We start from the raw sequence: 243,793 nt of genomic DNA, 5'->3' as shown, positions 1-243,793 counted from the left end.
AACTCTGACTGGAACCTCAACATCATCCACAAACACCTTCAGTCCGTCTCCTTCTTCCCTCTTTTCACATCTCCATTCAATCTGAAAATAACAAATAATGAATGTTAGAGATATTACTAATATTAGAGGTTCAACTACAAAATGTTTTGATATTCCTGTTTGTGTACGGACATAACAAACAAGATAAAACATATTAATTAGTCAGTTTTAGAAGCGTTCTTCATGAGAGTCGTGTTAATCTCCTCATCCAGCCGCCACACAGAAAGCGAAGAGGCTTGTTTTCTGAAAGGAATTTACACACAAACTCTCTGAAATACGCACACAGTTACTGTTTTCCCTCTACACACAAACATCCTGACCTTGCCGATGCCCTGGTGGAAGGCAGCCATGCGCACCACCACTGGGAACTCGATGATCCCCTGTACTTCTGTGTGCTGCTTGTCCGTCTGTCCTTGCAGGGTGAAGATATTAGAGCCGGTGGAGGAGGAGAGACGCAGTATCACAAACTCTCCGAGGGCCTTGAAGGAGTACTCCGTCCCATCGAAGGTGATGAAATGGAGACTGCCGTACACCATCGCTGCAACGGAAACACGGATAAGAGAAGTTTAGTAGGAAATAATTTGATTTCATCACACTACAGTCTTCTTTGATTAAAGGTAGACTATAGAGGAGGTTTTAACTCGCTCTGTTTACTGAGAAGACTCCCTCACCTACACCCTGTGTCGCCTTCTTAGCAGGGTTGCAGCCATCATGGCTGGCCCAGCTGTAGCCTTGGCAACGGTCCAGTGGTCTCTTGTTCAGGTAAAGGTGGCACAGAGGAGACTCGATACAACACCAGTGGAATGGCAGGAGATCTTCATCTGGAGAGAGACGTTTGATTAAATATTTACACTGCAAGTAAAGTGGTCGTCAGACTGCCCTGATTGTAGAAAGTTGCATGTTTGATCCCAAACAGACTCACTTGTCCTTGAGCAAGGCAGTAAACACCTTACTGACTCGAAGTAATTGTAATCATAGTTTTAACTAAGAAACAAACCTTTTTCTGTTTGTGAAAACATTCAAAATAAGTTTATATGAACTTTTCCCTCAAATTTGTCAGGAATTAAAATATAAAAATATAAATCTCAGTCTAAAAATACAAAATGGAGAGACGGTGTTTAGGTCTTACTTTGGTCCTCAAACACAACTTCATATATGCTGCCATGACTTTTTCATGACCTTCTTTGCAGTAGATCTTGACTTTGACTCAACTAATGCTGTCATGAGAACAACCCCAGATAGTAATAATAATAAATACATTAAATTAAAAAAATCAGATCAAATAAACTACATGTATTACCAATATGTTTATGTATGCTGTGTCCGGAGAAGTAGCGTTCATTGTACCCAGCCAGCAGGGGACCGTCCGGTTCATACACACATCTCTTCCCTGAACCATACTTGTTAGATAGGACAGATTTGAAGACGTGCCCTCCTGCGCCCCCCCACCGCTGACCCCTCAGCTTCTTCACCCTTGAACCCGGATCAGCGTTATCCTGCAAGAACGACAAGTCCCCCACAGCCTGGGTGCGGGTGCAGGGACATGAAAACAGCCCCTCCGTCCACTCAGCTGGGTCAGGCTCCTTCATCGCCCACGCCTGGCACCTGATTCCAGGATCCATGTCTGACCCCTCTGGTCCAGTCAGATCATAAGCCAGCTGGCCTAACTGCCCCGTGATCCCTTTCACCTCCTGAGGCCGGTATCTGCCCCCAGGCCCGAAAAGGTTTTCAGGAGGGACAGTGGGCTCCTTGTAGGATGTTTTTCCATCCGTGTAGCCGATGAGAGCGTTGTGGTACAGCCTCTGGCCCGGACCCCAAAGCATCTCCCCGTATTGCAGGAGGGCAAATGAGCGCACTCCATCCGTGGTCAGGATACACTGGAAAGTGTTAGTCTGAAAATGATAAATCGGACCTGTTTCACTTATCAAGTACAGTGAAAGCCCATATGAACTTATTTATTGACATTTATATGACAATTTTCTTACCAAACACGGATCATCATAAGGTTGTCAAAAGATATAATGTATTTAAAATAATACGATACCCACATCTCATAGTGTCAAAAGTACCATAGCTATTTAAAAACCCTGATCTATAATCAGATTTTCTGATCACCATGCACAGATTTTAACATTATTACAAATGTGAGGGTATGTGTTCAGTTACTCTTTCTGTATCTGCACTGTGAGGTTGTTAATTTAAAAGGAAAACCTGCATTCAAGGCCTGTAGGGTGAAACAGCCCCAAGGTGGCACCAAAGTTTAACAAAACAGAGCGAGTCTTCTAGGAAGGATGAGTGAGTAGCTGCTTTCCTCTGGCTGACAGTTAAAGGGCTCACATCGCACATTACAATAGCATACAAAGTAGGACAGGCATGAGAGCAACCGGTTACTACTCCATCGCACCTTTCACTGAGACAAGTGCATAAGAGATTTGAGGGAAAGGTAGAGCTTCGGTTTCAAATAATGATGATAGAGATCCTTCTGTATATCTGTATATATGGTGTGTTTTATACTATAGAGACACAGATATTTAGTCAGCTATTTTGTTACATTAATACACTGTATCAGGATTGTACAAGTATATAAAGTAAAGAGAGAGAGAGAAATGTGCGAGAAAGAGAAAAATCCCTGAACATGTTTTATGATTTCGAAGATAGATTTCCGAAGATGAAAATAAAAGCACAACCATTGTGTCTGTTATGCAAAAATATATCAATTTCAGAAAAATTTGATACATTCATTCTTTGCTGCTTCTGTTTTCAAAGTTTAACACGATCTTTGTACCTCTGTGACGTTGATCTTCTGATAGGAGACGGGCATCACATGGTCCCAGGTGATTTTGAGGATCCAGGCAGGGCTGAAGGCAGGCTTGTTTCTCAGCTCCTCAAACTGTGCCACTTCGTCTGCTATACGATTAAACACTATCTGGGAGTAGACGTCCAACTTATCCAACTCATGATATTCCTGACAGATAAGAAAAAAAAAGAAAATTAGCAGTAATAAAAAGCACATGTTGCTGCATAAAGCTATGAATCATTATGATTATAAACAAAAAATCATTCCTGTCTAATTTTGACTCCAGTCAGCCCATGACCCCTGGTGACCTCTGACCTGATAGAACAGCCGTCCGTCCCCCTGAGTGAGGTCAGCATCATCCCAAAACACAGCCAGCAGCGACACATTCATGTCTTCAGGAAAACCATTGGCGAAAGGAGCCGGGAACAGGTGCAGCTCATTCTCAGCGACAGATTGAAACTGGACGAGGCCGTTATCAGAAAACTGAGAAGAAAGAAAGAGAATTGATTTTGTCATCTATTGAAGTGAAGCACTGCTGCACTATTACTGCTGTAAACCCTGAAGCAAGGCATTTAAGTAGGGATCACATATTGTTTTGGTAAAGCTATGCTACCACCTACGCATTGTAGATTAAATCATGTAAAACATGTGTTGTGCAAATTTCTCAACATTCTCCATCATTTAAAAATAATCAATATAAAACCTTGACACAGATATCCCCTCATGGACTCCTTTCTATCTTTCTAGTCTTTGTAATGTTTCAGACAAATGTGCTTAGAAACTCACATAAATCCTGTTGTACAATTTTCCCATAAAGGGGAAACACATTGTTGGTATGATATACGGGGAATTTCCATCTTCTGTGTCCATCTCAACTCTTTTATCACCAACCTCTGCTCCGAAGGGGTACAGGTTGCTCTCTGTAGGGGAAGCACAGACAGTTAAGTGGCAAAATAAGAAAAGAAAAATAAGAAACATTATATCGTAATCAACCAAACTAACATGTTTAGCTGCTCCCAGCATGTGCACCGTTTAAGCTGCCTCTTTACTTAAACAAAGCAAAGCAAAAAAAAATTCAATTTGTTATCATCTGTTCAAATTCTGCTCTCTTGGGTGCTCTGTCGCCTTGTCTGTAAACTAGACTATTGCTGCCCTCTGTGCTGGATAGTAATGACACCAAACCTCCTGAGAGTTTATGTGATTTGGGATTTGGGATTTGATACGAGGCGACAAAGGAACCGTGAAGGACCAAAACATCAGTTTTAAAATGTAGCTTGTTTAGGTAACTCAGTTGCTTTAAATGAGTTGATCCTCATTGTTTGTGAAAGTCCTAGTTGAGCATGGCACGAATGTAACATATAATATAGCTTCACACTGCATAGGAACTGGATAAATGGGACTTTTTTTTTAAATTGTTGCTATTAGCCAGGTTTCCATCCAAATGTAGTGCAAATTTTGAAATAAATAAATTGAAATCTGCAAAAGACACTGTGAACCAATGCATGTTTCCATCTGTCGTGATGAGATTATTAGGAGTTGGATCATCAATATAAACAGTCGGTGGTATCCATACTGTATTGTATGCAACAATACAACAATACTATATACAACAGACACACACACAGATGTCTAGGTATGATTATCAAGACAGGTGATTAATAAAGGCATAGCTAACCCTTCTGAGTCATCATCCTGCACACTGTGCTGTTTTTGGGACAGGAACAGCTGTAAGACCCTGGCAAGTTGGTGCAAGATGTTTGCCCAGGACATGTCATTGGTGACATGCACTCATCCAAGTCAACACATCCTCCCTTTCCACGACCATTGTCTTTGGTAGCGTTCCAGCCGTGACCACAAGAGCACTTGAACCCTCCCACATGATTGGAGCAGGTGGCAGCAGAGTGACACTGTCCATCAGCCTGTTGGCACTCATCAACATCTACACACAGTGGTCCAACACTTACGAAGCCGAGATTGCACACACATACAAATGACCCTGGGGTGTTATGGCAGCGAGCTTGAGGGTGGCATGGCTTGGTCAGAGCGACACACTCATCCACATCTTTGCACCATGAGCCATTTCCTGCAAATCCAAGGGGGCAGTGGCATGAAAAGGAGCCAGGGGTGTTCCAGCACTGCGCCAAGGGGTGGCACGGTGAATCCTTACATTCATTGGTGTCGACACATGTCTGATTCCCCTCGTGATATCCCAGTGGACAAGAGCAGTTGTACGCTCCAGGCAGGTTAGTGCACACCTGGTCAAAGCGGCAGGTAGTGTTGTCCTTGCATTCGTCGATATCCTCACAGTCCAGGCTGGTGGGTTTGAACCCAGGATAACACAGACAGAAGAAGGACCCCGCTGTGTTGTTACATAATGAGTGCTCAGGGCAAGGGGTGCCATCTGGGTCGTGACACTCATCGACATCCTGACACTCTGTGCCATTCAGAAAAAATCCTTCATTACAAGGGCAACGATAAGACCCAGGGATGTTGATGCATGTAGAATGGGGCTGACACACTGAGGAGTTAAGGGAGTCTGAGCATTCATCTACATCCATGCACTCTGTCCCATTGCTCCAGAATCCTTTGAAGCATTCACAGTAATATGAGGCGATGGCATTCATACACGTGCCGTTGGTGCAAAGCTCTCCCGGCTCCATATCGGCACATTCATCGATGTCCACACACAAATCACCCACGCTGGAGAACCCACCGTCACAAATACACAGGTGGCTCCCGTTGGTGTTGATGCACGTGCTATGCTCAGGGCAGGAAGAGTTGAGAAGACACTCATTGATATCCTCACAGTCAGTGTTGTTGCCTTGGTAACCATCCCAGCACTCACAGACAAAAGATCCAACTGTGTTTAGGCAGTTGGAGAAATTAGGGCACTGGGTGAGGCCAAGGGAGCACTCATCTATGTCCATACAGAGTGAGTCGTTGCGTGAGAAGCCTGTGTCACAGGTGCATCGGTAGCTCCCCTCTATGTTAGAACAGGTACTGTTGTCAGGGCAGGTGAAGTTCCCTGTCACACATTCATCCACGTCCTCACAATGTGTCCCATTGTCTTGAAACCCTTCCCAGCAGTCACAGATGTAGGAGCCATTAGTGTTGAAGCAGAAGGAGAAGACAGGGCAGATTTGATTTTGCGATTGGTCGCATTCATCCACGTCCAAGCATTCGGTGCCACTTCCTTTATAACCATCAACACACTGGCAGTAGAAGGAGCCCTGGTGTGGGTGGCACTCAGCGAGCGGATGGCAGACACTACTAGCATTCAGGCAGGTGTCTTCACTCACGCATGTGCCCTCGTCGTACACCACGTCCAAGATACACGAACAGCTATAGGAACCAAGGGTGTTGCTGCAAGTCATGTTCCTGCCACAGATTGTAGCCAGCTGACATTCGTCCACATCCTCACAGACAAAGCCATCACCCTGGTATCCGTCCAGGCACTGGCAGATGTAGGACCCATTTGTGTTGCGACACAAGGCCTGGACACTGCAGTTGTGTGGCAGGGTGGAGTTCTGCTCGCATTCATCCACATCCTGGCAATCAAAGCCATCGCCCTCCATGCCAGGTGGACAGGCACAGTCGAAAGATCCAGGTTTGTTAGTGCAGCTGGCAACTGGATGGCATCCTCCATTTTGGACTTGGCACTCATCAAAGTCTATAATTTATCCAAAATGGGACAGTGTCAGGCAAACAGCCCCAAATAGTGCTAAAAGAAAGCTCACAGGAGAGTCCACTTATGTAAGAAACAAACAGCTGATGCAAAAGATGGTTATTAAGAGGAATTGATACCTACCAGAGCAGTTCTTCCCATCCCCTGTGAAGCCGCTGAGACAGAAACAGGAATGGCTGCCTACTGTGTTGACACACCGGGCAAACTCACTGCACTCCTCCAACTCTGTCTCACACTCATTCACATCTAGTAAGGTGATGGACAAACAGGGAGAGACATAGGAAGAGAAGGAGGGAGATAAGTTTAACAACATCCCATCGAAGGAAAGATTTAATGCTTTCCACGTGTTGTTAGTCTGAGTTTTACAGGCAAACCTTTATTTAGACGTGAGGTACAAAAATCACTTATTAAAATCTGTGTAAGTCACTTTGTACTTGCCAAATTTAAGTAATAAAAACAAATGATCATGAAGATTTTTTTCTGTTTACAGGCAATCTAGATGGGCAGTTTAAATCCAGTTCTGAAGATTATTTTAATCTTTTTCACCGTATAACAGAAAAAATACAAAAATGTGCTTCGACATTATTCCAGTGTATCTAAAAGTCATATGACAAAATCATTCCTTGCATCATAATTCCTGTGATTGCTGTATTCAGCGCAGTTTAGATTCGATAAGATCAAGTTGCCATAATAAATAATCAAATACTTTCAATCCACCTCCTGCATGCAATTTCAAGTATGTGTTTGCTGACACCAAAGCATCAGCTTCAACTCACCTTCCTGATCAAAAACATTCACTGATTGGCTCTCTATAAAAATGCTCTCAGTGTTCTCATTAAAAGTTAGGATCTGATCAATGATAGTGCCCAGATACTTAAAGTGTTCCCCAAGGTACTTAAAGTGTTTTGCATTTGAAAATTACAATAAAAAAGAACGGTCTCTTACCCAAACACTGTGTTCCATTGAGAGTGTAGCCTTTTTTGCACATACATGAAAATGATCCTGGGATATTGATACACTCTGTGTTATTTCCAGGACAAATGTTCTCTCTTTGACACTCATCTATGTCAGAGCAAGCCAGCCCGTCACCGACAAAACCCAGGTCACACACACACTGGTATCCAGCAGGCGAACGGTGGCACAGGCCATGATTGTGGCAGGCAGGGTCACACAGCGGACTGGGTGACACACAGGTGTCATTCAACACCACTGTGCCATTCAGACATGAGCAGACATGAGCACCAGGCGAGTTGATACAGTCTGAGAAGGCTGGGCAGAGGGTATCAGAGAGAGCGCACTCGTCCACATCCTCACAGGAGAAGCCATCACCATTGAAACCCTGCAGACAGGAGCAAGAGAAGTCGCCAATGAAGTTGGTGCATCGTGCCCGTGGGTGGCATGTACCTTCGGCAGAACACTCATCCAAATCTTCACACTGGGTGCCGTTTGCTGAAAAACCACGCTTGCAGGTGCAAGAGTGGGACCCAATGGTGTTGAGGCACGTGGCGTTGATATGGCAAGGGTTGTCGTTACACTCATCCATATCAACGCAGTCCATGTTGCTGGCAGGGCGGTAGTACCCAGCCAGGCAGGGGCACTCAAATGATCCGTCATTGTTCTTGCACTCTTCATTCACTCCACATGGATTCTTCAGGTCCTTACACTCATTTATATCCTGGCAGAGAGTCTTGTTAATCAAGATGAAGCCTGACTCACACTGGCAAGTGAAGGAACCCTGGTTGTTGACACATGTAGCTTTGTTTCTGCACCCTCCATTATCCACCAGACACTCGTTCACGTCACTGCATTGGATCTCCCCATCTCCAGAATAACCCACCTGACAGGTGCAGTTGTAAGAGCCGGGAAGGTTCATGCAAAGGGCTTTGGAGTGGCACTGCTTTTCCTGCGAGCACTCATCCACATCCACACAGGTGAACCCATCTCCTCTGTACCCTTCTTTACACTGGCAGGAGAAGGAGCCAGGTGAGTTTGTGCAGGTTGCAAAGGGGCTGCAGAAGCCTGCCACACACTCATCCTGGTCCTGGCACTTGGAGTTATTAAAGATGAAGCCACTGCCACAGTCGCAGTAATATGACCCACCAGTGTTGACACAGTTAGTAATAGAGGGGCAGATGTCGGGTGTTGCACACTCATCAGTGTCTTCACACAGCCGGCCATCTCCCACAAAACCTGCCAGACAGGAGCATTCGTAACCCCCCAGCCTGTTGATGCAAACAGCATTGCGGTCGCATTGATTATCTTCACTGCATTCATTTATGTCTGCACATGTAAGTCCATTTCCTACAAAACCTCCGTTGCAGGTACACTTATATGACCCCAGGGTGTTCACACAGTCTGCGTATAGACTGCAGATGCTGTTTGCACATTCGTCAATGTCCACACAGCTCTGCCCGTTACTTTCAAAGCCACTGCTGCACGTGCAGCGGTAGGTGCCAGGAAGATTTTTGCAACCTCTGTAGCCAAGTGACGAAGAGCACACACGAGGAGTCTCTGAGCATTCATCTATGTCAAGACACAGGTAGTTTCCGTTACCCTTAAAGCCAGCATTACAGGTACATACGTAGGACCCAGGGTTGTTGGCGCAGGTGGCGTTCCAATGGCAGATCTTTTGGCTATCACATTCATTAACATCAGTACACTGGAAGCCGTTACCCTTGTAGCCAGCTTTACATTTGCACTTTCGCCCACCCTTAAAGTTACTACAGAGGGCATTGGCATGGCAGCCCCCATTTTCTTTTTGGCACTCATCAATGTCCTGGCAGCTGGTGCCATCTCCAATGTATCCTTTGAGGCAGACACAGCTGTAGCTGCCCAGGGTGTTGTTGCAGCGCGCCTGTGCGTGACAGCGGTGCAGGCCACTGAGACATTCATCGATGTCGGTGCATAGCAAACCATTGCCCTGGTAGCCCATGCGGCAAGCACAGGTGAAGTTGTTCTTGACCTTCAGACACTCAGCCTGAGGGTGGCACTTGCTGCCTGCTGCCTCACAGTCCCTCGGGTCAGCAACTGAAAAGAACAAGAAGGTGGAGGAATACAGAATCCGATTATCTGTCTGTGCAATTCTTAGGGAGCATTTGTAATTTGGTGTCTACTGTCTGTGAGATGTATCTGTTTCACTGAAGGTAAGATACCTGCACAGCAGGTATCCAGCAGTGCAAGTAGACTTATCAGCCACAGGAGTGGAAACCTGTAACAGCAAAGAAAAGAAGATCATGAGAATGGGCCTCACCCTTTAAAGTATTATATCTCTCTTACACAGTGGGCTTCCAACTTTTTTTTTCAAATCTTGAATATTAAGTACAGGAGAGATATGAATGTACAAGAAAGAGGACGTATATAGTCCTTCAAAGGTAAGGAGCCATGAGCTCCACCCACTTTGATGTTCCTGCAGTTGTTTTGTTCAAACTAGCACATCATGTAATTCTGAACAAAATGCAGAGGAAATTAAAACAGGAAGTAAAGTCATGATTCAACCTTACTGCAAAGTATATGTTACCTGTCTTACTGTACTTTGTGTCTCCACAGCCTACTTTCATCCCCCTGAACAATGGTCTGCTGTTACAGGTGGTGTAACCCAGATAAACCTATTGTCTTACCCTGACTCACCACCGAAAAGGGGTCGATTACTGTCATCTGCTCTTGCTTATTTGATCTCAAAGGATACAGACTATGCTGAGTTTGCTAATGTAGATAATTTTTGATTTTACAAGATGTATCAGCATACGTTATATAGTTAATAATAAGTATATTATCTAATTCTGTAAAACGTGTTTTATGTATTAATATATGTCAGTATATTTTTGCATATTACTCCCCAAGATTTAATATATCCTTTAGTTTCCTCTACTGCTGACAGAGAAAAGTCATCATCCTCTGAACTTGTCAAAACTGTACATTTTCAAAAAGGTTTGCTCTTGTTCGGAAGTTCAATAAGTGCAGTGATTGCTCTTTGCCATTAACAATTAGCGGTAAGGCGTGCTTGTATACATTTGTAAATGTAAATGGTTGAAACTGGTAATAAAATATGTACATTGTAAAGTTTGCATCATAAAAACTGTGACATTTTAACAAACCTTAAGCGTTAGAGTAAAGCCAATGAAAATTGATTTTAGATTTAATTGAACTCATGGTCGCAGAAGCACCTTTTCAGTAAAGTGTTGTGAAGTTGGCACAACGTGGGACTCTTTGGATTCAAGGTCTAATCATATGATTTACTAACGCTGAATGACCTGATCGGAGTCTAAAAACTTTCCAGACACACCCTGCCTCTGGAGATACCTTGGAGAAAACAAATAAAGTTGTATTCAAGGTGTTTTGGGTTCACTGATGATTGCCAGACACACCAGAGGGCTCTGGTTTTAAATTTGTTTTCCCACAATGCTCTATACAGATCTGTCAGTCACCCCAATATTTTTTACTGGCAATGGCTTAGGGAAATAGCAAGCTGAATCATGAGAATAAAGATAATCCCTGTTTGTTCTGATAAGGTTACCATCTAAATGCCAACATTCTCTCCAGGACATGCAGGACTATTGTCTGTGTCTCAGGAAGGACAGTGAGCGCACTGGGGCAGACTCCCATTACATAATTGCAGAACTGTCTACTGTAAATCATAACAATCCACCCTGAGGGATGGCTAGGACAGTGATGAGTTGCCATGGGTCTTATGGAGTCTTATCACCATCTGCAACACTTACAGCCTTAAGACAGCATTTGAAACTTCAGGAAACTGCTACTGTTTGTCACTTTTAGATGCACAAATGTCAATCTTTTATTGAAATCACTGATACTATAAACATTTTACAGCTCTATTATTTTCTATTTTAATCTGTTAAGCTGTTTTTTCCTAAAACTAAACTCTATAAATCGATAATTTATTATCTACCTGTGTTAATAGAGATAGATGAGACGATTGATAACACCGTCATTTTTGTCCATTAAATATGTAGCTTCAGCAAGCAGCCAGTTAGCTTAGCTTAGCCTAGCTTAGCTTAGCATAAAGCGTGTAAGTAAGAAACAGCCCGGATCTGTCCAAGTGCCTACCACAAATGCTAAGGCTATCTAATGAACATGTTATATCTCATTTAAATACAAAAACCGAAGTCTAAAAAAGTCATTTCGTGGTATCACAGGGCGGAGTGACTTCCTGGATTCTTTGCAATTAGTGGGTTGCTAAAGCGCTGGAAGGTGGATTTAGTTACCTTTGGACAGAGTCGGGCTAGCTGCACCCCACAGTTTCCAGTGTTTTTGCTAAGCTAAGCTCAAGGACAATCTTCTTACAAGTTACAGTTATACGCATGTTGCTGATAGTTAAGACTAGTTTTAGTACCTCCCAGTGGCTGTCCAGGAGAATCTGCTCACGTGCTTCTTTCACATGAATAGTCAGGAGGTCCGTGGTTCAGAGAGAGCAGGGTCGTCGACGTTGAGACTTGGTACAATCTGTATCAATCCGGCCCTGTCTAAAGTTTGTTGCAGCATCTTTGTGTATATTTAATTTTACCTGCTTAATAGTATTCCAACACAGTAATTATGGAAAATATGTTGTTTGTTAGAGTAGTACTGTACTTCTTGTTAGTTTACCTTTGCTAGAACAACTACATTTTGTGCTAGCTCATTAGCTAAATGTATGTCCAATATTAAAGGGTTTTTTTAGCAGTCCATTGTCTTTGTCGTTCATGTGTACAGTATCTTTTATACATTAAAAGGATATTGATTTCATTAATTAGCCAGGCACTGGTTGGCCTATTTGTATTCATATCAGGTTTCGACAAACTTACTAATAGTACTACTACACTGTCCATGGAGTCATCGTGACAGAAAGGTGTTTACCTGAATGTCGAAGGACATCCTTCACGTATACAGGACAGTACGGTCTTGCTCCTGACTTTAATGCGTGGAAAATTATCCAATGACTTGCACTACTTATGTACACTGTCAGTGGTGTATATAATCATTTAAGCATTATGGTCCTGCTTTCAGGCTTTATTCTCAGCTTTTCGGTTATTTTATTGTATTACCTCATTTGTCTTTGTGTTCATGTGACTTAGCTGCTGTAACTGTGACTTCCCTCTGGGACTAATAAAGTACTTTATATATCATATAAGGAATGCAGTATTAACATAGGGTTATACTAACAAAAGTAAGCCATGGACTGATCCATATAGCAATTAATCATTATTACTTAAATCACACAAAAATTGATGACTGATAAAACAAAGATCAATAAAAATATCAAGGAACATAAAATTTAGGTCAGAGTCATGTGGAATTGATTCATGATATCTTCACTAATGAATCTTGCTAACTATAAAGAACCATAACAGCCACAGCTGAAAGAGGACCAAATGACATAAGAGAGACGTTAAAAATAAGGAACAGAAGACAGTGGCAAATTTTAACTCACCGCATATTTCCCCGTCTCCTGGTGGTCTTTGGGTCTTTAATGGAGGTGCAAACTCTCCTCCCTATAGCTCTCGTCTTCTCTCTTGTTTCTCAGCAGAGTTGAACCTCTGTTGTCAAGCAGCGTCTTCCGCTTCCTTTTACTCCACCTCAGTCTTGATTCCTCCACCCCTGGGGCTCGGGACAATGGCCCACCTCACCATCCCATCACTGCCCTGATATCTTAAACCTCTGGTAAGGGGAACACCCATATTCCCCTACTTATGTGTCAGCTCTCACACAATAAGTGGATCATTCCCCTAGGGCCTGCGTTTGTCCTTTTCACTGTACTCAAGAAAGCAGGACACCAAATTAACTTTCATTCACCTGTTCATCAGGGGAGAAAAGGGTTTGGAGCCTTGTAGTGATCTTTACGGTTTGATCCTTCTGTATTTGTGATAGATATCAGCTTGTATCAAAGGCGTGACTTGCGGATAACATTACAATCACTATTGATACCATTGTAATAACATGACAGTTTAGTCAAACCATGGAGATCTCATACCACTTTTTTCATGAACCACAATAGTTCACAGGCTGTAATATTCTTATTAATTATTATTAATATTCACACATTGCGTGAGTTGACGGCTATATTCTTTGCAGCGATTGGTATTCACCACACTGTCATCACTGACAAATCCCATCCGAGGGCTTGAATACAACATGCTAAAATGTGCCATTCAGCCCTGCATACAGAATATGACGCACTGACGCAGCCTCTGGAGCAATAAGAAGACACTGAGCTGGTCCATGAGCTCAGCCCACAGGTGGGGAAAGTAGGACCCTTTTTTATTGCCTGTTGTAAAGATGTAAGTGTCTGAACACTTGGGCCTGTGCAATTGTTTGCCCTTGTAACACATTTTCTTATCAGTGGCTGGAACAAGCAGTTTCGATTCTGCACTGATACAAAGAAGTGCTGATCACAAAGCAGCTACAGGAACCGACAGAGTATTATGGAAGCTTCTCTCTGGCTGAGGAGAAGACATAATATGAAACATTTCTCCACCAAAACATCTAAAACTTACTGGACCTTTGTGACGTAGTTTACTTACATTATTCCACATGTTTCCAACATTGTTCAAACCCAGAGAAATCCATAAGTGTACTTAAGGTAACTGCGTTTTATTGTTTTGTCTGTTGCTATAACTTCTGGGAGGGAGTCAGAGATTGAGGAAGGAAGTCGGCCAGGGAGACTAAACACAACGTGAATAAAACTTTCATACGTTACCTCATCTGTGAACATTTTTGCCCAAGTCAAGTACATAGATTTTAATCAGCAATGGTGGTTGTTTAACAATGAAGACAACAACTCCCTTGATCCCATGCTCCTTACGTCTTTTTTTTATTAATTTGAGTGCAGAGAATCATTATGCTTGACAGTCTCGGGGCCAAATAATGACAATGCCATTTTTAAAAATCCAAAATGGCTGCCATTTTGACAACCTGTGAAATGACAACTTCTGGTAGCTTATTGGTTCGCTCTATTTAATTCCCCAAAATGGCATTTGTTAACAAATCCCAACATATGAACAAATGATCAAAGTTCAGTGACAAAATCAAATGTGTGTGTGCTGTCGACAGAGTAGCAACTCACAACCATAATAAAATGATAAGTTGTAGGCGGTGAAGAGCTCTTCAACTCCAGACATAACAACATTTTTTTTTTCTTTTTTGTTAACTGTCCAAGATTTCCTGTAGCTAAACACATGCAACTGCTTTTCAGAAATCTATAACTGTAGTTGTGTGTTCATGTCTTGAATTCTAAATGCCAAAACTTTAACACTACACTATTAGGAAATTTATAAAGTTCATACTTGGTGAGGATTTGGAGCACAGCAACATTTCACACACAGGTGTCACTGTTCAGGTTAGGCTGCATTCCAGTGAGGAACAGACACACTACAAGAGCTCGGGCTCACCTAAATGAAACACAGCAGCCATTAATGTTGTTAGTTACATCTTTGTTTGTGGTCATCTATGTCACAAAAAAGCTCTATAGGTACTTTGGTGTGTACTGTGCGCTGTTTTTTTGCTGTATAATTTGGTGCATGAAATGTCCGCAGAATTGTTGAAAAAGGAAAATGTCCTCTATGTCTTGAGTGTCTTTAGACATTTCAAGATGGTGTTAGCCCTCTAGTCACACCACTGAAGTAGCCTTAATTAGCTACTTTTGCTGTGTTCTGTATTTTGAAGTAATTATTTAGAGGAGACCAGAGGCGTTGTGATGGGGATAACGGGATTACAGCGAGCAAAACAGAGAAAAACACAATGAGGGTATGTTACAACTTAAGCACAGTGGCTTTCTGCGAGTCCCGTGTTATGACAGCTGACACAAAAAAGCTAATATTCTGCATTTGACGTCAATACTATTCTTTAGAGAGAAATATGCGTTGGTACCCAATAATGTATCTGCATTTGGGTAAAAAGCAATGATATGAGCCTCAACTTGCACCAGATATGATAATGATATTACATGGAAAGAGCTCGACCCATTGCAACATGTTCCCTGGGACATTTGTGGTTTATCAAAAAAAAAACTTAATGTGAGGCCTGCCTTCAAAAGCAAATGTGAAAATGAGCTGCTTTCAATTCTCTTTTATGCACTTTCCTAGAAACAAAGGATCTTGTTTTACCTGATTTACATAAGGCCTTGAAATTTGATGTGAAATATGTATAAATAGAATAAAATGTAAAGCCTGTATGAACATGTTTCAGTAAACCAACATATTCCCTCTTAACACTTCGCCTGCTACAACACCTCGACATTTGCAGAGGCAGCATTTTTACACTGAGTCGGCCACAATTACAGTGACTTTGTGCTTGGTGCATGTTTTTCTTTGTTCTGTTATGTATTTGTGAACCTAGTGGCTGATCATGACTGGAGCATTTAATGTAGAGTCATGAGGGAAAGTACATGGACAGGACAAGTGATATTGTGAGCAAAGAATATGAAAGTGCCTAAATTAAACAAGTGAATTATTTGGTGTAAGGCTCACGATTGTGCTTATGAATCAATAGCAGATGTGTTCTACATTGAACAAAGCGAACTCATTGTGCCTGTGAATACAAAACAGTACACACACCCTTAATTATTGCATTGTTGCAAGATGAAAGTCCACATTTCTTCCTCTCACATCTGGCTTCAAATACACAATAGATGCAGTTGTGATGAAAGAGGTCTGGTGTCAAAGATCTTGAAGACAATAAATATATTGAGTGTTTTGGTGAACTTAATTCTGACAAGGCCAAACGATCTGTATTAAATTCCAGGCTGTGCACAACATTGAAGACTTGTGACATGCATTGTGATAGACTTCAGTGTCTTCAAAGATACAGTTTGACATTTTGTGAAATATGCTTATTCACTTTTCCTGCAGAGAGTTACAGTATATGATAATGTCAATTCCATTCTCATGTCTACCTGGTCCATATTAGGTGACGTGCAGCAGACAGTAACCTTATCTCATCATTAAGATGGAAAACGACAGGAAAAGTTAGTCTAGCTGTGTCTGAAGATAAAAACAGATCTGCCCACTAGCACTTTTAAGATCACTAATCAACATTGTATATCTTATTTAATCTGTAGTTACAGGGTTTCACTCGTCTCTGCTGGTAAAGAGAAAAGGGTGTTTTTCCTTTCCTTTGACGCCCCATTTTATTCCTGATTGACGCTGACTAATGAATTAGGATACAAGTATTGCGTTCACTGCTTGTGAGAATATTTCTCAGACAGTTAATCTCTATGAGACCCGAGGCTGTGACTCAGCTGTGCCATCCAACAGAGCGTGACTCACTACACAACACAGAAACATGTTCCCTGCCTCTGGTTTCTGTCATGTAAAAAACCTGCTGGGACAGTTTATGATGTCATCGTGTCACACAGTGCTTCTCAGTTTATAATAAACAAGATACATATTTGGGCTTATTTGCTCAAACACTGTGGGTTGTGTACATATACTGGCGTGTTTGAGGTGTGTGACATATAATATGAGCAAAAGAAGATGACTTTGGACAACTTTGATTTGAATTTGGCAAAAAAATGTGATAAATTAGGTAGCAAACATAATACTATGTCTCTATAATAGTGGGAATATATGAATACAATTAAATAAACTATGAACTGTCTAAAGCGATAAATAACACAAGAATAATAGAACATTAAATGACCATTATATATAAAAGTCATTACCTTCCTGCAGTGGCTCCTTCAGTATAAAGGTCAGTATGAACAACAGCCACACAGAATAATACAGTTTCACAATAATATAATAATAATAATTATTATTATTATCATAATAATATTAGTATGTGGCAGAAAATGAATGACAAAAAAGTTGAAAAAGTAGAAATTTGAGGGTTTTCTCTCACTCTTTCTTTTCTACATTAGCTAAAATTTCTACTTTTTCAACATTTATGTGACAGACATTTCTGGAAAATTCCCCTTTACTTACAAAGAATAAAATATGTCAACAGAGAGCGAGGGAGACCAAATATGGACACGCCGGAAGCAAGGTGCGCTCGGCTCACCGCCCCGCCCCTCTTCGTTGACTATGCAAATTAGATCGACGTCATGAGACTGCTTGTCTTATAAATCCACACAACAACACCTATCTATCAGTTGGACATCGACAATCAATAGGGCAATAATCGATAACCAGCCCTGAACAGTAACTCTACTTTGCCGGCGCTCGTGCTGTTTTGACTCCTCACCTTCGTGTGCGCGTGCTCGTTGGAGTTTCTCACCCGACAGGTTTGACGGGGACACACCTGCAGGGACAAGAAGGAAGCCTTATCTTTTGTGCCCGGACGCCATTCTTCACTTCGTCTTTGGTCTCCGCGGACGACGGACGGATAGAGAAACCTTTTTTTTTTCTTCTTCAGAGAATCAGAGAAAACTTTTTTCTTCTTCTTCATTTAATTAATCAGTCATGAAGATTTGGATTGTGCTCGTGCTCGCTGCCTTCGCGGCGGGAGCCTCAGCTCAGAACTGTAAGTAGTTTGACTCATTAAACTTTATTAAGCTTAAAAACAATAACATGGAAAAAGCGCAGCTTGAGCTACACCCGTGTAACTTCATTTTGTTTTCTAACAGCTTTGGTTACAAAAGAGAAATGAGTGGGTTTTATTTAAAAAAATAATAATAATAATAAAAACACTACATTTGTCATGTGTTTTTTTTTCCTAATAGCTTTAAGAATCACTTTTCATGCCTAGAGTGTAAAGTTAGCTCGTCTAAAATGACTTTACCGTCGAAAAACTTTATAAACAGTTAGTTTATTAAACGCAGGTAGTCTGGTTGTTGGGTGGGGGTGGGGAGGGTTTCACCCTGCTCTCTGAGGACTGAGGTCTGTTTGGAGAAACCAACGCCCAGGTGATAGAGAAACCTGCTAGTCTACCTGCGGCCCTGGCCCTGTGTTTTATAGGGCTATATATCTGGCAGTACAATAAATCCTCCATCTGTGATACATTTTTGGAGTTTATTTAGTTAGTTAGTTACATTTTAATTGTCAGCCACAGTTTAGTCATGTTCAAAGAAATGCAACACATTTGGGGGGGAAAAAAGTAAGTCAGTGGTGTTAAAGTTCAATTAAGAGTTCTTGTTAGGAGCTGGTTTATTTAAAGTTTTTGCTTCAGTCTGAATGACAAACATTTGTGTTTCTCCGTGCAGGTGGTTCGTGTGAAACGTTGAAGTGGGCCACCTGTGATGGACCCCCATGTGTGTGTGAGATTCTGGTGGGTAACAGCGAGAAACAAAAGCTGGATTGCACCAAATGTAAGTATATGATGTGTGTGGTGATGGGCCTGAAGATTAAGCCTCCTTTTGCCATGTTTTTCTTTTGTGTTTTTGTCCTTCTTGCCTCATGATGTGCCTTTTTTTTTTTTGCCTCGCCCTCAGTGATCCCTAAGTGCTACTTGATGAAGGCTGAGATGTACAGAGCTAAAAAGGGCCTGTCCACACGAACTGGAGGAAAGCCGCATGAGACGGCCTTTGTGGACAACGATGGCATCTACGACCCAGAGTGCGAAAACAACGGCAAATTCAAGGCCAAGCAGTGCAACAACACAGAGGAGTGCTGGTGTGTCAACAGCGCTGGTGTTCGTCGTACTGATAAGGGAGACAAAAATCTCAAGTGTGACAAGCTTGTGGAGACCTAGTAAGTATTTCATCCTAATCAATGTGAAGGAGTGGATGATTAAGTTAAATGTTTGGTGCCAAGCGTTGACCTTTGTCTAATTTTTCTCCAGCTGGGTTCGTCTTGAGCTGACACACAAAAAAGTGGACGCACCAGTGGATGCAAAGAACTTGAAGACGTGAGTGAATTTACATGTCCAGATTATTATAACATCTTAAAAAAGCACAACGTTAACATCAGAGCTTCAATATTCAGTAATCTTAATTTCTTGCCCTAATACAGCGCCATCGCGGACGCCATTCACAAACGTTATAAGAACTTCAACAAGGACCTGGTGGAAGCTGTCGAGGTGAGTGGGGGGGGAAAACATGCATTTTTTTGTAACGTTGCACATGATGTATGTAATATTCAGAACAGCATTGCTAAAATGCAGCACTAATGAGGTGTTTTCTGTCACACTGCAGTATGACCCTGAATCCCGCAAGATTTTTGTGGATGTGAAGAAGCCAAAGGGCAACCAGGAGCATGACCTGACTCAAATGGCCTACTACATGGAGAAAGATGTATGTTGAAGCTATTATTTATACATAAATATCGCTTAAAGTGTAATCCATCGACTGACCTGTCATGTTTCCAAATCTCTCCTCATGCAGGTGAAGGTGCTGCCCATGTTCAAGAACCAGGACAAGTTTGAGCCAACTGTGGGCACCCAGAAGCTGGAGATGGAGGGTATCCTGGTGTACTATGTGGATGAGGAGGCCCCCACTTTCACCATGAAGCACCTGTCCGGTGGCATCATTGCCGTCATCGTTGTGGTGGTGCTGGCTGTCGTTGCTGGCCTGCTGGTCCTGGTGAGTCCACATGTCTGCCCACATGTCGCTTATTCTTATTCGTAGATTTTCTTTGAGCCTAGCTGTCAGTTTGGGTCCTAATTTCCTTTTTTTGTGTGTGTGTGTGTGTGTGTACAGTTCTTTGCCAAGAGGAGGGAGAGCCAGCGGTACAACAAAGCTCAGGTGAGATGAACTTCCTGTGACTTTATTTTTGAATGTCTCTCTGTGTAAAAGTGAACTTTTTGCACCACAGAATTGTTGTTTAACAACCTGTTTTTGTTCTTTATCATTCAGCAAAGGGAGATGGAGGCCATGTAAAGTGTTCATCGCAGTCCTTCCAGAGTCAGCTTGTACATCACCCTTTTGGATGACCTTTTTTGCAGTGGGAGTGTGCCATTTTCATCATTTTACTTGAGGAATGGATATTGTAAAGGAACAATCAGCTTGATTATTTTTTTTTTTTTGTTTTGATATTGTTGGCACTGCTGGTACCGCCGTTTTATTTATATATCATGAAAAGTCTAAATGCATCATCCAATCTGTATGCCATAAAGAACTGTGCTTTATAAAACATGTCTGCCACGTTTTTATGTTAGAACTTGTTGAATGGTTTTAAATTCCATGTTATAGATTGTACAGTTTCTTTCTTACAAATGTTTGTTTGTCTGTCGGATTGTTTTTAATAAAAAGTGTTTTAAAAGACTCTCGATGTCAGGTTGTTTTTTTTCTCTTTGTATTGTGGAGTTTTGAGTGACCTTGTGCCTTGGGCACAGTGGAAAACTACAGCAGGTCATGTGGGGGGAGGAAACAAGCTTCAGGAAGTCACTGTGGGCACCATTTTGCATGTTGCAGTGCTTCTCATGTACACATTTAAAATGTCCTGATACTCAACCCTGATCAAACGGACACTTTTCTTGAAGTACATGGACATTTTCCTCAAACTTTTGTCTCACATAAGATGTCTGCTTTTAATAATGATGGCTTGTAATCCTGTTGTTTACATGGGGCAGGTTGAATGCAGGTTTTCTACACAGAGGACTTCAAAGGGTGTGGCAGCCCTGTTAGACTGTGTCACTGTCCTGGTATTATGTTTGTTTGAAGGACACTTCAGTCCCTGCCTTCATTGGCCACTTTTTAAAGTACCAACAAACCTCGTAGCCTTTCTGGCAGAAAATACACTTGTATATCATCTTCTCAAACTATATGAAAGTAGTAAAAGATCTGAGACTGTTGAATATGTGTGTGTTTTATGTATTGGTGATACTATCTGGCTGAGACTTGCTGTCAGAATACATCTGTTAGTGTTGACGGAGGTGGTTTGTCATTCCCAGCTGCATCTTTGAAATGGTTTGGCATCGCGTTCAACTGGTCCGTCAGGTTCTGACTCACTGCAAAATGGACACATGCAGTATGTACACAACAAAGACAACAGACGAGTTTACAGCAACACTGCAGCACCCTTTAGTCACAAGTGAGGTGAAAAGTCAAAGTCCAGTGTAGCTAAAGTAGCAGACATCCTCTAATTGGAGCAAAGAAACAAAGAGTGCGAGGTGGGAATTAGTTGCGTAACAAACTGGAAACAGGTGTTGTTGTGCTGCACTGGAGAGAAATGTAGGTGAGTATTGTGTCACAACATGATCAGAGCGTCAGTGGTTTGTGAGGCTGTGCTGTAGCTGAAAGCAGCACACTCTGAGGCAGTCCCTGTTTAACCTGTATGTCGCAATGAAGTCCCACTGGAGGCAACACGGTGAGATAGAAAGCTCCCAACAGCCTGATTATTACGAATCCAATATGTTTCACATGTGTAACTTTATTTTGAAAGTACACATCAGCAACACACATAATTTGCAAACATGAGTGTGGACTTTTTCTCCATTTCTATAGTTTTGATAATGCACACTGTGAACCAGCAGAGCATTCTCATTAATCATTGCCCTATATGTCTTAGTTACCTTGCCTCACCCACTTTTGAGCCCCCCCCCCCTTCATCTCCATAGCAACACAGGAACAAAAGCATGTCTCTAACTAGTTCAGACAGGTTGAGTATCATATATCCACCCCTCCCCCTTCTCTCTCTCTGTGAGAGACTACAGGAATGAGGGTGTGTCACTTGTTGTCAGGCACCTGTTGCAGGTATCAGCACGTCAGCTATGTCTGCACCAATGAGGACGCTGGACAGCAGGTTTGTGGTGAGAGAAACTGTGAAGTTGGAAAAAGTGAGCGTCCGACTGGTTTCTATGGATTTGGAGAGCTTGCCAAGGGCGAGCGCTTTCTATATGAATGGCTGAAAAAGACACCAGGAGCTGCTGTAGTTAAAGTTTATTCAAGCATTAGACTTGTACAATAATAACACTTATTTCACCTGATTATTTTATATGACAAATAAATATAACACCTGACATTTCTCACTCTATACAGGCTTAAGATAATACTAGGAGGGAAATCAGCTTTTTAAAGTACCTTACATAAAGAAAATGTCCTTTTTTCCAGTTTATCTTGTTACATCGGTCGCTACGTCTGATCCTATTGCTTCATTAAAATGCCTTCATATTCTGTGTCACGCCAGAGGACACTTTTTCTTCAAGCAGCAACCACAATGCATTTCCACCATCCTGTTCCCTCACCATTTGTCACATCCCCTTACCATCTTCCTCATTATCAACATACAATAAACACAGGGTTGATTTCCTGTACCATACAATAACCCTGAGTTCCTTCTCTTAACTTTGTCATGTAAAATACGGTGTGGTGATTTCCCCTCCGCTACAAAGGTCTGTACACGGCTAAAGTTTCACCGCTCTCCTGGCTATTCAGTAACTAAGAACACACAGGGTCCAAACTTGCTTCCTCTTATAAACTTCTGACTTTCCCAACACAACCAACTCAAACAGTCTACAGCTCATCAATCACACTAATTGCATTGCAAACTAAATATATAAAGCATGTACATTTTCACTGTAGTTTATACACTTTTTGAACCATTTTCTCCAGCTGCAGTCTGGTTACCTGTTATTATCTCCTGCATTCATTGCAGTGTTCACTGTCCTTCATTATCCCATAATATCTAACACTGTAAAGGTTTTAGTTCCTGTTTGAGTTATTGAGCCCTACAGGAGGACAGAACAATACACAATAATACCTCCTAAATGATTCCTTAACAAAGCAACATTACCACTTCTATATTGTGTATGAGTGTGCATTACTTTTTAAGGCGGGGATGACAAAAAAAGAAAATCAAATAGCATCTTTACACAAGGAAATGCACACAGCAAATAGATTAATGAGACATTTCAGAACACTAGCTCAGTCTGTCAATAAATACTGTTGACTTTTTCTCTTTGGTGTCAGCACATAGACGCAACACATTTATCACTAAGACAAAAAATGTACTTTAAGAATGTTTAAGCAACGTTCCTTAGTTGTTTCTCAACATGTTTGTACCATGTACACAGCTCACAGCTCCAGTTTCAGATGTAAACGTCATGTGTTCTGTGAGAGAGGCACTAATAAGTCACCCTTCTGGAGTTAACTGCTTAAAATTAGAGGACACCAGCTTCCAGAAATTCTGTATGATGATATCGGTAAACTGCTGCAACCTCAGCTGGTCAGTTATATCAACTCATACATGATGCAGGATTGAACACCAACGTTTCAGACACTTCCAGAAAGCAGACAAGTGACCGCTCCACATTCCAGAAATGAATCTGCTGCAGTGAGACAAATGTCTGTGTGAAAACAGAATCAGGCCTAGTGCAGCTGAAAATTCACTTTCAAATCCATAACTTGAATATTTCTAATAACATTTTTGTGCTGTCACAGCAGTGTGGGCGCCTTGCTGGGGCGTCCCAGTGCCGGTGGGGATTTGCTCCTCAACTCTTTGCTCTTCAGGCTGATGGGCTGAGCTACCATCAGAGCCGGGGCCGAGAGGTGATGGGCAGCGGCCTTCTGCTGATGAGCGCTGTTGATGTAACTGGAGATGAGGAGGGTAATCTCCCTGATCTGTGGACGAAACAAAACCAAACGTGATGCGTGTGTGTTCACACGATCTCCATGTATGCGTGACTGTGAATTCACTTCAATTCACAGTCCATAGTTTGTTGTTTTGTTGTCTGATCAAGACTGGGGATTTCAATATATTTGTCAATTTAGAGTACTTTAAAGGGCCAGTGTGTAGGATTGAGGAAGCTTGAGTATATAATCACCTGAATCTAAGAATCAATGTGTTTTTTTTACCTTAGAATGAACCTTTTTATACTACAGGCCATGTTTCTACAGTAGCCCAGAATGGACAAAAACCAAACACTGGCTCTAGAGAGGGGCATTAAGTTGAGTAAGATTTAATAAAACTTTGTCAAAATGTCATTAAGAATGTGGTGAAGGAGGCATGTGGTTGTTTTTCTTGAAAGGCCACTGTTTCAATACCTGTTCTCCTGTTTTATTGTGACTTTTGTGTATCATGTTTTATATGTTGCATTTAACTATGTTGTGATTTTGTACAACCTTGGCCAGGTCTCTTTTGTAAAAGAGATCTTGATCTCGATGGGACTTCCTGGTGAAATAAAAAAATACGATAAATAAAGAACCACATACTGATCTCTCACACACCTTGGAGGCGTCCATAGCAAACAGATGTTTCTCTGTCGGTTTGTCTTTGTTTGTGTTGGTGTTGATGCTCTGTCCCACGACCAGCATGAAGTCCTGCTTGCAGCCTCCAAACGTCATCAGGTTCTTGTAGGGGTGGGACACCAGCGGCTTCTGAACACACAGATGCACAGATATTTGTACGATAATGATTTTGTTCTGATTAAGAGGACAGAAAACAATGTGGGTGCAAAATCCACGTGGAGCTTTAGAGAGCTACATAAATATCACATATTACTACTTTCCATGTATTCTTCTTTACATCTTTGTGATATGTGACCTAGCTTTCTTAATGTGTGCAAGCATTATGAGATTTAAGATTGTACATCTTAGTCCAACTAATGCAACGTGCATTTAAAAAATCACATAAAGCCAGTCATGAAGTATTAATTGAGCTAAACGACACAAACAAGTGACCACTTATACTAAACATGAATGTTTTTGTCCAAGGTTAGATAAAATACTACCTCAAAATGTGCTTATTGCTCAATGTAAAAACATCATGCACCAAAATATGCAGAGATACTTACAACAGAGTTGTGCTCCAGAACACTGATACCATCTTCATGCACTGCCAGCCAAACACGTACACCCTGCTCTGGAGACGGAGTGATGGACTGAAAACAGACAGAGAGGTGAGTAACAGTAAGTGAGATCTATTTCAAATCCATTCTCAAAATGCTATACAATATGATTTTATGACTTTTCTGTATCCTCACTGAAGTGGACACACTGGATGTTTTGGATTTGGATTTATCAATAATATGATAGGACACTGTAACTCCTAAATATTAGTGATTGTGATTATTTCCAAGGATTTGGAAGGACAAGTACAACAATCACTGTAATCCAGTCACTGCAGCCAGTACTGTAAACCACTGTGTACACACCTCAGTCACACACAGCTGTGACTTCTCTTTGTTTTACTGGTGACATAAAAATAGAAACCCTGTGTACAAGTACAGCACAGCTTTTGTTGTGTGAATTTAATGGTAATTGGTGTTTTACTGAACTGCATTGCCTTGTATTCTATTAGTGCACATGAAGATCTGACTGGATAAAATATTAAAAAACATCCACACTGTAAAGAGGTTTCTATTTATTTCCTTTCTATTTGCCTTCTTTTCTATATAGAGAGTTTATTTACTTTATGTGTTGGCCTTTATTTGTTCAACAAACAACTAATACTTTGTAACACTGTCTAAATCTTGGCCGATGATAAGATTACTTTATGTTACAAGACATTACAGTTGACTTACCTCTGCTTCAAATAATTTGGCACCAAAGAAAGGCCACTTCCTGGCAACAGTCAGGTAGATCCTGACACACTCTGGCGAACTTCGACCCCTGAGAGAGGCCCAGCGGGCGGAGAGACGCTGCAGCAGTTGTCTGAGAGGAGGGAGGAGACAATCCATCCATCCAAGTTATTTGACTACCAAAATCATGACAATGTTTAATTTTGGTATTGTTTATCCTGCATAACTTGAAAGTTTCCTGTTGGTTCATTCTAAAAGTTTACACCTCCTTCAGGCAAATTAAATATATATTTAAAAAACATTTCACAGATTAGAGATCTGACTTGACTGGATGAGTATCGATGGTGTAAAAACAAATTAAAGTTATTGCATGTTCAGGATGATGACAGGAAATTAAGTTTAAGTTAAACAACAGTTTATAGCCGTGACAATGTAACTGAGTTTACATACAAAACAAAGATACTATCTATATTATATAGCCAACTAAATTAATAGATACATGCAAGTGAGAGTAGGAAGTGTGTGTAGACTGAATCAGAGCCAGTTTTCAGTGTGTTCTGGTACCTGAGCTGCTCCTCAGATGTGGTCCTGCGGTAATGTTTGGGATAGAATCTGTCCAGAACCTGTTTCAGGGTTTGGTTAGACTTGGTCTGGGCTGATCCAGGAGCAGAGAAGGGACGCTCAAAATCCCCAAACTCCACCTGAACACAGGCACATACAGTAAATGTTGTACTGTGCCTCTTTTTAGGATAGAGCCTGGTCTAGCACATGAATAACTTGTCCTTTGAAATTAAAAAACATTAGAGGCAAAAATAATACTGTGTGGCATCGTAAAATCAAAACTAACTATCTCAGAGTTGTCTATACCGCTTGCATCTTTTTTTAAATTAAACCCAGCACTGACTGTACAGATTTAATCTTTCAGACCTGGGCCAGCAGGGCAGCCATCTCCAGAGCCAGTTCCTTGTTGACGGGGAAGTGTCCTGCCACAATGGCTTCATTAGTCTGATAAGCCAGCAGCAACCTCTCCCTCTCTGACTCCCCCCTGACCTGGAGAGAGAAGTACAGCCTGGGGATGGAAAGGTAAAGACAGAGGTAGTTAAAAGCAAATAAAAGGAGAGAATGATTTTGGAAAATACAGACTTAGTTGTCTGATGGATGGAACATTACTGACTACAGTTTATTATTTCTTTTGCAGTTAGTCTGCATTATTTCAGCTGCTGTCTGTACCCTGCATTATAACCAATCCTGTGCTTAATACCAGTTTAAACATGCGGACAGCAAACAGCGTTGCTGGATGATCAATTTATTTTTTCAAAGGCTGATCTCTGGAGAAACTCTAACAGTACTCTAGCACTCTAACGACTTCCAGTTTAAGCAAGTAGCGATGAAACAATACATACGAGAAATGAGAAGTACCCTATGTGACTCAGGTAGAAAAGTTAATGGATGAGGTAATACTAAATTTAATTCACATCATGTTTAATCCCATTTGCCAACTTCCTTCCTCACTCTCTGACTCTCTCCCAAATGTTATAACCCAAGTGACCAAATGAAACGCAGTATCACCTTGAGTTAAAGTCAGGTTTCTCAGGTTTTAAACATTTTTGGGACATGTGAAATGTTACTTATTATATCTTTAAGTGACCCTGAATATGTGCATAACAACATTTTCAATCCAAAAATATCAGATCACTAACTTTCCTGGCCAAAAATCCCCTCTCAAAGTCCTATCTTGAGCCTGAATCAACATTTTGACCTTCTATTAACATAAGTGAATCCTTCTCTACCTGTTCTTATAGGTAAGACGCACAGTCCTTGTGTTTTCAGACTTGCCAGTGTGCTGCTCCTTCGACGCTTGCTCCCACTTAGAGATAATGTCGCAAATCTGCAGAGTGTGTGAAGGTGACAGATTTGTGTCAAGCGTTAAGCAATCCAACAGATCATTTCTTGAAAAAGAAATCATCACATAAATAAAAGATGCACCTTGATGCTTCCTTGCAGGCAGTGTTCCAGCTCTCGCCCAGTCGGGTCATCAGTGTACAAGCTGAAACCAGACAGCCCAGTTTTCCTCATGCCGGTGTCCTGGTTGAGGCGACACTGGAACTCATCCACTGTGGTCGAAGCATCGAAGCTCACCACCTATAGTAATACGTTTAAAAACAGTAGACAACATGAATGATCAAGACAGTTATGGTCCCTCTTGCTTTTGAAAAGCTATGATGTTAAGTCTGACTAACACTTCATGTATAATGCATGTTCATTATTTACTTAATAAATGGTCTTTAAAGCATTTCAATGTTTGTTAACAGTGAAATAACTATTTATTCAAGTTTGATTCTCTGTGAATTTAGCATTCATTAATGACAGTCAGTATAATGTGTTATCGGTGGTACTTAGGCTCAGCGGTGCGTTAAGTTAAATGCTGACATAAGCATGCTAACATGCTGAAAACCTCACTGCTAACATGTAAGTGGTTAGCAGTTAAAATGTTGACCATGTTCACCATTTTAGCTTGGGTTGTTTGCTTGTTATCATTTATCACTTGTACAAAGTACTTTGCAATTCTGCTACTTTGAGACTTTTTAAATAATCATCTATGAAAGAATATACAGAGCAGTATTTGTTTTATTGTTGTATTTTAGTCAGACACAGATGTATGTATCTTATGTAAGTCCAGAGCTGATGTCATCACTTCCTGACAGCATACAAAGAGAGAGAGACAAGGAGTAGGAAGAGACAAAAACAAACACCCCCGCAGGAGAAACCGCAGCTCAGAGCTCACAGGTTGGGTGGAGCAGTGAGGCATGTCAGCGTGTGTACAACAGTATCAACACACTGACTGTTTACGGTGTATATGTGTGAGATGTGTGTGACTTTAGGCTTTGATCTGAGAGTGTATCAGAAGATTCACAATGTAAGCACGGAGGCTTCAGTGTTGTTTATTATTATCTCTCTTCCAGTGTGCTGTGTTATTACCTGGTAGGTGTTATTGAGGAAGTGAACAGGCACGCTGAATGGCAGGGAATGATGATAGGGATTCCTCAGTAGTATCGACAGGATCTCCATTCGGGATGGTCTAGACTGCCTCTCGCCCTTCTGCTGGGTCCGCTCCATGGAGCGCTGGCAGTAGATGGCATACTTACCCACCTCAGTCCTAACAACAACAGGGACATGATGACACAGTGGTATTTAAGTGATACTGTATCTTCAACAGTCAAAGAAACAAATTAAAAATTGTTTTTTGTTTTGTTTTGAGAATAATGTGACATCATCAAGGTTTTTAATTTTCTCTGACTTGACAAATCTCCTCCAGACTTTAAAGACATCATACAAAAATTAACTATTTTAACTGCAACAGTACATAATGACCTCTGTTTCAACAAAAGCTCAGGATCTGTAGTTTGCCTTATGTCTGCGTGAGGAAGTACAGAGGCTGCAACAGAAGTTAGCACAGCGTGAGTCACTAAACTGACTGTAAAAGGACAAAAAGTGGGACAGTGATACTGCCATGTCTGTATTATCTGGGTATATTATGTAGTGAATACCTGTGAAGTTAGTCACGTGACAGATTAACTGGCAAAAAATGTTGTAATTGTTTAATTGTTTGAATCATTTTTTAAGCAAAAACTCAAAACATTCTCTGGTTCCAGTGAGAATTTTCTGCTCAGCTCAATTTGAAAACTTTTGAAACTGTGACAAGCTTTTTCCACAAATTTCAAATATTTTATAGATGACTCAAGCAGAAATGTTCACATAATGTTTTAAAGTTTTAGTCACGTTATGTTTAGTCATGTTCACCGTTCCTGTTCCTTCCTCACTCTCTGACGTATCAACTGGTGTTTTCCTGGAAGTTATAGCCACAGGCGATGTAATAAAAAAGCACTGTTATCTTGAATAAAACTACAGATTTCCCTGGTTTGGACATTTTTGGAAACATCTGTGATAATTTAAATATAAAACTCAATAAAATACCTGTTTATAACAAAGGTCTAGTGGTTTTTTGGACAATTTATTAAAGAAATGTAGTGTATTATATCTTTAATGAGAAAAAAATGAGCACATTACAGTATTTATAATGAAAATGTTTCTAAATGACTTCTGTTCTGTTGTCACTTCTTAGATGATGTGCCTTGATTCTTCATACTAATGTTGGGGCCCCTGATGCTCACCTGGAGTCTGCGTGTCTATTGAGGTGAACCTGCAGCAGCCAGAGGAACGGATGCTGAGGCAGAAACAGTCCCACACACAAGGCTAGAAACTGCCAGCCCTTAAGGGTGAGAGAAAAACACACAGTTACCTCACACCTTCTTTACAAACTGCCACATATATGAGACAATGCCAGTCAGTCAACTATCTGTCATAGTTGTAGCTAATTGTCATTCATTCATACACTACGGCAAAGGAGCCGCTGGGTTGTGTTATGACACGTTCTGTTGTCTTAAAACTATGTAGCTGGCTGAGAGATAATTATACTTTGGAATTTGACATAATTTTTGAAGGGGACTACAGGATCACATGACTACAGGGTGACTGTGGTCGTTTCTGCTTCTGAAAAGCAGGTTATATTACGATGCCTTTTCTGAGAGAAGCTTTTGAGGACTTGCACATAAAAGCTCTTTACATACCAACATAAGAGAGACATGGCTCTCCAAAGTAAAGGTTCTGGATCAATGTTTTTTCTCCAATCACTGTTTTTAATTTCATTTACTCAGTGAACCCTGATGATCACAACCCTTTTCAGACACATTGTACTTCCTGTTTCAAATGTCAGCATTTCCAGAACGCAACATGTGCTGCTGATGCCACCGTGTGGTAAGAATACACACCTGCAGGGGTCCAGAATGGCCGTGCGGCTGCCTCCTGCGGGTCTGTTTAATGAGCTGGCAGAAGAACTCATTCTGAAGCTCAGGATGGGCCAGACACACCTGCAAGGCACTCTGGGCCAGTGAAACATGGTAGTCGATGGCTGGAGCATCAATGGCCACGTTGATGAAGAGCTGACATGTCTGAGGAGAGAGGAGACAGGTAGAGTTGAGAAGACAAATGCAGGATGAGAGATAATCTGTTCTTGAGATAATATGATTCAAACAGCTACAAAATATCAACCTGTTATTTGTCAGATGTCTTATCAATACAGACTGCCGAGTTTACTTGATCTTCCATAGTGACAGTAACTCATACTGTATGCTGTATATCTGCGTGTGTATGTACCTTAAAGAGTTTAACGGCCTCTGTCTGCAGAGCTTGTGAAGGCAGCGTGGTGAGAGGAGACAACAGAGCTTCCTTACTGAAACACAACATGGGATGTCTCCAGCTCTGAGAGCCTGAAAGACAAACAGACACAGTACTGGAGTAATCAAAGGCAATAGGAAGCACATGTCATATAATTTACTCCATACAAAGGGAAAAAAAGAAGCTGAGAGAAACATTTATAACAGACAAACAGAAACAAATATGGCACTAGATGAATAAGAGACCTGAAAGTAAAATATGTATGATTGACCACAAATTAAGTGCAAATAAATTCAGTGAAAAAAACCAAAACAAACATAGTTAAGGACTAAAAAAAAGACCAACAAAGGAACCAAACAAAAAAACCTAACTACAAAAAATAGAAAATTCTACGTGCTGTGTCATCGGCAACTGGACTTTGAATTTCTTAGAAAAACAATGACCTGGATGACTGAGAATCTTCATCAACAAAAAAATACAAAACAAAAACAAATAATCAGTAGAACTCACTTGGATCTCCATCCAGTTGGAAGAGTTTTCCCACCAGTTGTTCAAACTCAGTGCCGACTTTACCCACTGTGGTGCCGGCTGCCACAGACAGATGGTACAGCCACGAATCCTTCAGAACCACACATGATATCAGTGATACCAGAGAAACTTAAAAAACCACGAGACCAACAGCCAACATGTTTTCAAATTCTTACTGGGAACAGAATTAGACCTTATGATCAATTATCAGTTTAAACTTAGAATAAGTAACATTTTCATAGCAACGTCAAAGCTTTTTACTTTTGGTAATTCAGATGAACCAGAATCTCAGAAGAGAGGCAAATGAGAGAAAAAATACACTGGAGTTAATGAAAATTTCCTTTTTTGGCTTGTGTAATAGAAAAGGAGGAATAAAATGACTAGTACTAGGTTGCATGTATAAAAGAGCACCACATACCAGAAACTTAAACTTCAGATAAAGAAAATAAAAGAAATAAGGCATCACTGTCTGGATCATGAATCTCTCGACAGTGAAGAGCAGAAAAATTGCAACGCTGAGAAAAAAAGATGCGCTCTCAGAGCGTCGCTGACCTTTTCATGGCGGGACTCGATGAGCAGGTAGGTTGGTCCTTGCTCCTGTGGGTGGATGGCTATGGTAAAATGTGCCGTCTGTAAGCCCCGCCCACATGACTTCAGATCGTCATCTGAGTCTCTTGACCTGTCTACCTCCTCTACCCGGGCCTCCCACAGCTTAATCTGACCAAGGGGGAACTGGGAACACACACAAAAATGTGCACACTCAAATAAAAACAACAAATAACAGAACAGTTTTTGTGTTGAACCACAGAAATAAAGTTCTGTTATGTTTTCGTACAGGTTCTCAGTCCAGTCGCTTACTGTGACTGTTTCATCAAACCTCAAGTCTTCATAAACCAACTCAAGTTTATTGTTTGATCTCAAAAAACATCAACCTGACAAGTGCATTGTAGTTCTGTCTCTATACCCTATAAATCTTAAGACCAGGAGAGACTTACCTTGTCCTCTTGGCTGCGGAAGTAGTACAAGGTTTTGCCAATCAGAGCACACCAAACCCGCTTGGAGTAGCCGTGCTTCACCTGCCGTATAGCAAGTACAACTACAGTGACAATCTAACAGGAACCATGTGGTGATGTATTTATATAAGTTACAGAAATGCATCTGAAAGATTCATGTCATAATGGTAGGTTGTTGGACCTTGATGAGCAGTCCCTTCATGCCAGGGCGAATATCCGGCTGTGTGAAGAGAGGACTGGCAGCTTTCAACCTGAGCACGCTCTGCAGCACCCTGAGCCACTCCTCGAGTAGGTTAGGAGAGTCAGCCTTCAGGTAGTACACACGCTTCCCTGTCACTATCTACACAACAAAAACATGAAGGAGAGTGAAGGAGAGGATGAGGAAGGGAATCTTCTTTAATTGTGCTTCAATATTTTGTGACACAAGGGGTCAAGGTCTGACTATATGTAATTTCATTAAAGTAGATTTACATATCCAATAGTGGACAAAACTCTCAAAATAGCTGAATACCTGGAGAACTTGTTTTCCTTCTCCACGGGCGATGCTGCTGGTGGCGTTGACCTCGATCTGACCCTGAGGTTTCCTGATCACATCACTCTACAGAACAAAACAATCGATTATTACCATTGATATCACATTAATAACAAGAAACAAAAGATAAACAGCAGAAATATATTAAAGGTGCATGAATGATAAATACAAATGATTGTAAATATTTCATGAATCATAATGTAGTGTGAGTGTCCCAAATAACTTTTTTAAAAAACAAAAAGTTGTATGATAAAGCAACAACATGAAAAAATGTTATCAAGAATAAAACCCACAGGTGATTTATAGTAGAGCAGCTCTCCGTCTTTGAGGACAAACCAGCGTCTCTTCCAAGTTTTCTTCCATGTTTTCACCATTTTCAGCAGGTAGCCTGACTTCTCCATCGGCTCCTATAAGAATTGTTGTTCAGTTCGGCTGTTCAGTTTTATATATCACAATATACATTAAAAAAGATAAAAGAGTAACTCACTAACATATCCAGAAATGTTCCATCTTGCCATTTAGAGATTTTACATTTTGTTGGGTTATTAAAAACCTTTGAGAAGGAGTCATATTGAGCTTAAACAGATTGAGTTCATCATACTAATTCATTTTAACTCATGTCTAAAGTTAATGTAGTTTGTTATATGTGAAAAAAAAAACAGAAACATTAAAATAAATAAACAAAAATATATCTGTTTGAGTCAGTAACAAATCAAGAGTGTATTTTGAATGCCAATGTTTTTTTGAAAGATAATCGTTCAAATCTGGTAGAACTACTATACTGCTGTGCTACTGCATTATGCATTGACTATGACTGATGAATTTGAATCCTGACTTGAGCTCACCAGTGCATCCGAAAGCCCTAAAGACAACATGTCAGCTTGTAATCTCCACAGCAGTGATTTTGTTGTGTCACAGGTAAGGTGATCCTCCTGTGAACACACTCAGGGATGTGCACACTGACTCACACTCTTGCCGTTGTCGCTGGCTGCAGAGCAGGTCTTGGGGAGTTTTTGCTCTGGTTCGGAGCACTCTGTGTCAGTGGAGTAGGCATCAGGAGGGATGGCATAGTCGCTCTCTGAGGTCATTGAAGACATGGACACAGCTGGAGGAGAAGAAAACAGTTGACAATGTAAGATACAGTGGTGGTCATTTGTGGACTACCGTTTTGAAGCCTCAATGTTTGGATGCGAGGGCGGAGCTGGGGAGGATATTCTGATTGGATCTGACTGAGAACCAGAGGATACACGGCGGTAGCAACTTGTCAATCACAAAGTAGCCATGCCCTAGAGCATATCCTGTTTTATCATCTATTTTACCCTAATTTAGGCCATATTCCACAAAATGAACATGTTGCTGTATTGAAAAAGACTTGCAACTAGTGATTGAGACCATAAACTCATGAGGGAACCATTTACTGGGGTACTAAATCAAGTGAGAAGTAGGGTCATTTTCTCATAAGCTTACATACAATTGATTTCTTTTTGAAACCAGTGGAGTTGCCTCCTGCTTGCCATTAGAAAGAATGCAGGTTATAGTCAGTTCTGCATCGGCTGCACTTTCAGAACCAAAAGCTTTGTCCATATTTTATTCAGTCAATGGTTCAGCCTCATTATGTTTGTGTGACAGTAAGTATCGACTTTTTAAGTTAGATTGCAGAAAACTATTCAGCAAAGTTGCAGAAAAGTATCAGTTACACAGATACCTTCACATGAATACACCTTAAAAATCCTTTAATCAAACGTATATTGCTTAAAAACATAAGCACAGACTCTGGAGGGTGATATTTATATACTGTAAACCATGAAGTTTGATTCATCACGATATAGATGTTGCATTACCAATAATGAATTACAGAGTAATACAAATACCATGCTTCACACATATTCAGTTACTATATTTTGCGGAAACTCATGTATAAGACACAGATTAATGCTGCAACATGAAGACCACTTTAGATCCACTGCTGACTGTCACAAACACACTATGACTTTCTGATGGAAACGTGCAGTGATTGTTTTTGGGTTGAACACTGCAGCTGCTTCGCTCACTGACAGTTTTACCATCAGCTTCTTTGGGAATTCTCAAAAACCTACCGGTATACTATTCGTGTGCTGTACCTCTTTTGAGAGAGCGCGGGCTGCCCGGGCTGCTGTCCTTGCGGGAGCTGGAGGAGGTGTGTGAGCCGCAGAGGGAGCCGTCCTCCTCTCCTGAACTAGATGACTCCTCAGAGCTGGATGACTCATCTGAGAATGGACTGCTGCTCAGCAGAGTGGCTTTCTGCAAGATCGAACCAGGCATTGGTGCTACAGCAGTGTTCACAGATGATCAAACATGCAGCATGAGAATTTACAGGAGTTCAAAATAAATGTATCAATAAGTCCTGCAGTGTAAAGCTGAACTCACCCCCTTCAGAGTAGTGTAAACTGGAGTAGTCATGTTTTTATAGATGAGGGATGTGTACATTACAAAGGCAGGATAGGAGGACTGGAGGGATGGGTCTGCAACACACATCACAGTTCAGTTAGTTAGCTGGCACAGAGCTGGACAGGTTGCTGGTAAAAAAAACCTTTTTTTCCCCTTGTCTCACCTTTGCTGGCAAGGTCTGTGCAGGACGTCTCAGACAGTCTGATTCCTGATTTAGCCACAGCATAGATACGACTCTCCTATAGAGAAAAAATGCTAAATTTTAGGTCAATATTTAAAAAGCACTGAATATTCTACCACTAATTGAATGTGTTTTATTATTATTATTATTATTATTATCAATAATAATTTTATGTTAGTGTCACCTTATGAGCAGATAACACTCTTAGTAGACAAGATTTCTCCTACTCCACTGTAAAGTCCAATCTCAGAGTGGGACTCCCTAAATACTTGGTATTTCACCTGGATTGGCGAGGTTTTGCAGAATGTAGCAGTGCACGCTTCAGCGAGCTCTGTGACCTTCTCTGCCTGGACTCTGAGTGCACATTGTTTTTCAATTATTTGTTTATTTGACCTCATCTATGTGCATGAAAGGTGATATTCTGCCTTGTAAGCCCACTCGGGTGCTTTATGCGAAGATTTCCGCTGGAAAACCTTTTGGAATGGTAGGCGTTTAAAAAGGCTTCATTACCGCAGCACCAATGTGATGAGCTGGCAGAGTGGAATATGGGTATGACCTTTGTGTGGGCGACAAGAATTTGCATCCTGCGTCTGCTTAGAGTTTTGTTTTATCGCTTTTTACAATTAGACTTAGTGAATTTATTGTTTTTAGGCATTTAAAACAATATTTCCACTTTTTAGCTGCAGTTTGGTTAAGTTTGAGTGATAAAACTACTTGGTTAAGTTCAGGAAAACAAAAGTACTATGTTAGGCTCGCCTCTTAAGATTAAAGATTTCTAAATGAAAATGAGAAAATTTAAAACAAACAGATAACAGCCTCCTAGTGTCAAAGTCGCGTATACAACATTCTACACAGTTAAACTCAAACATTCAACCGTAGGAGCAAGAACAAAAACACATTTTTGACTGGAGGGGGACTTAAAGTTTCCTGATGGTCTACATGCTCTTCAATGAAGTGTAAATTACAGGTGCATTTTAAACCATAGTGCATTTTTGATCTCAGTTTTTTAATCACACATTAGATTCTCTTACCCAGGAGGGCAGCCTGTGTAAAGGGGGTGTAGGAGGTTTGTTGCCTGGTGCTGAGCTGTCACAGTCTTGCCTCTCTGGGCTGATCTCCACACCCAGTTCAGGTGGACAAGGTGAGATCTGCAGGGATTTTGAGCTGGGGAGGACTTGAGGAGATGTGTCCCTGCCCGTTTCCATGCCAACCTCCTGGTCCAAGTCGAGGTCAGTTTCCTGTGGCCTGAGGGGGCGCAGCATGCTGAGAGCGTTACGTGTTTGTCCGTGTGCTGCCTCACTGCTGATTGGCGGCTGGCTCAGGTGTTTCTTGGCCAGAGCCACATTCATCAACCCGAACCCTGCTGGGGTCCGCAACCGGGGCTGTTTGGGTGAGGCGGGGTTGTCCCGTAAGTCCTGGGGTGGGTTGGGTCGTTTAGGAGTAAGGGCTGGTGTGAGGATGGGGCTGGGGGTGTTAGCGTCACTGGAGGAGGATGAGGAGTCAAGTCTCTGTGACTGGAAACGTTTGTTGAGCTCCTCAGAGGTGCAGTCCTCCAGCTTGGCCCTGTGCGCCTCCTCCTCTCCCTCCTTACACCCTCCCAGATTCCCATCTGATGAGCCCAGCAGGCTGAAGCTGGGACGCTCCGCACGCTGCATATCATCATCAAACAGAGAGCTGCTGTCGTCTGAAGCAGTCAGGTAGGTTTCACTTCCGGGGCGGCTGAACTCCAGACCGCACACTCCACCTCCTCCTCGGCCCTCACACTCTCCTCCTCCCTCCCCCTCTGATGCAGCGCTAGAGAGCACAGAGGAGACGCCACGAGACTCAGGCCCACATGCATTCTCAGCCAGACCTTCAGATGCACTGTCCTCCTCCAGAGTCTGGTCAGGTCTCTGGACTTCACTGTCTGTCCCAGAGAAGGCTGTGTGTTTACTGCTCTTCTCTGACAAACAAAACATGAAACATGAATCCAATAATGGATAAAAGTAGTTCAGTGCTTTTCCATAAATAAAAAAATTAACTTACCACATTTATCTCTGCCCTCAGTCTCTTCCTGGGTGCTCAGGGTCCTCTGGGAGGGTGCTGGTCCAGTAAGGACCTGAGGGTTCTTACCCCTCACCTGGAAGCAGCCAAACGTCAGGCTGCTGAGGCGCTGGGCCTCACCTGGTCTGCACAGTACTCCTCGTCCACCACCGCACTTCTGCTCAAAGGCTGCAGACACACAAACACTTACTTTAGTGTCCTCATGGAGAAAATATCTGTCACAGTTCAAAATAGGACCCACATGCAGATAGATACAGAGGCAGGCAGGTTGAAAACAAAACATCCAAAACCATGACAATATCAAGCTAATTTAGACATAAAGCATATTTGAACAAACATGGATGACTCTTACCCTGCACTTGTTTCTGTAACTCCTCAATCTGAGCTTCCTGTTGCTTGTTGGTTTCTCGTAATGCTGCATTCTCCACCTCAAACTTAACAATAAATATGTTTCAACAAGAAACATCAAAGGGAATGTGATACTGGTGATGGCTGACATTATTTCCCATCCATATGAATCAGTTTCAACAACTTTATATTGAATGCCATAATTTATTTACCTCAGACAACTTTAGCATCACCCATTCTTTGATCTTAGCTGCTTTCTCCTCCACTGTTTTGGCATCCTGAAGTCGGATCTGTTTCTGGTGAAAGATGCACAAACATCAGTCATGTTTCTCTCAGGTTGAACACAAGCAGCCATAGAATAGCTTTGGACACAAACAGTGGGTGGATTGTATTTCAATAAGGACAGGAAATCCCAAATGGCACCTACGTACAAGCTTAAAAACACTAGAAGAAGATGGGTTCACGAGGAAGTCAGAAGCATTAAACAAATGCCTTTGAATATGAATATTACTCGAGATAAACTCAGAAAAGTAGTTTGCTCTTCTTGCTTCTTCAGTGTCCTTAAAGGATTATAATAATTCTTTCCATAGTAGAAAGAGAGTTTGGTAGTTTTCCAACTGAGTTTGGCTCTCCTTAACTCATGCTTTAGTAGGGATATAGTGAGGTTTTGATAGGGACAAAGCAATTGAATCTAGGATTATTGTCCACATTCCCAGAGCTGCGTTTCAGAAGTGAAGTCTGTGAAGTTGAATTGAATGCCACATCTTCCTCTACATTCTTTTGCACCTTGAAATGAACGAAGAAAAAAAAAACATCCACTGGCAGGACATCAGTTGCTGTGATGAAATTCTTCACGTGTACGCGTGTTACCTGCTCCTCCAGCTGCTGCTCCAGCTGGCCGATGACGTCCTCCTTCTCCTGCACCAAGGCCTGCAGCTCCTGGCACCGCTGAAACAAGCGCACCTCTGAGTCTCCGGACTGACTGTCTGGAGCCTTCAGCTTCTCCTCCATCCACTGCACCTGGAATCACACACACACATACTGTGTATAGATATACATGCAAACACATATGGCTACACTTACAGTTTCGTTAGGGTCCTTACCTGTTGGTGAGCGGTGAAGGCACGTTTTTCTGCATCGATCACCTGTGTCTCCAACTGCTGAATCTGGGAAAGGAAGAGCACACGAATGTCTTTCATTTTATCTCACATAATTTTAATTTGACCTCTTTTATTGGGAATGTTTATTTTATTTTATTCTACTAAAATCTTACTACTCTTTTTACTTATACAAGCACATACACAAACTAAAAACTAACAATCCCTTCACCTGCAGTGTCTGATCTGAAAATAGTGCTTCAGTTCCCCTCGACTCTTTTGACCAGAATGTTTGCGTCCACATGGCGGTGATATATCAACCCCACTTCAGTTGCAAACACAACAGCGCCAAATAAAGACAAAGAAAGAACAGCATGCAAGATATGAATAAGAACACCAGGCGAGATAACGCTGCTACGCTGGAGAAGAGCAGATGCTTTGCAGCTGGGCAAAAGAATGCTTAGAATCACAATTAGGATAGTTAGAGTTCACAGATGGATCTCACATGCACATTTACGTTTTAGGCATAAAGCAACAATTACTCCCTCATATAAAATCCATTATAAAGTCTCTTGAATCTAATCTAATTGCATTTATTTGTAGCAAGACCTACTGATATTTTCTAATATCTCATAACGGTGTTGTTCATTTATTTTCCACAGCTGGATTTTCAACAAATGCTCAAGTAAAGAATGTGTTCTCCTAAGTTAAACAAACTACTTTCAACTATTGCATCGTCATTGAATCCATGGTAGTTTTATTACTGTTCAGTGTTATGAATCACGCTTAAAGGCCCCATGTTATGCTAATTTTCAGGTTCATACTTTTATTTTGAGTGTCTCCTAGAAAATGTTTACATGTTTTAAGGTTCAAAAAACACATTATTCTCAGACTATCAATTGCTGCAGCACCTCTACTCACTCTCTGACTGAACGCTCCGTTTGAGAGCTTATCTCTTTAATAGCCTCTCTTCCCGAAAAGCCCAGTCTGCTCTGCTTGGTCAGCTCTCACAGGCCTAAGCAGGCCCCAGCCACCGTGTTTTTTGCCTCAGCTCTGCTGGTGTTTTTGCAACTAGCCATATTTGGGGGCACTGCTGACTGTGGTGAGTGTATAGTTGTGACATCACAACCTGACAGAAGTCCTGCAGCCCGCTTGAAGGCACAGTTTCTTAATACTGTAGTATACATTTCTCTGTGGATTTGACACTTTCACAGTATTTATATGAGAACTAGACCTGCTTTATAATCAAGACATAAATTCACTTTCACTATTTTGAACATTTAACAGAAATCTATTGTGATGTAAAATTAAATCAAGATATCATTATTTAAAATTCTGTCAAAACAATTGATTGATTAGCATCATGCTTGCAGTGGACCTTCTTCTCTTCCCCTCTCTCTCTCTGTCTCTATGCAGTAACGTGTCAGAAGATATACTGACCATAGAGTCATTTTGTCGACTATCTTTAGCTCTGTTTGTGCCAGGAGGTTAGCACCCTAAGAAATGAACAGTAGTATATACAAATTAAAAAAACCTAACTATAAAAGGCAATAACTACAACACTTCATTGCTAAGAGGAAGCTGCCAATTATTGTTGGCAGTGGGTCCATTTGTTTACAACACCCATACCTATGTCTCGGAATTGATGAGGCGGTTTTATTTCTGCAGAAGTGCTGCATATAGCACTTTTAACCAGTTACGTAATGTTGATGAGGTGCCACATCTATAAAGGTACAACCAGCTCTTTGTGTACTTAGATCAGAGCAGGGTATGTGGAACCTGGTAGGAGTGTGTTAAAACTGCAGCAACACCAAAGGTCACACAGCTTAGATACACACACACACACACATAGGCCAGCGTACACACAGGACGCACACACGCACTAGGCTGAAAAACCCTGTGGGAGTGGAGGAGAGAGATGACTTTATGAGCAACATTCCTCTGAAATTCCTCGGCTCAAAGTGGCGGAAGCAGCAGAGAAACCAGTGTCTTCTGAGGGAAGTCTCTCAAACCTCAGTGGCTTCATGAAGGAAAATATGCAGGAATGCTGATGGAAATTCTCTGCGTAGCAACTCTACAACCACCATGGTTAGAATATTCTGCTGCATGTGCACATACACACATACAAATTAAGACTAGATTAGAGGAAACTTTTGACAGTCCATGTGTACGACTGACTCACCAAAGAATCAGATGCAGCTAAGAAAAAGACAGACTACTAAAGATAATGAAGGAAGTAATTTACTGTGGAGTATTAGACTGTATATACAGCAAACCAAGGCTTACCTTCTTCAGTGACAGATTCACAGGTTAATCAAGTAGTCACAGGCCTTTTTCATGAAGTGACCAAACAGCCAAGACCCTGCAGTGGCTGCTTTAATGAAATCTGTCAGAAGTGGTTTTAGTTTATGTCGACATTGCTTGGTTTTTCTTTCAGCTACCTGTGCACAGCTATAAAAAAACAGTACAGGGCTTCTGGAAGGTACAGAAATGTAACACTTTTGGGGATGGACCAATTATCTGCCTAGCCAATTATCAGACCCAAATTTAGCATGTGGTCTCATTGCCTGCTCCGGTCACACATACACCTGTTCACTTCCATTCTTTAGGAGCGCAGGGGCAAAAAAACATCTGCATTTAGTGGTGAAAGCAAATCTGCATCTTGGCTTGCATGGAGTTTAACTTTGGTGAGCTTCGACCGGTAAAGTCACAGCCACAACCAATAGCATAGACATAGTGGTTGAACGGGCAAACTGACTACAAACTGAGCATACGATCTTCTAGGTAAGATGCAGTAAAAAACATTTTTTAAATTAAGTTTAAGACTATCTAGATTCAAGTTTGTCTTCTCTGGTCAATTTTGGGATAAAAACAGATTGCTTTTGGTTCCATTCAGTTTTGTTTTTTTTGCATTCCTCCACCCAAATTCCTAAAAGTCACTTAATTTTCCGAGTAACTTGGCTTGTTTTACATTGTTCAAGAAATGGAAAATGACTTGTCATATGTCATATGTTCTATGTTGTTGCCAGTACTTGGTGGTTCTGTTACATGCACTGTAGAAATCAACAAATTAGCACTCAAATTAGATAATGCATATCTGCTGCCCTGCTTCATAACCAAACTGTGTATTTAGCTGCCGGTGGAGACTGGCATGGCCGTGCTGCAGTTTTCCTCTGCTTCTGTTGACCGCCAGAGACCAGAAGAAGTGGACCCAGCTCAGTCCAAAAGCAGCCACACCCTGCCAGAGCCGCTCACTGTTTCCACTGCACAACGGTCTCTGGACCAAAGTGGCAGCGTGGCCTTCATGCAGCCAACGGTTCCACTTGACATTTCAGTGTGATTTTGAAATCTGATTCTACTAGTTGGCCTGGAGATGTCTGTTATACGTACATCTCCTGTGGGCGTATTTATGTCAGTGGAACTTCTTCTTCACGTCTGCTGTTGGAGATATTGAGGCTAATTTTTTCCTTTTATGCTGATACAAACTTCACAAAAGTGACAAATATAAAAATAACATAGATACATGACTTTCCTGAGTGAATTCTCTACATCTAATTCTGAATATTATTTTGATCTTACAGACTACAGAAACACAAAGAGGTCACTTTCACTTCAAAAAAGTATTTGCCAATTGAACTGACTTTTAAGTTCAGACATGAAAAAGGTTAATTTATCACATTTACACACACACACACACACACACACACACACACACACACACACACACACACACACACACAATCACTCACAAACTCTATATAGATCCTCCGCTGCACCACAAACCACATGTGCCTCTCTGAAAAACAGATATAGCATCTGGCAGAGAACAGCATGTTAATTACAGGGCATGTACTATACTGTAGGCTAAAGCTGGAGACGACACACACAATCGTACGCACACACAGCAGACATAACAACATATAAAAACCCATAAACACATGTCTGATGATGATGATATTCTCCTGTGTATGCTTTCTATAGGATGAATAAGGCCTCTGTGTGTGTGTCATATCCTGTGCAGTGACCAGTGAGAGGTTTAAACTACAGTAAAGAGTTACAGTCCATTACCTGCTCTCTAAAAATGTACTCACACACTCCTGCTGCTTTCCTGTGTTGCAGCCTGACCCAAACACACACACACGTGACCGAGGCTCTAAAAACCCTCCATCACCTCTGCAGTCAATTCCCCGTTCAGATCCAAACTCTAGCTCAACTTCCATTCCTGGAATTCCACAACTGGCGCTCTGTGGCCAACCTCCCCCTGAACTCCATCCACCCCCCTATCGCTCCATCCGCAGGCAGACAGCCACCTCACAAAGCCTCTTTCTGTAGACGCTACGACACACGGTGCTGACCTACAGGTTTAATACCAAATATAGTTACAGTTAGGCATTATTATCCGGCACATTATCCGGCACCAACACCCTGAAACTATAGTTAGAATTTGTTAATTGTCAAATATGTTTAACTATATGAAAACTGAGGGCAAATAGAGGGATAAACTAGTCTATTTTGACACACAAGACATACACGCACATGACTGTATACACATGAAAACATAAACACAAGCAAATGGAGATGGACATACATGAAGAAAATGTGTAGAGACATTGCTTTTTCATGGACAGCCGTAGGCATCTGTGTGGCGATGACTAGGTGACTAGTGAAGAAAGCAGATGTTTGGGTGTAGCAGGGAAAACATCCAGATGATACTACTGTAAGTGTGTGAACTGTTGACTGTGATCAAGTCTCTAAAAGTTATATATGTATACATGTTTAATGTAACATTCTGACTTGCAGATTAATAATAATAAATCTGAATGCTGACTGTGACTGACAAGTCAGATCTTGACACACGATAGGTCAGCATTGGTCAGCGAACCCCACCTACCACGAAGGGCGGACGTGCAATCAATCAGCACTGAAGACCAAACCACAATATGCCACTCCACCCCTGTGGTTTTGGTGTGTGTCTACTGTTTGTACAGTCAGGAGATACAGTAAATGAGTGTGTATTTTGTGTAGGTATTCTTATGGGTGTAGTTTCCTTCTTAAAGGATACGTCCATAGGAAATAGTCTATAATTTAGTTATTGGCAACAAAATATTCAGTATGGCTTTGTAACCAAAGCTTAATGCACTGTATATCATGTTGTTGCACTGTGTTACATGTTTCTTCATTAATACGAACAGTTTATTTTGACTTAATCCCATATACACCATCCTACTGCTGTAATTACCCAGTAGAGCAACAAATGTGTATTAATCCGCAGCGGAAAATAGTCCCCAAACATTGCACCACTTACTCCTGTTTGAGTAATGCATGCTAAAACCACAGTGCCCAGCTGTTTCAGGAAATTATTTGGCCTTTTCTAAACATGAAACTATTTCTGAGCCATTTTTGAAAAGATATAGTCCTCAAATGCCCCCATTTGTCTTTGGGCTGAGTGCCACAATATGGTAATAAACCACCTTGAGTTATAAAAGGGTTGGAATCCATTCATTTATCATTAGCTTTTCACCTACTTCTGAATACTGACACATTCTTTATAGGGGTGAGGTTCACAGGCAGAGAGACAAAATGAAAATATTCGGCAAATGTGTTGGGTTGAAGGGGGGAGGCTGACAGAAAATGTAACACACATGGTCTCTTTGTCTTCATAATGAGATGTGTAGCCTACTGTTACAGCTGGAGCTCCCACGGGCCAAAACTAACATCCCGCCTAAATAACTGCACCCACACCAGTTTTCACTTTTGTGCAAAACATACTTTAAAAACAGACTGTAAATGAATTTGACTTGACCTGCAAACACAAACTCACACGTGCAGACGCAGAATAACCGAGTGCTTGCAAACTCACTCACCGACACACCACACACACATACTATTTACTAAACTGGGTATTTCCTCCCTTGGGCGGCTCAATCTTTACACAAGGCTTCGTTTTTTTCCTCTCTTTCTTTTTCTTCTCATTTCCTCTCCATCCTCGCTCGCTGCTTTCTAGGACTTCAGCAATGTGCCAAGTCTACCCGGATGCATTTCCATTCATTTTCACCTGACTCAATTAGACAGGCTCATTTGTATTGTAATTATTTCCAATAAATAACATTTATATTTTGGTAATATAAAGATTTTAAAAGCAAACATACTGACTTTTAAAGAAATCTTGTTAGTCCCTCCAAACTGTAACCATCTTAATAATTTAACAAAGCCAAATAAATCTCATTTGCTTATCAAGTGGCACAAAATCTGCCAGTTGGCTCAGATCATTTTATTTGATTCTGATGCATATCATCTTACTTCAGCATGATGAAATCAATTCTTGATCTGCTGTAGAATTATCTCATTTTAATCCTCATCACTGGTAAAAGCTTAAACAATCAGGAGTTGAAAGCAGAATCCTGCACACTGTTTAACTTGCAAAGATACATGAATTAATCCAGCAACCAAAACGTTGCAAATAAACGTATTTGCAAGTAAGAAAGTGTGCAGGATTTTGCTTTCAACCCCTGATCCACTTGTCCCTCTCGCACCTGTCTTATGAAATAGTTGTGTGAAGTGTTTTTTCTATTGGAAAAGTTTTAAAACATCTTTGGCTAAATATTTTATATACTTTAAGGACAATTACTCAGTTATAAATGGATGAATGTTTGCAAAAGAAACATGACCTGTGGCTACAACGTTATTTGCCTGCTTTCAAAATTATTAAGTTGATTTTACAATCCGAGCATTGTATATTACACCCTTCTCAAATGATGCTGCCCTTCAACAACCTCATTTTAATGGTTTGATCATATTTTTAGTAGGCCCATTAACTAGTTATGTCTCTTTCTAAGCACAAAATACTCTAATTAATAAGATTTAACCCAGGCAGAGGGAATTTATGAGAATTAAAAACTGTAAACCTACTTCTAAGATTAAAAAGATAAATTGTTTTTTTCCTCCTGTACTTTTGTATACATAATGCTTCTTTTTCAATTATGAAAACTAATACAAAAAGTGGAGAAAAACCTTAGTTAATAGTTATTTATTGTTAAAAACAACCATTTATTAAGCAAAGGTTATAAACCTTTTGAATGATGGCCATTCAAATAATGATCATTAATCACTGATCAAAGATAAACCGTATTTATTAACCATTTATGAAGTTTTGTAGACAACACATGCAACTCAACAATTAACAATTGCTTAATAAATGGTTTAAAAAGCATTTAATTGTTTGTTAACAGGGAAATCATTAACTAAAGTGTAATTAAATTAAATAAAACATTTCTTAATGATGGTTATTATAAAGTTTTAGCAGGGATTGTTTAAACACATTCTGAGGTTTATAGGTCAGACATAGGGAATGTAAAAGTCTGGGCCCTTGGCACGTAGGCTTAAATAATACAGGCTGCACTCTACCTACAAATATTTGGTATTGTAACACTACAGTTGCAACAATGAATGGACACCAACCACAGAACCAGAGGCCTCAACAACAGAGTTAATCACCACTCAAAATGACTTATTCATCCTCATATTAGCAACCTCCACAGTAAGATATTAGGGGGATTTTGTAGTGACGTACATGCGCCCCCGCACAGCTTTGAAACAACAAGCTCTGCATGAGGCGGTGGGAGCCACAGAGGAGAAAGAACAGCAGCGGGGCTCTGGATGTTAACATGATGAGCTCATAGCATCAGGAGGTCAGTGAGCACGAGGTGACGGGTCAGTCTCACAACAAACCTACATGAGCGAAATAACTACATGTTAATTCTGATGGAAAAATAGCAGGACCGGAGTGTAGTCTGTATACCTGTGTATCCAGCCTGTACCTGAAGGTTGTTGACTGAAGATTTTGGCTTTTTATTAAAAAAATAATATTGGACAATAAGTTTCGACAAAGTTTGGGTTGACTGGAGAACTTACAGCTTTTTCAGACAACACAACTTAACTTCTGGCAGGTTCATGGAATGGAAATTTTATAATTGAAGGATTTTATTGATTGGTCTAGAAGTATTTTTGTCAGTATATGTCCTTGGGATAAAACATTGAACTGTGGTTGAACTCTGGATGACCTCTGGATCCTTGGGAACTAAATCAGTATGTGGTAAAGGATTACTGCTATTCTTCATCAGATTTACAAAAACATCACATATTACAGTGCTAAGAAAAACAGTAATACAGTCTGAGGGCTATGAGGTGTTGACTCCAGTTTAGAGACTTCTAATAATTCAAACTGGCACGCAATACAGACAAGGCAACTAAGCTCCAATCTACTAAACTAACATTTAGTAAATACCACTGAAGAAGGAAAAGTAAGCTGGTGAAGCTGAGGTGAATTACATAACTTTATATTGGTGCAGAGTCTTCTCTTGAAAACACATTTGCGTCATTCTGAGATGCCTTGTGTGTTTAATAGTGCCGAGTGGAAACACAATTAAATTCAACCTGTCAAACAGGATGGATAAGGCAGCAGAGACTTTCACATGTGCTACGTGGGCTGCAAAAACCCACCAAAGTCAATCTTTCTTCCAAGTCTCTCCAGGAGTTTGTTTTGCTGTCCAGCTAAGCTTACATTGACTCTGTAATTGACTGGAGCTGGGTCAATCCCATCATGCAGTGCGTGGCGGAGCCCTGTGGTCAGACTGCTGTTTACATTAGAGCTCTAATCAGCCTCCCTGGAGAGCAGCTTCAGATCTAGGCCACTGAACAGTTTGGGCCGGCCCAGTGCTGGCCAGCTGGGAGGGAGGGACGGCCTGCTCTGTACCCACCAGACACACCACAGCTCTCTGTTGGAGAGTGTACTTATGAGGACCACATGTTGACTACTTTCTTATTTTGGCAGAGTTTTTGGTGCAGTGTCCAAATCTTACTTGAGATTAGCTGTCCTTTGTCAGCTCTGTGTGGTGGAGAGTGATTGTAACAGCAGAGGGAACAGTAACACCTGCTTTTCATTCAGCTTATTATGCTTCCTCCTGTCCTCTCTTCATCATCTAGCATCTACCCCAGAAATCAACTGAGGTCTGTCATTATTGAGGAGAGAATGAGTGGGGAGTGAGAAATCACAGGTGTAATCTATGTGAGGCTGCAACAATTATTTTCATTATCTATTATTCGGCTGATTAATCTACCCAAAGTGACGTCTTCAAATTGCTTCTTTTGTCCAACCAACAGTCCGAAACCTAAAGACCCTTCATTTACTATCATGAATAAGAAGAACAGCAACAAATTCTCACACTGAAGAAGCTGGAAACAGCAAATGTTTCAAATTGTTCTTGAAAAATGACTAAAACAATTAATCTATTATCAAAATAGTTTGCTACTAATTTTCTTTCAATCGACTTTTCGATTAATCAGCAAATCATTGCATCTCTAATTCTATGCAGATGTTTTTACCCAAAGACAAAAGCATCCCTACAAAATCAATCATGCAGTGATTTGATCTGGTGGGACAGTGAAATGAACAGCTGGCTGAGGAAACAGTGTTACTGTACGATAAATATACCGAGGGCTAAACAAACCACCCATGTAAACCAAAATAACAGCACCACCAGTATTATTCCATGTTCATTCAAATAATAAAATGATCAGATGTGAGTTTAATCGGGTCAATCATAAAAAAACATTTGCATTTTGTTTACTGTCTTCCTCCTCTCCGTTTAAAGTGCATTTGGTTCATTCAGGGAAAATGAGGCAGCCCATCAATACATTTCACCTAGAAATCTGCACAGCTGTGGTTGTTCTTAATCCTATAATATCAGTGTGAACCAAAAAAGGACAAACCTACTTTACCTGGCTTTTTCAAACCAACTAAGTTCTCATCAAGGGCATTTTTACCTGTTTCCCGCTCCCATCTCTTCTGTTCTTTCAGTAAACACATTCTGATTGTCTCTTTCTCTTGTGATCAAAGACATTAAACTGAGGCTGTTTTATAAATAGATTTCTGATGAATTATAAATATAGCAACAATTAGTTGTTAACAACTTCCGGTTAGTCCCACCCAATTCCGGTCTGCCCATTCAGAGTACAGATATGATACAGTTAACTTCACTGGTTGAAGGGATACAGATACAGATAATGGTGTACATGCTCATCTCTACTGTTGTTATTTCTGAGTCACATTGTCAATTTTACCTTTGCACCATGTTTCCTTTCTTAACTCCAGCCTCCTCGCTTCTTTGATGATTTTAGCTAAATCTACTTTATTGTAGCCTATGTCTGAACCTCAGCACCACCGTAAATGGGAGTTCTCCTTCAATGCATTCTCCAAGTTTTAAAATAAATAAATGAATCACTCGGCACAAGTTTGGTAACAACACCTGATAATAATAAGAATGATAAATAATCTCAACTACAAAAAAAATGTGTCTTCATGTTAATATTCTCTGTGTATGACAATATCAGTTATCAATATCAGAAAATTTTTGCTTCCTAATATTGGTACTGGTATAAGCCCCAAAAATCCAGTATCGGTCAGGCTCTAAGGTTTACAGAAAAAAGTATACTTGAACCAACCTTGTCAGCAGTGAGTTCACGTATCTTGATGATTTGCACTCTGAACTTCATCAGCAGCGCCTCCAGGACGATACACTTCTCCTTCCAGTCCTCCTGGCTCATGGCCTCCTCCCCCTCCGCCATACCGTCTGACCCTCTGGAAAACACATACAGCAGTGAGACATTGAGCAGTATGTACATAATATCACATAGACGGATCCCATTATATGTTTCCTGTCAGATAATATTCTTTTCATTTCCCTTTCCACAAGGAAGTGAGGTTCAGGGTCAGCTGGAGGTGACTGTCCTTGAAGCCGGTTGGGATTCAGTGTTTTGCTCAATGGTCCTTCAGCAATGAATGATTGCTGACCGGGGACTGCACTAAACTTGCAAAAGACGGGTTCCCCAAGGACAATCAAAGTCCTTTTTATGCAGCTACTGAGCATCTTCAGGTCTTCAGGTTAAACTGCATAAAACTCAGAACTCATGAGGATTGATGCATACTGATGGATACTGGTTTCAGACAAGAAGTGCAATGATCAGTTCTTTCAACCAGTAGCTCTCAAAGTGGGCTCAGGGGTCCGTAAAGGGGTTTTAAGGGGTCCCTAGCCAAAAAGGGAATAAATAGTTTTCACTATTATTTAATCTGTAAGTATCATTATAACATAATTAAGGCTATTTTGGTCATGACTTTCATACACTTTCTGTAATAAAACATATAAAAGCACAATTCTTATCAGATGGGGAAATAATACGGTAATCAGTCTCTGGTTTTTGATAGAAGTTCAATGTCTTGCACTTACAAACCAATATACTATACCAAATCTCTCTAAACCAATACACAAACATATGTAGACACTCAGAAAAAAAGACAGACAGAGGGTTTGTTGTTGTGCAGATGTTTTGCCACCAGCCAACACCTGAAATATTCCATGGTAAAGCCCAGCTGGACCAGTGTGAGTAGTGGGCGTATCACTTAGTTGAGCCAAATAGAAAAACACCACTTTTGCTCCAAAACATCTCAATACCTTCATCGGGATGGTCTTGCATCATGTTTTCCAGCACTTTGGTAGGAAAACAGGCAGTAAACACAGCGAGAGACAGAGATAGAGACAAAGAGAAAGAGGCAGATGAGGATCTCTGACGGAGGAGAGAGGAGCAGGGGGAAGAAGATAGAAAGCCCGGGTTTCTCTCCCAAGTAATAACCTCTCATTACCAGCCTGGCCTCCTCACAAAGAGACTGCAAACATGTGTGGAGGGAGGCCATAAACTGGTTTCCACAAGCTTATTTCTGTCGCCTGTTTGCTGTGGTAAACACTGACGAAAGCAGGCAAAAAAAGAGAGCTCTCATCCCACAAAACAAAACAACGTAAATAAGTCAAGGCAATGAATTTAACATGACATATATGGCCTGCAAATACCCATATAAAACCATTCCTTATGAGTTAAGGAATTGTGATATCTGTTCTTATATTACACATAACCATTTCTTGTAGGAGTAACGGTTTAAAATGACAAGCCTAATTAAGTTTTATTATGTAGACCACCCTCTCTCACCCTCTTTATAGTCTAATTTATTGTCAGAGATTTAGTTATATAAGGCATTTTATTTACACTAACAAAAATCACAGTAATAATCTTATTATCAGATGTATAGTGCTTTTGTTATAGGTGCTTTAAAAAGGGTAATTTTATTCCCAATGGTTTGTTGGAACAAAATCTTTCAGTTGCTCTTCTGAGGAATTAATTCACTCAAGTTTCTTGCAAATAAGATCCTATGAGAATATTAGTCAGTTTTCTGTAATTGAGGGAAGATAAAATTAGTCTGCTCGCTCATCTATTCCCTCTCGTCCAGGCGTCATTCCACAGTGATGATAAAAGGATGTGGTTGGTGGAAAACATTAAAGGCCATTTAACCCCTGGACCCTGACTCTGAGCTTCTTTTTGTCTCATTCTCCCAGACTTCCTGTTGAGTAAAGTCAGTGTCAGTGTAAAGAGACAGTGGCGCTGAATGTGCTGTCTGAGTGCTTCCCTGTGTTTTCGACTAGTGATGTAGTCGGGAGCTATTCAAAGTGTAAGACCTCCATTACTCACTGTTTAGGTATTTAAATGAGTTACAAAGTAATTGTAAATGTTTCTTAACACTGTAACAATTCTTCAAAAAGTTTTACTTTAAGAATTACAGAGACCTAAAATAGTCAACAATGAGGCACTCTAAGGCAAAAATGCATCTTTAAATAATTTGTGGTTCTTTCAATTGAATTTCAAGAGACTATAACACCTCATTGTTCATGTATGTTTGTTTTTCTGCCCATATTTTGACATTTAATTGACAAAACGTACTGTATTTTTGGTGCCTAGATTTTAGTGCTATATCTTTGAGGACAAAGCTAACACTAGCTAGCAAAATACACAAATGGCGCAACGCTGTTCGCTTCAAAACTGTGAATTAGTGAGTAAGGAGAAACAATACGCACTACTGTGTCCTCAACTATCATAACTTTCACGTCACTGTTACACCAAATAGCGGACAGCAGAGAGACTGGTACTCAGCAAAGGTGCTAATTTGTCCCACAGGTGAATGAAAACACCGTTTGAACCATTCTTACTACATACAACCGTTAGCTAAAACAGTTGCAATTAGCCTCCGTCGTTTCCTATTTAACGTTAATTAAAAAAACAGCAATTTTCATCAAAGTTACTCGACTTACCTTGACAATATTTGATGGATAGAAACTACACAAGGGGTTTCACGCCATGTCGACACAAGCGTCTATACATTTGCTGTCATTCCTGTGGAGAAAATCCTAATTCATGAGTAAAAACGGTGAATTTCTCTCTTTCCAAAAGGATGTCATTTCAGCTCTCGGGCAAAAAGTTGGAGACGGGTTGGATTTAGAGGGCGTGGCTTCGCACAAGACATCCAATCACATGTTCGGTGGGCGTGTCTCTGCGCCGCACCGCCGCTGAGTCCGTGATTGATTGACGTGTTGTCCGCACCAATGAGAAGCCGGAGCGCTATTTTATGGACTGACTGTCATCTGAGGGCGGTCTGTGACAATTTGTCGGAAGTGACGTCTCACATGTGCAGCATGGACCATCAATGTGTCAAACTACCGAGAACAAGACAGGAAGTTGAGTAAGTGAAGCTTCAAATGACAGTTTTATATCACACAAGGACGACTGTAAAGCTTGTTCAACCACTGATTTTGCACAGGACTACTTTATTTTAGCCGTAATATACTATAAAAAGCGGAAATATCAACAATAAAGTGAATACAAGGGACAATTTATTTTACTATTGGGAATGGTGTTTAAAAAGTCATTTATTCTGAAAAATGTGTACCGGAAGTGGACGTGTTTTATCGTCTAGCTTAATGTTAGTTACAGCAACAAGCTGAGTGAAAAGAGCTGATAGTAAACCACATGCTGAATTGAGGTGAACGCTACTTAAATTCAACTTTACATTTTTATTTAGCTGTTTATGTTTTGTGCGCGTTTCGGTGTTTTGTTGCTTCAGTGTTTGTTTTGCCTGTCTCGTATTTTAATTTAGACGTAGACTCAGTGCTAGACAGCTAGCACTAGTTGGCTAACATCAGTCCTAGCAGCAGGAGGTAGCCAAGGTAAAGCGAAATGTGCAGAAACCATAAAAGGTGTGGACATAAAATGACTGTGTGTGTGTGTGTGTGTGTGTGTGTGTGTGTGTGTGAGAGAGAGAGAGAGAGAGAGAGAGAGAATCGGGTGTGAGGGTCTCTTAATGAGTCCAGCATCCAGTCTGTATCACTATAACAAAGCCATGTTGCAGAAATTTTCTCAGCTGGGAATATTGTTTTAGCACTCATAGGCATGAAAACAATTAATCTATTGTGCTCCTCACACAGGGCAGAGTCATGGTGGTGAAGAAGAAGACAGCCAAAGTGGAGGCTGTGGTTTTGGATGAGGACAAACTGCACAAGCTGATAGGTAATGTGACCAAACTACTCATGAGCACACAAACTGTTGCTAACAAAACAAGGACATGACATCAATCCAGCCGGTGCTTACATGCCAACGTAGGGAACCTTGCACTTAATCCAGATGTGCGCACCCACTAATACCTTAGTGTTTGGCATAATATTTCAATGTTGGCTATCTGTGATCGTTCCCAGCGTCCCTCTCTATTGATGGAGGAGAGGATGGAGTCAGGCAGCTCGCCCACACCCTGCAGTCCTGTTTGGAGTTGAAAGAGCCAGTGCAGCAGATCCAGCTGGTTAAAAAGGTTGGTTTTAGGAGCAATGTGAGATTCAATAATGTGACCGCTATGACAGCTTCAACATTATTCAACAAATTATGTGGAGTGCCACCAAGCATAATATGACCATTGTGTGTCCATACTGCACCAGGTGGGATCACAGCTGGAGGCACTGACTGACGAACAGCCTGATGAAGCTCTTCTAGAGGCTTGTCTACACACCCTGTCTCTGGTCTACACCTCCCTGCAGGCCAAGAACCCCCTACGACGAGCCATTGCCAGGTACAGGGCAAAATATTAGTATTCTTAGTCTGAAACACACCTGTTCAAGAAAATGAGATGGAGAACACAGCCTCTAAGCCAGTTTCAGTGGTCACTTGCTAGTGAGGCAACCAGCTTTTCATCATAGATTATATTTGCATTCAAATGGAAACACCAATAATTGTTCCTTCCTTAGAATCTAAATCTTTGTCCCAACATAATGTAGATTTATTATCAGTGTAAATTGCCCAGACAAAAGAGAGGGAGAAGCAGGTTCAAGACAAGAAATTACTAATTAAATGTTCATTACGTTATAATGATATAATGACACGATGGACTAAACGGTCTAGATTAGTAGCAACTTCCTCATCTTGAATAGTTTCTTCAAACTCTGCCAGTTAGGAGCTCCTTCTAAGCCTTAAAATATTTTACGTAACATGTCCCTGTGTTGCTTTCCTCAGTGCCTTAAGTTCAGTACCAGCATGGCTACAACAGCGAACCGTAAACAGTTTGTCTGCCTGCTTGTCCGACTGTGTGTCCAACCCAACTTCAGACCGATATCCACACATTGTAGACACCATCGCTGCCTGTCTGGATGGCTTCGCTCTCGGTGAGTGGTGTTCTTCTTTGCTCTTACTGCAGACTTATTCTACTCTTGATCACTGCAGACAACAGATTCATCTTACTTCCTGTTGATAAGATGAATACTTACCTTTCCACACTTTTCTGTCTTCAGGTGAGAGATGTATTAACAAACTGCTGCCGGAAGGTTAGTGTCCTACTTCATTTGTTTGAAAAAAAGTGTTAAGTCAGGAATGCCTAACTTTTAGAGAAGCCTCTCACTGATGTTCATGTTCTCCTCTGCTCCATGTAGTGTTGCAGTTCCTTCACAAGGGATTGAGTGAATACCTTCAACAGAACAGGTATAGAGGCATATTCCATATTTCATATTTCTCTTCTTCACTATCTGTACTTTTGTACTGTTTTACACAGTGAGGTCAAATTTACTTTATTCTAGCCATGGAACAGTAACAGCTGGTCTAGCTTTATTTCCAGAGTGGGTGAAGTGTGCATCTTCTGTACATTTTGATACATGTGTCTCTGTCGCCCCCTGCTGTCATCCAAGTGGTCTAGCAGGACGTCACATTGCCCAGGCCCAGCTGATGCACTCGTGTCTGTCTGCGGTAAAGACATCCATGCTGGTGATCCAGAGATCCCAAGAGACCATTGGCACTGCCCTGCAGGCTGAACAGAAGCACTGCAAGCTGGAGGACACACTGAGCTGCCTCCTGGGCTGCTACACACACATCCTCACTGATGGTAAGAAACGGGACACAGACATGGAGAAACTACTGACATACAGTATATAGAGACCCAGTCGATGGAAGTAGACATGTAGAGCCACCTTCATTTCAGTGCAGGTATATCTATCTATCTTGATACTGATTCTGTTCACAAACAAATACATTTGTTCGAAGCAGCTTCACAGAGAAGGTGGACTGCAGTGCTTTGCTCAATTAAGTCTCATTTGATCTAACTAGAATTTTAGTGGAGGGCAACTTATTCTCTTAAATGAGATATTAGAAACCACAAGCACCTCTGTGCTTTAAACATGTTTTCTTCTGACTTCTTTCCACCTCTGTTCCCTTTCTTATTTCCAGAGGAGTTCATCCAGTCCGTCCAGAGTACAGCCGGCATGGCTGTAGTGTTGCTGATCAGGTCTGTGATGGGCTGTGGAGATGAAGTTGCTTCTGTGGTAAGTGAAAGAGTGAGAATGAAAAATTCAGGATTTTGCACTTTATGCATTTAATATACGATATAATTTAATACTCCCTCTCTGCACAACCTTGAAAAGTTTCAGAGGGACATTTAATTTGATTGTACAATAAATTGTACTGAGGGAAATTACCTTTAAAACTTGTACTCTCAAGTGTCAGGTGGTTTTAAGTGTTCTTGTCTTTGTGTGTCAGGTGTGCAGTTTGTTGTGTAGCTCAGCTCAGGGTTTGGACTCAGCTCCTCACTGGTTAAAGCAGAGGTGTGAGGGTCTGTGTACAGGTGGTCGCCCACCGGGTGTCTCTCTATATCTGTGTCATGGGGCTCTGGCCATGTTGAGCTGGAAGGGTGCTCTCCCAGGGCCACAGTGCGAAAAGCTGCTGCTTCTGGTCCCAAACACACTGCTGGATCTAGATGTCAGGTAGGTCTGATCCCTATTCACTACTGACTACTGTGGATTGTAATAATTTCATCATAGAAGAAGGAATACAATTAAAATCTGTCTCAAAACTAAGGGAAGCGTGCTTAATGTAATTTGAAAATGTTATGTCTGAATACTTGACCTGTGTGATCTCATATGTGCTAAACAATTTTTTTTAAAGAGTAAACAGCAAGTCTGTTTTTTTCCTACACTGTAGTATAAAGGAGTCCAGTACAGCCATGGTGGTGGCTCGGGTGCTGACCCTGTGGAGCAGTGCTGCCCTGGACTGCCTGCAGGGGGAGGGGCAGCCCTGCCCTTCCCACCTCCTACAGTCCCTCAGTGGAGGTTCGGAGCTACAGCGTCACCTGCTGGAGCACATCTACTCCCACTGGGAGCACCCACTGGATGGAGTCCGCCACCAAACCCGCTCCCTCTTCCGCAACCACCTCCTCCTTCATCAGAACACCAACCCCTCCGACTGTGATCCAACCAAGGACTCTTACATCAAAGAGCTCACCCAAAGCCTGCTGGGATTGGAGTGGCATATGAGAGGGAAGTACGGCTCCTTGGGCTGCCTCGTGGAGCTCTACGGGGCAGGGTACCTGCTTGACATCCAGCCCCAGCTGCCTTCATGTCTGCTGGGCCTGATGGGAGACCAGACGCTGGCTCCTTATGCCAGCGACCTGCTCGAGAGGCTGTTTGTCAGCCACAAGGCCCAGCTGGCCAGTGAGGCTGCTGCAGCAGACAAAACTGCTACAGAGGAGTGGATGGGGCACTGGCACCAGACGTGGGTGACCCCTCTGCTACAGGTGCTGTGCCGTGCCAGACTGGACCAGACCACGTACATCCTGGACTATTTCCTGCCTAAGCTGCTACGCTGCAGCCCCTCCAGTCTAGCGCACATGGTGCAGGCTTTACAGGACACAACGCCATGCAGCACAGGTGAAGGCACAAATACACAGATGTCTGCACATAAATGCAACTATTTTATTACTTTCCTCCTGATTATTCATATTAATATATATCACCTTCTGTTTTGGCAAAAAAGATCATATGAAAGCTTCTTTCCACACTTTATTTTTTTCTATGAACACAAATGTTTAATTCCTTGGTAGGTCCTTCGGGCAGCAGGGGTGCACTGGGAGCTCTCATGACGTGCCTGCGGGCAGCCAGGGCCCAGGGTGTTGTTCCATCCTCAGAGGAGGGTCTGTGGGGAGGACTGGTGCCCCTCTCCCTGCTCCAACAAGCACTGGTACACAAACATGATCAAGTGAGTATGTGTGTATCCTCAGGTCAAGTCATTGTTTTTATCTTTCTATACATTTGTGTTGCATATACCCTATGTTTATGTCTCATCAGGTGAGGATGGATGCTTTGGGCTTAGTGTGTGAGAGCCATCGCAGCACTGAAGTTCTGACCTCGCAGGAAATGGATCTGATCCGCCACTTCCTGCCACCTAATCTGAACAGTCAGTCTCCAGGCGTCAGACAGCAGACAGTCAGCCTGCTGAAGAAGGTCAGTCATTTACCTCACGTTGTCTTTACCAGCTTTGAAATTCAGTAAGAAAATGAAATTCATAAAAAAATCAGTCAGCTTGTGGACTGATAGAATAGAAGTAATGGGTTTTTGATCAAAGGGATCTGCAGTGCTAACATCCCTTTCTCATTGATGTAATGATCAAATCAAAACTGTCAACTGATGGAGCTTGATTTCCTGTACTATACAGTTGCTTTGTAGAATGAAGGACAGCACTGTGCTGCTGCAGAAGAGGCTGATCCAGGAGAGAGACCAGGAGCAGAGAGACAGAGACCAACAAACGCTACATCTGTACAAGGTATACAAAACAAATGGAACACGACAATGTAGAGGTCTACCTGAGTCTTTTTTTTTGTGTTATATAAACAAATCTAAGGGCTTGTTGTTTGTGTGTGATGTAGGAGTTCCTGCGCTGGATGTGTGTGAGGCTCCTGGAGGTTTTGCTTCCTGGAGCTTCCTTCTCTAAATGCCTTATGTCCCTCCACCTGTTGTGTCTGCTGGGCCAGCTCTTCACCTTCAGCACAGGTACACCTACTGCCCATCAGTGGCAGTTATAAATGACTGCAGCTAACAATTATTTTCATTGTCGACAAATCTGTTGATAATTTTCTTGATTAATCAATTGGCTGTTTTGTCTATAAAACGTCAGAAAATGGTTAAAAATATTAATCCCTATTTCCCAAAGCACAACATGACATCCTCAAACGTTTTGTTTTTGTCCTCAACCCAAAGATATTCATTTTTACAGTCATGGAGGAGTAAAGAAACCAGAAAATATTCACATTTCATTTTGGAGATTTTGGATATAAATGTTGCAGAAGTTCACCAAAGGGTTTGTTGCTTTACTCAAGGACACTACAGTGATGATGCTTGGCACATTTCATTGCAATAGCAGTGGCCAGCTCACAGCTCTGGACTCCATCTTTGTGTCTGTGCCTGAAGCAGCAGCGTGTCCATCACTAGCCAGCCTCTTTACTTTGATGCCAACCTGAAACTCCAGCTGGCTCAGCGTCTGCTCTCCCTCTCGTCACTCACCGTGCCCTCCTGTGTTTCTTCACCTCTGTTTTCCTCAGGGCCTGACGCGTTCGCCCTCGGTGAAGTTGTGACCTCTGCACATGCTCAGAATGTCCTCTACTGTGTCGCCAGCAACTTCCTGGAAGTCAAACAACTGGCCTCAGTGTTACTACGGCAACTCCCGGGATCAGCTGTGGGACTACAGGTTAATATGAGGGGCAAGCTCTGTCACGACCCTGAAAATAACCTACTGACCTAACTTAAAAACAAATATGGCATCTTTTTGATTTTGTCAACATAGTTTTTGTTTTATGCTGACATTAGTTTTATAGCACTGTATAGCACTATATTTTTTTTTTAATAAAAAAATGTCGCGTTCATAAAAGTAACATTGCTATGAAAAAATATACCCAAGATTCAAACTCGAGTAAAAGTTAAGATGCCGTATTAAAATAATTGTTAAAAGTGAAAGTCAACCATATGAATAGCACATGAGTAGAAGTCTCAAGGTATCCTATGTTAAATGTACTTAAGTATCAAAAGTACAACAAAAAGTTATCAAATAAATGTAAAAAGTACAGTATTTGGCACCAAAATGTTTTGGAGTGGAAGTATAAACTAGCAGAAGATGGAAATACTCAAGTACAAGTACCTCGTAATTGTACTTTAGTACAGTGCTTGCATAGTCGTGTTTTCAAGATGTTTTATTTAACTCTGGTCCTTCCGGTGTTAGGTCCAGGAGAGGATGCGTTGTGTCCTTCAGGCTGCTCTGGACCTCAGCACCAGCACCAGGCCTTTTGACAGCGTGTCAGCAGCTCACCTCCTCAACATGCTGCTTCACCAGCCCGACCTGAGCCAGGCTCTGCTGCAATGTGCGCAAAAGCAGGTCCTCGATTTCCAGCCTCCTTCCCCACCACCTCAGCCTTCTGAGACCGTTATGTTGGAACTGAACACACTGGCTGGTAAGATTCAGATGTGTCGCCTTCATAAATGTATGCATGTGAATACATAATGATGTGTTAAATATAAGGATTTTATTGTTCCTCTGTCCCCAGTGGTTCAGTTCTTGCTGCACTGTCTACAGTTAGAGGTGTCGAGAGCTGAGTCATCTCTCTTGCAGGCAGCTGCTTCCTGTCCTCTCTATGGCAGAGCCCACTGCATCACTGCTGTCCTGCAGCATCTCAACACTGAGTGAGCACATGAATCACATCTTAAAAGACAGTGGAAGAAAGCTCTCCACACCTTCCCTGAGAACAACATAATGTATTTAAAGAGCAAATTCACCCATGACCTTGGTTATATGCTTACCCGTTTACGTTATGTGTATGTGTCTGTTTAGGACTTTGAGCCAGTCTGAGCAGTGGAGATGTCTGGTGTCAGAGCTGATCGCTGTGTGCTACAGGATGTCTGATGTGGTGTCCCCTGTGGTCCAGAGCTCCTCCCCAGAAGGACTCATCCCCATGGATACAGACTCAGGTAATATGATTTCTCAGCAAGCGTACGCTCAATGGCTGCATACAAGAACACTCATATTCTCACTCTAACCATACTTTACTTTAGTAGATTGCTTATTTGATTTTGATGAATGCCACTTGTTCATGAGTAGGCTAGAGATCATTTGCATCATCAATGACCCCAATATTTTATGTTCATACATAAAAAAGGAATCGTTTGATGTTAGATGCTAAAAAAATGCCTGTTTAACGCGAGGTGGTCACCGAGATGGACAAGAGAATATGTGATATTTACAGTATGAGGTGATGTTACACTGGTGGCTGTAAAGGTGGATGTTCACTTGAACAGTGACCTGCAAGTGTTTTCCTCAAGAATTTTCCAGCAGTAATACTGAATTGTATTCTCATGCTAAAATATGGCTAAAAAAATGTAGCTATTTAATTTCATGTAAGGAAAGCCAAGGGTCTCACTGAGCATGGAAATCCTGGATTACAGTGGATCACTGTTTATTCTAGACAGTAAGCAATAGAGAATTTAAAGGTCCCCTGTGTTGAACTTAGCAGCCGAAACGTGATTTGATATTCATAATTGTTTACTAGAATGAGCCTTTCGTATCTACAGAGGAAGCAAGTCCTCTTCCTAGGAGTCCGTCATGTACAGTAGCACCACCATGTTTCTACAGTAGCCCAGAACAGACAAACAAAACACTGACTTTAGAGAGAGCCTTTTGCAGTTACGGAAGAACAGGGTGAGATGACGGTTTTCAGTTGGTTGCAATCTGTGACCTTGCTCTGAGATACCACTAACTCCTACACACTGGACCTTTAATTATTCATGGAGGTTAGAAGAATGATACACTAACAAAATAAAAAATGCTATAAATAGAAGGTAAAGTACTAAAACAGATGGCACATTTCTTTTTACATTTTTATTCTGAAGTGCTGCAGGTTATATTACATTAAATGCAAACAAAAAGAAATATGAAGAGAGAATTATTAGAACAGAAATACAGCTTTAGTTGATAGAAGCAAACAGAGGAGGAGCCAGAAAACATTGAGCATATGATATTTGTCTGTGTGTGTTTGGACAGACACCTCTGCAGGTCTGCAGAAGATCCTGCAGGAGATTCAACCCAGAGACACCAATGACTTTTTCACAAGTGCCAGAGAGCTGGACACACACCACGAGGATGATCACACACAGAGCCAGACCACACACACACCGTCACTGGACACAGGTGAGTTGGACATTATTATACACATACCGTTCATGTTTCTTTTCTCTAAACAATAGAATATTACCCACGTTCAGATGTATTCAAATAGCGAGGCGCTCTTCCTTAAGGGGAGTTGCAGCAGCGGCTGTACACACAGCCCATGGTCCCTATTAAGGTACTTTAAAAGTCTAAGAGTCAGAATTTCCCATCAACTCGGTTGTCATATTTCTGGAATGCTGACACGCTATGCATGCTCTGTATGTCCACAGATATTCAGCCCAGGCCCAACAATTTTAAATTGAGAGCAATCTGTGGTGTGTGCAGTACTAGTGATGTCCTGATGGGGGCAGTGTTTAACCTTATGTTTTCGTGTCCAGTACTTCTAGGAATCTTATTAAACGATTACCTAAACGAGTGTAACCAGACACATCATATGACCTCTGTCTTTTGGTTTCCACTGAATACAGATTTTAACGGGGCGCATTACGTAAGACAAATCTCTCTTTCAGTTTAAGGTATTGGGTAATAAACCAGAATGTGATCAAACTTTTCCCATGTCATTTGTTTCATGTTTGTGTATGTGTTGGCTCCAGGCGGTGAGGGCTACAGGGTGACAGCCCAGATGGTGCTGGTATGTTGCTGGCGGAGCATGAAGGAAGTGGCCATGCTGCTTGGACAGCTGTGTCAGAGCCTGCCTCTGCACTACACCAATGACAGCGCCCACACACACCCTGGGCTCATCACAGCAGAGCAGGTGAGATCCTGACATACTAAACACACTCGCACAGTAGCATCCAGCATGTTTCGAAGCAGCTTTTGGGCTCGTGTTACCATTATTATTTACTGATTTATTTCATAATGGATCAAAAAATTAAGTGATCATTAATCCAAAGTCCCTAGTAAACTAACATTTTAATCTTAGCTGTTGCTAGGGCCAGTTAAAGGATACTGTAAGTCTGCAGATTTTCTTATTATCGACAAATCACATTGAAAGAAAGAAGGCACTCCTACAAAGCGGAAAGCAAAAGTATAACATTATATTCTGCATATAAGCTTTTAAAAATTAAAAGAAAATGACATGTATTAGTCACTTTTTTATTGCCGTATGTGAGCAGATTGTAGCCTATCGGAAAAATTAGGGTTTCTCAGTTGGAACCAGTGGGCCTGGAGTCAGTGCCACAAAGTGATCCCCAGAAGGTGAAGTGGGGAAGTATTAAGAGAACACGTTAGTGGTTTTGGTCCTTTCACGACAGTAATTTGGTCTTTTGATGGCAATAACAAAAATATAGTATATCACCTTATGAATAAAGCTGTAGGGTGAAAGTTGAACACTTGTTCGTACTTGTGGCATAAATCTGGACTAAATTTAACGGCACTACATACTATTTTGTTAGCTTCAGGCCAAAAAGGTTACTGACCTAAGTCAATAGGGATGTTCAGGTCGTCTGGATCAGTATCAGTACAGATAATTACCTCCACCAAGAAGGTTTTAAGTAATTTGTTTTGACATTTTAGGTAATTTCTCCAGGAAGTTAATTTAAATTTTGATTAAGCAGTTATGGGTGATTTGAAATTTAGAGTTATAAAGGGCTTACGAGTTTGATATTAAATTAGGCTTGATTGAATTAAAGCAGACTGTTGGGCCTGTGCGGAGGCTGAGTGCTATTCTAGTTATGTGATTGATCCTCATTAAATACAGTTTCTTTATGAATGTCATGAAAAAATTCAGTGCGCATTCCATCACAGCAGGCCACTGGCTCAGGTTTTAATTATTCTTGACCTCATGTTACGTTACATAAAACTGATCCCAATGAGTTCCAGACAGTGAGGTATCTAGATTTCCAATGTGTTTGGAAGTGAACACAGGTATTGTTAATCAGTATTGGGAGAGAGACGGTCAGACTGATGCATTCCTGCATGCTCGGCTCCCCCTGGTGTATGTTTTGTATGTTGGTAGCTTTACACATCTGCCAGAGGGGACTTCAGACATCTGCTGTCCCTACACCGCTCTGTCTTGTCACTATTCTTACTGCTTTGAAGTCGCATTTTGGGAATGCGATGGCCAACAAGGCTAACCGACCTACTGTAGAGCAGCTGATCTGTGGTGATGTACTGCTGAGGAACACAGGACAGCCCCCCCACCATGATCACATAGAGTAGTTGTCATTCTCATCCAGTAACGATCATCAGAAAAACACCCGACCTTAGATTTGACACTAACCTCATTTCAGCTGAGATCTACAGTAGACGGCTATTTACATCAGCACACAAACAGAGTATATATATTCCATATAATTAGGTGACCTTTTTGTTTCACGGTATGCGTGTGTATGTACTGTACTGCGGAATGATGTGAATGTGTGTGTATGTCTGTGTGTGTTTGTATTGCCACGCTGGGAGGCTCTTCAATTAGCATCCGCCCTCGTTAGCGCCGCGCTTTCATTTGAGGCTCGACCCTGCTGGTTTAACGGCCGCGACGGCCCTCCCTTTCCACTGCATTCTTTCCAAATCACTTCCACCACCAGCAGGAAAACACTGAGCGCTGCAAACAACACGCTCCCACACATACATACACACACATACACATGCACAGACTGACACACAGACAAACTCACACAGGAATAGTTGTCTGAGTGGTTCAGCATGTGAACATCCATAATAACAAGGGTACCAGACAGGCTGTGTTTGCATGTGTAGGGGGTAAAGTGTGTGTGTATGTGTGTGCGCTTGTGTGTGTGCTTGTGTGTGCGCTTGTGTGTGCTTGTGGACCAATGCATATACTGCACAGCCCTGACATAGAAAGAAGGAAGTATCACACTGTAATATGTGCTGAATGTGTGTTTTTTGTGTTTTTGTGATAGGGGGGCACAGTTTAGTACTCTGTAGTTTCTATACTGCCAATATTTTTAATTGCAGGAATGTATTTGTGCAAATATATCATCATCAGTCAGTTTACTACAGGGTAGCAGCAGACAATGCATTGGACTGTATGCTATTTATCAGCAATTGTTTTTTACATCTTATTTCCTGTTGTGTTTTTTTCTTTTATATCCAATCCTCCAGTTTCGAGTTCTTCTTATCAATCATCAGTTCCCATTTGGCAAAAACATTGATTTACATACTGTATAAAGTTGTTTATATACAATGACCCTAATAGCCGGCTACTGGTGGTAGCCTCAAATTTACAAAAGAAACATCATCTTTTTTTATTTATTTATGTGGTTTTCCCAAAATGTCCCACTGCAACTTTACTAATTTGATACAACTGACAGATAGTTTAGGACCAGTGTTTTGCAGAAAACCCAGGCTATTTACATCAGCACACAAACAGAGTATATATATATATATATATATATTCCGCTGCTGAGAACCAAGCGCCTGCTATCAGTCCGCCCTTGAAAAGGTTTTTGACCAGATTGTGCATAGATTTGTGAAATCCATGTATTGTGCTCAGTTCTTCAGCTACATTCAACTTTTTCAGCAGTTATTCAGTGTTTTTCTAAACCAGATGAACACAATGAGGCTGAATACAGCCAGGGCGTCTTAACTGTCGCTGCAGATACTGACTCAATAATGACGTCACAGCCACAGTGTCCCGAAGAGATAATTGGTGGTGATATCATGGATACCATGTTGTCCACTGTGCTAACTATGGCAATGGGCCTCGTTATATAACCAATGATTGAACAAACTCATGCTGAGGACTGCATGGACAAGAGGAAAATCTGAACTCCTGTCCGCTCCGTCTTTACCGCATCCCTTTTTCTGTTTCATTCGCTTGTCATCAGTTCCACGCTTTGTGTGTGTGCATGTGCGTATAGTGTGTGTGTTAGCATTAACAGTCAGTGGGGTGATTCCAGTACTGTTTGGAAAGTTGGGTCTGGCTAAGTCTCTGTGGACAGAGTCACTCTGCCCTACCACTGCGATGACATGCATGGGCAAACGTATGTGTATACTTTGTGTGTGTGTGTGTGACCAAAACACATCTCTTTCCAAAATGTGTGTGAGCTCAACACCTCCTGCGGTCCTCAGCCAGCATCCTGTGTTACATCCTTGTTGGCCTGGCAACACTGCAGATGTTTCTGTCACTACGTGGCACCATGGCAACAGCAATAGCTGTGATGGGCATTAACGGTAACGGTTTGATTTCTTCCTTTTTCATTAATGAGCAGTTACTACATTATTCTCAGTGTTTTTCAGTAAAGATGATGCTTTGTGATTAACTTTTTTTCTGATGATGACAGTGAAAGAAGGGAGACTGGGCTATAACACTGGCCGATTGTAACAAAGCATAAAGGAAGGTGTAGCACTTTGACATCCTGACAGAACGATACACGTTTTCGTACTGTTTGAGTGTGACAGACCACCAAAGTCGCTGGTCAGCTGGAGTTTGACAGCTCTGGTGTTTATTGGCATAGCTTTGCCTGGATCGGTTGGAGCCCTGGTTACACAGAGGAGCCAGACCATTTGTCTGGCCGCTCTGCAGCTAAGGGAGAAACACACCCACACCCACATACACACACATACTGCTATTAACACAATAGGAATGCTTTGTCCAGCACTACTCTATATTTGCTCTCTAGTGCAGAATATTTTTTGAATCCATTTTGTGTGTCAGAGATCTGAAAGTAGCTCACAAGCAAATTATATCATGTACACATAATTTCTCAAAAAAATCTAGTGTCACTGTCAAAGATGGCGAAAATTGATGATGATTCATACAAGCGAATGTCATTCATCATATTTCATTGCTCACTTAGCAGTGTTTAAAATGCAGGGAATTGAGAATGAATTAGGAGGTGACCTTGGACACAGGTAAAGACTTCATAGGCTCTGTCAATCTTAGAGAATGTGTAACTTTGTAGCAAGTAGGAAGTGATATCAGTAACTGCCTATGAGACCAAAATGCTGCTTTTCCACCTGTTGTTACTAGCATGATTTCCCTATTCAGTGTCAAGAAATGCATAAAAACTATGTTGTAAAAATGGCACCAGGGCGTTTTATAGTGGATCCTCTGGGTCCTGTATGTTGGGGGGTGGGGCCTCCATGGATCCGACCTGCTCCAGCACGTCTTATACAGTAGATGCTCGATCAGATTGGGATCTGGGGAATTTGGAGGCCTGGTCAACACCTTGGGCCCGTTATTGTGTTCCTCGAGCTGTTCCTGAGCCGACGATCAGAATCTGTTTTATTATGTTTTTTTATACGACTGCTGATAAACTAAATTAATGTGAAAATGCATTGCTTTGTCTCTGCAGCATACAATCTGCAAAGTTATCAAATAAATGTTTTGGAGTAAAAAACACAACTTTGCCTCTGTAACGTGTTAATAGAAGTATAAAGTAGCAGAAAATGGAAACACTCAAGTAAAGTACAAGTACCTTAGACTTGTACAAAAGTACAGCACTTGAGTTAATGTGCTCAGATACATTCCATCCATTCATAAAAAACCCTCTGGCGACTTGCGACTGAAGCTTGAATTGCTTCATAGTTATAGTCAAGTCTTACTTAAAGTTAAAATATATGTATTTTGACTTAATTAACTGTAATTACAACTAATTTTAACCATGTCGACATACCTGACTGCAAACGAAGTCCAGCCGCACTGAACCTGAGCAGCTGAGAATAACATTTGTTTATTGTGTAATAGTAAAAGAAGCTGAATGACTGCTTTCAGTCTTTCTCTTGTCTGTACCATTTATACTCCAGTACTTCACAATTCTTCCTGCAGATTGCTGCAACAACAACAACATTATCAGAGTGCTGTCTAACCCTCGGCCTCGGGGGAGAAGTTGGCTATTTGGGTCACTGTCACGGCCCCGAGCCATACATGTAATTAGACTTGGGAAACTTCCCTCTCCGCACATGGAAGTTTTTCTGGGAAACGGGCACGTTTGCAAACAGGAAGTTGACGTCTAAATAAAGTCACCCCCCGTACCCTCCCCCGCCCGGCGCAGGAAGCTTGCTCGGCCCTTTTAAACAGTTACACAGACGGGAACCTTCGAGGGGGAAGCTTTAAATAGGCGAAGCCACGGCCCGGCTCGGCCCAGCTCAGCACCGCAGCGGTCTGGGCCCCGGCAGCCACGGGGCCTTCTAACAGTGACTGTCGCTGCCATTTTTACCCCCGTGAGGTCAGGCCTGTCCTGGGAGTCCACTCTGGCCAGCAATGTGATAAGTCATTGGGCTTGGTACCACTGTGGTTTCCTCAGTCCATACTTTGGTGTTTAAGTTAGTCCACTTTAGGTCTGCAGGGTCAGTTGAGTTTATTGTCCAGTCATGTGGCCAAAAAAGAAGCTGGCCAAGCCCTGCATTTTGTTACACTTTTTCTTTTGCAATATTTTGCTTTTACACATATTTTTCATTTATTTATTTTTTCCGTTGTAACGCGTTCTCCTGTTGTCTTCATACATCATTGTTCCTTGAGCCAGTGACATCGTCGCTGAAGGCTCCAGCGACTGACGTACTCCCCATTCATCTGCGGGTCTGTGTCTGTGTTAGTTTAGATGTTGTGTCTAACCCCACATCCCCTAAAGGGCCGTTGGGATTTTTTCCCCCCCTTTTCACACAGGGTGTTTTTGCATCGATGTTTGCCACCCCTCCCTGTGCCCTCCATGCCACCCCTGACTAAGTCGAGGCCTGGCCGCCTCTGTGGTGGCGGTGATACCACAGCCTTAATGACAGGGCACTGGAGTCCTGCGTCCGCCTCGCCCTGCCGCCTCACCTGCAACACACTCACCAGTTTACACACTGCCACAGCACTCTGTTGTGTGTGTTGTGTGTATGTGTATAGTTAGAATAATGTTGCTAACACTATTACTAACTGGATGGTTTTACTGACAGTGGCCATTATGTGGATGTCTCAGCATCCTTATTTGAACACACTTGTCACGCTACTGACATGCCGCTCTCACGCTTGACAGGCTCGACACTCGCTGGCTGAAAACTAAGTGTTGTCTCTAAGTGTGTAGCCAGTGGTGCAGCTTCACTTTGCTTGCCAAATAGGTAAAAGGTAAAGTGAGATCAGATAATGCAGTTTAGCGTTTGATTGACCGTGTTTCTACAGTAGCCCATAACGGACAGACCAAACACTGGCTCTGGAGTTTCACATTTTTTACCTGTTTACCTGTTTTTATGTCACAGCAGGTTCTCCTTCACTTTTAACAAAATGATTGATACACTAACACAAAGTACAAAGTCTGCAAGAGCGGTTTGATTTAGATCTTATTGCTCCCCTGTTTTGTTTTCATGTACCAGTGGACGTATTCTCACAAACTTAAGTCTAGACTAAGACTATAGTCATGGCCTTTGAGGTGATGGATTTTGCATCCACAAAAACGATGAAAAGCGTTCTCATTGTGAGGATTTGCACCATTTGACTTAACTCCTCATCTATCCACATAGTTTCTGTGCTTTGACACGTTACCCAATAATTTTCCAAACTCTCAGCAATTTGCTGCCGTCTGAGACATCGCATCGAGTTGTGGTCATGACTTCAAGAAGAGATTGAATAAACACAGTCTCAGCATGAAACCGTAATCCTGAAGCTTAAAGGCTTCAAACTTACATGGTGATGGTAGGTGATGATGCTCAACTGAAAGTAAGCCATTGAAATGCTTCCACAAGTTTTGAGACAGGCTTGTATTGCATGTACAGTAATACCCCACCTATCACACGAGGGTTTCAGACTGTTAGTCAGATAAATCATTTGAAGATGTCACCTTTGAGTTTTGGAGAATGTGATGGGTATTTTATCACTTTTTTCTTATTTTTTTTAAACATTGAATAGACAAAGTTACAGATTAGTTTTCAATGAATTAAAAATAATCAACAGAATAATAGTTAAATAAGAAAATAATTGACAGATTAACCAATATCTTCAAGTAATGTTGCTTGCTTCGCTCTTGTGGAGTATCACATCTAAACTACATGTAATGAATAAAATGAATATGATCATATGACTGAAAACTACTGTCACTTAGGTATGCAGGAAAACATCTACATCTTCTAACAGAGACATATGTCATCCTACTCCCTCATTGTTCAGCCAATCTAGGCTGATGCTGCTCACTGTCTGCACTGTTCAGATGTTCAGGTAGTGTGCAGCCAGGCATGTCACATAATCTTTTTGACTGCAGTTATGTCATTATGACCCCGAGTAACTGGTAACATTCGTTTCTGCTGGAGGGGAAAGCAGGAGGCTTTAAAGTCATGCATACATAACACACTCTTTCAGTTGCTGATTCCCTCCCTGCTTCTCTGTTACAGGTGGAGGGAGTCGGCCTGTACTTCCGTCAGCAGCTCCTGCAGTCCCGTCATCGTGGCGCCTTTGAACTGGCTTATGTGGGCTTTGTACGCCTCACCGACATGCTGTGCAGGTGTGTGTGTTCACATTCAGGGCAAAGGGCTGAAAGGTAATACTGCTGAATGGCTGCAGGCATTGGCTCCCATCATAACACTGAGTGTGTGAGTGTGCCTTGTCATTAGTAAGAAGTCCTCTCGGTATCATTCGTGGAACCCTCTGGACGGCCAGCAGAGATGCTGGCATTAAAACAAGTTACCTGCAGATAATGGAGGAAGACAATAATAAATTTTTTTATTTATTTAAAGGATCCGTTCAACATTTTGTTTAATCCACTTTTTTTCTGACTGAGGGATGAGAATATTGATATCTCATGTCTTTGCTTGGGACAGCGCTCAAGTCAGGCTAGAGTTAGCCTAGCTTAGCTTAGCTTAAAGACTGGAGGCAAACGGAAACAGCTAGGCTGATTCTGTCTGGCAACCTTTAGGATCGGACTTCAGGAAGCTGCACACATTTACAGCAGATTGTTGTTGTTGCCAAGAAATGGTTTTCCCACAATTTGTGCGGGTAATTTTTACAAAATCTGTGTATGGAGCAAGTAATTGAGATATAATGTTTTCATTTGGGAGCTTTTAATGTGTTTGTAGCCATATTTACTTACTAAGCTTACTGTATCGCTTAAACAGATTTTTAGTTCCATGTCTTTGTGCAAAGTTAAACCAGTCAGCTGCTGGCTGTAGCTTCATATTTATTACAGACATGAGGTTGATATTGACACTATCTTGGGAAGATATCAAATTGTTGAGCTATTCCTTTTTAAGATATAATATGTAGTATTTCCACATCAAAATGTCTTAAAACAAGAAAGTAGTTTGATAATTTCATCAATAATTAATGAATAATAAAATAGCTAACAACCTAAAATATGACATTTTGCTTGTGTGAAAAAAATATTGTAACAAAATCCACTTTGATATCATTAATAGTTAAACATGGGTGGTGTTGGTGAAGGGGCACTTGAGTTCATCTGACATGCCTGTGGGGCTGCGTCTGACAAAGAAGTTGGGAACCATTGCTGTAAACGACTGCAGATCTAAGTGCACATGCCTAACCAGGAATCTAAAGTGACGAAAAAAGAGAACGTAAAGAGAGAAGCAAAAGTAAAAGAAGGAACATGGGGAAGAATGAAGAGAGAGACAAGGAGACGCAGTGAGAGAGTGCAAACACAGTGGAACACACCAGAGCCAGATCCCAAGGCAGAGCATCAAAAGGCCGTGGTTAAGCACCCCGCAATCAACACCCCATAACCCAGCACACGGCCTGCATACCATCCACACACTGCTCTTCCCCTCTTGAAAACACATACTCACATCCACAAGTGCCCTCAGCGGCATACACACTCCCAGCGCTCCTACACGCAACCACTAGAATGTCGTCCTCATTACACAACACACTGCGGGACTGTTTTTTTGCACAAGAACAAAACAAGCGAGTTTTGTTTTAACTGCTCAGCCCTGGGTGGTTCAAAGGCAACACTGCTGCGACGGTTTTGTGGTTTGTCACCTGCTGCAGGGCTAAAGACATCCTCCACAACCCACCATTGAGGAAAACAGAGAGGTACAAGAAAGTGAGAAATTCTTTCATCTTGTTGAGAATTAAAAGATTGCTTTTTCTTCCCCTCAGGAGGATAATAGCAGGATTATTTCCGTGAATAGCGCAGATGATGGGGAGTGTCGAGTTGTATGAGACTCAAGCCACGTTTATTGTTGCCCCTGGCAGCATGTCGCCACAGAGGCCCCATCAGTCTGTACTGCGGTACTGTTCAACGTGCAATGAAAGTGAATGAGTAGCTTTGAAATATAAAACCAGACTCAATGTTTTATTAATTTAGCAATACTTTGACTAAAAGTAGATCCTGAGGCAAAATACATCTCACAGCAATAACTTAAGGTCCTAACATAATTAGGCTGAGGTCTTAAATTTAAGGTGTTCTACCTGCTGTAATAAAGTAAATGGCATTTAATGGATATATATACTGTTTTACTGAACAATTGTAAATATTTATCCATCACTTTTAACTACTTCAACCGTTTATCCATTACTTTAGCTAACTATTTTAACATGTATCCATTGTTGTAGCTGTTTCAACTTGTCTGTTGTTTAGTTCTAGTGTTCACGCACCGTGTGGTGGTTAGATGAGTATTTCAGTGTAAATGGGAATATTATTTTAATATGTTTAATTAGTTGAGCTATTTCGCAGTCTTTATACACAACTAGTAGTAGGTACCTGGGGTTTGAGTTCCCTTGGTTGTAAGTCACAGGTTTACAGTATATACAGTGCCTACAAAAAGTATTCAGCCCCTTCGATGTTGTATGTGGTCAATGTAATTTGGCTTTTTTGACAAGAACTTACAAAAAAATACCTTTTTAATGTCAACGTGTAAACAGATTTTTACAAAGTAATTTCAATTATGAATATATAATGTAAAATAAGTGAACACTGAATGTGTTTGTCATTGAAGATGTGTGTGTCAAGGGTGTGTGGTGAAGTGCACTGGAGTGTGTGTGTAGCAGCGCGGCGCCTTCGCCCGGTCCTTCACATTGGATTGTTTTAATTTGTCCTCTCTGCTCCACTGACTCTTGTCAAACAGCTGCCTCTTACAGAACAGGGCAGAGTGGTTTCTTGTGGGTGTGGGTGTGTGTTTGTCAGACCTTCTTCAGATTGTATTCTTAGCATTTGTTTTAAAACACTCAGAGTACCAGATGGTGCAGAGAACAGTGGTAATGTGTCACAATTTAGAGCAGGATTCCATGTAATATCAACCACTTTCAAAAGGGTAGGCTACTCAGGAGACCCACATACATGAGTCAACATGCAGAATGTCATAGTGATTCATCTGCTGTAAGATTTTGTGTCTTTGATATTGCAAGTATTTGTATTATTACTCAATCATAAAGAGAAACTCAAAGGATTTAGATCTTAGTTATTTATTGTGTGTGTGTCTGTGTGTGTGTCTGTGTCTGTGTGTGTGTGAAAGGAGTGGAAGTCAGGCCCTGCAGCAGCTTCCGGCCCGCTGGCTGTCTGAGGTTCTAGAGGAGGTCAAATCCAGCGACCCGTCGTCCAAGCTGTGTGCCACACGCCGCAGCGCTGGAATACCCTTCTACATCCAGGTGTGTAAGCATGGCTTTGAAAATGTAAACGCATGAATCGGACAAAGGAAGTATCAAATGCGTGCTCACTCGTTTCCGTCTTGATTCTGGACTCGCTCTGTTGATTTTTAAGTGTTGGAAAGAGGCCCGTTGTTTTAATTTAAAACCCTTCAGAAAGCAGAAGATGCAGACCTTTGTCAGTAAACATCACATTCCTCTCATTTAGTTATTTCAGAGTGTGTGGTGAAGCGGTCACATTGGTTTACTCCATCATTACTGAATCTAGCCCTCTCTGGACATAGTCAGCCTTTGTTGCTGTTTGGGATCCTTTGGTGCTACTCAAGACACAGTTGCTTTATTTGTGCCTTTTTTCCATCATCATTACCTGTCAGTAGACTATAGGCAAAACAGGGATTTTGTTTTGATTATTTATGTAAATTCAGTTGTCATTTTCTGGATTAAGTTAAGGTATTGCATACCTGTCCTTCCAAGGAGGTGGACAGGTATCCCTCCTCTGTGGTTTATTCTCAGGAGAGTTATTCCTCACTTGAATTGAGAGTCTAAGGACAGAGGATGTGCAGAGGCAATGCGATCTGTGATACTGGGCTTCAAAAATAAAATGGACTTGACTTAAAATATGTGACTTCACATTAACTGTGACACAAGTTCATATTATGGTTAATGTAAAAAAAAACAAAAAAACATTTGGTCAAAATGAACGTTATGATATGGAATGTGTTACACGGACATAGCGATGGTTACGGTTAGCGAATGAATGTTGGAAGGTTTTTCTGAGGTTTCTCAAATAGAAACCCTACGTTTCTGTGCATGCTCGTGTGTGTATATGTGTGTGTGCTCTTGTGTTCCTGTTTACTCCTAAAAGTAGTGCAATCAGCAGTTCTTGGCATGCCACTGGAGCACTCATGCTGGAAGAACATTGAGTTTCTTAATCCATCTGTCTTTTTTACTCAGTGACTCGCATAAACACTCATAACACACACAAACACACAGATTCACGCACACACATATATCCGCACACACGTGTTGTCCTTTGGTTGACCCCGCTCGGTAGTCACCAGTCCCACACACCTCTAACAATGTGTTGTAATATCTGACTAACCTACCTTAACACTTGACTGACTCAGTCTGTTGTTCAGCCACAGCTCGCCTCCCCACTTCCTCTGATTACTGATATTAAAACTAGACATGACAGAGTTCATGTTTTATCATAGCAGTAATTTGGGAGTGGGGGCTGCTCTTTCTTGTGGTTATGGGTACGAGGCGCATGGCTGCACCGCTGACATCACTGACTCCCTCCTGTTTCAAACACGTTTATAAACCAGGCACGTGTGCTGTTTAAAAAAAAAAAAAAAAAGTCTGAGATCCTTGAACTTGCTGAGTTTAGCCTGATTTCATTCTTAATTTTGATTTTTAAATGAGACTCAAACTCAATTCTAGGTTTCAAATGTCCAACATTTGTCTTCCTGCAAATGCCATTCATGATTATTTCTAGGAATTATTTGCACGTTAAATGCCACGAGCTTCCCCGTTGCTTATCTTAAAATACTTTTCTAATGAAGAGATGGTGAGACTGTGTAAGTTGGAGATTTAGTCAAGTGGGAGAAGAAAGAGTAGCAAGGCAGCGCGGATCATGATAGAAAACAAATATGGGCGACTCAAGATGTGGATGAAAGGAGATGGAGAGACGAAGAAGATAAGATGAAGGAGAAAGCGGGAGAGCCTGGCAGAGCGGAGGAAGTCTGGAGAGAAGCAGAAGTCGACACCTTGGCAGAGCTTTGAGCTGCATTCCTTCACACAGAAAGACAGAGTCAGATCCGGGAAGGCTGGCTCCTACTCTCGCCTCATGCTGGTCTGGACCGACCTGGGACAGACTTCACAGGAACCGGGCTAGCCCTCCTCTTCCTCTTCGCTTTCCTCCACCCTAACCCCCCCAAGAGTTCATAAGAGCCAGACAGTGCCTCCTCCTCTCCTCCCTAGCTCCATCCTCCATCTCTCCATCCCTCCCAGGCCTGACTGTTAACCATAACCCAGGCCAGACACACAGCTGGCTCCCATCAGCTCCCACAGTAAGATAACTCCTTTCTCACACAGCAGCCGACTGCTGTCACCTCCTGGCTCCCACATTCCCAGCTCCCACTCCTGGCACATACAAATGATGTCATTCAGTCGAGCTATCAGTATAGACCGACTTACGTAAGCGTAAAGCTGTCTTTATGTGATAAAATGCCACTATACTGTATACAGTGATGGGAATAAATTAGTTCAGGTCAGAGCCCGACCAGTCTATACACTACATGTGTTACTGGAGCACACTAACCTTGTCTTTTAAACTCACTGCCACTGCCGTCCCTTCTACTGCTGACGAGCTTGGTGACCCCTGACCCTGCACATGTCCATACAGGTCCTACACTGCCATTACCGTTCATGTGCATATTGCATCTTGTGGATGCGTTAATTTCTGAGGACGTGCACAACCAGTGCTCCAAATGGACGCAGGACACACGAGGCGGCCATCTTGCGTGTGCAAATGCATTGTTAAAAGCACGTATATCTCTGGCCTGAAGCTTTATGTGGCTCCAGAGGGAGCTACGCAAAAGCTGGGCGCAACCATAGATGGTACAATAAGTGGACGGCGCTCCCAGCTTGGAAAAGTGAAGCCAGTTGGGAAGTGCCTTAAATCTTCATTGTTTCTAATGGTCAGCAGGTGATGAGTCCACTGGATTCAAAAAGAAGTCTGACTGTGCGTAAGCTTGAGAAAATGACCCTATTTTTCTCTTTATCATTTATCACCTTAGCAGACAGTTTCCTGATGAGTTTCTGGTCTCAATCATGAGGAGGTATGTTTTGTAAATTCTGGTCCCATTTAGAGTAAAATAAACGATTAAGCAGGGTATGGCTATCTTGTGACAAGTTGCTAATGCGACGTATTCTCCGATCCAATTATCTGAATCACATGAATCGCCAACCAAACTGTCAGCAGTTGAGTTGCATTGTGGGTAGTGTAGGAACCAGGTTTTCACAAGGAATAGGTCGGTTTTGTTGCATTGATTTTGATCCTTTGTGAGTCTGACCGTTTGTAGAAGTGCAGTCACCAAAATCTGATTAACACACAGTAAGTATCATGAACACTGACCTGTTTTGAGGCTCATTCTTTTCTCCTTCTTTTGTTTTTTATACCGCAGGCTCTGCTCTCCTCTGAGCCCAAGTCATCCAGTTGCAGCCTGTTGAAAATGACCATGAGGGAGCTGATCACTTTGGCCATGCCCTCTGCTGACAGGAACACTGACAGCTCCACTGTCCCTCAGGTTTGACCTCCCAGTAGCTTCATGCATGGGTCTTATAGCGAGTCAGATTTTACCCAGGAGAGCTGTTTTTCTGAAAAAAACTCTAATAAAACACTTGAAAAAAACTGAATTAGCATCATAAGGAGTTCTGCTGTGACTCAAGCTCCTGATTTTTATCCCTAATACAGTTTAAGCTCCATTAACGTTCAGAGAAGTATTAATTGATTCTGAAAATAAAACAAACTGGATCACATCCATTATAATGGAGCTGGATGGCACAGTGGAGACTGTCCAGCTCTTGAAAATACATCAGGAAAGAATAACAGCCAAACTGTGCTGTAATCTGGCTGTTGCTGTTAAATTTGTCTACCAGCCTGAACATGAGGTCAGTCATCTTTTGAAGGTTGCGTAATATTTATAAATATTCTCAGCTCATTAAATAATGACGAATAGTAGTAAGTTGTGCAGCACATCAGCTGTGGAGGCCAGTGGACAAATGTAATGCTCTTATGGTTACGTAAATGTTTATTTTTTGAGTAATGTCGTTTAAGTTTTTCAAAAATATATCATCGTCTTTGTCGTTGTGTGTTGTGTTTAATCACCACAGGTCCATGCGCTGAACATCCTCCGGGCTCTGTACAGAGACACTCGTCTGGGGGAAAACATCATTCCCTTTGTCTCAGATGGACTGCAGGCTGCTGTGCTGGGCTTCACTTCTCCTGTTTGGGCAGTGAGTTTCCACTTCCATGTTTAATACGTCTGTTTTTCTCTGTTGTTTGTATTTAGACGGATTAACGTGTGCCCCCAACTTCATGCTTGTTTTCCACTCCAACAACTTCTCCTGGGAGGTGTTTCTAATATTTGGCAACCGCATTAATATCCCTGGTGGTAGACTAAATATTCATAAACACACACTAGAGACTCCAAAATTACTATAAAATGTAATCAATATGTGTCTGAATAGATTTAACAAAAACTTCATGATAATGTGGATAATGTCTCTGTATCTGTGATACTAATGTGTGCTGTGTGGTCACTTTTGATATTAAACACACTGTCTCTCTGTCCTCCATCATCCTTCCCTCTGTTGTTTTGCGTCCCAGGTGAGGAACTCCTCCACTCTCCTCTTCAGCACTCTGATCACAAGGATCTTTGGAGTGAAGAAAGGGAAGGACGAGCACTCAAAAAAGAACAGGTCCGCTGCTTCTCCCTCTCTAGCTCTGCTCTACTAGCTCAAGTTTACTCTCATGTGCATCGGTGCAGAATGAAATGCATAAATCAGTGGATGTCAGTCACGTATGTAAAAATAAGGTCTAAAAGTCATAATTACTAGTGCATACAACTTCTCTGCGTCAAGCCAATGTGGCCCTTGTTCAATACTGTCTCTTTAAAACCTTAAAAACAAAGGAATCTCAGTCACTCACTTGACTATCTTGCAGAGAATGTAATAAATCTATGTTTTCATAGTACAGTGACACTGCTTAAGGAATTTAGAAGTTACATTTAAAGCATTTAAACCTTAAACAGAAGTAGCAGGTGTGTAAACAGTGGTTGTTTGACACCACAGGGGGGCACTGTTGTAACATCACTGTCTCTTAAAGGCAGGTTTCACTGCAATCACACCCTTACTTGAGGATATGCAGGTCTCCACTGCTGCTGCACCCGCAACAATGGAAGGACACTGGAGGGAAAGAATAAAGGGCAGTTTCACTTAAAAAAAAAAAAAAAATTATACATTTATCATTATGAATGCTCTATAAAAAGACGTGAGATCATCCCATCGCTGCTGTACTGTGGCGGGTTTCATACGAGTGGGAGTGTGATTGATAAGACCACAAGTGCATCATAGCAAGATTCGTCACAAACGCGTGTCATCAAAAGCACAGTTACTGTACAAACAAAACTCAGCATGTGTGGTCTTATGAGGAGCTGCAGCTGTTCACCGGTTGCACATCTGTGAGCAGTATGGTCTGGATTACAAAAATGTACTTTGTCACACAATTTTAGGGGAATGTTCCTGTGAGGGTGGAAAAATGAACTGAAACAGCAATTAAACCACAGAGCATGGACCATTTGAAGTTCTTATAAACTCTCTTTTGTAAAGGTGATGTTGGTTATGGTCATATTAATATGATGATATTAATAAAAAATAAGTCTCTCAGAGATGACATTTTAACAACAGGCACACAGTAAATCACAGTCACTTTGTCGGTGATGTGGACCGGCATTTAGACAGACATGACAAGACATAGACAGACGACGTCATTAACGTAGAGCTTCAACACTAATGATTATTTTCTTTGTTGATTAATCTGTTGATTTTTTTCCAACTAATCTGTTAGTTGTAGGTCTATAAAATGTGAAAAATGGTGGGAGATGTTGATCAGTGTATTCCAAAAGGCCAAGATGACATCCTCAAATGTCTTGCTTTGTCCACGATCCAAAGATATTCAGTTTACTGTCAAACCGATAATTGAATTATTATCATTATTATTTTATTTTTATGATATCCTTAGAACTATTCAGGTTAAATGAGATGATATATATAAGATATATAGCCAAAAGTGACTGCCCTCCATATCCAAACTAATTCTGTTCTGGGAGCTGTCACTTGATGGAGATCTCATTTTGGTTTATAAGCTGTTTATATGATTGTCTGCCACTGTCACACACACAGAGTCAAAATGAGTTTGAGTTGGTGATGAATCAGTTTAGAAGTTAAACTGTCTCAGTTTCAGCTGGAAGGTTATCAGTTGTTCGGCCTGCTTTGCTGCCAAAGATTGTTTGAAAAATTGTGGATTGTGTTTGAGGTTTCTGGAGAAGAGTCTTAAATTATAACAGACTCCCAGTGCCTTGTCAAACAACCATCCAAGTATTTGGAAACCTTGATAATGGAAATGATTGCAGACTCGGGTCAAGTGTGTTTTTCCACATGTATTTTATGATTTGTTTTATCTAACGTTAGGCGCAGAGTAGGTGGTGCTGCAACAGGTTTTGAAGGACGCCATAATCACAGTGAAGTATTTGATGCTGTCGCAGGCAAATCTTAAAAAAATGTTCCAACATTAAAAATTAAACCTGCTACACATAAGCATATATTGTCGCTTTGAGCATGCTAACATTAACAATTAGTGTGTGTGAAAGGTGTAATGTGTGAGACATGGCCTGAATTTTAGTTTAAACCATTTACGTCGGTCTTTGAGGCCGTGTTTAGTCCCAGTTTGATGTCCAGCTACCTTCACTTGGAGGCTGCTGAGCCCTGTTGTGCAGAGCCCCGTTGCCCATGACGGCTCCCTCCATGGTCCAGTATAATGAGCAGCAGTTGGCCTGTTACTCCGGTGATATGCGGCTCCCTGTGTTTTTGGAGCTACCTTCAAATTCTGGTCATATCTCCCATGTTACATCTTTAAACCTCTTACCTCACCACTATTTATTTTAAAATAAATATGCAGTGTGGCCTTGTACAGCTTGAAACCATTAGAATATAAAACATTTATTTGACTGATATCTTACTGGGCCCAGTTGGAGCTGATAGAGATCCCTCTAGTATTCAGAGCATATTAAAACAAACACGAACAATAATGTGCTTGTACTGCTTGGCTGTAGGACTATATGATGGTTGTATTGAGGTCTATATTGAGCTCAGAAGTGATTTGTTACCCCACAGATAATCCAGGGTAAAGTTTCACATGGCTTTGGGCCCTGCTCCGGGAAGCTCCGTCTGCTGCCCTGTGCTGAATTTCTATTGGCTGCTTCCCTGAAGGCCTCTGAATGCTGTTAACCAAGCCAAGGCTGCTGCTGTTTATCTTGTCTGTTTTCACTTTTGTTTTTAGTCCGCCGTCCCTCCCTTTGTATAGCTCTCAGTTAATTCCCCTTCCTCTTGTCTGCTGCTTTCTTTCCTAGTATTAATGTGTGGGGTGATTTTTATATTCACATGGGAGAGTGTGTGTGCTGTGATTAATGAGAAATGGTACATGTTCTTGTATTTTAGTGTTACTTTACAACGTTCGGTTTGATTATCTCAAAGCATGATAGTTGCCCTGTCCGTAAATCTCATTGTATTGACTTGAAACTGGTACAAAACTGTGCGTGTATGAGCCGGAAAGCTGCAGCTCATTTATAGTTGTGTCTTTTCCTCAGTCTGGTCTCTGTTATTACCACGTTTTTACAGTTGTGATCTCTGGCTGTAGAAAATGCATTGTGACAGCTTGTCCACTCTAATATTTGACTGTGTGTGTGTACGGGCCTCTTGGTCCACTAACACCGGAGCATAAACACATTTCCCTCTCACACACACCAGTTTATTTACAGCATTGTGTGTATTTGTGTGTGGGGAGACTGAGCTTCTTGCTGTCTGTGGGAATCTCAGCTGCTTTTTTTTTTTACATAGTTATTTGAATCCAGACATTTTGTTTGCTTGTGGATCATCATTCAACTAAACCCAGACTCCGGCTTCTCCGCTCCGTGACCGTACATCGATGTTGATCCGATATCGTTGCTGAGATAAATGCATCTGTAAACAAAGCTGACAGAGCGAAGATTGCTCTCTGCATTCCAACCAAAGCCTCCAGCTTTATCTCGAGCCTGCGGCAACTCTTCATTTGCACTACCTATGGTCTTGTACATGCAAGAACGTCCGTATCGATGTTATTTAGATCCTTTGGGAAAAAACTAAGCAGACTCGTAACTCAGGTACATTTATTTTAGCTTATGAAGAGTGATATTTTGCCAGACAGCCTTCTTCAGCCTTCCTGAAGCCATTCAAAATGTTGTCATTAAAACAGCCAGTTTATAAATGCATCAGAGTTATGAGTGTCGGGCTTTCCCATTCACCTTTATTGTTGGCTTTCCCTCTGTTTTTGTTCACTGAAGTGCTTTTGAGCATGGTAGCAAATGTTTTTCTTCAGAGTGCGGGGATCTCGCTCAGAGACACCTCAGCAGGATTGTTATTGTTGTATCACCTACTGTCAGTCGTGTATGAAGTGTCAGATCTGTTAACTAAAAACTGAAAAAATAACTACAAATCAAAGTAAAGTACAGGAAAGTGGTTCATGCAACTGATACATATTTTTTTTGTATTACATTATTCGAATCATGATACAGATGCATTAATGTGTGAGTTGCATGTTATTGTTGTAGCTGATCCACGTGGAGCTAGCTTAAGCTACTTTATATACAGTTAATTAGTTTAGCTCAGTGGTTACAAAGCTAAGGGGTCGGGCCTCTCCAAAGGGACACAAAATAAATCTGAGGGATGATAAAAGGAGGAACAAAATAAAAAAAGAAAAGTTACGCTTCTCAAATTTGGATTAAGGTTAATCGGCCACTCTAAACTGCCCGTAGGTGTGAATGTGAGTGTGAATGGTTGTTTGTCTCTACATACCAGCCCATTGATGAACTGGGGACTTGTCCAGGGTGAACCCCCGCCGCTCGCCAAATGTCAGCTGGGATCAGCTCCAGCCCCCCCTCCACCCTGTAAAGGCTAAGCAGTAACTGATGAATGATATTTGTATTCAGTTTTTTTTACTCTTCACTAATCCTGGAGTTTTTCTGTGAAATATTGGATAATTTTAGCTGTTTTGCGCCTTGAACACTTAAAGCCATGAAACCACTTGATATGTTTTGAGGGAAGATGTCTCCTAGATGTGACCGCTAATAACTCTACAGATGAGAAGTGTTTTGTTAGTTTAAAAAAAGTAACAAAGTAGAAACACTCGAGTAGAACATAGTAGAAGTGTCTCAACATTATCCTTATGTGCAGAACAATGCATATAAAATTGACTTTCCTTAAAGGTAGTGTAGCCTATATGAGTGTACACACACAGCTGTTAGCCCACAAACATAACCAGGCCTTTCACTTACACCTCCTCCTCTCTCTCCTCTTCCTCTGTGACCCTCACCCCTTTTACCCCATCTAATCTGCTCCGACACAACCTCTGACCTTTGTCCTGCAGGCAGCAGAGTCCTGTCAGACTGAGAGACTCATTAGAGAGAGCAGCGGAGGGCGGACACACACACACACACACACACCCCCTTATATAATAAACACAGTCCTGTTTTTGCACATGTATGACGTGAACATCAAACATTTGTGTGTGTGTGTGTGTGTGTGTGTGTGTGTGTGTGTGTGTGTGTGTGTGTGTGTGTGTGTGTGTGTGTGTGTGTGTGTGTGTGTGTGTGTGTGTGTGTGTTTCAGGTCACAAGAGGTGAGAAGTGTGTAATACACAGGTTGAATGGGGTTTTAAAAACTACACACATGACTCACTTCCCTACCATGACAGTGCCTGCTGTTAACTTGAACCAGGTCCAGAGTGTGTGTGCGGGTGTGTGTCTGTGTCTGTGTGTGTCTGTGTCTGTGTGTGTGTGTGTCTGTGTGTGTTGTGCATTAGTCCAGTGTCCGTTGTGACTAAAGCAGTATGAGATCTCTCCAGTCTTGTGATCATGTGCTTGGCAGAGCGGACCTCTTCCCTTCAGGAGCGACTTGATTTAGACGAGCAGAGTTAAATAAAAACTTTATTGGCTCTGAGGCTGAATGGCGGTCACAGCAGCAAGACCGCCAGTGTTAAATATAAAGTTTGTCATTTTATTGACAGTTGTATATGTGTGCGAGTAAATACATAAGCGCAGCCACACGTGACTGTAGCACATGGCGTAACATATGTGCATACACTTGAATGTATGTGTGTATTGTCAGCTGCAGCAAGGTGAGCCGAACATAAAGACTGGACTTGTTTGGATGAGTAAGAGTATTTGGCACACTTCCATCTCCTAACAGAGCTTCACAATATCCGATTATATACTCTCTGTCCTTTCCCCTCATCTGCTTCTTGTTATTTCTTGTCAGTTTTAATGAGGGAGAGCATTTGGGAACATTGGGATTAAATCACGGCTATCTATCAGGTCATTTAATCAGCGGAAATTCAAGTTGGATCAAACTAGATCCACAAGTATCCCTGATTATTTCTGTTCTCTCTGGTAACACGGGCACATGACGGCAATTGGTGTTTAAACTGCCGCCCATCCTTACCATATTTTAGTTTCTGTGTTTATGTCTCTACGGCTTTTTGCCTGAAACGAGTCCCCCTCAGTGGTTCGAGTTTGCTCATAGATGCTGTTGAAAGCTCCTCAGTGAGCTAATAAGTGGAGCTTTCAATTAAGATGTTTGTGTGGAAGGCCTGTTTTCAAGGTCAGGGATACATTTTCGTGCCCAGTTTCTCTTTATTTATAATGATGGCTATACGACTCTTTCACAATCTGTGGAACATAAAGGGGGAGTTCACATGTTTTTTTTATGTCAAAGTCAGTTTACGAGTCACAGGGAGTACTGCATAGTCAGCGAGAGCAGGTGTACAATGTCTTCTGTGGCTCTTGAGTAGTCTTGGCTTCAACTTTCAGACTACAAATTGTGTTAATGGATATCGTGTGTTGCAAACGAAGGTGGGAAAGTGAAGTAATAGACTCAGTAAATGGACTTTGGGAGCAATTAGGGGTTCAGAATCTTGCCCAAGAACGGTTGGACATGCAGCTGGACCGGGGATCGATCTACCCTCCAGTCATGAATGACCCATTCTACCTCCCGAGTCACAGAATTTGTCAATTCTTTCTTTGTTCTGTATTTTGCAAATGCCCAATTTGAAATGCAAGGTTTCTACATCGGAATAGCTTAAAGAACAACACTATATTCAGCCACACGAGCAGCGTGGCTCTTGAGAGCAATGTCAGTCTGGCAAGTGTTCAGTTATTCACTATTGGAAGGATTTGTGTCCCAAGAGGATGAATCCAGATGACTTTGGTGATCCTTTGACTTTTTGTGTAGTGCCATCGTGAGGTTGACATTTCCTGCCATTAAGTGAAATATCTTGACTAACCCTAGAATAGATTTTTTTGGCAATTATGTGCGGACATTCATGTTCCCCTCTGGATGAACTGTAATAACTGTTGTGACTGATCCTCTGTCTTTTCTATGCAGTGCCATCATCAGATCTCATTTTTACTTGCTCCTATTCTTTGGTTTTTGTAAAAAAATACATTCCCATCAGCCTCAGCTGCCAACAGCATGTCACTGTTAGCATTATGACTTTAGCCTAAGTAAAGCTTCACAAAACTGCTTGCTGGGCTGTATAGTCTAAATAAAATAATGTTATAAAAGTCCTAAAACTTTGTTTTTTCTCTCGTGCGCAAGATTAAATCAACAAATCTAGTGTTTCAGGACTTTGCTTTGTCTTTGGAAACAGCCTGTATGAGAATGTCCTTATTATCCTTATTACTAAAAATGCTGCTGTCTGTCTTTCTCTGTCTCTCCTCTCAGGATGACAGGTCGAGAGTTTTTCACTCGCTTTCCAGCTCTCTATCCGTTCCTCCTGAACCAGCTGGAGGAGGCTGCAGCCACGGTGGAAAGGTGAGTTGGTTCTCCTTAATCCACACACACACACACACACATGCACACTCCATGCTCAGCCCTTGCCATGGCTTTTCACACTTCCTAAATGCCATTATAAGTTTAATTTTCCCACATTTAAGCTATGCGGGACAGTTTTTTTGTTTTCTTAAGCTGATCAAGCTGTGGTGCTTAAGTGCTGGGAGGCTTCCTGCTTTAATAAAAAGGACGAGGTGAAGTTTGTGTTGCTTCTTTGTTGGTCTCAGAACTAGATTTTCTGAAATGGGAACTTGAACTGTGAACTTAGATATTTTCTCTAACCAAGTAGCATTGCTCCAGATTGAATTCTCATGTGGGCTTTTTTTCACTCACTCAACCGACAGACTATTTACTCAAAGCATAAGATTTTACGACTGAATAAAGCAGATGCCATGTTCAGGTTTAAATTTGTTTTTTTGCAGTGGGGAGTTGAGTCTACTGAGGTTCATTGGCCTTATCTTTTTTAGCTCAGCCCAGACTCCCTTTTTAAAAGCATTTGAGTCATCCAACAGCTCCCCGGGCAGCCTTATCTTAATATGGATCCAATTAATTGAATGCTTTTTCAGACCGGCTGTTTCACAATTCCCCTCACTCCCTTCGACCCTTGTTAAAACATTTGCAAATTTCCCACGGAACCAGATCTGGGCTGTCTGACTTCCCACATCATCTGTGTGTATCGTGCCACCCAAACAGACCAACCACACCACACTGTAGCAATACACAGCAGAACGGGGTAAAAGAGTCACTGTTGGTGGTTTTAGATTAGAGTCCTGTTGAAGTTACAGTACGAGTACATCCCCACAATAGGTCACAATATACAAAAGAATATAGAATGAGATTTTGAACTATATGGTTGTCATTTGAGATGTTTGTATTTACATTATGTACTCTGTAATCCATCCGCTCTCCACAACTGCTCTACCCAAACATGCGCTGTAAAGAGGAATTGTGAATGGAAAACAATCCTGTTTCCAGAGATAATTAAGTGGTAGAAAACTGACATACAGTAAAGACAGTTGGAAAGATTGTTTGAACTGCACAAATCCACAAAAGTGCACACAGAACAAAAGACAAACAGAAGGTGGCTGTGATGTAAATGAAGAGAGGCAACATGTTTTTTTGGCTTTTGCTTGGGCAGCATTCTTCAAGATTGCTCATCTGCACCTCATGTTACAGCCTGGATAGACTTTGGACTTGCAATTTTAAAGGCTCAGGATGAAGTATTTAGGGGGATTTAAGGGCAAAAATGCTATATAATATTTATAATTGTGTTTCCATTCACGTATAATCACCTAAAACCAAGAGTCGTTGCTAAAGAATGAGCCTTGTTTCACGTTTATCACGTTTTTAGCGGCCACTGTAAGGGAGGGGGAGACGAGGGGTGTTCAGTTGGTTGCATTCTGCAACTTCAAGGCTAGATGCCACTATTTCCCACACACTCGACTGGACCGAAGTCTGGATGCAGTCCTGAAATATTAATGATCAATTTCTTTAATAGCGCACCATTATACAACCTGTCTTTTAGTGCCAGTTTACAGTATTAGTCTACACAAAAAACATATACATATACATGCTATACCTACTGTCAGCCATCAATATGAGATAGAGAGAGATAAAAACACATCATACTGTATGACATGTTCATGAATATACACTGACATGTAGCTGTTCATATCTATAGAAATGCACAAGCCATGTAATATGACACAACACATACATACGCGTACTCATATAGTAACAACAGATTGCTTTAACAGAATTTAAAGCATCTGCGCTCGGCCAAGAATATCCTGGATCAGTGTCTGTTATTTAACCACACCTTGCATCAGTTCTTCAGCATATCAGATTGTCTGTTGCTTGACATGAGAAATAAATGGTGTGTGGATGGATTATAACCTGGAAACAGTTTGCTGAGGAAAATCTAAAATGCTCACACGTCTTCTTGAATTAAAACCAGACTAAAATATTTATGTAAAGTAAACATTTATGAATATGACCAGAATCAGTTACATTACCATTGCAAATATCCCCTCCTCATCCATGCAGTGAAACATTCATCTTTGTGTTTGTTTGAGTGAAGAAAAACTCTCTTTTTCTATATTTTCTTTGAGTTCTGTTTCTTCCTCCTGCATTAGTGGCTATTACTGTGGACACAAGCAGACCCCATCTTGTCTTTGTTTTAGATTTCACCTCTGGGATTTATTTTTGGTGTCCTCTCCTTTGCCTCTCTCAACTCAGAACTCAAGTTCTGTGGTCGGGACAGACCGGCCTCCTCCTGTGTTTGGCTGCTTTTTAGGTCCACCAAATTTCATCTCACCATGAAGATGCTGCAGCCGTTATCACACAGCTAAAGAGATCGACTTCTTAGTCAGAAAATGATGTTTTTGCTTTCATGGCCTGTAGATTTATAATTTCAAATTCCTAATCTTGTTATCTCAGTGTAGCGAACTTAACCATGTTTATCTCTGAAACTATTTCAGGTCAGTCCCTCACATTTTAAACTGCTGTGCAGTGATTTGTTGCCGTACATACTGTCTTATCTACACTGCCTTCACTTCCAAAGAAAACAGTTTTCATATCATATTCCAAGTACTTTTCTCTAATTCTAAGCAAACATTAAACAAACCTGATGATTTATTTGCCTGAGCACGAACTAAATGCTAAGCTAAAGCTTCAGTTTACTTAAGAGCTTCTTGTGTGTCTCTGCTACTGTGTCCCTTTCACTACTTTCTAAAAAGTAGAGGAATATAAATACTTAAGGTCAGAGTCCTGTTTCCACTCTCTTCAAAAAAAATGTTCAACAAAAATAACCCTTTCATCAAACCACTGTGTGCTGGAGATGATTAAGGAGTTTCAGGACAGAGGGCAGACATTCATGGAAGACCTCAATGTGGAATCTGAGAGTGCCATTAAATGCCACAGCGTCTCTTGTTCATCCTGTCAAGTGTTTCTGCCTCCAGCTGTATCCCAACAAGGCCTAATATGTTTGCAATTGCCCTCTATCTGCCCTCCTGCTGTCTCTCTGACATCACATCCTGTCCCGCTGTGCTCGACTAAACTGTGACACTAAACACATTGGACCAGCAACTAATTGGGCTGCTATTGCATTTCCCATCTTGCAGATCCGTGGCGGTCCCAGTGGATGTGAGTTTGTGTGTGTGTGTGTGTGGTTTGTTGAATGAAGTAATGAAAAGCACAAGTTGTTTTCGCAGGGGGTCTGTTTTTCTGTCTGTGTGCTCTGAGATCCTCATGACACTCACTTAAACACAGACCTACACAAGGCTCAACTGCAGGCACTCCCTCCATTGTAAACACTGTTTTCTGATATTATCACCAAACACACTGCTAAAGTAATGCTGATAAAGTTTGGTTGGTTTTATTAACCAAGATAAAGTAAAAATCCTCCTCCAGCAGATATAAAACTCACTGAAGGTTTTCGTGGAGTTGATTTCTGCTCCATTTAGCCGGACTTTCATAGCAGGACAGGAAAGAATGAAGCTGATCTGGAGGCAAAGTGCGGTCCTTCTCCAAAATAAATACCTGGTCCTCAAACATTCTGGTCATTTTCCTGACTTTGTCGCTTGAGTTCTTGTCTGTTTCTCCATTTTCCTCCCTCCTGCCTTCACTGTGAGTGTGTCAGAGTGAAACTGTGAAACCGCTGGCAGAGACGGTCGGTTTCCATTCTGACTCAGTTGGCAGTGATGAGATTTGGACGGAGGAAAAGAGGGAGGTGAAAAGCTCAGCTCAAGGACGGATGAGGAGATGACTGTGTTGGAGTGTGGGTGGTTTTAGAAAGCCAGTGTGTATTAAAGAGCGACGGAGGAATTAAGGGTTATTTTGGTTTGGTATTTTGATTATTATGTGGTTTTCATCTGTCAGCCATATTTAATCCCGATTCAAAAAAATGGAGAATGGACGACACACTAGAACTACAGCTATTAGTTTCTCTTATACCACTATAGCTAGAGTATTTTAATTAAAATAACAAAATCTAGGACTTTAAGGGAATATCTTGACACTGTGGGAAATAAACCCACTTTCTTCCTGAGAGTATGACAAGCAGATCAAATACCATTCTCCTGTGTGCGTACTACGTATGCAACTAGTGCTAGCAGGCTATTAACTTAGCTTAACTTAGCATAGCATAAAGACTGGAAATGAGAAAAGTACAGCACATGATTCCAAGTAAAACCTGGAGTTTTGTTTAAAAGAAACAAGATAAAACATGTCAGTTGTGAATTTTAGAGGTGAGCTGTAGAGGTAAACTAAACTACTTACCTGCTGACTCTGTCTTTATATTTAGCATATAGACATGAGAGTCATGTTGATCCTCCCCAAAAACCTTTTGTAGGGTTAAATGCAAAGAGGTCCCAGAGTCCAGTATTAATGCAATTGCAATGCACCCCACTCCCCACATTTACAACACAGTTGTCATTGATCTAAAGGCTGCTCTGTTCATTCTGCATTACTGTCACCAGGACGTTTCAAGTGTTGCATTATTGTTAAAGTCTGACGTCTGTGCTGTTTGTGTTCAGTGACAGTGGACAGGTGAAGCTACACCCCAGTCTGTTCCTGCTGCTGCTGGTGCTCAGTCGACTCTACCCTTCTCCCATGGATGGATCTTCTTCACCTCTGGGACTGGCTCCCTTCATGCCTTTCATCATTAGGTGGGTGTCAGTGGCACATCGTAGACAGACTTCATACACTGGGCACGTTCTGTTTTTTGTTTTTTGTTTTTTCCTAGGTTTAAAAGCCATTCAGTCAAATAATTTTCACTTTCTTGTGGAAATGTTTGCCCTATTGTCATGTAATTGCATGTTCACGTTTCACTTGTTGAGAAATCGGAGGTCTAGCTTTACAGCTGAGAAAAAGTTCTTTCTTGAATATCAACATTGAAGATTGTGTGAAACAATACAACAGTCAGAATGAGCGCCCTATTTAAATTATGATATCTATTGTTTACAGCATATATTATATAAATATTTTTTGGCCAAATTGTTTAAAGTAACCATTTTACCGATAGCTGATGCTGAAGTGTTTGGTTGTTATGCCATTGCCACACAGTATCTCAGGAATAATTGGCCCGAATTGCCACTTGGACTCAAGGATGAACTAATTATAATTTGATGGTCAAAGGTCACTGTGAACTCACAAAACACATCTTTGGCCATTTCTCAACGAGTCATATGATAAATATGTCAACTTTCTATGCAAATATGTCTAGATGGATAAAAAAGGTCAAAGGTCAACTTCACTGTGACTCTATACTAACTTCTTGAGACCGTTATTCAGTGTCATTGTTCAGGAACTGCAACTTGATTGGGTGAACAGAGACATAAAAACTTTGTTTTTGTGCTTATTTATTCCCACTTTGCTGGGAACCAAATAACTCTTTAATTATAAAAAATACCTAAACTGTTCATTACTGCCCTCATTACACTATCTTTAACAGAGCACAAATTTAATCATACAAATTAATGAAACAACCTTTAATTTAACCTTCGTTCATATGAAAAAGAATGAATAAATAACTGCTCCAAAAGCCTTTGAACATCGGCCACTGATATCTGTGAATGTTATCTTATTTGCTGATAGGCCGGTCGCTGTCAGCAAGGCAAATATCGCCAATATATCTGTGCAACCCTCGATGGTAGAAAGACACATACAAATAAACTGCCCACTCAAGCTTGTCAAAATATATCCAGACATATTATCTCACTTAAAAACATAAACAAGAACTCCTTCTATCATAAATGAGTTGAAGTAACCCTGAGCAAGAATTTTAACTCCTCGCTAGCTGCTCTAAGAGTCCCAGCAGTACAACACGCAGGATGTGAATGGGAGTAACGTTCTCCCCATCAGCAGCTCCTCCCTTGTGTCGTCACTATCAATGAGAGTGTTTCTAGTCGCCTCGAATGCTTTTACAGAAGTTATAAAGAAACATTAGCAAAGGGAATGTTCTATCAAATGTAAGAGGGTCACACACCTGCTTTCTCAGCCACGATAAACCTCTGAAGCAACGTTTCTCTGAACCTGAACTCATTCTAAGTATAGAACAATCAGCAAGACAAAACACCTGCAGTCTAAACAGGACTGTGTGCGTATGAGTGTGTGTGTGTTCTTGTTTTGTTTGCACAGGTGCTTCTGCATCTTTTATATGAACTCCTCTCTCACATTGTTTCTTTGCATCGCACTTCCCAGAGTCGAGCTGATGTATCACCATCCATGATGAAGGCTAAAAATAAGAAACTTCTAGTCCGAGTGTTTTTTTTTTGTCTGATTCTGCGTTTCAGCGCGCTGAGACAAAACACGTGTCTAGTTGGTGTCTCCACTGGGTTTTTGTGTGTTGTTTCTTGTGCCGTCTCGTGTCGCAGCGGTTGATTAGATTGCGACCGGCTTTATCTGAACCACATTGACTGTTTACTGGGGAGTAAACCTCGCAGGCGAATGGGAAACTGCGGTTACAGCCTTCATTTTTTACATTCCTGAGACGGAGAAAGCTAAAAATATTATTGGTACACGTTCATCCACTCCTGCACCTGCAAACTGATCTGAAGCTTGTGCTTCTAACACACGCGCCCTTGTGTTACTGTTGTTGTGAGGACCATCATTGACACAATCCACAAAGTTGTACCTTTAACATCACAACAACATACCTTATCTAAACATTTTACTTTTAATCTGAACCCTATATGTATAAAATCCAACAACTGCAGTCTGGGTGGTAGGGCAGTAAAGCACGTACCCCCTACTAAAGACATTGATGCTCAGTTTTTTGAGGTGTAGCTTCTAACATGACCTGACATGCCAGCAAACACAGCTGGTGATGTTTTGTGGATGGAAAGCTGGCAGAGGGGGAGATAACGTGATCTTCCTCACATGTTCGGTTCTCCTGGCGCAACTTAGGCGAACAGAACCAAGCGCTGAATCGGTTTGTATGAGGGAAGACACACTACACCATCCCCCAAAATCTAAAACGTACTTTTACATAGTAAAACCTACAAAAGGCTTCCATTAGTATGACTAATGAAGTTACTCTGCAGTGAAGATAGTCCGTCGAGCTATATGGAGTACATTTTACAGCTGGAGAGGAAAGAATTTTGCGCTGTAGGATTAAGTTGTGTGTTTTGTTGTGTCTGAGTTTGTTTGTGTGTGAGTATTTGGGAGGAGATGTGAGGGTGGGGGTGGGTGGAGGGCAGCTGGCAAGGACTTTGAGGTTGGAATGCTCCACAGACGGTTTAGATAACAGAACTTGAGTGTGGGTATCTTTTCATCCATGTGTCTATTATTACTGTATGTGTGTTGGGAGTTTGCTCGATGTTGGAAGCCCACACGGGTGATATATTAAAATAGTATTGCATGTGCTCTGTGAGTAAAGTTTCTGGCCATTTGGTTGTTGTTAGGATGATATAACTGATATGTTTGTCTGATGCTCCGTTACAGCTGACTGAACTTATTAGATTGAGTAGCTCCTTAACTTAATATCCATATTTTGATTGTTTCTCAAGATGTTTAAAGCCACTCTAGCGGCCCAAGAAAAGACAGTCAGTCAGTTGCTCAGTCAACTATTTGGTCCGACTTGGAATATCTCACTTGAAAGCCGAAATCAAATCATTCACAGATATTCATGGTCTCCAGAGGATCAGTCTTAATATCTCTGATGTTTCTCTGACTTCTCCTCTTCCTCCGCCATGAGGTTGACATTTGTGGTCTTGAGTAAAATGTCTCAATAACTATCAGATGGTTCGCCATGAAATTTGGCTGACACACTCATGTCAGCCATGATGAAGCGTAATCCCTTTAGCAACCCTGTAATTTTAAGGATAGCTTCACATTTTTTAAATTTGAACCAACTGTCGAAAATGGCTTTGTGTGCTCTAATCTCTATCCTTCAGCTCTTACTGGTCATTTAAAGATCATTACACAATTGTATTAAGACAGGCTGGAAACTTTCCTTCAACATCACCATGAGGTCAATATGTTTATTTATCCAGGATTGTTTGATGACCAAATACCTGAAGAGCTAATGACCTCACTCTCAGCCATAGATCTAGTTAGCAAATGATAGCTAACACACCAAAATAATTTAGTGAGCATGATATAGATATTATACCTGGTTAGATCAGCATGTTAGCATTGTTAGCAGTTAGTTAGAGACGCCATTCAACCTGTTACAAGACACAGAACCATCAGCATGATTTTGAAGCTGTTTTTTTAAGGTAAAAAAGTTACATAATGTTGCTTTAAGAAACACCATCTATGTGAACAGTCGGGTGACATCATCATATGAGTGTTTTGGAAAGCTTCCTAGTAGAACCATGTTCTAATATTTCCACATATAACATTTTATGAAGCTGTGACTAACAACTGGGGAAGCTCTCGCTCGGTGAGACACCAAACGGTCATCCTCGTTCGGCTGAACGACCTTCTGGTCAGAAGGTGACAAATGGAAAGTGAAGTGGGATCACAGAGTAGTTGGGCTGTAAACATGAATGGCTCCATTTGAAGCTGCAAATGTGCAAAAGTTGACTTTTTGCAGCCTAAGAAAAGCCTTAATTCTTCCAAACCATTTATTAATGAACTTACCATACTTTTTAATTACAACTCAGTAATTTAGTGAAATCTTTAGATAATTCCTTCAACAGCTCCTCTCTTGTGGATGCAGTTATCAGGTCAATAACTCGAGGACTGACTCTCTGGCCGACTCTGACTGTTAGTGAAGGTATGCTGCACACACATCCACCCAAATGAAGCCCACATGTTGGAAATGTTAAATATAGCCCAGCTCTAATTTCTTTGGCTCCAGCCGTGTTTCTCTTCACCGAGCTCCCATCCCCCGACTCATCTTGCCCAGGCGTGTGCGGACGTGTCTGATGAGGTCGACGACTGTCATCCCCCCCCCTCCTCCTCACCCTCCTTACCCTCGTCTTTCCTCTCTCCATACGATCTGACCCGCCACCTCCAAAGATTAAATGTAGCTTAGCTCCTCTTCTGTTGACAGGACGGAGCACCGTGCCTAATAATTTATCCACTTTATCCCTCCATCACAGCACACCGCATTTTATCTTCATACACTCCCACCACTGAGATGTTTTCACATTCCTTCGCCGCCTGGCCTCGACATGCGTCACACCTGCCTGGATAATGATGAACAGAATGACGGCGATGACGACAAAGAGTGGGAGGATGTTACGTTCATACTAATAATTAATGGCAGCTTCATTCCAACGTCTTAATGTCTGTCGAACAGTTTGTCTTATCAAACGTCTCTCTTTTTTCCTCTCCCTCTGCCTTCGTGATTGTGATTTATGTCCTGCGATATCCAGTCCAGGCATCTCTCCTCGCCCTCCCTGCCTCACTCCCTTCCTTTCTTTCCTTACTCGTCTTCACAGCCTCATATCTCATTTCTTTTGAAAGGGCACGTTAAACTTAAGTGAGGCTTTGAAAAGGACCACTGTCATTTCCTTTCCAGCAGCAGCCTGCTAGTGTTTTTGATTTTTAACCGTCTTGTTTGTGACCAGCTTTTTTAACACTACGTATACTTTCTTGTGATTACAGCAGCCATTAGCAGGCAAGGTAACTAAGTACATATACTTACGTACTGTACTTAAATGTACCATGAGGAACTTTTAACCGGTTATGAAACAGTCTCAGTTTAATACTGATCCCTCTGTATGACCTACATAGGCAAACGAACCTTCAGTGAGAAAATTAGGGGGCTGCCAGAATCAACACGATATGAAAGTTCCTTGTAGCAACTTTAAGTACAATTTTAAGGTATTTTACTCGACAACTTCCAATTTTATGCTACTTATACTTATTACATACTACGTCCCTTCCATTTCCTTGGAAGATGATTATCCTATAAAACTTGATTCACTGTTACAGATTTAACTATCAATCATTTTGCTAGATTTGTCGTTGAAGTCATTTTACTAACAAAACAATTTACCGACAATCCCCATTTTTAGCTTCTCCTGTGTGAATATTTACTCAATTTTTCTGACTTAAATCATTTTTTAACCTGAATGTATTTGGGTTTTGGAAGACCTCACTCTCAGTATGCCATTTTGTCTGCCACCGGACACTAAATCTCCCAGGAGAATGAAGAGTGACTGGTGATCCAGTCTGGGGGGCAGCCTGGCACCTTTTCTCCATTATAGAGTAAAGTGTTGTCCGTAGCTGCGACTCAGATTGGAAAAGCAAGGGTGGGGAAGTTGTCTGTTTCTAATTTAAATAAAACAACAGATAGATGAATGAATAATGAACATAATCAGTTGTCTTCACCTCAAGGCCCTGATATGCCCTTAACTGACAAGGACATACTCCGGGCAGCTGTGGTTATGTTCATGTTACTGTTCAGCGCTTGTCTATATAGGCATGTTCAGACGTGAGGAGCCTGTGTTCATACATTTTTATGGATTTGGACAGATGAAGAAATGTATGCCATGCAAATGTAGGTCCAACTGCCAAGTGTCTTCTTCATACTATCTTGAGGGGTTCGCCCAAGTCAGAAATGATCCAATTCTTCACTGACTTTTCACTGTAAACTAAACAATGAAGTGTCAGACAAAAAGAGTTTAGGGTGTAAAGTAAAAGAATGATTGTGTGTCACTTCTTTATGTCATTGCTCAGTGACAGACTGTGTTACTTGTTTACCCAACATGCTATAGTCTCTGTGGAGGAAACTATTCTCCCAGTTCTCCAAAATGAGGCCCAGATGAGTCTCGTCCATGCCAGTCAACAGTCTGCTATGACCCCACAGGGGACGGGCCCTGTTTCTAAAATTACACCCTTCCAAACTGTCATTTCCTTTTACAAAAGTGTTTCAATGGGACAAATTAGCACAGATAGTTAACATATGGGCCCCAAATGGAGACAGGGAGGGCGGGAAAGTGAGGGATGGACATGGGTTTTGGTCATTAGGTGTGTGTGTGTGTGTCTCTGAGTGAGTGAGTGTGAGAGACGCTTGTGCACATAAATTCACGTGTACAGCCGCGTAGAGCTCAGGAATGCAAACTGTTGTCTGTGTGTGATGGAGGCTCGGTCTGGCCATAGGTGTGTGTGTGTGTGTGTGTGTGTGTGTGTGTGTGTGTGTGTGTGTGTGTGTGTGTGTGTGTGTGTGTGTGTGTGTGTGTGTGTGTGTGTGTGTGTGTGTGTGTGTGTGTGTGTGTGTGTGTTTGTGTGTGTGTGTGTGTTTGTGTGAGGGAGGGAGAGAGGCATGCTCACAGCAGGTGGAAAAGCATTTGTTGACAGTTGACTTGTTGCACAGCCCTCTCTTTGTTTAAATCCACATTGATTCAAGCCATCTTCTATTTCCCCTGTCTTGGAGCAGGCAGACTAGTGGGGGATGTTTTTGACAGATTATCAGTGTCATCAGTGCTTCTCCTCACACAGTCTATTATTTCTCAACATGGATAGCACAAAGCTGTTTTTTTAAGGTTAGACACAAATCTCACCCTCACTCATACCAAAGCCGAAAAAAGCAAGGATCCTTTTCATCTCTGCATACCGTTGTCGTGATGGATCGGTGTTTCTTGTTTCTCCAGAAGCATCCGCTGAATTTTCCACAGTGGAGGCTGAGCTGCTTGCTCGGCCTCCGCTGCCAGCTTCAATGCCATCACAGACCCTATAAACAGCCTGCAACATGCTGTACACCTTTTATCCTCCTTTGACTCCTGTGCTGTACGCTGTATTCAGTATATGCTCTCTATACATGTGTTGCCCTGTGACTTTCAGGCAGTCTGTGTCCTTTGGCTGAAGCAAAGTTGCCCCAATATCAACTAGAAGAGTAGTTGCTGGTTCACAGGCCTGCTGAGTAAACTTTCCCATAATGTGAGGAAATAATGTGCTAATTTCAGGTATGACATTCACGCACCTGACGACCTGACAGCCAGACATTTACTACGGGTTATAGCTAGCAGCATGGCGGATGAGGAGCTTGTGCCATCTTTATTGCAACATTGTGTGTTAATGGTGCAAGTAGCGATTCACATGTGTTTTCCAGTCTGGCTGTAGTCTAAAGGGCATTTCAACATTGAGAAACAGATCATAATTTAGTTTTTCATCGTGGTTGCGGTCAACAAATTCTGATATTATTTCCACGCCAGATTGTCCATCGCTGCTGTGGATTGGCACTGCATTTTATTCACACATTTATAGTGCCAAGACAATGAATACTACTGACTTTGAGGATTTGGCAGCTGCTGGTTAGCGGCCTTTGTACTAAGCTAACCAGCTGCTGGCTGTGGCCTTGTGTTTAACAGACATACATGAAAGTGGTATCAATCTTAAGAGATGATGTCGATCAATGTTAAACTACAGGGAACTTTTTTGTTGTTTGTTGAATTTTTTTTGCAAATATAGATAAACATGTGCTTAAGATTTTCCCACTTCCTTCAGTAGCAGTAGCTCTTCCTCAGCCCCTTTCGACCCGTTTCACCCCTCCTCCTCTCTCCTCATTCAGCTCTTGGTCACGTCCTTCCCTCATGTCAGCTATGGCACTGTTATGACACTGGAGAAGGAAAGACTATCAGCTTGTAAACAAGGTTAATTTTAGTCTGCTCTCAGGGTGACTGGCCACATTCTCCATCACCAGCAGATACTGTAAAGGGATTACTGTGTGTGAGAGAAAACAAAGAGGGAGACAGATCTGTGTGGTTGGAATAAAAAGGGGATAGATTGTTTCCTTGATAGTTCAGTAATGATTTGAAAATATTTAACTTTGATTTTATCAGTCATCTGCTGGCCTGGGAGTTGTTTAAGTTGTGATCGTTTGCCTTTGCAGTAGGGTAGAAAGACAAAGAGAGGGAGAAAGATGGAGACGTTGCGTAACATATACGTATATAGCAACTGTCCAAAAGAAATAAGTCGTCGGCCATCATTCCTAACATGACATAATGTGGCTGGAGTTCAAAATAATAATGATAATTAATAATAATACACACGTAATTACATAATTTTTCATAACAGAGTTACAGCTATAAAATAAATTGAACTCTACAGTTACAATAACAACCCATGAGCTGTGATAATGGGAAACCTCATTACTTCCTCCGTTAAGTCAAACATGCGACGTAATGCAAGACTCAAAGTTTAAAATAACAACGCAGCTGTCCATGTTCCATGCTTTTATTAACTTTCCATGACACTAATGTTGCAGCCGTGTGTGTGTATGTGTGTGTGTGTTCTTCAGATGCGGTTGCTCGGCAGTGTATCGGACCAGAGAGATGGCGGCTCGGGCCCTCGTCCCCTTTGTGCTCGTCACCCAGGCCCCGTCCATCGTCCACGCATTACTGCAGGAGCTTCCTCCTGAGCCTGCACCGAAAATTCAACACAACCACATCCACGGGACTCTGCTGCAGGTCTGCACCCACACACACAGCAACGTAAACCAGTACACTCATATATACATAACATATGCCATAACATTCTGTAAGCGCTGTAATCACAAGTCCCTGAAATGACCACAAGCTGTTTATTCAGCGATGGGAGCCTCACGTGGAATCAAACTCTGATTGACGGTTCAGGAATTTACAGTATGTTGAACAATAGTATGTTGTTTTTGTTGTTTGTCCTCTGCGAATGGAGTTTGCGAATGGAGTTTGCTCATTTGTCACGGATCAACAATCAGCTGATAAATTAAGTCGTCAGTGGGAACAAATTTAATTGCTAACCTTTTTACTGATTTCAGGGAAAAATGTCAAACATTTGCTGGTTCCAACATCTTAAATGTAAAGGTTTGCTGTTTATCTTTGTCATTCATGACAGTAAATGAAGACAGATGTCACGTTGGGCTCTGGGAAATTATGTTCCCTTAAAGCATTAGTGCATTTGTATGCCTCTGTGCCGGCGATAGCTCGGGTCGGAGGCTGTCTATACATCCCATTCTTGTGAAGATATCTCAATAACACTTGGGGGGACTTTCTTCAAATTTGGCACAAGTGTCCACTAAGACTTATGGATGAACTGATTAGATTTTGGTGGTCAAGGGTCAAAAGTCAGGGTCACTGTGACTTCACAAAACAGCACATTTTTGGCTATAACTCAACTTCAATCATCAACTTATGACAACATTTTACAGAAATGGCTAGTTTAATTTAGTTCAACTCTCTCTGAATTTGACAGCTGTTGTTTGTGAAGTTTTTCCTCTGTATTGGAAAGTACATGGAAAGTTGTTTTTGATATGTTGTTTACAAAAATGTATGTCAGGTGCAATGCTTTGACATGCTTCGAAGCTAACGCCGTTAGCTTGTTAATACTTCCATCTGTCTACAATCAAGAATCGCTTGAACATCGTTCAGTTAAAGATATTTTAAAAACTAACCACTGTTACATTATTATTAAATGTGTCTAAATCAGAATATTAAAAAGCCCACACATACACGATAACGGCGGTGTGAGAGTGGTATTAATGTCACCTTATTATGTTCTAAAACATAAACTGAACTATAAAAAGCAACCTTGTACAGTACTTGTGTATACAGCCTCTGAGGATTAACTGTCCTCAGTTCATGGATTCATTCAGGTTCAGACATGAAAGTCTTCACAACTGGACTTGAGGTTTTCATTTAACAAAGACATAATATAAAATGCAATTGCCAAAGCAGTTATCAAAACATGTGTATGTGCACACCCTCACAGAGATTGCAGATATGGTGCATCAAAACTCAGCACACACACACACACACACACACACATACACACACACACACACACACACACACACAGTCAGTCCCACACACCCAGTTTCTACAGAGAGCCTGTCCAGACAAGGCGGTTATCGCAGGGTAAATACCAGTGTTTAGTTCTGTCATCACACTCTGACAAACACAACCAAACAGTCTGCCGGTAATATCAACACACACAGAGGAGCAGGGCAGAGGGAGTTTCCCCAGCCTTTTATTGAACACCACTGATGGGCTCGGTGAGGGAGCTGGGGGGTATGAAGCGGTACAAACTGGGCCGAGGGGTCAACACAAAGAATGAAAACTGCACCGCTTCTGCCCTCTTATTGATGACTGCACTTATGGTTTGGTAGCGGTCTGGACTGCAGGGAGGTCCACAGTGGGATGAAGGCAAAGGATGGAGAGGAGGACGAGGAGCAGGAGGAGGGGAGGTGGGCCTCTTAAAGGCTTAGAGGAGATTTCAGAAGAAGAGTGGATTTTAGTTTGCATTCCTGTCATGGCCGCCATGTGTGGCGCTTCTCCAGATGTCTCCTGATCTCTTTCTGCATTTGTTTCTTCAGCTCAGACTCCATCCATTTCCCCTCTGTGTTTCTCTGCTTCCTGTCTCTGCTTTTTTCTTCCTTGGTATCTTTTCTATTGTCTCTTTCTGCTGCTCCGTCCTGTCTTTCTGTCCTGCTGCTACTACTTTTCTTCATTCACTCTGTTTCTTTCCCTTTCCCACACAAAAGAGTGATATCATATTGTGTGCTGCTCTATGTAATTTAGTCTGATGTAATGATGGTGTAACACGAGGTAGCTTCTTTGTCTTGTCATGTGTTCCTTGTGTCTCATTTTCACTATTTTTCCATCTTCTTGTGTGTCGTGTGTGTACTGTATCACCGGCTACCTGTTTTCTTGTCACTGTGTTATACATCTACTGCACTGAGGATCGAAAACCTGTTCCACATCAATCTGCTGTGCAGCCTAACATAGCAGAGATGTAGACACAGACCTGCAACATGGGACACATGCATGTAAACATTTTTCTAGATACAGCTTTCTTACTGTGGTCAACATTTAATGAAAGTATGGTTGTGCTAAATGTATCTGAAGACTGACAAAAGACTTAAAATATAATCGTATGTTCCCAGTCACAGTACACAGTCACATTTTTATCTTCAATTAGTCTTCCGACTAATTTTCCAACTAATTGTTTTGTCTGTAAATTGTCAAAATATTGGCAGAGCCCAAGGCAACGTGTTGAAATTGCTAATCTTGTCTGAGTACTCGGTGTACTATCACATAAAACAGAGAAAAGCAGCAAATCCTCACTTTTGAGAAGCAGGAACAAGCCAATGTTTTGCTGTTTTATTTTAAAAATTAGTCAAACAATGAATCAATTCAAAACAAAAATGTCTTATTAATTTTGGGACAACTGATTCATTCAGCCCAAATACAGCATGAACTTAAATAGCCTTCCTATTCAGTTATTTGTGATTGGTGAAAAGAAAGGGAGCGGCCAATTTATTTTTACTCACTTTTTTTCAGTTTTGCTCGTGCACATTTCCAGCCGTTTCTGTCTCTTCTTTATCAAGTCATTTTTTTTTTTTACACATCCAGAAAAGAGACTAAAGTCGAGTCCAGAAGCGTGTATGGGATGTAGCACAGCTGATGCCTGCAGCCCTTCCTTGGCCTTTCAATTTCCTTTTTCCTTCCACCGCAAGCACACAAGCCCGTTTTACCTCACACGCTGTCTGTTTAGCTTCACCGGACCTCCGAACACATCCACTCTGCTGGGCAATGGAAGAAATAACTCATTTTAACGCATAAATACAGGACTCTTATTAATAACTAGTAAGTTGTCCACAATTGCCCACCAGCGGTTAATTGTAAATTATTTAAATATGTATTGCCATATTTTTTTTTATACTTTAAAACTGTGGGGAGTAAAGAATCATTAACAGAATAAGATGAATGTCCCTCTTTATATGCATGATACTGTGGTATAATGGAAAACCACTCACTCATCTCATATTGATTTACTGCCTTCAACTTGAATGTAGAAGAGGATAATTGGAAAATTTAAAACAATTCCAGAAATCACACACTCAGATAGAAAATATGTGAATTGTGCAAATTACAATTGCATACATGGTCAGCATCTGATAGTTACTTCTGTTTTGAAGATGTTCAACATGACTTTGACAAGAAGCATCTGATTCAAAGGTTTTTTCCGAGTTCATGACGGCAGTCCTGATAGTGTTGTGTGTATCTGTAGGGACCATCTGTAACCAGGCTATAGATAGCAAGTGTGTAGGTAGGTGGGGGCATTATGGGAAAGATGGAGGCAGATAGACGTAAGGAGCTGCAGGTGAAGTGGTCTAAACATAGTAAAAGAGAGATAGAGGTCTGCAGCGTACGTGTGGAGGGGAGCATCACACACACAAACACTGATAGAGGAGATAGTGGCCGTGCAGTCTTGTGGAGTGAGTCTAAAATATTCTGCACTCACGTGTAAGCCAGGGAGGGAAGATGTTTAGACTTGAGATAAATTAACGGACGGAGAACGGGCGAGTGTGTGTTCTACTGTGTGTCTGTACACGGACACCACACACTGGCGGCGTGTTTACGCTGAGATGATGAGGACATTGTGTTTAGCCTTGGGAGATGCCTAATGTATGTTAATATGCTTCATTTTGTGTGTGTGTGTGTAACAGGTAGCAGATGTTTCTGCTCGAGGGAGAAATGACTTCCTCTGTTATTGTCAAAGAACAACTGTTAGCGGGCCAAGTGTGGAGCTGGGAACCATCACAGCTATTGAGGCAGGCTGTACCACCCTGCTGACTTTCTCACACACACAGTGAAGAGGTCCGAAAACCGCACACAAGAAAATGTTTTCCATTCAACCCCACCTCCAGCCTCAGTTCATGCTCCCTGATGCTGCAGTTCTTTGATGTCATTGTGGGGAGGAACTGTAGCTGAATTGAACGGTTTAGTCAGAAACGACTCGATCTCTACAAGGAGTGATTGATAAGTTATGGCAAAAGGTTGAAGGAGATTAGTTACACAGTTCTCCTTCCATGCACGTGCAGTTCAACCCTTCGAGTGATTATGTAGAAAGTTTGACGATAATAACTTTTGTGGTATTTCTGTTTCATCGAAAATTGCAAGGCAGCACTGTCTAAAGGAATAACATCTGCCTTTGTGCGGTCTCGAGGGCTTAATCGCCCAAGCAGATCCACAAGGACATGGTGGATAATTGAAACAATGGAAACAGCCAAAGACTCATCAAAAAGAGCTCCCAAGAAAGCATAATAGGTGAGGTTCGCGGGCAAGGTAATGGCCTCTGTTTTCAGAGTACAGAGGGAGTGCTGCTGGTGGACTACCTGGAAAAGTGTCACACTGTTATAGGGGCAGACTACGCTGACCTCTTTGGCACCCTCAGACTTCTACCTCTTCCCCAAGATGAAGGAGCTTAGTTGTCGCCATTGTGATGTTAACATCTTTATAATATGATATCATAACATTCTGGAGGCCCAAGATGACCAGGCTGTGAGACTCCTCAGTTCATCATCAACATTCAAGTTTTCTAAAATAGATGTAGCACAAAGGACTCCAACATCATTTTGTTATTTGAACCCTTGTGTTTTAAAAAATGACAATATATCGACCATGTAACCTTGTATGTATAAATAGCTCCAAAACGAGCTTTCATAATTGCTTGTTAACCCCTCCGAGTGTATTATGGGAATCCAGTCGACATGTGAGCATCACAGTTTGTTTTCCCCCTTTCTACCAAACTGTGTTAGAGGCTTCAAAGTGTTCACTGAATAGTTGCCCCTGTTTTTTTCATTGGTTATGCTGCTTTCGTAAAAAATGTAACCAGTAGTTACCCCTTGACCCCGATGAAGTTTGGTAAAGAAGTGAATGACTTATTTGAAATGAAGCTATGAGCTTAGCTCTATGCGGTCCTGTCCTCCGGATGGCCTGAGTACGGCCCTTGTCTTTGATAAAGCATCCTAAAACACACTGGAATCACTTAAATCACTCCAGCATGCCCCAAACCGCTTTGAATACAACCAGAATCGAGCTTAACAAGCCCATCGGATAGACCGGCACTAACCCGACCCGACACCGGACTCCGCTCTCGACACGCGCCAGCAACAGCCCTGGCCCACAACGCCTGGTACAGGCCAGACGTATTAAAGCTGCGGCCTGTGGTGGTTTGAGGACTCGACAGATGTAATCCTTTGTGTATTTCCACAACAGAGGCTAAATGAGACGAAGGAGAAGGAGAAGGAGGCTTGAGAATTAAGAATATCGCGGCCTCCTTCCTTCTGGCAGCAGTAATGTTTGTGTTTTTTCCCAAATGCATTCTTCCCTCCTCTCCTCCAATTCCAATAATTATCTTTTGGTCTGTTGTTACGACGGCTGCCTTTGGCCAGTGGTCTGCCTGGGCTTTCTGAGAAAACCCTCTGGGTTGAACCAGTGAAAAATATGTAGGCCTGGAAATCCAGCCAGCCTGATTTTAATATGACATGGGATGTATCTATTCCAAAGGGATCCCAGGTGTTTGATACTCAGGTCAGACATTAGGCATGAAGTGGTACAATGTAAGCTAGCAGGGCCACAAAGGAGTCTGCGATGCACTTTGGTTACGGATATAGATCGAGAGCAGCATTACTTGAGGGCTTGCCGCTCTATGTATACCATTCTTATCTACGGTCTAAACTGAGCTCAACATTGCATATGAGCTTTACTGGGGCTCATTTCTGTTTTCTCATTGCGTTCAGTCAGATAGTCACCATTCACCGTCATCCTGGTGGTGGTATCAATCTGATTTATAATGTGGATTTAAAAATACTCTAACACTTTTAATCCATAGTGGCACCTAATGCACTGACCACTTGCAGTTTCTCTACAATTTCCAGAGAGAATCTTGAATTGAAGGCTGACCTTAACAAATGTTTGTCAAATCTTAACTCTACGTCCTCTTTCTAGCTTTTTACATGGCTTTCATCTGCATTTTTCAGTCTTCATTATAGAGTTTTCCTAAAAAGTTCATTGTTTAGGTTGCACTGAGCTAACTCTGCCCTCTGATGACACTCAGTTAAACGCTCTAGAGTTCGAATCAATCTTACTCAATTACTGTTTCAGAGGTCAACAATTCATTTTTCACGCTCAACTTTAAGAAACCGATTATCTGTGGCATCAGCTGGTCTGGAGTCTCTTGTAGTAACCCTCATCTTTTACTCACAAGAATGAAAATATTGTATATCAAATGATATATTAGAAAAATTAAGTAAGTAAGAATAACTGGACTGCATACTGTACTCTATACTCTGAGACATTTTGCTCAGATTATATTTCATTGTGGTCAGAAGAAAGGCCTTAGATGTCTCTTATTCCAAAGTGACATAAAGAGTTTGAGAACTGTTCAGACTGACGCAGTTTGTCATTTGTTAAATACGACAAAAATTGAGCACAAAGGCTCTGTCAGTACGTACATTCAGTTCAGTTTGAGATGAAGAAACTTGGAGTGAACTGACCCCTGGGGTTAAGTGGTGTTGTTGAAGTGACTCATATTTTACTGCGGACACTAGCAGGAGTGATGACAAAGTGCTACTGAATGTCACCCTTCCCCACACACGGTTCATGTTGCCAGTACAAAAATATATTCAAGTCTTTGGACATAATGGTAAAAACAAACGGCTCTCTGGTCAGTTGAGATACACTTGTAACTTTTGTGACAAAGATGTAGTAACACAGTTCTCGCATGCAGACACGCCAGTAAAATACTTCGCCGTCACACCCAAATGCGCGTATGCATATGTGAAGGAGTATGACTCGGTGTCTAGAGTGCATATGTAAGCTTTGTTTGTGCAAGAATACGGCTATATAGAGCAAGAGAGTGTGTTTATGTCTTTTTTATATTTAGCCCGTCTTTATTGGGATCTCTTTTTGTCTAATTGGGCGCGTCCACACTTCGCCTAACCTCTATCTGGTTTTATGTGAATGCCGATTTATATGTTTCTTTGTGCATGTGTTTTACTGGACTGAGCCATGAATTGGTGTGCAATTATTTGCACTTGCACTTGTTTGTGTTTGCGTGTGTGTGTGTGCGTGCGTGTGCGTGCGTGCTCGCTGCAGCGTGTGGTCAGTCTGTGGTTGCGGCAGTGGGAGGGACAGCAGGGCAGGCTGATAACAGAGTCTGAAGGGACCTCACATCCACCACCACTATTTTTACCAGGCCCAAAAGAGGAGTAAGGCTTGTTGCAACACACTCACACAGACAGAGAGACACACATACACACAAGCAGTTAAACGTCTCACCAGAAAACAAGGCGTTTTGATATTTTTCATATTTAGCACTGCCACACCACGTTTTTTTTTTTTTTTGCTCCTTGAAGTCGCAACCCAAAGCTCCAGAGGGGGGTTGATTGTGCTACTATGGTCATAAATTAAAGAGGATAATAGGGAATTAAACCGGCTCTAATAAATATCTTTCCATTAATTAAATTAATATATTAAAAGTGAAATGTCTTGCTTGTATTGACAAACCCACAGAGAATTTTTTAGAGGTCTTTCATCTTATTGTTTTGGTTTGAAGGCCCACAGCTTCACTCTGCTTTTATCAACCCTGTTTCTAGCAGCAGCAGAGCCACTGTGCACTACCTGCCCATCGCCAAATGGCAAAGTTAGCGATTAGCTTGTGAATTATTTAAAACTAGATGAATAGTAATGCTGCTTTCAGGTTAAAATGGATGACAAATTGATTTGAGAGCATGAGTCTCCATAAAGTTGTGTAAATATTAATCAATGATTGCTTCACCTTGTGAGGCAACTGGATTTGGTGTGCTGTAGTGAATCCATCTTGCCAGGCTTCGATCTATGAGCTTGTGGCCTAACAGAGAGTGGTTGAACCAATCAGCATCCTTTGAGGAACTACTGGCACCTATAGGAGTGATTTAAGTAGGTGTGACGACTAGTGAGAGAAGCTACTGTTCATTTGTAAACAGCACTGGCGGTTCCTTAAGAGGTCGGCGTAGCTGCTGTTGCATCACTTATATCAGAACTGGAGAGTATATGTCATTGTAAGACAAGCAAAGAATGGCACAGCTTTTCTCGATGGAAAAGAGGATTTCGCTCTTTTCTGGACTGACTTCTGTAAGAGTTTGATTTACCAACTGGATCCACTGGCAACGAATTCTCACTGTTGATCTGATTGGTGTTTTTTAAAAATTTCTGCCCTTTTCAAATATTTTCTAGCTGCGCCTTTAGATGATTGATGGATTGATGAAGATGGTTTTGTGCAACAACCATCTGGCATGTCAGGTTAGAAAACTAGATTTTTGAATACATTGGCTGTGAAAAACTATTCAAGAAGTATGAAGTAACCTACCTAAAATATTCATAACAATAATAGTAATGTCAGGGTCGTCGACTCTTACTTACGTTTGTTTTTAGTTAACATGGATGTAAATAATTTAGGTCCCAACCTTTGTGAATGGCTCATGAGAGGAAATACATTCTTTGTTAGGCCTCAAGGACGCACACAGTGTGCTCTGGTGAGTAGCACTGAATGTAAACAGAAACTCCCCCGCTTCACCAGTAAACGCTACAAACCTCCTTAAGTTAAATTCACCTGTAGATATTGTGAGCGTGTAGTAGACTTTAATGAGAGAAGGGAAAGATGTGATGAACAAAGCAGGGCCTGCACCAGGTCTCTGTGCTGCTGTCCTGTCATCTCCCATTCATTTGAGCTCAATCCAATCCCAGCATCTCCTCCCACATGGGGTGTAGTTCTGTACTCTGTCTTTGAGAGGAGGAACAGGGAGGCAGCATTTTCTATATATATTCCGGTTTTCTCCATGCCGGGCTGGATTGAGCCGGTTGAGCCTCCCATGCAGGGACTTCCCAGCCCCGGTGGATGAGGTGTAGCTGCGGAGGGGAGGACGAATGAAGACATAGGGCACCGACACTGGAACCAGCACTGGCAACCTTCTAATAAGCCACCCTGTGCTTCTGAATGAGTCAACTAATTTACATAAGTGGATGTAATGGCACTGAACACAAGGCAATCAACACAACGCATGCCAACAACCACTAAGTATCTACTTTGCGTCGCAGGTTTCAGCAGCCTGTGAGCAAAAACAACCAAGTTAGACAATTCTGAGGAGAAGCCAGAAACTTCCACGTCACCTCAGACATGATTGTAGTTGAGTTTAAATGCCAGGTCAGATGATTGACCACCAAGTCAAAATTACTTCATATTAGGACACCATCCAAGGCTGCAAGATTTTTGGTTTCTTCCCAATTTTTCCTGAAGTTAACCCTTCTCACTTTCCTCACTTTATTCACCGCAATTCCTTTGATTGCATATGATCTTGGTTGTGTTTGCATGATGACATTACCCTTCCCTCAAAATGTCATCTTTGGTTGTACTTCAGCCAGTTTAAGAGGCCAGAATGTGGCTGATTTTGCTGCTTTTCATTTCGCAACACTTGTTGCCAGTCCAACAAAATTTCTCCACACTCAGAATTGAAACAGATGTGATGTCACCGGTCCAATGTAAGTAATCAAGACTATTCTAGTCTGGTAGGACTGTACTGAATGAACAGGGTGATGGGTCGCTGCTAGATAATTGACTATTCCCTTGTCAAACACAAGATGCACCAAGATATCATCGGGTCAACTGGTCAAACGTGTACATTTGCAGATTAAGGTTCTTGACAGGTGAGCCGTGACCTGGGAATGTACCAAAACCGGTTGGAGCCAACGCTGAAACTGGAGACATATTCTTGGATTTTTTCCGTCACATGAGATTTAAGAAAGTCAATAAGAAGCTTAGCGAATATTTGCAGAGAGCAGTTCAAGTGTGACTGATCCTCTAGAACCAGTTCTTTGACAGTGAAATCACTTGGAAAGTTTCAATATTTGGTCCGGCAGTCGGTTCCAGCACTGGCTCTATTTAGGTGGAAAAGCCCTCAGAGAGTGAGAGCTAGAGGGACCCAGGGGTGTGGAAGCTGTTTGTACGAGCCAGTGGGTGTTGCCTGGGCGTGGAGACTGCAGGAGAAGAGAAGGGGCAGGCCAGAACTCAGTGGCCAGGTTTGGTGCAACGTGGTCGGCCTGGTTTTTCCCCACGTTTCCTTCCCTGCATAGCGTAATGAATGGCTTCCTACTGGTCTGTGGCCATGGCCCCGGCTTAAAGAGTATACTTACCAAGGCCCAGAATACACACCCCAGCCAGCCAGCCAGCCAGCCAGCCAGCCAGCCAGCCTTCCAGCCAGCCTGTGTCCTGGCCTCTGATCACTCCCAACCACCAGTCCACCTGCTACAAACTGGCTCAGTCACACTCTGTCACATCAGCCACAGTGAAAGCAATGATTTGATGTTCAGTGGGAAACTTTTTGAGAATTCTTAAACGTTTTCTGTCGCCATTACTTACAGCACAGTTACTGCAGGTGTTTGAGTATCAGTTCAAATCACATGTTTCCACCACAGGGGTCAGAGGTCAAGTGACAGGAAGGGATGGTTACCTAGAGGGGTAGCATGTTTATTGTATGGTTAAAGGATACTTCCCAGTGCCCATCAGTTGTTATAATTACTGTGTAGCATTAACATGCCTCTGGCTGTTCGACTCAACATGTTTTGTTTTTGTATCAATTTTGGTGAGACTCTGTCAAGACTGGCCAAGACTGAAACCAGAGATTGACCATGCAAAAAAACTTAGAAATCACCTTTAAGAAAACATTTACCTTCACTCTGCATTAGTCACTACACGAGATTTTTAATAGTGTTTAATAGTGTTAAAAGTGGCAATATGACCTTAAGATAATGATGCAATATTCTTAGGCTATGTCACAGTACACAAAATTTATGTTGATATTTTGAAATCCTCTCAAACCACCATTGGTCCTTTCACAAAAACATTAACACAATGAGATTTTTGATTAATAAGCATCAGTAATATGAATATAATGACCAAGGGGACAATCGCACAGAGACTCGTCGTTACGGGCACAGTCGGCTCAAAAACTTTGAAGCCTTGGAGAAGCTTGTTTTGGACAGAACAACATGGCGCGCCTGTGGAGCGGGGTTGCGTGCCAATCCGGCCATCATATGTAATTAATGGGAAAAGTGGTACAACTCCATGCCTTGTGCTGAAAAGTTGAGCATATTTCAACTTCTAAAAACTGCTAGAAGATTGTAGTGCACAGGACAGGAGAGGAGCAGAGCGCCCACCAGGTGCGCTGTATTGTAGGAAAACAATGGTTTTGGTGCCATCGCGTTTCGAAAGAGTTGTCTCGCTGTGATTGGCCGTGAGTAAAGGCTAGTGTTAGAACAAGTAGAAGAGTCGTGTAAATACAGAAAATTACATCACTTTCTGTAATAGAGCCTTTAATACCAGGAAAAGACGACACTTATGTCATAACACAATATAATCATATCCACATATTTCATTATTAATGTAGATACTAAATGTTACTAAACTGTTTAAACTGTTGCCTCCTGAAATACATGGCCATGTAGTCCTTCTACTCCTTCTAATCCTTTATAAGTCTAAGTCTAAGGCTTTGGCCCAGCTGAACCATGGCCCTTTTTGCTCTGATGGCTTTTAACATGCCCCGGGTTTATGTCTCATGGTTTTAGTTTTATGCAGTTTGTGAATACAGGACGCAAAACCAAATTTCAGTCGGTGGGACTGACCCCCCCCCCCTCGTATATAAATGTAAAAGATGACAGTTCTCACACGTGCATCAATTCAACAGTGTGTGTTTGTGTGTATGCAGGTGCTGTTTCTGCTGCGCTCCTACCAGACTGACTCACACAGACCCCTGCCAGCAGGAAATGGCATCAGCGACGCCCTCCGTCAGCGCATGTGGCTCGCCTCTCGGTAATCCTAGACGCACACACACATGCATGCACGCACAGATAAGCATCCCTCCCGCTCTTCCAACTGATTCTGCAGAAGAATAGCGCCTTGTCCCAGCGTTCATCCCCTCCCTGGCCGTGTCCGCTTCATGTCCTGCCCAGGCTTCCATTTCAAAGAGACCGCCTGCTGTCCTATCCGCAGCCCTCCCCCCCCCCTTCCCCCTCTCCCCCTTCTACCTTTGGCCCTCTCACCCAAGATCGAGGCTTCAAGATGGGGCACAGATTACCCAGTGGGCCCCCTCCTGCCTGGCTGAGGTCAGGCCTGGGTCTCCAGTCTCTCCCCGTGCCGCGGCCTACAGCAGATAACACGGGGTCGCTGGGTTAGCAACACTAGCCCTGCTAGCTCCGCTTGGTTACACTGATGAGCCTTTATTAAGATGACGAGGTGAATTCTTGCTCAGCAGAGCGTGCCCTTAGTCTGTCCGTTTGATCATGCAGCACCACGGAGCCCAGTGCCCAGATCTAAGGACAACACAGGTCAGAGGATCTCTGTTTTTGGAAAAAGAAAACCTCCTCTCTCTTCCAGAACACCACTAATTTGAAGCGGCCACCTTCCAGAGAGGATGGAATGCATTGTTCGTCTGCTCTGAGTCAGTGTTTGGTTTTGGCCGCGCACCATCTCTGCGCTGTGTCATTTTGGACTTTTTCTACCTCCAGGAGGGTGTCAATGGCGTAACGATGACTGCAGACACTCGTGTAGATCGCTGCAGTTGACTTTGGCTTTGTGGTGGCACATCAGAACCTCTCCAGTGTGTCGTTTGGATTGTGATCTAATGATTCAACTCCTTACAGCCTATTTTATAATGTTACCTCCCATTCATACACACATAAACACAGTCAACCCACTTCACAGGACTCGTCCCTGCCCAAATCTGTTCTCACTTAAGCCACACACACACACACAAACACACACACACTCCCCCAGCCCTCTTCTCATGCTCCATCACGCGTGTTGTGTCGTGTCATGTTGTGTATGTGTGTGTACATTAAGTGTGTTGAGGATTTTGTGCGGGGGCGTGTGTCTTATTAATATCTGAGTGATGAAAACATGACGTCAAGCTCACACACTGTCCCTCTTGTTTTCGCACACACACTTGCGGGCTTTCGCAGCGCTGTGGTCATACCCTCGACTGAACGCACACATATACTGAACACACTCGCACACTTCACTTTGCCCACACATGCTGCTCTCGCTTACACACGAGGCCATAGGCAGATGTAACACATTAATGTCAGCCTCCACTAATAATAACAACAATAATTCCACTTGATGACTATTGTGAAACATTGTAGGATACACGGTAAATCAATTAATGTGTCTACTAATAGGGAGGAAATAATTACAACCGGCTCCTCTGTTCAAGCCTCTGCTTGTTTATGTGTGTGTATCAATCAAATCTATGTTTGAACAGCTGCAGGCGTCTCATGTGATGGTCTCACACATTAAGGATTTAGGCTTTCAGGATTCACCACCAATAAAAACACACACAAACAAACAGACATCAATGTCCCATTCTGTTGTTGACACAGAAATACACTGACTTTTTGTTTGGGGAGTCGACATTTAATGACTCTATGTGTGATCACGTCCACATGCACGAACAGGATTAATGCTGAAAGTCAGTAAATGCATTATTTTATATTCTTTTTACTTTTTTACTCATCTGATCTTTAATTGACCAGGAACGCCTCTTCCTGTCCAAGATCCTGTCTGTAACAATGGATTATAGACAATTAAAATAAGATCTATAAATAAGTGAGTGCATCATTGTCATGGCTAACTGTATTTAACTACCTCATCTCTAGTTCACATTTGCGAAAACGGCCAGCATTATCATGATTGTAAAAAAAAAACATGGCTAATGTTAGCACTCACTGCTCTCATGCTAGCATGTTAGCATCGTGAAATTGTGGCTGCACTTTTTTCTACCATTCTTGTGCGACTAGCTCGCTAATATCTTTAGCAATATATCACCGAGCCTTATTGAAAACTCCCATCAAATGCAATAAGTGTAGGGACAGAGTGTGCGAGGGTAAGCAGGTCTGTAGGTAGACGGACAGGTAGCCTGCCCAATCTATTCACAGGCCACCAATGTTTTCCTGTGTTAGTCATTTGATTCTTTAATGCTGTCGTGATGTTAAAAGATTTTCTTCAAATATTATGAAAATGCTTCTGAATTAACTTGCCAACCCTAACTGGCAAGTAACTTGGGTATTGGTACTCATGTACTTGTGGTATTTTGTGTATTTTATATGTTACGCTTGAATTGTAAACCTTTGACATATTTTGTTTTTGGTTTATCTTTTAAGTTTATGGTGTTTTATGTTTTATGTCGTGGGTTTATCAGTATGCTCAACTCAAATTAACCCAACCCAAGAAAAAACGAACTAAAAACTAACCATTACACAGGCAGGAAGCATTTATTGCAGCCTTTGCCTGTTTAAAACCAGAACAGACCGGGACAGGGAAATTATATTAGCCCTAAAAATCACAGTTAGTTGCACCAAATCACAAAAATCTTTGCAAGCAATAGATTCTTTGAGTTACGAATGTCCAATGACCCAATTCAAAAACATCTGTATTTATTTTTGCTCCCTTTTCAGACAGAATGGCTGCGTGGTGACCAGAGGAGCCTTTCTGGATGTGTTGGTGAGCCTGTGTGGGCCCAAGATCAGTCTTCTGGATGGTGAGTTACTGTGAGGTCACTCAGTTTGACTCACGTTTTAATGAGTGATTGTTCAAAATACACAGAGCAGGCCACAAATACAACTCTATTTCACTTTCTCAAATATCAGGGAGAATTCCTGCACCCATTAGGTGATGTGTACTTGTATCACATGGTTACCAGATGAGCTTGCGTAACTATACTGTATATGGGCCAGACAGATGGTTTAAGATAATTTTTTTGACCATTTTTAGATGATACCAGATGGATAGATGCGAGCCACCTAAATACGCCTGATTGTTTTCATCAAGATCCATCCATTATTTCCTGAGAAATTAACGAAACTGGCAAAAACAAAAGCCCCATCTGGCACCGTTAAAGAAAGTGAGAAAAAATCCTGGATCCATCCCTTTTTCCGGATCTGCACAAAAAGTTAATTGGGTCTGTTTTGGGCCGAGACCGATCCTCCATCCAAGTTTCAGGGCAATCTGTTACAGTTTTTGTGTAATCCTGCTGACAAACCAACCGACCAACAAACGGACACGGGTGAAAACACAGCCTCCTTGGCGAAGGCAGTCACACATGATCTAACATCAAATCATGTGATTGGTCTGTTTTGCTTTCACACCACAGACAAACCACAACAGAATTCACCCGGAAGCAGACCTCGAGCCGCCTTTTTAGGCGGTTTCGGTCAAAATCAGGTGCAGACTAAACAACCGACATACACTTTTTGCACGAGCCCAAACAAACTGAACCAACAGCCAAACACACCAGAGCTAATTTAAACCACACCGAACAGGAACGTGTCAAAACACCCAAAGAGATGTGATATTTCTGTTTTCCGTCTGCTTTTTCTCTGCCATCACATTAAAAGGGGCCACAACAACAGGTACTGTTAAATCACCATAACGTTCATATGCTCAATAACTTCCAGATACTTCTATTTTGGCTAAAAAAACTGCCACTGTCCCACGATGCTCTTCAGCTTGTGAGTATTTATGTTGGTTGTCACATTGTAAAATGCTCGTCTAAAAAGGTACTTTTACATGTAAACAATAAACAGCAAAGTCAATGTTGGCAGCGAACACTTACTTTTATGTGAATAAAAGGTTTATACTCAACAGATGAGAATGGAAATGAAATATTACAAACACTGAATATTAATTTCATCCCCTAACTTTGGATTGATGATTCTTACAGTTCATGATGCGCTGCATTTTTTAAAATATATCTTAAAGTGTTGTTATACACTTAAAGGTGCAATATGTAACAAGTGACCACCATTGAATTCATACTCCAAACAAATAGGGGGAGCATATCACTAGAGTAACTACTAGCTGTTGTTAGCAAGTTAGCTCAGTTTTCCTTGGAGCTAGTGGTTCGGACTGAGAGCTCAGGAAGAGTTAGCAGCTACACCGTTAGCATTGTAGCTTTGGACCACAACAAGATGGGGCTAGCTGGTTAGCATGCTAACTTCAGTAGATATCTCTGCAGCTCAATAGAGAGACGTCATAAAGTTAAAACTGTTCTTTCTTTACATTTTTGTTGATAATTTTAGTTAATTTTGAATGTTTTCAACTAAAACTCTTGTGTAATGTGCCTTTAGATTTAGTAGAATAAAAAAGGGAATCCAGTGGATAGGAGGATAATAATTTACCATACAATAGCATTAATATTACTCTTCAATTGGAATTATATTGATATAAATACTAAATATAATAAGAACTTGATTTTGGGAAATTGTGATGAGCATTTTTCACATTTTACTGACTAAACGATTAATTGCGTAAAAATCAGGCAGAATAATTGATCATGAAAAAGTTCCATCCCTAATATTGAAGTCTCATTTCGAGTGGAAAGTACTAGAATGCTTTTGTTCTTGAACATGGCTTTAAAGATGTTTGTTCTCGTTCTCGGTTGTGATTTAGCCGGTCTTTTGCTGATGACAGCCAGTTGCTGGGGAGTTTATCTGCTCGGTAAACAGCAACTGCGTTCCCTCCATTTGCTGTGAACTTGTACTATCTACGTCCGAACAGACGACCCCGCAACGTTTGCTGGCGAGGCTGTCCTCTGCGCTCTCCATTTAGACTGATTGTTGACAGAAGACAGCTTCATGTCTCGGGTAGTTCAGAGAAGCCCCCTGGTGCGTGTGTGTATCTGTGTACGTGGTGTGGTGGTTGTGTGCACATGTGCGCAGGCCGGCGGGGGTCTCCGCGGTGGAGGAATGTGAAACCGATGGCGAGCGATCTCTGACAGATGGTGGGATTGTGCCTATAACCCAGTTTATGTTGGAGTGCTGTACAGAGAGGGAAAAAAACGGGAGAGGCGGGGGAGGCACTTATGTTTTCGGTCGACCATGTGCTGAACACATGTTGGTCTTGACAGTGGAAATAGAGAGGATTTCTCAAAACAAGCCTGTAGATGGAGGGAGCCGGCCTGGCCCGACTTGGCTCTGCTCCTTACATAACTAAATAAGCTCCCTCTAGCTCACACACCTCTAATGCCTCTCTATTATTATCATAAGTCTGTCTTTGGCTTCATTTCTCACCCTCTCTCTGCTGGTGTGTGAGTCCTCCGCTGGTCTGTCTTTCTACTTCTTATTTCCAATCCCTCACCCTTTTCCTCTTGTGTAATTGCTCTTTTCAGATGTTGAGTGAGGGAGCCGCAGGTTGGGCAAGTTCATATGAAAGCAGGAGGCTCTTAATAAGAGTGCCTGGCACCAGGGTAAAGGAGGTGAACAATTGGCTTTTTCAATATTGCTTCTCTTTTTTTCCCTTTTAACTGGCACCCCGCATTAAGTAGGAACTTTGCATTTACCAGCCAGTTCCTCTCGGCTCTGAACACAAGTCTTTGTGCGTGTGTGTGTGTGTGTGTTCACACACATTTCTGTGCCCCAGCTCTTTGATCCACGCGGACTCATAAAAAAGCCCCCACTGTCCATTGCTTCATCTTTACCTCCGCCAGTCTTCTGTTTCTTTGCTTTCCTGCGACGCCAGTAAAAAGAGCTGAAAGGTCCTGTGTGTGGAAAGTTGAGGAAAGTAGGAAGAAGGAGACACAAATAGAGAGCGAAGAATCTGCTGGAGTTTAATGTGTTTCCATTAGTGTGATAACAGATGCTGATGTTAACCTATGATGTTGAATGAGTCACTACTCCTGTTTTCTCCTGAATTTGATGAAGCATTAGTTAGTAAAGAAACACAGCAAGCCCTGGCAAAGGTGGGGAGGAAGAAGACTATAAGCTTGCAGACTCAGAGGTAAACAAAGCAGTATTTGAAATATTTTATGAAGTCTAATGAAGAGAGGGATTTCAATACGATTGTTCGGGTTCCAGGATATCCTCAGTGTGTTTTGGTGAGAAAAACTAGTAGTAGCATTACGAAGAAACATCTTCCTCTCAAGTATGGACAAGAAAACTCAAACAGCGTCCTTAAACGCTCTCAGCCTACTTACAGCATGTGATTGACTAAAGATTATCCAAACTTCAATCTGTCTTAGTAGACAGAAAAGCGTGTTACCATAATTAGGCTTCGAGCAACTTTAGCACATGAGATTGATGTTCATGACAACTCGGTTAGCCATGTAGTTCCATATTTGGATACTTGCCCCCATTTAACTTAGTGCTTTTTTCTGTGGGATTATGTACAGACCGCTGCAAGAGAAGAACTTTGTATTCCTCTTCCATCTATGAAATACGACAGTCCAGTTCACACATGACACCCTTTAGAGCCACGACTCCCAACCTGCGGGCTGGGACCGCCAAAAGGTCGCGAGATACACCCGAGGAGGCAACAATAAAAAACATTTGCGCCTCAAATTTGTTAGTTTTTTTCTGACTTTTCTCCATTAATGCTTAATAGTTTCACATTATCATATACACATGCAATTTCTACATTATTTCTACCACAAGGGGGTCTTGTCTTGTAACAGAGGTCTCGTCGTTTTTAGACATTTTAATCCAGAAATGTTACATACTGTATCTTAATAGGATCACAAGCTGAAAAGGTTGGAAACTAGTGAACTAGAGGAGTCGGTTTAAGACATATAAGAGGATAGTACAGTTTTTACAGTGTAGTTTTTATAGATTGTAGTGTTGGTGTTGATGCAGTACTGATATTTTGGCTCAATGGAGAGCGGCGCTTCAGTCTACAGTTATCAAAGTAGTCTTATTTGGCAGGAAATTACGCCTTTTGAAGTAGTTAAACTTCCTCAAGAATTTGGAAATCTACCATCGACTGTGGCTGACGGACACACTTGTCATTTTCTAGCTTGCTGTTATTTATAACACTTAGACACTTTTAGGACAATAAGCAGCCCACAAACACACCCGTATATATGTAAGGACGGAGCTTTTAGGGTAATTAGAGGGAGGGACCTCAGCAAATTGTAAAGCTCAATCAGCATGAGAAGGAGGTCAGCGCTCTCACACTGTCAGACGCACACAAACACACACACACATACACACACGTAGCGTCTGGGGTTTGTTTTTCACAGTTTGGGTAATGACGGTGGAAGCTGATGTGAAATCCAGCTGTGTGCTTGCTGTGAGAGCACGTGCAAGCGTCTAGCCAAAGTTTCTAGCTTGACGCAGCAAAGCGTCTTTGCTGGCAGCTTTAAGTGGGCTTATGGACACACTCACACACACCTACACCCAAGCAAACATCCAGCACACTTTAGTTTTTGTGTGGTACATCAGTACAAACCGAACTCTTCATTTACTCAATGCAACACACAAGCACTCTTAAGTGTACCGTCATCATCTGTGCTCAAGCATTGCGTAAAACATCACACATGTTCGTTCACTCTGCGTCTGTCTCCCACTGACACTTCTTTAAAAGCCTGGTGTTAAAATGTTGGTGTTATTGGAGTGGACTTGGCTGTTCAGTCACACTTAAGTTTGGATTACAAAGTGCTGACCCTCCATCCTCCATCCAAACGCAGTTCAGGACCCATCTTACCATAAACAGTAAGGTTGGACCAGGTTTATTTAAAACAGATGCTGTGGTTTTATTTAGTTTAAATATTTGACCTATGCTGTAAAACGGGCCATCACATGTGTTTCTTTCTCCTGCTCAGACATAAATCCCCACTCAGGTTTGCTCAAATCTCCCTAAAACATATGACCCCCAGATGAAGTAAATCTCTAAAGCAATACTTTTGTTGACAGCGTTTTCATTTTTCCACATTTTATTTCACTGTTTGTTGGGTTATCTTCATAGACTTCCAAAGTGCTTTAGTTCCCCTGCTGTATTTTCATCTACACAGGCACGCTAATGACACCAGGTCATGGCTGATTCTCTCTAGTCTCAGGTTTCCAGACTTAAAACATGACAACTGCACCGTGGAAATCAGAATAACCACTGAGCATAACCAGCTCTGACTTCTTTCCATGTTTTGATTCCAGGAAGGTTTTGGAGTCAACCTGATGAACATTTGTGTTTGTACTCAAGAGAAGTGGTATGACTTGCAATTTCACTGTATCACATGTATCAGTTTCTCTATTTTCTCACTTTGTGGAACTAAAGATGTTTCCTTTACGTTGCCAGACATCCCTCCGTGCATGCATGCGACAACGAATGAGAGCTCGGCTGGTATTCAAACTGGCGCATATTGGACAACATGATATAGCAGCCAACTGGTATATCGGTTGGGTTCTGCTGTCAAACATAAAATATCAAAAAAATGAAAATGCTAACATGCTGAATGTATGATTTTTACCACGGTAACCATGTCTTTATAGCATGCTAAAATTGGCTAATTAGCACTAAAGTACAGCTGAGGCTGATGGTAACCTCATTGGTGCCCACCTACTGAGCATTGGTGATATCGATAAAGTACACTAAATGACAACGCCAACCCAGCCACAGTCTGTTCACCCTGCTGCCATCTGACAAGAGATGTATAAGTGTCCACTGCCGTACCACCAGACTTCAGAGCAGCTTCTTTTCTCAGGCTTTTAGAGTTTCGTCATACAATATTTTGTTGAGATTGTCATTGTTGTCATTATTCCAACGGCTATTTGGTCTTAAACCAAAGCAGAGCTGAATTAATTTGTCAATCAATCAATTAGGTAAATAACGGAAAATTCATTTGGGTTATTGGTGAAAAGTCTAATATGATAGTATACTGAGTATTTTTTCATTCTGGACTGTTGACAAGACAAAAAATGCCATTTTTAAGATGTTGCCTTGTCTTTGGGATTAAATGATTAGTGGATTGAATGAGAAGACAACAGACATATTAATCGATATTGAATGAAAACATATTTATTGCAATTATAGAACACTTAAGTATTGAACTAATTAAAAATTGTGCATCCATAGAGCCACATTAACGTGGCTGAAATTTCAGTAGATCACTCTCTCCCTCTCCTTTTGACTGTGATTGTAGCAGTCTGTGAACCTCTGAAACATCATTTAGATCAGTACACATAAACTGCACCTAGACCTACACTTTATTTATTAACACAGGAGTGTGAACGATCTAAATGCTTTGATCGCATCGTAATCCACTGAGCCAGGCCTCATCCCGGTGTATCCCAAAATATCAAATGGTAATCACAACGTAATGGAGCTTGGCCACGGTCCAGCCGCAGGTTTGCACTCGAGCGGCATAAAGAGACACAAGTGTTGTAGACACAGATTTAAATAAACACAGCTGTGGCTGAACAATGGCTGTTTATGATCAGACATGAAAAATCACATTGAAACAGCCCTCACAGGAACGCCTTTCATTAGCTGAGGGAATGCCTGACTGCCCCCCTCCTCCTCCTCCTCCGCACACTTTATTTCAATAAAGGCCATCATAAAAAACAGCTTTGCATCCTGACTAATGATGTTTTTCCTCTTTCTCTTTCTCACTATGTATCTCCTCCCCCAATTGCTCTTTTTCTTTCTTTCTGCACATTTATGTTTTTATCTTTCTTTCTGCCTTTCTTTTTCTTTCGCTCTTTAATAAGTGCGTTGTGAGTCAGTCGAAGGAAAGTCTTTCAGGGCCTCGTCGCTTCTTGATTTGCTTCCCTTTAGTGTCGAGGAGTGTGTAGAGTGATTTTTTTTTTTTGTGTAGCTTTGTGTACGAGTCAGGTATGAATCCGGATCATAGCATTACAGTGCGACGAGCTAATGTAGCATGCTGTTTCTGCAACCCTTTGACACACACGCTCACACACGCTCTGCGTTTCTGTGCTCCACCATGACAGACAGCCGTTTTCTCTTTGACACGCTCGCATTCTCCTTCAGTCATCCTCTTCTCTCTGCTCCCTTCATCATTGGTGTCATTACTGTGCCCCTGCCCCCCATTATAACCATTAGGGTATGCTTATTTGGCCCCGGACCCCCCTTTGAGGATCAGGTTCCATAGTAACCTGGCCCCTCTCCACGGTAACCCAGCCCATCTCTGGAGGAATGCGGCATTTCCCGCTCTTTTGTCAGGCCACGTTTTGAGTGGCACTGCGGGGCCAGATTGAGTTGCACTGGGTTTCATAAGCTTTCTGTGTATGTGTGTGCGTGTGTGTGCGTGTGTGTGTGTGTGTGTGTGTGTGTGTGTGTGTGTGTGTGTGTGGTAAACTAATTGAGTTGGCTGTCAAAGCGGGGTCTGTGTGCAGTCTTGGAGCAACACTGTAGGGAGGAGCACAGCTTTAGAATGGCATTGGGTTTCTCTATAGTTGCCCTGCCTCTGGATTATACTTATATTTCACAGGAAGTGTGTGCGTGTGTGTGCGCACATGTCTGTGTTTATTTGCGTGTCCATCACTCCCCATGGGTGTATGTTCACAGGTGGCTGGGTTGGCACGAGCATGGGCATTTCCAAACAGACACTGACGCAGCCTTTCCTATAAAAGTGAAAATAGAAAGGAACACAGGACACTGGCTTCTTCAGTCTGGCCTGTTGTCTGCATCTGTTTGCTTCACAAAGGACCGTGTGTGTGTTTGTTTAGCTTGTAGAGACGTTGGACTGGATACCGGGAATATTTAAATGTACATGGCTTAATAGAGTCGAGATGAGCAACAGCTTAATTATTCCTCAACGGAAACAGGAATGTTTCAGCTTCGGTTGGATTCAGATTGAAATAGAGAAGCGGTGTTGTTGATCAGAAAGGGACTGTGTAACGTTGCTGTCGTCATCTGTCCGGTAGAAGTTCAAGCTGTGCTGCTCAAGCAGTACTTAGCACCATGGACGGCCCTGGTTCATTCCTATCTCTTTCTCTCCTCATTTCCTGTTATCGCTCTAATGTTGCTTATTTAAACTGGCAGGAGACAACACTTCATTATGAAGTAAATGTTGGTTAGACAGTATCATGGCTGTCGGATAATGAAACCATCAGTGTTCCCCCTGTAAATGTTGCTTTTACCATGCAGTGCTGTCTGCCACTGGGTCCAAAAACACTCTTGTCACAGAAAATGAAGGTGAAAATGAATGATCACCCAGTCAGCCTGGCACCATTACGGTCTGCTTTCACATCTCCATTATTGACCAAATAAGTGAATAAACTCACTGTGTTGCTGGTGGTTTCTACTTTAAGGAAATCTGAAAGTGATCTAGTTGTCTTTGCGAAAGCGGCGCCAACTGTAATAACACTTGGAAATGCTGGAGGGGAGAAGTTGTCTGTCTCCTTTTTAAGAAGGGCATACGATGGCCAAAAAGTACCAAATAAAATAAATTAGAAATGATAATTGTGCAAAAGAAAATCCATCTGGCTGCTCCTCGACAGCATAATGAACGAACACAGTTCTTGTTTTTTGAGTTGTGAATAAGAAATGCTTATTAAATGACAGGTTTCCTAGAAGGAAGGCCAAAATGCACATTATCCCTGAGTAACTCTCTGCTGTATCTTGCCTTAATGTAACAGGATTCAGTTCAGATATGAGCCATGTTGGAGATATTTGGACTATGGTAACCATCTGAACTAGTAAAGCTGCATTTGTGACTTTAACCTACACGGAAGTTAAAGGAAAAACCTGAATGATTGATTGTAAACACAGAACAGTGGCTCTGTTATGATGTGGGGGCATTTTGCTGCCATGGTTTGGGTCCACTCATCTCCTCAGAGGAAGGGTCACTGTAAATCAATACAAAGTTGCATGATATCAACAGAGGTTTGCCGTGTCGCTTGCAATTCAAAGTCTTAAATATTAGATAAAAGCCAATGTTTGTGTTATCATTCCAAACTCGAATCAGCTAACATGAAGATTCATGTGTTTGTCAGATTCAGAAGTCAGCGATCTCCGTCGGGAAGCTCTGTCCGTCCTGATGGCCTCCGACCTCGTCAACTCCGACGACTCCTCCTCCACCCTGGGGCCAGGCAGCACCCAGTACCTGCTCAGCCTGGCCCGGTTGGCCCTCAGCGCCAGTGTGGAGATCCCTGACCTCTGGGGAGGCCCTCAGCTCTCGGGTCAGCTCCTTCAGTGTCTGCTGCGGTGCCCACAGTACGAGGTGAGGGAGCTGGCTCTGGAGGGGGTCCTGAGGAGGCTGCAGGAGGAGGAGGAGGAGGAGGAGGAGGAGAAGAGGAGACCTCAGTGGCTGGACGAGACCACCCTGTCTAACCTGACCAGCCTGGCTCTTCACGAGACACACCCCCAGTGTCTGGCCAGGGTGAGACCACACACACCAATGCACACAAAAGCATTATAAGAGGTGCATTTGTTTGTTGTGTGTTTGTTTGAGAGCCTGTAAATGTGTCTGGCTGTTTTTATAGATGTGAGTGTGCGTGTGTGTATGTGTGTGTTTGTGTATAATCCCTTGTTCATGCCTTGTGTGTGAGTCTCTGACAGGCCATAAGCAGCGGAATTTCAGAGTCCTGTCATCACACAATGATGAACACTTTCCAAGAAATATGTTTTTCCTATTCGTCGCAGTTTTTACTGAGCCACAGGGACGCTTGCTGCAAATTGATTAAATGCCTGAATCCATCTCGCAGAGGCTCGCGTGAGAGGCTAATCGGCCGCAGGGGGACACGCCAAGCACACTGGCAGCGAGCTGACTCGCTCACTCTCTCTCTCTCTCTCTCTCACACACACTCATGAGAGGTTTTGTCGGCTTCCACTCTAACAAGTTTTGGAGAGGAAAACGCAGCCTATTTCCTGTGCGGGGACAGAAGGTCTTATTTCAGTGTGGACGACAGCAGATCGGTTACTCCTGTCGCTAACACTCCTCCAGAGCTGACATGACTCAGCACTGCTACGACTGACTGACTAGGCTGTGTGTGTGTGTGTGTGTTTCCACGCCGCTGCCGACGTGTGTGTTTAATGTGTATGTTGCGTTCAAGGTTTTTTGGGGTGGGTTTTGCATATGTGTGTGTTTGGCCGTACATTCCTCGCCAGGCGCTGCTTTACAGGCCAGCAGTTAATGTTTAAAGTGTCGGCCCTGTTAAGTGGAGCCTCCCCTGCGCCAAGGACACACCAACCCAGCGGGCCGGTTGCCATAGCTCGCCCTGGACTCCGACAGCGATGCATTCTGGGAGAGGAGCAGCAGTAGGCCAAGGACATAGTGTTGGTCTGTTGGTGATGATGCATCCAAAGACTGAAGTAAACTTTCCTGTCCTCTTCGGTCCTTATTCTTAACACATGTGCTGAAGGAATCTGCTGCGTTAGACGACTCAGGGAGGCAGATGGTAGCCTGAAAGGCCCTGAAAGCATGACTCCTCACATTCTCTGAACCTGTACCTATTCAGTATCAAAGATGCAAAGATAAAACTTGTATTCAAAACCATAAAAGGCTGTTTATGGGGTTTCTTGGGTTTGTGTACTTTACTATAAATTGCAAAATCTTCGTTTCTACTTCCTAGTTATGACGCAGAAGTTATTCCTTCAATTCCTGTCAACAGAATAACATTCTTATTCCAGTAAAAATCAAATTAGGAAATGACGCATGGCTCTTTCTCAATACTCACACCTGAGGTATTTACCAGTTGTCAACTGTTTACTTGTGTGACGTGTTTTCTGCCAACTAAGACCGCACAGCAACCGTGATTAATGAGGACATCCTGTCGCAAACACATGGAGATGCTTTGGTTTTATTTTATCTCCTCATAAAATCAAGAACAGATAAGTGGAATAAAGCAAACGGCTTTAAAAACAGATGACGATGAAAAAAAGCACCCTTGTCGCTGTGTCTGCCGAGCTTTCCATTGGCAGCAGCAATGCAGTTTAGGGATCCTTGATTTCAGACACAAGTGGACAAAGACAATCGTGAAGGCTTATAAACATCAGCTCCAACTTTATAATGGCCATCCAGATACTGTTTATACATGAACTACACAGTCTTTATTAACCATTTACAAAGTATTATAAACATTAGTTGCAACTTTAAATAAATGGTTCATAAGGAATTTTGTTGTGTTTTAACAGTGAAATCATTTCTAAAATTGATTTAATGATTATTAAGTGTTACCCTGCATTGTTCATGCGTTATGTGTCGACCTAGTTAGTCCTTAAAAATTAAACATCAGACTTTTATTTGCTGCTTAACTTACATAGTTCATATTTTCAAACCGTGCGTCAAACTTTGAATGCTACAAGACTTATAGGATGAAAACTGCCTGATGTGTTCAGACTTCTTCATGCGTATTGATTATAGTTTGTGCTCAAAGCAGTTTACTGAAACGTCACTGCCAGCAACTGGCCTGGTGTGTCGCAGTAGTCCATGGTGAATCATGGATGATCTGAATGTATTAGAATAAGTGTGCATCAATAAGCGTAATGACCTAAATGTGCTTATTTCAGACCCGGGATACACTTGCCTACTACCTGTTGCAATATGAATGTGCAAAGCTTAACAAACGGAAAATGCGTCTTTGCATAAATGCCGATTTGCAGCACGTCGTCTGTTTTTAATTTGTGTCCTGCTGAATCTTTGTTTTTACCAGAAGAAATACCGACAGTCATCACTTGGTTTTGTCTGTCACATCTAATATTGCCTTCCTTGGTTTCATTCACAAGCTTAATGAGTATACCAAAATAGGAAGCAGGAGGCTCGAGGAAGAGATTGTGTGATGATATTGTGAGAGCAACTACTGTATAACTTGGTCTATGAAGCCATAGTTTAAAGAGCTGGCTTTGCACACAATCCATTATGATTCTTTTGACATTTGAATAAAAGTCGTGTTGGGAAGTTTACTCTGGCAGTCTTGCCCTCTTTGGTCAGAATCGTACATGGTTTGGCTTTGAATCTACTTTGGCCCAAGATGCAAGAAAATACCAGTGAAAAGCAGCAACACCTTGAGGCTGTCGGGGCTAAAAAGGGGCTAGACAGCAGCGCAGTGAAGGCTGGATGGAGTGTAAAGTTTATATTTATTAACGTGTGTGTGTGTGTGTCTGTTCATGCAGGGTGGGCGTCACTGTTTATTTGCATGTTACAGCTATGGAAGTCTGTACGCCTGAGTTGGCATGTTTTCCTGTGACTGTGTATATTTGAGTACGCGGGCAGCCGAGTGTGTTGCAAGACGGGAGCTCATTAAAGGCGGTTGTAAAAGTCAGAAGCAGCAGAGACGGTCGGACCAGCTGGGTCGGAGCTAAGAGTCGAATGCCTGGCAGACAGACGGGTGGATTAACAGAGAAAAACACACAGGCAATAGCTGGGATTTAAACTGTGTATGTTTTCAGTCGTGCAATAAAGAGAGAGAAAATGCAGTGACCAGATGAGTAATGACTCTGGCTCAATGATTGATTCCCTCTCATTGGAGTTGAGAGGAGCCAGTGGACTTAGGGAAATATTATCTAAAAAATACACTATGTCCACCACAGACTCCCTGACGAGCGTAATGGGTTACTTTGGTTATTTGGCACTACTTGTTGGTGCCTTAGAACGTTTCCAACCGACTTGTCTCCAGCAGTATGAAATATGGACAACATTAGCTGCGTGTACACGATGTGCTATTGTGAGGAATTCTGATAACAGTCTTAACTCCCTCGAGCCAGTGTTTGTGCAGTTTGCGTAAAGCCGCGTTGATGGACGAAGAACTGACGTAATATCACATTAAACTCGTTACAGAAAAGAACTGAGAAAACATCTTGGATTCATTTCAGCCTCGTCCGCATGTGCACAGTCATTTTCAAGAGTCCGTGGGAAAAAGAGTCGGTTAACAAAGCAAATACGAAATTGGCAAGAAATTGACATAAGTAAAAACCCAGTAAGAAAAATGAAAGCTTTGGAATCAAGATTTTTAAGCCGCTCTAAACAACTGTGTTTTTATGAATTATCAGTTTTTTATTTGCTGTTGAATAATTCACACATACATATGTACTGCATGTTTGACTTTGTTTGAAACGTATTATTTTAAACTGAACTTTGAGACTGTTTGGAGTCGGTCAGTGGTCACAACAACAGACCAGCAGCACGGAGGTCCACCTTGCTACCTTGTCTTTTTTACTGCTCACATACGCAAATACACACACATACATACACTTTATACACATACATATACACACAGATGTTTACACACAGACGCTGCATGCGCCCGCTTGTCCTGCTCTCCACCCACACAGATCCCATAAAGCAAGCTTTATTTTAAAGCTCTAATAACAGGTTGGGGCCTTGAAAGAAATAATAATCACTGAGATATGCAGCAGGAATGTCAACATGTGTTCTCGGCTGGATGTGTGTTTTTAACGGGGGTCTCACGCGGTGGAAAACTAGTCTCTTCCTCCTCTGACTCGGTCAGCTGCCTCCCTCTCCGGAGGAGTGACCGGGCAAAGAAAACAGCATTGAAAGGATGGAGAGGAGGGGGAAGCAGCAAGGGGTGGAGGAAGCAGAAAATCAAGTTTAGGAGGTTAAGCTGAATGGATGCTGAGAGGAGACAAAAACAAGGAACAGCCTGAATGAAAGAGGGAAATAATGGATGAAATGCTGCTCATCTTTGTGTGCGCTCAAGTGCTTGTGCATCCATACACATGCATATATTAGTGTGTGAGAGAGAGAGTGAGGCAGCTGTGTACCCGTGGTTAGGGTGTGCATAGGGAGGATCTGACCGGTGTGGTAAAAATACCCTCGGGGAGACTTGCCAGCCGCCCTGCAGAGAGGACACCAAAGCTGTGTTGATGGATGGCCCTGAGCAACTTCCCTCACCAGTAGCTCTGAATGGGTGTGTGTGAGAGTGAAATGGAGGTGAAAGAGAATGACTACATTAATATCTTATTTCTTCTTCCTTTGACAGTCTCTTTGTCTCTGCCTCTGCTTCCTCCTCTCAGGTCCTCTCGGTGTTGTGTGTGTTGAGCTCCAGCGGTGCGCTCCGGTGGAGGGATGGCGTTCAGCTTTTGTCCCAGGAGGAGGTCCTGCTGCACCTTCTTGCTCTGGCTCAGAAATCTGCTCACAGGTTAGAGAAGACGCATGTACATTTAAATGTACAAATCATCTTTAACATCTCCCTAAAGGCATTTTAATGTGATCCTCTGTTCAGGCCAAAGGAGTGAGTTATCACATTCATCCAGCAGGTAGAGATACACACTGCACGGTGTGTAGGACACTTCAGTATGAATGGCCACACGCAGAATTGGAAGCTGCAGTTCTGAATGGTATTTATTTCCCAGAAAAATGGTTAGAACAGGATTATGATTGAAATGTCAGACGCCTCTATTTACCCAGGGATCCTTGAGGGGGTTCGAGGGGGTCCTCAGCCAAAATGGGAATAACTTATTTTCACTGTAATTCATCCATAAGTAACATAATAACAGAATTTATGGCTATTCCGGTCATGAGTGTCACACACTTTCGCTAATAAAACATCTAAAAGCAAAATCCTTATCAGATAGGGGTCCACATGTGAGCACACAACAGGCCAGCACCTGTAGCTTTAGTTCATTTCTTGATTTATCTAGGAAAAGGGAGGCAAATGTGGGACTCAAACGCTTGCTCCCTCCTGAAAACCTGCTGTCAAAACAGTCCTTAAACAATCCCAGACTTGCTTCTAGCTGTGATGGATGGAGGACACATGAATGTTCTACAGGTCAAGATGCAACAACACACTCCTCCTCCTCCACTTCCCTGTTTTTTCTGGCTCCCTCCACTTGTGAAAGAGCCCTCACGCTGCTGTGGCAGGCTGGCTGTCAAGCCTGCATTCATGGAGGAGCAACACTCGGGTTCACTGGCTGCACCTTAACCCTGCACCTGGGCACACCTGGAGTTAACTTGCTCCTTTCTGAGCGGGTGTTTGTGTATCGTTGCAGTTGTTAGGTAACCAGATTGTCCGGCAGCCACAGAGATGGGGTAGTTTTTTTGAAGAATTAGAAATATAAACGTGGATGAAAGCTGATATTTGCGCTCTGAAAGGCATCAGAACATTACTCCTGCATTAGCTTATTCACACCTGTCGGACTCAAACCATTATTATTGTCGGAGTTTACAACACACTCATGAGTCATAGGCCCCCTCTTACCACAAACTGATCTGGCACGTACTGTTCCAGTATTTGTGTGTGCGTGTGTGTGTGTGTGTGTGTGTGCATATACTGTAAGCCCTCTGACAAGCATTGACAGACACACACACCTTCCTTGACAAGCCACCGCTGTACTTTTCTCACCTCGACAAGAGAATACAGGCTTGAATAAGGATAGGATTACAAAGGCTTTTAGCCCTCTAAAGCCTTTTCCTGGCCGCAATCTCTGGACGTGGGGATCCACTTTCCCCTTGGAGCGGCCCCAGGGTTATGATTAGAGCCGGGCAGGGATGAGATTGGGTTGCTGGCTGCCCTTGTCTGCCGTGTGATTGAATGGCACTCGGGCTCTTGTGATCCATAATGTAGTGGTGAGTACAGCACACTTCTTTTGTGGGTTGTAAGTCAATACAGATGAGTGATGTGTGTGTAGTTGGTGGTGCTGGAGTGTAATGTGTGAGTAATGGTTTCCACTGAAGGACCTGAAGAGCACATTATCATTGTCAGACCCAATCACTGCACTTACCTGGAAAATTAAAGGGTAAGTTCACACGAATAGCTAAAACAAAACATTTACTCACCGTACTTCTTAGCACCCACATGAAATTCTCTTCACCTCCATTAGTAAATAGTGGAGTAAGGGTTGTTTATCAATATAACGCTGAGAGATATCAGATGATTTTACCATCTGTACGGCACCCTCTGTCCCTCGACCCTTGTTTTGGTTCCTCAAAACCCCTTATAAGCAGGAAAAAAGCGGGGAACCTCAGAAAGATCAACAGTGGAGGGGTCCTTCTTCCTGGACAGACATTAAAAATAAGCTAACCAAGTCTGGCAGTCTGGTATCAGGTGTTTGATTTTGTGTTTCAGTGTGGAGCTCCACTGTGCTGCCCTGACCCTGGTCTCCCAACTGGTGGTTCAAATGGTGGACTCTAACCCTCAGGTAAATCAAGTCAATGGAGATAACCCTGTGTTTCCTCACCCAGAAAATCATCTTGTGTGACTAAAATAAGACAGAGAGCAATCAGTTTCAGTGTTGACAAATAAACCAGAAATCTGATTAAATTCATGGAGAAACAGAACAAATGCAGATTATGACATGTAAGAACATCCAGATCATTCTGTGCGACTGGATTGAACAGTGATGAAAGAGCTGATTTACTATCTTTTACACCTTTATATGTGTTTTTCTGATGAATCTGTCATCCAGGGTGCGAGTGCAGTGGCTTGTTTATCTCAGTGGGGGACACTAGTGTGCTCATGCTGCAGCGAAGATCAGCCAGTGGAGGTGAAGCTGACGGCCGCCAAGGTGTTGGTCAACTGTACGGCCACTGTGCTGAGCAGCCCTCATCTGCCACTGGGTGAGTCTCAGTTATAGAGGAAATGTGTAGCTCCCAGACAGTCGATGGCAACAGAAAAAGTCAAACTTGTGTTACAAAAACCATAAGAAAAACATTTCAAATATCTTCATCTTACGTGTGTGTGTGTGTGTGTGTGTGTGTGTGTGTGTGTGTGCGTGTGCGTGTGCGTGTGTACGTGTGCGTGTGTGCGTGTCTCAGGTCTGTCCACTACAGTGTCTCTGTGGAGGAGTCTCTTTACACTGCTGCAGGATGAAGACCAGGAAGTGCGAGACTCAGCCTCTGACTTCATCTCTGTACCATCACCTGTGCTGAGTACAGGTACACACACACACACTCACTGCCAAGATGTTCACACACACTCACAATTATGCAGAAAATATCCATTTAAAGACTATTTAACATACCATACCTGCACAGCACAAACGGCTATGATTATAAACGCGGTTTACACATTTGCCTGGTTGGGATTTACATGCACACTCACTCAAACACACACTGTATGGCAAAAGATCAGTGCACTTAGCTGACAGGAGCGGATCTATCAAGGCAGAAATTCCACAAACTGACTAATTTGGGCTCCTATTACAGTGACACATGTATTCTCAATGTTTGTTTATGGAGATTTCACGGCTACGTGCTGGATTTTATGCTTTTTTTTTAACGAAACGGATGTGCCTGGAGCACCTGGAGTTAATAATTAGTAGGGGTGTCCACTGACTTTTGGCTCCGGTAAGACAACAGTGATAATACATACTTATAAACACACACGCATAAAACACCACAAACAAATGCTGATGACAAGAAGGGTTGATGACATCATTTCGTGCGAAGGGTTGGGGAGCATACCAGGAATGAAGGGCGCTAATTCTAGTTTGGCAGTCGAGACGCAAGAGTGAAAAGTGTGTGTTTATATGTTTGTGTGTGTGGTTATGTGTCATTGTTTTGGGAACGTTGGAGGTCTGTTTTCTGAAGAATCATATGATGGCAGGCTTTACCGGACACCTCAAGTATACACACACTAATGACCGTCACACTAATGATAGAGACTCCCTCACAATTCTCTCACACGGACGCACACACACTATCAGAGGACTGACAGCTGCCAGAACTCAAGTGCCCCTCACAAACAAGCCCCAGTGTGACTTCCTGTCCTCACAGCACTCACTTCCTGTATTTTCCCAGCTCTCCTCCAGGAGCCACCCTTATTGTGTCTGTCGCCGCTGATGGTATCTCATAACATAACACGAGACGGCAAAACATGTCCTCAAAAGTCTCTCATAGCAACGCTGTTTATTGATGGGAGGGCAGAGTCATAGGGGAAGACTCAACTCCAGTCAGGGTTATTTTAGCTAAAGGCTTAAATGGACATGTTTGAATTTAGACTGACCGCATTTCTAATGTATTTACTGACCATTTACGATGAGTGAGAAAACTCCAAACTTTTCCTTTAAAGGCAGAGTGTGGTTCATGATATGAAAGGTCAAGGAAACACATTTAAAAAATTCCTGAAGGTGTTTTGATACCAGGATTTTATCCAAAAGCAATGTGTGTGTGTGTGTGTTCTATATGTGTTTATGTACATAAGGCCAGACAGGGTCAGATAAGCCATCAGCTAAAAATCAGATAGGAGCTCAACAGCATGACTAAGATGGAGAGGTTTACTGTAGAACAGGAAGAGAGCACAATAGGCATAATTACAGACTGGGTGTCCTTATGAGTGTGTGTGGGGTGTCCTCCTTTGTCCATCCATATTCACTGCTCATTTGCAGATTACAGTTTGTGTGTGTGTGTGGGAGTCAGAGTGTGAGTGGTACTTACCGTAAACTTTGTCTCCATTTTTTTGTGTGACTTCACTCTTCACTCTTCACTCCAACCCTACTCCAGCCTCCAAGCTGATCATAAAAATTGCACCGAATTCCTGTTTTATTTGAACATGTGTCGTAAGCAGAGCAGGAATGCAGCGCAACAACACAGACGGAAGAAATGAGACGGTAAATTGGTAATCTCGTATGAAATGAATGAGTGACTTGGCCAGAAACGTTGAATTCCTCATGTAAATGAAAAACAACAGTAAAACCCAAAAGAGGTCACATCCCACTGACTGTAAAAACAACAAACAAAACCCTCATTTGGAAAAATATGTCATCTTTCTGCTTTGAAAGCTTAGACTTAAGTGATGTTTCTAAAATTAAATATAGGACAGAGAGCTGAGAGGACATTTTGGTACTTGGGTAGCTGTGGTATTTAATGAAGTCATCATGATTGTACGACTGCACTCGCTGCTGTCTAAGGTTGTCACGATCAGAGGTGGAGAGAGTGCTGAAAATCTATACTCAAGTGCGAGTCCATTACTGAAATATTACTAATCCAGATGAAAGGTATTAAGTCAAATTGTACTCACTACTCAGTTAAGATATTCAAAGTAACTAAGTAGATTACATGGTGTAATGCATACTCCCCATGCTTACATAGTATGAGTGAAATTGCAGACTTGAAAATATACTCAAAAAAATTACTTTAAGTAATCTGAGTAGCTGTAATTGGTTTCTTTCCACCGTGGTTTGATACTATTATTTAAAAAAAAAAGTAAGTGGCCTCCATGATAGTACCTCATTCTGCCTGATCAGAACTGAGCATGTGCAACTCAGCAGACTCAGCAGAGAGAGAGAGAGTCAGCACTTGTTAGCTACTTTCATCATCGGCTTGGGAAAAAATGAGATGTCTAATTCAGAATGACGTTGATTAAGACTTCTCTAAATCAAATTTAACTTCATCTGGTTTTAGTCTGATGAGGTATATGATCTGCTGCTTTCTACTGTTCAGGCCGTTGAACATGACACACCAAACTCATTGACTGGCATGGGGAAGGAGTAAAATAAAACCCACACATACGCACTAATTTTGTATAAAAATGATTCAAGAATGTGCCCACGCCTTTTGGGAAATGTCAAAAAAACTGCAAAACTTTCATTACTAAGTTTTGGAGTTGTTGTTAGGCATATCTTTCAACTTAACAAAGACACAGGCTATCGCTTATTTTGTTGTTCAGTGTAGCTGCTCTTATAACACAGATTTGTGGTACATGTCAGCTTTTGGAAAGCGTTTTAAGAGCTGCAGTGGCGCACTGTTAATGTTGTTGGCCACCATGGCAGACGTGGAGTTTGATTCCGGTAGTGATACCTTTTAGCTTGGTGACCTGTATAATATCTCAGGTCAGCACATTGACTCCCCGCCGTCAGGAAATAGACACGGAATAGCCTGGCCTGCTATTCCACACCACAGCTATATAGCGCAACGCTGTGCCAGTGGAAAAACAACATTACTGTGTGTGTGTTTGTGTCCGTGCACGTCACTGTAAATATGTGTGGGTGAGAGTATGTGTGTTTGTTTGTGTGTGTCTTTCCCATCCCCTGCAGGAAATCCAGCTAGTCTGCCCATAGTGTGTGTGTGTGTGTGTGTGTGTGTGTGTGTGTGTGTGTGTGTGTGTGTGTGTGTGTGTGTGTGTGTCTGTGTGTGTGTGTGTGTCTGTGTGTGTGTGTGTGTGTCTGTGTGTGTGTGTGTGTCTGTGTCTGTGTCTGTGTTTGTGTGCGCGTGTGTGTGTGTGTGTGTGTGTGTGTGTGTTTTATGACCTGCCGTTGCAGAGTCAAGTATCTGAGGTGTTAGCTGCTTCAGATGGAGGTGACGACTCCTGGCCCTTTGATATGGAAGACAGGCAGAGATGTGGGAACTGAGACGGGCTCTGCACCACACACACACACACACACACACACACAAAGACAACATGCAAAACACTCGCCCCACCCCCCTTTAGAAAGGAAAGACATTTAGATTTAAAATGCAGTTGGAATGATTAAACCTGCTGTTTGACAACTGACTATATACTCAGTATATCTGAGAAGCACGAAAAGATCAGTTTGGCATGTGGGAAATTGTGCTTTTTGGCTTTCTTTCCAAAAGTTAAGTGAGACGATCGACACCACTGTCATGTCTGTCTGCTAAATATGAATAGAGCAGAGAGAGTATAAGCGGAGGGAGACAACTAGCCTGGCTCTGTCCGGTATTATCAGTCTTTTCATCTCACTCTCATCAAGAATATGAATAAGTTTACCTTTTCTTTTAAAATGGTGGCAAAAGTTTTGAAAATTACTTTGAAGCACTCACTATATTGGGGTTTTCCCAGGTAAAAGCAGGGAAGTAGGGCTCACTTTGCCTGTAATAAAGTGTACATTTTAGAGCAGGTGAAATCCAAATAGACCTGTTTAATGTGTGTGGGAGAGAAATTTGTGCAGATTCTCATCAGGTTAGTTGAAGCTGTGAACCACAGTGGAGCCATTGTCTTGGACAGGAAGAGCAAATCTAATTTAACCCAATCCCACCCTCCAACACCCCCCCTCCCACCAGCATCACCACCACCACCACCCAAATACCTCCAGACTAATTGGGTCTGAAATCAAACTCCACTCACCCTCGCTGGACCTCCAGCACTGTGACAGACTCAGGGCAGGAACAGAGGGATCACTTTATATATAGAGCACAGAGGGATTTGGATTGGACGTCAGTGTGGAAGAGGGCATTGATCAGAATCCTGATTGGGAAGACAAAGGGGCAACGACAATGGAGCTTTCAAATAATTTCATTTTTTATTAGTTATATATTATTAAAGAATTATACGAAACATTAAGTTGTGAAAACAAGACTTAAGGAGACAGAAGGAGAATACAGAGGATATTCCAGACGGGACTCGCATAGGATCATGGGAGCGTTGACAATGAAAATCCATCTACGTGCTTCAGGCAGAAATGTTTTCACGGATGAGATAAAATATTAAAGTTTTATTCATGTTATGTTTAGTCTCGTTAATTGACTTCCTCCCTCACTCCCTGGCTGTCTCCCTGAAGTTAGAGCGACAGGTGACCAAGTGAAACGCACCGCTACCTTGAATAAAATCAGGATTTCTTTGGGTTTGACGATCGTTGTAAATGTCTACACAAAGAAAAATCCATCCAAAATCCAAGAAAATCCTAAAAATCCATGCCAAAAAATAGTTTTTGTACAGATAAACCGTACAGATATGAAGTATTTATTATCTTGTGACGTGTGTCTAGATTATATATAGATGCTGCTACTTTCAGAGAGAGCCAGGCCAACAGTTTTCTTCTTGTTCAGTCTTGTTATTGAGCTATGCTAAATGGCTGCTAGCGATAACTTCATGTTTACTATACTGACATCCACTATTCTCAAGTACAGTTGAACCCTGTTAAAAAATGCAGTCGTGGCCTCACACACTGACACACTCATTTGCTGACATGCCCATGTTTTCCAGGCCATTGTCAGTGAACCATTATCAAGCAGCTCGCCTGAGGTAACCTACTTTGCTTACTGTAAAGCCGACACATGCCTGTGCAGAATATGCGCCATTCATGTGTCCTTTCCCCCGGTCCATTCATTTACAGTGGGTGACGCAGATGAATGAACGACCTGACAGCGCTGAAGGACACTCATTAAACAGACCGTGTCCTATTTTAGCACAAAACTCACTCAACCATTAAACCCGGGTTTGTGTTAGTTTATGTTGAGTGGCTGGACGAGGAAAGTGTTCCTAATTTGAGAAGAAAGAGTAAAATGCACAGAAAGCGGAGGCACTTACTGTCACGAGGGAATGACTTAACTTTTGAATTGCAGCTTTAACCTTTTACTTTAGGAGTAAATAAGCTGTTATTTCACCCTCCAGTGAAAGCACACAAACAGAGCTGAGGTTTTCGCCACTTGTGCCATCCTCGACTGCAAAGGCAGCGTGGGGAATGAGATTTTAATGATCTGGCTGGTGGTGTGAAATAAAGTCACATGTCTGTACTGATGACTGGTGTCTGCAGGGTGTGTTTGTGTGTGTGTGGTGTATTCATCGCAGCCTACAGCAGTGGGTCATGACACTTGATTGTGATGTGTTTCGAAGATAAAATAGGAGTACAGTTTCTTGGTGTGTTTCACAACCGAACCGTGTGAAACTGAGATGGCCTCATTGTGCATCCTCTGTTACTGTGAAATAGTGCGATTATTATCTGTAAAACGTTCTCTTTAACCGTCACGGGGCACTGGTGGCGTTGACTTCATCGGGAGAGTCCACATAGAGCCAGGTAATGTAGAAATGTTAAACAAATTGTTCGCATTTGTTTAGCTGTTTTTGTCTGAATAAGTCACTTCAATGTATAACTCTCACTGGCAAATCATACCTGGACCAGACCTAATAAGATTTATGTATCACTTTTAATAATCCACAAGTCTGAATTGACTCAGAAGACCTCAGCAGGTGGTTAAATATGCGCAGAAAGAAAAAAAAACACACACCTTGTAATCTTTTTAAGACCACTTTCTAAATGCATCAGCTTCTTCTGTGCGAAGAGATTAAGATTAGTGTAATAAACAACAAAGTGGTGTCAGCTAGGGTTGGGCGATGTCTGATGAACTGGCGAATGAGGATGGACGATGACGTTGTTGTTGGGGGGGCAGGGTTACTAAGTGTTTCTAAATTTGAGGTAGTGTGTTCCCTCAGAGTTGCTGTAATGCAGGAGATGGCTCGCCACCGTATTTACCACTGTTTCCCACTGACCCACCGATCTCACCCAGCAGAGAAAACCACCACTGACATACATCCACATGCCGGGTTTAAAAGGGTCTTTGTCTCCACGTCATGGCAAACTGTGGTCCTGGAGACACCTAAAGTATCAGGAAGTAACACAAAAGCCGTTTTTAGTACTTTGAGATTGAGATAAAGTTAAAGGACGAGTTACACAATGATCAAAGATGTATGTGGTCATTGTATTTATCACTACTGAGAAGTCATGGGTCAGAATGTGAACATGTTGACGGGTGTCACGGCTAGTCTCTAGTTCATGATTAAAATCCATCACTGATGCGCCTCGTGAGACGACAACAGACACTATTCTTCTTCTCAACAGCTCCTTCCCTCACTCCAGGATCCAAATAGGGCCATTATGCAAACCTCTCGTTCTTCTGTAAATGTTCTTCCATGAATAAAGCCATAAGGGTCATTTACATAAAGGACACCTATGCCTGAAAGACAAAAGGACATCACTTTTAAAGGAGCACTCCACCTATTTTACACAAGATCATAAGAGAAGCACTAGTCAGCCTGAGAAAGCAGTGGCATCGTTTCATCTCTGGATCTGGAGGAGCTTTCCAAAGTATAAGGATGTAACATTGATGATGTCATCAGGGGGGGAAATTGCTTTTCAGTTGAATTTTGGGAATTGTAGAATCCAGCATTTTTTGACCATGATCCACACTCAGGGTTGTAAGTCAGGATCTCTTTGCCTCTGGCGCTCTTTGGAGGATGGAGTTTCTCTGACAGACAGATGGGAGCCTCCGTTGGCTCCCTGGTGAGGTAGCCTTTGACTTGCATTTGAACCACTGACTGAACAAACCACTGACTGGGGTTTCATGAAAAATGCTGCTACAGTGATCTCCAACTGCCGGCATAATCTCAGACCATTATATCTATGTTAACGCTCTGCATTCACTAAGTTTGTGCTATTGTTATTCGAGGTAGTGTTTCCCGTTGCTGATGTTGTTGTTGTTGTTGTTGCTGCTGCTGCTCTTGGTCTCCCTGGTTCTCATCAGCCAGCAGAGGAAGTCAGGGCTGTAAAGTGTGTGTTTTTATTTCACACCTCTCTCTATCTCGCACCTATGCTTCCTGGTGTCTCGGCTCCACTGTAGCGTCTGCAGCTCACGCTCTGTGTGCCTCGCATGTTCCTTTGAGCCTTTGTAAAGATTCACGCTGTGGGTTTTTTTTGCTGTTGAGCGAAAACCTCATCTTCGTCAACCGCTCGTTTTCAAACTACCACGATGCACTTTCAAGCTTAATAAAAGGGCTTTTCAGATGCCCCAAGATCACGGATTAAATTCTACATATGTAGATCTTTGCAGCCCCTGTTGGACAGGAAGTCTTTGTCCAGGCTGTATGGAATAAAGACCTGATTGTGGGGCAGAGCGTTTGTCAGCTGAGATATCTGTAGGATGGTCCTTCAGCAGGTCGCAGTCCACAGGTGGGATGGCCGTAGTTGTAGCAGTAATTTAAAGGGGCAGCTTCTAACCCAAATCCCTCAGATGCGGGTGGCCGAGCGGAGGAATTAATTCCCAGTACAGTGAACATGATGACACCAGTGAGTTGAAGACTGTGGGGGCGGGAAGTGTTTTCTCTCGTTTCACTGTCCTGACAACCCGCCGAAAACACCCACCCACCCACGCATCGTATCCTCTCCCTCCCCCTGCTCTCAATGGGACATCTGACACCCCCCCACCCCCAGCTGCAGAAGCTCAGTGAGGATTTACTGAACAGCTATGGTTTCTTCACTCTCTTCATTTAATTCAGTGACTTTAATGACACGACTGTTGACACAATGAGGCTGCAGCAGTGAGCAGAGCAGTGATGTTTGAAACCCAGCCAACAGCTAAACAGACAGGTCGTTGTTTTATATGGTGCTTTTATTGACAGTTTATAGTCACTGAAGGTCCACAACTTAACACATTCAATCAACCATGTCACAACATAAACAGCTATTTATATGTCCAAGTGTCAGACTACATACTGTATAGTATGCACTATACATTAATTTGTTTACTGTATTACCATTAGTATACAAATCAGTGTACTTCACTGTTATCATACATGCTGTGATGAACATGAATCAAATGTAAAAGACAAAGAAAAGTTCATTCTTGACCATAGAAATAGTTGTTTGACAAAAGAAAGAGTCCAAGTCCATTTACAAGTAGATTAACTTTGTATAACTGACATGGAGATGGATCTGATTCGTTACAGCTACCGAGTTTGCATGTAAGATTAAATTTAAAAGCTCTGGAAATAACTCATAAGTGGACCTTGAGTTCGGGATTGGCTTTTTTTTTTTAAGAAAGCACAATGGTTTTACCAAACATTTAGGTATTTTTGTTTTGTAGGATCTTGCTGGAGCTGAAGCATCTCACCATGATGCACAGAATATATGTTTCAGCTGTTGGCAGATCCTCCACTTAATTTTGCATTGCATTGTAGGACAATAGTGCACAAGGACACCAGCCTCGCAAATGAAGACCTAGTACTCTTGTCCACATACTGACTTTAAGGCATGCTAGTCGTGTGGCTCTAGGGACGTCAGTGTCAGTCCACCGCTTTGGTTCAGACTAAAATATCTCAACAACTATTGGATGGATTGTCATTAAAGTTTGGACAAAATCCATGGTCCCTAGAGGACGATCCGCTGACTTTTTCTGCAGTGGCCACATGGTTCACATTTGTGGTGAAATGTGGTTTGGATTTCCATTAAATCTGGTGCAGATATTCATGTTCCCCTCAGGATGCTAACATGCTAAACAGAGATTATTGACCATGGTACGCATTGTGACTGCTAAACATCAGTATGTTAGCATTGGCATCGTGTTAGCGTTAGCTATAGTTCAATACTCAACCTCTTCATTCATTCATTCATCACACTATATTGTCAAAACCTGCTATGAGCTTATAGTTCCAGCCCAAGTCTGTAACCATAAACTAGAGTCGATTTGGCTGTTTGGATTTTGTGTCCACTTGCTAGAAGACAGTTTGCCTCAGCAAAGATGATACTGTTCATGGTGATGGGCTTTTTCTACGATTCCCACAGATTTATAAAGCACTTCCTAAAACAACATGGCTGAGTCTCTAACAAGGCAACCAAAGATCCTCGTCCAGTTAAAAAGAAACATCTCTTCAGAAGCTCAGAATGGTACGACTGTTATACTGTTTCCACAAGTGGCACAAGGTTAAGTTTTTCCCTCACACTCCTGCCCTGCCCAGCTCAAATGTACTATAAGAGTGCCAGTGGATGGAGTGTGTGCCAGTCAATGCCAACTGCACAACACACACACACATATACACACTTACGCACACACAGCCTCGCCCCATCTTACTCACACCCGTGCATTCACCAACTAGCACTGATATTGTCATTTGCAGAGACGTGATCATCTGACATAAACTCACGCAATCTTCCAGCGCAAACAATACCTACTTAGGACTAAACTCATGCCAGCTCACGCACACACACATACAGTACTTGCACACTACGCACCCCACATGCCAGTAATAGCTTGAAACACAATCCCCTTGAGAAAAGGAGTATTTTGCGCCCAAAGCTCGAGGAGGGAAATCGCGTTAAGCGATGTGTGAAACCTCCGTAGAAAAGTAGATAAATTGAATGCAGCTAAAATTTCCTATTATGTTCCTATTATGGGGGCTGTAAAGGCTTGACATCAGAGGCAGAGCTGTCCAAGAGAGAGGCGGCTTCTTGGTAAAGAAAGGAATTTGTCACTCAAGCTCCTAACGTCTTAAATCTCCTCTAATACGGTACAATCAGCAGCCTCTAATGTTCACAGAGCGGGTTTCCCTCTCCGCTCAGACTTCAGACTCGGCTCCGATTTTACGCCTCCTCTCTGAAGAGGAAAAACAATCTGGGTTCCCAACCCTGAATGTGTGTGTATGTGTGTGTTTTATACTATATGTGTGCTGATGGGGGTCCATATACCTCCACCCTCCCTCCCTCCCTCCTCTCTTCCCATACTGGTAGTGTTTTGGCTAGTTGCTCTGAAAGCCTTTTGAAGTCTCTGGTGTTATCTGGGTGTCAGCTGTGATGAGGATGGTCAAGGTGGGAGAACAACACTCTCACGCACTCACCGACACACAACCTCTGTGTCGGATAGTTGCTGCGTGGACAACTGGAGTCGTTAAATGAAGTCATACGTTATGTTTTCCCTCCGTTTGAAGTGTGTGTCCTGCCTCTGAATGTGAGTGTAGAAGCAGCAACAGAAGGCTTCTTGTAGAAGACGACTAAAAAACTGAATTTACTTTTCATGAGTGATCCCTGACACTGTCACTACATGTAAAAGAAAGTGAACACATGAACACCGTATTCACATATATAGGCGATCCACTCATTAACACGTAAACAGGAAGTTAAATGCAATGTGTGCGTATCGGTGCGATGTGCAGAATAGTTTTGAATCCACACACACCCTGATGGTGGTTGGTTATATGAGTTATAGTGCTGTTTCCCAGAAGGCCGTCCAAGCCCAGAGACGACACACACACACACACACACACACACACACACACACACACACACACACTAAGTTTGGAACATACTGTCAGCCCTGCATCATTTAAATGTCCTAACTCCAGAACCACACACACGCACAGAAACAAGGTTGTCAAGCGAAATCAGGCAAAGGTAGAAAATTGTTTACATATAAGAGCGCAGTAATCAGATTTCACCACCACCTCCTGCCATAGTTTTGACCAAACCTGGAATATTTATTTCATATTTGATAATCCTGAATCCTGCACAGGTTTTTTTCCCCTTGTTTTTGGACTTGCGGCTTAGTGACAGGCACGCAAGTATTCCCCAGAGTGCAAACGCATCTGAATTATACAAAACGTCTACTGTTCAACTGTGGAAAACGGACTTATTTTGAATGACTTATTTCAGAGTTATATTGAGTATTTATTTTGAGTTTTAGTCAGAGTTTGGATTTAATTATTTTGGATACAGGCACATCACGCGATACTCCGAGGGCTGCGTTCATGTCATGCACATCCACTCTTGTAGAAGCCCAAATAGAAACCTGCGTATGCTGTCCGTGGCCAACAAATCTGGTGTTTGCAGCAGACATATAGTCATGGTAATCAGGTTTTTCTAAAACTTCCATTCAGTAGAGTACACCAGGCTCTCTTTGACATGTTTTTAAGAACATCAGGTTACTCTCAGGAACTCACTGTGACTTACATGCATGTGAAGGCACTGACAGATCCGGCCCCAGGCCATGTGTATTTTTTCACCCTGGAGCTGTTTGACTACTTACTCTGGTATGTTTTCCCCTGTTAAACGGCTTGAAAAGGCATTTTGCATGAACCAGAGTTTAAATTTAAGCACCTAAAAAGGTCAATCATTCTAGTAACTGCTGCTCACATTACAATCAGTAACCATCATAACTTTATTAGAAGTGGTTCATACTGCCCAACGAGGAAGAAAAGCCTTCAGATGGTTGCATCAGCTCTCCTTAAGCCTAAAAATAGCCTCGTCATATTGTAACTCAAGCGTTCACAAGGTGGAGATTTACATGCCACCAAATTAAAATACTAATTTTCATAGAGATTAGTTCTTACAAAATAGTTATTGTCCTATATGGCTGTCAGCTAACTTGGCTTACTGACAATATTTGACCTGTTTTGATTGGAAAGACACACCAGCCGCTCTATTTAAGCTCAGACTTTAGCCTATTTATACAATACACACATTACTAAATAAAAATAATTATGGATGAGTCGTCACTACATATTTACACCCAGCATTTTAAACTACTTGAAAGAAAATAACAAAGTAGAGCTCAAATTGCAAAACATTACACCAATAAGATTAATCCAATTAATTAAGGAGATAAAGTGATAGTCTGGCAAACAGCTGGTGAACTCCTCCTGCACTTGACTTTTTAAGATCTCACAATTTTGCAGGGTTTTTTTCCCTCAGTTGTATTCCTGACCTCTTACCTCATTATGAGCTTAAACATAACCCCAGATCCCCGGGCAGAGGCCCTCTGGTCATTCCAAAGCTGAACTTTGGACTAAAGGTGAAACAACCTTAAGTTCAACCACTTCTCAGCTGACTCACCTAATGACATTGCATCTGCAACAGAAGACGTGTGGGTGCTTCATTACCGCTCGCTGTGCATCTGTAAACTGGTTTTGCATGTTTTAAATGTAAAACACTGCTTACAAACTGTGTGACCGTGTGGTCTTCTCTGTCCTCAGATGTGGCAGGTGTCTCCGTGTGTCCTCCTGTAGCCCTGGACTCGGGCGTGGGACTCCTGTGTCGGCTGTTTGAGCAGTGGGGGCAGGTACCGGAGGGTGTCCTCGCTCTGACAGAGTGGCTGCTGGGAGATGAAGAAAGCCACGACGAGGCAGTCACAGACGAAGCATCCAGTCTGGTGAGAATCCCTCATGTAATTCAGGAGTGTCCAGGAATTTGTCTTTGACCCTGTTTACACCTGGAATCAGAAAGTGTCCCCAGATGTATCTTGAGTGACCGCTTGCGATCGGATCCCAGCTCCATATGCAGCATGTACATCATTTCTGTTTGCATAGATGTACTGACTCTTCAGCCCAAATCGAAATCGGACAGTGTTTTGTGTGCACTCCATGAGAACCCATCTGGCCCGATTACATCACCAAAGACACATGTTAAGACCAGGTGTAAACAGAGCCTCTGTGACCTCGCAGCAGATACATATTGGCAGCTCACATTGTTACACTGGGGTACAAGAACATCGCAAACAATACAAAGGAACAGTGTGACTAATTTGCAATACAATAGATGACGTGTGTTCGTGATGATTCCTTTCAAGTGAAACTGATGACAGATGGACGTGGTGACTGTCACTGTTCTATTTTCTGTGGCTACAGCAGGGATTGTTCATTAACTGCCAGCCTGGAACAAATAGGACACGTACATTTCTTTTAAATATTAATACATGAAGTGTCTCAACACTCATACTGCTTCTTAAAGGGTAACTCCACCAATTATACAAATCAAAGTGTTTTTAGAGGTCTTGTGAAGCACGACTGCATATGTGGGAAAAAAAGTAGTACAAAGCCTTTTGTGGCTCCAGAGGAAGCCGCATGTATCTGATAAATTGCCTCCAGTGATGTCACTCAGTGGCTAAGTTGCATTGTGTGTAATATAGGCGCCAAGTTTTTGAAAAGGAAGAAGACTGCGTGGAGTAAAAAAGCTGATATCTCTGGTTCTGCTGTATCCAACAGTGTTACAGGAGTGCAATGCTAGGCCGGTGGAGTGCTTTTTACAACCAAGCACCTACCTTACCCACAATGCAATACTACTTTTTTCACATATGCAGTCGTACTCCACGAGACCGGTAAACACACTTGTTGGTGTTGTTAGGTTGGTTTAATCTGGTGTCTGCAAAGTGTGGAATCACAAGGACAGAGAGCACTACAATTTATTTTCCGTGCTGCTCTTGTTTTGCTCTGCTCACAGTCAAAACAGTGGAGTGTTTTATGCCACCAAGGTTTCTGCTCTCCAGTCACACATTGTTTGGTTACCCGTTTAGTTTGGGTTCCTATTTAGTTGGTTCTTCTTTCTCTCTTTCTATTCAAAGCTTTGAAGACACCCTGAGAGGAACTGTTAGACATAAATACCTTCAGCTGTAAAGTACACAGTGTTGTATTTTTAACGCTGCACTAGTCAATATATCCGAAATAACTACGGGTCTAAAGATGTGTAGCATGGAAGTGTGGCTCATAGTGAAAAACCCACAGATTATTATCATAATGAAGTAGTTCCCCTCAGTTCTACTGAGCTTTATTGCATTTTTAGCTCATTGTTTTGGTTTTACTTCCTGCAGCTTTCTGTTTTGAGTCACACTCACTGCTCTTATCAACCCCAGTTTTGATATAAACCTACTGTACACTACTTGCCCGGCACCAAACAACAGACAGACAAAGCTGTTGTACACAGCCGGTGAACATCTTTGAGCATTTAGCAGCTAAAGAGTTACGAGGAATCAAATTTGGAGTATGAACAAGCATTTGTCAGGTGGCCAGAAATACCACTCCAAATGAAGCTAACGTTGCTCTGTGTCTGTTAAATGTGTTAATATGTGACTTTTTGTGAAACACATTCATTATATCAATTTTGTAATTGTATAATAAAGTGTGGTTACAGCTTGTTTTGCCTCCCGCAGGTGGCTAAAAAGTCACAACATCTATTACATTGTTTCCCATTTTACTTTTAACCAGGATGAAGAAGACTTCCTGTTTGAGAAGGGGGATCTGAACCTGTGGGCCGAGCCGGTCCAGTGGATGAAGCTGCTTCATAGACAGCTTGGCTCCCTCATCATCACCTACAAGCAGGGTACAGGCATCCTAGAGCCGGACCAGGTCCAACAAATCCAAACGCTGTCGACTCAAGCTGAAGCCAAGGCTCTCAGCTCCCAGCAGGCACTGGACTCCCTCCCCGCCCTGCCCCAGTTCTCCTGCACCATGGAGCACGCCCGGCTGGTGATGCGCCACCAGAGGGCCACTCTGGTTCTGGATGTGCTCGAGAGGCTGAGGTAGAGGAAACAGCAGTGGTTTTAATTTTAGGGGATAACTGGTTAAATTCATAAATCATAATATTAAAAGACAGGAACTTCACTGACCCATTGCATGAGACCACAGACTGGCTTTGTGGTCAGGTCTTTTATTATTAAATCAAGGGAATGAAGGAAACAATTAGGTTTTTTACTCTGTACTTGTTACTTTGTCTAACATATGTTGCCCTCGTTGATTAAAATGTGTTTTAATTTTTCTGACTGATCCTTGATGTCTTTCTAATTAAATATCTGAAACGACCGCGTTTTGACTCTAATGTTGTTTCCCTTACTAGAATATAGAAACGTAGAGTTGGATTTCTTGATGAAACTAATATCAATAGACAATAATAATAATACCACTGTGTAAAGATGTGTAGGGAAGTCTGGCAGATGTCAAGCCATAACAATAATTCAGTCCGAGCTTGTGCAAAACAACACTTCATGCCCTGTTCTCTTATCAGCGAGAATGTGTCACACGACAAACTTCAACAGTGTCAGTATTGAGCACACAGGCCGTTCTGCTCTCTGCACTTCCAGCAGGGATTTAAGGTTGGAACAAAACAACTCAGCGCCTAAAGCTTCAAGAACCAACTTCAATGGCGCGATTGTGCGGCGAGCGAGCTTTATGACCGAGGCATGGGATTGTGAAAGCAAGTGTTTTCTCTGACACGTCACCAAAGTTGTATTTCAGTACACGCTCTGACTTCTACTGTATGTTTATACGAGGTGTTATTTTCCTGTGATATTTAATTTACTGCAGGATTCTTCCCATTGGACTGTGTTTTTATGCTTCCCTCTACTTTTCCTGGTTATGTAATTAGGACGGCACAATGGACTACTGTCCTCTGTGTGTGTGCGTGCGCGTGTGCGTGTGTGTGTGTGTGTACATGCGTAGGAATATGTGTGTGGATTCATGCTGCCCTCTCGTACAGCTGGACCCTTCTCCCTCCCTGGTAGCCATGTTCCCTGTTACAGTAAATCTGACGTAATGTTTTGGAACAGCTCAACATCCCCCTATAAAAACAGAGCCGTGTGATGGGAGAGCGGTTTCTGCGGACGAGGACATGTTCAAGGGATTTCTCAGGAGCCTCAGCGTGTCTGTCCTTCACATTAAACTATTTATCACAACTTGCAAAGCGCAAATAGTCCTGGGGCAGCCCTCAGCCTAATTTTAGGGTTGGTAGTAGTAGATTCCAAGCTCTTATGTCACTTGTTTTTCGCCTGTTGCTATTTCCCCCCCCTTTTTTTTTTTTTTTTTTTTAAACCTCCCTCCCTGCCTCTCCAACCAAACCATTCAGCACATGATAGAATATTTAATCATGTCACAGAGAGAATAATCATTTTTTATAACCACTCTTCCAATTATGATCCTATATGGAAAAGGCTTAATGGTTACCAGTGTCGCGCAAACCGGCAATTTCTGGTGATATGTGTCGCGCAAAGTTTTTACACCCTCCTGACCAAAATATCTGCCTCGCCGAGCCCTGATATAGTGCCCCGTCCTCTGCTGCCAACTCTGCAATCTTTCCACTGTGGTTTTTCAAACTTGACATGACTCCAAGAGCAGAGCGGAGTAGTTTGACATTTTCATGTGAACACTCTGCCATCCTGGGAGGGTTACATCATGCTGAGACAGGGGCAGCTTATTGCAACCGCACTGCTCTCTTATGACTCTCTTGACTACAAAGGAGGGACTGTGGTGACTGGGTGGCTTTGGTGAAATGACCAAAACATCCCAAAACTTGGAGGCTTCTTCTCTATGCCTGGAACTCTATTTTACCCTCTCATTGAGAAAAAAAAGGACGCAAAAGACAATTTCTCTGCAGTAAAAAGTGACATTTTTGCAGCTAAATGAGCCTGAGTGTTAAGTTAAAGTCTTGCTCCAGCTCTGCTCAGCAGGTGGCGCCACAGTCCCTCCCGGTCAGTTCCCATTTCGCTCTCATGGGGGCAGTGTTGCTCTGCTGTACTACATGGAAACCACATTCCTGCAGTCTGGGGCCCTGAGATTGAGAAAAACAAGTTAGGAACTTAGAAGAGAGGCTGAAAAAGATTTAACCAAAGTAAATCCATTTTTCGTCTATAATGACTCAACGCGCTGTGCTTCAGGAGGGACGGACTTCTTCCAATCTGAAGGGCGAAATCCACATTTTGAAGTTGTGCTTTGAGACAATACAAAAAAGTAGGTCATGTGGGCATTAACTTGTCTTACTTCTCCCATGTGTAGTAGGGCTGGAATAGGCCGCTGCTGCACTGTGGAAGTGTATTATGCAACCAGTGGATTCTAAAAATTGTGCTGCACTCTGCCTGGACTCCTCTCCGCTCATACTTGTGGTCTCACCCCGTCCACAGGGAGAGAGGAGGGAGAGGCAGAGTTTCCTTCCATTACAAATACATGTGTCAGCTTCCAAGTGCGGTGGTCCAGAGGCTAGAGGGGTGGCCTTGTCACTGGTAGGTCCCCTGCTCAAACCCCCCCCCCACCACCACCCTCTCTGGGTCACTTTTTCTTGTGGATGTGTGTGTTATGGGGGGGGGAACAATTGCTTTAAATGCAGCTGTGGAGCTTTTGAGCAAGGTACCCCCCCCCCCCCCAATAACGCACATAGGGCTTCAGGTGTGTGCGTGTGGTTTAATTTGCTGGGTAACAGCTTTGCATGCATAGCAGACGTCCCTTGATGGTTCTGCATTCTTTCTCAGCGAGAGTCAACCCCAAAAAGCAAAACCAACTTCCACAAAATTGGTTGTGTGATTAAAAGAGAGAGAGAAGAAAAAAGTCAGAGGGGTGTGAGGAGGTGGAGGGGGGAGGTGGAGGGGGGGGGGGGGGAGTGCTGGGGTTGGATTTCAAGGCGTGGTGTTGAAGAATAGGCGGCCAACCGGTGAATGGAAGTTTTCTTCGCCCCTCCCTGGTCACCACCAGGCATTTATAGCCATGCAAAAAGGCTGGAGCGCACAGTGAAGCACTCTGGCTCAGCGCTTCTCGAGGGGAGGAAAAAAATAAAAGCCACCTACAACTCAACAATACAATACCTATCCCCCTCTCTCCTTTTTTTTTCTCCTCCTACGGACTTAAAACTGCACGTACAACTTTTAAAGCAACTTTTCCACACCCAACACCAGTCGTGGCACAAACTACCGCTCGTCGCATTCAAGGATCCTGGTCGGTCCTCCATGAAAGAGGGAGTGCGGCAGCAAACTTGGGGAAAAGAGATGTCTGCGACGGTCTTGTCCGCTTTCTACGACATGGACATGCTTTACAAGGTAAAAAAAACAACAACTTTTGACGAAGAAATTAGGATGTTAGTTTTGCACTCGGGGGTGAAGCACCTGAACTAGCTGGGCTCGGCGTGCTTCAGCTCCGAGTGGAGGAGTTGGCGTACATGTGTCGAGCTGCAACAAGTTGTAACCCTGCAGCCAAATGGTTTAAAACATGTCATGTGGACATGGAGTGGTGCATCGCTAACTCTGCGTCTGTTTCTCTCTTCCCCCCCTCACAGCAAGATAAAAGCATGAACATGAACGCCCTCCACATCAACAGCATGCTGGACAAGAAGGCGGTGGGGGCTCCGGTCACGACTCCGGGCTCCGGTGGCTCCTTCGCGCCGGGATTTTTCCGCAGAAACTCAACCAGCAACTTGGAGGCGATGAACAACGGCAACAAATACTCCATGGGCTCCTACGGCAGCCTGAAGGAGAACACGCCGAGCAGCAACAGCAGCGCCACGGCCCTCATGAACAAGGAGAACAAGTTCCGCGACCGCGCTTACAGCGAGAACGGAGACCGGGCTGTGCTGCAGCAGAAGCCCGGCTCCCAGATCAACTCCACCCGCTACAAGACCGAGCTGTGCCGGCCCTTCGAGGAGAACGGGTCGTGCAAGTACGGGGAGAAATGTCAGTTCGCTCACGGCTACCACGAGTTGAGGAGCTTGTCCCGCCACCCTAAGTACAAAACAGAGCCGTGCCGCACCTTCCACACCATCGGTTTTTGCCCCTACGGTCCCCGGTGTCACTTTATCCACAACGCCGACGAGCGCCGGCCCGCTCCGGCCGCCAACGCCAACGTGCAGGCGGGGGAGGCCAGGTCGGCTCGCGAGCTGTGTGGCTACGGCCACAGGGAGGTCCTGCCGCCGCAGCAGCTCGGCTACACCCAGAGGGACAGACCAAAGCTTCACCACAGCCTCAGCTTCTCCGGCTTCTCCACCCACCACGGACTCGAGTCCCCCCTGCTCGATAACCCCACTTCCCGGACCCCTCCGCCGCCCACCACCGCCTCCTCCTGCACCTCCGTCTCCAGCTTCTACGAGGAGGTGCTCTCCCCAAACTCCGTGTCCTGCATCAACAGTGCCTTCTCTTTCCCCGGGCAGGACTTAAAAGCCTTACTGGCCCCCCTGGCTGTGCACACCCCCAGCGGCTACGCCAACAACCACTCCACCGGTGCCTACTACGGGAACATGCAGAGCAGCGTGTGCCCGCCCTCCCCTCCGACCTACAACATGAGCCACTTGCAGGCGCTGCGCCGCCTCAGCGAGTCGCCGGTGTTCGAGCCTCCTCCCAGCCCACCAGACTCGCTCTCTGACCGGGAGAGCTATGCGAGCGGGTCCCTCAGCTCTTCCGGGAGCCTCAGCGGCTCCGAGTCCCCGAGTCTGGACGCTGGAAGACGTTTGCCAATCTTCAGCAGGCTGTCGATTTCAGATGATTAGTCATGTTGTGTTTTCATGTGGATTTATGGACGGGTCAGGCAGGGTGGTTGAGGAGCCAAGGGGGGGTGTCAAGAGACTGAGGTAGACTGTCCTTCAAGCAGAGGATCCCGGTTAAGCCCTCTCGCCCACCCCCCCGGCCCTCTACCCCCAACTTCATCAGCAACCACCCTGCTGAAGTGCCTTTGAGCAAGACAGTGAATCCCTAGCAGCTCCACGGGTGCTGACCCTGCTCTGACCTCCCTGGAGGGGGGCAAGAGAAGATGACTTCACCCACAGGGATCAATAAAGCTTCAAACAGTTTAAAAGTGTCCTTGACCTGGCATTAGTTTAGTATTTTTTTTTTCCTTTTGTATGTAATATAGCTGTATTAAAACTTAGATAGCAAACAGAAGGCATTCCATCAGTGCCTTGCCCAAGGGCTCATGGCAGCCCCCTCCTCCCTTTTTGCTCTATCAGGCAAGCCACACTTTTCCTGGGATTAGATGTGTGGGTAACATGACTTGACAAGAAGAAGAGACTGTAAGCGGTTTTCAGATTTCCTCCCATCCTGCCAAGAATATGCCTTGACTCAAAGTAACATTTTTTTTTCTTTATCAAAGTGTGTTATTTCTTTCTTTCTTTTTTTTTTTTTCTTCCTTTCCTCTCTGAAAGCTTCAACTTCCATTCCAGACCTGTCTCCTCCCAGCGCCACCCAGTGGTTCGTTTGGTTAGTCTAGTTTGTTGCTTGGTTTAAAAGCACTCTTGAGTTGGGTTTGTTCGGGGAAATCACTGCTGATGGTTGAATATATATTTTTTTAGCTGTTTTTGAGTGATTTACATAGCTGTGCATAACTGGCTATGGACTATTTAACTTATTTATTATCTTGTGAAAAAAGTATAGGCTACATTGGTAATTTGTGTCCATACTGTATTTATCAAGTATGATGAAGCAATAGATCTATATTCTTTTATGTTTAAATTATGATCGCCATTATTAATCTGCATAAAGTGGAGTGTATGTTCTTTTCACAGTAATATATATATTTTGTTTTTTTTTCTCCTTTTTTTGTAACTTCACTTGGTTATTTTTATTGTAAATGAGTAAAAAAAATCTTAATTTAAGAGAACGTATGTGATATTTATTTCATTAATTTTGTTTCCTTGTTTACGTTTATTAAAAAAAAAAGTTTGCGTGATTGCTGTTTGCTCCTGAGGTTGCGTGTCAGTGCTGTAGAAGGCTTTTTTTTTTTCTCGAGGATCCCTATTTAGATGTTTCTGTAGAATGTATAAACGATGTGGTTGTACAGACCGTCCAAACCTTACTTCTTTTTGTTGATCTAGATCAGACTTCAGTGACAAAGAACCCAAGTCAATAAATTAACCAAAAAGTATTTTTGTTTTTCTCTCTGTTTGCACGAGGTCACACTGTGATTCCAGCCACGTGCTAAAGAATGTAGCAATCCCTTGTGCCCCAGTATTATTGTGTAGTGCCTATGGGGTTCACCATCTTGACATGCCTTAAAATTAACCAAATAAAGTATTTTTCCTACATGGCATCTTTTATACACAGGTTGAACTGAATGTAGTGTTGGATTCTGAAACTATTTTTATTGAAAGGTTGTTACCACTCAGACACTCTGACAAAAACAACCGTAACCTTTCTAAATCCCCATTCCTCTTCTTATTTTGATTTCCTGTTAAGTTTTTCTTTTTTGATATTGAAATCTAGTCTGAGTCTTGAGTTTGCTGGAGAGGGAAGTGGATGAACACGTTTGGTTTGTACATAGTAGGTACAGGGGGATGCGCACTATGTACTTTTGACTACTTTATCAGAAGTAAAGCTTTTTGAATGTAACAATAAACGGACAAAAAGACAACGAGAGTTGTAATATTTTTTGGGGGAGTCAGTTCACTACAAATTGAGTGTGAGACTGTTAACTTTGTACTGTACATTTTTTGTAGTTCTCCCAATAAAAATCATTTTGAAAAAGCTTCAGAGTGTCGGGCTGTGATTTCTTAGAAACATGAACTGCTGCAGAGAGAGTGTGACACTTGTGCTTCCTACGCTGCCCACAGATGTTACAGCACAACTACTGTCTTCCTCCTCCAGTGGAAAAAGTCTGGAGGCAGGAGGGATGAAGTGTGTCCTGGGCGCTGCAGAGCTCCAGCTGCCTTGTGACACTACTTGGCTTGCGGCCTTCGGTCGGGGGGGCCTGGTGCAGCAAGGGTTGGCCTCTTGTCATCAGTATACAGTTAAAGCACTGACCAGTTAGTTTCCAGAGAAAGCCACGACCCTGGACTCCCGTCTCCTGTCTAACAAAAGAACAAAGAGCTGTAGGTGGGCTGTGGTTGAGAACTCAGTATGAACATGAAAAAGCAACAGCACCACAGAAACTAATGGTTCCTGAATAAACTGTGTAATATTACATAATCTGTAATGTTCTGCTATAAACAAAGTGTGTCCAGCAGTATGCCTGCACCATCTGAGGGATGAGGTCTGCAACTTTTAAATGGAAACTGTGTAGGAGCCCAGAAGCAAAGCACAGTCAGGTACTGTGTTGGTGGCTCAGGCTGTCTGGAAACGGTTTTAATCTTTTAATATGCCGTGCATTATGATCCTTTCTCTGACATAATGTACACTAATCCCGTCTTCAGAGAGCAGCCACACAAAGTATAGATGATAAACCAGTGGTGGAAGAAGTACTCAGATCCCTTACTTCAGAAAAAGTACCAATACAACAATAATATATGATTTTACTTTGGTACTTTAAGTATATTTTGATGATAATACTTTAGTATTATTATCTATGCAAGTACTTTTACTTGTATAGAGTTAAGTAAAACTTGTGTAAATGATCTGAGCACGCTGTATATTATGTTGGATCTGAGGAGGTGGAACTGCTAACAACCTCTGAGGAAAGGCCTTAACTGATTTTGTGTAAGGTGTAAAAAGCCAGTAAGGTTGGATTTTACATTTAACTAACTGCAGTAAGTGTAGTGAAGTGAAAAAAGTATAATATTCTGGTGCCCCTGGTACCATAGCTGGTCCCAATGTACAGAGGCTGTGTCCTTGCCGTAGTAGCATGTCATCCATCTCTGTCTCATCGCGTTTCCTGTCACTCTTCAGCTGTCCTATCAAATAATAAAGCAATGAAAAGGCCCCAAAAAAGTATAATGTCCCTCTCTTAAAAGTAGATGTCAGACAAGACATGAAAAATAGCAGTAAAAGAAAATACTCAAGTATAAATACTACACTTACACTACATTAATATTATAGATCTCCAGGCCTTGGATCAAGGAGTGAATGATGAACAGCTGTGAGCCTTACAGCTAGACTGACTGCTCACCACTGTGACGGATCAATGAGCACAGATCACATCTGAATGATCATATTTGTTGCTTCACTAATTCATCTTTCAAAGTAACACATCAGAATGCTGTTATTGTGACTGATACCACTGTTCACTGAGGTCAGACAGGTTGAGGTGGATGTATCAGTCTGGGAACTGAACCACAGCCATTAACCCATAACTCATTAACCCTGCAGCTGTAAATGTATGTCTGCTATCAGTCACCTGACCAGGTAAATAGGGACAGTTGGTTATTTTGCAACTCACCAGCCTGGATCAGGGCAGAATACAGCCTATCCCTGCCCTGATTGGAGTGTCACATTCGGGTGTTCACGTCTAGACCAAATAAAAAGCCCTGGCCTACATTTCAGTGTGAAGCCGCTGTTGTTGTCATGCCTCCATTTCCAGGAGCTTTTCAAAGAAGAACTTTTTTTCTCGGGGCTATTCTGCGAAGTTATCAGTGGCAGCAAAGGCACTAAGAAAATAAAGAGCCCAGGAGTCATGCGGTGCCTGGAGTTCACGCCAAGATAAGCGAGGCTGATAAGCGCCCCGGCAAATATTTACTGTGTCCTCAGGATTTCATAATGAAGTGTTTATCAGAGCAGAGCCAAAGGGCTGCACAATGCGGCGGGCCCTGCCAAGTAGGATCCACGTACCTGTGACTCACAGTGTGTGGGAATGAGTGTGTGCGGCTCAGTATGTCAGTCAACAAACCCACATATAATGTTTGATTGAGTGTATTAACATTCATATATGTTGTGTCTATAAAAGATTAACTTTTTCTATATAAGGATGTGTACGTTGCCGTGTGTAGTGGTGTGTGTGCACGCAGGGGTCTCGCTGGTTAATGGATCTGGAGCTCCTACAATGAAAGGAAACACTCTCTGACTTGTGATTAGGGCAGGAAGAGTCCCGCTTCCTGGCCACCACCCATTTCCACCTCTTCTTCGTCCTGCTGTTTTTCCTCCTCCTTCAGTTTCCCCTCTCCTCTGTAGTGGCGGCTTCTAGAAGTTACTATTTGTGTTCCACGGCTGCACTGGGAAGCTCGGCTCGTCCTGGTATTGTTTTGGCATGCTAAGCCCAGACCTGGGGTCAAGCAGTAATAGCACATGCTTTTTAGACTTTGCTTTAGCCTGCATGGGTGCCAGATGGGTGGCAGTTTGCCAAGTAAGAAAGTGGAGAGCAGGGGATGTTAATCATTTTTGTGCCACAAGGCCTAGACTTTCCATTTGATCCGATTTTGCCCCAGGTTTTGTTTTTTGTTGATTTAGTATTAATGTATTCGATTACAGAGATTTAAGTAAAACCTTTCTATCTTTAATGAGGTATAATTGCTACTTAAAATCAAAGTGAAAGTAAACAACGTCTAACTTCAGTGGGGATAACCCCCTAGAGTTCGCTGCTCTCTGGGCCCTGAGTCACTGGTGCCGTAAATCATTGAAGAGCCCTCAAAAGTCCCTTCTGTATGCTTATCTGTGATTGTCAACTATGTGACACTATTCTGGATTCACAATGAAACAATGTGTGTGTGTTTGTCTGTGTGTTTGAAACCACACCCAACTGGCACTGCTACAAGTTTCAAACAAACAGACTGTCAGGCTGTCGAGCCGCATTCAATGAAAATTAATCAAAGGTTCACTTACAAGCTGCTTATTTGATTACTGTTAAGGCAGGTGTTATCTGACTCTGTCTGAAGGCAACAAGGAAGCTTACAAAAAAAACAAGACAGAAGGTTATGTGTAATGGAACTGATTCCTTATCTGTGTAGTTTACTTTATTTCACAAGCAATAAAACAGACCCCTGCTCGGTTTTTCTTTTATCATATCACTTGGTCTAGTATGACCAGGCCAAAGTAGTTGCTAATGGTAGCTAATGTTAGTATTTGTTAGATATTACGTACATTGCTGTTTCAGGTTTGCTTACTTCACACTGCACACTCTTAGTCCAGGGCTATCCTCAGCTAAGAGTTGACCCTGGGATAACTTAGCCGCCTTTCAGACTCACATTTTTTTTACCCAGGGTTAACCCAAGCCCATATATAATATATAATTCACTTTGCATGTCTACTATTCCTGGGTTAAATGTCCGTTGGAGCACACGACCAATATTCAGCCTTGTCTGGCCCTGTGTCTAGTAGTTTTTTAGGGGCTAACCCTGCTCCAGAGCAGGGCCAGAAAGCTGGGATAAAGTTGGCGCTAGCCCATTTTGGAACGTGCCAGTGTGAAAGCTTTCTCAGCCCATTGTTATTGCTTTATGACCAGCAACTTTACTGTTTTGGTTCTGTTTGGTTCTGGTCTCACCGCTCTCATTAACATTGTTTACAGCAGCAGCAGGAAGACGTTTTCAGTGAAAAACAAGTTTTAGAAACTCACTGGGTGCTACCTGTCCACCACCAAATAGCTGGTGAATGTAGTGAAGCGTTCAACAGTGAAAGAGAAAGATATTTGCCTCATGCGATGGTGGAGACCAAACCAGAGCTAAAATTAGACTGAAACTGAAAATGAAAATGACCAGAAACATGACTAATGTTGCTGTGGGTGGTCGTTTTATAAATAGTTAAATTATTACTGACAAGATCACTATAACCACAACGTTCATTTGGTGGAAACATGTCAATGTTGTGCTTACCACTTGTTGCACTGCCTCCTGGTGGGCGAAAAATCTATTAATTCATGTTTTTAACATGGGGAGTAAAGGAAAATTCAGTGCATCTGGTTTTTACTGTCACTTTTATATCTCCACATACAGACAGTTTGTACAATTCAATGTGTAAAACATGTGAAAGAAGGAAAAAAATCGCATGGCCCTTGTTAGAAGTCTCTATGTGACTCTCTTTATGACTTATGTCCTGTGATACAGTGAAAACTCAAAACAAATATTCCTGATTTAACCTTATTTCATCTATCATTTTGGCAGGTGCACAAAAGTATGACTCTCTTCTGGAAGTCTGAATATAAAACCTTTTTTTTTCTTGACCCTTCAACATCTGTAACCAGGAGGTCACAGCTGACATTTGCTGTCAGATTACCACTGCCTCTCTTATTGTGAGGAGCTAAAAACATAATCCTCACTTGATTTTCAGGAAGCAGCCTCCGGCCCCACACTCAGCTGAGGTGACCTCCCCAGCGGCCGCAAGGTAAGCCAAGGTAAGCCACAGCGCACAGATGCTGAATAAGGTAATGTTGTTTGCCCAGTGGATTTGAAGTCCGGCGATGGTCAGAGGCGATGGGGGATGGAGAGGGTGGAGATTCGTGGGGGAGTTGGCTGAGACTGGTCACGTTCAGCCAGAGCTGCTTGGTCCGCCATGTTCTTCTCTCCTCAACGCCTGCCGAGCTGTAAATATTTACAGTGCATCGAGTCCTGAGTGTTTACCGCCAATGCTTGTGGCTCTTCCGTGCGTGTGTGCTTGTTTGTGTGTGTGAGCAATGCAGATGAGACGCTTCTCTTGGTCCTCGCACAGTGTAAACCCTCAGCTGTGTGTGTGTGTCGGATGAGGTACTTCCCTTGGTTTCTCCACAGTTTACTAACACTGGCCCCTGGCTCTTGTTCAGGCCCCAGCTCTGAGCTCCGCTATGAATCAACAGTGAGAGCCGCGAGCAGAGAGGCAGTCGCACCTCACCCCTACCTTCTCTGACCCCTGCAAATGACAGAGAGCGAAAGATGGGAGAAGTGTTTGTTTACCTCGCCCCACCCTGTATACGAGGCTGCGGCGCTGACATCACGTCTTTGCGGGTGGAACATTCTCATAAAACATGTTTTCTTTACTCCTCTCCCAATGTAAATAATACAGAGGGTGTAAATACCATTAAGGGCCTGGCCGGGCCGTTTTTAGGCAAGCAGCTCTGTATAAGGATGTTTCCAGATTCATGCAGCCCAGACTGAGCACGTGGGCGGAAGTTTCACTGTGGTATGGTTAATGAGGTACACACACACACATGCTAACCTGGTGTGGCTCTAATTCTGTCTCTGGCTGCTTTATTTCAGAGGTCAGAATATTCTTGGCTGCCCTTTAATCTGCTACAGAGACCACGATAAACCTACAAAACAAGATAAGACAGTTTTACGCAGCCCACAGGGCAGAAAGGCTCCCAGATCCATGAAAAAGCTAATTATGCCTTGACAAACCAAGGTCATAGAAATAACATACAATGTGCATGGACCGCCATTATCATCTAAAAATAAATTTAGCCTGTATCTGTATATTAATCACATTGACTATAAGATATTAAGTAATAGATTTCATTCCTTTGTTATATTTTCTTAAAGGAGACATATTATGCTCACTTTCAGGTTCATAATTTTATTTTGGGTTACTACTAGAATAGGTTTACAAGCTTTAATGCTCAAAAAAATGCATCTGCTTTCTCATACTGTCAAGTGCTGCAGCAGTTTATTCCCCCTCTGTCTGAGACGCACTGTTTTAGCTCCTGTCTCTTTAAAGTCTCCCTCCTGAATTCCCAGTCTGCTCTGATTGGTCAGCTGACACAGGCCTGAGTCAGGACTGCTCACCGTGTCTCCGGTCGGCTCTGTCTTGTGTTTAGCTTCCAGTTAGCTTCACTTCTACAGTGAGTATAGGCATAAATTACGCACAAGTTTGACATGGTGATACGGCGTGATACAGGCTACATGCCGCTACGTTGATTTTAAGGTATTTATCTAAGCTATATCATTTTGAACAGTACAGTATAAGAATAATGCTAAAACATAGTGTTACAGTAGCACAAGCCAGCAAAATAAGTCATGTAAAAGAAACAGCAATATCTACCTAAATCTTGTGAACATTAGCTAACATAAGGCACGTAAGCTAGCCTACTGCTCATACCAGACTTTAGTAAAAGTGTACTGAAACTAGCAGCGGTGTGTTTTAGTAATAGTTTTACTGATGGATTCAACCTTTCATGTGTGAGAGGAAAAATAAAAATTCTCACTCTAATTGCTAACACACAGTGTATTAGTAACACTCCTCCTAGTCCTAAAATAAGCACAGCTAGCTAACGCAACATAAGCTTGTAGTCATACCAGAACAACTAAGACTGTAGCAGTAAAACCCCGGAGTGCACTGTATTGGAAAAGGCTGTGTTTTGTCACTAATAGTTCAACTTCTCATTTGTAAGATAAAAGATAATTTATTTCCTCTTTTAGAAATGTACAGTGCAGAGCCTCACATTAAGCTGAAGAGATAAAAAGTGAAGTGTGTGCCAGTAGTTTCAACAGTAAACGTCTATCTATAACATCACTTTGTCAGTTAGCGGCTTTTGAAAACAGATCTGATTAGCAAACAGTTCAAGTGCCCATGTAGGAGAGGAACCTGAAAATAACAATCACTATCTCTGTGCTATATGTGTCACTCACTCTGCCTGCTCAGCCCAACGCGACAACGGTCTGACACTCACACAAGGTGAAAAGGAAGAGACAGAGCGCCGGTGTGAAAGTCTCAGGCCTGTTTATTTGAGAGACGCAGCTGTAAAATTTAACATGTCCTATCTAGTTCAGTAAGGGGCTTTAGTTGGACCAGGCGCGGCCTCAGAACGTGTGATTGGCAGCCGAGCTCGGAGGTCGATAAGGAAGTATCTGTGAGGCGAGCGGGTGGGACCTCTGTGAATGTGAATGCAGGGAGTGTGCGTTGACATTGCGTGCGTTTGGCCTACTTACACTTTCTGACCAATGGCGTTGAAGACAGAGAGAGCCACACATGAGATCTCGGGCCGTGATGAATGAAGCTTCACGGTCAGCGCTGCGGTTTGAGTGAGCAGGGAGAAAGAGAGAGAGAGGAGGGAATAAAAATTATGGAGTATGGCAATAAGATTGACATGAAAATATTTAATGGGGGTGTTTATTTGGAGAGGATCTTGGCAGTGACCATGTCCCTGACTTCTTTCATTTGCCTTATTACTCAGTAAACACTTTTCAGCATGGAAGAGAATCCCTGAGGTCAGTGTGTGCGAGTTTGTGCGAGTCCATGCGTCCGTCCACGAGTGTGTGTGTACGTTTGTGAGTCAATGTGGATGTCCACGCACTCGTGCTGCGCTGGGTAATTACATATAATCATGCAAAATGTTTATACTGTACAAATAGCATAACTATGCTGACTGAGTGGCTGTGTGGGACGGGTATAGCTGGCGTTGTGAATGGGCCCGGCCGCTCGGTGATTACCCAGGCTCAGGGCCAGGCTCGTATTGTCATGCAGAGACAGGGAGCCTGCTAACACTGTTCATGACCACAGCATCCATACCGCACTATGCAACGTATCATAAAGAAATACTATATAATGTAGTCATCATGCGTTACGGCCAGGCTTATAGCAGAGGCCAGAGGAAGGAAGCTGTCTTCGTTCATACTACATGAATACTTTTGCTCTGACAGGCTGTAACCACAGAATTGTTTTTCCATTCAGTCCTGTCACATTTTTCAAACTAATTCAGTTGTATAACTCGTGCTTTTTATTAAAGCCGGCTTTGATGCACACCTGCCAAATAACAATCATAATGTTAAATCGCATTTATTATTATGCATACCAGACTGCACAGTATGGTGGTGTCATTGTATGACTCTCATTTACCATTTCCTCACTAATTAGTGCCTGATGTGTCATTTCCTCGCTGAAACATTATGTTTTGTATTATTCTGATTCAATCAAGAGAAAATAATGTTGTTCTCAGATTAAATAAATGGTACTTGGAAAGGTTTTGGACCTCTAATTCTTTTGTTCGAGCATTGTTTTTCATCTACGCAAGCAGCATGGTTTCCTCATCCCAGGAGGAGCTGGAAAGTATTGTCGGGGAGAGGGGCGTCTGGACTACCCTGCTTAGGCTGCTGCCACCGCGGTCCGACCCTGGATAAGCGTAAGAAAATGGATCGAAAATAATTTTGGTACCGATATCAGCAGTCCTCAGAGGATGAATCCTGACGACTTTGCAAGTCAACCTTTCCACTTGTGTCATTGTTGTGATTACATTGTGAAGCAGCTGGATTTACAAGATCACATGATTATGTGATCTATGCGCTTGTGGCTGAACCACAGTGGTTTGACAATCGGCATCCTATGAGGAACTACTTTAGATGTGACGACAGTAAAGAGAAGCAGCTGTTTGTTTGAAAACAACAATGGCGGCTCCTCGAGAGGTTAGCATGGTTGCTATAGCAACAGTTATATCAGAACTGGAGAGGAGGAAGAGCAAAGAACAACACTGAATGGATTATATGTCTTCGCTCTTCTCCTGCCCTTTTCCAAACAGTTTTGGTATCCAGAGGATGAATCCCGACTTTGATCATCCCTTGACCTTCCTGGTGAAGACGGTGAACATAATAACATGAGCATGAGCATTGTCATCGTGAGCATGTTAGCATGCTGATGTTAACTTGGAGTCAAAAGCACTGCTGTGTGTTAGTCTTATTTCCCTTGCAACACACTTCTAGAGCTAATGTTAACAATTCAAACACAGTCAAGGAAATCTGACCGTTGATCGTTATCATTTATATCTTGAATCTTTTTGCGTGCTGATGTTATGCATCACTTGATATCCATAAGGCAGAATGAATGCATTATGTACGGTCCTTAATGCATCTGAAATAACAAACACAATGTATGGAGGCGTCTCTGGTTCTCAGAGGTAGAAAGTTCAGAGTGCCTTTGAGGTTTGACCTGCATCTGGCAGAAAGTTAAAGAGGGCTAAGGGTCACCTTGTCCCGGATGTGGCGCTGGTGTGTGTCTTTGAATGTGTGTATGTGTGTGTGGGTGCTAACAGAGGAGAAGGGGTGTTGGTTAGTACTTCTCGGTCTAGTTGCAGTGCTCTTACTCACGTCCATATTTCATATCTGTGGCTTTCAAACAAAAGCCGTATGTTGATACAATCTGCTGGCCAGCCAGAGGAAATGAGTGTTTGTGTGCTCACTAATGATGTTTCTATTTCTCTTTCTAATGCGATCCAGTTTTTTCCACTGAGCTCATTAGATTGCTCTGTTTCATTTCTCAACATACAACCACACATCTATTCTTCTCTGGGTAGAGAGTTTCATCATACGCGCGTGATGATGAAAGACACACTCCTGGTGAAGTCAAATCATGTCCTATGATTCAGCATGAGTACTGCCTTTGTTATTGCAAACAGATGATCTGTAGGTGAGACCGTGCACTGTTTTGTTTAGTTGAAACCCTTTTCCGGAGTGACTTCACTCGACTGTATAGGAATCAGACCTGTGACTTTTTGGTTTGCTGTGATACGAGTTAGTTGCTGTTATTCTGCACTGTAATGGTGCATTCAGACTGCACACAAAGCACATTTGAGAAGCAGCGCGGTTGCTTCCAAAATCAGCGGACAGAGGTGAGTGGATGCTCGTTGAAATAAGGTGAAATTAAAGAAATTAGATGACGCATCTACAAGAGTTGAAAGAAGTTGAAAAGATTCATATCCTTGGGACCTCGAGGAAAACTGAGACCAGGTCCAGGACCCAAGTTGGACCAGGTCCACGTAAACATAATTCAGTTAATCGGGTTGGGTTAATCGGCTTCGACATTTTGGGTAATACACTTATTCACTTTCTTGCTGAGAGTGATATGAGAAGACTGATAACATTCCTGGGTACGTGTTGTCCCCATGAGGTTGCCAGGCAGCCAGCGGATACTCCAAGGGGTCACTGTGCCAGGTCGAGAAAAACTGTTGTACAGATTAAAAAAAAACCAAGATAAAACTTGTTACTTTGTAAACTGTGTGCTGGTAGGCAGATATAGTTACCTTCAGAAAGAGCAAAGCAACCTGTTTCCCACTGTTTTCTTCTTTTGGAAGTGCATTCAGGTCATTAAAATGTCATTGTGAGTGTACATCGTTAAATAATGGCATCTCTTAATGCAAGGGTTGATGCAGTTGTTCACGCTGGATTAACTCCTAAAATCCACCCCAAAATCAAAAAGACATATTTTCCCTCTCACCTGCAGTGCTACTTATCCATCCAGATTGTTACGGTGTGCTTAAAGTGCCAAAAATAGATTTGAAAAACAACAATGTGTCTTTCCAGAAATCAGTTTGGGAGGATGTAGTTAGAAAATAGTTCCTACATGAAACTGCTCAGGACAAGGTCTGTGGATTATCTCGAGTAACTGGATCACGATTTCTGGAACGAGACAGTCCTGTTGTGTTTTTCAAATCTATTTTTTTTCTGTCACTTTGAGCATCACAAGCCGATCGCCATTTAGTTCCACTGTATTGGAGAGAAGGCAGACATCTCTGCGTCTGACATTACCAAAACTCTCGACTCACTGCAAATGTATTTGCGTTTGAACATAGCAGCACATTTCATAAAGGATGGAAGAAATGAGGGGTCATTTCTTTGGCCTGGGGCTCCCTAGCATGTCAGTCCCACCATGGTAGTTGAACATCAATACAAAAATACTTGTATCTATGTTGGCTATTTAAAACCATTTCACTGTTTGCATGGGTGTCCATGTGTAGGACAAGCAAACCCGTGGTGGCCTCACATACCAGAGGTCTCAGCTGTGTTTGTACGCTGACGGCGCTGCTGTTAGGCAACCATGGTCATGTTCACAAACTCACTGTTAGGAGGTTTACTGTACAGATCTCAGACCTGCTTCCTCCCCCCCTGTACCCACCCTCCCTCACCCTCTCCATCCTTTGCCGCTGTGCTGCCGGCGGACGCAGGTCCTGGAGCTGCAGCAGCCGGCCGGTCCACCCATCAATGCCTCCTTTAAGGGTCAGTGGAGCAGGACTGCTGCACAGACCACCTTTATCTAGCACTCTCAGGACACTCATTCATACACCAGAGAGGAGGAGCTATCTGCAGCAACACACACATACAAGCAAAAACACACACACACTGAGCAAAGCCTGTGTATGTGTGTACTTGCTTACTCAAACACCATCGGGGAGCAAGAAAACACACCTCCTGCGCTCATTTGCAGACTCCGTATGTGCATCTGTGTCTGTGTGTGTTTTGCATCTGGGACTGTGCATACACACACCTCTGTTTACTGTAAATAAAGATAGATTTCATTTTATAAACAAACTCATGTTTATTTGAATGATCAATCTAAATCTTGTGCCTGTGTGCAGCCATTCAACAGTCTGGTTTTTTTCTGGTGAGTGCCATGCAGATGAACAGCAGACGGGGGTTGGCTGTTTCCCATGAAGTTTACCCGGCAACAGTCAGATTTCTCAATGGTGCATTTCACTCAAATCATACAGAAATTGGTATTTAAAAGATGAGTCATGACCACCCCTGCACATATTCACCGTTGGGTTTATTTGGATTGGACATGCACACAGTGACCCACTCACACACACGCATACCTCTGTTGTTACTGTAGCTGGTGGAAGTGACCTTAATAATCTCTTATTTAAAAAGTTGAGTCACCCTATAAACACAGAATGGCCTCGAATCACCCAAAGTCCAAACAAAACAGGAAAGTGGATGTTACTAATAAGGCAAAAATGGGCCCTAAATCAAAGGAAAGTAGAGTTTGTTTCCTTTTTGTAATTATATTCATTCATTCATAAAATGTACTTCTTGTCACAATACATACAAATCTGCCTGTTTCTTCTTCGATTAAAGATGCTGAACTAAAACAAAAACAAGACTAATTTCTCTCCCACAGGCAGGACTGTTCACTTCCTTTAAAAAATAACAAGCTCTGAAAACATGTCTAAACCAGGAACCAGGGCTACCTGATTAGCGGGTTCAAGCACGTCGTGACAGCGACAAATTCTGCATGTCGTAACGCTAACTGATGGCAATAGTGAACATAATGACAGATGGTGAGTCATTAGTCCTGAAGCGTTTAGACTGCTTGACCTGAATCACAATCTGCCTCTCTCATTCCCATGTGTGTGTCAGTCTAGTACAATACATCGGTTATTTACCCAGGGCCAGACCTTATGCAACATTTATTTCCAAGAGAGACTGTTTTGGAAAGTCCTAAACCCCATTTGCTGAAAGTTAGGCCTGCACACAGTCACAAGCATCTCATCAAAGAAGCTGTTTTCCTCTCGCAGTTATGTGAGCATGATTTACAATATAGGATATGTATTTTCAGTTTGAAGAGGGTATTTCCTTTCCTTCCTCTGAACCACCAGCCTCCAGTCACACTTCTCTAATTGACCGTTAGCTAAGCCCTCATTAGTAACCTCTGCTGCGCAAGTCAAGCTTTCCGTTTTTTGCACGGTACACATGCGGTTAATAAAAGATAAAAGTGGCGGATTTACCGCTGGAAAATCTAAATAAATGGCTCCTTCGTTTTGGAAAGACGGGACAAAAGCGGGGTTGATCATTGCTAGCTGGGACCTGTCAGTTTTGGCAGCCGAATTGACAGCGAGCAGACTTTATAGCTGTTGATGATTAAAGGCACATTAGCTCCATGAGTTGAAAACATTGTTTCCATATCACACTTTTAACATTACAAGAGAAAAGGCTTTTAGAATAACGACTAAATGACGAGTAAGGCAAATGTAAGGGTATGTTGGGAAATACGGCCACCATCGTCCCTGTATCTAAAAAGTCTGCAGTGTTTATTCTTAACGTCTACCGCCCTGTGGCACTCACCCCCATCCTGATGAAGTGCTTTGAGAAACTGGTTCTACAGCACGTCAACATCCCTGCCAGCATGGACCCTCACCAGCATGCTTTCAGAACCAGCAGATCTACAGAGGATGCCATATCCACTGTCGTCCACTCAGTCTTCACACACCTTGAAAATAACAAAGGCTGCTTGTTTAAGAACCTTATTGTTGTAAAATTACAATAAATGACCTTTTACAGTACCCTCAAAAACAAAACAGGACAGAATAGCTAACATATTAGCCAGATGTGCGAATTATGTGTCTTTCATTAGAGTAGATAAACACACAGTTAAATCTATTAGTCTAATCTAAAAGTCAAGCGCTGCCATGAAGAGAGCCCCATGCACACCGCTTCAACATGTGAGGATATACAAAGCTTGACAGGCCTTTCATGTCTCGCTGCGGTTGCTATGCTATTGTTAATGTTTGGTGGAGTTTAGCGAGCGGTCAGTTACAGCTGGAGGCATTCACATCCATATAACACTGAAATAATATTGATGGGAGAGTATCATACCCTCCTCGCCGCATATCCACACAGAAATCCCCAAGGACCCCTGCTCTCCAGAGGAAATGAGAAGTTTGAGATCTCCCCACTGATAAAGTGGCAAACTTGTCACCGTGTGTTTACACAGCGGCACGTTTTTTTGCTGCTTCTCAGAGCAATCGGCCCGGGCCAGAACCTCCAATTTAAGTCCTCCTCTGCTGCTGTTTATTAGAGGAGTGTTGGGTAAACCGTCTATGAAAAAAAAAGTTGTTTTCTTTTTTTTTTTCATTTCTGGGTAAGTGTATAAAGTCATTCATTACCACTCGGGGTGTTTTAGCCTCTCTTCGGGCTCTGCATTAATTCCTTGTCAAACATCTTGGCATGTGAATTCATATTCATAGAAGTAGTTTCCAGCACTGAGGTTGACATTTACTGATGGGATATTTTACTCTCTTGTAAAAGTCTTTCCAGAAGAGGTGAGGTTGTCACAGCAACTGAAGCCAAGAGGCCAAATGTGTGAAGACTTTGTGTGAGAGAAGTAAGGTCGAGCTAAAGAGGAGGCGACCACAGCTGCGTTACTAGCCAAAGTAATTCTCACCGCTCTGAGTTTCACGTCAGATTCATTCAGATCCATCAAAACCTTTAAGTTAATTTACAACAGAACTGTCTTGAACTTGTACTGTCCTTCTTGTCACGTTATGTAAAGTCTAATAGGATGTTTTTAATGTTATCAAGAGAAATCAGAGGTCGTGTCCATCAGTAGATAACAGCTAAATCTCAATCTCTGCAGATATGATTGATAACATTGATCAAGTGTACTTTTTTACTCTTTTAGTTCTGTCCCAATACTCTCATCAACCTTCTTTCCAGCCACAAAGGGCGGCTGCTGCACCTGACAACAGACAGACAAAGTTAGCGACTAGCTGCTGGATGCATTGGAGCACTTAGCAGCTAAAGAGCCAGACATTTAGCTCAGGAGTGTTTGCTAACAAGTAACACAACAACTTTATCTGGTGATAATGAGTCAGAGGTATATTTTTAGTTTGTTGTGCTGCCCCCTAGTGACCAAAAATCAATTAATGCTCCTTTAATTTTCAAAATGGTTGCAAAAGTTATTGCTAAAAGATTATACAAGCGATAATACACTCATACGATCAGGTTTTAAGGAACTATTTATATCATAATGACTTTCAATGCTGACTGGAAAATGAATATCTTGTGCCGGCTTACAATACAAATCATGTCATCTTCATCTATGAAGAGTTTCAGGCCCGATTCTTGTAAAATGTTTTTTCAAAGGGTTTTTTTCCCCACTTCTGCCTGCAGTCAAATCCTGAGGGACACATTCATGCACTTATTAAGAAATTAAAATGATAAAATCATCATGTGGTCATAGGGCTGATAAACAGACAGATGATGAAGCTGTTAGCACCTTTAGGCTAAAGAGAATGGAGCCAGTAAAAGCCTCATGAAAGACATAAATCATTCCAACAGGTCTAGAGGGAAAACACAATATCTCATCATCTCTGTTCTGATGATGGCAAGTCAAGGTCATTAAGTTTAAGTCCATAATCACATATAATTTCTCTATGGGCTGTACTGTGCCTCAAGATCATGCCCGAGCTCTCTAAGAAAACAAGGAAGCTCTCAGACAAAACTTTGGTGCATGAGGAGAAAAGGAAAAAACATAAAGAGGAAATTCGGAGACAGATCGGACAGCTGAGGTACAACAAGAGCTGTTGGTTGGAAAATGCAAATAATAACAACGCGAACAAAAAACTTGTAAACACAGGCGATTGTAATCCAGTTACCAGCTGTGTGAATTCGCTCCACCTCACGTCTGGATTTCACTCCTGTCCTGCTCGACTCCTGGTTACAACACTGACCTAGATTCTTACATAAAGATGACTCTGTGTGTTCACATGCACGTATGTAACATGATAAGAGACAGAGGTGGTCACGTTGCGGCCCTGCATCAGGTTCAAAGGGAGCGCGGCGCTACACGACGGGGCCTCGCACACCTAACAACACACATGCTGTACTATAGTTATTGACTCGCTAAAGCCGTGAGCCTTAACTCAGCAAACAGACACTGTACACATGAGGAAATGTACACAGAGCGCTCATATGACCTGGGGAATAATAGAAACTGATGTCAGAAATTAAATGAGATTACTTTAATGCAATTGTAAAGCTCAGATAGTCATTTGTTGTAGTGAATAATCAGATCTTGGATAAATATATTACTTAAATTACGTGTAACTCACAACTTGGCGATACTTTAAATAGCTTATGGCTCATGAATACACTCAGTTAGTGAGTTGTATTGAGGTCTAAAGGACAAACGCAGACAAATACACGTTGGCATTCACTTTCTGAAACCCTCACGCACACACACACTCACACACCACACACACACACACACACTCACACACAGTAGTATTAGATCCCCAACAGTGAGACAGCATGTTAAAGCATTTAAATTCCTCCCTCTTGCCCCTGGGTGTACACAGAGGAATCTCAGGCCCATCCAATAAAACAGAGTGTGTTTGTACGACTCCTGACCACTGAGGGCTGCTTTTCACATTACCAAATACTGTACATTCCTCCAAATGGTAAACACATCCCCGTCCCGCACACACACAAACACATACACAAGCTGAAACACTGCTGCTGCTGTGTGTGTGTGTGTGTGTTGGCGCACAACACATAAATCTGGTGAGTCAGTGATAGCCGATGTGATAACTGTGGTAGCGGGCGCGTAAATGAGTGTGTGCGAGCATGTGTGTGTGTGTCATTAGCGCCCGACGCCGCCCAACTCACCTGAGGAGGCAGGTAGGGAACAGCTGGAATCAGGCCGTAACATCTGTCAGTCGCGTCAAACACACATCTACTGTCTCTATCTTGTGTGTCCGTGCGTTTGTGTGTGTAGAGAGGTTGCGCACCCATCAGCGTGACCAGAGTGTTAACCTCCGACACCCCACCGGCCCCTCACCCTACCCGAGCCTCGCAAGTGCAAGACCTCCAGAGGTCTCGGGGTTAAAGTCATATTTGCCCTCAGCTAACAATACTGTTATCAGCGGGAGCGTGTTTGGTTTCTGCTGGGAACGAGAGCATGCTCCCGGCAGCTGAAGGCTCAACTCAGAAGGAAATAATTGTGAATAAATACCAAGAAAATTGTGATAAGGCAGCAGCCTGCAAGATCAAATTATTATCTAGCAGCAATCGTCTCGGCTACGATCTAACCTGTTTAACAGAGGCAGCGATCAGTGAGTCATTTCCTCCAGTCAGTTTTTGGGGGTCAAGTTTTAAGAGTCAAATTGTATCCACGTTAAATTATTAGTCATTTCAAGAGCTAGATCGTTACATAGTGCAGAAACAAGTGATGGGGGGGGGCAGCGTGGCTGAGACAGAGACACCATTCACCCTGTTTCAAGACACTGTACCATCGAAATGTTTCTGAAGCTGTTATTTTAAGGTAAAAACTTACATAATGTTGCTTTAAAAGACAATAGTTCAAGTAAAGAAAGTCAAGGTTTGTTGTAAATAATAGTAAAATACCGTTCGGCTTTGTTTGAAAGCGCTCAGTGAACTACACAGACATGGCTCAGTCACCTCAGCACAGAAAAGGTATTTATAAAAAAAGGGAAAATCACAATAAATCCGGCCATATTGACAACTATGTGAAAGGAGTTTTGTGAGCTAGCTCATACTGTATGTGGGACTGCTCTGCACAGTTTGGGTGTTGGTAAGTGTTAAATGAGACAGCATCAATTGTTGGGTGTGTAGTCTTCCTATTTAAGTACTTTCACAGTCTCATACTTGATTAGTTTCATGACAAAATTATCTTTCACACTGACATCATGTGTGTAATTCTTGGCACAATTGAAACAGGATCAAAAAGTCATTCACGACCATACACTCAGTATTTTTCCAATGGTGGTCCACTGGATGGGATGTATTTTTTGAAGCCCCTGGAGTTGTCTGTATGTTCAGGGGCTTTAATTATTAAATTAATTAATCAATAACTTTAATGGGTAGCTTTAAGCAGTGGATAACTGCTTTAAGATGTGATGTGTCATGATGTGTATGCATGTGTGACGGTTCCCAAACCTGACTTGAACCCAGACGTCACGCCTGCTGTATGCAGCGTGTGTATGCTCCCAAGTCATCTGAGTCCTTGTAAATAGCTGCACTTGTGAGTCAATTGATTATCCAACCAGACTGCTGTTTTTGCAGAGGTATCATGGGAAATAAGTCTGTCTCCATGTATCACATGCTGGCTCCACAGTTGAGCTCTCTTACGACTCAGTCACGTCACCGTGTATTCAGCCGCTCTGTGAAAACAACACCGCATCCATTCAGTCTTTATCAGCGCATCAACAGTCAGGGGAACACACGGCTTTCTCCACAGGGCTGTGTTCACTCGATCATATTTCCTTTTCTGTATCTCTGTCCCGACAGCAGAAACAAGAAAGCGTCTATGCAGTGCTAGAAAATGTTTTTTTAGGCCTGTGTGCCTCTAAAGACCCTTTTTATAAAGGGCAACAGGTTATTTATTTGACATGCCTTTTTAAATGAAAGATTGAGGGTTATTGTAGCTCCATATAGAGCCACTCACAAAACCAAAGAACCACTGAAGAGCTCTTCCTTTCCTGCAGAGACGTTTCTGACATTCAGGGAAACAGTTTTTACTTCTGGTTTCACTTGTTTTCAGTAGCATGGGTCATAAAAACTCTTACTTTCAGTCACAGGTCAGGAGCTATATGTTTTGGGTGGATGTCTTGCTATTTGCCACCCTACTGCCTATTATTTCCGACCAGAAATACATGTGTGTGTGTGCACGCTTTTCAGGGCGCATGACTTTCGTACGACTATTTTTGTTGGTTTTGGTTGAGCGTTAGAGGTGGAGGACGTGTGTTTGCCTTGTGTGGTTTTCCGCCTGCTGTGGAGGGCTCGCCTCAGCCTCCTTCACCATCATAACAGCCAGCAGAGCGGGAGGAGGGTAGACAGAGAGAGCGATTTAAGCATTTTAATTTATGGAGAAATCAGTTTAATGAAAATATGCTTTAAGAGCCATATTAGCTAATGAGTTTGCCTCAGTGCAAACAGGCGTGCTAATGAAGGCCTAGTGTTGTTAGTGACAGAGACCTAATCATTTTCTCACTGACACATCTGAGCGTTATTGGACAATGTCTGTTGCTAAAAGGTGGTGTCGCTAATCACTGCTGCTCCATTAGCACATTTACTTTGTACAGCTAACATGATGTGTGCATCACTTATCATATTAGCCTACTCCTAGCCATGTTGACATCAAGCTAGCTCTGATTAACTAATTAGACTACTAAGATTATAACTAGCCTACCAGCGAGTTAGCTAACAAAGTAATAAGTCAGTTGTTGTCCAAGTTTCATGCTACGACTAAATTCTGGAGCGCAAACTGGACAACACTTTGTCACAGCAACATTTGAAAAATTTATATTATTATATATATTGCTTAATATAATAAAAGCTTCGGCAAAAGCACATGGAAATCTAGATCCAGCCTTTTCCAGGTGAAATGCATTGCAAGCTACAAGTTAAAGTTTCAGCCATACCTGGATATCTCTCTCTTGAAGTGAACATTTAAAATGTAAGTGGAATTTGGTAACTGTTGAACATTGATTTGCTTTTTAAGTTGTATTTCAGTCTTTGGTGGCAATAATAATGTTAAAAACCTAATATATGAGAGCGAGGGGGAGAGCTAGGCAAACCTCAAACAGGTTTAGTGTTACTGAGGTGACACACAGTCATTCCCAGCAGGTGGGAAAGAGGCCCGGTGTGTGTGTGTTGAGGGTCGGGGAGGTCAGCGAGAGGCTGCCTGGATTCCTTCATGCTAGTATTTAGCTGTGCCGCTGCAGACCCTGTGTTTTTAACCATGACAGCTGCTAATCTCTCGTCTCGACGGCCCTCTGACAACCTGACTTGCTGGAAATAGATGTTTGTGCATGTGCGTGTGTGTGTGCATGCAAGATTTTGTCCTTCATATGTAGGACATGCTTGAACTCGAACCAAGTTGGAGCTGACACAGCAAAGTCCTCTTAATTAACGTGGGTATATATTTGCATTCCCCTTAGGATAGCTAAGGACAAGACACATGATCTAGGTGAGCTAGTGTCAACAACAGGATAAATACACGGGACAGATGTAGACGTCTTACATCACCTATAACAGGTGCAGTCATTTTATAGCCTACCTGTGGTGTCATGATGAGCAGCCTGGCCAGCATCACATCTGACACAGTGACAATTAAAAATAAATATAGACAAATCTTTTTTTACTAAGCCTCCACCTATAAAAGAAGAGCCGACCATCTGTATTCCTTTGCTCTCTTTGAGGCATCACGCTGACAGGCAAATAATCCAGTCATGCTCAGTTGGCATATGCTACATTAGTAGAGAATATGACACTATTATGTAATGGTAAAGACGTTCAATAACACTGCCAACACAGATCTGTTAGCATGTTTCTGTCTCTTAGCTGAAAATAGTGCACGGATGCAGACAGCGCTAACATTTTTAAAGATGGTTAAAGCAAAAAAATAACCCATCGTGCTAGCTTAGGCCTACCTGTAACCAAGACATTTTTGCAGTGGACGTTTAGAAAGTAAATTATTGAGTCGTTTGTGAATTTTCTTTCCCCAAAATTTAAAAAGCTTTGACTGTTGTAGCTCACAGGGCTAGTTAGTGAGCTGTTGGGGTGGGCTGAGGGGTGAGCTAAATGCTAACATACTAGCCTGGCAGGCATATACTTTCAAACTTCTCTTGCTTGTGATTACTCTTGCTAACTGAGACTTAGCAGGCTCGTTGCCTTAGCTCAGTCGCTAACGGAGAGATAAGTTCACACAGTTTAATGTCTGAACTGTAAATGATGTGTCTGTAGGCCTGGAAGGTTATACTCTGGCAGAGGAAAACCAAGTTAAAAAAGTGATTATGATGATGTAAATTGCTACAAAGAGATATGTAGGTTAATATATAAGGTGAAAAATAATCCGAAAATGTTTTGGTCGCTTGTTGAAAACACTTGAGGGTGGGGTGGCACTAAAATTCTGGCTCCGGCCCTGCCTTGTTCAGCTGATTTTTGGACTTCCTTTACAAACGACATCGTAAGGTACCAAGGACTTTCTGCGTTGGTGCTGTGTTTATGTTTCCAGCTCTGATGCAACATCCACTACACATTAACATGCTTGAGGGTAAGTAGCAAGCTGAGAGACTCTAGACTCAGCTCTTATAGTAGTAATAATACATCATTCGTGTCTTAGATAACATCTGACTTCCCTGGAGAGGATCCAAATGAAAACTCACGGACACAGTTACTTAACTCTGCCACTTTGTAGGTCGCTAATCTTCCACACAGTCAACGGCAGGAGTTTTATTCTGGCTTTCATTCCCACAATACTGTATTTGATGTCTTCCTATGCTTGTTCAGCACAGAACTTAATGACAGCCTAAGTATGTTCCTCTCCCGCAGTCTCTCTGTTACTGGGCCTCTACATGACGTGCCTGAGTGACTGGCATGAGTGGGGTGACTGAGTTCACAGTGTGTGTGTGTGTCTGCGTGAGAGTGTGTGTGAGCGAGAGGGAGAAGGAGAGAGAGAGAGGGGAGGATGGAGGTAGAGATAGACAGGACAACCGGGGTCGGCTGACCACAGAGGAATTCTCCCTGCAGGCCTCAGGGCCCACAGCTGATCGCAGCACATGGTAATTAGTTTACCTCAGTGTGTGTACCCACACACACACACACACACACACACACACACACACACACACTGACTGACTGGTCTTTCTCACACACACACGTCTTGTTGAGCTGCAGACATCGACACACTGTCAGTCTATCTGCGTCCTTGGGGAACACGGCGGTGCAGCCAAATGACATGGGACTTTGTCACACACATGACATTGCAGTGTGGAAGTGGGTCAGCAGTATTTGCAAAGTGCGCTGTGTTTGTTTTAGCGTGTGCAGATAGGTGGAGTCACCCGGACCAGGACAGTCCAGCGTGGCTGGTGTCAAACACTGTCAATTTTAGAAAAGCACACACAGTCAGGGACATGTTTCTCAGAAGCAAAGTTTTATTCTCGTCCGGGTGAAAGAGTTTCTCAAATGACATTCTGACAATCACAGGAGACGTTTTTCTTCTGAAACCCACATCAGTAACAGTAAATCACAACCATGCATACTCATATGGGATCTGTATCACATTAAAAATATTTCAAGTTAATTTAATTCTCTACAAAGCACATCTGTTATCTATACACTGGCTTCTAATACAATAATAAAAGCATTTTTGTAGTGAAATATTGAGAAAAATGAAAAAACATCAGCTCATTGATACAAGATTAATAGTCAGATCGACCAATGATTACTTTTCATTATCGATTAATCTGTTATTTAATGTAGGAAATGTCAATAAATCGTGAAAAATGGTCATTAAAAGTTCTGAGAGTCCAGAGCCATGTCTTGTTTTGTAGGACTAAATGATTGTCTGCACTGAGAACGATCACTAACGGTAATGATGTGAATCCACACTGATGAACCATAATGTTCAGGAAACAGTTGCTTCCAAAGATGAGACGGGCTGTTATGAGAGTCGTCGTCTTTTGAAGACTAATTTCATTCGTACTTTTATGAGTCAACATCAGTTATCCTTGTGAGCATCAGTCAGGACAAGACTAACTTCAGAAACGCAATCAGCACCATAAACAGTTTTGCAGTATCAGATAATATGATGATTCTTCTGTGAAATTGAAGACTAATATACATTATACAAGCTGTATGAATAACCAAGACTGGGATATAAGAGTAGATCATCTGTAAAGTGTTTCAATAAGGAGGCTACAGTTACAAACCAGTATTATAATTGTTCCTGTGACTTTATTTTGTAGAAAAATGCCCCAAAAATCAAGCTTATTGATGCCTCTGTAAATTCAGATGGATTTTGATTGGCTGGAAGTGTCTCACTTGAGTTTCTCTACTTTATGGTTACTGTTATAGTTATCATTCTCAGTGTGGACACCAAACAGTTGAAAACTCCAAACATAAGATAAGATAAGATCAGATCAGATAAGATAAGATTTAAAACTGTGGAAAACGGCAAATCTTCACATTTGAGAAGCTGGAACCAGCAAATATTTGGCATTTCTGGTGAATTGATTAACAAAATGGTTCCCTCCCTCAGACAGACTCTCCTCTCTGAACACATAAAAAGAAAAACACTCAGTGGAAAACTCCTCTTCTGCCTCTGCAGCTGGGAAACTTTTATGCAAAACTTCTTCATGTCTGTGTGTCATAAAGTCTCGCTTCAAACACATCTACTGTACACATCGTTCGCCCTGTAAATGTGCAGTATGTACTGAAACCAGAGCATATGTACCTCGCAGGTAATGTGTGGTACTAAGGTGTTGACCATCATATGACCGGATCACTGCACTGTAAAAACACAGCCACATGATCTATGTGCACACACACACACACACACTGGCTCACATCACACCGGCTCTTTTTCTCTTGACTTTTCAGGCCGCACCCGCTGTCAAGATGGCAGCCCTCACAGAGTCGGACGTCACGGTCTCCTTGACTCCACCTTCGCCTTCGTCTTTTTGTGTGCTAATTGATCATGAGACCATGGAAACGCATAAGAGGGAGGGCGAGAGAGCCGGAGAGAGAGAGAGAGAGAGGTTAAGAGAGTGATACATACACACGTGAAGACCGAAACAGATGTAAACCGAGATAGAAAAGAAGATGGGAGGGTAGATTGAAGGGAAAGTCCACCATTTTGAGTTAATTTACATTTATTGAATAACTCTGATTTAACTCAATTTTTCAATTACTGGACGAACTCCAGGAAACTAGAGGCCAAGACTTTTGGGAAATGTTTCTCAGTTGTGTGTGTCTTTGTGTGTGTGTAAAATGTGATAATAATAATTATATACCTTTGTTTTTTTTTACAAAACAAGATGTTTTCACCACTCCAGAAAAACAAGGTCATCAGTTCCTTCTTGGGATTTCCTTGTGACCCACAATATATGCTCCATGTAACTGCTGTGTACAATGAGTTGCCTCCAGCCTGCCTGCAGTCCATGTTACTGATATGAAAGTTGCCATTCAATCCCACCTATACAGGGCAGTGCGAGAGCCTCTAGCTGCAGCATCCTGTGATAAACCGCTGTATGATGCATCTCACTTCACATAACACGCTGCTTGGTCCATGTGGTCTTCTCCAGCTGAAATGGGAAACACATGACACAGTGTGGATGTATGGTACGTTGCTCTAAATAAGGGAGATAGCTAGAGGCCTCAAAGGGTTGAAAAGAAAAAATATCAATGAAAAAAATTAAAAAACATATGGCTGAGGCAGAGATCAGAGAGATGGATATCACTAAGCCGGGGTAAATAAAACCAAAACTGAATTATATGACCAGATATATGGCTGGAGGTAAGTGAAGACCGTGTTTTTGTTCCTTTTTTTTATTTTTTGGTTTTGATTCCCCGCGTAGTTTAGAGGAAAGATCAATATGTTAGCCAAAAGCGACGGCAAATCCTGCGTAGTTTCCCTTTAATGTACAGGAAAACACTTTAATCCAACTCACTCCCTGCTCTATTTTCCCTCTGAACGTGACTAAAAGACACAAACGGATCCTCTGTTACACTTGATAGACAATGTCAGAGTACCAGTGTGCCTTCTTTGTCGGACATTCAGCTCATTACACCATCCAGCAGTCAGGACATTCACATTACTCTCATTACAGCGCGTCTCACTGTCAGGTCGGCATGCTGACCTCTGCCCTATTTGACCCACAAAACTGGCTAACATGACCTGTGTGGTAGAGGTAATTGAATCACTGCTCATCTGATGTGTGTGTGATCAAGACTATTGACAGGCTGCTCACTCTACACACTGCACACTGTGACCTTCAGCATGGAAATGAAACAATACAGTGTGAAAAGATACAAATCGTAGTGTGTGTGTGTGTGTGTGTGTGTGTGTGTGTGTGTGTGTGTGTGTGGTAGTGGTGCCATTTGATTACATTAGTTAGACCCTGAGTACATGTCCATGCTTCTGCATAAGGCGTGTGACCGACATGTACAGACATCATTTTCTGAGTCAGCTTGGAGGATACATACCAACACATCCACAGAGGTATCATGTAGCCTGATGTAGGGTAGTGGCACACAAGTTGGCGGTATGTGGATATCTGTACAGGTTTTATTCATAATGTAATACAAGTAGTACTACACTTCCCACAATCCTAAAGTTCAACAGCGAGCAAGTTACTGCCACCACGATCGTTACATGGTTACATTTACCACAGAGCCAACTGTGATTTCTCTCTGACATGCTGCGATCTTTGTAGAGGAGTCCAAAGGCGTGAAAATCACTGCAAGTCAGGCCACGTGTGAGTGTAAGAACAGTGGCAGTAGCATTCACTCAATAATATCGCTAACCAAGATCTTCATGAATGAATGATATGCCGTACCAATCGGTCTTTATAACGAGCAATAGCGTCCTCTCACCATGGAAAAACACTGGTTCCTAATTTACGAAAGGTACCATGGGAGCCAGGAATAAGGTGGATATGGCAAATGTTTTTCAAAATACACAAAATACAAAAACGACTAAATATACGTGTAACTGTGTTGATGTTTCTGTTCAGGTCTTCATCCTTGCGAACTGTTTTCGGAAACCTTTGCTCATCCAGGCCATGTTCTACATTTTTTGACCTATTGACCAGTTTATTCATACATGTTGCCTATTACATGACGCTATCTTATATTTGCATATCATACATTTGCATGAGAAACTGTGCAGGGACTGAAAGTATGGTTTAACCCTCAAACCACTGACTCATATTGGCCCACCAGGGAACAAGCTTTGTCATGCTTTTGCAGCTCTGCTGAGAAACACCCTTTTATCTCCCTTCTTAGAAGATTCTGGTAGGATTTATTTGAAACAGTATTCAGATTAGAGTGAAACTGAAAATGGCTCTTGTGATTTAAGCCGTTTGCATCTTATCTATCCCCCTGGCGAACCTGACTCAGACTCTGTTTTCTCACTCATTCATGCCTGCACGCACAATGCATAGTGATTATCCTGGTCCCAGCAGATGGTCTGTCTATGTTTTTTGGGGTAATTGGAAACATCCTCTGTTATCCCTCCAAAGAGAAGACAACACTATGAAGATATGACCAGAGATTTCTGGCTTTTGCTTGAATAGAGCTTATGATAATACTGATAATTACTAATAACACAGGATATTAAAAATGTGCTTGGGGCCAGTCATACTTTGTCTGTTACTTTTACCCAGATACATTATTGTAAATTATTGTACTACTTGTATTTTACAGTCAGCCTCTGGTCACTCCGGAGGTAAAGCTGCTCATAAAAAGCATACAGTATGATCAGCATATGCATTATGTTGCATTATTTAAGCTATAATATTGACCACTGTGTCCAATAGAAACAATTAAAGAATAAATAATGGCATTACAAGTCAGGGGGAAGGCATTACATCATTTAACTGACTCAGTATTGTCAGTTACTCAACAATACCTACTTAAAGGTTCGCTAACAGAAGATGTCATACAAGATGAGCGTACTGAAGGGAGCGAAAGAGTTTTGTTTCTTGCTCTCAGAGTGAAAAGCAAAATTTTCAACTGGCTTGCTTAAAATGCTGCTCACACATCCATCAGCAATACAAATAATCCAGTAATATTACACACACGATAAATTTAAAAAACACATTCTGAAGGAGGTATTTCTACATATCGAGTACTTTTACTTTAGATACATGAAGCTTCCACAGGAACTTATTTTTCATTGATTCACGCAACCCCTGTGGAAAAAAAGCCGTAGCGTTTCCGCGGATCCAAAAATGTTAAACTGCTACCATGTGCATCTGTTTTGGAAGTGAGTGAAAGAAAGAGGCAATGTATTTCAAATACTTTTTTTCTTTTAAAAACCCAACTTTGTTTTAGTGCCGTGCCACCAAACTACAGAGCAGCGTCTTTCTTCAGGCTGTGAGACTCCTCAATTCATCTTCAGCACTCTGTTATAAGACGTTGTTTTAACTTATGACTTATCAAAGCTGGATGAGTCGGACCCCAAACAGGTGACAGGCATTAAAGTTAACAATAATAACTACATAGAAATACCCAGTCAGTTTTAAACTGAGCCTGTTTCATAACCAGTTAAAAGTTTCTTGCAGTACGATTAAGTACACATCGACACGATATGTTTTACCTGTAAAACTGTAAATGTGGGTATTTTACTTGTTAAACAGTCGTTTTACATTGTTGGATTTCCACTTTTACTCAAGTAAAGGTTGGATACTAAACATTTCTTCCACCACTTGAAGGAACTTGAAGATGAAATGTCACAAAATATGAATGAAGGTCACAGATGCTCATGGAGAAACCGTCTCAACAGAAAGATAAGAAGACAAATGAAAAGGATGGAAGATGATTCATTTTTTTATTGAAACGCTCACTCCCTACAGTGAAGATATAACCGACGCATTTACGAGATGACTGCATGTGGAGTCACCAGCTTTTCATGCAGCCTCCAGGTTCGTGATGGACTAATACACTTTGAGCCGACTGTCATTTTTCAACAACTGCTTTATGCAATAAAAAGATGCTACTTGACAAAGCACAGAAATATGTGCAGATGTTGTTGGCTATCACCTTGCAGGTTTTGTGTGTGAGTAAGTCAGTTTTGTATATTTAACTCTTGATCCATATTTCCTGTCTGTCCTTGTACGGTGCCTGTGTCTGCGGCTACAGAGGCCCATTTGGGACAGAAAGGCCTGGGGGAGTGGAATAAAAGCTGGATAACTGTATCTGGTTGTGGTCAGACCAGTCATAACCCATAATGCAGCGTGAGGAACATCTCTGGCCCGGGGGGTAAAAGGTTATGAGACCATAGTCTGGCTAATGCTATTTAATATGGTGGGCAGCTGTCTCTCTGGGCGTCTACCTGCCTGTCTGTCTGTCTGTCTGTCTGTCTGTCTTCATCTTACATCTTTTTTAAATCTGTTGCCGCATACCTGATCTCCGGCCTGCTAATGGAAACTCAATCCTCCCTGATGTGGCTGCGTCCTGGTCTCAGGCCTCCCAGTCATGCCTGACTCACTTTATGAGCCGTCCCCGCGGACAAACAGGCTTTCATGCTTCATGTAACGCTTTGTGTGTGTGTATTGGGAAAGTTTTACTCATTCTTAATTGCTTGTGAATGTGCAGCCGGGCACGTCTTGTGGTTTTGCTAAAAAAGATTTGGAAGTGTTTCTGTGTTGGTTCAGGACTCACGAGGTTCATCGGATATCACTTCACGTTTTGCTTTTTCTTGCATGGAGCACATGTGCCATCTCAGAACGTCACATTTATCCAGATGGACGCTCGAACGTGCTCTGCACACGTGTATCATAATCACTTAACTGCATCACCTGATTCAAAACACAGAAATAGTCAAAAAGTGAAACGCTGACTGAGTTTATAAATCAAAAAGTACCTGCAGCTTGCATAATAACTACAATATGTGTGTATGGCACGACACACACATACACACACCTCTTACTAGTCTTCTGATGTTGAGCTCAGGCCTGCATGTAGGCCAGCTGATAAGAGCAGTGGCTGTAGATAAGTAGTTATCAGACAAATATACGGTGGTGTCAAGGAGACTCATTTCTAACCATCAATCAACGTAGTCCTGCTCAATAACGCCCGACACTCCTAGTTATATAAGAGTGATTTACCCTGTTAAACTCCCAGCAAGTGATCCGAGCTATTATGAGCTGGCAGCTTGTTTCTGAACCACTTCAGTGTGATTAGAGGTGACTCGGGCCGGTACAGTAGAGCTGAAGTTAGCTGGGAAAGGCGGGTCAATTATAGTCCAGAGTCCAGGGCTGATATGAGAGGAAATGAGGGCCTAGGTTGGATTTTTAACCTAGAAAATAAAGGTTAACTTTACAGTCCTAGCTCAGCACTTAAGCATGAAGTCATATGCACATAAAAGCCACCTGCTCTTGTGGTATCTTTGCAGTTTAGCAGGCTTGGGTAAACACAAGTGCATGAAGCAATTTTGGTTAAAATCTAACCGACAACGAGCAATGTCAGCTTCCATCTGTCCTACTGTAAACTCTAGAGGAAAGATATTCAAAAACAGCAAAGGGCCTAATGAAGAGGAAACAAGATTATCAAGGTCAGCGTGACTGTATTTCAGCGAGGCACTAATACTGTATATTCAACTTGACAGAGGAAAGTCCACAAAAGAAAAGATAAAGTAAAACTCATGGAAATGCAACACACATGTGCCTCATTAAGTAAAACAATGGTTACATTTTTAAAAATGAAACCACATGAACTAGAAGGTAGCTTCATAAATATTCGGCTATATCACCAGATTTCCCACCAATTGCTGAAGCTATCTTTGGCTGTGGCCACTAGCTGACGTTATCTAGATTGCTCTGTGAGCCGTGGAGCTAGCGCGCCTGTTAGCTGACGACAGCCTGGCTGAGGGAGTCACCGGGGCAACGTTGAAGACGGCTGGACACCAGACTGGTTGGATTTTATTTTGTTTCTGTAGGGCCTGAATGAACTGTGATTATGTGTGTGAAACAGAGAACGCGCAGCTTTTGCATCTCCCAACTGAAACTCCCGGGGCGACCAGACCGTCGTCTCCTGCTGTACAAAGTGGTAGTACGAGACAGGAAGGCCTTCAGACATCTCTGCAACACCATACAGAGACTTCTTTGTCATGAAATCAAAACTTGTAACTTTCTTCACATTTTGTTGATAATGGTGGTTCATTTTTTTCAATGGTTTAAAGCAAAATTCTCACCATATCTTACAAATTACCCCTTTCTGGGAACTTGGTGAACCAGAAAGGTTTACAGCCTTGTTTTTCTTACCTTTGTTGTGTTACTGTGTTAATTTCAGACATTACTTTGGCTGATATAATGTCATCACACGAGGGCCAGTGCTACACAAACAAGACCCAAGTTGTAATAAACCTGAATTAACCTTTAAGACCTCCATTATCAGCAGTCAGAAACATGAAAAGTCTGCCAAATGGGGTCATGAGGAGAAAACCTCACCTGACCTAACCTCCTCCAGCCGGCGCTCCATGACGCAGCACTGCCGCTCCATCCAGTATTCAGCACCATCTGTGGTCTGCTGCCACTGCAGGACCTGGCTGCAGGCAGAGCACACAGTAATTAATATGGAAGTGCTGGAGAGATGCATGGTTGAGGATGGATGAGGGTAGTGTGTGGGGGCAGGAAGGACACTAATGGAATAAATTGGGTTGGAAAAAGTGAAGTTGTGTTTATTAAAAAAGATGCATGCTGTAGATTCGGAGGTGTCCTTGGTCTGGACTGCAGCCGCTGATCATGTGACCGATCAACATGGCAGTTATTTACTTTGAAAAGGGACGGACGGAAAGATGAAGGCAGATAATTAACAAAGAAGTAGAGATACTGGTAAAGACTTGCTCAGACCATGTATGTGTGTGTAATGTTGTGTGTAATACTAAAGAGGTGACAACAGGCACAAACAGGCTAACCAAACACTCAGCCGATGCTGTGTGTGTGTGTGTGTGTGTGTGTGTAGGTGGGGGGTATCTGCCCCTCTCTGTGTGAGTGTGTGTGTGTGTTTGGCAGTGGTATGTGAATGAGTGTGCGTCAGTGTGTATAGCGTCCTGCTGACAGCAGTGTCCTGGCTGTGATGTGGACGGTTGAAGGTGCTGACAGGCTCGTGTTGTTTCATGGTCCTGCTGGGGGCTGCCGGGGCAGGCCGGGGGAACAACGCTTCAGCCTGCTTACCTTCTGTCCCCGTCGTGGCCGGGCCTGTCGATTAAATATGCAGCCTTCAACTCTTCAACGCTTAACCCTCAACGGTATTTGGTGTGTGTGTGTTTTCATGAGTGAGCACCAAAACTGCCATTTTTTATTGATGTTAGATATCTTTGAATTTCACAATCACAATCACAGTTTTCTTTGCTGTTCCAAGCAGCCAAAAATATGAATTTCTGATAACAATCTGAAGGCCAAAAAGGTGACAAAAACAAAGCGATTCACCAAAATTTGGGTTGAGAAACTTTTCATAGTGTTCAATAAACTTTACGCTAAAAGCTGGATTAGCTTCTGATTGTCCTCACCAGAAAAAATCATTTAAAGTCTGCGGTGTGTAGGATTTGGGGGCGGAAATGAAATATAACACTCTCAATACATATTTATTGGTGCAAAATCACTTGAAACTAGATTTGCTGTGTTTTTGTCTGCCTTGAAAATGAGCTGCTTATATCTAAAGACGGAGCGGGTCCTCTTCCAAGGAGTCCGCCATGTTTTTTCAGTAGCCCAGAATGGACAAACCAAACACTGTCTCTAGAGATTGGCTTTCATTTGGCTTTCCATGATGAGGGTGAGACAGGGGGTGTTCAGTTGGTTGCAGTTTGTAACCACACCACTAGATGCCACTAAATACTGTAACACACACTGCGGCTTTGAATTCTGTTGTCCACGTTTTCTGCGATGACCCGTCTCATTAAAAGGACACGTAAGTAATTCAAGTGTTCTGCCCCTCTTCGTACCGTTCTGTAACAGTTTCTATCCTTTTGTAATCTCCAGGTAAGATTCACTTTGCACGAATGGTCTCTGATCCGGTGACACACACAGCTGGGAACAATTTATTACACAAGTCAACAGCAGCTTGTTGAGTAAAATCCTCCCACACCACCCTGAGATTATTTTTTCTTGTCAGACATCAGAAATATTGTTTCATCCTTCTGTGGTATCTAATCAACATGCATCAGTAGAAGGGAGGAACACCCAGACATAAATGACTGCTCGTCCTATCTGTAATAAAAATGTGTAAAATCAACAAACCAGTAAATTAGTCATACATGCAGCATCCCCGTTTGTGCTATTGTTATCCGAGGTATTCTGCCCTGTGAACCCGAGTGTATATCAGTCTTTGTCGTGCCTGTCATGTTTATGTTTCACTGAAGGTTGTTAGACGTTGTCAACGTCAAAGTCATTTCCAGCTTCACTCTGAAGGCTGCGGGATGATAAAAGGGAACTTGAACCTCATTAATGGATGTTCAGATGTGTTCTGTGAAGAGAGGAGGCCTTATTTAATAGGAACAAAATAACCAGATGTGAAGCGACATTTACATGGAAAAGGTGGACATCTGATCGCAGTGTTGGCCTGACTGACCTGTGTGTGTGTGTGTGTGTGTGTGTGTGTGCGCGCGTGTGCGTGCGTGCGTGCGTGCGTGTGTTTGTGCGTGTGTAGGGGCAACCCGGCCAGTTAGACGGCCAGCAGTCTTTCCATATCTGTCACATCCTGTTATGAGGAAGAACAGTAAAAAGGAAGACACACACCCTCAAATTCACGCACACAGAAATGTGCAGCACAGAACGGTGACTGTGTTTGTAACTGGTTTAAATCTGTGTTCAGCTGAACTTTATGCCAACATTTCTAGTTGATGTCCAGTTCATTTCTAAACATTAACATCAGGGCTGTAACTATAATACCCTGATGGAAATGTCACAAGTAAAACGAAAATAATGTCACATGTGAACTGAACATTCTTACAACCCATGTGTGTTTGTGCATGTTGCTTAACGTACATGTGATATTACATATGAAATTGACATTTTCATTTTTTTACACACATTGACACTGTGTGATTGGCTGTTTTGTAGAAACAAAACATGGCTCATGACATCACATGAAATTTGCTTCTTCACATGTGAATTCCACATTTTCACACGTTTTTACATGCGATTGGTTATTTTCACGTGTGAGCTAAAATTTGAACATGTGACACTTAAAATAAAGTCACATGTGAACTGGGTGTTGCACATTTTCCAACACGTTCTTGCTCCCAACTCATCAAATACGTCAGTTTGGTTACTGGCTACAGCTTCAAACTATGATGCTTTTCCTTCTCAGCCCCCTACTGCACTAGAGATGTACTTCAGGAAGTGACGCTAGAGGGGTTTGCTTTGTGGACATGTGGATGAGAAAAACAACAATGTGGCTTAGAAAAATATGAATAAAAAAGGAATTGATACTACAACAGGTACTTACGCAACACCCTCTGAAATAATATGTATCCATAATCATAACTAAACGTGAGATATGATTATTATCAGTACAATCGGCACAAGTGTTATGCTACAGCGTACTACAGTTCTGTGTGTGTTTTGCCTGAACGGTGTTGTCACACTCTGGCAGAGACCATTTCTCGACTCTGTTGGGTAGGTACAGCCAATGTCAAACCCTGTTTCATTACTTTCAAGTGTATTAAAAAGTGGAAAAGTAGAATGTAATGCAACTGTTATGTAGGTTACATCACTGTTAATTGTGATTAGATGAAAATTTAATGAATGGTGTCCTCTTTGGTGACCCCTCTGGCAGATTTGGTTCCTCCCAATGTCATCATTTCATGATTTCATGGATGAACACACTGTCTTGTGATTACACTAACAAAATGAGTTTTTTGTCTTTACTCATATACTAAGATGATATAAAGGACACTTTCAGTGCGCGGTGGCAGTTTCCACATTACCAAATTAAACTAATACTGCATACAGAGAGGTATATCTGCTTGTTTTGGACTTCTTGCATTAAGACGTGACCTCCTTTAAGCCAGCTGTTATCATATACTGTCATCCACAACTGTCTGGGAGTCACCGATGGAGCGGAAGGATGGAAAAAGAAATAGAGGAAAGAGAAATGAGGGCGATGACAGATGTTGAGAACATCACCGCTGACTCATGAGAGGAGATGGACGAGCCAAAACTGACATTTGTGTCTGATTTAGAGCTGAGGTCCGGTTTAAATCTTTGTCAGTGCTCATTGGATTTCCATATTTCCATTCATTCCTTTTGCGTTCATCATACTCCAGTGTTCCTGGTGAGAGAGCGAGCATTGCTGTACTGGAGGTCACTCTGTTATCTCTCTTTCAAACTATATCTTTGCTTCTTTTTCTATTTCTATCTTTCACTTCCTCCTAGGGCACATGGGAGGAAGTGAAAGATAGAAATGTGGAGGGAAACAAAATTAAAAAAAGAAGCAAAGATTTCATGCACTGTATGATAACAAATATGCTAATTTTAGCGAAGTAGGCCATTGTGGCCAAGGACCTCTGCCGTAATAAACACTTAACAGCAGACATGGGCACCGACACACACTCATACACATATATTGCTCTACCCTGTTGAGGCTATCTCAGCAGAGATACTTGGCGGTGTTGTTTGAAAGAGGAGATAATGGTTCTATGTGTGTGTGTGTGTGTTTGTTTGTGTGTCTGTGCATCTTTATTTCTTTATGGATCCATGTGTGATAGCTTTGTGTTGCGTAGTGTGTCAGTGAGTAACAGGCACCTTTCGCTTCGAAAGTCTGATCCTAACAATGTTTCCTTGTTCACTACACAGTTGGGAACAATCTGGAAGTGTTAGTGAGTAAATATAGGATTTAAATAATGACTGACAATCAGGTGTACTTGCTTGGTGTATGTGTGTGTTCTAAGAGAGGTGACATTGTAGTGAAGTGTGTTTCTGTTTGGAGTGCAGCCCAGGAGTCTGTTAGGCCATCTGGATTGAAGATTGACCTGTCGTACCTGTGAATGATCTACAGCCCGCCGGAATATCTCTCTCTCACACACACACACACACACACCACACACACACACCACACACACGCACACAGCAGTTGTCGTCCATAAAGGCTTGCACAGACATTAAGTAATATGCACAAACCCACAGAGACACTCAAAAGCATGCACACGCAAGTACACAACATAGATGCACACACACACACACACACACACACACACACACGCTTCAACCCACACACGACCCTGCTGATAATCTCTGTGACCTTCACCATGGCGGCGGACATGCAGAAACACACGTACATGCAGAAACACACGTACAGGTACATTTACACACAAAAGAACACAGTAATATGCACGTATACACAGCTCAGCAGGCCACTTATAGCGTTATGAAAAGTGCAAATGTTGACTTTTTAAAGTCTGATTGTTAATGTCATTTATAGGTACAGGAAGTGCTGGACATTGTTGAAACTACTGTTGTAAAGATAATAGCTATCAGATATGACCATTAAGTATGTTTTTTATGTACTATACAGTGATGATTATGAGAGGTGTTGTATGACCACAGATTTAAAAGTTACTGTTAATATGAACCTATAGCCAGCAGCTGGTTAGCTCAGCTTAGCAGAGACTGGAAAACAAGGGGAAACAGCTAGCCTGGCTCTGGCCAAAGGTAAATCTCACAGTGACCGAACTCCAAGATGTTTCTGCTGGTGCTGGTAAAAACTTACTTACATTCCCCCCTGCTTCCAGTTTTTATGCTAAGCTAAGCTAACTGAAAGATATGAGAGTGGTCACCATTCTTCTCATTTTAAGCTCGACAGGAAAGCAAGTTAACAAATTTCACTTGCTAAATGCTGCTAACTGTACTATGACTTTAGCTACCGTTAGCTTGTTAGCTCAGATAGCCATGCAAATAGCTGGACTACAGGGGAGTGTTAGTGTTTACACTGCTAACACAGGAGCTTTGGACCACTGGTAGAAAGAGTATTTCAGGCCCGGGGCTAGCTCAGTAGCTCAGTATCTCTTCATCACAGTACATAGACGTCTTCGACATAACTGTAGCCATGTTGTTTCTTCAACGCGTCTTGTGTCTAATACCACTTTAACTTTCCAGAGGCGAGGTACAAACGTGCGAGACGTGAGGTGTCTGATATCCCCCCCTGGTTTCGGTTGGGAGATGTATGCAAGCAGTGTGTTCGGTGATATGCTGCCCCCTATATTTTTGGAGTGACATGCGACAGGTGGCCAATTTTGACACATTACACCTTTAGGGAACTGTCCCAAATATTTAAATCCAGGCGAATGAGTATCGCCTGAATGTGGAGAGTGCAGGATGAGAGACACACAGAGCTCAGCTCTCTGGTTTGTAGTCAGTCCGTTTGAGGGGGTCAACCACACAACAGTCTTTGATATTGGTTGAGGCTTCAACTATGCCAGTTATTGTTCACTGGAGTTGAACGCCACAGGAAGCCATTATGCAAATTTGCTTCACCACAATATCCGAATGATTTATTTGCCCCTTCGCTCGCATAGTTTGGAAGTGAGCGGGAGGCCACTATTAATATTGCACATGTGTACCTTATAGAGGAGTTATATAAGACCCCGCTAACAAATCAACTACTTAATTAATATGAAATAGATTAATTCATTTAAAAAAAAAACGTAATAATAACCTGTGTTTACATCCAGACATCACACAGCAGCCATGACTGGAATGCAACCAGTGAAACCAGTGAGGGTCAACAGCAGGTCAGGGGTCACAACATCAGTGGGAAGGTGAGAGGAGGAGGAGGGAGAAGATGAGAAGAACAGAATGGACAGAAGGAGGGAAGACGGAGGAGGTAAACAGAAACAGAAGTGTGGCAAAGTGAGGATGGCACACTTCTTTTAAACAGCTGAGCAGCACTGAGAGAGAGAGAGAGAGAGAGAGAGAGAGCAACAGACACAAAGCAGCTAACTAAACAACAACAAAAGGACAAAGCTGAGTAAAAGTGCAGCTCTGCTCTAGAAATAGCAAATGGCCTCACAGTGGATAAACCAGATGGGTGGCGCACGCACGCACACACACACATACACACACATACACACACACACACACAGACCATGCCAACCACTTTGGCCTGGTGTGTGTGTACAGGTTGTGGTTTGACGGATGAACTGATGATGGCCATTTGAGGAGGATCAACCTTTAACCAGACACTACTGTACACAAATACACAAATAGACCTGGGCACGGTGAAAGCACTCAACTTTAATTTGGAACATTAACGTCGAGCATGAGAAACTGCTCCGAAAAGAGGAGGATTTTGGGAAGCGAGCGAAACCTTACGTGTGTGATTGCGTGGATGGTTTTACGCCTGAGTGGTCATTTCAGTATACAGGCTGGCACTTTACATGCACACCACATGCATATAGGACGCTCAGCCAGACGGAGCTGTCATTTCTAAACATAAACACTGCAGCATGTAATATAGACTGTGTGTAGGGGCCAAGTTATGACACTGTGTGTGTGTGTGTGTGTGTGTGTGTGTGTGTGTGTGTGTGTGTGTGTGTGTGTGTTTGTGTGCGTCTTTGGCCGTCTGTTCGGTTTCAAGGACGGGGTTAAACACTGCTGTCTTTATATAGCACCAGCAATTCAGCAAGTGTGTGTGGATGTGTGTGTGCGATAGTGAGAAACTTAGTGAATGACAAAGAGAAATAGTGTGTTTGTGAGACACCGAGTGTAGAAAGATACTTGTGATACCATCAGTTTCTGTGATAGTGAGAAAATTGGGAGGGAAAAAGAAGTGTGTGTGTTAGTGTGTGTGTGTGTGTGTGTGTGTGTGTGTGTGTGTGTGTGTGTGTGTGTGTGCGTGTGTGTGTGTGTAAGCATGTACACTCCTGCATGTCCTTGGGCCTCGCAGCATAGCTTTGTGCCCTGCTGTCAGGGCAGTCATAAAAGCGCATGAATCAGCCCGTGTGTGTCTTCGCTCGTGCACACACACACACAGGAGTATTTTTCCATTCAAGTGTGAAAAAACAGACAGCGCTGTCAGAGAAGAAGATGACTCATCTGACCTGCATTTCACACACTCATTGCACTTGCCTGGGAAACAAACATATCACTGTTATTTTCAACACATGCATATGTCTGCCCTGGAGGGATGTACTGTAGATTATATACAGGGCCTGTCAGGTGTTCAGGTGTTCAAGGTGGGTATTCTGAGCTCTGTGAACAGCTAAACGTGTCTCTGACCTTGTGCTGTAGCCATTGCATCTGAATGGTTAGTTTATTTTGTAAATACTTGTGAAACCCTTTGGATGAGGATTAGCATTAAATACTCTGAGACAGGTCTTTTGGACCATGAAAGGAGTTAGATTAGATCTGATCAATTATTAAATTCATTACTTTCTGTTGTATCAGACACTTCCTGTTTACAAGAAGTGTAGCCGATCTTAGCGTCCACGGTCTAAACTAGTGTTAGCAAACAGGTCGCTTGCATTCACTCCATGACGTACTTTGATAATCTGTTGCAGCTGTAAAAGCATTCGAGTGTCACATAACACTGTTATCTATCAAGAAGACAACACATTCTTATAATAAACAGCTGAATAGGTCCATTGCCAAATGACTCCCAAAACAACATATAAGACAGCTGGAGAGTTCTACGAACAGGCGAACTGGACCTTTGTGTTCACATGGTAAACGCTCTGAAACTGTCACTGTTTGGTTCGGTTTAGGCAACAAAACTACTTGGTTAGGTTATTCGGTTACGTAAGTCAAAACAACAACCCGTTGACTTTTTATTACATGAACAGCGTAGCCTGGGTGGAAGTCCCGGGTTAGGGTTTGCTCACCTCCTCCACCTTGTTGCTCTAATACTACGTCACCTGACTTCCTCCTTTGCTGCCGTAATGATTGCGTTGACCACTAGAGGTGGATGCCTCCCGATAAGCATAAATATGGCTTGCGATAAGCTGCTTGAACAGGCGACCTATATGGTCGTTTTTTCTGGAGCTGTCAGAACAACATTGCATTTTAATTCCCATTACTAATGGATCTAAATACACCTCGACTAGCACAATAGCTTACATTATGTGACAAGTCATATCCTAGAAAGTAGTGCGTAGCATATTAGCATTTATCTGTTGCCTTGCCTTGCTAAACTATCTAGCTGGCACTGTTTAAAGACATAATTACTTGACAAGCGACACCTGTCCTCCCCCAACCCTGACTGTTGCACAGTGTTTCATGTCTGCAGCTTGGGGAAACACGACAAGCTCAGAGCTCTCTGCTATGCCTGGAATGACAGAAATGGCTGCTTGTCAGTCAACTGAGTCACTGCACCCATTTCTCTGGGCATTAAATAAAATGAAGCTCCACCTCTTTAATACCCCCTGTCCGTGAGGTCATAACAGACATTAACACTTCAACTCAGGTTGTTTTTCTTTCGTATATGTTTTTTTAAGGGAATGTAGAAAAAAACCCTTTCTTTTGTTGTTGTAACTGACTGTCCTGGCTGGCTCATAGAAACAGTTTCAGCAGTCTAGACATGAGACAGATCACAAGTTCTTTGCTGATTTATGGCTGTGTGACATCCACCCTGTGACAGATACAAGCATTGTATGTGATTACACTGAATAATACAAATCAAACACAGCCGACCGCAGGTTGATACATGTACCCTGTGATACACACCCATTATGTGTATTCCAACAGGTCCTGCTCAAACACTGCTGTCTGCTCCGTGTTGTATCTTGTAGATTCCAGGTCTCGGTTAAGTAGAGACCTTGGATATTGTCACACGGATGAAATATGAGCAGCTACAGGTATGTTCCCATTAACGCTGAGCAGTGTGAGAGAACACTGTGGTTATTAAGTTGGCCTGATAACAGGAATGAAGGAAACCCTATTATCTTAATACTGTTAGTCATCTCATGTTCCTGCTCTTGGCTTTCAAAGCTGTGTTTTGGGCTTTTTTTGCTGTCACATGTGCTCAAAGATGTCAGGTCACAAGCTTAACTGTGCAAAGTGAGATGTGAAAAAAAAGTTTTTTAAGTTTTAAGTTTATTTTTATGAATAATATATGTGATTCTGAAATGGGCCCATCTTCATTATACTAGCTTTACTTTTGGCACTTCAAGTATATTTTGATTCCAATACTAAAGCAAATTGTGAATGCGGGTCTCTTTTTGAAGACTATTTCTAAACTGTGTGAAACATCTGAGTACATCTTCCACCACAAGCCATTAGCCTTAGTGGTTATGATTAAACTCGCCAAAGTTACTGCTTAGACCTTGGAACATGACATTCTGAGCATGACTGGCTGTAAACAAATCCCCAAGTTAGCCAAAATGATTTATTGCAACTATTTTTTAACCAGAGTTTTCCTTTAAGCACCACTGCTCCTGCTGAACTAGTGACTTATTACCTTCACGCTGAGCAAATGGTTACAAACTGGGAAACTGTCCTATGAGGTAGGCCTATCTGAGAGAACATGAAGAAGCACAATGTTTCTTTTCTTTTCTTTTCTTTTATTTTAACCGTGACAACTTCCAACCACTTTCTACTCTCAAGGATGGATGTTAGAGCAACATTATGTAACATTTAACCTCAAAATAACAGCTTTAATATCATGTTGATGGTACAGTGTCTTGTAATAGTGTGAATGGTGTCTCTGTCTCAGCCACCCCGCCCCCCTATCACTTGTTTCTGCAGTAACTTCAGTGAGAGGGTAGGATCACAGAGTTACATACATGTTTACTTCAACATAGATGTTTTCAACACCTACATTATGTCTGACAAAGACGTAACAGTGGTGTTAGGGACCCCAAATCACAAAAAATCCCAATTTCTACATAGTGTTGCTTTAGCGCTTTTTCATTTTTTGTGTTGATCTTTAAAGGTGCAGTATGTAAGAATTGCCCTCCTGTAAAATTCATACTCAAAACAAACAGGGGGCAGCAAACCTTAAGTTTAACCGCTGAACTGTAGCTGCAGTTAGCTAGTTAGCTCCGTTAGCCATGCATCTAGTGGTGCAGACTGGGAGTGTTGTTGTTTACATCACTAGCACAAGAGTGTTGAAACAGGTCTGGCTGAGGCTAGCTAGTTAGCATGCTTACTTCAGCATCTCTGCATGACATCAAAACTATTATTTCTTTGCATTCTGTTGATGATTTGAGATAATTTTTTAACATTTTCAACTAAAATTCCTACATAATGCACCTTTAGAAGCCAACTTCATGAGAAAGAGCATGCAATCTGATGAATGTGAGTAACTTTCCCCAGAAATATTTTACAGTTTGTTGAACTGAAGCTTCTGTGGTGGATGTGGCAGCTGTCTGTCTGCCTGTCTCTCTCTCTCCCTGTCTTCCTCTCGGCCACTTGCATAAACACACTGCCACCTTACAAACACACAGCTACTCTCAAACCCACACCTTAAACACACTGGCACACTGGCAATCACACTGACAACCCGACATGAACACACACTAGCTTTGTTTGGGACCAGCGCTGCATGCCAGTGAAAACAATGCCGATTTGTGAGAAACAGGCGGGAGCTGACCTATCCTTGATATGACAGGTGCAATAGCAAAGCCTATCACATTACACCTGTAATCATTAACCTCTTGTAGCCCACGTTGTGTGTGTCTGTGTGTGTTTCTGTGTGGGTGCATGCACGGCTGTCTCAGTCAATCACTCAGTCTCTTTCTTATGCAACAGGTCAGTGCTTTTGTTGACAAATGACCTTATCAGGCCTCTTTACACAGTGATGTCATTCCCAGGTGTGTGTGTGTGTGTGTGTGTGTGTGTGTGTGTGTGTGTGTGTGTGTGTGTGTGTGTGTGTGTCAGGATAGGCTAGTCTGTATCTGTGTGCTTTGGCTCAGAGGGACATAGAGGTCATTTGTGCAAATGCACTTGAAATGTAAATTGAATTCTGGCAACTGCAGAAGCCAAACATATAGACTTAAGTGCTGTGCGGAAAGTTTATGAAATCACTTCGACTCATTATAAATCTTGTTCGTATCCATCTTACCTCTCCCTAAAAAGATGAATCACTTTCTCGGAGAACATGGCCTGGCAAGTTCACTGAATCAACAGTCTTATCACCCAACTAAGAAAAATGTGAAGACGAGGAATGTTGTATAATCCTTGTGAAAACACTGCTGTCGTTTTTAAATCTAACTTTGCCTTAATCCTCACGGAAAGTGATTGATAACCGGAAAAGAAAGAGATTTGCTATAATCACAGAGGGAAAAGGTCACACGGTTGAACATCGCAGTTGGGTTGATTGTACAGTCAATCAATATTCTGAATTTTAACATGAACCTTTAATGTTCAATAATAATGATTTTTGGCTGATGATAACAGTATCAGTCAGTCAAGAATGAATTACATGAAACTGGGTCCTCAGGCATCACTCCCTTGATGCCTGTTTTTGCACTATGTTACTTAGGTGAGCAGGTATGCTCCACTGCAAGAAGTGTGTCATGCTTTACGGCACTATGTCACACACCCTCAACTATGTTGGTGAAACCGGATCATATTTTATGGAAGAAAATATTTTCTGGTTTTCAACCTGATGTCCTCAGGCTGCTCTGCCTCAACTTTCTGCGATTCATGGAGCTTCCTGATGGAGAGCTTTTGGAAATTAAGGCTGTAAAACAGATGCCAAACTGGCTTTATTGCTGTTGGACTAGTAACTGATTAGCTGCTATGTCTTGTGTTGACGTTTGGCTGTTTAAGCAGAGTTGCTGACTCACTGGTGAAGACGGTGAACATTGTACCTACCAAACATCACAGCCACACTGCCTTACTTTCTGCAGTAGCAATGCTAGTTGCCATTGGACATAAAGGAGAGGAGCTGGGACATCTGTACCAGATTGGTTGTGTATGGAAGGTGTCAAGGGTGACCTGACGTAAAGGCAACATTTTGATCCCATTCAACATGTGCACATGATTGATGATCACAGAGGAAGATTAGCTTTTAATGCTGTTGAATACAGGACTTGGGGGGGAAAAGTTGCAGTGGTATGCTGAGGATAACAGTCAGCACAGAAAGGGTTAAGTGCAGTCAGAAGGTGTTGGACTGGTTATTTTCCATCCTCGTACTGAGATGTGGCATCCGATTAACCTGCAGTACGTGTCTAATGTTAGTCTTGGAGCAGCATGGGGGAATCTCCAGCTGCCCAACTCTGTTTAGTCAAACTTTTTAGTCAAGCACCTGCTCATTACCGCACACAAACACAACCTAATACACACTCCCTTTTTTCCACACACACTGACACAAGAAAAACTCTGAGGTGCCAAGGAATTCCTGTCTAATTGTAGAGCTCAGGTAAATTAACTATGACAAGTGCAAACCAATCTCCCTCTCTCTGTGTCTCTCTCTCGACCCATCCGTCTCTCTCGGTGTGTCTTTGTTTGGCCTCCATTGAGCTCTTACATAACCGTGTTGGTGAGAACCTGCTGGCTGTTCAAACAGGTCTGCATCACAGAGGATTAGAGGCTGATGGACACGACCCACATACTGAGACACCTTTCTGCAGGTAGCTGTCAGCCTGTCACCTCCACCCCCTGTGACACACACACTCATTCACTCACACACACACACACACCCACACAGATACTGTATACACATGCCCGCACAGAGGACTGTGCTCCAGACATGTTTGAGGATCAGGGCGTTACATAGGTAATAAATGGCTGCCAGCGGTGAAACAGGTGACTGCAGTGCAATACATCTTACAGTGAAACCTGTCTCAAGGCCACGGATAGACTTTCCATTGTTCTGCCTCTTCTTTTGTTTGAGGCATGAGTCATTTCAGATAAGAGGCTAATTCAGATTCTGCATTCGTGCTTTGAGACTTTCCATTGTGTGGCTTGTTTTTATAATCTAGAGGAGGAAGCTGCATCGAGAAAGTGTTTGCAAATTATGGAACACGTTGTCTTGTTGATCTTTTGTGTTTCTCTTCACAGATCCCACGGAAACACCAAAACCAACAGTGTGTTAGTTTGTCCCTCAACACTTTCCAGTTTCCACTGTTGCACTAAACCCCAAGTTTGTTTATTCCTACTGAAGAGCTACATCTTTAATAGGTCACACACAGGTGGAGAAGCTACATGAGACTCTTCATTGAAAGTAGTTAAGCTAAACTAGCAACAGTACATTTTTGTTAAAAGTAATCTATTGTATGAGACATGCCGTTTATTCACACTATTGCAAGACACTGTGCCATTAAAATGATTGTGAAGCTGTTATTTTATCGTAAAAAAGTAACGTTAATGTTGCTTTAAAGGGAAATTAAATATAGCTCCACATTGTTACATGGTAGAAAAACTAACTCGCCATTGGTTGGACGTTTTTAAAAGTAGCTATACTACCTGAATGCAACAGGGAGATGTAGTAGAGATGAGTAACACTCATCATGGACATACTGTCCCATTTATTAAAATAGCTTAGTCATTTCCTACCACAGCTGGCCACTGTAGTTTTTAACAAATGTTACTCAAACCAAACCATGCATGTGCTGGGCAGTGTTTTCATTCTCATTTCAATGTGTATTAATGAACATTTGCTGCTCTTTCGAGTGTATTTCTTCAGCAGGATTGGTGTATATATACAATCATGATGATAAAGGAATGTGTAACCCAGCACAAAACACAGAGAAATGTTGAATATAACCAACCTTAATATTCAATCATTTATTTCATGAAAAAACAGCCAGTTACTGATGGTCACGTTCAGGCATATCTCTGCGTACCATAATGGGCCAATAGTTCACTCCACTAGGGCCCAAGCTACCAATTATAATTATTAAAAATCAATATTCATGCGTACCTGATTGGAGCCCAATAAAACTGTCACATTAAATTACATTTAATGATGCACATTTAAAAGGATCCCCATCATATCTCACGTGAATGACTCTGACAGTGTTTCTATTGAAGATCAGTATCGGCAACAAATGACATTAAAGTTATAATTGGTCCAACCCTGACAACATAACAAACAGACACATAGACATAAGGCATGAGTCATACTGTATTTATTGATGCTCTCGGCTTAACCCTGCCCAGGAAGCCAGATGAGTTGGGCTGTACCGCATCATACCACAGAGTTAAGATAAACACAGGTTGTCTGTTCATATTTATCTCTGATTTGCAGCTTCATTGACAAAACTTTAATTAGCCTGCTGGCACTGACTCAACTCAGCTTGTACTTCAGGCGGGGAAGAACTAAATGTAAATTCAGACCTGATGAAACACACGTTCAGAGGGAGACACGCTGTCGACATGGAGATGTGCGTCCATCAGCGGGTAACTACGGCGATGGGAGAGTGGTGCACAAGCACTCAGCATGCCCAGTGTGACAGTGATCACGTCTACATGACCTGTTGAACAGACGGACAGCACCGAGGATTGTGTGTGTGTGTGTGTGTGTGTGTGTGCGGGCTACTCAGCAGCATGTGATAATGAGTTTATGTGCGTCTGCTCATATATGTGTGTGTGTGTCTGTGAGTGAATACACTGTATTCGTGTGGTGTCTGTTGCCTGTTTATCAATGTAAAGCAGACAATCAGAGGAAGCAACTCCAGGAACAATAGATCAGCTGCAAACACCATTAAAGCTTAACCAGCTTCCTGTTTAACACTTTTCTACCTCAGCTAGCAACTTTTGACGAGTGAGTCGTCACACTGAATATGCTAAGAGTCATCAATTACAGTTTTGTCAAATACGCTTTTTTGTTTCCATGCCAACAGTTAGATGAGAAGATTGATACCACTGTTCCATACAGTATGTCTGTTGTGGCTGCACGACGCTACAGCTAGCGGCTAGTTAATTCAAATTAGCATCAAAGGGAAGGAAGTACAAACACATTTTTTATGTTGTGTGTTAATCAGTGAGCGTTAGAGGCGCTAGTAGATTACTGCTGGTGGCTGTAGCTTGATATGAAACAGACAGGCACAGGATAGGTGTAGCTCTCCTCACATAACTCTTAGTAAATAAGCACATTTAACATTTTAAATGTTGACCTTTTCCTCTGAATCTGATGGTTTGTACGCCTTCCTCCCAGAATCGTTTCTGGGACGTGTTAAAGTCCCAGAAACTGAGTTATAACTGAGTCACTGTTTAATGTTTTATGTTTCTAATTTAACAGACTAAAACAGAGATAATTGAGGTCAACTGCACACATTTATAACTTTGAAAAGATGCAACGTCAACGGTATTATTTGAGTCAAGTTCCCACGCAGGTTTTTTTGAGAAAGACCTTCATTAATCAAACCAGCGCTGGTAATAACGATGACACGGGAGATTCCAGTATGTGGGGACAATTACTAATACAATTACTGACAAAAAATATACCATACATAGAATCAGTACTTCTGCACAATAACATCACATTTCAGGGATGGGGGTAAATGCTTGTCATTATTCTCAGTTTCGATATTTCGGTAGTTTCTTTGGTTTCTTTGGTAGCAGAAGAGATGACGTGATGGTTCAAAGAAAAACCCACTGAGATTAATTTCACAACAAGAGCTATAGCATGTGTACATTACTCAAAAGTAGATCTATGACAGATCTGTTATATTCATATATCCTTATGAGGACACTTTGTGAAGATAGTGGAACACACACACACACACACATATACACACACGCACGCATACAGGAAGGAACGAAGGAACCCGAGATCTGACATCTTTTCCCACAATGTAAAAATTTACATATCAATATGGTGACTAGTCGCATATATGTACTTCTTTCATCTTTACATACGTTTGTGGCATATGTTCGTGTGAACGTTCCAGATAGTGAGCAGGTGTGTGCGTCACTGTGGGGACCCTCCACTCATCGCACACTCACTGAACCAGCTGAGCGTAGCCTCCAAACCACAGGCCTGACTCACCATGCAGTTGTTATTCTTGTTGTTGTTCATGGGCTCTCTGTTGTTCCACGACCCTCACCTTTGCTCTACTGTCTCCCTCCGGGCGAGAGAGCCTTTCTATGTACTCCCTGCCCTCCCTCTCTCTCAGTCTTTCGTCTGTATTTTCCTCCTCGTTTTCTTTTATCTGGAGTCGGAGCGGGCTTCCTGCCTAACAATTGGAGGAACCCGGCAGTCAGAGGTGTCACGCTCTCTCATCTCCCTGTATCTCTGTCGCATGCATAGATAGAGCACACACACACACACACACACACACACACACACACACACACACACACACACATTACAGACAGCTGGCGAGATGAGGGAATTCTGCAGGAAGAGCTGGTTCCTGTTCAGGAGTTCATGGATGATGACCGTTTCAACTAGGGACATGAGTGTGTGTGTGTGTTTGTGTGTATAACTTCAATAGTTTACGACGGCTTCAAAAGTTGCGTATCACATGATTTCAGTGCAAAGAGGTCGTTATCACAGCATGGACAAGTTTTATTGGGACACTTCCAGTTTATTACAACCTGCCACTTTGCATGTTCTTTTTCTATTATCGGCCATCAAAACAATGATAAATCTGATGATAAAATCTTGCTCCCACAAGTAACTGCTGTGTTTTTGTGTATGAAACGACTAAAACTCAATAAGGCAGAAGCATCATCCATCAGACAATCAGACAGGTTGTCTCAAGATAAACTAAACTTGTGGAATCGTTACTCAAACTGTTTATTGTTCCTGCTCCAACTTTGACCTGCCATACTTGCTTTAATAGTAGTTTTTGTTATACATTAAGGAATAGGTGCAATTTCCATTGTTGTTTGGGAGCTTGGGGGCCCACAGGGAGATCTGTGAAGTGATTGTAGCGTAAAAAATAGTAACATTGTCCAGTGACGATGAATAGAGGACATATTAGTATTAACTGTGGGATAAGCTGTGTCCATAACTATGTTTAACTTTCTACTTGTCATCCAACAGTCCCCTGTATGTTGCACATTAAACAAGTGCCCAATAACTTTCAAGCCAAAGCCGATGCAAAGTCGACGAGCAACAAATTCTGTCCATTGACAACCAGACCTTTCAAACTACAATGGCAATCAGTAGAGCGCATACCTCCACCAAGGCCAAACAGTCCCCTTTTGTACTCACTCATAGACACATAAATGTAAAAAAAACCACCAGAGAACAAATTCCTGGATCCATCCCTTTATTCAGATCCACACAAAAAGTTATTGGGGTGTATTCTCTTGATTTGTCTCGCCCCTCGCTATTTTGGCAGGCTGTTGACCACGTCTTTGAGTGTAGACACTCAGAAGGTTCGATTATTTGCTATTTGTTGGTAGTTTGGTTAATAGTTACTATCAGTACCCTTTTAGGTGCGCTCACTTTTAGTCTCACCCCAAAATATAGTGATTTAACTCTTTCCTGTGCTTGTGTTTTCTACCTTATCGTTGTTTTACTGATGTTGGCATGTTCCCAGATCCCAGCAATCTTCTTGGTCAGTAGAATATTCTCATGAACAGTGACCGAAACTATGAAAATAATCAATAAAATAAACAAGAATGATCTTTAAGCATTTCATATGTAACTATCAAAGGAGTGTGGCAAACATACAGACAGACAGAATAGATAGACAAACAGAGATATAAAAAGGCATTCAGGCCACTGGTTGAGGTTAGGGGAAATCCTACAGCCGCTCTATTGGACGGCACTTTGTTTATCAGCTGCATTTTCTACAGCAGTCTGACGCGGTCATGGTGACTGTGTAAAGTTTGTCTTTTCTAAGTTGCGGGTAACCAAGTCCTGCATGACTGAAATGCAGGACTTCGCAAGTTCGTGTGTGTCTGTCTCGATGCCACAAGTGATTACACTCTGTTTTAACAGGTTAAATATGCTTTTTAATAATGATTTCATGGGAAAACAGAATCGTAACAACTCATGACTGACCTTACCTAACACGGTCACACAGAATCAGCACACAGAGTATACACACACACTGGAAAACAGCTGGAGGTTGCCCCGGGTCCAGTGGGCCACTGTGTTGATTGACAGGTGCTTTAACAGGCCGTGATTGGCTCTAATCTCACCTGAGATGGACCGGTCGCTGACCACCGTCTGCGGTAACAACACTTGACACACACGCACACACATGGATACACTCATACACACACCTACCTAACCCCTTGCCTCTCTGCACTAACAATACTCCCTCAATGTCTCCAACTGTGTCCCTCCAAATTTCGTCCATCCCATGTTCATTTGGAAATGAAGACATTCTGTTTGATCTGCATAGGAATTTCCCTCTCTCCAATCTCTAGGACAGAGGGAGAGAAAGTCGCACAATGTACTAGTTAAAAAGACTTGGTCTCCATTGAAACTGGGCCCTCTAAACTCCCTGTAGAGCCCCCGGGGCCCCCATTACGGTTCTGGCCTCTATAGAAGGAGCTGCGGCGCTGAACACTGGGCCTCCTTGTATTCTCCCGGTGCCCCAACCGAGAGCCATTGACAAGCCCCACAATGTCCCGAGCGCTCCTTTACAGTAGAGAAGGGCTCTTTTCTCTAAAGGGTGGCTCGGGACTCAGAGAGGGGGACCTACTTTTTCACAAGGAGCCCTCTCCAATAGAGGCATCTGCAATCTGTTGCTTGCCCCCAGCCCGGTCCAGCCCCTTCTCCTCTTCAGCTCCTTTTTATTGCAAACCGGCCGCAAACAAGGACAAATCGACCATGAATTCCTCAGCGCCTGGCAGGCGCTGCCCGCTCCGGCTCTGTAAACCCTCTCCCTTTTTCTCTTGTACTTCCCTCTCTCTCCGAGCATTCAATCTCCCTCCCTCGCTCTCTAGCTCTGCCTTTTGTGTTAAAAAGCCCCCAAGGCCTGTTTTTTCCTAAACTACCCTTTTACTTCTCTCCCGCTCCCTCCTCATGTGTATCTTTCAACTGCTTCCCACTCTCTCTCCGGGAGTGAAGTGGCAAATACAGGAGGTGAGAGGGCTAACGAACAGAGTTCCCAATAAAAGGCCTTTATACAGAGCCGGTGAATGGGAATCTGTTATACAGGGCATCCACCCATCTACCAGCAACTCCATCCCATGTCCCTTTCCCCCCTGTGAGGGATAAAAACAGATATGAGACAAGAGAGGGGAGAACAACCCAAGGTGCGTTATAGTGTTATGTGGACTAAAACTCTAAAAACTCTGGAAAAACCAAGATATATGTCAACTTAAAAGGTAGACGGTAAAATTGATGTGGCACATGAACGTATCAGCCTGTCTGCCATGCTGCCAATAAGTGTCTGTCAGCATCAGTATGTCTGTCTTCCTGTCTGTCTGTAAAGGAACTTCCATGTAGTGGCTCGGCTGCTGAGGGCCGCATAATAGCCGCTGTATAATGGGAGCACAGGCTCAAAGGAGGCTCATTCAAGCCTGAACACCATTTAAACCCACCTGTTTTCCTCCTCCTCCTCCTCTCCATCCTCACATCCTTCCTTTACACAGGAGCAGAGTGGAGTTCAAGGGCTGTATAGCTTGCTGTATGGCCTCTGATCACACATAGAAAGGCACACACAGACACTGGGTGTTTAACATCAAAGCTCAATATGCAGTCCACATATAGCAGCCATGTGAAGCTCTGCCAGCCTGGCTGTCCAGCACAACAGATGGAGATTCAAATTTACATTCAAATCCAACAGGTGTCCAGCAGCTTGGACGGTATGACTGGTCCAACATTGATTCTCAGAATAGTGATGATGATGATGAAGACTTTTATTGCTGTGTCATGCATACAAATATGTCCAAACTACAAGGGCTTACAAAACCCCACAAAGTCACTATATAGCACAATACAACTGTACCATTTGATGGTACAGTTGTATAGTGAGCTTAAAAGTGCAATATGTAAAAACTGGCCACCTGTCAAATTCATACGTTAAACATATAGGGGGCAGAATATCACCAGACTGCTGCTAACTGTAGCTACCATGATCTAGTTAGCGTAGTTAGACATGCAGCTAGTGTTTTGGACTGGAAGCTCAGGAGCCAGGCGAGTGGGTTGGGGCTAACTGGTTAGCATGCTAACTTCAGTAGACATCGCTGTAACACAATACATAGTCATCATAATGTCAAAACTGCTAGTTCTTCACAGTCCTATGATAATTTTAGTTTAAGTGAGTTAATTTTTTTTCAATGTTTTCAACTAAAATTATTACATATTGCTCCTTTAAATCTAATTTTTCATCTGCATTCCCTTGGCTGACAATTAAAACATAAAACATACAGTTCGTAAAATGACAGTGGGTTTACCAAACAGCTACCTTCAGTGTCCGAAAATCAGGTTGATGCCATGAGGGTGACCCTAACCAGTTGAGTAACAGGCCTTAATACCAAAAAGTTTTTAAGGATGCTAAAAAGCCTATATATTGAGTGGCGTCACACTTACAAATGTTGAAACGACACGTTTTGTACACATGTCAATGTACAAATTGAAACGTATCTTTGGTTTGCAGAAACAATAACTGCTAACATTTTATTCTGATAAGTGTGGTTGATGATTGGATGATAATTCTTTGTGAGTTTTCCACTGCGAGCGATGCCTTTCTCATATCTCGTGGTAATTTGATCCACTGTTAATATAAAAATAATAAGATAGCAGCTTTTAAAACATTAAACTTAAGCAACCATTCCAATTTTTGATCACCTGTACACCATCATATAGCTGGTGGAAAAAAGTGCTAATAAGAGAAGGCATAAATGTAATCCAATTAAATGACATGGAGAAGTAACACATGGAAACACATACACACCCGAAAAGACACCTGCATTAAATGTAAGCTCTCCATAAACGCAGGACCTTGGTCACACAAGCCCTCTGTCAAGGCCCTCGGTCTTTCCCCCGCCCTCTGTAAAGCCCAGGGGATCCAGTCATCCAAGGCCACTCCTCTGTGCACATCTGCTGTGCTGGACAGCCAGGCTGGCAGGCGAGGCGAGGGGCCGATTTGGGGCCCGATGGTCAGGGTACTTGGCTTTGGAAAGGCTTGGGGGCTGGCGGCTGGACGGAGGGGGGGTGAGATGCCTCAGAGCAGTGTGCGGGCTTCCATGGAGATACTGTCTTACAGTGTTTACAGCCTCCCAATAGCGTGTCCGACCTCTCCTCCCCATCCCTCTATCCCTCCACAGGCCCACTGTGTTCTTCCTCTTCTAATGTAAATGTCGGGGGCTGGCAGGCTGATGAGTGTGAGTGTGAGTGTGTGAGTGTGTGTGTGTGTGTGTGTGTGTGTGAGGGTGGGTAAGTTGTTTTGGTGATTCTCTGCCTTCCCTCTGTGTTGGAGCGGTGCTTTACGGTGTGAGCCTTTCATTTTATAACTTTCTCTCTCCCCTTTCTCTCGGTTTTATAAGAGGTTCTGTTCGTCCAGGCCTGCTGCCCACCAAAGTCTGGTGTGAGTGCAATTCGGCATTCACACCGCCACCTATTAAATTGAGTGAAAGGTGGCAGGGCTTAAGAGTGCTGTCTGGCCCTGAGCAGTGGGCACCTGGTAGTGTCCATGTGCCAGCCTGGTCCCCAGGCCAAGAACATCCATCTGACCAATTCATTTAGTCCAGAACTGTGTCCTAAAATGGTATTTTTCTTCAGACGAGTCAAAATAACATGTCGGAGGGGGCAGAATTACGCCATTTGTTTTAAACTTAAATCAGTAATTAAAGTAATTCATAACTTTACTGGTTTGATTCCAGCGTTGGACAAGAACTGACACGTCCCCAATCAAGAGTTTGAGTTTGCTCACACACTGTACATTCATTTAAAGTCGAACTGAACTTTGAATTCTCTTTTTTTTTTGTGTAAGGCAACATAACTATAACGATGAACAATTGGACCTACAGAGTTCTCACAGGACGACGTATTTAAGGCTAACCTGGAAGTTATCATTGACAAAAAAGGAACAAAAAAGGATTTTTCAATCGGGTTAAGGGCCGTGAATTAATTTTGGATTATTACAGAATAAACTCGGTGGTAAACACAAGTTGTTTCAGCTTTAAGTGGAGGCTCACAGATTGGACCAATCAAATCACCTTTACCAACAGTGTTAACCTGACCCAAAAATGTGTTCATGCAAAGGTGTTTCTCAGTAATCTGCTCATCTCAGTTGTTTTAAAAATGCTTGACTTTCTTTGAATACAGCAGAGATTAAAATCCTTTGGTTTCAGCTCTACCAAGAAGAAATCAGCAAATTAAAGATTTGGATAAAAGCAAATCAATATGTGGGTTGCAGGTATGACTCATGCCTGCCTGAGACAAGTGTTTTGAATCTGTGAGATAGCGAGGGGAGGAACAATGAACGAAGTGAGAAACTGTTTAAACTACGGTGAGTCATTTCTCTGCAGACAGCACTTTCTTTTCTTAGAGTTATCGGCTTTGCAATAACTCGCCTACAGTTATACAGTCAGAGGGAGAAAAAGACGCACACACACACATGCACGCACACACACCATTCAGGCGGCTAGACAACTAGCAGACTGCTGATTGATTTCTGTGGGTAAGAACAGAAGCACCTGACCATTAGCGGAGAATTAGGGGTGGAGCACGAACAGAGGGGCTTTTTACAAGGCCAGAGTGACAGACAACAACACCAGGGAGCCAAGTGTGTGTGTGTTTCTGTATGTGTGTGTGTGTGTGTGTGTGTGTGTGTGTGTGTGTGTGTGTGTGTGTGTTTCTGTGTGTGTGTGTGTGACAGAGAGACAGACAGAAGAGGAATCTGAAGGATTGTCTCACACAAAAAAGGAAACTTTCACTGTGAGTGTGTGTTTGTGTGTGTGCACCTGCGTGTGTGTGTGTGTGTACTGATGGTGTGTTGTGTGGTGTGTATGTTACAGGGAGGAGGAGGAGGAGGCTCTCATCATTCCCATCAGTCCAGCTGTGCCTCTTTTTATCCGCACTTCCGAAGCCCATCAAGTTTGCTTTTTCACGCCCCCCAACCCCAACCCTGTCCACACACACGCACGCACACACACACACATGCACAGACACACACACACACACACTCTTCCCCCCCAGTGCACTTGACAGTCTCTCGGTCTACCACTGAACATCAAAGGCTGAGTGAGGAGAAACAGCCCTGTTGAAGGAGGTAAGCAGAGGACAGCCCCCTCCTCCTCCTCCCGCCTCCATCTCAGGACCCCCTGCTCGCCTCTTTTGTTGTGTCACTTTTTCTTTTCTCTCCTCCCTCCTTCGCTCTTTTTTTCCTAACTATCCTATTCATTTAGGAGACTGTAAAAAAAAAAAAAAAAAAAAAAAAAGGAAGATTGCCAAGTTCATAAAGGGCCCCGCTCTACTCAGGGGTCCATTATGGGACTGGGAAGGTGGTGGTGAGGGGGGTCGTAAAAATCAATATGCCCGCACACTGGGTGCAAGGCCGGGTCTTTCTTTCTGGTAGAAGAGGAATAAGGGAGAGAAGGAAGGGATAGTGTGAGGGAATGATAGCTTCATGAAGGAATGAGATGAGGAGGGAACAAGCTGAAAGGTTCCTTTTAATGTTAAACTTTCTGAAGGAGCTGGTGTTCACTGACTAACATTTTACAGGGCATGTGATTGACCGTAAGCTATAACAGCTTGTCCTAAAAGTGCCTCAATACACTGGACATGTCAGTATCGACACAAAACCGGGGCCTGAGAACTGGCACCGCTATCACTAATGTTGTTAATCACACCTGTGACTTTCCTGCCAGAACGTGCCAACGTGTAGCTCATTCAAGGTCTGTTTGTAGGACTCTTTTCACAGCAGATGTGTTTTCTGTATCAAAAATCATCGTTGTTTTCACTGTCCACCATTTTATTTGAATGTCAGAACTCCGTGCGAGTGGACAATTTGATCTATTATACTCTATTTACAAACAATCCCAAATGCAGTGCATCATATTAAATGCAATATTTACATCATGATCACAATTCATGATAATCTCAGTTTACTATAGAGCAAACCACTCAGTGATTTTCCAGCCTTTAACATGTCACGGCGGGAAAAGTACACGTGGAACTAATAACATTAATTAAAGCTCTGTTTCCTTGAAGTGGCCCAGTAAACAACGCTAATGGGCCAGCGTGCACGACGGTAGGGCCCCGGCACTGCAGCAGTTGAGTGGAATCCAGCCATTGTTAAAGTTTATGACTGCACCTGTGCTTCTCCTACTTACCAGATTTAGAAAACTTGAGAAACTTTTGTCATTCCTCTAATATCACTGGATTGTGACTGTGACAAATGAGTGTCAGACTGCTTCTTTATTTATTATAAACATGAAAATGATAATGCAATTAGACTCAAAGTTGTATGAAATGAAAGCAGACATGATACAGAGACAAATTACAATAAACCATGTTGTCATTCTGTATGGAACTGATGCACAAGCTGCTCCTAAGTTGTTTAGAGAAACACAGTTGTTCCAGTGGTAAACAACAAGTGTTTACTGTAAAAGAACTGAGCTGAGCTCTTCTAGAAACTATTAGTCGAGCTCATAGGACACATGCTAGTAGACAGCACCGGTTTTTGATCTCTTAGATGAAAAACTGATGATTTCCTATTAATGACTGAGTCAACAGCATGTTCCAACTAATGAATTACAGTAAGCGAGGGAGTCTGTCCAGGATGTTTGCACCGTGTAGGAGATACTAAATAGTGGTTTTCTCACATGTCAAGCCGAGCTACGCCTCCATGTACTGCAACACGGGGCGTTTATGTGAAATAATGATCAGAAGCATGAGCTTTGTCTAATAAAGAAAAAAAAAGAAAGAAGCCTGTAAATCATGTGATCTTCCGTCACTGCCACACCGCAACTCGTGCAAATCACCTGTGGTGTTTGTCTTCACATCGCTGGAGGAAACCTCTTCAAAAGATCTCCGGTTTGGTTTCTCTGCATGCTCTGCTTTGTGAGCAAGAGCGAAAGAGAGAGAGAGAGAGAGAGAGAGAGAGAGAGGTGTGATGGAAAAAGAAACAGAGATGGAAAGAGAGAGAGACTCTGCATCCCAACAACAATCAACTTAAATAATCCTGTAACAAATTAAATAGCATAACAACTCAAACATCTCAATTCTAATAAGAATATCGTGGGAATCAACCAGAAGATAGATAAAACTTTACACATGAGGCTGTTATTAATCTATTATTGAGTGACTCACAGAAACTACCCACATAGGAATATCCTAATGGTTCCATAACACATAAAAAGTACCATAAAATGTGATTGCGATCTCCATAACATCGTGTTCCTCTGAGGCTGCTCGTTTAGGAAACTTAAATAAATGTGAGCAGTGATAGTGGTTTATTTTTTTGTTGTTTTTTTTTTTTAGAAAGGAAAGAGAGAAAGCAAGAAAGGGAAACAGAGAGCGATGAAGATGGGTTGCGATAACATCAGAACGCTAAGTTCATTTATCTGTTGGTAAGGAGAGCAGAATGACTGGAAACCTCTGTGATGCTGCTTGGATGAAACCGCATTACACACACATGCACATCAACGCCGATGTCTCAGTGATGTGGTGGAGCACAGGGTGCACGTTCTGAACACAGCACTCACAAAACACGCCGCTGCAGTATACCCCAGCTGCACACGCACTGTTTTGAGAGGAAAAGAACACAGTGAGCACATGTGGACCCATATGAGCAGAGATTATGCTGATACCATACCGCATGCAAAACCACACTCTTAGCACAAAACACTACACATGCAGGCACACTTCCTGTACCTGCACTGGCAAATGTGGGGCAAAGACATCACTTAAGTGCTCGTGTGTGTTTACGTGCAGGTTGTGCTGACTCTGTGTATGTATCTGTTCCGAGTGTGTTTACCTCATCTGTGCATCCAATTTTCCATGTCACTGTGTTTGGCTCCGGGTATGAAGTGTTTGCAGCAATGCACACGTCAGATATATATATACACATGTACCGTGTGTGGGTGCACACTGTCGATCAGCCGCTGTACTGGCTCAGTGTTGGCAAACAGAGCCAGACAGATGAATGGGAAACACATACGTGCTTTCCCATCTCAAACACTCATCAAGTTGCCCTTTGCTCCCTGGGAAAACACAGCAGCGATCTGTTAACGCCTGCTATTGGACACTCACTAGGCCTCTGGTGTGTCAAGGCCCCTGGTTGGATGGTTAAGTAAGACGTTGTTGTGAATGAGGACAGTCTGTACTGAAGCTGCGATGACTTGTTGGTGAACTGTACAGATGAGACATGAGATGGTCTGAAGCACAGAGCTGTGACGTAGGTGAGATTCACACACAGGCACACTGTGGCTATAGACCTGCACCAGCTAAAATGATCATCAGCATATTTCCATGGACAAGGATTATACCTTGTCTGAGAGAAAGGCCTTTTCTATTTGAATATTACTGTCGTCTGGACAAGGATAGGCAAGGCACATTTATTTATACAGCACATGGCATGCACACACAAAAGTACAGCGTGATTATGACTGCTTAAGAAGAAGCTCCAATGATTTAGTACTGCACTTTTATGAAGTTGGGGGGCTTAAATGGTCAGAACTGCGGGAGCAGAGGCTGAGATATGCTGACTTTCAGTCTAGACTGTCAGTTAAAGGTGTTATTGATAACATTCAGTCGCTAAATGTAGCATTCCACTTCCCCCCTTCTAGTGCTGACATGTCACAACACCGCTGCTGTTTGAATCATCTGCCACCTGAAGCGGGTGCCGGTTTGACATAGCTTACATTGCTAATGCTAGCCAGCTAACGTCGCTAAAGCTAATGCTGCTAGGGCTAGCCAATGCTGCTTACACTAACGTTGTTAATACTAGCTAACGCTAACATCACTAATGCTAGTTATCATTAACGTCGCTAACGCTAACTAGCTAAAATAAGGGTAGTACAGTATGCTGGGGGCATCCTGTAGGAATTAGCCATTGTATGTTTCTTTTCCACAAACTGGCGCCTACAGAGACACTTGAAACACGTGAGAAGCTGGAACCAAACGTAAGAATTCTTACGAAGGTAAACTAAACAATCATTTTGGACCCAACAAACATTGTAAAAGTATTATTTCACAATCACAATAATGTTTTGAAGGACAAGAGATCGCAGCTCTGTAGATGTTTTTTCCATTATGCAACTTGAAAGCGTCTTTCATTACAACTTTCATCTTGGATGCTGACCCAACATGCCCTGATGGCATTATCAGTGGATTTATTTTTTCTGAATTGATGTTTATATGTAAAACAGTAAAATGCTTGGTAAAGTTTCAGTCAGAGGAGAGCATGATGGTCCCTGATCAGGGCTGGCAAAAGGTGGTGGGATTCTGTAACCTGCATTCAAAGGTAGTCAAAGGTCTGGTCTGATCTGAGGCTCCAGACTTAATCCCTGGTCCTTCAGCACAGCTGCTCTGTTGCTGGCTGCACAGACCAGCACAAATCACTACATTGGCCCCCAGCCTCAGAGGACATTAAAGCTGAGGGGATGATGTTTATTTTTGATGGAAACATCCCCATAACAACTGGAGAACTCTGTCTGTGTCTGTGTTAACCCTTTTACTTCAGAGAGCTGGTACAAGGCTATGAGCTAAACATGGGAACAACTCTGTTGCTGGCTCCAAGAATCAAGTTTTATGTTGCTTTACTGCTCGTTTTGTGGGTTACCCTACGTATTAGCATGCTGCTTGGGTAATGTGGCTAGTCCGAGTCCAGTCCAGTAATGTTGGAATATTGTGTATTATAATACTAAGCAAACTAAATAACGCATAATAGGTCTGATGCAGGTAAAAGTTATTTTAATGTTGCTTTCTGTGTTTGTACTGCAGCACTAGCTCAGTTAATGTTTGTTGTGTTGTTATATGAAGCCTGCTTTGCTGCAAGAAATAGTCAAACTGCAGGAATTAATTTACTCTGTAACTGTGTGTGACTGTGATTAGCAGCCAGCAGTTAGCTTACAAACACAGTACACAGACCATTACAAAGCTGTACCGTAGTGGCCTGCTGAGCAGTGAGGCCGAGACTAATACAGATATTCCCTCTCTAATGGAGAATTGGAAAGGAAAAACACCAGCAGGAAAAACGGGGAGCAGTGCTTGCTCAAGCCTGTGTATGCTGACCAATCAGAGCAGACCGGGCTTCAGAAAGAATACAATCCTGCAGCACTGGACAGTATGAGAAAACTGATGCACTTTTTTAACATTAGGGCATGCAAACCTATTGTAGCAGTAACCCAAAATAAAAGCATGACCTCGAAATGAGCGTTACGTGTCTCCTTTAAGGCTTTGCTTGCTCAAAACAGCTGCCTGCTGATGAGAGAAATGAAACTAAAGCAGCAACACAACACAGCAGTGACATCAGAGAGATAACAGTTTAATTAGGGATACATAGTAGCAGACAACACAGACACATACTGTGAAGTCACAAGTTCATGCAAAGTAGCAAAAAAACTTTTATTAGTGAAGAAATACGCAAAAACAGATTTACAACAACAAGAGCGGATGGCAGGCATGAAAGTGGATAAAGAAGCGACCTAAATGTCGTGCACAAGCTAATTCAATCTCATCTCATTAGGTGGCTTTGGGCTGATGTGCAAGTGATAAGTACAGTGCACTCTGCGAGGTGTGTAATCATGTTTTCATGCATGTTTTCGTCTGTCTGTGAAGAGTGTTCATATGTATGTCTGATTGCATGCGACCGTGCGTGTGTATACGACAGCTGGTGTGCTAATCGTTGCCTCACATCAGCACACTCAGCCTGTGTACCTGGCTGCTCTCTCTTACGTACACTGTGGTTTCTCAACCAGCCCTGCAGTACGCTAGCAGCCACAGATAAGAGCTGTTTATCTCACCACGGTGGCTTCCTCTTCAGCATACAAACACACTCCGTCTCTCTCTCTCTGCCTCTTTTCACTCACTTCTTTTCATGTTGACGCAACCGTAAAATGCTGCAGCCCCGAATGTGTTGTATTGAGCTGTTTCTCCTCAAGTCTTAGGGCTAATCTCTCCTGTACAAACACAGATTAGGACGTGTAAAAGGCTGATGATGTTTGCGATGATGTGCACCAACACACCCAGGCACTACAAGCATCTGCAGGCATTCGCACACAGACATGGGCATACGCTGCATGCGTGCACTGACAAGCAGCCTGACAAACTCCAGGAAACAAACACAAAGAGAGAGATGCATGTCAGGAATCCTCTTACACAACTGCCCGCATCACTCTGCAGTCTGACATGGGAAAATCTACTAGAATTCAATCTTGTAAAAAGCTGAAGCCACAGGCCTTTCAGCGGACAGGTGATTGACAGCCTTCTCCTCCCATGTACTCTTCCTCATTGACACACGTACCAGCAGCATGAAACTGTCTGTCAGCTCTAACACGCCCTTATTGCTCTCCATTTTTGTAGAAGTTAAATGAGTTGCTCTGCACATCAGATTAGATGTCTGTGTAGATTTAAGGCCATGAGACAGGCTCGAGTGCTGCTCTAACTTCTGTAAAAGTGTTAGTGAGTTGGTATTGGCGGAGTCGCCCTGTTCTGAGGTAGGGAGGCCCCGAATGCACGGCTGTATTATCTTATGAGATGCATGACACATTCATTACCAGGGTTAGTTCAGATTTCATCTAAACATTTTTAAAAATCCAGAAAATTGTTGGAAGTACGACTTTGGTGGGGACAAATTTCTTCAATGCCTTAAAATATGATCCATTTTCACTAAAATCAGTGATAGCTGGTGCTGTGTGTGATGTAGCTGCTGTAAGCGTTACGCACTGTGATGCAGAACAAGCGATAAGGCTGAGACCGAGACCCCGATCACCCTATTACAAGTCACTGTAACATTAAAGGAGACAAAACATTTGGATTATTTGTTCAAGCTGGTGGAAAGATATGATTCATGATTGATTCGACAATGTTTCTAAATTGAAAACAACAAGACTAAATAACTAATTTAAGATTTCTCTCACAGTTCAACCAGGAATCACAAATGACACTTTGTTTCTGTAGAGTCAGAAGCCAGGGCAGGTATTGTAAAAGCCTCTTTTGTGGTGATTTATATGCAGAAAACTTGGGTAAATGGCCATATTCTCCAGGTTTCACAAATACCTAAAACTGATCATCATCTGTGTCGCAATGGCAAGAAACACAGCCAAACTAGCAGAGGATGTGCCCTAAAGGAAGCATTTAAATGGAGAATAACAAAAGGTCCCAGGATTGAGGATTGATTGCAAAACTTTGTTCTGTTTTTATTTTGATTTAATTTAGGGGGAAATAAACCTTGACGAAAGTCCAGCCCATTGTTGCTGCATCATGGAGTGCTGACGGGAGGCAGGAGGAGCGTTTAGGAGTGGAGTGGGGTGGGGTGGGGGGGAATAGGAGAAAAGGACAATAAAATGAGAGAAAAATGAGTGGGAGATGGAAGGGGTGGGTGGAGAAAGAAAGTGGGAGCGATGGCGTGAGAGAGCACCTGTCCCTCTGGAGCTGGGTCCACTTGCGGTTAACCGGAGTTGGCAGCACCTCAGCTTGACCTTATCCCCCTTATGCTTCTGCTCCCCTCTGATCCCATTAGGGACCAGGCACCATGGCAAGACCCCCCCCCCCCCCCCACCTCCCATCACACACACATATACACACACTTTCACCACCATCACCCACCCTCCCGTGCTGTCCCCTCCCGTATCCTTCCCCCCCATCTCGGGCTGGGCTTGTCCTTACGGGGGCCCAGGACAAACATCAGGCTCGTGGAACAAACAGGCTGCTAATGTGGGCAGACAGGACGGACAATTAGAACCAGCACATGCTGCATGTGAGTGTGCACGCATGGAAGGACACAGAACAAAGCGTGTTGAGATTTCTGGTAATGCAAGTATCTCTTCTTGGCAAGACGCTGACCTCTTACTGTACCTGCTCACTCGCTCTGCATCGTCTGCACTGCACCTGCCTGAAACGTAAGACAGACTGACACCATAACACAGTTCAAACTCTGCATGCACAGGCAGATTTTGAGAAGGACTGAAACCCACATCAGGGGTGGCTAAGTACTTTATCATCAGGCCCCACATCTTAAGTTGGCCGCAAAATTGTGACCTAGATATAGGCAATTCATAACGGCCCTCTTTATGAGAGCATCCTACAATGAGCATAACAGGCGAAGACGCTCAAATGCCAGCATCAGATTTATTACAGACACAATGTAAGGAGTGGCAGTGTCAAGAGAGAGCATATCCAGTAGTATGCATCAAATATTTTAAACTATGAAGGTATAGCACAATGTTCTCCCATTTAGTTTCTCATTCTTTGCAAAGTTTTCAGGATTTCCCAAAAACCTGTTTTTGATTCGCGCACGTTGAGAAGCTCTGACCTAGTTGGCTGATTATGTAAGACTGAGACGGCGAAGTGAAGGCCACAAAAAGACCTTTAAATGCGTATGTAAACAAAGTGAATGACCTTGTCTGCTGCAGAGACAGCCTCACCGCAATTTAGGCATCCCTTTCATAGAACACGTACATATATATCTCCATATCTCCTCCTCGCATCCCTTCGCCCCGCTTTGCTTTGGCTAGAACAAAAGAAAAGCCCCAGCCTGTGAGTTTGTGGTTGCGTATACAAGCAGCCTATGTACACATTACGCTAAAGTTAGCATCCGTCTGAGAGCTTGGCACGGCCGCAGCTCTGCAACCATAGACTCAAATACATTCAGCCACACACATCCACACGCAAGTAGAGTGTAATGCCATCGCTTGACTGACCTGAGAGGATTCTGGGTAGAGCAGAGAAAGGAGAAGGATGCTTCGAAAAGAGGGAACGAGAAAAGAAAGAGGGTGGTGGTTATCCTTTCCGCCTTTAGCTTGAAGGAGATGGGGATTTAATGAGATTTATATTATTGACTCCTGCTTGACCCCAAAATGCACATGTATACTTTAACAGTGAAATGCTAATCCAAGTACATAAACACAAATATACAATCCAAACTCAATTATTCAAACTTAGCCCAAGGCAAACAATTCAAGTTAGCCTGTTTCCAACACTTGCTCCCACACTTCCCCCAACTCCTTCACAGGCTGATACCTGCTGTCAACCTCCAGCCGCCGGCTCAGACCTCCAGTTACACCCACACGCACTCTAATACACACACACCTACACACAAGCGGGTTGAGACCTGTTGCTCACAAGACAGACTGCCTTCCCCTTTGGCAGATCAGCCAACACATCCTCACGTAAACAGGCTTGTGTGCTGGCACACACTCACATAAAGGACATACATCGGGCATGTAGCGGCACATACTGTACATCCACATACACACCTCCCATTGCAGTACAGACTGACAGGCTGATTCATGCCAACACAAGAAATCAGGCCGATGGAAGGCCTTACAGTGAGACATAATGCAGGAGAAAACAGAACAAGACAGATGTTTTTCGTCATTTATAATATAACTTGCTATTTGAGGCAATTGGACACATCAGAGGCCAAAAGGATTCAAAATTTTGAAAAAGCAGACCCAAAACCCAGCAGCACCATGGGAGAGGAAATTCAAATGGCAGTGTGGCAACGCAGCGAATATGAGTGGAAACAGAAACAAACAATACACTGGGCAGGATCCAGGATGTGTTATGACTATTATTTCCTATAAAAACAGTAAAGTATTTTGGTTGGATTGAACTCACTTCCAATGGAAAAAGAATCCTGTTTTCTAACAGGTTATATTTAAGGTGATAATGACTCTGAACTTTAAGGTTTAAAGTATAAACTGAGAAATGTTTTTACTTGTTTCCACTGCAACACTGGTGTTACTGGTGTCTTGGAATGAGGGGACAGCCTCTGTGGTATGATGATAAAGTCATTTGATTCAAAACATTCTCGAATTAATTAGATTTTCATGGGAAAATACGGAAACATTTATTTCTGCCAGATTTTAATTGCCTCAAGAATAATGCAATTTTATAACTCAAAAGTAGGCTAAGTGGCTTAATAAGATGCATGTGTGTCAAGAACCTCAATTTGTTTTTTAACTGCTTGATTTTACACTGACCCTCGAATTACTATAATGTAAATGTAAATATATGACTCAGATTAGATCCTATTGGAGTTCCCTGTGGAAATGCTGCTGTCCTTACACTGAGATAACCGCTGGTCTGTAACTGCTGCTGTCACGCCTCCAGGAAACCAGACGAGAGTCCCTTTAGGTCAACTCCCACTTCAAAGGCCAACAGTGAGCTTTGTCGCCAGGCTGTGGGCAGTGAGCTAGAGCGTCCTGGGGCTCCCGCTCCCTCGCACAGTAATGGGATTAAGGCTTCCACAGGACAGATTAAGGGGCTCCAGGTCCCACCCCGTTTCCCCTGTCATCCTAGGTAATTCCCATCCGCTGCATCCAAATTTATTGACAATGGCAGAGTGGGAATGCTCCCACTCGTGGAAGAGTTTGTCCATATGACATGACCAAAGGTTAGATAATGTTAATGTTAATTTACATAAAAAGCATGACATAATTTACAGTAATATGACATTACATTATACACACAATTTACTGCAAAATAACATGATACACTGTAACATGGTATGATATGGCTTGACATAGTGTGGCACGACATAACATGACGTGACACAGCATTGAACATTGTAACATGAAATGATTTGACTTACCCTGACAGGACATTATGTGACATGACATAGCAAACTGTAACATAACATAACATAACATAACATAACAAAATGAACTGTAACATGACAAAATATAACATAACACGACATACATACATAACAAGATATTACATGACGTGACTTGACATAACATAACATAATCAACTGTAACATGACTTGACTTAACCTGACATGACATCATATAACATAACACGACAAGACATAACATACTGTATGTACATAAGATATTACATGGCATGACAATTTACTGTAATGTGACATGATGACATAATATAACACAACATGATACATAACGAAACACGATGTTATGACATAATTTATTGTAACATGACTTGACTTGACAATACATGACATGATATCATATGACATGACATAACATACATAACAAAACATGACATGGTATGACATAACGTGACATGACATATCACGACATGGCAGAACATACATAACAAAACATGTTATAGCATGAGATAATTTACGGTCATGTGACGTGATATGAAATAACTTGACATTACGTGACATAACACAATATAACATAACATAACAAGACATGACATAACACGGCATGACACGTGCAAAATATCACGATATGATATGGCGTGACATAATGCGACATGACATAACATTAGATGGTATTAAACACTGTAACATGACATAACATAGCATGACAGGACATGATATACTGCAATTTTAATTAACATAATAGAGCGTATTGTGACATAGAATAACACAGCATGACATCACAGTACACCAGTAAAATTATCGATAAGATTTGACCGAATTTGAAATGACATAACATTAAATGACATGACATGACAGGAGAGAGTGTTGAGTTACACTCCTCACCGCCGGGGGGGGGTTATGGATGTCATAAATTGGTCATTCTAAATATAGATAGGCCATAATGGATGCAGTTATTATTACACACACAAGGCATGCATAGACATGCTTGCAGACACGACCACCTGTACGTTTCCATGCATGCATTCTAACCCATTATATGATCACACAGACTGAAAGGTCAGGGTGAGAGATTCAATCAGTTTGGCTACGTTCAGTTGTTATTGCGATGCATTTCAGGGTAAGCCGAGGACACAGACAACATAATTAAAAACCAGAGAATAATAAAATCACAAATCATCAAAGAGAATGGAGTTATGCAACAGGACATCATTAGACAGGCTACTACAGACAAGACAGGGGCAAATGCCTTTCTGCCAGGCCACGGCTGTTGGTTTGGTCTGCAGTGACAGAGCAGAGAGTCAGTCTGACTCATTGAGGGGATGATGGGTGGTGGTGCTGTGTGACACGCTTTACTTGTAGGAACACTGACCCCTAGTGCTCAGCACAGTTTTTAGAAAACAAAAAAAACTGAGCAAAACTTCTTTTACTAGCAGATATTAAGCTCTTAATTGATGTCTAAACCTTTAAAGGAGACAAACAGCAAGAAAATATGATTAGATATTATAAGTATAGATTGAAGTTGAGTGATCAGAGCACTGCTGGCTTCAAACTTCACTTAATAAAAGTTTTATTACGCCAGATACAAATGTAATACTTAATGTTGTGCTTTTCTCTTGTGTAAAGACCTCCACTGAATGTATTGTTTGTAAAATTATAATACTGTATAATATATTGCGCAATATGCAAAACAATAATTGAGTAATAAAAAACATTTAATTCTCCAACACTAAAGGCACTAGTATAATGACAATGACAAAGCAGTTTGTCTGTATCTGTATGTATGCTTCACCTTCTTGCTCTCTGTCTCCACTCATTTCTACTCATGTGTTTTTAGCTCTGTAATCCAATTTGATGAGAAGCATCGGTGCATGCAAACACACACGCACGCACGCACACACACACACACACACACACACACACACACACACACACATGCAGAGAGGATCCTGCGCCATAGTGTCTCTGGAACCCACTACGTTGAAGTTCCCCTCTAGGCCCAGCTGGCAGAAGTTACAGCAGGGCAACAATGTGCCTGCAGGACGGGCCAGGACGGGTATGGGACGGGGGCCCCACGTCCCTGCTGAAAGGCTCCTATTGTCCGGCCCCACCTCCATCAGGGACCATTAATTATGGGCCGTGGAGCACGGCTCTGAGTCAGAGAAAGTCCAACCTCCAATCCCCCCCCTCCAAATACACACACACACACACAGCTATGTTCCCCTCCTCCCCCCGTTACAGCATAAACACACCGATGGGGCTTAGGAGAACCAGCTCCTCCTCTCTTCTATCCCTCTACCCCTCAACCCCTTCCCTAGTCTCTGTTGGGTCTGTTAATGAAGCCAAGCTGAGCACTGAGCAGTGCAGCTCTTGATGATTTTTTTAAAGAATTTACAGTTGAGCACTGCTGGGGATGAAGAGAAAAGGAAAAAGGGGAAATGTCCACAAAGGTGTTTTCTTCCCATTACTCTTTTATTTCACTTTCACCAGGGGATTTGAGATCTCGGTAGCTTTTGTGTGAGTCTCCCCTGGTTACTGTTACGCCTCCACTTTAATCTTTTCCTCCTGGTTCAACTTGTTAAAGATGAGTTGCAACAGACAGCTGATGATGGATGTGATAAGAAAGGCGAAGAAAAGCATGCTTCTTCATGCGAACGTTTCAGGGCCTAAGGGCTGGGTTATGCACAAAAAACAAAGTTTGTGCGACATGTCATCCAACCAGATCTGAAGGCAAAGTGTTTAAAGCTGCTCCAGATTACCACACTTGAGAGTGAACTTGAGAGAAAAGTTTATATCCCCCACAACTGACAAACCACTGTATGGCCAACACACACATATGCATCCAAATGTACGTATATGTAATGGGAAATAGCAACCACACGAACCATATAACAAACATGTTATATAACATAAGAACTAATGAAAAAACAAGCACGTTCACACGAACAACAGTATCAAATACAAAATGAGTTAAATAAAAAGGAAAATTATATAAGATTATGTAATAAAACCAATATGACATCATCTGGTTTCATTATTACAGTGCACTGTTCAATCGACCCTGGGGGCTGACACATCGCTCAGTAATGTGACGCCACCCAAGAGCAGTTACTCAACACAAAACTGCATTTTGATTTGGACAGTAACCTGTGGTCTAACTGTAGCCAACAGACCCCCCACTCCCCCGGCTCTGGCCCCTGGAGTTTGATTCATTTATTCGAAGCGACTTTAACACATTCGCTTCATAAAAACCGTTGCATAATGTCACACATGATGGCTCGATCACTGCAAATGAAACACTTTGAAAAAGACAGCGGATTTCCAAGAAGGGATCTGAACGAATTGGTTTGGGCAGGATGTGTAGAGCTGCAAGCCAAACGTGTATCACAGTCAACCATATGGCCTTCAGAGAAAATCATGACTCAATCATGAATTTATGAGGCCGTCGTGTCGTATTTACAGATATGAGTTTTAAGCCTGTAGTGTTTCGTTTAAGGACCTGGGGTCAGTTGCAGTGCAAACCCATTATGTAAGTGTACGTTTCATTTTTTGCATTTAGTTCTACCACTGAAACTAGCTCTCACGTAGACAGGTTGTTAATACACTGGCCAAAAACGAACGGATAATGTTTTTCTATTGATACTTGAGTTTGATTTGTAACGACTCTGCATGCGTACATACTGCTGCCAGAAACAGCCACATGCTTGCACTCGAAAGCTCTACTCGTAAAGTCTTACCCCACTACCTTCCAGTTATATATTTGAGAGCTTATTAAAACAATGTTACAAAATCACTTGAGCACAATTTGTAGCTATTTAAATGTATTAATCACTGGAGCAGATCCTCTTTCACAACGTCCACCATGTTTCTACAGTAACCCAGCACGAACAAACCAAATACTGGCTTTGGAAAGTGGCCTTTCTCTGTTTTCGTCTTTTAAGGGGTAATCGTAGGGGAAGGGGGAGATGAGGGGTATTCAGTTGGTTGCAATCTGCAACCTATAAGTTTGTCATCGGGAGCCTATTTCAGTTGGCACTCCTCTCTTCCTTACGCTATCTGCTACTGCTTTCAAAACCCCGTCGCTACGTGAAACAACAACACCTCCGGGCTACCACCTACACGCTAATAAATGCTTTAGTTGCTACAACACCAACCTGGTCGCTAGCGGTACCAACGTACGTAGACAAGCCAGCAGCTGTTACCTTTTCTGTTGCGGGAATTTAGCCATTTTAATGCCAGGGCTCGCCTCCCCACATGCAAAACTAGTTTCCCTCATGACTCTTTTGCAGCCACGGGCACAGTTGCTGCTTCTTCGGTTTAGCGCGGCCCAAAATAATCGATTGGCTTGAAATGCAAACAAGCCAGAGCGTTTTTTCCCCCCATACCAGAATGAGTAAAGGTGCAGCCAGACCTTTCTAAACAGATATAGATAGATATTGCTACTTCCCTATAACTGTATGTTACAGTATTACAGTTAGCATTTGTCTTAACCAGCTGAGATATTCCTCAAGTTTCAGTGGTGCAGCGTCATTCAGTGACTCACTGATTTGAAACTAACTCATTAAAATCTTAGAAAGGACTTTACACACACTAAGTGATGGCTTTGCAGATCACTCCGTGGCTCAATCTTGAGCTGAAAGAGAGCAGGAGAAAAATGAGAAATGTGTTTATATGATAGATGGACAGTATGGGGGGGGGGGAGGGGGGGAGATGTATTTATATATAGGAATAGTATGTGTTGGGGTGTGTACACGAGAAGTATGGAGAGAGCAGGAGAGGAGGAAATTTGTGTTGATATACAGAATAAACCAGGGAGGGCAGGAACAGAGAGAGAAGTTGAGGTCGGCCGCTGACAGTCACACACACTCATACATACCTCAGACAGAGAAAAAAAACTGAGGGGAAAAGCCGTTTCTCCCTCGTTTTTCCTCACTTATGACATTCCTCCTCTCTTCTTCTTCTCCTCTCCTCCCTTGGTCTGACCCTCGCCTCTCTTTTTCCCCTGAGAGGAGGTTACATAACATATTTCCAGCCCTCAACGCACATGCACACACACACACACACACACACACACACACACACACACACACACACACACCAGCTACACTTCATCAGTTCCTGTCCCTCATCCACACCACTAACTCTTCTTGCACACACACACACACACACACACACACACACACACACACACACACACACACACACACACACACACTTGTCAGCTGTGAAATATTTCTCCCCCAGATCTCCTCCTCTGGACATTGAACAGACTCTCGAATGCGTCGAGAACCTTCTCATGCCCTGATTCTTCTCTCTCTCTCTCTTTCTACATTCTCTCCCTCGCTCCCCCCCCACACCCTCCCTCCCTCCCTCCCCCCTTTTCTCCCCTTTCATCTCTCAAACAAACACCCCGTTGCATTAATCAGAGGTTTTTTTTCCTCCCCTGACAATGGTTCTGTTTTACATCACTGATTGGGGATGTGACCCCCCCCTTGCACACACACACACATACACAAATATACGCACACACACACACACACTCACTCACCCCACCTCTTCCTCGCTCTCTTTGCTCACTGTGTTTCCCATAATGCAGCAGTCAGAGAAAAAAAAAAACCCCATGGCTTGGAGAAGGGGTCGCGAGGTGGGGTGCAAGGGGTTGACACCAAGGTCAGCCGTGTCAGATCTGGGCCCGAGGGTGGGAGTGTGGGTGGTTTTCAAGGGCTGTGGGGGGACAGACAATAGGTCTCTCTGACACCCAAAGAGAAAAGATGCACAGTGAAGAGGCCGGATATCAATGACCAGTTTGACACAGTGTTTTGTGAGATCCACTGTTTCCAGTAGGGGGGAGGTTGGGGGTCTTTTTGTGGTTGACAAGTACAAGTGTATTCAAGTATGATGTGCTGGGAGAGGTTTGGTACATTAGCATATTAGCATACATATTAATGTCCAAGATATTTAATTCTTCAGTTCGACATAATATGGGGCATGACAAATGTTTAAAAATAAAACAGAGGCTGAATGACATTAACATAGATTGAAGTGACAAGATTTGGAAGGAAAGTTAAAAATATTGCATTTCCTCAAAGCCTGTACTTGAGTAGATGAAGCACAGAGCATTTTCAGCTCACTGTTTGTAGGTTTCAGGGTCCAGTCTCACTGCTCCCAGTTCTCAAAAAGTTTTAAGAAGTCACTGTACACTACCTGACTGTCAAAGTTAGAGACTACCTGGTGAACATAGTCCTGCATTTAGCAACTAAAGAGTCAGATATTTACCTCGGGAGTTGGTGGAGACTAAAACATTCATCAGGTGGCCAGACACTCTAGTGTTGCTCTGTGTCTGCTGCATGTGTAAATGGGAAACTGATTGCTGACATGTTCCCTATCAAAACACCATAAGGTCATAAAATGTCAATGTTGACTTATTAGCTTGTTGTGTTGCCCCTGTGTGGCTAAAATCTGTACAAAAGTACAATTTTAAATGAAGGGTAGTGTAATACTGTAAAAACAATTACACTTTGTCAGAACTCTGGCCCTATCTTATGATACCTATTAATAATAATAACAATGTGCTCACCATGTTAATTGAGAGATCTGAGATAGAAAAATCAAAGTCACTCTGAGGTTGAGCAAACATATTTAAAACAAAGATAAATGTTATGGTCTGTTGTAAACCTCCATCACAGTTTATAGACCAGTTTCATTGTTCGTCTTATTACGACATTTTGGGTAACTCGCTTTCAGTTTTGCCTCCAATTTAGCAAAACTGTTGGCTCCTTCATGACCTGCGCGATCGTCTGACCACTTGTTTTTGTTGGACCCTGTCACTGTGATCCCAGATGTCAGCAATTATCTTGGTGAGTCCGATGTTATCATAACCACAAGAAATGATGGCTGAAACCACAAAAAACCCAGACCAATGTTGCAATAAACCAGAATTATCACCTTTAAAAAACAGCTTTAGAAATAAGAAAATTTGAATTGTACACTCATAAAAGTGTTTCCCGAGAATTAAGGTGGATGGGAATCAGAATGACAAAGGAAAATAAACATGCATTTATCTGGGTGTTTGTTTTTTCCACTATAACAATGGAAAACTTAACTATTGTCGTTAAAGTGACTGCAGCGGAGCTGAAGAGTCTCACATGCAACACAAAAAGCCGGATAGAAAAAACATGACACGCAACATCAAATTACATGGTTATCATATATTGTTAAGTTAAAGTCAGTAAGTCTGCACACTTGTTGTCTGTCTGTTATTATCTGGCAGTGTGAAATAATACGGGGTTAGCTGTAATTTTCAGGCCTCAGCTGTCACACTAAACTTTATGTAAAATCAGGGGGATTTACACTTTAATCCAGGCCGTCATTGGCAAGTTATTGAATTTAATTATGAAATAATATTTTGGTTACATCATGTTTCGTTATTGTTTACTGGCATCGGTATCAAGGAACATCTGTGTCTCTGTGTGTGTGTGTGTGTGTGTGTGTGTGCCCATGCATAGTGTGTGTGTGTATCCATGTGTGCTACTGCCCTTCGTAAGTTTTTCCCATGCCTCATCCTTTGCTGATCATCATGAGTTGAGCTAAACCTTTTAAAAACCGCAGTGAAGTAAAGCTGTGCTGGCTTTGTTAGGTGTTAGGCTGAGTCCACCACAGTCTGGGTGGCAGACCGAGGGCTGAGACTGACTCAGCTGAGAGCCTTGTGACTTGTGCAGTGTGCCCAGGCTCGGACGGCTTCAAGTCTCATCAACACGTCTGATGGAGAAGCGGGATAGGGTGGGTGGAGGGGGAGTTGCAGACTGGCACAGCGCTCACTCAGACTTGGCGCGGGTCACTGGATCAGGGGCAAACTTCCTTTAACCAGGGCTGGTGGTGGCAGTGGTGATGATGATGGGGGGCAGGGATGAGAGCTGGGCTGTTTTGGGATGCAGCTTCATAGCAGGGACTTTTGTGTGCAGTGGTGTTGGGGGGGGGGTCGGTGAGGGATTGAGGAGGTAGCAAGAGAAGGTGAAGGGGCTCAGTGGGTATCATATTTTGCATCTCTAAAAGCCAGCTCCGACAAAAAGAGAGGCGTCCGTTCCCCTGCCTGACCCAATAATGCACGGCAGGACCCAAACGGGGGCGCCATGCTAATGAGCGCATGCGATTAGCGAGACATAGTGAGCAAGCAATGGCGAGAATGGGGGGGGGGGGTCATCTATTGGCTCCTAATGAGTAGTGAAGGGCCCCCCTTTCCCAGCAGTGGCCCCCGTGGGCTGGTTTTTGAGGGGTCATTTCGGGCTGTGCTGCAGATTAATGATGGGCCACATACCAGCAGATAGAGAGGGATGGGGGGCAGTGTGGTGGTGGTGAGGGTTAACTAAGACAAAAGTAAAGCTGTGGAAAAATGCTAATTCACCATTGGCTCGGCAAAGGCGGTTGGGGGGGAGGCGACGACAAAGAGGCAGGGGGTGGAGGTGGAACGAAAGGCAAGAGTGTAGCGTGCAAGAGATATTTTGGGAAGGGGGCTTAGAGTATACGTGTGTGTGGGTGTACGTGTGTGTTTGAGTGTGGGCACGGCTGAGGGATGGAAACAAAGGCAGCGAGCGAGCGAGGCCTCGGACTGCGGGGCCTCCAGCACAGAGAAACTCAACCCCCTGTTGCATGCGGCTCTGATTTAAAGTCTGAAAGCTTCTGATAGAAATAAGCCAGAGACCGTTGGACAGTGACATAAACACTCCGACAGCTCCGAGTCGCCTCTAAAAGGTCCAATATGTCAGTGCAGCACAGGGCCCCATGTTGAAACTCTGGCTCTCCACCACTGGCTTTGCTTTAACAGTGATTTATTATTGGAGCCAAGAATTGAGCAATCTGAAAATGTATTATAATGACCGTTATGTGAGGTAGGATTATAGGTTTTACATGTACATGGAGACTAATAAACATTATGTTTGTTCACAAAGCAAACAGGGCTGTAGTAAATGTAATGTGTTACAGCATCACAGACCTAAAGCGATAAAAACACATGCTCGGCCTTGGTTTCCCATGAATGTCTTGAAATTATGCAGGAAATTCAATCAAAGTTTCCTCTCCGGGATATTTCCTGTCTTAAGGATGAAACTTACAGTGAGTTTAAGATTCTGGTCTGGAAGTGGAAGGACGCAGGAAAAGCTGCATGCCTTTGTTTCTACGATTAGCAACGATCTTTGCCTTTCTTGTTTATCTTGTCTTTAAATCTTGGTGTGTTCCTCTCAAGCCGGTGTGTTTTGAGAGGATGTGGAATAGGAAGACATCGGCTTGCTGGTGGTGCAGGCCAACAGCTCAATCATCCTTAAGGAGCCACACACAGTTGGTGAGACCGCAGACTATGATGTTTCATATTTTGAGAGGCTATGCCAGGTCCTGGCCAAAGACCCAAAGACATGATTGCTGACAGTGAGGTGGACTGAAACCTTGACAAGAAATGGCGTGAACAATATGAGGAAAATCTACGACTTGCAGTAACATTGTTCAGCATTGCAGAATTGATTTTTGAGTCTCATTCCTAACTCGTCCAATACCGACGCTATGATCGGTCGGATCAGCCACCGTCCTAAAGCCTCACTACTTGACGAGTTGGGAATGAGACTCAAAAGTCCAAATCTTTCCAACAAATTGGACCTTTAAAATGATTATGTATGAGAGAAAGTACCTTTTGGCCGGCGTGCATCGTGCAATTAATTAAATGATTAAATAATCCTACGATTCCGAGTTGAGCCAGTGTCATCTGTCAACATTTCAAAGCCCTTTAACACATTTTCTGAGAAGAATTACATTGACAAGAAATTATTTGCTAGCTGTGTTATTTCACATTAAAGGGAACTTTACATTATTTTAGTATTAAATGCTTTTTATTAAATCTTCTTGAAGTGCCGACAGTTAAATCCTGTTTTTTCTTCTTTGCTCGCCTCTTACCAAGGCTGACACAGTGCAGTGTGAGCCCTAGCAGACACCCATATAGCCGGAGGAACAGAAGGTGGTCTTGCATTCCTGCTGCTTTCAGGTGGTTCCAGTGTGGTTTCTGTTGACCCACTTTCCCTCCTGTCTGCTGGCTGGATAACACTGCGGTTTAGCAGCGGCAAGAGTTCACACCCTGGGAATAGCTGGCAGCCATGGAGGGAGGGATGGTGGAAGAGCGGACTACTGTAAGAGTGTGATTAATGAGCGAGTGTTATGGCAGCACCACAGAGAACAAAGAGACTAATCTACAGCACATGGAGAGTGGAAAACAGCGCACATACCACAGGGTGGATCTAAAAACTCACCCACGTCTGGTGCTTAGTAATAGAGCTGAGAACACCGGCTGCGGACATGTTGAAGGTGAATACTCATCCACTGATGTTGCGTTACATAATGTGTACTGCACCCGAAGCTCCTGCAGCTTCAGACTGTTAGGAAGGTGGCATTTATTTAAGAATTTGCACACTGAAAGTAACTGAAAAATGTGTGTATGCAGGTGTGTGTGATTAATGTGCGAGTGTGATGGCATGGTTAATCTGCTGGGCTCAGGCTTCAGGCTTCTATCCCCTCTCCTGTGTGTGACAGGTGTTAGTGTGTGTGTGTGTGTGTGTGTGCGCCTCCATGGAGAAAAGGCAGGCTCAGTCACTCACCTCTCCCATAAATCACACACTAGGGCTAATTGATTCGGCTCTGGTTCTTACGCTGCTTCCCCACCAAATCCTTAAAGAGGCGTCCAGGCTGCCTTTTAACAGAGTGTTGGGTTCTGTTGTGCAAACCTCCATAAATTGCTCATGTTCGCTTCAAAAGACTCGGCGGCTGATTCATGACCCATGGACACCAGCTCTAGAAGCCATCGACAGGCCGCTTAGCTTTGAAACCTCTGGTGCTCAGGGCTAAACGTTGCCCCCATTCTCCTTTGTGTTTTTTAAGCATCGCTCACTGTTTATTTTAGGATCAATAAACTTTTGAATCCTTTGACTTCTCTCCACACAGAGAGCATTGTTTCTGTTCACAGGTGTTCATCAGAGCTCATTTACTATATCCATTTTGTCTTGAATTCGACTTAAGTGTTTTAAAAGAAAGTGTACATGAGGAATTAGGGGTGTACACTTTAAAGGTTGTCAGTGTTTATCAGACAGGGAGGATCTAATGAAAGATGCTATCAGATTACATTATGGGAAGTGTCGGATCAAGGGGTTTTTGAGGCGTTTTCCATGCATGGAACAAAAAGTCAGAATATCTCTGCCAGTGCTGCTTCACTTTTGGCCATTTTTATTTTAACCTGTTACTCAAGAACAATGCTAGATAGTTTGTGTACCGCTTTAAAAGCGCACACTATATTATTTTAGATTTTGTGTATTTTACAAATGTATTTTACCTCCTGTGGGACCAAATGAAACATAATGCAGTTTAAAAGTTGGGTATGTCAGATTTAGTGGCATCTTGCGGTGAGGGTGCAGATTGGAACAAACTGAATACCCCTCGTCTCATCCTCTCCTGTGGTGGCCACTAAAAACACGAAAGAACCCCTCTAGAGTCAGTTTTTGGTTTGTCCGTTCTGGGCTACTGCCTTTCTGCCTGAGATGGCAAAGAATACTGTACATTTCTAAAAAACAGGACTTGGTTACAAACCGGCTGTGATGTAAAGTATGTGATTTCTAGGCTAAAACTCGCCAGTGAGCTAGCATGGTCCTTTAAGACCGTATCTTCAGTTTGGTATCAATGTAGAGATTTACTGTCAGGTTTCTCTGGCTGGCTGTTTGTCTATCTCTCTTGTGGAGAGTTGTGTTTTGTCTGTGGGTCCAGTTGGAAGCAATCTGCAGGCTGGCAGGGAATGAAAGAGCTCCCTGGTTCATCCCTGATGCTCCCCAGCCGCCGTCCGGCCGACTCTCTCCACGGGCCTCCGTCTCCAGCCCTCCCTGGTGGGCTAAGACCTGCTCAAGGTCCCCTCTGTGATGTGGGCTGCTCAATAAAAGCCAACGCTAGCTGGATTCCCAGGCCCAGTTTCCCCCTGAGTCTTTATCTTTCACAGCGTTGGCTGAGGGTGAGGGCTGCCAGAGAATTAGGTTTCACTCTGCTCACACAGACTGTCTCGCTCTTTGCCTCTGCTTGGCTGGGGCAGGACCCTGGGTGGAAGGAGCTGAAGCAGCTAGAGGAGTGTGTGTGTCTGTAGTTGGGTTTCCAAATCTGCATTTTCAATTTTAATCAAGAGTGGCTGATTGGAACGGATTTCATAAAACAATATCTTGAAATAGATCCTAAAGTATAGGTTCAGATTTTTGTGAGTATACCTTAAAAAAATACTTAATGTACTGATGTACTGATAGTCTTTGTATTTTCCCGGAGAGTGTTTTCTCTCTGAACCCCAAGGCAGAATGACAAGAATGTGCAGAGACCACAATTTACACTAAAACGATCTGTAACTGTAAACGATACCCACTTGATTTATCTAACTCAGACTGCTGAATCCTCAGATATGCTCCAGTTGAACTTGAGAATTCATTTTTGCACAGAGCAAAGCTGTGGTTTGTCCCCGGTCTCTCACACTGTAGCCGATCTAGGTTCAAATCGTTTAATGGCCAGTAGGAATGATTCAAGCAACCTGTAACTTGTCATTGTACAAAAAATTCAAATCCATCCATTAACCTGATTTGGGGTGGAAGTTTTATACCAGCGTGAGATGGAAACAAAGTCATGAAGCTATTCAGAAGTGCTTTTAATCATCCAGCTTTGGAGGAAGAATGAGATGTGAAAAATCTACTGCAAGACGGCAGAGTCAGTGAAGTTTTCGTCTCAAGTCAACGTGGATATGAAGTTCTGACAGAGCTCAGATAATGTGGGTTTGAACACTGGCAAACTCCATAGGGTTCTGTAGGGCTGATGCACTTTTGCAGGCTAACATGGAAGTTAGCGTCGCTTACATGTTTTGTTCAGCAGGATAATGGTCACAGATGAACCCCACTTTTATGCTTTTCTAGGCGTAAATGAAATCGCTAGTAGTAAAAAGCTAATGTAAGGCTATAAACACATTACTTTGCCTTTGCATGACTTAAATGTCACCAACACTAAGCATCTTACCATGCTTTAGTATACACACGATACAATGATTAATCTACAGGTTGTAAAGTTTGAGTTAGAGTAGTTTGTAACTAAAGTCGGCCCGTCAAGACAGAGTAGTGAGCGGATGAGTCTCCATGTTCATCATTATGTCGTCTAATGTCGACGACAACCTCTGTAGTCTCATTTAGCCACTTGTTAGCAACTACCGTTTTTAAGACATGTAAGCGCTTTATAATGACATTTAATGATGTATTTTATGTCGTAATTTAAATCAATCTAAAGTGACCATGTGGTGGTGGTGACATTAGTTTATGAACCCTGGAAATGCCACTCATCAGCCTTTGCTGTATGTTTAGCGCTAATTAGCAAATGTTAGCATGCTAACATGCTACACAAAGGTGGAGAACATATACCAACTAAACATTAGCATAGGAGGATTGTTAATGTGACAATGTTAGCATGATGATGTCAACATCTAGCATTTCTCCAATAAGTGTGCATGGTCGAGGAAGAGAGGTCATGGCAGATAAACAATGGTTAAGGTTAGAGAAGTCAAACCCTTCTTTATGGTTAGGAAACAATTATGGTTCAGTTTCAAGCAAACATTAATTGCAGGTCTGTAATGGGACATGAAGTCTGGCCGCTGGCATGAACATCGGATAAATGAACCTCCATCCACCAGTGAAACTCTATCCCCTTACTATCCTCGTCTCTACAACGAGCGCTTGTGGCACATTACGTTCTGCATCAGTACTGACCACTGGAAGTAAACTGTTACAGTCAGCGTGTAAATCATCGAAAATGAATAAAGTTCCTACACTGCGCCAATTAGAACAACAACCGATACTAACCCTAAGATGTTTGCATGAACTTACACTTTCAGAATATCTGAAGCCAGTTTTGAAATGTTTTAAACAGTCAGAGTGAATCATATATTTTATGGTTTTATTTTATTGACTTTCTCAAGGGAGTCTGGAAGTATTTTTTCATTATTTGAGAAATGCGATGCTGTTCTCCATTTACATGGGCATGCTGAAGTCTGACCTTCTTTCAGACGCAACCTGATGACAGTAATGCATACAGTTGAGAATTTAGGTGTAGTAATGTACATGTTTGTGTTTACATCAACCCAACAGCTGCTCTAAGTGCTCCCTGCTTCGCTGCCGAAACAGGAACAGCCTTATATAACACGTTACACACAAAGATTAACATGCAGTCAGTGAGTTAATCTATTGCACAAACACACACAGAAACAGGTGTGCACACAAACATGCACGCAAACCCACACTGAGGACCGAGTGGAGTTGAAACAGACATGCGCTTGTGGAAAAAAGGTACGCACATGCAAACACGCATGTACACATATTAAAAAGGACACACAAACAAGTCTATGCTGGAACGCGGAGTAGAATTTATATCATGGTCAGTCTGCCATATACAAAAACATGGATACCGCACACATACACACACAGAGACACACAAACATTCCCGGACAGAGTTCACCCAGTCATTCCATCCTTGCGGCAGTGAAGCTGTTTTTCCATCGCAGGGCTCTTCGCGTGACATCGCGGTCTAAACAGCAGTGAAATATTACATGGGCCCGGGTTATTAAAACTGTTATTAGCACGGCCAATTGGGGCTAAACAGGACCTGACTGTCACCCTAATGACAGGGTGGCTGAGGGCTGGGAGAAAGGGGGGAGGTGGGCCGCTCAAACCTCTGACCATCATCGACCAAACAGCCCCAGTGGATTCTACACCACTAACATCCATCCACCCCTCATAACTCTGAGTCCCCTGCTGCATGAGACAAATAAAACTGGAACTGACACACAAAGCCACACGGACATGGAGACAGATAGAAAACAGGCACTATTACACAAATAAATTCTGACATGTAGATGCACAAATATGCATATAAAGACATACAATAGACATACTCAATACAATAAACATGTGTTTGCAGATAAACACTAAAGGCAGTGTCTTTGAATTCATCTCTTTCTGTGTCTCGGTTCATTCCAAACTGTTTATTGGAGACAAAAGTACATTTTCTTCCTCTACCCCACTTTTACACATTAGATCATGCTGAGATGGTGACTTTGAGTGTTTGACCTCTATTGTGGCAGTACTGGCAGTAAAATGCTTACAAACCAGCCCCAACCTACATAAAAATAGAAACAAAAGATATGTACATCTACAGGGAACGCCCAGAGTCGCCTACTTGGATAATAAACAAATGCCTCTTCAGGGGATAATCAAACTGAAATGTGGTTTTACAAGCTCTCAATGAAATAAAATGTTAAAAACTAAAGGTGTATAGGGGCTTGTTTTTTAACAGGGTTCAGTTAAGATAAACCTACAAAATAAATAAATATAAACAAACAAAAGAAAGCCTGTAGGCGTTCAGCTATTTGTAAGGCAAGCAACACTTGCACAAATAAGGACGGCCCTGATGCAGGTAGCCTAGTTGACTGGTGACTTTTTTGGCTGGCAAGCTATCGTATGAGGTCTGCAGCGTGTCAGGTGAGTCACAGAGTCAGAATGAGAGTGAGTCCAACCTGGGTGCCTCTCTTAAGCCTTCACAAAAGGGCGTCATCACGCCCTGATTGGCTGGGAGGGGAACGCCCCAAGCTGCTTCCACTCATTAATCAGGAGTCAGTCTCTCCACCCTGTGCACAGGTGATCAGAATCCACTGCAGTCAGTCCAGAGGGATTTTAAAAAACAGCCCAAAACAAAGACAGATAGCAAGTCTTACACAATGGGACTGCTGCAGTATAACCAGTGGTGGAAAGCAGATAAGTGCATTCAGTCAGCTGCTTAACTTGAATACAATTTTTTGGTACTTTAATTTTATGTTTGTCTTTATCTTTATTCTTTGAATCCACTACATTTTAGAGATATATATATGTTAACACCACTATATTTATCTGGCAGCTGTTTGTCAGATGGAAAAAATACTATAATGGTCTCTAATCTGATGCAACTGTTAATAAGAGATGAGCTGTATTGATCCCACGCAAGTAAAATGAACTATATAAGTAGCAATAAGCAGTTGTATTAAACAAATACATACTTTATTTCTACTAAAACACAATTAAACACATGGAATGATTGAGGAGAGAGTAAAGTGCCTGAGAGATCTCCAGTGCAGGACTTCATATTTTTCTGTGTTTCTGTTACTGAGAAAAGGATCTGAATCACTTTTCTGCCACTGTATGTGTTCAAACCTGATGAAACCTGAACAAACTTAAGACTAATTTCACAAAGTTGTGGGCCCCATACATAGACGGTATGAAACATGGAGATAGTCATAGTGACGTCACCTGCAGGTTTCTAAATACTCATTGTGGAACCATTCTGCTGTAAAGTCGGGCATTTTAATGGGGCCATGTGGGGAATGACTCAGTTTCCGAGCCAGCCTCAAGAGGCCATTCGAGGACCTGCAGTGTCTGGCCTCACTGTATCTTCACTGTCACTCTCAAATGAAGGCAAGATGCCAAAACAGAAAAAAAGAAGCTTTAAAAAAGAATTTGCTCACACATTTTTGGAGTGCTTCAGATCTCTGTCTTGTCCACATGATTACTATTTTAGCCAAAGAGCAGCCAACCCTACAATCTTTTACGTTCTCTATTTTTTTCCCTTGCTTTATAATAATAATATAAAAAACTTCCAAAACCAACAACATGTATTTACACAAATCATTCAAAAGCCAATAAGCACATATCGAGTGTCTCTTTCCCTCTACTCAGCCCTATATTCCCTGTCTCACCCACAGTCTCACCCACCTCTGTTTCCCCCTCTTTCTCCTCACAGATTGAGCCCTGCAATAAACCGACCCAGTATCAGCATACAGAAGACACACACAATGCACAACACATAGCTGCAGCCCAGCGGTGGGCGAAGCTGACCAACTAGTGGGGTTCAGCTGGAGCCAGAGAGACCACTGTGGTCATCATTATGTCTTAGTATCCAAAACAGAGTCATGCTATCCCCCCCTACCCCTCCCTCTGAGCCTCCATCACACAGCCAAATCCATCAAGTATCCAAACACACAATGGATATCTAAACTTTACACACCCTCAGACGTTCTCATTAATTTTTATTGCCTTGAAGCTTAAATTAAAAGACAATAAATCACACTTTTTCTGCTTTCAGTTGGACGTACAGTAGGAAGCAGTGGAATACTTCCAGCTGGTGAAAACAAGAGGCCAAAAGGCCACGACACAACTTAAACATCACTTTTTAATCATCTTAGTGATTTCCACCATCATTCTGTCAGCCAGTCTGACCAAATATTTATGAATGATTATGATTACAAATGTCAAACAGTAAAATTTTACTACAACCTCATGACATTTGACACATTTCAGTCCTAATTTAAAGACTATGTTAAGACTTCATTCATATATCCAGTGATGGACATTCTAGTCTTGAATTAAAGTAAACATTGTGGTTTCCAGGTGTATAAACATTTCATTACAAGTAAAAGTAAGTGAGAGAACAACATTGTTAGCATCAAGATGTAAATTCCCTTTGGCATGAGGAGTATGGAGTATGTAACATTCGTAATATCTAAAATGACTATATAAATATATTATCCCACATGTTTCCAGCAATGTTCAGTGTGTTTCATTTTTTTGCCATTCAAAGGCGTCATATCTTCTTTACCCCCTCTAGTTGCTGTAACATCAGGGAAAACACAGGGAACCCAAGATCTTACATCAGAGAGTGAGAAATGTTGGTGAACTAGCTTGCTACTCTTGTACAATGGAGTAAAAAGTACAATATTTTTCTGAAATGTAGTAGAGCCGAAGTATAAAGAGCTTTTAGAGCCGTATTCAAAACTTATGATGGATTATACATATGTAAATTTAACTTTAATAAGAAAAATTTAACATTTAATTCAATCATATCATGTCAGTAACCTTTATAATTCTGTGGGGATCAAGGATGAACACAGAATGTGAATTTTTGACAAATGCATAATTAAAAATGAATAAACTGGCCATCTAGTGCAACCAAACATGATGGGCACATCATCAACATATCAACATGCAAGAGGGTTTACAACCAAGTATGATATCTTATCATAGCTATACCTTATAGCTTATATATAGTGGTGTATATTGTTATAAATGTAGTAAAACTTACTTTACTGGAACTTTTACCCCAGTTATACAACTGCATTATTATTAATAACTTAAATTCAGAATGATAAGAGCCAAGTTCTTGTTTTCCTTTTAAGTTAATAAAGTAATAAGTTGTAAATAAGATGGACTGAAGACGTCCATTGTACATGCGTCCACATTAAACCATCCATTCATCCATTGATTTGTCCAAACATGCAAAGAGAAGGACAGACAGACTATTTCCACCTCAGGCTCAACACATGGAGCGGGTTTGAACCAACAAACAAGAAGTCTGCTCTGTGAAATACGAGTCCAAAAACAAAGCTCTCCCTTCAGCGAAACCCCCAACCCCAGCACAAACACACACAAACACACACACACCTCAGCTTTAAACCCCCCCTGCCCATGACACACTCGTTCTCTCGAGACCCTTCACCTTCTCCACTTCCAACAGTTAATCACACACATGGGGTTGGGGGGAGGGAGGTGAGTTGGAGGTGAGGCCGGGGCAGCGGTGAGTTGTGGCCCTTCGGACGGTCAGCACGGACATAGCTGGTGAATGCGTGTGTGCACGTGTGCGGGGATCTCCTCCAACATTTACCCACAATCCTCTGCCTCCTCTGTGTTTCTTTGGCCTCAGTAATGGTGGCTGTCACGGCCAATCGCCTGAGTCGCCCGCTGATTTACTCCAGGTGGCGCTTTGGCTATTGTCCAGCCCAAGGAGCTGCCCTGACCCTCGACCCCTGACCCCCGGGGTCTGCCCTGTGCCCTAACAGAGGACAGGCTGGAGTTGTTGCTGAGGGGAGAGGCGACATGGGGATTAGGCCAGACAGAGAGGTTTGTGTGTGGAAACGGATATTTCCATAACTCCAGAGCCCCCGACCTCACGACTCACAACCAATTCTGATTTACATCGTCTAACCAGTTTAAGAGAGGTTACACTGAAGTCACTGCTGCTGACATCTGATACAGAGGGATCCATGTGATGCAGTTTGTTTCTGAATAGTTATTATTGTACAGCTGCCTTTTAATTTCAGCAATGTGAAAACACTTGTTTCTGGGATTAATTGTAAAAACACACTCAGTGGCCACTTTATTAGGCACACCTGAAAATCTAATGCAAATATAACAGCTCAGCCTTAAAATGCACCGTCATTCACTCCTCTCATGCATGTTCACGTATTATTTCCTGCATCATTATCTGGTGCTGTCGTTTGATATCAGCTGCTTACATCTATCCAATAGCACAGTGACACGCCTACATTGTTGGCCAATCATCTTGCTGCTGTCTTTTTAAATATGATTCTCTCTCTGCCTGTTGCGTGAGAATCATTATCAGTATACAACATCATCCAGTGGTAGTCCATACAGCACATTTACATTATCATACATACACACAGATTGTACCTGTATGCATAAGACAGGGAGCGATAGTTCAGTAGTTTACTTCATTGTGGCATGTTTCATACACACTCATGAATGCCCACAGTCCGTATAAATGTTTGGCTTTCATTCAGTCTGCACACAACAATGTAAATGTAAATACATTTTAAATGTTTAATATATGTTTATGTCCATCTAATGCTGTATAGCTCAGAATCATACACTAAAATGCATATTGCCAAAATAAATAGTTAAATTTGCTCATTATCTTAAGTTATTTTTATTTTTGAAGATCAGAAATGTTTTGTTTTTTAATTAAAGACAGTGGTGAACTTCAGATTCAGTAATCAACACCGACAAAAACTTCTATCCCTAATGGGATACCTGTCTTTGTAGTATTAAGAAGAACTAACTACTAAATAACTCTGCCAAGGAGGTCATGTTTGCACCCGTGTCTATTTGTGGGTTGGTTACCGAACTACCGAACGGATTTCCACGAAAATTGGATGGAGAATGGGTCTCAGCCCAGAACAGACCCCGTTAACTTTTGATGCAGGTCTGATAAAGGGTCGCATCTAGGTGCTACACACAAAAATCAGGTGTATGTAGGAGGCCAGTATCCATGAATGAGCACTATAGGGGACTGTTGGGCATTGGCAAAGGTAGGCACTCTATTGAGTACCATTTTGGTTATACAAACAAGTCTCTCTGCAGGAAGTAGAACCTATGCAACAGTAATTTGCACAAAACAAATGGGCCCTCTTCCACACACTGGTTCAAAATGTCATATATGTTGTATGAACATTTACAAAATAGCCAAAGAGAGACAGACTTGAATAATGTTCTTTTTTAAAAATCAATTACTTTTGGGCCTACAGCCTAACCTTAATAAAAATCTAAATGAATTTTTATCTGGTAGATAACAGTCACAGACAACCAACTTCAAAACGTTTCCTGCGACCGTCTAATCTCTGCTGTACTCACAGCCTAAAGCGACAAATCTCAATCGAGCGGCCTTTCACCTATAACTAGAACTACACAACTACACTGACCACAGTGGGACACAAAGTGTTGATGGCAGGGAAAGACATGACCCTGCTCAGTTTGTCCCACTACAGTCAGTGGAATATATAGCTGTATGACCAGACGCACAGCAGATATATAATCTGACCTTTGCACAACCCAAAACAGCCATGGCATTCTTAAATATAGAGTGGGCGTGTAACACATGTTTAGTGATTAGAGACGTGTTAGTAGCACTGCGTATGACCTTATGAACACAGAACCCGTCGCATACACACATAGTGTAGATGCAGTCAGTGTCAAGCATAACAATAAAGGCACGTATACAGGATGGCGTACTGTATAAGAGGTTTCAAACTTATAAAGGATTTACTAATCTTTAATCAATCATTTATTATTGCTTCATCCATCAGCAAAAGACAAGAGAAGAAAGAATTCATTGTACTTCTACATTTAAATCAAATTCCAACACTCACACAATTTCCTTCGAGTGTGATATTTTTATATTTTTTCCATACACACACATACACATGCTGGAGCTGGGATCCAGACTATCTATCTATATATATATGTCCCGCGTATAGCCAGGTGCTCAGTGCTCGGTATGTACGCGGTGTTGGTACATGAGCGGGGCTGATGACAGAGAGTGAAGAGACAGACAGCAGCTGTCAGTCTGGCTCAGTTACAGCCAAACACCACCAACACTGATACACCTCACCAATACCCCGAGGTCCACGTCTGGGTCACGGAGCTCTAGAGTTCACGGTGGCCTTTAACTCCAGCCCGCCCTTCTCACACCGAGGTATTTTCTCATGTGGCTGTTCTGTTAGACGGTACGGATATCAAGATTTTCTCCCAGAAATTGTCTTTATAATATATACTATGAATGTTTTTTCTCAAAAACATTTTGAAAGAAATGAAATCATTGTCTTGTCTCTTGTCTTTTGTAAGGAAAGCAAACAAGTGGTGGGGATGTGGTCAGGGTGAATGGTGGGCATAAAGAGCACAGGATTTGCAACATTTCCAACAATGGCCTCATCGAACCACAGATAATAAAGGGGTTGTAACCACAACTGAGTCAGTCTCACTAAATATATTGTTGCTGACACGTTGTTTAATATGGCACAGAAGCAATCAAACATTTTGTATCTACTTTAGTTCACCAGTTTTGATCTAGCACCATACTTGCCAACCCTCACGATTTTCCTGGGAGACTGGTGGTCATAATTCTCATGTTTTTCAGGGAAAGGGGCAGGCATTTTGTAATATCTGCCATGTTGATTTTTCTGTTGATCACGGGGGTCACACTGACAGTCACCACCGAGAGGTTGACAACCATGGGGAAATGGTGTGCATTGGCTCTCTCTTTGCAGGGACAAATCAATAAAGAGTGAATAAATTATTTATTTAATAAATAAATACATTATTTAACATAAAAATGTTGTTGCACTGTTATAATTATTTAGTTATTTTCTTTGTTTAAAGTGACCAGAATGCAGGAAACACAGTCTGAAAGTCACATTTTTTTTGGGAAGGACCCCCAGAATCTCACTTTGGTTTCAAAATCCATATTTTTGAGTTTTCAAGGTAGGCAAATATGTGGAAAGCATATTTCTTTTGCAAGACCTCAAAGTGGTAACTAAATTGCTAAGTAAGAGAATCCAAGTATTTAAATATCTGAAATGTAGTGGAGTAGAAATATTAAAGTAGAAGAAATGGAAATACTCAAGTACCTCACGTGGGCCATCTCTTTGTCACCATCGCATAGACAATCGGATCATTTCCTTTTTCCTCAGAACTACCAACAAGACAGGACAAAACGTGACTTTATTCATTCATCTAGTCTGTAATGGGATCGTGACAGCAGACAAAGATGGTGCCAGGCTGCCAGCCTGACTGCACCAGCCAGCCTTCATATCCCTGGGAGATTTCCTGCCCGATGCTGGTGATGTCATTTTTCTGTAGCCGTTAGATTATGCAATCAAAAATAACTTCATAATGTTAAGTCACAGCAAAAACATTTGAATAAAAACTTAAATATGCTTATTTTATGTTCCACCACTGATTTGATGTGTGATCTCTCAGAATTGCACTACAGTAAAACCACAGTATGACGGGAACCACATCAATTTTCTCTATCTGAGTCTTTCTTATAATTCAAAGTTTTCATTTCTTAATAATACTTAATAGTACCACGTTATTTTATACAGCCTACAAACCATATTAAATATATTACTTACTTACTTATGATGCTTGTGCTACGTTCTCATGCTGTAATTGAATTAAACACCACCATAATTTGCTCTTTATTTATGATATTTTTTTCTCTGTACTTATAAAATTTACAGCATGGATCCGATTATTCTCCCTGAGATCATTAAGATCTCATTTCATCTTCATGAAACTCATAATTTAAGTAATTTATTAATTTTTGAAAGGGAAATTTTAGTGTTTTCGGGTTAGCATCCTCACATTTACGATCCTTCCCTGACCAGAATGCAAACCGCCACTTAACCCAACACAGACCTTCGCCAAAGACCAAGGCTGTAACTCAAAAGCCCCCCTGTGTGTTAGTTATATAGGCTATCCCCCCAGTTTACTTCCCTGTTCCGCGTGACTGGCATGGCGTAGACATGGGCCCTCTGTCTGACGGGCTCCGGTTGCACTGGCAATATAAACCTGCTGGAGCTGCGGAGATATAACAGAGCAGTCACATACACATGCATCAAAAGCATATCCAAGCATATACTTTCTAGGACTTCCTTGTTATATAATGCGTAATCTCTTTGCCTGAGACTTAGAAGAGATATAAACATTCATAAACACGTATGTACATCAAGACAAACACTCAAGACAGCGAGAGAGCCTTATGCATGGAAGGAAAATGAAAGAGAGAGTGGGAATGCGGGGGGTTATGAGAGAGGACGTCTGGAGCAATAAAGGCTGGTACCAGCGTTCAGAGTTTAAGGGCCAACAGGGCTTCGGATATGAATCTCACCCAAGCACGGCGCCCTTTGACCTCCTCCCAGAAGCCCCTGTGGGGTGCAGCGTAGTTATTGTCTTCATCTTTCTGCCCAACTCTCCCTGACCTCCTCTGTCTTCCATCTGCACAAGTCCATTACATCCATTTATTTCATCGCTACAACTCTCTGCACATAAACTGCTCTTTTTCTCCTCTGCGCTCTATTCACTCTCTGTCGTTCCCGTCCATTCATGGCCCCCGAACAGAGCCATCGATTCATGGGCCGGACATGACCGTATTGTGTTAGAATGCGAGGATGAGAAAGGGAGAAAGACAGAGAGTATGCTCGGCCATTAGGGCGACTCTGAAAAGCGGAGAGTGGTCCTGGGGTCAACATGGAGGACAGAGGACGGGGGTAAGTGGGATCAACATGGGACCAGCTTTAGATTGTTCTGTGCATTGCAGGACATTTGGACCTTTCAGGCAATTGATACGACGACTCAAAAGGACTCCACGCTGATTAAACACCCATCAGTCATCCACTGTAAGCTGGAACAGATTTGACACTACATGTCATGGGAAAAGGTCTTCTCTCGATGTGCTAATATAACACCCATTACTCATCCATTAGCTAACTAACACAAGCAAAGATTTTACATTACATGTCAAAGACAAGGCCTTTAGGGGGGTCTTGTAATCACCTTACATCATCCTTCATACTTATTTGTCTCTGTGTTGCTGGTTTTGTCTGTTTCTAATGCTTCACTGTTATTTCAAGTGTTAGCTACATGATTCGCTTCGTGTTTATATCTGCCCTGCGCAAAACTCAGTCACATGTCATGGGAAAAGCCTTCCAGGGGTCTTTTCGAGACAATTGCAGAGGGGAGCCACAGAACAGAACTCTCACTGGCTAACTTATGGGAATGATTAGGGTACAAAGACTGTTGTTGTCAGAATGTGAGCTGCGGCTAACTCCAACAAGACGGCACTGTCCGACAGGAAGATGTTTCGGCGGGCCTGTGTGTGTGCTGCAATGCTGATTCGATTACTTTATTTGTTCTGCTAAGTGAAATCCTTCCTGGATACACACATTCAGCCATGTGTGTGTCAGAGAACTAGGATTATGACACGCTGGACACGCAGCAGAGGGTCACAGCCGGGGTTGGAAACCTATGTAAGGATCAAAACAACAAACTGGTTTTATGAATGTAAGCTCTCCGGGCCCGCCATGATCGTCAGCCCCCGTTGGGAAATCCAGAGCTTTCCACCAGTGTTCATTTGAGCAGCTCAACGCTTTTAATCATGACATCACTTCGCTACATGACAACAAACAGAGCAAGATGTAACTGGACGGCCTTCCAGCTCAGGGACCATCGGCTACGTTCTTGGCATCTTTCTCCTCTTCCTCATCCAGATCCTCCAAGACCTACTCGTCTTTCCCCCTCAGGTCTCCTGGGACCTTCGAGTCACAGATGAAGGGCTATAAGGAGGGAGTAAGCTCATAGTTGGGATGATGTATTCGTGAGTGGGGCCGAACAGATTGACACTCTGGCTCGGAAAGTATAGACAGAAAAGATAAATGTAAGCCTTTTTTATAAACTTTGAGGAGGTACTGGACTATGTCACTCCAGACTTTGGCAGCCTCAAGTAAGAGCAGCAATGAGTTTATCTTTCAGGCTTGAAGGACTTCTTTGCTTCTTTTCTTCTCCCTGAAATTATGTAAAATGTTTGTTACAAACTCTGCAGGCTTAAATAAATCTTGACAGCCTTAGAGAAGTGTGAATATGTGTTTTCTTTGATTTGATGTTGTCTTTCATGCTGTTGTCCTGCGCCTGTTTGTTGCGCAACTTGTTTTATGTGCCTCTATTACTTTATTGCACTTTAATCCTACAACACATGGTTGTACAAGGGGATGTCAGTTTCAGTGCCTTTATGCAACACAAGGAAAACAAACAACCATTGTTTATGATGATGAGTTCAGGAGTCTCACAGCCTGAGGAATGAAGCTCTGTAGATGGGTACCAATGATGTTCCAGGCGGTTTCAATCACCTGCTGTAGAGCCTTCCTGTCCTGGGCCGTACTCGCACCATGCCAGTTTGTGATTTTTCCAGTCAGGATGCTTCCTCCGTAAAAGTTGACGACAGCTTGGCACCAGTTTTCAGCCTTTTTAAGATCCCTTAGAGAAGTAGAGCCTTCTTGTTGGGGTTGAAGGTAATAAAAGTTTTGCCATCAATATCAACTTTCAGCTTTTTCTCATCCGAATGATCGCCTTTATTTTGGAAAGCACTTTCAACTGCTACATTAAGACTTTCCACCTGTGACCATACCCTTCAGCAGATTTCTTAGCGTGTGTAAACTTTCCTTCACCCTCCTGGCTATTACTGTGACAAAGAATGTGTTTTTAGTGAACCTGCCTGCTTAAATAAGGATTGAGGACTTCCATCTCGACCCTGCCCCGGTCAGCCCCGGCAACACACATTCCTGTGCATCATGGGCCACGAAGCCTCGCAGTCTAATGAAGATGAGGTGAGGTGTGATGGGAGATGAAGTCATCAGGCGATGGGAGGTGGTGGGAAAGCAGCGGTGAGAGTCATAAATCAGAACTCATTGTCCATGTGGGTCTAAAGGGTTATGACTGTGTGAATGTGAAGAGGTTCTGAATGGGCCGGCGGGAGAAGGGGGTCAATGGTAGGGGATAAGGGATGTGAGGGAGATCAGGGTGCGGTCAGTGTGATGTAATCCGCTGGACATCTGTGCTTCGATGACAGACAAGACACGCCGTGTTCCGGCACCAGGAGATCTCAGACACACACACACACACACACACATATACACACACACACACACACACACACACACACACACACAGTGTACACACCTCCCTCCCCCAGGGAGCTGCGGTGCTGTCCCTGTCTGGGAGCCAGAGACTTGGTACTAATGAGACTAAATGAGGCTGGAGCCTCTCTGTGAGGAGGTCACAGCTTGTCAAACAGTCAGTTGGGCAGCTGGTTACAATATTGGTTCATGTACGCCAACTAGTTTAGCAACCTATTAGCTATTTGGTCAGGCAACCAGCTAGGTAATCAAACAAGCAGCTGTTTTTTAGACAACCAGAAAGCCAGCCAGAAATTTAGACATTTTAGACAACCAGGAAGGCCAACATCCTTTCTTTCAAACAGCCAACCTGTTGGCTTCAGTAAGTCAACCAGTCAGCTAATCAGTCAAGCAGCTGTGGAAACAGTCAGCCAACCAGTTAGCAGTTAACAAGTTGGTTTTAAAGGTGGATTTGCTCCTTAAATGGCCAATAACTAGCTGGCTAGTCAATTAGCCAAGTTGCTAAGTGGCCAAAAGACCACTTACCAGAAAACAACTCTTTCCTTCTACCAGCCAGCCTGTTAGCTACTAATTCTGTCAACCAGTTAGCTAATCAGTCAAGCAGCTATGGAAACAGTCACCCAACCTGTTAGCCATATACCAGTCATACATTCAGTCAGGAAGGTTAGCTTATTCAATGGCCAACAATAGCTATGGTCTAGCTATGTGGCCATGAGACCATTTAGACAACAAGACAGCCACTCATTCAGTCATTCGACCAGCCAATCTGTTAGTGATTCAGTCAATTAACCAGTGAGCAAATGAGTCAAGGAGCTATGGAAACAGTCACCCAACCTGTTAGCCATAAACCAGTCATTCATTCAGTCAGGCTAGTTAGGTTCTTAAATGGCCAACAACTAGTCAGCTTGTCATTTAGCCGAGTAGGCTAGCTAAGTGGCCAAACGACCATTTAGACAACCAGACAGCTACCCATTCATTTATTTACCCAGCCAAGCTGTTATTGATTCAGTCAGTTAACCGGTCAGCTTATAAAGCATCCAGTCAATTAGTCAATAAACCAGTTGGTCTCTCAGTGAGTAAGCAGCTTAGCTTATTAAATGGCAGCAACTTGCTAGCTAGTCAAGTAAAATTGCTAAGTGGCAAAAAAACAATTCAATCAACCAGACAGCCAACCAGCCCGCCTGTCAGTCACTAAGAGCTGAGTTTATCCATGCATGTGCTGATTAAAGCGATGGGGGAGTCGGAGGAGAGGCTGAGTGAGGAGGGGGGCACCAGGCTTATGTAAGGCAAGAGCTAGGCCAAGCAGAACTGACACAGGCCAGGCCTTAGATTGCCTCAGCATGGGGCAGAAATGTGCTGACCAAGGCTGTGGGTTGATTGAGAGTCCAGGGGGGTCAGGGGATTGAATGAAGTTTATTTGACTGTGGGTAATATAGGCTTTCTTCAAAAACAAACAGGAATAATTTTGTTTGCTGTGTGTTTTAGCAGCTGTGACCTCCTATATGACTTAGCTTGACCCCGTCCTGGCAGCCCGTGGGGGATTCCAGCTACTCAAATGTCCGAGTGAACCCCATATACATATATATATTTGTGTGCGTGTGTTTGTATTTTATGTAACGTCTGGGTATGTGGGTACTGTGTGTGTTGTGTGGTCCTTTCAAGGTAGGGTGATGTCCTTGGTACAGGTGCAGGATGGAAAGATATACTGGACAATGGTCACCACACATGTACGCACACACTCACATTCACACACACTAGATCTCTTACAGCTCAAATAACAGAGACAACACAGTCACTCTGGCCCTTTTTAAAGCCAAACCAAGACTTGGACCAGACTATTCCCATGACTTAAGGGCTGGGATGATGATTACACTGTTGCTATAGAGATGCTTCAGATGACAAAATATTGTCAGTGAAGTATTCATGACAAAGTACTGCAGCAGATGTTTCATGACCAAAGAATTGTAGTAGTAAAACTCCTAATGGACGTTTTGACATTCTTCCTAGTACATTTAAAAATCTTAGAAATAAGCAGAATGACAAAGGATTTGTCATCTGAAATCTCATTTGGTTCACATTTCACAGCAGAGAGTTATCACAGTCCTGAATACCACTGAATCACCCAACTGTATGTATAACATGGTGCTTTAAGACACACACACACATATTGAAAGAGTTGATTCAGTAATCTT

At 42.4% G+C, this 243,793-nt stretch overlaps 4 protein-coding genes across 8 annotated transcripts; 3 read left to right on the top strand and 1 right to left on the bottom strand.

The window, feature by feature from the left end:
• The first annotated feature begins 17,584 nt into the window (after positions 1-17,584).
• epcam (epithelial cell adhesion molecule) lies at positions 17,585-20,650 on the top strand. The gene is made up of 9 exons (XM_084375407.1): positions 17,585-17,972; positions 18,652-18,756; positions 18,880-19,138; positions 19,230-19,295; positions 19,400-19,466; positions 19,582-19,680; positions 19,771-19,968; positions 20,086-20,130; positions 20,242-20,650. Exons 1-9 carry the CDS (start codon positions 17,912-17,914, stop codon positions 20,263-20,265), a joined length of 924 nt encoding a protein of 307 aa, XP_084231533.1. The 5' UTR covers positions 17,585-17,911; the 3' UTR covers positions 20,266-20,650.
• A 1,610-nt stretch (positions 20,651-22,260) lies between these two features.
• On the bottom strand, positions 22,261-52,605 carry plekhh2 (pleckstrin homology domain containing, family H (with MyTH4 domain) member 2). 2 transcript variants are annotated; one of them, XM_084375287.1, is made up of 30 exons: positions 52,439-52,605; positions 49,749-49,884; positions 39,255-39,317; positions 39,022-39,171; positions 38,364-38,447; positions 38,156-38,237; positions 37,786-37,971; positions 36,792-37,702; positions 35,743-35,818; positions 35,559-35,653; positions 35,273-35,432; positions 34,121-34,257; positions 33,446-33,559; positions 33,132-33,218; positions 32,802-32,960; positions 32,603-32,683; positions 32,160-32,339; positions 31,590-31,698; positions 31,059-31,171; positions 30,674-30,853; positions 30,017-30,114; positions 28,824-29,001; positions 27,831-27,986; positions 27,635-27,732; positions 26,772-26,913; positions 26,409-26,545; positions 25,848-25,977; positions 25,119-25,205; positions 24,553-24,702; positions 22,261-23,946 (listed from the first exon to the last, which is right to left on the bottom strand). In XM_084375287.1, exons 2-30 carry the CDS (start codon positions 49,869-49,871, stop codon positions 23,761-23,763), a joined length of 4,452 nt encoding a protein of 1,483 aa, XP_084231413.1. In that variant the 5' UTR covers positions 49,872-49,884; positions 52,439-52,605; the 3' UTR covers positions 22,261-23,760. The 2 variants fall into 2 exon arrangements, with proteins under 2 accessions (XP_084231413.1, XP_084231414.1); XM_084375288.1 differs by having other exon boundaries at positions 36,792-37,666.
• A 223-nt stretch (positions 52,606-52,828) lies between these two features.
• On the top strand, positions 52,829-145,247 carry thada (THADA armadillo repeat containing). 4 transcript variants are annotated; one of them, XM_084376593.1, is made up of 39 exons: positions 53,128-53,166; positions 53,281-53,380; positions 53,609-53,690; positions 53,876-53,985; positions 54,110-54,240; positions 54,681-54,829; positions 54,956-54,988; positions 55,094-55,142; positions 55,346-55,539; positions 55,881-55,975; positions 56,190-56,413; positions 56,631-57,355; positions 57,529-57,683; positions 57,773-57,928; positions 58,140-58,247; positions 58,351-58,474; positions 59,023-59,168; positions 59,697-59,925; positions 60,019-60,154; positions 60,303-60,439; positions 61,509-61,655; positions 62,228-62,388; positions 69,900-70,009; positions 72,972-73,104; positions 76,287-76,409; positions 76,996-77,118; positions 77,492-77,583; positions 84,697-84,786; positions 89,340-89,471; positions 98,000-98,168; positions 110,264-110,367; positions 113,010-113,092; positions 122,277-122,662; positions 127,255-127,379; positions 129,306-129,378; positions 129,646-129,796; positions 129,995-130,114; positions 142,650-142,825; positions 144,654-145,247. In XM_084376593.1, the coding sequence occupies exons 3-39, from the start codon at positions 53,618-53,620 to the stop codon at positions 144,969-144,971; spliced, it is 5,790 nt and encodes a 1,929-aa protein (XP_084232719.1). In that variant the 5' UTR covers positions 53,128-53,166; positions 53,281-53,380; positions 53,609-53,617; the 3' UTR covers positions 144,972-145,247. The 4 variants fall into 4 exon arrangements, with proteins under 4 accessions (XP_084232721.1, XP_084232718.1, XP_084232719.1 ...); XM_084376595.1 differs by lacking the exons at positions 53,128-53,166; positions 53,281-53,380 and adding an exon at positions 52,829-52,866; XM_084376592.1 differs by lacking the exon at positions 53,281-53,380 and having other exon boundaries at positions 53,079-53,166.
• Positions 145,248-147,937: 2,690 nt separating this feature from the next.
• On the top strand, positions 147,938-151,653 carry zfp36l2 (zinc finger protein 36, C3H type-like 2). Its single transcript, XM_084376446.1, has 2 exons — positions 147,938-148,243; positions 148,480-151,653. Exons 1-2 carry the CDS (start codon positions 148,154-148,156, stop codon positions 149,680-149,682), a joined length of 1,293 nt encoding a protein of 430 aa, XP_084232572.1. The 5' UTR covers positions 147,938-148,153; the 3' UTR covers positions 149,683-151,653.
• Positions 151,654-243,793: the final 92,140 nt, after the last annotated feature.

This window comes from Pagrus pagrus (genome assembly GCF_965226575.1).
Source record: "Pagrus pagrus genome assembly, chromosome: 15".
NCBI classification, from domain to species: Eukaryota; Metazoa; Chordata; class Actinopteri; order Spariformes; family Sparidae; genus Pagrus; species Pagrus pagrus.
Note: the sequence above shows the minus strand (reverse complement) of the source record. Positions and strands in the feature narration are given on the sequence as shown.

Excerpts from the sequence above, each read along its gene's own strand:
- thada (XM_084376595.1), top strand. The coding sequence starts at position 53,618 with ATGGTGGTGAAGAAGAAGACAGCCAAAGTGGAGGCTGTGGTTTTGGAT. Across the intron at positions 84,787-89,339 it reads GCTGCAGCCACGGTGGAAAG|TGACAGTGGACAGGTGAAGC; the intron begins GTGAGTTGGTTC and ends GTTTGTGTTCAG. Across the intron at positions 89,472-97,999 it reads TTCATGCCTTTCATCATTAG|ATGCGGTTGCTCGGCAGTGT; the intron begins GTGGGTGTCAGT and ends TGTGTTCTTCAG.
- plekhh2 (XM_084375287.1), bottom strand. The coding sequence starts at position 49,871 with ATGGCGGAGGGGGAGGAGGCCATGAGCCAGGAGGACTGGAAGGAGAAG. Across the intron at positions 35,433-35,558 it reads TTTACACTACTCTGAAGGGG|AAAGCCACTCTGCTGAGCAG; the intron begins GTGAGTTCAGCT and ends TCGATCTTGCAG. Across the intron at positions 34,258-35,272 it reads CCCGCGCTCTCTCAAAAGAG|CTGTGTCCATGTCTTCAATG; the intron begins GTACAGCACACG and ends CTTCTCCTCCAG.
- zfp36l2 (XM_084376446.1), top strand. The coding sequence starts at position 148,154 with ATGAAAGAGGGAGTGCGGCAGCAAACTTGGGGAAAAGAGATGTCTGCG. Across the intron at positions 148,244-148,479 it reads ACATGGACATGCTTTACAAG|CAAGATAAAAGCATGAACAT; the intron begins GTAAAAAAAACA and ends CCCCCCTCACAG.
- epcam (XM_084375407.1), top strand. The coding sequence starts at position 17,912 with ATGAAGATTTGGATTGTGCTCGTGCTCGCTGCCTTCGCGGCGGGAGCC. Across the intron at positions 18,757-18,879 it reads AAAGCTGGATTGCACCAAAT|TGATCCCTAAGTGCTACTTG; the intron begins GTAAGTATATGA and ends CCTCGCCCTCAG. Across the intron at positions 19,139-19,229 it reads GACAAGCTTGTGGAGACCTA|CTGGGTTCGTCTTGAGCTGA; the intron begins GTAAGTATTTCA and ends ATTTTTCTCCAG.